The sequence below is a fragment of the Podarcis gaigeae genome, assembly GCF_964106915.1.
Source record: "Podarcis gaigeae genome assembly, chromosome: 18".
NCBI lineage: Eukaryota > Metazoa > Chordata > Lepidosauria > Squamata > Lacertidae > Podarcis > Podarcis gaigeae.
In genome coordinates this window covers 2,233,086-2,516,625 of record NC_139696.1, presented here as the reverse complement: position 1 = coordinate 2,516,625, position 283,540 = coordinate 2,233,086, and the positions used below count along the sequence as shown (strand labels likewise).

General features: G+C 48.7%; 8 protein-coding genes and 1 long non-coding RNA gene across 13 annotated transcripts in view; 3 read left to right on the top strand and 6 right to left on the bottom strand.

Moving 5' to 3' along the window:
* Positions 1–24,286, top strand: part of FZR1 (fizzy and cell division cycle 20 related 1) — a 29,497-nt gene extending 5,211 nt beyond the window's left edge. The window contains exons 2-14 of the mRNA XM_083720534.1: positions 445–618; positions 2,019–2,144; positions 2,637–2,700; positions 3,981–4,108; positions 6,719–6,801; positions 8,457–8,640; positions 11,462–11,527; positions 12,583–12,685; positions 15,879–16,063; positions 18,149–18,382; positions 19,373–19,477; positions 21,735–21,827; positions 22,619–24,286. Coding sequence (XP_083576660.1) covers positions 550–618; positions 2,019–2,144; positions 2,637–2,700; positions 3,981–4,108; positions 6,719–6,801; positions 8,457–8,640; positions 11,462–11,527; positions 12,583–12,685; positions 15,879–16,063; positions 18,149–18,382; positions 19,373–19,477; positions 21,735–21,827; positions 22,619–22,660 — 1,482 coding nt within the window. The 5' untranslated portion in view covers positions 445–549 and the 3' untranslated portion in view covers positions 22,661–24,286. The remainder of the gene's footprint in view (positions 1–444; positions 619–2,018; positions 2,145–2,636; positions 2,701–3,980; positions 4,109–6,718; positions 6,802–8,456; positions 8,641–11,461; positions 11,528–12,582; positions 12,686–15,878; positions 16,064–18,148; positions 18,383–19,372; positions 19,478–21,734; positions 21,828–22,618) is intronic.
* TEKTIP1 (tektin bundle interacting protein 1) overlaps positions 1–33,531 on the top strand; it is a 209,428-nt gene extending 175,897 nt beyond the window's left edge. Inside the window, exons 2-5 of the mRNA XM_083720799.1 lie at positions 28,189–28,314; positions 30,172–30,401; positions 32,267–32,392; positions 33,362–33,531. Coding sequence (XP_083576925.1) covers positions 28,217–28,314; positions 30,172–30,401; positions 32,267–32,392; positions 33,362–33,510 — 603 coding nt within the window. The 5' untranslated portion in view covers positions 28,189–28,216 and the 3' untranslated portion in view covers positions 33,511–33,531. The remainder of the gene's footprint in view (positions 1–28,188; positions 28,315–30,171; positions 30,402–32,266; positions 32,393–33,361) is intronic.
* A 411-nt stretch (positions 33,532–33,942) lies between these two features.
* On the top strand, positions 33,943–36,762 carry LOC310835904. The gene is made up of 2 exons (XR_014559782.1): positions 33,943–34,052; positions 35,804–36,762. It is a non-coding gene; the product is annotated as an uncharacterized lncRNA (long non-coding RNA).
* A 1,465-nt stretch (positions 36,763–38,227) lies between these two features.
* LOC310835742 (GRAM domain-containing protein 2A-like) lies at positions 38,228–60,411 on the bottom strand (the record flags this gene model as incomplete). Of its 2 annotated transcripts, XM_083720694.1 has the most annotated exons (12): positions 58,910–59,055; positions 52,642–52,770; positions 51,271–51,355; positions 50,607–50,676; positions 48,825–48,928; positions 47,461–47,559; positions 45,860–45,931; positions 44,180–44,248; positions 42,043–42,106; positions 40,340–40,408; positions 39,418–39,496; positions 38,228–38,342 (listed from the first exon to the last, which is right to left on the bottom strand). In XM_083720694.1, exons 1-12 carry the CDS (start codon positions 58,963–58,965, stop codon positions 38,228–38,230), a joined length of 1,011 nt encoding a protein of 336 aa, XP_083576820.1. In that variant the 5' UTR covers positions 58,966–59,055. The 2 variants fall into 2 exon arrangements, with proteins under 2 accessions (XP_083576820.1, XP_083576819.1); XM_083720693.1 differs by lacking the exons at positions 38,228–38,342; positions 39,418–39,496; positions 58,910–59,055 and adding an exon at positions 60,108–60,411 and having other exon boundaries at positions 40,101–40,408.
* A 25,677-nt stretch (positions 60,412–86,088) lies between these two features.
* MFSD12 (major facilitator superfamily domain containing 12) lies at positions 86,089–106,729 on the bottom strand. The gene is made up of 10 exons (XM_083720528.1): positions 106,133–106,729; positions 96,107–96,317; positions 94,703–94,835; positions 93,039–93,236; positions 91,175–91,267; positions 89,304–89,396; positions 88,664–88,834; positions 87,793–87,887; positions 87,127–87,257; positions 86,089–86,523 (listed from the first exon to the last, which is right to left on the bottom strand). The coding sequence occupies exons 1-10, from the start codon at positions 106,410–106,412 to the stop codon at positions 86,435–86,437; spliced, it is 1,494 nt and encodes a 497-aa protein (XP_083576654.1). The 5' UTR covers positions 106,413–106,729; the 3' UTR covers positions 86,089–86,434.
* Positions 106,730–108,767: 2,038 nt separating this feature from the next.
* Positions 108,768–117,228, bottom strand: SMIM24 (small integral membrane protein 24). The gene is given in 5 exon segments (XM_083720820.1): positions 108,768–110,600; positions 112,351–112,386; positions 114,211–114,343; positions 116,206–116,287; positions 116,289–117,228. Coding segments are annotated over 5 exon segments (459 nt in total). The 5' UTR covers positions 116,403–117,228; the 3' UTR covers positions 108,768–110,506.
* A 4,384-nt stretch (positions 117,229–121,612) lies between these two features.
* SMIM44 (small integral membrane protein 44) lies at positions 121,613–126,141 on the bottom strand. The gene is made up of 3 exons (XM_083720828.1): positions 125,942–126,141; positions 123,802–124,076; positions 121,613–122,381 (listed from the first exon to the last, which is right to left on the bottom strand). Exons 2-3 carry the CDS (start codon positions 123,983–123,985, stop codon positions 122,179–122,181), a joined length of 387 nt encoding a protein of 128 aa, XP_083576954.1. The 5' UTR covers positions 123,986–124,076; positions 125,942–126,141; the 3' UTR covers positions 121,613–122,178.
* A 2,657-nt stretch (positions 126,142–128,798) lies between these two features.
* Positions 128,799–137,702, bottom strand: DOHH (deoxyhypusine hydroxylase). 3 transcript variants are annotated; one of them, XM_083720703.1, is made up of 5 exons: positions 137,399–137,702; positions 134,093–134,399; positions 131,629–131,705; positions 130,475–130,712; positions 128,799–129,343 (listed from the first exon to the last, which is right to left on the bottom strand). In XM_083720703.1, exons 2-5 carry the CDS (start codon positions 134,364–134,366, stop codon positions 129,027–129,029), a joined length of 906 nt encoding a protein of 301 aa, XP_083576829.1. In that variant the 5' UTR covers positions 134,367–134,399; positions 137,399–137,702; the 3' UTR covers positions 128,799–129,026. The 3 variants fall into 3 exon arrangements, with proteins under 3 accessions (XP_083576829.1, XP_083576831.1, XP_083576830.1); XM_083720705.1 differs by lacking the exon at positions 137,399–137,702 and adding an exon at positions 137,374–137,394; XM_083720704.1 differs by lacking the exon at positions 137,399–137,702 and adding an exon at positions 136,160–136,260.
* A 4,358-nt stretch (positions 137,703–142,060) lies between these two features.
* Positions 142,061–266,489, bottom strand: LOC310835536 (protein unc-13 homolog A). 2 transcript variants are annotated; one of them, XM_083720215.1, is made up of 41 exons: positions 266,250–266,489; positions 249,559–249,588; positions 248,098–248,197; positions 246,916–247,033; positions 245,765–245,888; positions 244,240–244,313; positions 242,283–242,316; positions 238,309–238,344; positions 236,557–236,767; positions 234,565–234,690; positions 229,740–230,693; positions 228,675–228,768; positions 223,955–224,004; positions 222,763–222,841; positions 211,990–212,061; positions 208,986–209,205; positions 207,456–207,683; positions 205,343–205,484; positions 203,691–203,860; positions 202,443–202,558; positions 201,040–201,203; positions 199,699–199,849; positions 190,463–190,531; positions 188,911–189,000; positions 187,588–187,722; positions 184,609–184,742; positions 184,077–184,162; positions 182,777–182,903; positions 182,596–182,692; positions 181,021–181,164; positions 177,740–177,823; positions 176,406–176,483; positions 174,621–174,709; positions 173,492–173,644; positions 171,909–172,032; positions 157,058–157,114; positions 156,460–156,540; positions 155,086–155,233; positions 146,852–146,944; positions 144,505–144,664; positions 142,061–143,005 (listed from the first exon to the last, which is right to left on the bottom strand). In XM_083720215.1, the coding sequence occupies exons 1-41, from the start codon at positions 266,269–266,271 to the stop codon at positions 142,714–142,716; spliced, it is 5,556 nt and encodes a 1,851-aa protein (XP_083576341.1). In that variant the 5' UTR covers positions 266,272–266,489; the 3' UTR covers positions 142,061–142,713. The 2 variants fall into 2 exon arrangements, with proteins under 2 accessions (XP_083576341.1, XP_083576340.1); XM_083720214.1 differs by lacking the exons at positions 222,763–222,841; positions 223,955–224,004; positions 228,675–228,768; ... (9 more) ...; positions 249,559–249,588; positions 266,250–266,489 and adding an exon at positions 212,835–212,853 and having other exon boundaries at positions 142,155–143,005.
* Between the last annotated feature and the right edge of the window lie 17,051 nt (positions 266,490–283,540).

Sequence of the window (283,540 nt, the reverse complement as noted above, 5' to 3'; positions counted from 1 at the left end):
TTTTAAGTCTTTGATGTTTTATCGTGTTTTTAATATTCTGTTGGGAGCTGCCCAGAGTGGCTGGGGAAACCCAGCCAGATGGGTGGGGTAAAAATAATAAATTATGGTGATGAAACAGGAGAGCTGCTGCCAGTTAGTGTACTGAGCTATAGCATATTTAAGAGCATGGTGCTGATGATGTCAAGGTTGCAGGTTCAATTCCCAAGTGCGAAAGCTGCATATTCCTGCATTGCAGAGGGTTGGACTGAATGATCCTCAGGGCTCCCTTGGAGGTTATGGACTCTCCTTCCTTGGAGGTTTTTAGCAGAGGTTGGATGGCTGTCTGTCATGGATGCTTTAGCTGAGATTCCTGCATTGCAAGGGGGTTGGAGTGGATGACCATTGGGGGTCCCAAACTGTTGTCTGAATGTGCTGCTTCCTTTTTCCTCTCCCCCCCCCCCCCAGCACTCCCTGGACCCCCTGCTCTCCATGAACATCAGGGCGTGAGGCTGTTCTAAGGCACTTGGCTTCCCCTCTTTCCTTCACCCGCGCCCCTTGACCGCTTCCACCATGGATCAAGACTACGAAAGACGCCTTCTCCGCCAAATCAACATCCAGAACGAAAACATGATGCCTTGCGTAAGTCTTGCAAAACACTACTAAACCGTGTTGTTGTCGTTTAGTCGTGTCCGCCTCTTGGTGACCCCCTAGACCACAGCACGCCAGGCCCTCCTGTCTTCCACTGCCTCCCGCAGTTTGGTCAAACTCATGCTGGTCGCTTCGAGAACACTGTCCCACCATCTCGTCCTCTGTCCTCCCCTTCTCCTTGCGCCCTCCATCTTTCCCAACATCAGGGTCTTTTCCAGGGAGTCTTCTCTTCTCCTGAGGTGGCCAAAGTCTTGGAGCCTCAGCTTCAGGATCTGTCCTTCCAGTGAGCACTCAGGGCTGATTTCCTTCCGAATGGAGAGGTTTGATCTTCTTGCAGTCCATGGGACTCTCAAGAGTCTCCTCCAGCACCAGAATTCAAAATACTAAACCGTAGGTTACGTAAAATGCAATCCTGGTAACAAGACACACAACCTAACAGGCTGCTTTTGGGCTGTGTAACTTCTGTTTCAAACACAATTCAACATATAATATATCGCAGTGTGTAATTCCATAGACCAAAACATCATATGCAATCAGAACACGTTCTGAGAAACCAAAGTCCAATGGATTGTCAGGAGATAAAGTCCATTCAGTTCCTAAATTGGCATAATGGCAGTAACCACGATATGGTATGTTTGAATTTAAAACGCTAGTAGTCATTAAGACTTCATTTAAATCATTTTTTGCAGAAAGCTTCATTCTTGCTGGTATAAACTTAAGATTTACAGACCAGATGAAGGATTCGTTTTTGGAATGATAAATTTTCAGAATAGTTTTTACAGTTATATCAGAAAATAGTGTTTTGGTTATAATATTAGACATACATAAGACAGATAATTAGGAAATCATTGTGAGGTTTAATAAGTTAAGTGTTTATATTTGGATAGCTTTTCTGCTGTACTTTATTGTCAGCAGAAAAGTAATTTCCTTAACAACAATTTAAACTATTTATTTAACTGAAACAATAACTTTATAGCATATGTATCCATGTTTGTTAACGGATGTGGTTAAACAATAAAAAACAACAACTGAGTTTCAGCACACAAACAAAATCTTATTTCCTGATGAATAGCTTTTGGACTGTAAAGTAACTTAAATAGAAAATCTTTAGAATGATTTTTCCTTCCAAAAAATCTGATTTTTGAAAATAAAATCAATTTTAAAAAACCATTGATTTTTATCCACCCTGGGTTCCACAGAATGGAGGGAAAGAGGAAGGACTCTACTAGTTTCTCAGAGGGCAGGTGGTGGGGTGTATGGGTCAGAAAAGCAGTAAATCTAAAAGTTTAAGAAACTCCGTTCCAAGTTGAAACGACGGTGGTCTCTCTTCTGATGACAGGGGAGTGTTTCTCTGTTGCCTGATTTCTCGCCCCGACATCCACAAATTGCAGGTGGCCGACATGAGGAGGACCCTGACGCCTTCGAATTCCCCCGTGTCATCTCCCAGCAAGCACGGAGACAGGTTCATCCCATCCCGAGCCGGGGCAAATTGGAGCATCAGTTTCCACAGGATAAACGTGAGCGTCACAAGGAAGTCCCCTTGGCTGGTTTTTTGGGGTTTCTTTTTTTTACAGTGATACCTTGGCTCTCAAACTTAAATCCGTTCCGGATACTATTGTATTTATTTTATAGTGTGGTACATTGATCGATTAGGGACGCGGGTAGCACTGTGGGTTAAACCACAGAGCCTAGGGCTTGCCGATCAGAAGGTCGGCGCTTTGAATCCCCGCAATGACGGGGTGAGCTCCCATTGCTCGGTCCCTGCTCCTGCCCACCTAGCAGTTCGAAAGCATGTCAAAGTGCAAGTAGATAAATAGGTACCGCTCCGGCGGGAAGGTAAACGGCGTTTCCGTGCGCTGCTCTGGTTTGCCAGAAGCGGCTTAGTCTTGCTGGCCACATGACCTGGAAGCCGTACGCCGGCTCCCTCGGCTAGTAAAGCGATATGAGCGCCGCAACCCCAGAAAATGATTTGCACCATCAAACAAGCCCTCATTTTCTATGCTTCGCAGGAAAACGAAAAGTCCCCGAGTCAAAACAGAAAAGCAAAGGACGCAACTTCGGACAACGGCAAAGGTAGACCTGAACACCTGCCTCTTAAAAATTATCATTATCATTATTATTATTATTATGCCTCTGTGTTCTGTGTTTGGATAGACTGCAAGGTTTATTTCCGTTCAACGAAAAGAGGAGGGTCCCTCAAAGCAAAATAACTGCCGTGTTGTTTTGGTTTAGCTTTTACACGCTGCAGTCCATGTCATCACAGGAGGTTATGCCATAATAGATTTCTTAGTCTCTATAAAGAGTCCTTGTTGGTTCACCACCAGCCCCCCCCTGCAAAAGACTATCTCTTTATTCTGCCTCTCCTCATCGACTCGGTGCTCCTGTTTGCTACGGTTGTACTGTGGTGCCCCGCAAGACGAACGCCTTGCAAGACGAAAAACCCGCTAGACGAAAGGGTTTTCTGTTTTGGAGGTGCTTCGCAAAACGAATTCCCCTATGGGGTTGCTTTGCAAGACGAAAAAAAATCTTGCATCCTCCCGCGGGTTTTTTTCCGCTTTTTTCGCCCTTTTCTTAAGCCGCTAAGCCGCTTATCAGCTGTTCCGCTGATAAGCCGCTTAACAGCTGATCGCTGGAAGCCGCTTGACAGTTGTAGCGCTAATCCGCTAAGCTGTCAATGGGCTTGCTTCGCAAGACGAAAAAACGGCTAGACGAAGAGAATCGCGGAACGAATTAATTTCGTCTTGCGAGGCACCACTGTAACTGTTTTCCACCTTCCCGTTTCGACTCTCTGGCACCCTATCTGCATAACCTAGCAATTCCAAAATATAGATGCGCTTTTACCCTCGCAAGATTGAATGTCTTGCCCTCGGCTGGACTTGATTCCAACAGATCCCACACGATAAACGCTTCTTTTCCTGTGGAGACGGCCGTCCCAAATCGGTGGCGCATGCCCTTCTGGCTTGCCCTCTTTATAATACTTGAGGAATGAGATTATCACCCCTCTTTGATTGCTGGACTACAATGGAACTTAAATAGAAAATTTACAGAAAGATTTTTCCTCCAAAAGCGTTTTATTTTAAAAATCCGATTCAAATAAAAAAAATCCGATTTAAATAAAGAAAATCCAATTATTATTATTATTATTATTATTAAAAAGTCATTGATTTTTATTCACCCTGATTCTTTGCTTTTGTAAATGCTTTTGTCATGTAAACATATACCCTTGTGTCCAGATTATGGTGCTTTAAAAAGACTCTTTAAGCAAGGAAAAGGCAGGCACCTTGCATTGGTGTTTTTGTTTTATTTTAAACGAGGCTTGAGTTCAAGGTCCCCTGCTTCTCTCAACCCCGCAGATGGCCTTGCGTACTCAGCCTTGCTAAAGAACGAGCTCTTGGGGGCCGGGATCGAGAAGGTGCAAGACCCCCAGACGGAAGACAGGAGGCTGCAGCCCTCCACGCCGGAAAAAAAGAGCCTTTTCACGGTATTTGCTTTTTCCATTTCATCCGCTGACTCTGAAGGGGCTCGCCCTTCGGTCGAAAACGCTCCCAGGCAGTCCAGTGTACATGACCTCTAGCCTTGTTGGAGTTCACGGATTGGGTCTGCGTTGCTCCGGGACAGGAGGAAGGAGGTCAAACGACACCGAGGGTTGGTTCAGAGAAAGAGTTTATTCTGCTCTCCGGATAGCAGAAGGCACTTGCGTGGTCAAGTCCAAAGAAATGACCAGTTTCACGCAGTGTATATATCCTCCAGTCACCCTCTCCCTCATCCCCATATAAATCCATCCACGTCAGCCTATGTATGCAGGTTGACATCACATATGGTGACTGGGGGCGGCCGCTGAGACCACATAACACCGGTCTTGAAAGACCTACATTGGCTCCCAGGACGTTTCTGAGCACAATTCAAAGTGCTGGTGTTGACCTTCAAAGCCCTAAATGGCCTCGGTCCAGTATATCTGAAAGAGTGTCTCCACCCCCATCGTTCTGCCCGGACGCTGAGGTCCAGCTCCGAGGGCCTTCTGTCGGTCCCCTCATTGCGAGAAGCAAAGCTACAGGGAACCAGGCAGAGGGTCTTCTCGGTGGTGACACCCTCCCATCATATGTCAAGGCGATAAGCAACTATCTGACATTCAGAAGACGTCTTAAGGCAGCCCTGTTCAGGGAAGTTTTTAATGTGTGATATTTCAGTGTATTTTTGGTTTCTGTGGAAGCCGCCCAGAGTGGCTGGGGAAACCCAGCCAGATGGGCGGGGTACAAATAATAAATTATTATCATTATTATTACTGCTCTGGTATTCTTAACCATAAAAGGGATTTCCTTCCTGTACTTCTGACCATAAAAGGATCTACCTGTTCCTACTCATATCTTGGAGGAAGAGGCCGTCATCTCCGAGAACACGCTTCTGGCGTTGTTCCGGACTTAGGTCTTGCGCGTCTTTTGTGGTCAGCACATAAGATAAGGCACGGACGTGTCTTCTCTGTTCTGCTGGTGCAGTCAGGGTCATCCCTGCCATCACAAACTGATAAAGGAGAGAGCTCTGAGCACAGCCGGGTTTTCGTTTATACATTGTCTCTGAGCTCAAGTTAATGGATTTTAGCTAAGGAAAAATAGGGATGTTGGTGCAGTTTCAAACAGCCTGCGCAGTCAGTTTTGGGTGTGGGAAACCCATTCCTTCAGACCCAAAAGGAAAGAGGGATGAAGAGGGTGGAGGAAAAAAACGCCCGTTTTGGAGACCAGTGCTTTAGGCAGGAGCGGGGAGCCTGTGTCTCTACTGTATGATGGGAGTTGATGCCCCATAACATCTGGGGGGCGGCACCGGTTAGCCACCCCCCCCCATTGATTTGTTCTTATTTTTTCAAACTTGTGTGCTGCCTTATATTTCAAGAAATCTGCTAAGCGGCTTACGTACCTCAGCACAAAATCACTGCCTCATAGCCTCGCGATTGCCGCAGGGGTTCGAACCGGATTAACCTTTGGTTCCCTTATGCCCTGCCCATCTGGGTGGGTTTCCCCAGCCACTCTGGGCGGCTTCCAACAAAAGATTAAAAATACATCAAAACATCAGTCATTAAAAGCTTCCCTAAACAGGGCTGCCTTCAGATGTCTTCTAAAAGTCAGATAGTTGCTTATTTCCTTGACATCTGCTGGAAGGGTGCCACCACCGAGAAGGCCCTCTGCCTGGTTCCCCGCAACCTCACTTCTCACAAGGAGGGAGATCGGGGTGGACATACTGCTTCAAAGATACAGGGTCGTTTAGGGCTTTCAAGGTCAGCGCCAACCCGCGGCGTAGCGTGGGTTGTCAGCACCCGGGGCAAGGCAAGTAATTTGCGCCCGCTAACCCCTAACCTGCCGCTGCTGCCAGCTTCTTCTTGCTGCTGCCTGGTCTGGTCTGGTGTGGTTCTCTCCCGCGCTCAGCGCTGGGCGGCCGCTGCACTGTCCCTCCCCCGGATAGTCCCTCGCTCTCTCTCCACACCGCACGCCTGGCACCCACCCCCTCCACAGTGGGTGGCGACCCGGCGGCTCGGATCGGATTCGCACAGCCAGCACTGCAGTGAGAGAGAGTGAGTGAGCCAAGTAGGGGCAGAGAGCTGCGAGTGTGAGCGCCCCCCCCAGATGTTGCGCCTGGTGCGGTCGGCCCCCCCTGCACCCCCCACGCTACGCCACTGGCGCAAACACTTTGAATTGTGCTCGGAAACATACTGGTTGCCAATGCAGATCTTTCAAGACCAGTGTTGTTGTTGTTGTTGTTGTTGTCGAACCCTTTGTTCATCACTCAAGGCCCTTCGTGGGCTGTTTGATGGAGGTGCGTAGGGTAACGACAGGGCCTTCTCAGTGGTGGCTCCCTACTTTGCAGAAAGCCATCCCTGGGGAGGCAGGCCATGGCTGCCATCATATCTTCATAGGCGCCAGGCCAAGAAGAAGAAAATAAATTCCTTTTCCGTCAGGGTTTTGCAATTTAATAATCTGTGGTTCCCTTCTGTGGGTGCGGTGCCTTAGCGCTTCCTGTTTAATAATATGGATTTTTTATTTCTTTAGAACAGTTTGAGCTTTATGTTGGGTTTAATGTGTGTGCTGCCTTCTCGCCCGTCCAGTACTCCCTCACCACGAAACGCTCCAGCCCAGACGACGGCAATGAGGTCTCCCCCTATTCGCTCTCGCCCGTCAGCAACAAAAGGTTTGGGCTCCCTTTTTAGCGAAGTGTTTTAGGAAACACAACAATACAGCGTGAAGGTTTTTCTGCGGAGGTGGTGCTATAAGAAAAATACTGCTCCTTTTCCCTTAATGGGGTACCCAAGAGTCCGTATAGAGTCCTTAAGTAGGTTCCCTTTCTAATTGAGGTTTCCCAGGAGCTATCCTGGGCCATATAAGCCCCTTTTTGGCCAGGAATTTGGGAAGACACCCTGCTGTGGCTTAGCGGTATATATAGCCAAACCACTGATTCTGCAGTCGCCCGGTTTAAAAGAGAAAATGACCTTGCTTCGTGGAAAGTTGCAGAAGGTGGAGACGCTCTGTTGTAACTTACGTATGTGTTTTCCTTGTATGTTCATGAACGTTTATTTTATATATATATACAGTGGTGCCTCGCAAGACGAAAAGAATCCGTTCTGCGAGTCTCTTCGTTTTGCGGTTTTTTCATCTTGCGAAGCAAGCCTATTAGTGGCTTAGCGGATTAGCGCTATTAGCGGCTTAGCGGATCAGCTGATAAGCGGCTTAGCGGATCAGCTGATAAGCGGCTTAGCGGATCAGCTGATAAGCAGTTTAGCGGATCAGCTGATAAGCGGCTTAGCGGCTTAGAAAAAGGGGGGGAAAGGGGAAAAAACCCGCAGGAACTTGCAAGACATTTTCGTCTTACGAAGCAAGCCCATAGGAAATTCGTTTTGCGAAGCACCTCCAAAACGGAAAACCCTTTCGTCTAGCGGGTTTTCCGTCTTGCGAGGCGTTCGTCTTGCAGGGCACCACTGTATATAAGACCTTAGAATTCCTATAACAAGGGGCTCCTCAGACAGGTTGCCCCCTCTCAGTTACTCTGCTGGGCAGGTAGAACTAAGGTCCAGGGTCCTTCTGCGACTCGACCACCGAGATCACCTGCAGGAGCGTCGCTGGTCACTCCCTGAATTGTTGGAGCTCCTTCGACAGCAACAAGAAACCGAGCTTTTAGTGTCACCAGCCCAGTCCTGTGGAACCCTCTGCCACCAGAGATTCGGCGTGCGTCTTCTGTGCCAACTTTTTAAAACACTCGCTGGAAACTTTTTTGTGCACACAGTTGGAGCGCATCTTTCCACAATGCTGAACTGAGGCCTCTTTTTTAACATTGTACAGCGGTACCCGCGATTGTTTTTCTCCTTCCCATGAGGTACAGCAGAAAAGCTGTCCGAATATAAACAGTCAACTTATTAAAGCTCACAATAATTTCATAATTGTCTGTCTTATGTATTTCTAACAGTGTAACCAAATCAATTTGCTATAACTGTAAAAAAAAAAAACTCTAATGAAAATTTATCATTCCAAAAACGAAACTTTCCTCTGGTTGTAAATGTTAAGATGATACCAGCAAGAACGAGTCTTTCTGTTTAAAAATAAAAATCAAGTCTTACTGACTAGTGATTTAAATCGCGGTTTGAATCGTGATTTAGATCTATTTGATTTAGATTGTGATGTAGATCGTTTTGATTTAGATCATGATTTAGATTTGATTTAGACTTCGGTCGATTGTGATTTAGATTGATTTTATTTAAATCAAATCCACCCTGTTTGGAGGGAATAATGATGCTTCCTCCCTCTTCACACCTCCTTCTTCCTCTTCCCCAATTTCCCACGCGGCCGAAACAGCCAAAAGCTGCTACGGTCTCCTCGGAAGCCCACGAGGAAAATCTCCAAGATCCCCTTCAAAGTACTGGATGCTCCGGAACTTCAGGACGACTTCTACCTAAACCTGGTCGACTGGTCGTCCCTTAACGTCCTCAGCGTCGGCCTCGGAACTTGTGTTTACCTGTGGAGTGCCTGTACCAGCCAGGTAAAGTCGAGTGTGTGTGTGTGTGTGTGTGTGTCCCCTTCCTTCTTATTTTCTTACGTTACAACCAGGGCCATATTTAGGTTCAGGATCACACTTCAAAACGACCTTGACAGATTAGAGAACTAGGCCAAAACAAACAAGATGAATTTTAACAGGGAGAAATGTAAAGTATTGCACTTGGGCAAAAAAATAATAATGAGAGGCACAAATACAAGATGGGTGACACCTGGCTTGAGAGCAGTACATGTGAAAAGGATCTAGGAGTCTTGGTTGACCACAAACTTGACATGAGCCAACAGTGTGACGCGGCAGCTAAAAAAGCCAATGCAATTCTGGGCTGCATCAATAGGAGTATAGCATCTAGATGAAGGGAAGTAAGAGTGCCACTGTATTCTGCTCTGGTCAGACCTCACCTGGAGTACTGTGTCCAGTTCTGGGCACCACAGTTCAAGAAGGACACTGACAAACTGGAACGTGTCCAGAGGAGGGCAACCAAAATGGTCAAAGGCCTGGAAACGATGCCTTATGAGGAACGGCTAAGGGAGCTGGGCATGTTTAGCCTGGAGAAGAGGAGGTTAAGGGGTGATATGATAGCCATGTTCAAATATATAAAAGGATGTCACATAGAGGAGGGAGAAAGGTTGTTTTCTGCTGCTCCAGAGAAGCGGACACGGAGCAATGGATCCAAACTACAAGAAAGAAGATTCCACCTCAACATTAGGAAGAACTTCCTGACAGTAAGAGCTGTTTGACAGTGGAATTTGCTGCCAAGGAGTGTAGTGGAGTCTCCTTCTTTGGAGGTCTTTAAGCAGAGGCTTGACAACCATATGTCAGGAGTGCTCTGATGGTGTTTCCTGCTTGGCAGGGGGTTGGACTCGATGGCCCTTGTGGTCTCTTCCAACTCTAGGATTCTATGATTCTAGGTTTGATGAGGCCCTAAGCTACTGAAGGTAATGGGGCCCTTTATATGTCCAGCTGTCCTTTGTCAACAACAAATTGTCACCGCTTTTTGGGTTGAATCTATGCTATATGGTCATTTGTGGACCTAATAGGTATCTCAAGCCACTTGTACATCATAAAATAGGTATTTTATCAAAGTAATTGTTGAACTGAAATACAATTATATAAATACAAGGTACCACCGTATATAGTGATACCTCGGGTTACATACGCTTCAGGTTACAGACTCCACTAACCCAGAAATAGTACCTCGGGTTAAGAACTTTGCTTCAGGATGAGAAGAGAAATCGTGCAGTGGCGGCGCAGCGGCAGCAGAAGGCCCCATTAGCTAAAGTGGTGCTTCAGGTTAAGAACAGTTTCAGGTTAAGAACGGACCTCCAGAACAAATTAAGTTCTTAACCTGAGGTACCACTGTACAGAAATGAAAAAAAACAGTGATATTTTAGGGAGTTGGCGGGGCCCGTGACTTATATCATAGGAGCCTACACAACACAAAACACTGTTGCTGTATGTAAGTTTGATTTTATTTCTTATCTTATATTTTGGAAATGTCCATCCAGTTGTTTTGTTCCTTTAATTTTTTGGGGGGGCCCAAAGAGACTGGCGCCCTAAGCTAGAGCTTGTTTAGCCTGTACATTAATCCGGCACTGATTACGAAACAAACAAAAAAACAGCTATTGGAAGAAAAACTCTCCCTTTCCAGAGACATGGTATTGGATAACCTTCACCTTTGCCTTCCTCTCGCCTCTTTTGAATTGGCCTCTTAACGGGAGGCCCGGCAAAATGTTCCATCCCTCGGCTGAGTCTGCCTGTTGCTTCTCTGCCTGAGTCCCTGCTCCAGGGGCTTTGGAGAGGGGGCGTGTCCCCAAATAACAACTCCTGCCTAAAACTTGAGGGTTCTTCCCAATAGCAGATGAACTTTGTGCATGTGTATATATATACACACACACACACACACAGTGGAACCTCGGTCGTCAAACGCAATCCGTTCCAGAAGACCGTTCGACTTCCGAAACGTCCGACAGCCAAGGTGCAGTGGGTGGCCAGAAGATTCCATTGGAGAAATCGAGAAATGCGCCTTGGGAGTTGTTTGACTTCTGAGGCACGTTCGAAAACAAGCAATTTTGGGTTTCCAGCATTTGAAAACCGAAACATTCGGCTTCCGAGACTCTCAAAAACTGAGGTTCCACTGTATATATATTTTAATCAAATCTGCTTAGGCACAAAAGTGTTCTTCCCCTTTTTAATTTTCCAAAATAAAGAAAAAAGGCATTTCTAACAGTTGGTGGAGACGCGGGTGGCGCTGTGGGTTAAACCACAGAGCCTAGGGCTTGCCGATCGGAGGGTCGGCGGTTCAAATCCCCGCAATGACGGGGTGAGCTCCCGTTGCTCGGTCCCTGCTCCTGCCCACCTAGCAGTTCAAAAGCACCTCAAAGTGCAAGTAGATCAATAGGTACCGCTCCGGCAGGAAGGCAAACGGCATTTCTGTGTGCTACTCTGGTTCGCCAGAAGCGGCTTAGTCCTGCTGGCCACATGACCCGGAAGCTGTACGTCGGCTCCCTCGGCCAGGAAAGCGAGATGAGCGCCGCAACCCCAGAGTCGGTTACGACTGGACCTAATGGTCAGGGGTCACTTTACCTTTACCTTTAGCAGTTGGTGGGCCGTTGCACTGATCCAGCAGTCAGGCTCTTATGTAGAATGAAACTCTTACTGTTATTATTATTACGGTCTTATGCTTCCTTGCTGGGGACGAGGCTGCTTATGGGAGGCCTACGATGTCAACAGCCTCTCCTGCTTTCCTTCCCAGTGCCCTCTCCTTTTTTCTCAATCTTTCTTCCCCGTCTCCCCTCTTTCTCCCAAGGTGACCCGGCTGTGCGACCTCTCCGTGGAAGGCGATTCCGTCACCTCCGTCGGGTGGTCTGAGCGGGTGAGTACGCCGTTGGGTTTCCGCCGAAGCTCAGCGGTTGCGAATGGCGGGCAGGGCTGTGATGGCGAGACTGGGTGGGGGGGGAGGGACCCTTTGTCCCGGGGCTGAATGTGGCCCTCCAAGCTTTTCCACCTGGCTCTCGGAGGTTCTCACCCTTTGCATCCCTTCTCTGGCATAATGGGGACCTGCCAAAGCTAGATGGCTTTCAGGCAAAATTTCTACCATCTCTGCTGCAGGTACCCAACTGTGTCCCCAAGTCTGTACTTCTGTTAGAAGCTGGTGAAGGCCCAATTTCAACTAAAGCGTGGTGGGCTGCCCTAAAACATTGGCACAGGATTTCAGTGTTTGATCTCGGGAAGGGTTTGTACCAACACTTGACCAGCAAATGGCAGAAAACCATGGCTAAAAAAGTCACCTCTATTGGTCTGTCTCCCCCCCCCCCCAACTGTACTACCTGGGTTATGAAGGCGCCCTAAAGACGTTAAAGCAAAGATTATGGGATAATGCACACAGTGACTTGCGCTCTCAATCACACGCAGTCTGCAGTCTGCTGGCAGTAGGAGTACAATATGGGCATGTTTTTAAGTTAACACCTTACATTAAAAACCTGACAGTACCAAACTATCGAAGGCTTTTCACCAAAGCCAGACTAAACGTCTTTCCTTCTGCAGTGTTGCGAGGAGTTCCCTACCAGGACAGACTTTGCTCGTGGGCTCAAGACATCGATTCCATAAATCATATTTTGCTGCACTGTGCAAAATACGAGCAAGCCAGGGCTGAACTGATATTCCCCTTGCTGGTACCTTTCCTGGGAAAATCAGAGTCTCACTATGTCAGGTTCCTATTGGAAGACCGGACAAACGCTAGAACGTGAGCAGTGGCCAAGTTTTTATGGGTGGTTGCAAGAACCAGTGATCCCTATACTCTGAACAAAATGCTTGTTTAACCTGGAGGCAGGCTGTCGGAATTGTGTTTTGCTTGGTAATGATTTGTTGGGTCTCTGGGCCTTAATAAAGATTGATGATGAGGATCATGCATCCCTTCTCCCCAATTAGGGCAACTTGGTGGCAGTCGGGACCCACAAGGGTTTTGTACAGATCTGGGATGCCGGAGCCGGGAAAAAGCTCTCCATGCTGGAAGGGCACACAGCCAGAGTAGGTAAGGGAAAACAATCTCTCCAAGGACCTGTTGACGACATTTTACCATTGCACTGTGGAGAGCGTATTAAGCTATGGTCTGTGTGTGTGGTTTGGGAGCTGCACGGCCAGGGGAAAAACAATGCTGTCCAGGGTTGTAAAGACTGCAGAGAGAATAATTGGGTGCGCTCTTGAGAGCAGGACATGTGAAACGGATCTAGGTGTCTTGGTTGACCACAAACTTGACATGAGCCAACAGTGTGACGCGGCAGCTAAAAAAGCCAATGCAATTCTGGGCTGCATCAAGAGGAGTATAGCATCTAGATCAAGGGAAGTAATAGTGCCACTGTATTCTGCTCTGGTCAGACCTCACCTGGAGTACTGTGTCCATTTCTGGGCACCACAGTTCAAGAAGGACACTGACAAACTGGAACGTGTCCAGAGGAGGGCAACCAAAATGGTCAAAGGCCTGGAAACGATGCCTTATGAGGAACGACTAAGGGAGCTGGGCATGTTTAGCCTGGAGAAGAGGAGGAGGTTAAGGGGTGATATGATAGCCATGTTCAAATATATAAAAGGATGTCACATAGAGGAGGGAGAAAGGTTGTTTTCTGCTGCTCCAGAGAAGCGGACACGGAGCAATGGATCCAAACTACAAGCAAGAAGATTCCACCTAAACATTAGGAAGAACTTCCTGACAGTAAGAGCTGTTTGACAGTGGAATTTGCTGCCCAGGAGTGTGGTGGAGTCTCCTTCTTTGGAGGTCTTGAAGCAGAGGTTTGACAACCATATGTCAGGAGTGCTCTGATGGTGTTTCCTGCTTGGCAGGGGGTTGGACTCGATGGCCCTTGGGGTTTCTTCCAACTCTAGGATTCTATGATTCCCACCTTGGGCCAAATCTATGCTTCCAGGTGCCATAAGAAAGCGGCAGAGATGGCGCAGGATAGTGCACACCCCGGAAATGATCTCTTTCAGCTTCTGCCTTCTGGAAGAAGGTATAGGGTTATAAAGACCAGGACTAGCCGCCTGAGAAACAGTTTCTACGCAAAAGCAATTCTGGTTCTAAACGCAGCATAAGGGGTCTCTATAGTATAGTGTATTTAAAAATGCGGTTTCAGAGTTTTTAGGGGGTTTTGAATGCTTTATGTAGTTTTGTAGTAGTTTAGTTTTATGTAGTTTTTCAATTTCATTGTTCTGCATGGGACAATGACAAAGATATCATATATTGTATCGTATATCGAAAGTGGGTCAAGCAGAACGCGGAAACGGAACGCCGATTTCCTAAAAGCCCCGTGCGAAGCCCTGCAGAAATAAGAATATTAATAGTAATTTATTGCAGTGGTACCTTGGTTCTCAAACGCCTTGGAACTCAAACAACCTGGAACCCAAACACTGCAAACCCGGAAGTTAAGTGTTCCAGTTTGCGAACTATTTTCGGAAGCCGAACGTGCCCCGTTTTGAGTGTTCCGCTTCTGATTTGAGTGTTACGCTGAGGTCTGTCTGTCTTTGCTATTTATTTTCCGTTTCTGCGGTTCTTTATGTTTTGTTTTGGTGACTGTGTGGATCCCAGTTCAGCTACTGATGGATTGTGTGACTGCAGTACACTGTTTATTGCTTTCGTTTCATGGATCAATGGTCTCGTTAGGTAGTAAAATCCATGTTCAATGGCTGTTTTAGGGGTTTTCAAAAGTCTGGAACGGATCAATCCGTTTTGCATTGCTTTCTATGGGAAATCGCACCATGGTTTTGGAACGCTTTGGTTTTGGAACAGACTTCCGGGACTGATTAAGTTTGAGAACCAAGGTACCACTGTATTCGTATCCTACCCATCTGACTGGCTAGCCACAGCCACTCTAGGCGGCTTCCAACATCTATAAAAACATAATTAAACATTGGAAAGCTTCCTTATATATGGCTGCCTTCTGGTGTTCTTCTAAAGGTTCTATAGTGACTCATCTTGACATCTGACGGCAGGGCGGGAGCCACCACCGAGAAGGCCCTCTGCCGGGTTCCCTGTAGCTTTGCTTCTCTCGGGGAGGGAACCGCCAGAAGGCCCTCGGTGCCGGATCGTAGCGTCCGGGCTGGACGATGGGGGTGGAGACGCTTCTTCAGTGGGGAGACAGCCACATGTCACTAGGGAGAACATACAACACACACAGAACTACCACCGAGAAGGCCCTGTTCTGGGCAGCCTCAACAACAAGGCCTGTGTGTTGGAGGGTCTAAGAGTGATATCCGTTTCACTGGTGGTTCTGCTGCTGGTGGCTTAACTCTGGGTGGGTCGGAGTGTTTGTGGGCATGCTGTGACCTCACAGCAGCTCAGCCAATAGAAGCAAGGGAGGCTCAGCAAGCGGTGGGCGGTGTTTCTAACAAGCAGGGGCACATGGGCGCTCACTGATGGTGCCAGGGTGTTCAGTTTCCCTGAGTCTGTCTGCATCCCTTCCTCCCCGCGCCTCCCCAAAAACTCAAGCGGGTGCAGAATGCTGCGGCGAGACTCCTTACGGGGTCCTCACTGCGGGATCACATTCACCCGGTGCTATACCAGCTGCACTGGCTCCCAGTGGAGTACAGGATCAGGTTTAAGGTGCTGGTTTTAACCTTTAAAGCCCTATACGGCCTAGGACCCTTGTACCGACAGGACCGTCTCTCCTGGTATGTCCCACGGAGGACCTTACGGTCTTCAAACAAAAACATCCTGAAGGTCCCAGGCCACAGAGAGGTTAGGCTGGCCTCAACCAGAGCCAGGGCTTTTTCAGCTGTGGCTCCGATCTGGTGGAATGCTCTGTCACAGGAGACTAGGGACTTGGCATCTTTCCGCAGGGCCTGCAAGACAGAGTGTTCCACCAAGACAGAGTGTTCCACCAGGCCTTTGGCCAGGGCACAGCCTGACTCCCTCCTTTGGCAATCTTCACAGAACTTTGGCCTAATGGTTGCCATCATTTTGAGTTGAATTAATTTTATAATGAAATGATTTTAGAATGATTTTAGAATGTTGTACTATCTTATTGTTAAAACAAAAAAAAATTCCTTCCAGTAGCACCTTAAAGACCAACTAAGTCAGTTCTTGGTATGAGCTTTCGTGTGCATGCACACTTCTTCTTTCGTGTGCATGCACACTTCTTCTATCTTATTGTTGTTAGCCGCCCTGAGCCCGGCTTCGGCTGGGGAGGGCGGGATATAAATAAAGTTTATTATTATTATTATCAATGCTCCAGGTGCCCTGGCGTGGAACGCGGACCAGCTCTCTTCCGGCAGCCGGGACCGGATGATCCTGCAGAGAGATATCCGGACACCTCCCCTTCAGTCCGAGCGCCGCCTTCAAGGCCACAGGCAAGAGGTCTGCGGGCTCAAGTGGTCGACTGACCACCAGCTCCTCGCGTCCGGCGGGAACGACAACAAGGTAATAATAAGAATTAGATGACGGAATTTTCGGAGCTAGCCGACCTAACCGGAAGAGTCCACGACCAGAAGGGGGAGGAGTATCAGGAAGAGTGGAATAGATTTAATGATTATTTAGTTAAATTTGTTAAGTTAAACTAACTGCAAATAGCTTGCAGATACCTAATGGGCTTAGGATTTTATTTATGTTAAGTGATGAATTAATCTGTTTTAATTCCATAAGGTGAAGATCTAAGGATGTTAATGTTTTAAGTTAAATTTCATAAAAATTGGGATTTGGAAAACCGTTAAAAGGACATGCAATGAAATTCAATCAAGTGGAAGCGAGGAAGTCACTTAACAAAGTTAATTACTGTAATTTTCAATAAGGCTATGATTTATGTTTGTTTGTCTTGTGTGTTTGTTTGTTTGTTTGTTTATAATATTGTGAAAACTAATGATTTTTTTGGAAAATAATAATAATAATAATAATAATAATAATAATAATAATAATAATAATAATAATAATTTATTTATACCCCGCCCTCCCCAGCCAAGACCGGGCTCAGGGCGGCTAACAACCAATAATAAAAACAAGTTGATTAAAATGCAATTTTGAAGATTTAAGATACAACATTAAAACAAATAGGGTGCAATCTCTTCATAGGAGGAGAAAGGAAAAATAAAAAGGGGAAGGGGATCAAGTTGATTCTAAGCCAAAGGCCAGGCGGAACAACTCTGTCTTACAGGCCCTGCGGAAAGAGATCAGATTCTGCAGGTCCCTGGTCTCATGAGGCAGAGCGTTCCACCAGGACGGAGCCAGTGTTGAGAAGGCCCTGGCTCTGTTTGAGGCTAATCTAACTTCCTTAGGGCCCGGGACCTCTAGGGTGTTGTTATTTATGGACCTTGAGGCTCTCCGTGGGGCAGACCGGGAGAAGCGGTCCCGTAGGTACGAGGTACAGTTGCCGTGGAATTCTACTCAGTATTGAATCATAGAATCGTAGACTTGGAAGAGACCACAAGGGCCATCGAGTCCAAACCCCTGCCAAGCAGGAAACACCATCAGAGCACTCCTGACATATGGTTGTCAAGCCTCTGCTTAAATGAGACTCCACCACACTCCTTGATCCAGAGCAGATCCCAGTGTATATTTAGCAGAGTAACAATAATAATCAATCTTTAGTACGGTCGAGAGACACAACAAATTGTTACAAAGCAATGCACAATTCCGACATCCTACCTCCAGGTTAAACAAGCATTTTGTTCAGACTTAAAGATAGGGATCATCGGTTTGCAACCACCGATAAAAACTGCCAATGTTCTAGCGTTTGTCCGGTCTTCCAATAGGAACCTGACGTAGTGAACCTCTGATTTTCCTGGGAAAGGTACCAGCAAGGGTAATTGATAACAACAACAACAATAATTTATTCTTTATACCCCGCCCATCTGGCTGGGTTTCCCCAGCCACTCTGGGCGGCTTCCAACAGAATATTAAAATACAATAGTCTATTAAACATTAAAAGCTTCCCTAAACAGGGCTGCCTTCAGATGTCTTCTAAAAGTCACATAGTTGCTTATTTCCTTGACATCTGGTGGGAGGGCATTCCAGAGGGCGGGTGCCATCACCAAGACGGCCCTCTGCCTGGTTCCCAGTAACCTCACTTCTCGCAGGGAGGGAACTGCTAGAAGGCCCTTGGGAGATGGACCCCGGTGTCTGGGCTGGAAGATGGGGGTGGAAAGGCTCCTTCAGGGATACAGAACCGTTTAGGGCTTTCAAGGGTCAGCACCAACGCTTTGAATTGTGCTTGGAAACGTACTGGGAGCTAATGTAGGTCTTTCAAGACTGGTGTTATATGATCTCGGCGGCCGCTCCCAGTCCCCAGTCTGGCTGCCGCATTCTGAATTAGTTGCAGTTTCCGGGTCACCTTCAAAGGCAGCCCCATGGAGAGGGCATTGCAGTAGTCCAAGCGAGAGATAACTAGAGCATGCACCACTCTGGTGAGACAGTCTGTGGGCAGGGAGGGTCTCAGACAAAACTCTGTAGCTCTGGCGCCCCCTGCCTGAAAAACAAGGCTGCCGATGACGGCTCCCTCTTGCTCCCTCGCAGCTCCTCGTGTGGAACCACTCCAGCCTCAGCCCAGTCCAGCAGTACACAGAGCACCTTGCGGCCGTCAAGGCGATCGCCTGGTCCCCCCACCAGCACGGGCTGCTGGCTTCCGGCGGCGGGACGGCGGACCGCTGTATACGTTTCTGGAACACGCTGACCGGACAGCCTCTGCAGTGCATTGACACCGGGTCGCAAGTCTGCAACCTCGCCTGGTCCAAGCACGCCAATGAGCTGGTAAGAAAGCCCTCGTCCCCTTTGTGTTTCCCTCTATCCTTCGCCTGCCCGTCCCCTGGAGGGCTGGCACTTTATTTTCCTAGTTACTTAAAGGTAAAGGGACCCCTGACCATGAGGTCCAGTTGTGGCCGACTCTGGGGTTGCGGTGCTCATCTCGCTTTACTGGCCGAGGGAGCCGGCGTACAGCTTCTGGGTCATGTGGCCAGCAGGACTAAGCCGCTTCTGGCGAACCAGAGCGGCGCATGGAAACGGCGTTTACCTTCCCGCCGGAGCGGTACCTATTTATCTACTTGCACTTTGACGTGCTTTCGAACTGCTAGGTGGGCAGGAGCAGGGACCGAGCAACGGGAGCTCACCCCGTCATTGCGGGGATTCGAACTGCCGACCTTCTGATCGGCAAGCCCTAGGCTCTGTGGTTTAACCCACAGCACCTCCCGCACCCCAAATTTGCCTTGAAAGAGTCTTTGAACCTCTTTTGTTGTCCATCATCATTACGCTTTCCATTCTTAAGTTCGGAATAGAGTACAGTGGTACCTCAGGTTACATACGCTTCAGGTTACAGACTCCGCTAACCTGGAAACAGTGCTTCAGGATAAGAACAGAAATCGTGCTCCGGCGGCGTGGTGGCAGCAGGAGGCCCCATTAGCTGAAGTGGTGCTTCAGGTTAAGAACAGTTTCAGGTTAAATACAGACCTCCGGAACGAATTAAGTACTTAACCCGAGGTACCATTGTAGTTGCTTTGAAGACGATAATCAGGCATCTGCACAACATGACCCGTCCAACAAAGTTTATGTTGAAGAATTATTGCTTTGACACTGGCAATCTTTGCTTCTTCCAGTACACTGGCATTAGTTTGCCTGATATACCAGGTGATGTGTAAAAATTTCCAGAGACACCGTTGATGGAATCTTTCAAGGAGTTGTTGATCCACCAACATTACACTTCCCATTTTTTCACATACTCATCTCTCTCTCTCTTTTTCTCTCTAGGTGAGCACTCACGGATACTCTCAGAACCAAATCCTCGTCTGGAAATACCCCTCCTTGACTCAAGTCGCAAAGCTAACCGGGCATTCTTACAGAGTCCTCTACCTGGTGAGTAACTGCCCGTCCCAAAAAATAAACCCCCTCTGTATCCTGCCTTTATGCCCTCTTACCTACACACGGATTGTTGTTGTTATTCGTTGGTTTTCTTTTTTCCTTCGTTCTGGGGTACTTTGAATGCAAAAGCAGCTCCAAAATCTGAGGCAGAGTGGGTAGCTTTTTTAGGGGGTGTGTCCATCCTTTGCAGCAACCTCCCTCCATCCCAGAAACATTCCCTGCCAGGGAACTGAGGCGTTCCCAAAGCAAAGGAAGGATTGAACTCTGATTAATAAGAATACACACAGAGGCTTGAACCAAATAGACTCTGGGAAGGATGCTGTCAGGGGTTCAGAAGGAGAGACACAGGAGGGGGAGCAAATGGAGAGTGAGGAGGAGGAGTACGAGGGGGGCGCAGGCAGTGACAGTGGCCAGAGTTATTCCACAAGCCTCTCTAGCGAATCGGAGGACTCACAGAAGGGAGCGCCGGTGGCCAGAGCGAAGGGGGGTCCAGGGGGGAAGCCCCAGGAGGAAGGGGCCAGCGGGGAGTCCCTGAGCAGCAGCTGGAGATCAGGACCAGTGTCTCCACCAGAGCGCAGTGGGGAGGGGGAGTCCCAGGAGTCGGGACCAGTGTCCTCACCACCAGAGGGAGGAGAGGAGTCAGGTTTGGCAACGCCCACATCAGGAAGCGGGGAAACGGTCAGAAGGAAAGTCACCGGCTGGGCGCGCGCGCCAAGTTCAAATGTACAGGAGCGCGGCACAGCGGGGAGCCCGGGAAGGGAGCCAGGTCCTAAAGCCCGCCGGAGGGAGGGGCAAGACTCAGGAGGCTCAGCGTCAGAGGAGTCCAGGAAGGAGGGAACCCCAGAGGGCAGAAGGACCCAGCGCAGGAAAGAGCAGCGCAAGAGGTGGAGCCGGGCTAGAATCTTAAACTGGTGTGGGTGGAGCAGTGAGTCAGAGGGGACTTAGCCGGTCTAGCGCCGAGACGTGGGTCTGCGCGCCCAGAGCTTGGAAATGGAAACTAAACTTTAATAAAGACTTTTGTATATAACATCCACTGGGCGTTGGTCCTCTGTGAGCTGGGACCTAGCGGCAGTCCTGACAGATGCGTATAATAGTCTCTGTCTGTGTGCCTCCAGCACCTGGCCCAGGTCGTTTTATTCACAAAAGAACTTTTTACAGAGTGAACCAATCAGATTTCTTCTGAGCATTTCAACAAACCCCACGTGGGGACAAAGTTAAACTGCCAAAACTAATTAAGCTCTGGGGTTGCGGCGCTCATCTCACTTTACTGGCCGAGGGAGCCGGCGTACAGCTTCCAGGTCATGTGGCCAGCAGGACTAAGCCGCTTCTGGCGAACCAGAGCAGCGCACAGAAATGCTGTTTACCTTCCCGCCGGAGTGGTACCTATTGATCTACTTGCACTTTGAGGTGCTTTTGAACTGCTAGGTTGGCAGGAGCAGGGACCGAGCAACGGGAGCTCACCCCGTCATTGCGGGGATTTGAACCGCCGACCTTCTGATCGGCAAGTCCTAGGCTCTGTGGTTTAACCCACAGCGCCACCCGCGTCCCTTATGCAGGGATTTAGGATATGCAAAATGAACCATGGAAAGAGAAGAAGGGAAGTCGTTGATATTTTAAGGGAGTTTAAATGCGTATTCTGAATTGCAATGCAGAAAATTTAATACATATATAGTGCTTTTTTTCTTGTTTAGGGGTACTCTCATTTTCCTGTTCCTATTGAATTACTGCCCCTCAATGAGGCCAAAGTTAGATTCACAAAGTGGTTAGGTACCTGCAGAAAAGCTTTATACAGAATCAAACCATTGTGCCCTCCTGTCCCCATATTGTCTGCCCTGGCTGGCAATGGCTCTCTGGGGTTTCAGGCGGGGGGGGGGGGCACGTGTTCCGCTAAATCTAAAGTTAAGGAGCTAGTCCTCATGGGCTTGAATGGGGAGAGCCTGATATCCATGACTTGCTCTCCCATTGAACCACGGCCGTCCACCCCCCCTCCAGTGTGGTGCAGTGGTTAAGAGCGGTGGACTCGTAATCTGGGGAACCGGGTTCGATTCTCTGCTCCTCCACGTGCAGCTGCTGGGTGACCTTGGGCCAGTCACACTTCTCTGAAGTCTCTCAGCCCCACTCACCTCACAGAGTGTTTGTTGTGGGGGAGGAAGGGAAAGGAGATTGTTAGCCGCTTTGAGACTCCTTAAAGGGAGTGAAAGGTGGGATATCAAATCCAAACTCTTCTTCTTCTTCTCCTTCCCTTCTGCAGGCAATGTCACCCGACGGAGAGGCCATTGTGACGGGCGCCGGGGACGAGACGCTGAGGTTTTGGAACGTCTTCAGCAAAACCCGCTCCACCAAGGTAAGGGAGAACTGGGCGAGGAGGCGGGTGAGCGGGTTGTGGGTTACGAGTAACCGAAGCCAGACTGTGCAGCCCTGTAAGATTCCATCCCTCGTGATTCTGAAATGTTGTCGCCTGTCTTGTCTCGAGAGACGAGGCTACCTGGCCCAATTTACCGGATCCCCTCCAAAACCTTTGGTATGGCAGATCTTCGCGTCTTCCGCGGTAATCACAAGGCCGTCTGCAAAAGCTTTTTAGTTGTATATCCTACCCTTATTCCTCTTCTTGTCTCATTGGAACTTACATTACTTGCCAGTACAGTGGTACCTCGGGTTACAGACGCTTCAGGTTACAGACTCCGCTAATCCAGAAATAGTACCTCGGGTTAAGAACTTTGCTTCAGGAGGAGAACAGAAATTGCGCGGCGGCACCCAGAGGCCCTGTTAGCTAAAGCGGTGCTTCAGGTTAAGAACAGTTTCAGGTTAAGAACGGACCTCTGGAACAAATTAAGTACTTAACCCGAGGTACCACTGTATTCCCAATCGGCACATTATTCGTCTCGCAGAGGCTCCTCTGGTTATGACGTCTGTGGTCTTGGCTGAGCTCTTGCAAATGCGGAACGTGTCGGAGCTTTTGGCTGGCCAACTTCCACTGGTTGATAGTGTCTCTCAGATGAGCAAACAACCCGTGGGGTCAACTTTTTTTTATTTTCCTCTGTCCCTCAATGAGCATCCTCTTATCCCAAGCCCTTGGCAACGAGTCACAGAGGGAACGCGACAAACCCGCTAACCATCCCTTCTCCTTTCTTTCAGGAGTCCGTGTCGGTCCTTAACCTTTTCACCAGGATACGGTAGAAAAGAAAACAGGACCACGGAACAAGAGACTGTGCTTTGGGGTGGAGAACCACTAAAATGGCCTGCATGGGACCTCGGGCCATCATCTCGGGGTGGGGGGAACAGGGAGGGAGTGGGGTGATGTGTCAAAAAAAAAAAAAAAAGAGAGAGAGATTCAGAGGTTGGGGGGGGAACCCTCAAAAGATCCTTTATTAAATATCTGAGTGTGAATCTTATCGGATGTTATTTGGGTGCAGGGGAACCTCTGGACCAATTCTATTCCTTCCTTGGAGCCCAGAGAGTAAATATAACATGTATATTTTGGGGCTTGTTTTTCCAAAAGACAGGAATGAGGTTGTTTCAATCCTTTGGGGGGGGGGCACTTGCCAGATGCAGCCGAAATGTCTGCTCTTGTTTCTCCCCCCCCCCACCACTTTCCCCCCCTGTCTGTTTTGCTCTGGGGCGAAACCAGCACTTGTGAGCATGCGGGAAGAGACTAGTGCCCGTGATTTTAAAAAGCAACAAACACAGAGGCACGATTACCCGGTGCTCTTAAATTTATCCCCCCCCCCCCCAGTGTGTCTGGGATGCTTTTGCCCAGAAACAACGATGCCTCCCTACCCAAATCGCCGCACAAGGGTGGCAGATGCAGTCTAGCAACGCATCCTTGAAAAGAAAAAAGAAAAAGCATTCATTGCTTGCAAGATCACTTGTCTGGAAGAGGCATTCTGTCCTGAGAGCGGCGGGGGAAAAGCCTCTTAAATCCCAAACCAGGATGGAACTGGCAGCCGCCTCCAGCTGTTGCAAAAGCGGTCAGGAACGGCGGGAGCCGGAAAACCCGGAAACTTAAGAGGGAGGCTCGGCGAATCTCCGTTCCCAGCTGCGTGCAAGAGGTTGGTCGTTCTTAGAAGAGGCAATCCCTTCCTGAGAACGGGGAAGACCTCTTCTCGGGTCAGAGATTCAGGAAATCTGTTGAATTCGCAGCTCCCAGTTGTTACGGACACTGGGAGTGCAGCCACGAGAGGCTGAGCCTTTGGCTCTGCAAGCCTCTGGATCCCAGAGGGGTTTTTAAACCCCGGAATCCCTCCGGGAGTGCCGAGTGCGAGTAGCGCAGAGCCGTCGATGGGCTGACTTCTGAGCCAGCGTCCCAGTGAAAAACCTCCTTTCTCTCGTCTTTTCCTCTTCCCTCCATCTCTCTCGTCTGCCTCCGTTAAGGGAGCGCGCCATGTTGAGTTCGTGTGCCCTGCGGTTAGAAAGCGACGTTTAGCTTCGCATCGTTCTGGGAGGGGGGGGGCAGTCACTGTTGGGCTTTCGTGAAAAACGGGGGCGCCCGACTTCAAACAAATGCCCCGTGTGTGTTTGTGTGTCTGTGCACGTCTGTCGATTCGATTTGGCAAGAGGCGATTTACAACGAGCGAAGGCAGGGGGGAGACCATGCAAGTTCGGATTTTGCGCGTTTGGGGCCAGAAGTTGCTGAAAATTTTGAGAATTAATATTTGGGATAGCGTTTTGTCTCTAACCCCCCCCCCCCAAAACTCCCCTTCCCGCCATCAAGAGATAAAACGCGGCTACCTTTGTAAACAATACCGGGGGGGGGGGGGAATTCAGTGTATCTGGCATTAAAAGGACATGTGGATTTCAAAAGCGGCCTTCGCCCACAGCGTGTGGTGTTTTTCGAAAGCTTTGCTGGGGGAAGCGGGGAATTTTAAGGCGCTTATTCTCTTTCCTTCCCCCTCCCGCCTGTCCCCTCCTCAAATTGCTGCGATCCGGTGCTCCCCTTTGTAAGGCGGAGTGGGGAATGTTGCATATTCACACCCCAGCTCGTGAATTGCGCCTACGCATAGCTGTCAACTTTCAGATTTGAAAATAAGGGACCAGCAGCCTCGAAAAGAAGGGATCAGCAGCCAAAATCAGGGATTTTAGTCACCCAGCAGCCAAACGAAGCCTCTAGCGGTGGTTCCCACAGCGCAGCAACCCGGCAAAGGGGACGCAGCAAGGAAAACCACCGTCACCTCTCCGCTGGGAAGCGCTGAGCAAAGGCGAGTCCCCAGGCAACACGGCCAATTTGATTGGCACAAGGCATGCAAGCTCCACCCCCCAGTCGTTCTCAGACTCCTCATTGGGTGAGCAACGCAGCCAAGCAACACAGTTGGAGCCTCCCTCCTCCCTGGCCAGCAGGGAGGGAGGGAGGGAGGGAGATGAGCTGCTTCCTTTGAAACCCGGGAAATTTAAGGGACATCATCAATAAGGGACAGCAGTGGGATGCGGCGCTGGGATAAGGGACTTTCCTGCCAAATAAGGGATGGTTGACAGCTATGTGCCTACCTGTGGCCTCTCTCCTAGGACAAGGGAGATGTGATGTGGTGGGCAGGGCCAGAGGCAAAAGAGGAAGGAGCCATGAATAGAATTTAAACCCTCTCCTCTCTCGTCCGCCCCCAAAACAAGAGTTCAAAGTCACTTTCTGCCTTGGGAGGGTGGGGGAGCAAGGCGAACAAGGAGTTTGTGGCCCGGGGAAAGAGGGTGTATCAGTGGTACCTTGGTTCTCAAACTTAATCCGTTCTGAAACCAAAGCGTTCCAAAACCAAGGCACACTTTCCCATAGAAAGCAATGCAAAACGGATTAATCCGTTCCGGACTTTTAAAAACAACCCCTAAAATAGCAATTGAACAGGGATTTTACTCTCTTAACGAGACCATTGATCCATAAAATGAAAGCAATAATCAGTGTACTGTACTATAAAATAAATAAGACAGTATTGTAGATGGTAGAAATTGAAATTATTATTTTTTTCTTTCCTGCACTGATGATAGTCATTGTTTGGATGGGGGGCTGTTATCCATTTCTGCTGTCACACAATCAGTAGCTGAACTGGGTTCCAAACAGTCACAAAAGCAAATGAACTGAGAAAGCCTTTTTAAAAAACGCAAAATAAATAGCAAAAACAAAAGCGCCAAACTTAATCCGTTCTGGAAGTCCGTTTGACTCCCGAAATGTTTGGAAACCAAGGCGCAGCTTCTGATTGGTGCAGGCGCCCTGGAAACAATAGCTGACAGCCGCGTCGGACGTTCAGCTTCCGGAAAACGTTCAGAAACGGGAACACTTTCTTCCGGGTTTTCGGCGTTTGGGAACCAAGGAGTTTGAGAACCAAGGCACCACTACCTGTTAGCGATGCCCCTTATGGAGAGACGTGAGCTTAAGTACCAGCAGTCCAGGGCACGAGGGTTGGATACTGGACCAAGCAGGCCATGATTATGCAACTTTTCTCAGGTCCACTGCTGCTATTTCTTCATGCGCTGTGACTCTCCGTCCCTGGAGAGCAAGTGGGATCTAGGGGCTTGCCTAACTGCGCCTACGACGGCTCTTTTGATTCCACCAAAGGAGAAGATGGAGACATCTCAAGTTCTGCCTTTCTTCTTCGTTTCGCTTTGTTACTGTGTCGGCATCTGTCCGTCTCGGGAGACAATGGAGTTCGCCTCTGGGGGTGAAGCCACACCGCTGTGAGAGCGGCCCCAAAGTCATCTCCCCAAGGCACCGTGTGTCGGGGGGTTCCTGGGCTGCCCAGATGACAAGACCCCCCTTGGCCTCAAAGATGGGGTCCAAAGGAAAGCAGAACAAGACGTTTGGCACCAGCTTAGTTGCCAGAAAGAGGCGGACAAGGTGCCATCCAACCGCCTTAGGGACTCTGTTCCAGATCTCTGTACGTTTTGTTCCTCAGCCGCCTCCTTTCCCAGAGACGACCAAGTAATAATAATGATAAAGGTAGTTTTCCTGCAAACCTAGCAGTTTGAAAGCACGTCAGAGTGCAAGTAGATAAATAGGTACCACTCCGGCGGGAAGGTAAACGGCGTTTCCGTGCGCTGCTCTGGTTCGCCAGAAGTGGCTTAGTCCTGCTGGCCACATGACCCGGAAACTGTACGCCGGCTCCCTCGGCCAGTAAAGCGAGATGAGCGCCGCAACCCCAGAGTCGGCCACGACTGGACCTAATGGTCAGGGGTCCCTTTACCTTTACCTATAGTTTATTACAGTCAGAGACCAGCTTATAAAACACACTTGGGGGTACAATCCAGGAAGGAAAGCAAACATTTAAAGCAACGTACAGTGGTGCCCCGCAAGACGAATGCCTCGCAAGACGTAAAACCCGCTAGACGAAAGGGTTTTCTGTTTTTCGAGGCACTTCGCAAGACGAATTTCCCTATGGGCTTGCTTCACAAGACGAAAACGTCTTGCGAGTCTTGCGATTTTTTTCCGCTTCCCCCCTTTTTCTAAACCGCTAAGCCGCTAATAGGGTTGCTTCGCAAGACGAAAAAACCGCAAGATGAAGAGACTCGTGGAACGGATTCTTTTCGTCTTGCGAGGCACCACTGTACAACAATAAGTTTAAAATTTATAAATGTGATAAGCGTTTAGATAAGCTACCACAGAGAGATGACCCGGTCGCCCATGGAACCGTGTTTGGGGATTTTCTTAACGAACTAGTTTGGGTCAGGGGATGGTCTGCGCCTGACGATCTGTACACAGAATCTGGCGATCATCCGAGTAATAATAATGATATATAATAATAATTTATTATTTATACCCCGCCCATCTGGTGGGTTTCCCCAGCCACTCTGGATGGCTCCCAACAGAATATTAAAACAGTAAAACATTAAAAACTTCCCTAAACAGGGCTGCCTTCAGATGTCTTCTAAAAGTCTGGTAGTTGTTTATCTCCTTGATATCTGGTGGGAGGGCGTTCCACAGGGAGGGTGCCACCACCAAGAAGGCCCTCTGCCCGGTTCCCTGTAACCTTACTTCTTGCAATGAGGGGACTGCCAGAAGGCCCTCGGAGCTGGACCCCGGTGTCTGGGCTGAAAGATGGGTGTGGAGACCCTCCTTCAGGTACACTGGGCTGAGACCATTTAGGGCTTTCAGGGTCAGCACCAACCCTTTGAATTGTGCTCGGAAACGTCCTGGGAGCCAATGTAGGTCTTTCAAGACCAGTGTTGTCTCAGTGGCCGCTCCCAGTCCCCAGTCTAGCTGCCGCATTCTGAATTAGTTGTAGTTTCCGGGTCGCCTTCAAAGGCAGCCCCACGTAGAGCGCATGGCAGTAGTCCAAGCGGGAGATAACTAGAGCATGCAACACTCTGGCCAGACAGTCTGCAGGCAGGGGAGGGTCTCATCCTGCATCCCAGATGGAGCTGCCCTGGACACAGAACTGACCTGCGCCTCCATGGACAGCTGTGAGTCCAGAATGACTCCCAGACTGCGCACCTGGTCCTTCGGGGGCACAGTGACCCCATTCAGGACCAGGGAGTCCCCCACACCTGCCCGCCTCCTGTCCCCCCAAAACAGTCCTTCTGTCTTTGTCAGGATTCAGCCTCAATCTATTAGCCGCCATCCATCCTCCAACCGCCTCCAGACACACCTAAGGGCTGTTATCTTTTGCCATCTCCCCCTTTGACCCGGGATGCCTACCTTTCGTTGCTAAGGGAATGGTTGCCATGAAAGGTTTGTGTAGCAAACAATGATCTCTCACCCATGAAGGACTATAGGAAACTGAGCTTGGGACGTCGGAGGGGGCTCCTTGCAGCCCCAAAATGGATCTCCAGTGTCTCAACTATCGGGATCTGGTGCTCAATCGACCCTACGTCCCCCAGGTCTCCTTAGAGACCGATTACCCGACGCCACTATACAGGTGAGTTTTTTTGTCTCCTGCCCTTCTGTTCTTCCCAATTAAGGTGCAAAAAAATTTTGTTTTTTGACAACTCTTAATAAATCTCGGAAGCGCTGCTTTATAAAACAGGACTCGCTTGGCAGGATTTCGTTCGAACTCTTAAAGGATCAGCAGTTTTGGTTCCTGGGTTCAGGGACTCCCGTTTTAAATGCTGCCGGGCATTTGAGACGCAAGTGCCTCTGAGTGCGCGAAGAGCGCGTTTTGTCGTTACAGGGCTGCCGTAACGAAATTTCCCAGACCTGTTCTGGCGGGAATTCTGAACGTTTTAAAACGTCCGGGAAAATCTAGGCCTATGGCAACTCATGTCGGAACTGTTGGGGTTTTTTTTTGGGGGGGGGGTGGGATTTCCTATTTAAAAAATAGCTCAGAAAACTCCCATCCTCCTCACCATTTCATCCTTGCAACAACCCAAAAAATTTTAAAAAATCTGGATTTTCACTTTTTGAATAGAGCAACCCGACATTATTTTCATTTATCGCATTTATATAGCACATTTTTATCTTCTGAAGAGGTTCATTCATAGTTCTTCCCCTCCCCATTTCATCCTTCTAATGACCGTGTGAGGTAGGTTAAGCTAAGAGATGGTGCCTGGGCCGAGTCACCCAATGAGCTTCACGTCTTTGTGGGAATTCGAACCCGCCTCTCCCGGGTCACAGCCTGACACTCTAACCATTAGGACATACTGGCTCTTCTTAAAAGAATTGTAGTCTAGGCCTCCTTCAGAAAGCCAGTTCCGTTCCAAAACCAAAGCGTTCCAAACCCAAGGCGCACTTTCCCATAGAAAGTAATGCAAAACGGATTCATCTGTCCCAGACTTTAAAAAACAACCCCTGAAACAGCCATTGAACATGGATTTTACTATCTAACGAGGCCACTGAGCCATAAAACGAAAGCAATAAAAAGTGTACTGCAGTTGCGCAATCAATCCATCAGTAGCCGAACTGGATTCCGCACAGTCACAAAAGCAAAACGAAAAAGAGCCGCCGAAACAGAAATGCAAAAGAAATAGCAAAAACAGACAGACCTCAGTTTGGGTTCCAAGTTGTTTGAGTACCAAGGCATTTGAGAACCAAGGTACCACTGTATATATAGACAGTGCTTTTTTCCCTTTTAAAAAATGTTGTGGGGTACTCTCATTTTCCTACTCATATTAAAATACTGCCCCTCAATGAGGCCAAACTTAGATTCACAAAATGTTTTGGGGTATGCTTCCCCCTGCGTCCTACAAGAAAAAGCACTATATCTATCATCTATCATCTATCTATCTATCATCTATGTATCTATCTATCTATCTATCTATCTATCTATCTATCTATCTATCTATCTATCTATCATCTATCTATCATCTACCTACCTACCTATCATCTATCTATCTATCTATCATCTATCTATCATCTACCTACCTACCTATCATCTATCTATCTATCTATCTATCATCTCTATCTATCTATCTATCTATCTATCTATCTACCCTGGCCAATAAAGTGAGATGAGCACCGCAACCCCAGATTCGGTCACGACTGGACCTAATGGTCAGGGTTCCCTTTACCTTTAACATGGGGATTAGCAGCTAATAAAAGTTTGGGTTCTCTTTTGTTCGGGGCTTCCATCTTGTTCCACCTGGTGGCAGGTGGGAGTCCTGTCGTGACCATCTTCAATAAAGACCAAGCCGACTGGCTGCTGTTTTGCTCTGGTATTCCTGGCTGGTGCCCTTGTTTTTTGTCCAAGGGAACCCCCAGATTTCTCCGTCAACAGTGTGGAACTGATGGATCCTTTGTGGGTTCCCGGCTAATGTTTCTTTCCTCTCCCCGGACGCAGCGATGAGTACCTGACGTTGAGGGGCCCGCGGAACCCCCCCATCCTCCGCCAGGCCGTTCGCTGGAAGTACACCCCTATGGGGTGGGATGCCATCCCCCAGACCTGGTATACGGGGCTGACCAACAGCCACAACCGCAACGCCTGGTACACCCTCACTGACCCTGTCGGCCGCGAAGCTTACTACCGTTGGCAGAAGTGGCACGACCACAGAGAGAGGAATCTACCAGCTGGTAAGGTGCCAACATTCTGCAGGGACTGGTTGCATGGCCACATGGGCAAATGGCTTGAGATACCTATGAGGTCCATAAATCGCCATCTAGCATATATTCAACACAAAAAACGGGGACAATTTGTTGTTGGACAGCTGGACATATAAAGGGCCCCATGACCTTCAGGAGCTGAGGGCCTCATCAAACCTAAATCTGTCCCTGGCCTTTGGCTTGCTTACTTTCCACAGAGATTTGTCTGTTTTTCCAATGTTCCAGATATCTGTGCTTTCAAACACTTCTGAGATTTCCAAAGGCGGTGTAGGGGGAATAAAGAGGTGCAGGAACTCTCTGTGAACGCCTTTCTCGTTCATCATCAGCTTCATCATCATTATCATCATCATTTTATTTGCATGCACGCTTCTTCAGATATTAGTATGCATGCACACGAAAGGTCATATCAATAACTAACTTGTTGTTGCTTAGTCGTTTAGTGGTGTCCGCCTCTTCGTGACCCCCTGGACCAGAGAACGCCAGGCCCTCCTGTCTTCCACTGCCTCTTGCAGTTTGGTCAAACTCATGCTAGGAACCTCAAGAACACTGTCCCACCATCTTGTCCTCTGTCGTCCCCTTCTCCTTGTGCCCTCCATCTTTCCCATTGCCTCCAAGTCCTGCTGCAAAATCCTTCTCAACTCTGGGTTTTTTTTTGTGGGAGGGAGAACAAGGAATTTGTGAACTCGAAAGAGCAGGGACAATTTGCCCTATTCCGAATCAGACCACTGAGCTCAGTAGTTCCTGCAGCTCACCAGGGATTCAGACAGGGGCCGGATTTAGGTATGATGAGGCCCTCGGCTCCTGAAGGTAATGGGGTCGTTTATATGTCCACCTGGGACGTGGGTGGCGCTGTGGGTTAAAGCACAGAGCCTAGGGCTTGCCGATCAGATGGTTAGGGTTTCACTGGAGAAATGTTGGAGGGGATGGAATAGGACGTCCCTATTTTCAGGGGAGAAACGTTGGAGGGGATGGAATAGGACGTCCCTATTTTCAGGGGAGAAACGTTGGAGGGGATGGAATAGGACGTCCCTATTTTCACGGGGGGACGCGGGTGGTGCTGTGGGTTAAACCACAGAGCCTAGGACTTGCCGATCAGAAGGTCGGCGGTTCAAATCCCTGCAATGAGGGGGTGAGCTCCCGTTGCTTGGTCCCTGCTCCTGCCAACCTAGCAATTCAAAAGCCCACCAGCGCAAGTAGATAAATAGGTCCCACTCCGGCGGGAACGTAAACGCCATTTCCTTCCACTGCTCTGGTTCGCCAGAAGCGGCTTAGTCCTGCTGGCCACACGACCCGGAAGCTGTACGCCGGCTCCCTCGGCCAGTAAAGCGAGATGAGCGCCGCAACCCCAGAGTCGTCCGCGACTGGACCTAATGGGCAGGGGTCCCTTTACCTATATGTCCAGCTGTCCTTTGTCAACAACAAATTTGAGACCAATCTAACCAGCTTGCAACTTGGGACCTCCAAAGTGTGGTCCTTTGTGGACTTTAAGGTCCTCCGCGGGGCAGACCAGGAGAGGCGGTCCTGTAGTCCAAAAAGATCTGGAGGGCTGAATTTGCCTATGGCTGCCCTAGTTCATCAGCTAGCTCCTTCCTGCAAGGTTTGGCACACTTTTTGTGTATACCAATTTGTGTATCCCAAACCGGACCCCATGTGTGGGGTCGGTGGCTGTGATTTCGGGGAAATGGCCGGCGGGCCAAACAGGGACTGTTGCCCTGCCGGATCTGAAGGCTCCCCACCTCTGCCAAAGAGAGAGAGAGAAAGAAATTAAAGTGACGGCCTTTTCTGCTGCAGCGGCACAATGTTGGCTCAAATCTGTGTCCTCTGTTTTCTTCCAGCCTACGCTCAACATCTGCAAGACAGCTGTTGCTTCGACCCCATCGTCCCCGCCCAGTACTTGAGCCCTAAGACGCGATGGGGGGCGTTCATGTGGAGGGACAGACCCATTCTCGGAAAGGAATTTGGTAAGCAGGAGGGGGAACCTGGGAGAGGGGCTGGGACGTTTTCTGGAGCAAGGCAGCGGGTTTAAAAGGTTTCCAGGCATCCCCGTTTCCTGGAGATCATCCTCGAATTTGCTAAAGTTGTGCCTGCTGATCTCTGTTTTTTAAGTGACCCTCCCTGGTGGTGATGGGGTGGGGGTTAGGGGAAAACAACCCCTTCTTTCCCTTCTCAGTCTGTTTCTCAGCTTGCTTTGCCTGCCTGTCTGCATATGTGGGCAAGGTTGTGGGAAACTGTTAGTCCTAAGACTCAGGGGTGTGTTCTGTCTGATAAGGAAAATTCCCGGGGTGCTGATTTACTCCACTGCCCAGCTGGTTGGGGCGCCACTCCCCGCGGGTCTCTCTGGCCAAGCTAAAGAAGCAAAACAGCGGTCAGTAGTTGTTGTTTTGTCATTTAGTTGTGTCCGCCTCTTCGTGACCCCCTGGACCAGAGCACGCCAGGCCCTCCTGTCTTCCACTGCCTCCCACAGTTTGGTCAAACTCATGCTGTTCGCTTCGAGAACACTGTCCCACCATCTCGTCCTCCGTCGTCCCCTTCTCCTTGCGCCCTCCATCTTTCCCAACATCAGGGTCTTTTCCAGGGAGTCTTCTCTTCTCACGAGGTGGCCAAAGTCTTGGAGCCTCAGCTTCAGGATCTGTCCTTCCAGTGAGCACTCAGGGCTGATTTCCTTCAGAATGGAGAGGTTGGATCTTCTTGCAGTCCATGGGACTCTCAAGAGTTTCCTCCAGCACCAGAATTCAAAAGCATCCTAGGTCCTCATGAACCTGATTGCAACGGAAACATCGGATGTTGCCTCCTATAGTCCCACCACTGGGGTCCTCTTTGCAGAGGGTCTCTGAGGTTTCGGGACGGGGACATTCCTGGACCTATTTGGGACCTTCTGCACCCCGGGATCTTCCTGAGATCTACAGTTTTCTCTCTTTCTTCTCTCCCAGTGGTCAACCGCAACCGCGGACCCGAGGAGCTGAAGGGGAAGCCGGGCTACGTGCCACACCTCACCATCCACACTCCAATGTTCACCGCCAAAGACTATCGCACTTGGAGGATGTTTGACCGACAGCCTTCGACCAAACACCAGCACTAGTAAAAAACTTTTCCCCCGCTGCTTCGCGTGACCCAGGTATCTTTCTTCGTGCCAGAGGTTGGTGGTGGGGACCTGAGACCCTTTCGGGGCAAAGCTGTGCCAACGCCCACCTTGGTTTCCAAACTCCCAAAACCCGGAAGTAAGTGTTCCGGTTTTCGAACTTTTTTCGGAAGCCGAACGTCTGACACGGCTCTCGGCTGTTGTTTCCGTCAATCGGAAGCAGCGCCTCAGCTTCCAAACATTTTGCAAGTCCAACGGACTTCCGGAACGGATTAAGTTTTGGTTTTTGCTATTTACTGTATTTTTTGCTCTATAAGACTCACTTTTTCCCTCCTAAAATGGGTGTGCGTCTTATGGAGCGAATGCAGGCTGCGCAGCTTTCCCAGAAGCCAGAACAACAAGAGGGATTGATGCTTTCACTGCGCAGCGATCCCTCTTGCTGTTCTGGCTTCTGAGATTCAGAATATATTTTTTCTTGTTTTCCTCCTCCAAAAACTAGGTGCGTCTTGCGGTCTGGTGCGTCTTATAGAGCAAAAAATACGGTATTTCCCGTTTTTTGTTTTTGAGGCTTTTTCAGTTCATTTGTTTTGGTGACTGTGTGGAACCCAGTTCGTTGTGTGACTGCGGAAATGGATAAAAGCCCCTCATCCAAACAATGACTATCATCAGTGCAGGGAAGGAAAAAAAATATTCTTTTTACTTTGTATCATCTGCAGTACTATCTTATTTATTTTATAGTACAGTGGTACCTTGGTTTAAGTACTTAATTCGTTCCGGAGGTCCGTACTTAACCTGAAACTGTTCTTAACCTGAAGCACCACTTTAGCTAATGGGGTCTCCTGCTGCCGCCGGAGCACAATTTCTGTTCTCATCCTGAAGCAAAGTTCTTAACCTGAAGCACTATTTATGGGTTAGTGGAGTCTGTAACCTGAAGCGTATGTAACCCGAGGTACCACTGTACAGTGGATGTTCGGGTTGCGAACGTGATCCGTGCGGGATGCAGCGTTCGCAACCTGGCTTTCACACTTGCGGGTTGCAATTCAGTGCTTCTGCGCTTTCTGTATCCTCTGGTTTGAGGAGTGTCCCAGGGGCCGGTCAGAGAAGCATTTGGCTCTGAAATATACTCAGAGTCGCAAAGTATTGTGCTATGCACGCGTGGGTTCGTATCCCATCCTCGTCGCCAGTGAAATATACTCAGAGTCGCAAAGTGATTTCATGCTCTTTATTCAGCTCATAGTGGTGAGGAGGAATGAATGGAAGTCCCCTCAAAGTATCTGCTTTATATACATTATTTACACAATGGGCTGCACATGATTGGCTAATTCCGGAATTCTACTGTAAGCCAATCAGGTTGTGGATTCACTTCTATCTGGAGCATGATTGGGTGGTTCCTGCTAACCAATCATACTGCTGCATTGTTCTAGGACCAATCAGACTGCTGCATTCTGAATCCTATTGTTCTAGGACCCATCAGACTGCTGCCTTTTGGATCCTATTGTTCTAGGACCAATCAGATTGTTGCAGTTTGGATCCTATTCAACTCAGTACATAACAGGCTCTCAAACTCTGATCATGTTTCCTAAATGTTTAGGGAAAAGGCAGCCCTGTTCAGGGAAGCTTTTAATGTTTAATAGGTTATTGTATTTTAGTGTTTTGTTGGAAGCCGCCCAGAGTGGCTGGGGAAACCCAACCAGATGGGTGGGGTAGAAATAATAAATTATTATTATAAATCTTAACGCCCTCGGAGTGCAGACGGGTTGAGAAAATCTCCAGCTTTGCCAATAATCCCGGTTTTCCAACGCAATAAGGCACCATCGCTTCCAAAATAATACGCCACTTTCAAAAAACCTCAGGCAAAAACCACACTGGCTGTCTAATAATAATAATTTTTATTATTTATACCCCGCCCATCAAACACCCACTTAGCAAATACGCTCTACTTAAAACATCATTCCATCCACAAACCGTATCGCCATTCACGCAACGCTTCTTATTTTAAAATGTATAAATAAACAGCTGGATTTATTTTTTAAAAAAGGCTATGTAGGTTGAAGTGTTTTTTCTCCCTCAAAGTGCTTTTCGCCATAAGGTTGCTTTTCAATATCTTGCTGGCGAGCATTCAACTGTTGCAGTGCTTTTTTCCCCCTAGAAAAACTCCTATAACTCACCATGAAGTTGTTATATCAAGTGCCACATTTTTAACCAGAAAAAAAGGAAAAAGAAAGATGTGCCGGTACTTTGCACCCCCAGAAAAAAATATATATAACTATATCTGAAATTTCATGCATATCAGTTAATATATTGACCTTCTTCCAGGAAAATAGCTGTTTACTTGGTCGTTTTCCTATGTCGCGAAGGCTGAAATTTCAGTGCAGCGGAGCAGGGTCAAGATATTAACTGATATGCATGAAATTTCAGATAGAGCTAATATAATCCTTAGCGTAGTAAGATAAGACCTTTGGAACAGGCATATATTTTTTGCAAAAAGTTTTTTAGGAACTGCCCTAGTGAGGGAGTTCTTTTGTGGGGGGCAGGATGTAGGAACTTTTCATTGCATGATTAATATTTGATTTTTTTATATATATAAAAAAAGGAGTCAGAGCAAAAAAACGAAAAAGAAGACAGCTTCCTCTCAAAATCTCTCGCTTTTTAGAGTTTTATTTTCTCACCTTTTTTAGAGAGGATTTTTGAAAAATATGGTAAAAAGGACTCCGCTGCATGAGTCAAATAAACAGCGTTTTGAACGCGTTATAAACATGCGACACCAGAGGGCGATGGAGAGCAAAGAAATTTTTTGATGCGATTTTCCAAAGCGGTTTTTCCGCATCTTTTGTCATAACGATTTAATTTCTGACTTGCTTATAGCGTGTTTTCCCGCCTGCGTGTTTAGATCTAGTCAGAGTTGGGTTTCGAAAGGCACCTTGCAGATTTTCTGCACAGAGATCCCCAAGATATAATTAGGGGTGCTAAAAAATAAAATACCTTAAAGACAGTATAACTTATACCATTTAGGATTCAAGGTGCTTGCTAAAATAATTGTTCTTTCTTCACTGCTCAAACAAGAACTGTCCTCTGTTTTTGCAACTCGAGACGTTTTTCGGGTACCCACAGTGCCGAAGCAAAAGTCTCTTTAGGGTATTTCCAGAAGTAAAAATCCGGACACAAAAAGTTGTGTTGCTTTTTTGGGTTGTTGAGCTTCATGGTTCTGTTTGCAAAACCCCAGACATTTTGCTGGTTTTTCAAAAAATAAAATAAACTTATTCCTCCTGGATGCTAAATTTCATCGCTGGAATCCTGGACGTGTCCGGAACAAACCTGGACGTTTGGCAACCCTATTTTTCTATTTCCCGACCAGCAGCAGTTCGCCTGGACATCTTGCGAGATGCTCAAGGTGTCTTGTACCTGTCCAGGAAGAAAATATTTAAAAGTTACAAAGCTGAGAAAACGGAGAAAGCTTTTTCCTGTTTATTCAGCCTACTGGAAGCAGCCGACGGACCACTGCAGAATAATATTTTTAACCGGGCTTTGAATAAATATGCCATTACTTGTTACGGTTTGGAATTGTATTATCATCTTCCTTAGTAGACTGCGCAAGCCACTGTTCTGAATCCTGCTTTTTCAAGAGAGTATGGGGGTTATTCTGAATTATGCTTTTTTTATAGGAGAGTCCAACCCCCTGCGATGCAGGGATATTTTTGTCCTGTGCAGGACTCGAACTCATGACCCTCAGATTAATTGTCTCATGCAGGACCAACTGAGTAAGGGGCTATTCTGAATTCTGCTTCTAATAGGGTAGGGGGCTATTCTGAATTCTGCCTCTAATAGGGTAGGGGGCTATTCTGAAGTCTGCCTCTAATAGGGTAGGGGGCTATTCGGAATTCTGCTTCTAATAGGGTAGAGGGCTATTCTGAATTCTGCCTCTAATAGGGCTGGGGGCTATTCTGAATTCTGCATCTAATAGGGTACGGGGCTATTCGGAATTCTGCCTCTAATAGGGTAGGGGGCTATTCTGAATTCGGCCTCTTAATAGGGTAGGGGGCTATTTTGAATTCTGCCTCTAATAGGGTAGTGGGCTATTCTGAATTCTGCTTCTAATAGGGTAGGGGGCTATTTTGAATTCTGCCTCTAATAGGGTAGGGGGCTATTTTGAATTCTGCCTCTAATAGGGTAGGGGGCTATTTTGAATTCTGCCTCTAATAGGGTAGGGGGCTATTCTGAATTCGGCCTCTAATAGGGTAGGGGGCTATTCTGAAGTCTGCTTCTAATAGGGTAGGGGGCTATTCTGAATTCTCCTTCTAATAGGGTAGGGGGCTTTGGGGAACTGCTAATATAAGTGACATAACCTTTGCCCCTCTCCTTCTGTGGGGTGTGTGTTTGTGTGTTTCTGTTTTAGAGAGTTAACCAGGACTGTCGTTTTACGCCAGGGGTCAGCAAACTTTTCCAGCCGGGGGCCGGTCCACCGTCCCTCAGACCTTGTTGGGGGCCGGACTATATTTTGGAAAAAAATATGAACGAATTCCTATGCCCCACAAATAACCCAGAGATGCATTTTCAATAAAAGGACACATTCTACTCGTGTAAAAACACACAGATTCCCGGACCGACCGCTGGCTGGATTGAGAAGGCGATTGGGCCGGATCTGGCCCCTGGGTCTCAGTTTGCCTACCCATGTTTTACGCCAAAGGTAAAACAGAGGAACGAAAAGCCCCCCAAAAACTCACTGGTGCTGCTGAAGGTCTATTTCGGGCCACGCTCCCATGGAGATCAACTGTTCTTCCAGTTGCACGATGCGGAAGCCAATGTACCCCGAGGAAAGAAGTAGGACCACCACCCTGAAACCGAGATATCAGAATATTAAGATTTTATAAGAGCATCTCCAGTCTCTTCCCTATCTCTCTCGCAGGCTAAACATACCCAGGTCCTTCGACCGTTCCTCATCAGGCTAAGGTTTCCAGACTCTCGATTACCTCAGGCTATGCTCTATCTTTGTCACCACACTCTGAGTATAAATTGCACACTGTATTAATTGATATTTTTAACATTAGTGACCATGTGATGATTTTAGCTTATGAGTTTTATTGTTTAATGTCTTTATTTGTACATTAGGGTATTTTTATAGCTTTGTTTAGAGTACGTAATGTTTTAATAATATAAATGTTTTACGTCTTTTTTTAATCAATTCAGTATATTTTCTTTTAATTGTCAAATAATTCTGTGTACATTGCGGCAGCCTTTGGCTATGTGCAATAAAACTGACTGAGACTCTCGATTACATTGGTTACAGTGGAACGGGAAAATATGAAGCCATTGTGGCTAACAGCGATTGGCAATTTTATCCTCCAGCCAGTGGGACAATCGTCTTAATTTTTCTTCTAGGTATAGGTAAAGGGACCCCTGACCGTTAGTTCCAGTCGTGGCCGACTCTGGGGTTGCGGCGCTCATCTCGCTTTATTGGCCGAGGGAGCCGGCATACAGCTTCCAGGTCATGTGGCCAGCAGGACTAAGCCGCTTCTGGCGAACCAGAGCAGCGCACGGAAACGCAGTTTACCTTCCCGCCAGAGCGGTATCTATTTATCTACTTGCACTGGCGTGCTTTCGAACTGCTAGGTTGGCAGGAGCAGGGACCGAGCAACGGGAGCTCACCCCGTCATCGCGGGGATTCGAACCGCCGACCTTCTGATCGGCAAGTCCTAGGCTTTGTGGTTTAACCCACAGCGCCACCCGCGTCCCACCAATAAGTCTTCTAGTAGCAGCCAAAAGTTTAGTAGGGAAGGGGCCAAGAGGTGGATTTAACAAGCTGCGTGCTTCATGGAATGGTAGAATTGCAGAGCAGGAAGGGAACCCAAAGGTCATCCATCCCAACCCGTTTTCAGTGCAGGAATCACAACAGAAAACTGGCCCACTCACAAGCAGAGATAGATGAGGATGACAGTGTTGAGGGGGCTGAGGTGAGACTTCCAGCTCCGCCAGGACTTTGTGGACCCTCCTGGAAATAAAAAGAGGCGATATTATTATTATTATTATTATTATTATTATTATTATTATTATTATTATTAAAAAGGCCTGGGAAAAGACATATGAATATTTTTATTTTATTTTATTATTATTATCAATGCACGATGAGAAAAGCCATACATCCAAACTGAACCAAGAAAAAGCAGAAATAATAATAAACGCAGTAAAAACAAAACAAAACACAAAGTATTTTAACAAAAAGAAAAGAGGTGTTTTGACTATGGACCTGACCTCCCGTCTACTCCTTAAGTCAATTACATATAACTTATTGCTGCACCACTCTGGCCAGACAGTCTGCGGGCAGGGAGGGTCTCATCCTGCGTCCCAGATGGAGCTGCCCTGGACACAGAACTGACCTGTGCCTCTATGGACAGCTGTGGATCCAAAATGATTCCCAGGCTGCACACCTGGTCCTTCGGGGGCACAGTGACCCCATTCAGGACCAGGGAGTCCCCCACACCTGCCCGTCTCCTGTCCCCCCAAAACAGTACTTCTGTCTTGTCAGGATTCAACCTCAATCTGTTATCCACCATCTATCCTCCAACTGCCTCCAGACACTCACACAGGACCTTCACCGCCTTCACTGGTTCTGATTTAAAGGAGAGGTAGAGCTGGGTGGCATCTGCCTACTGATGAACACCCAGCCCCCAAAACTCTGATATCCCACAATTGAATACAATTCAATTGGTCTCTTGATGGCTGAGAATCTCTCTCTCTGGCCTTTGGAGTGCAATGCCCAGTTTGGCTGGCGAAAAAGAGATTTTGGGGGAATTTGGAGAGGGCGGTTTGCAAAACGGTAAGGAAAGCCACTCACCTCTGTTTGCTGCCGCCCGGTGCGGTTCAATAGCTGCCATCGGGGGGATCCGTGTCCTATCTGCCCCGTCTGCAAAAGAAGACGGTTAAGGCTTTTTATTAAAAATAAAATAAAATTATAGTTGCATTTCACCTTCTCAACAACCCTGGCAGGGAGGTCAGCCTGAAAGTGAGGTATTGGCCCAGTGCCGGATTTATGTATAAGCTAAACAGGCTATGGGATTGCAGGTGGCGCTGTGGGTTAAACCACAGAGCCTAGGATTTGCCGATCAGAAGGTCGGCGGTTCGAATCCCCGCAATGACGGGTGAGCTCCCGTTGCTCGGTCCCTGCTCCTGCCAACCTAGCAGTTCAAAAGCACGTCAAAGGGCAAGTAGATAAATAGGTACCGCTCCGGCGGGAAGGTAAACGGCGTTTCCGTGCGCTGCTCTGGTTTGCCAGAAGCGGCTTAGTCCTGCTGGCCACATGACCCAGAAGCTGTACGCCAGCTCCCTCGGCCAGTAAAGTGAGATGAGCGCCACAACCCCAGAGTCGGCCACGACTGGACCTAATGGTCAGGGGTCCCTTTACCTTTACCTTTAAACAGGCTATAGCTTAGGGCCCCATTCCCTTAGGGCCCCCCCAAAAAATTTAAAGGCATGTATATTTCCAAAATATAAGATAAAAAAACACAAATAAAATAAAACCTACATCCAGCAACAGTGTTTTGTGTTGTGTAGGCTGCTATAATGTACGGTAAGTCATGGGCTTGTATTAGCTACGGTTTTGATCCACTTTTAAAATGAGGCTGCATTTTAAATTGTATTTTAACCTGTATTTTAAATTGTGCCCCCCCCCTTATGTTTTTACTGTAATTTTACTGGTGTTAGCCACCCTGAGCCTGTCTCTGGCCGGGGAGGGCGGGGTATAAATAAAATTTATTATTATTAATTATTATTATTATTATTATTATTACGATTGCATTTGTTTCTAACACTCAATTTCACATTAATCAAGCTATTTCTAATTATTAGTAGTTTGCATCATATAGTTGCACCTCTTATTATTTCATGTTACAGCAAGTTTCCAGAGACTGGATGATGAGCCTTTGTAAACTGTGTTTTTAAAGGAACTTTTGTCATTGCCAAATGCCAAGGTGCTTGCATTATTAGGCTCGTTATGAATAAAAAAAATCATTTTAAGTTAGAGCTTAATAATTATTTCCCTATTAATATACTTCTTAATTTTATTTCACTCTATATGTCTTAATTGTATTTCAGTTCAACAATGACTTTGATAAAATACATATTTTGTGATGTGCAAATGGCATTAGATACCTTTTAGGTCCATAAATTACCACCCTGGATTTAAGATTAAAATGGAACGTGAATTGGAAATACATAATGGAATACGAAGGACAGAAATAGGGGAAAGAAGGGACCTTATTGATGAACAAAGAATGTCAACTTAATGGGATTAAATCTGGTGCAATTTGAGACGGATTTGTTAAAAATTGGGAAAACCAATAAAAATTATTTGGGGGGGAATACTAAAATGGATTAAAATTACTTTCTAAGCAACGGGGCAGGTTTGTCTAAACAGTAATGCTTTTCGCAGGCGGCAAAAAAACTACTGTGAAGGCACCTGCTTAATATCACTAGGCGGGGAGTTCCAAAGGTTAGACGCCGAACTTTGTATCAAATAAACAGAAACAACCCAATTCTCACCAGTCTCTTCCGGGAGGGTTTCTTCCAGGGGGGGCGTCCGGCTGCTGTCCAGCTCCTTTGGGCTCTGCGAGGGGAACGAAAATGGAGAGAGGTTGGAAACGGGGGGAATTTGGTTGCATCCAGACACCTAGCTTAGCGTTGCATGCTCTGAACGGCAGCAGCCACTGACCAGGGTTTTGTCAGGCAGGAGTTTTTCCCTAAACAAGCTATGGGACGCGGGTGGCACTGTGGGTAAAACCTCAGCGCCTAGGACTTGCCGATCGCATGGTTGGCGGTTTGAATCCCCACAATGACGGGGTGAGCTCCCGTTGCTCGGTCCCTGCTCCTGCCAACCTAGCAGTTTGAAAGCACGTCAAAAGTGCAAGTAGATAAATAGGTACCGCTTTATAGCGGGAAGGTAAACGGCGTTTCTGTGTGCTGCGCTGGTGCTGGCTCACAGAGCAGCTTCGTCACGCTGGCCACGTGACCCGGAAGTGTCTCCGGACAGCGCTGGCCCCCGGCCTCTTAAGTGAGATGAGCGCACAACCCTAGAGTCGGACACGACTGGCCCGTATGGGAAGGGGTACCTTTACCTTAAACAAGCTGTAGCTTAAAGGTAAAGGTAAAGGGACCCCTGCCCATTAGGTCCAGTCGTGGCCGACTCTGGGGTTGCAGTGCTCATCTCGCTTTACTGGCCGAGGGAGCCGGCGTACAGCTTCCAGGCCATGTGGCCAGCAGGACTGAGCCACTTCTGGCGAACCAGAGCAGCGCACGGAAACACTGTTTACCTTCCCGCCAGAGCGGTACCTATTTATCTACTTGCACTTTGATGTGCTTTCGAACTGCTACGTTGGCAGGAGCAGGGACTGAGCAACGGGAGCTCACCCCGTCATTGCGGGGATTTGAACCGCCGACCTTCTGATTGGCAAGTCCTAGGCTCTGTGGTTTAACCCACAGCACCACCTGGTCCCCAGCTATAGCTTAGGGCCCCCCCCAAAAAAGGGGGAAAAACTGGATGTACATTTCCAAAATAGACGATAAAAAATAAATGAAATAAAACCTACATCTAGCAACAGTGTTTTGTGTTGTGTCGGCTCCTAAGATGTAAGTTATGGGCCCCTTCTGCCAGTCTGCTCCCCCAAACATCACTGGTTTGCTCCTTTCTTTATATAGGGTGCCTTTCTATATATTTGTTGTTGTTTAGTCGTTTAGTCGTGTCCGCCTCCTCGTGACCCCCTGGACCAGAGCACACCAGGCCCTCCTGTCTTCCACTGCCTCCCGCAGTTTGGTCAAACTCATGCTGGTCCCTTCGAGAACACTGTCCCACCATCTCGTCCTCTGTCGTCCCCTTCTCCTTGCGCCCTCCATCTTTCCCAACATCAGCGTCTTTTCCAGGGAGTCTTCTCTTCTCATGAGGTGGCCAAAGTCTTGGAGCCTCAGCTTCAGGATCTGTCCTTCCAGTGAGCACTCAGGGCTGATTTCCTTCAGAATGGAGAGGTTGGATCTTCTTGCAGTCCATGGGACTCTCAAGAGTCTCCTCCAGCACCAGAATTCAAAAGCATCAATTCTTCGGCGACCAGCGTTCTTGATGGTCCAGCTCTCACTTCCATACATCACTACTGGGAAAACCATAGCTTTAACTATACGGACCTTTGTTGGCAAGGTGATGTCTCTGCTTTTTAAGATGCTGTCTAGGTTTGTCATTGGTTTCCTCCCAAGAAGCAGGCGTCTTTTAATTTCATGGCTGCTGTCACCATCTGCAGTGATCATGGAGCCCAAGAAAGTAAAATCTCTCACTGCCTCCATTTCTTCCCCTTCTATTTGCCAGGAGGTGATGGGACCAGTGGCCATGATCTTCCTTTTTTTGATTTTGAGCTTCAGACCATATTTTGCGCTCTCCTCTTTCACCCTACATATAGGGTGCCTAAAATATCCCTGGTTTGCTCCTTTCTATATATAGGGTGCCTGCATTCTGCATGGACTGGTTGCACGGCCACATGGGCAAATGGCTTGAGATACCTATGAGGTCCACAAATCACCATATAGCATATATTATTATATAAGCAGGTGCCCTACACCTGTAGCCTTTTGATCCTAATTATTCCTAATCCCAAAATGATGGATGAGCACACAAAACACAGAGAACGCAGTTTCCTACCAGAGAAATCTTAAGCAACTGGTCCGAAATGTTGTGCGCTGCGGTTGGGCTGTTGTTCCGACTGCCGTCCTATAATAATAATAATAATAATAATAATAATAATAATAATGATAATAATTTATTATTTGTACCCCGCCCATCTGGCTGGGTTTCCCAGCCACTCTGGGCGGCTTCCATAGAAACCAAAAATACACTAAGATGTCACACATTAAAAACTTCCCTAAACAGGACTGCCTTAAGATGTCTTCTGAATGTCAGGTAGTTGTTTATTTCCTTGACATCTGACGGGAGGGCGTTCTAGAGGGCGGGCACCACCACCGAGAAGGCCCTCTGCCTGGTTCCCTGTAGCTTTGCTTCTTGCAATGAGGTAACCGCCAGAAGGCCCTTGGGAGAAGGACCCCGGTGGATGATGGGGGTGGAGATGCTGGATGATGAGGGTGGAGATGCTCCTTCAGGGATTCTGGGCCATTTAGGGCTTAAAAGGTCAGCACCAACGCTTTGAATTGTGCTCGGAAACGTCCTGGGAGCCAATGTACGTTATGTGGTCTCAGCGGCCGCTCCCAGTCCCCAGTCTGGCTGCCGCATTCTGGATTAGTTGTAGTTTCCGAGTCACCTTCAACGGTAGCCCCATGTAGGGCGCATGGCAGTAGTCCAAGCGGGAGATAACTAGAGCATGCACCACTCTGGCGAGACAGTCCGCGGGCAGGTAGGGTCTCATCCTGCATACCAGATGGAGCTGCCCTGCATACAGAATTAACCTGCGCCTCCATGGACAGCTGTGAGTCCAGAATGGCTCCCAGGCTGCGCACCTGGTCCTTCGGGGGCACAGTTACCCCATTCAGGACCAGGGAGTCCCCCACACCAGCCCGCCCCGTCCTAGAGGAAGCAGAAGAGAAATCAAAGAACTGGAACCATGGAAGTGGAAGGGCCCTCCAAAAGTCATCTATCCCAACCCCCCATGAGATACATAGCTGTACCTAAAACGGACCAGATTTCCTTCTTTCATGACTGTGGAATATCTTTAATAATAATATAAATTATTATTATTATTATTATTATTATTAATAATAATAATAATAATAAAATAATAATAATAATAATAACAATAATAATAATTCAATTCCAATACATCTATAGCAGGGGTCAGTAAACTTTTTCAGCAGGGGGTTGGTCCACTGTCCCTCAGACCTTGCGGGGCGCCGGACTATATTTTGAGGGGGGGAATGAACGAATTCCTGTGCCCCACAAATAACCCAGAGATGCATTTTAAATAAACGGACACATTCTGCTCATGTAAAAACATGCTGATTGGAACAGATTAATCCGTTTTGCATTACTTTCTTTGGGAAAGCGCTGTCTTGGTTTTGGAACGTTTTGGTTTTGGAACGGACTTGCGGAACGGATTAAGTTTGAGACCCAAGGGACCACTGTATTACAATTCCGCCCCATCTTTTCTCCAACGAAAGTTCTTGCTCCCTCCATTTTTTTCCTGGGTAGAGGTAATGTTGGTCACAGGGACTAGAAACTTAGGTTCTTTTAAAAAATGAAAGGAAGATAGTATCTTCCTGAGATTTTGAATCTCGGCACCTCAACAAGGTGTGTGTGTATCCTGGCAGAGAACCAAGGTATCACTCTATTATTATTATTATTATTATTATTATTATTATTATTATTAATTACCTGGAGGTGTTTGCAGATAGAACGCAGGCTCTGGTAAACGGTTTCCCGGGAGCGAAGAGACCCAAACAGGAACTGCGGTGTGGGAAGAAGGGGTAGGATAAAATAAAATAAGATCACAGTCTTCACCTTGTGGAACGAAACAGATCCTTCACGCCCATATTTTGCTTTCTTTTCCTTTCCGACGGGGAGGCAGCCTAGCCTTCCACACGGAAATAACACCCCATAATAGATTGGAAAGCTTGCTAGAGGAAAAACCTGGGCAAACAGGACTAGAACCTTGCTGGGTTTTTTTTAAAAATGGGATTCTTAGGAGGCTGAAATGTTCGGAGTTTCCGTCAGGGCCAACATACAAATTTTGCAAACCGCTTTGTGAGCCTCGAACGGAGGGGGGTATATCAGTTCAATAAAGAACCGTAATTTAAATCACATTCAATGCACACTTAAAAGCATTTCCCCAGGTCCTGTTGCTTCAGCTAACGGCTGCCATGCATCTAGAATTTCCTGGACATAGCCCTCGTAAACGGGTGGAGATCGCTGAGATGTCCGGGGAAATCTGGACATGGCAAAAGTGTAAAGGTAAAGGCGCTCATCTCGCTTTACTGGCCGAGGGAGCCGGCGTACAGCTTCCGGGTCATGTGGCCAGCAGGACTAAGTCGCTTCTGGCGAACCAGAGCAGCGCACGGAAACGCCGTTTACCTTCCCGCTGGAGTGGTACCTATTTATCTACTTGCACTTTAACGTGCTTTCGAACTGCTAGGTTGGCAGGAGCAGGGACCGAGCAACGGGAGCTCACCCTGTCATTGCGGGGATTCGAACCGCCGACCTTCTGATCGGCAAGTCCTAGGCTCTGTGGTTTAACCCACAGCGCCAGTGAAAGTATAGTTTTCCTTTTTTAAAAAATAGCTCGGAAACTCTTTTTTTTCATTATCGATTCTGAGATTTTGCTCAACAGCTTTCGACAAAACTATTTGCGAACCCAGCCCTGCCAATCCATTGACACAGCCAGGACGGGATTTAGTTTTGATGAGGCCCTCAGCTCCTGAAGGTCATGGGGCCCTTTCCATGTCCAGCTGTCCTTTGTCAACAACAAATTGTCACTGTTTTTTTGTGTTGAATATATGCTATATGGCAATTGATGGACCTCATAGGTATCTCAAGCCATTAGCCCATGTTGCCCTGCAACCAGTCCCTGCAGAATGTAGGCACCCTATATATATAGAAAGGAGCAAACCAGGGATATTTCAGGGAGCAGGTGGGGCCCGTTGACTTACATCAGTGATGGCCAAACTTGGCCCTCCAGCTGTTTTGGGACTACAACTCCCATCATCCCTAGCTAACAGGACCAGTGGTCAGGGGTGATGGGAATTGTAGTCCCAAAACAGCCAGTTTTGGCCACCACTGACTTACATCACAGGAGCCTACACAACACAAAACAATGTTGCTGTATGTAGGTTTTATTTTATTTGTTTTGTATCTTCTATTTTGGAAATGTACATCCAATTCTCTTTTCCCTTTAATTTTTTTGGGGTCCCCAAGAGAGCAGGGCCCTAAGCTAGAGCTTGTTTAGCTTTTACGTAAATCCGGCACTGGTCGGCTCTCACCTTTTCTCCATCCGACGTCCGGATGCAGACAGCGTTGGGTACCAGCAAGGCTGTGTTGGCCTTTTTGAGGATGCTGATGGATGGAACTGGGATGACAACCTGTCGGTCCGGGAAAAGGGGAGGCAGGAGAGAGAGAGAGAGAGAGAGAGAGAGAGAGAGAGAGAGAGAGAGAGAGATGAGGGATAAGGAAGTGCAGGATATGACCCAACATGGTTCATGGGGAAAAGGTATCTTTATACTTCAGAGAGAGAAAGACCACAAGTCTATGTTAACGGAGAAATCTGAGGGCTCCCTTGGACAAAATAAACAAGGACACCAGCCAGGCATACCAGAGCAAAACAGCAGCCAGTTGGCTTGGTCTTTATTGAAGACGGTCGCGACGGGACTCCCACCTGCCACCAGGTGGAACAAGATGGAAGCCCCAAACAATAGAGCCCCCAAACTTTTATTAGCTGCTAATTCCCATGTTACACCCCCCAAAAAACTACATCACTCATACATCTTGAAAGGGGAGGTCTGGTGGCCGTAATCTGAGCATCCTGGACCCTGCCCCATGGTTCCTCTTGCCCTCTACCAAACACCCATCAAGTGGAACAAAAGAGATATTTCCATTTCCCTGTTTCCCAGCTAAGTTCATCACACCCTTTTGTCTTCATCTGGGCTTATTTCTGGAATGGCTACCTGTCTGGCACTCAGGTATCAGGATGCCAGGGATTGTCACTCAGGCAGAGGGGCTGCTGAGGAGCTGAGCTCACCTGTCTATAGGAATTTCTGAAGTTTTCCCAGTGAGCCAGTACAGAGATACATTGATCAGTGAATTCTGACATTTGGTATCGTGCAGCAAAGGCCCTTGGAATAGATAGGAAGAAACTGTGACAAAGTGTTTTGTGGGGACAAATCACAAAAGTCACAAAAGCGATTGTGCCTTTTTGGGTAGTGGGCTGCATGTGCATGAGATCTGCTGGAGGGGCAAACCCACTCCCAACCTATACATAAATTCCTGCAACAACTATAAGAAGAGCTTATGGCGTCCCGCAACATTATCCCAGCTAGCTTTTGTCTAGGCAACAAAGGGAAGGAAGAATAAACCTCTTCAGATCCTCAACCCGGGGGGCCGGATCCGGCCCAATCGCCTTCTCAATCCGGCCCGCGGACGGTCCAGGAATCAGCGTGTTTTTACATGAGCAGAATGTGTCCTTTTATTTAAAATGCATCTCTGGGTTATTTGTGGGCTATAGGAATTTGTTCATTTCTTTTTTCCAAAATATAGTCTGGCCCCCCACAAGGTCTGAGGGACAGCGGACCGGCCCCCGGCTGAAAAAGTCTGCTGACCCTAGCTTTAACCTCGGCCCGAGAGCCCTTACCTTAACTTCCCGGTGTACCATGCTACAGTAGAAGCAGACGTGATTTTCGGATATATACAGGCGGCCGTGATAAGGAACCTCCCGTTGCCAGGCGCACGAAAACGCTGCGGGGGGAAAATCCAGGAAGGAAGGGTTGGCAAAGAAGCTGCCACGATTCTAGTGCTCAGCATAGCTGTCAACCATCCCTTATTTGGCGGGACAGTCCCTTATCCCAGTGCCGTGTCCCGCTGCTGTCCCTTATTGATGATGTCCCTTCAATTTCCCGGGTTTCAAAGGAAGCAGCTCCTCTCCCTCCCTCCCAGGGAGGAGGGAGGCTCCAGCTGTGTTGCTTGGCTGCGTTGCTCACCCAATAAGGAGTCTGAGAACGACTGGGGGGTGGAGCTTGCATGTCTTGTGCCGATCAAATCGGCCGCGTTGCCTGGGGACTCGCCTTTGCTCAGCGCTTCCCAGCAGAGAGGTGACGGTGGTTTTCCTTGCTGCATCCCCTTTGCCGGGTTGCTGCGCTGTGGGAACCACCGCTTGAGGCTTCATTTGGTTGCTGGCTGGGCTTTCTGCCTTTGGCTTGGAGGGGCTCGAACATACCTGTGCCCCTAGTAAAATCCCTTATTTTGGCTGCTGATCCCTTATTTCCGAGGCTGCTGGTCCCTTATTTTCAAATCTGTAAGTTGACTCATGGCCACCTCAGTGTGGTGAACCATCACACAGCGACCAGGGTCGGGCCCCGCTGGAGGAGCGGGTGACATGCAAACTCCTCCTAACTTCTTTTCGTTTTGCACGAAGCACTGAGGAGCGGAATAATAGTGGCGGCGGCTGCACACCCTCCAAAATTTTTGTCAGTGCCTAAATGGTATTGAAGGGAAACGGGTGGCGCTGTGGGTTAAACCACAGAGCCTAGGGCTTGCTGATTAGAAGGTCAGCGGTTTGAATCCCCGCAATGACGGGGTGAGCTCCCGTTGCTCGGTCCCTGCTCCTGTCAACCTAGCAGTTCAAAAGCACATCAAAGCGCAAGTAGATCAATAGGTACCGCTCCGGCGGGAAGGGAAACGGCGTTTCCATGCGCTGCTCTGGTTCACCATGAGCGGCTTAGTCCTGCTGGCCACATGACCCGGAAGCTGTATGCCGGCTCCCTCGGCCAGTAAAGCGAGATGATCGCTGCAACCCCAGAGTTGGCCATGACTGGACCTAATGGTCAGGAGTCCCTTTACCTTTAAATGATATCGAGTGTTGGAGCAACTTGGCCACAATAAGGACATTTTGCCCGTGGTATGACTATTTTCCACCTTCACACTTCGACTCTCTGGCACCCCCTCTGAATAACCTAGCAATTCCAAAATATAGACGCGCTTTTACTCTCGCGAGATTGAATGTCTAGCCCTCGGCTGGACTTGAGGGACGATTCCAACAGATGCCACACAAAAAACTTCCCTGTGGAGACGGCCGTCCCAAATCGGTGGTGCATGCCCTTCTGGCTTGCCCTCTTTGTAAAGACTTGAGGAATGAGATTATCACCCCTCTTTTATCGTCCATCCCGGGTCGCCCAGCCCCTGCCCCAGGGTCCTTTCTCTTGGCAGGTCAAGATGAGCAGGTGAACGCAAAGGTGGCAAGGTTTTTCGCTGGGGCAATCAGAATAAGGTCCACTATTTGACCATTGATTCAAAGCCCTCAAATGTATTTTATATAATTGACTTTTTATTTCTATTCTTTGTATATCATAGTGTTGCTTTATTGCTATGGCCGATGGCTGATGCAAATAAAGATTAATTATTTAATTCAAGCACTTACTCTGCAAGAGCTCTTCCTCCTCTGGGAAGTCTTTGAACACCCTTCGGAAGTTGAGAGTGTGTTTCACCAGCTGTGGAAAGGGGAGAGAGAGAGAGAGAGAGAGGTGTGATCTGTTTAGCCCTGATCCGGGTCAGCTGAGATTCCTGCAATTTAGAATTCTACGATTCTACGATACTTATTAAGGACCGGAAGCCTCTGACGGGCTTTTTGTGTGAAAGAGAAAACGAACTCGTAACAGATGGATTTGAAAATTGTGGGGGTGGAATACCGGCTTATAGAAAACAGAACAGATGGGTGTTAAGGTGTGAATACTATATTTAACAGAGAACCAAAAGTCTTTTTGTCATTTATTTTCTCTTTTTTCTTCCCTCCCTTCTTCCCTAACTATGGCAGGGACTTATGGCCTTTTTGGTGGTGGCTCCCCGGTTGTGGAACGCTCCCCACCCGTCTCAATCGCTATAAACTTTCAGGCTTGAAATGGTAGGTGTGTCAGCCGCTCTGCAGAAGCAGGGCAGGATAAAAAGTCTATTATTCATCCCTGCATTGAAAGCGGGTTGGACTGCATGACCACTGGGGGGCCCTTCCAACTATACGATTATACGAACTAGTTAATAATTACAAATCAGAGCAGTCGGAAAAGGCTCTCTCTGCCAGCCAAGCTTACATTGGAGTCCGAATTCCTGTGCTGTGCAGAGGCCAAAATTTCTTTCTCGGCCTCTTTGGAGTAAGACGGATCGTAAGTCTTGGATCTAAAAGGAACGAGAGAAACAGAGTTGCTCTTATATATTGGATGATAACAGGAAAATATTGTTGAAAATCTATAAATTACTGTTGGCACACTAAGGATGAGGAGGTCAAAGAGGTGATGTTACAATGGGCTAAAGATTTTGGAGTTAATATTCAGTTAGAATCTCAGGAAAGGTTGTGGAAGGAAGGTATTGATTTTATTGAAGAAAATGTTATGAAAATGATGTACAGATGGTATGTAACACCATCTAAACTAGCTAAAAGGTTACCAGACACCCCTGTTTCCCAGGGACAGTCCCCAGATTTATAAATCAGTCCCCTGTCAAAATCCATCAGACCCGAAGTTGATTAAAAATTATAGACCGATTTCTCCGTTGAATACAGACTATACAATTTTTACTCAGGTCTTAGCCAATAGGATGAAAATCATTTAAAAAAAGAATTATAAGGAAAGTCCAAAAAATATAATCCGGAAACAATGGAAATGTTTAAATGATTATTTATGTAGACAAAGGGATGAAAGGAGGGTGTTCCACAGGGTGGGCGCCACAACCGAGAAGGCCCTCTGTCTAGTTCCCTGTAACCTCACTTCTCGCAGGGAGAGAACCGTCAGAAGGCCCTCGGGAGAGGGACCCAGGTGTCCGGGCAGAACAATGGGGATGGAGACGCTCCTTCAGGGATACTGGGTCGTTTAGGGCTTTCAAGGTCAGCCCCAAGACTTTGAATTGTGCTTGGAAACGTACTGGGAGCCAATGTAGGTCTATCAAGACCGGTGTTATGTGGTCTCGGCGGCTGCTCCCAGTCACCAGTCTAGCTGCCGCATTCCGGATTAATTGCAGTTTCTGGGTCTTCTTCAAAGGTAGCCCCACGGAGAGCGCATGGCAGTAGTCCAAGAGGGAGATAACCAGAGCATGCACCACTCTGGCCAGACAGTCTGCAGGCAGGGAGGGTCTCATCCTGCGTACCAGATGGAGCTGCCCTGGACACAGAATTGACCTGCGCCTCCATGGACAGCTGTGAGTCCAAAATGACCCCCAGGCTGCGCACCTGGTCCTTCAGGGGCACAGTTACCCCATTCAGGACCAGGGAGTCCCCCACACCCGCCCGCCCCCTGTCCCCCCAAAACAGTCCTTCTGTCTTGTCAGGATTCAACCTCAATCTGTTAGCCGCCATCCCTCCTCCAACCGCCTCCAGACACTCACACAGGACCTTCACTGATTCTGATTTAAAGTACATTTAAGGTCAAACACACAAGCGGTTCAGAGCCTCACTTTTTGCCAAAACTCACCGCGAAAGGGGCGGGTTGTGTCCATTCCTGGCTGCCTCGCCGACCGTCTCCTCCAAACTTTGGGACTTTTTTTGCTCCGACATCCTTCGCTTGCTTTTCCTTTGTTTTCCAGAGATCTCTGACAGGCAGCTGGGAAGGAGCGAGAAATTGCCTGATTAATTATGTTGCTTCACAAGTCCCGAACCCCAGCCTTGGGCCGACACTTCCTCCTCCTGAGACACCGTCACCCTCGCTGCTGATCCACCCATCCTTGCTCCTGCGCCCATTTCACAGATGGGCACAAGAAAGGCAGAGATTTAAGCAAGGGGGAAGGCGGCGAAAGAGGCCCTCAAGCTGGACTTGAATCATTCTGGATATCTTCCAAACGACATGCCTTCAACGTGTCTCCGAAACGGAGACGGGGAATTTTATTTTTGTTGAGATTGCAGGAGGATAAATTTCCCATCCTTGCTCCTGCGCCCATTTCACAGACGGGCATAAGAGAGGCAGAGACTTAAGCAAGGCGGGAGGTAGCGAAAGAAGCCCTCAGTTGGACTTGAACCATTTTGGATGAGTTCAAAACGGCATGCCTTCAACGCGTCTCCAAAAGGGAGGCGAAGAATTTTATTTTTATTGCGATTGCAGGAGGATAAATTTCCCTTTTTCGGCTCACCTCACACCAGTGCTTTGTCATGCAATGCAATCCCTCTCTAGCCTGTCATCAGTCAGAATTTAATGAGATTATTTCCCTCCCCTTCCCTATAATTAGCCGCGTGCCAATGGAATCAGCCGCGCCCCGATACAAAACCCGAGATTGCGATCGCTTTATGTAACGTCTCAGGTGACGAGGGAGTGGGTGGCATCTTGGTTTAACTTTTGGCCTTCCGTAAAGGGCATGGGGACTCCTGAGGAAGACCCGTAGACCCTCCTCATCCAGGAACAGTCTAGCACTAAATACTGCTTGCTGCGGGCAGCGGTTTATACAACAACGCAGGAAGATGGAAGAAATTGCTTTTGGTATTTCACAGAAGTATCCGGCTGGACGCCGGTTCGCTTTTAGTCCGATAAGCCTCCGCGGCTGACGATTAAAGGTAAAGGGACCCCTGACCATTAGGTGAGTTAAACCACAGAGCCTAGGGCTTGATGATCAGAAGGTCAGCGGTTCAAATCCCCGTGATGACAGGGTGAGCTCCCGTTGCTCAGTCCCTGCTCCTGCCAACCTAGCAGTTCGAAAGCACGTCAAAGTGCAAGTAGATAAATAGGTACCGCTCCGGCGGGAAGGTAAACGGCGTTTCCGTGCGCTGCTCTGGTTCGCCAGAAGCGGCTTAGTCCTGCTGGCCACATGACCCGGAAGCTGTACGCCGGCTCCCTCGGCAAGTAAAGCAAGATGAGCGCCGCAACCCCAGAGTCGGCCACAACTGGACCTAATGGTCAGGGGTCCCTTTACCTTTATTGTATATCTATGTTTTCCATTTTGTCTTTCAAGCCTTGAAATAAAATTATTTGTCAGCATAAGTTTTGTGGAAATTATTTATATACTTGCTTATTTAAAAGACTTCAGTTATCCCCAGGGTAAAAAAAGGGGGGCACATTATCTACCTGCCCTGGCTCTGCAAGACCCTGATGATGCCCATGGCGTGGCCCAGATCCGCTGCCCACCCACCCACGCACCAGCCGTGGCCGCGCCGGGTTGAGCTCAGCACAGGGACTGAATGAGAGGGTGGGCGGCAGGGTCCGCAGGCTGGATTGATGAGCTTGGTGGAGCCGCATCTGGCTCCCGGGCCGTAGTTTGCAGACCCCTGTGGTAGAACCTCCATGCGCAGGAGAAGCCTACCTGAAAATGTCAGCCGATCAAGCGGCGAGAGAGGGATGTCCGGGAATTCTGGCTCTGCGGCTCGGAGCCAGACCCAAGACCCATAACCTTTCGCGTCAATATCACAGCTTGTTTTTTTTCTGCATTTCACATTATCATTTTCATTTAGGGGATTTTAGTATTTTATTTTTAGGGGGTGGATAAGGAGGTCCACATCCAGCGAAAGAAGTACATGCGAGGTTATTTCTCTATAATCGAAATTCTATCCATAATATAACAATTTACGCCAGGGAGACTTCTGGGCCGGGAGCTGAAATCCGTGGTGCATGCTTTGGAGTTGCTATGCCAAACAGGATACACAGAACAGGAAAATAACCAGTCTGGCTGGCTGTTGGCATTCCTGGGATTTCCCAGCCGGCCGCCGGGGGAAAAGTCACCGGCGTGGAAAATCAGAGCCACCACAAAACACCAGAATTTACCCCTCGGCCAGATCCCCGTTTTCCTTTTCAAAAACCAATCGTTTGCTTTTTATTGCTTCCCTCCAAAGAGCTCCAGGCTGGGCTCAGGGGTTCTTCCTCCACACAACCTCATTTTATAGAATCAGAATTTCAGAAAGGGACCTCGCTCCCCGGAAGGGTCATCTAGCCCAACCCGCAAACCTCCAAGGCAGCAACAAGCTTTCGAAAAACAAATCACCGGCCGATTGGTACACACCAATCAAGCTTCCAGCAGAACCAATGCTAGCCCCCTCGCCCCCCCCCCGCTTCTAATCGCCTCCGTCCTTAAATAGGACTAGAAACTTGGGAAAGGATTGTAAACTTTTTCAATATGCAGTAACAGCAGCGAGAATACTACTGGCCCAAAAATGGAAACAGGAACAATTGCCGGCGCTCGAAGAATGGAGAATGAAATTGATGGATTATGCAGAAGTGGATAAAAAAACAGGAAAGATCAGATATATACGAGATCAAAAGTTCATCGAAGATGGGGGGAAATTTACAGATTATCTGAAATGTGTATGTGATGAGCAAATAACGCTAGTGGGATTTCAAGAAGCTCTGTGAATGTTAGAGGACTATTGTATTGATGAAAACTATGAGGTGAAGGTTTATAAAATGCAATATAAAATTAGGAAATGCGTTTTAAAAATTTGAATAATGGATGATTGTCAGAGAGGTTGAAGGAAGTCAAAAAGGGAAAATATGTGACAAATTTAGATTGGATATTATAAATGTATGTTGGAAAATTTAATAATTTTACTTTTTTAAAAAAGAAATTTGGGCTGCATTCGCCGCACTCCCTGTCCTTCCGCATTCCTAGCCAGGGGGCTGCAGGGATCAGAGATTGGCAGGGATGATCTCCAAAAGGTAAAGAGGACTGGAAACTTAGGCTGCGGTTTGATACCCGCCCATTGGACCAGATGGCCTCTGGGCAGACACGTGTTGGACTGTGTATCGTATACTTGGAGGGGTTCCAGAGTTGTTCCCTTCCTAGACTGATGCTTCCGTGACGCTAGTCCTAACCTGAGATGCCAATCTTTCGCAAGATCCCAAATCCCACGTGCGCCCATAAATACCATATTTTTCGCTCTATAAGACGCACCAGACCACGAAACGCACCTAGTTTTTAGAGGAGGAAAACAAGGGAAAAAAAATTCTGAATCTCAGAAGCCAGAACAGCAAGAGGGATCGCTGCGCAGCGAAAGCAGAGATCTCTCTTGCTGTTCTGGCTTCTGGGATAGCTGCGCAGCCTGCATTCGCTCCATAAGACAGACACACATTTCCCCTTACTTTTTGGGAGGGGAAAAGGGAGTCTTATAGAGCAAAAAATACGGTAGCCAAGATACATGCACGCCTTCCCACGGGCCACAAAAGATGGGTCTCCCTATTAATAATAATAATAATAATAATAATAATAATAATAATAAATTCATTCTTTATACCCCACCCATCTGGCCGGGTGTCCCCAGCCACTCTGGGTAGCTTCAAGCAAAATATTAAAATACAATACAGTGGTACCTCGGGTTACATACGCTTCAGGTTACATACGCTTCAGGTTACAGACTCCGCTAACCCAGAAATAGTACCTTGGGTTAAGAGCTTTGCTTCAGGATGAGAACAGAAATTGTGCGGCGGCGGCAGTTGGAGGCCCCATTAGCTAAAGTGGTACCTCAGGTTAAGAACAGTTTCAGGTTAAGAACGGACCTCCAGAACGAATTAGGTTCTCAACCCGAGGTGCCACTGTAATTCATCAAATATGAAAAGCTTCCCTAAACAGGGCTGCCTTCAGATGTCCTCCAAAAGTCAGATAGTTGCTTATTTCCTTGACATCTGATGGGGGGGCGTTCCACAGGGAGGGCGCCACCACTGAGAAGGCCCTCTGCCTGGTTCCCTGTAATCTCACTTCTCGCAGGGAGGGAACCACCAGAAGGCCCTCGGAGCTGGACCTCAGTGTCCGGGCAGAACGATGGGGATGGAGATGCTCCTTCAGGTCTACTGGGCCATTTAGGGCTTTCAAGGTCAGCACCAACACTTTGAATTGTGCTCGGAAACGTACTGGGAGCCAATGTAGGTCTTTCAGGACCCGTGTTATGTGGTCTCGGCGGCCGCTCCCAGTCCCCAGTCTAGCTGCCGCGTTCTGGATTAGTTGCAGTTTCCGGGTCACCTTCAAAGGCGGCCCCACGTAGAGCGCATGGCAGTAGTCCAAGCGGGAGATAACCAGAGCATGCACCACTCTGGCCAGACAGTCTGTGGGCAGGGAGGGTCTCATCCTGCGTACCAGATGGAGCTGCCCTGGACACAGAACTGACCTGAGACTCCATGGACAGCTACGAGTCCAAAATGGCCCCCAGGCTGCACAGTTGGTCCTTTGGGGGCACAGTGACCCCATTCAGGACGACGCCTGCCCCCCTTGTCCCCCCAAAACAGTACGTCTGTCTTGTCAGGATTCAACGTTGATCTCCGCAGATAGTGCTTGCTCCAATCTGCCCTGATATCACATGGGACAAGCATCCATCTATGTCCCAGCGTCCTGTCTCCGATAGAGGACAGCCACAGACTTCTGGGAACCCGCATTGCTGGGGGGGGGGGGGTTTGGACTTTGTTGTTGTCATTTAGTCGTGTCCGCCTCTTCGTGACCCCCTGAACCAGAGCACACCAGGCCCTCCTGTCTTCCGCTGCCTCCTGCGGTTTGGTCAAACTCATGCTGGTAGCTTCGAGAACACTGTCCCACCATCTCGTCCCCTTCTCCTTGTGCCCTCCATCTTTCCCAACATCAGGGTCTTTTCCAGGGAGTCTTCTCTTCTCATGAGGTGGCCAAAGTCTTGGAGCCTCAGCTTCAGGATCTGTCCTTCCAGTCAGCACTCAGGGCTGATTTCCTTCCGAATGGAGAGGTTCGATCTTCTTGCAGTCCATGGGACTCTCAAGAGTTTCCTTCAGCACCAGAATTCAAAAGCATCCATTCTTCGGCGATCAGCCTTCTTGATGGTCCAGCTCTCACTTCCATACATCACTGCTGGGCCACAGACTTCTAGGAACCCGCACTGATGGGGGGTTGGACTAGATGACTCCAATTCGACAATCTTATGGTTTTAATCCCAGAGGGGGGGGGTCTCTTCTTTCCCCAAGTGCCTGCCTGTTCAGTGGTAGGCTGCCCCAAACTAGGAAGCTCTGCTTTTAGCAGTAGAGAAAGGTTTTTGTCAGTAAAAGGAGCAGCCGAGAGGGTGTCCCTCCCGGGCTCCGAACTGGTTGCCACCTCTAACCATTGGTCCTGCTGGTTGCTGGGAGACGGGGCCTATTCTTATTATTGATTCAGTTCAAGGTGGCTCACAAACAAGAACATGCGCAGAGCCTGCGCCCCCGGCGCCAGCGTCCCGAAAGAATTGGGAGCGGAGTCACTGGTGGGCTGGGAATCCCCCGTGCTGAGAGCCTGGCCAGGACGCCTGGGTCCCTTCTGGGATGCTGGGTGGGGCTTTGCATCGATTGGAAGCCGGGAGGTCTCTGGCAGAACGCCAGGACACCTGGGTTCTTCTGGAGAGAAGATGCCAGGTTTATTTTTAGAGGGTTTTGAAATAGGAAAGGCGGAGGTGGGTGAGAGAGGAAGGAAGGATGGATGGAAGGAAGGAAGGAAGGAAGGAAGGAAGGAAGGAAGGAAGGAAGGAAGGAAGAGAAAAAGTGCAAAAGAAAGAAAGAGAAAGAAAGAAAGGGAGGGAGGGAGAGAGAGAGCGAGAGAGAAAGAAAGAAAGAAAGAGAGAGAGAGAAAGAGTGAAAGAAAGAAAGGGAGGGAGGGAGGGAGGGAAAGAAAGAAAGAAAGAAAGAACGAAAGAGGGAGAGGGGGAGAGAGAGAGAAAGGAAGGAAGGAAGGAAGGAAGGAAGGAAGGAAGGAAGGAAGGAAGGAAGGAAGGAAGGAAGAAAGAGGGGAGGGCTTGTTCCTAAACCCGGACGCCTGGGTTCTCCTCTCCCTAAAGGAGGTTACTACCTGATGTCGGTCAAGGAGAGGCTATCAGGTCCCGGGGCGACTCCGAGCTTGACCATCGCGGAGCCTCTTCAGATCCGATGCCCGGCTCATGGGCGGGGAGAAGGGAGGCGCGCGGACGCGAGGGAAGACCTTGAACCTTTTCCTCCGCCTCCTCCTCGCCACCTCCCCGAGATGACTCCCGAACGGCGGGCCACCTTTGACTCCTCCTCCTCTCACCTTCCTGCCCAGCACCAGGGGATGAGCCGGCGGCTGTTCTGAGTCACCCGAGAGAAGCGGAGCGACTCCGGATTAAGCGGCGCCGGGTAGAAACCTCGCGCGGCTGCTCCGTCGAAAGGAAGCCGAAGCGACTGAAAGGGGTCTCCCCCATCCCTGATCTAACAAATAGACCGCAGGCATGTCCAACGGGTAGATCGTGATCTGGTAGATCTACCAGATCATCACTGGATATATGCGGTGAAGCTGAACAACTGCGGCTCCCCTAAAAAACCCTCAACATTTTACCTCTTCCCTGAAAAAACTCAACAACTTTGACCTGGACCCCCCAAAAGGGGGTAGATCACTGCCAGTTTTATCTCTGTGAGTAGATCGCAATCTCTTGGGAGTTGGCCACCCCTGAAATAGAGGCAGTCCCAGCTTTTCCCAACTCCCATCTTTCATACCCTCCAAAATTTCTCCAGTGAAAATAGGGACGTCCTATTCCGTCCCCTCCAACGTTTCTCCCCTGAAAATAGAGACGTCCTATTCCATCCCCTCCAACGTTTCTCCCCTGAAAATAGGGACGTCCTTTTCCATCCCTTCCAACATTTCTCCAGTGAAAATAGGGACGTCCTATTCCGTACCCTCCAACGTTTCTCCCGTGAAAATAGGGACGTCCTATTCCATACCCTCCGACGTTTCTCCCGTGAAAATAGGGACATTCTATTCCGTCCCCTCCAACGTTTCTCCCCTGAAAATAGAGACGTCCTATTCCGTACCCTCCAACGTTTCTCCCGTGAAAATAGGGACGTCCTATTCCATCCCGTCCAACGTTTCTCCCGTGAAAATAGGGACGCCCTATTACATCCCCTCTGACATTTCTGCCCTGAAAATAGGGACGTCCTATTCCATCCCCTTCAACGTTTCTCCCCTGATTTCCAACGGGGGTGGAATCATATCGATTGCAAGTGTCCCCCTTCCTCAAAAGAGCCCAGCCACTTACAGCTTGCTCGGCCGCCCCGGGATGACATCTTCAGCAGCTTTGAGGTGGTCCATTTTTCACTCCGAAGGGCCGTCTTCCTCTTCCTCGCCTTCCTCTCCAGCCTTCTGCCCTCTGAACCTCCTCTCAGCTGCTTTTATCGGCAGTCAGGGTGAGAAAAGTCTGAAGTCCAACTCCACCTGGGGTTTCAGCTGCTGCCAGCAAGACCAGGAAGCTGTCGACTCCAAGGCGATTCGGAGCGCAAACATGACTTCTCCTCTGGCAGCTCAAGTTGCCTGGAGACAGACATCCTTCAAACGGTTGCCGCGGCAACAGCATGGGGACTCCCTTTGGCGTCGCCTCCTCCAAATCGCCCACAGAGACTCACGTTGCCGCTGCTCTGTGGTACCCAAAGATGCTCTCCAGCTCCCTGAAACATGTCCTTCTTCCCAGTCCATCTTCTGCTTGCAGCAGAGATAAAGGTAAACCTAGACAGTATCTTAAAAAGCAGAGACATCACCTTGCCAACAAAGGTCCGTATAGTTCAAGCTCTGGTTTTCCCAGTAGTGATGTATGGAAGTGAGAGCTGGACCATAAAGATCGCCGAAGAATGGATGCTTTTGAATTCTGGTGCTGGAGGAGACTCTGGAGAGTCCCATGGACTGCAAGAAGATCCAACCTCTCCATTCTGAAGGAAATCAGCCCTGAGTGCTCACTGGAAGGACAGATCCTGAAGCTGAGGCTCCAAGACTTTGGCCACCTCAGGAGAAGAGAAGACTCCCTGGAAAAGACCCTGATGTTGGGAAAGATGGAGGACACAAGGAGAAGGGGACGACGGAGGAGGAGATGGTGGGACAGTGTTCTCGAAGCGACCAGTATGAGCTTGACCAAACTGCGGGAGGCAGTGGAAGACAGGAGGGCCGAAGACAGGAGGGCCTGGCGTGCTCTGGTCCAGGGGGTCACGAAGAGGCGGACACGGCTAAACAACAACAAAGGGTGAAGACCATTAGGTGAAGACCTGGTCGACTCTGGGGTTGTGGCGCTCATCTCGCTTTACTGGCAGAGGGAGCCAGCATACAGCTTCCGGGTCGTGTGGCCAGCAGGACTGAGCCGCTTCTGGTGAACCAGAGCAGCGCACGGAAACGCTGTTTACCTTCCCGCCAGAGCGGTACCTATTGATCTACTTGCACTTTGACATGCTTTTGAACTGCTAGGTTGGCAGGAGCAGGGACTGAGCAACAGGAACTCACCCCGTCATGGGGATTCGAACCGTCGACCTTCTGATCGGCAAGTCCTAGGCTCTGTGGTTTAACCCACAGCGCCACCCGCGTCCCTTGTTGCTATGAATTAGGTCAGATTCAAAAGAACCGTGGGTGCCACCTGCCAGTTATGCAACGTTTATTTCAGGGGCGTTCTCTTATTTCTTCTTTTTCTTTTATGGCTGAGCTCACCTGTCTGATGAGGCAACAGAGGTGCTTTTGAGGTGAAGGACTCTTGCAATGCTAGAGAATAATTAAACCCCTGCAGGAACCAACAGGGGGGAAAGAAAGTCTTGTGGAAACAGGAGCTGAATGCTCTGATAATGTCTTGAGAGGCACATTATTAGTACCTTGTCCTCTGGGCTGAAGATAATCAAGATGCATTGCATATCGCCCAACATTTCATTATCCGATGGAAATAGGGATGTCCTATTCCATCCCCTCCAACGTTTCCCCTGTGAAAATAGGGACGTCCTATTCCATCATCATCATCATAAATTTACTATTTATACCCCATGCCCCAGCCACGCTGGGCAGCTTCCAACATACCGTATTTTTCGCTCTATAAGACGCACCAGACCACAAGACGCACCTAGTTTTTGGAGGAGGAAAACAAGAAAAAAAATATTCTGAATCTCAGAAGCCAGAACAGCAAGGGGGATCGCTGCGCAGCGAAAGCAGAAATCCCTCTTGCTGTTCTGGCTTCTGGGATAGCTGCGCAGCCTGCATTCGCCCCATAAGACGCACACACATGTCCCCTTACTTTTTAGGAGGGAAAAAGTGAGTCTAACAGAGCAAAAAATACGGTATATAAAAACATAGCATGAAACAAACAAACAAAACCTCTATCCAGGGCTGCCTTCAGATGTCTTCTAAAGGTTGTGTAGTTACTTATCTCCTTGGCTCGGAGGTCAAATAACTCCATCCCCTCCAACGTTTCTCCCCTGAAAATAGGGACGTCCTATTCCATCCCCTCCAACGTTTCTCCCCTGAAAACAGGGACGTCCTATTCCATCCCCTCCAACGTTTCTCCCCTGAAAATAGGGACGTCCTATTCCATCCCCTCCAACGTTTCTCCCCTGAAAATAGGGACGTCTTATTCCATCCCCTCCAACGTTTCTCCCCTGAAAATAGGGACGTCCTATTCCATCCCCTCCAACGTTTCTCCCCTGAAAATAGGGACGTCCTATTCCATCCCCTCCAACGTTTCTCCTGTGAAAATAGGGACGTCCTATTCCATCCCCTCCAACGTTTCTCCCCTGAAAATAGGGACGTCCTATTCCATCCCCTCCAACGTTTCTCCCCTGAAAATAGAGACGTCCTATTCCATCCCCTCCAACGTTTCTCCTGTGAAAATAGGGACGTCCTATTCCATCCCCTCCAACGTTTCTCCCCTGAAAATAGGGACGTCCTATTCCATCCCCTCCAACGTTTCTCCCCTCAAAATAGGGACGTCCTATTCCATCCCCTCCAACGTTTCTCCCCTGAAAATAGGGACGTCCTATTCCATCCCCTCCAACGTTTCTCCCCTGAAAATAGAGACGTCCTATTCCATCCCCTCCAACGTTTCTCCTGTGAAAATAGGGACGTCCTATTCCATCCCCTCCAACGTTTCTCCCCTGAAAATAGGGACGTCCTATTCCATCCCCTCCAACGTTTCTCCCCTCAAAATAGGGACGTCCTATTCCATCCCCTCCAACGTTTCTCCCCTGAAAATAGGGACGTCCTATTCCATCCCCTCCAACGTTTCTCCCCTGAAAATAGAGACGTCCTATTCCATCCCCTCCAACGTTTCTCCTGTGAAAATAGGGACGTCCTATTCCATCCCCTCCAACGTTTCTCCCCTGAAAATAGGGACGTCCTATTCCATCCCCTCCAACGTTTCTCCCCTCAAAATAGGGACGTCCTATTCCATCCCCTCCAACGTTTCTCCCCTGAAAATAGGGACGTCCTATTCCATCCCCTCCAACGTTTCTCCCCTGAAAATAGGGACGTCCTATTCCATCCCCTCCAACGTTTCTCCCCTGAAAACAGGGACGTCCTATTCCATCCCCTCCAACGTTTCTCCTGTGAAAATAGGGACGTCCTATTCCATCCCCTCCAACGTTTCTCCCCTCAAAATAGGGACGTCCTATTCCATCCCCTCCAACGTTTCTCCCCTGAAAATAGGGACGTCCTATTCCATCCCCTCCAACGTTTCTCCCCTGAAAACAGGGACGTCCTATTCCATCCCCTCCAACGTTTCTCCCCTGAAAATAGGGACGTCCTATTCCATCCCCTCCAACGTTTCTCCCCTGAAAATAGGGACGTCTTATTCCATCCCCTCCAACGTTTCTCCCCTGAAAATAGGGACGTCCTATTCCATCCCCTCCAACGTTTCTCCCCTGAAAATAGGGACGTCCTATTCCATCCCCTCCAACGTTTCTCCTGTGAAAATAGGGACGTCCTATTCCATCCCCTCCAACGTTTCTCCCCTGAAAATAGGGACGTCCTATTCCATCCCCTCCAACGTTTCTCCCCTGAAAATAGAGACGTCCTATTCCATCCCCTCCAACGTTTCTCCTGTGAAAATAGGGACGTCCTATTCCATCCCCTCCAACGTTTCTCCCCTGAAAATAGGGACGTCCTATTCCATCCCCTCCAACGTTTCTCCCCTCAAAATAGGGACGTCCTATTCCATCCCCTCCAACGTTTCTCCCCTGAAAATAGGGACGTCCTATTCCATCCCCTCCAACGTTTCTCCCCTGAAAATAGAGACGTCCTATTCCATCCCCTCCAACGTTTCTCCTGTGAAAATAGGGACGTCCTATTCCATCCCCTCCAACGTTTCTCCCCTGAAAATAGGGACGTCCTATTCCATCCCCTCCAACGTTTCTCCCCTCAAAATAGGGACGTCCTATTCCATCCCCTCCAACGTTTCTCCCCTGAAAATAGGGACGTCCTATTCCATCCCCTCCAACGTTTCTCCCCTGAAAATAGAGACGTCCTATTCCATCCCCTCCAACGTTTCTCCTGTGAAAATAGGGACGTCCTATTCCATCCCCTCCAACGTTTCTCCCCTGAAAATAGGGACGTCCTATTCCATCCCCTCCAACGTTTCTCCCCTCAAAATAGGGACGTCCTATTCCATCCCCTCCAACGTTTCTCCCCTGAAAATAGGGACGTCCTATTCCACCCCCTCCAACGTTTCTCCCCTGAAAATAGGGACGTCCTATTCCATCCCCTCCAACGTTTCTCCCCTCAAAATAGGGACGTCCTATTCCATCCCCTCCAACGTTTCTCCCCTCAAAATAGGGACGTCCTATTCCATCCCCTCCAACGTTTCTCCCCTCAAAATAGGGACGTCCTATTCCATCCCCTCCAACGTTTCTCCCCTCAAAATAGGGACGTCCCATTCCATCCCCTCCAACGTTTCTCCCCTGAAAATAGGGACGTCCTATTCCATCCCCTCCAACGTTTCTCCTGTGAAAATAGGGACGTCCTATTCCATCCCCTCCAATGTTTCTCCCCTGAAAATAGGGACGTCCTATTCCATCCCCTCTAACGTTTCTCCCCTGAAAATAGGGACGTCCTATTCCATCCCCTCCAGAGTTTCTCCCCTGAAAATAGGGACGTCCTATTCCATCCCCTCTAACGTTTCTCCCCTGAAAATAGGGACGTCCTATTCCATCCCCTCTAACGTTTCTCCCCTGAAAATAGGGACGTCCTATTCCATCCCCTCTAACGTTTCTCCCCTGAAAATAGGGACGTCCTATTCCATCCCCTCCAGAGTTTCTCCCCTGAAAATAGGGACGTCCTATTCCATCCCCTCTAACGTTTCTCCCCTGAAAATAGGGACGTCCTATTCCATCCCCTCTAACGTTTCTCCCCTGAAAATAGGGACGTCCTATTCCATCCCCTCTAACGTTTCTCCCCTGAAAATAGGGACGTCCTATTCCATCCCCTCCAACGTTTCTCCCCTGAAAATAGGGACGTCCTATTCCATCCCCTCCAACGTTTCTCCCCTGAAAATAGGGACGTCCTATTCCATCCCCTCCAACGTTTCTCCCCTGAAAATAGGGACGTCCTATTCCATCCCCTCCAACGTTTCTCCCCTGAAAATAGGGGAAAAGATTCCCTAAAGACAGGTTAGCAAAAGGCAATGGAGAGGTTCTTCCATTTCCTTCCTCCTTGCAGAGAAACATTTGAGGTCAGTTAGGGAGAGTCAACATTTGCTTCAGGGTTGTTCTCCTGTACTGTTTCAGACACGCGGTTTACCTACTTAAGTATGTGTTTGCCCTGTAAATTTACGAACCTTTAATTTATATATTTGAGACCTTAAATTCTTATAACCCCACATTGCAGGGGGTTGGACTAGACGACCCTCGGGACCCTTTCGAACTCTAATAATCTAACCTAATAATAATCCTGTTTGTTCAAGAGAACAACGGCAGCTCTGCTGGGCTTTGTGGCACAAAAGCCGTTCCGCGTAATCAAAGCTAGAAGTGTTAGAATTTATGGTTCGGTTACGCTGACGTGCTTCTTAACAACGGATTATATGACCTGGAGCACAGGAGGTGAAACAGATCTACTCTTAAGCCTGGGCAAACAGTTTTGTAGAAGAAGCGCCAAAGAGAATGGCTGTTTAAAGAGCTCAAGGGGTACCGTATTTTTCACTCTATAAGACGCACCAGACCGCAAGACGCACCTAGTTTTTGGAGGAGGAAAACAAGAAAAAATATATTCTGAATCTCAGAAGCCAGAACAGCAAGAGGGATCGCTGCGCAGTGAAAGCAGCTATCCCTCTTCTTGTTCTGGCTTCTGGGATAGCTGCGCAGCCTGCATTCGTTCCGTAAGACGCACACGCATTTCCCCTTACTTTTTAGGATTGGAAAAGTGAGTCTTATAGAGCAAAAAATACGGTAGTTAAGGAAATAGAAAAGGCAGGTGAGCGTGTGACTTGGATTCAAGAATTAAAGTATTTACCATCACAAAAGAACAGCCGGGCTGCCCAGGTAATGCAATCAGTGACCATTATCAGGTATCCTGGCAGGCAGGATTTCTGTTGTAGACACGCCTCCTGGCGTGATCTTGCCCAGGGGGTCACGAAGACTCGGACATGACTAAACAACTAAACAACAACAAAATGTCAGCACTTAGAAAAGGACTTTGCTAAGACCCAGCATGGGTTCCTCAAAAATAAGTCATGCTGGGCGAATTTTGGTTCCAAAACCAAAGCGTTCCAAAACCAAGGCGCACTTTCCCATAGAAAGAAATGCAAAACAGATTAATCCATGGGGAGGCTAACTAAGGCCTGGGGGCTGGATCTGGCCCAATCACCTTCTCAATCCGGCCTGCAGACGGTGTGGGAATCAGCGTGTTTTTACACGAACAGAAAGTGTCCTTTTATTTAAAATGCTTCTCTGGGTTATTTGTGGGGCACAGGAATTTGTTCATTCCCCCCCAAAAAATATAGTCCGCCCCCCCACAAGGTCTGAGGGACAGTGGACCAGCCCCCTCCTGAAAACATTTGCTGATGCCTGTTGTAACTGAAGCACACAATTAAACCCGCTAATAAACGATCCCTGGCGTGAGATCAGTCAAGGATCTTAGCAGCTTCACTTTTACTGCCAAGCTGATATTTTTAAAAACAAGAGCACTTCTTCCGCATTCCACTGTCTTGCCAGCCAATAATTTCTTTTGCTTGCTTCCTGTTCAGACAGGTTGGAACTTGCTCTCGTTTCTGAACAGAGAACCCGATTTCTTGAAACGAAACAAATACACATCGTGCAAGATTCGTGGAAGAGGCTTCCCTGTAAGGAGCTGGCAAGGGGGATCAGGAATAAGTAAATTCCAACACTGAGAAATAGAGTAAAGGTAAAGGGACCCCTGACCATTAGGTCCAGTCATGGCCGACTCTGGGGTTGCGGAGCTCATCTCGCTTTACTGGCCGAGGGAGCTGGTGTACAGCTTCCAGGTCATGTGGCCAGCAGGACTAAGCCGCTTCTGGCGAACCAGAGCAGCGCACGGAAACGCCGTTTACCTTCCCACCTATTTATCTACTTGCACTTTGACGTGCTTCCGAACTGCTAGGTTGGCAGGAGCAGGGACCGAGCAACGGGGTTCAGCCCGGATTCGAACCGCCGACCTTCTGATCGGCAAGTCCTAGGCTCTGTGGTTTAACCCACACCGCCACCCATGTCCCCAGAGAAACAGAATAGCAGTTGGGAAAAGGGAAAAGTTCATTTTGCAATTCCTTTCAAAAAGAGGAACAGAGACTTCTGTATTTCCGGGTTGGTTTTTGTGTGCATGTTCTGCAATGAAACTCTGGACTCGGCTATGCAGCCGCAAAGGAAAGGTTTCAAGTCTGCTGCAAACTGCATTGTACAAATACGACACTAGATGGCGATGGTGAGCTATGGAAAATTGAATCCATTTTTCAAAACTTTTTTTTAAAAAAAGCATTTTCACAACTTTTTAAAAATATGTGTCTAGATTCCACCACTGGCCCAATGGATCGGTGCCTTAAATGATGGATTGATACAATCACATGTCCTTTTGCTTTTGGCCACAACTGAGCACAACTGGGGTCATAGCACTTTAAAACAGGCTTGGCTGCCCCAAAGAATCATGGGAGTTGTAGTTTGTTAAGGGTCATTAGGAAACACCTATACAGTGATCACTTGTTTCTCAAACTTAATCCGTTCCGGAAATTCCGTTCCAAAACTAAAGCGTTCCAAAACCAAGGCACACTTCCCGATAGAAAGTCATGCAAAATGGATTAATCTGTTCCAGACTTTTAAATAAAACAACCCCAAAAACAGCAATTTAACATGAATTTTACTATCTAATGAGAGCCATAAAATGAAAGCAATAATCAATGTACTGTACTATAAAATAAACAAGACAGTATGTATATGATAAAATTTAGAATTAATTTTTTCCCTTACCTGTACTGATGATAGTCATTGTTTGCATGGGGGGCTTTTATCCATTTCTGCAGGTGCACAATCCATCGATCAGTAGCTGAACTGGGTTCCGCAGTCACAAAAACAAATGAACCGAAAAATATAATGAACAAGTTTCTATGCCCCACAAATAACCCACAGGGTGGAGACGCTCCTTCAGGTCTACTGGGCCATTTAGGGCTTTCAAGGTCAGCACCAACCCTTTGAATTGTGCTTAGAAACATCCTGGGAGGGAGGTTTTCAGAACCGGTGTTTTGTGGTTTCCCCTCCCAGTCCCCAGTCCAGCTGCCGCATTCTGGATTAGTTGCAATTTCCGGGTCACCTTCAAAGGCAGCCCCACAGAGAGCACATGGCAGTGTTGGCTATTTGCAGTATGGTAGCGCTGCAGAGAGCTTGCTGGGGAGACCATGCATTAAAAAGGGACTCAAAAATAACTTAAACAAGGTTTTAATTAAAAAAACAAAAACTCCTTTTACACTAAATACATTAACAAACAAACCAGACCCAACCACCAACCCATCCCCCAGGGTAATGGCAGAGCTAGGTGCTGCTCCTTATATACTACACCCAAATGCTGACACACCTTAATCAATACAACTCAGCAGCACCTGCTATGTTTCACAGCTGTAAAGCTGGGTCTCATTATTTTGCTCTGGCCCTTGCTCTGGCGCCTTAAAGACATACACAAGTGGAACAATGATGAACCTTTACATTTAAAGAAACCATTCCACATTTCCCCTGCGGTTCATCATTGTGGAACAAAAACATAAAGCATACTTTGTACATGTCTTTCATGTGTAACCTTTGGAAGTGATTTTGTAAAAATGTCCGCAATTTGATTGTCACCTGGAACATATTCAAATACAATCATTTCATCAGCAATTAGTTTCTTTACAAACTGCAAACGTAATCTTAAGACTCTAGTGCGCTGCGTATTGGTTTCTGAACATAGGATGGCGAGTCCGCTCTGGGAATCAAGGTAAACTTTTACTGGTAGTGTTGCTTGCATCAGTAGGTCTGCGAATACTTGCAGATACCATTCTATATCACGAGTGGCCTGAACGCATGCACATAATTCGCTCTCTGTTGTGGAGAGACAAATAATGGTTTGTGTCTGGGACTTCCATTCAAACGGACAACCATTATAACAAAACACCATACCAGACACACCCCTGCAATTATTTTGTTCCACTGCATGAGATGCATCGCAGAAAATTTCAAAACCTTTGTCAATACTTGATGTAAACTGCAACCTATAATGTTTGGTATGTTTAAGGTACATTACCACTCTCTTAAGAGCAGAGAAACATTGAGTAGTGGGCTTTTCCACAAATTTTGCCAGAAAGTGAAAAGCATATCTGGTCTTGAGATTCTTTGAATGAAATTTAGCTTGCCTATAGCAGAACGATACAAAGTTTTGTTAGGAAATGGCTTATCTTCACCTGTAAAGGTGAAACCACACACCATGGGCGTTTCCTTTCCATTTGCATTTTCTAAACGTAGCATTTCAACAAGATCATCAATTTTTGCAGTTTGATGAACCAGAAAAGATGCATTTTTGCCTTTCTCAATTTGCATGGATAAGTAATTTTTAGCTATGCCTAATTCCACCACATCAAATTTCTTCTGTAACTGTGAAACTACCTCTTCATATTCCTGTTTAGTTTTTGTAGAAATTAACACGTCATCTACATACACACATATCTTTGTTACAGAGTTTGCCCTTTCCTTTATAAACACACAGTTGTCTGCCTTTCCTTGTGAAAAACCAATATCCAGCAATTCTTTTGCTAAAGTTTGGTGCCAATTCCTTCCACTTTGGTGCAGACCATAAAGGGATTTATTTAATTTGCATACCAAACCTTCAGCGGCGTCTATGCCTTCAGGGACACGCATAAAAATTTGTTCTTTTAAATCTGCAAACAAATATGCAGTTTTTATATCTAGGTGATAAACAGAATGTCCACGTTGTGATGCATCTTTTAACAAAAGCTTAACTGTTTCATATTTTACACTTGGTGAATAACACAAATCATAATCTTCGCCTGGAATTTGTTGAAAACCCCTAGCAACTAATCTTGCTTTGTACCTTACAACTTCATTTTTGTCATTCATTTTAACTCTATAAACCCATTTTGAATCAATAAGCCTCATATCTGGGGTTTGCGGTACAAGAGACCAAGTGTTATGCTCTTTTAAAGAAGCTATCTCAGAGTTCATAGCTTTATACCAATTTGCAGCTTGGTGCTTAGGTAAATTCTGAACATCATTGTAGCTTTTTGGCTCAAAAACCGCCTTATTGGCATACACAGTATTAAAATGTTCATCTGCAAAACGTTGTGCCTCTTTCTATCAGAACGTCTCAGTCCGGAAGGAGAGTCAGACTCCTCAGACTTAATGGGACTAAGTGAACTACTAGTTTCAGGTTGTAAATCATCATTGTCAGGCTGAAGAGATGCTTGTGGGCTAAGCTCACGGTCAGAAAACTCAAGAGAATCTAACCTCCCCTCGGGTGCCTGTGACTTTAAATCATCAAACAAATTATCAAATTCAACAGGCTTTTTGTCTTTTCCCATTAATTCAGAAGCACCATTTCCTGCTGCTGCTGCTTCCTCAGTATTATCTATACTGTTAGTATCTTGGAAAACAGCAACTCCATTCCAATTTACAGTTTGTATCATGCTTCTGGTAATATGAAATTTGCCAGTTGCTGGTATGCAAATTCCGTACGCCCCCTGCTGGTAGCCCATTAATTTTCCCTGAACACTACACTCACCCAATTTCTGCTTAGTGGGATAATGCATAATTACATCTGAACCCCTAATGCGTAGGTATTTCAGATTAGGGCGTTTTTTAAACAGCTTCTCATAGGGGGTGACATCTAAACCAGAATGATAACTGTGATTTCTAACATAACAAAACACATTAAGTGCTTCAGCCCAAAAGTCTTTGGGCAGATTAGCATCGTGCAGATACGTTTTAACTCCTGCCTGCAAGTCACGCTGCACAACTTCAACAAGCCCATTTTGCCAGGGACTTCAAGGGCAAGATAACTCATGAGTAGTCCCCTGCGCTTCCAGGAATTTCTCAAAAACCTCAGAAACAAATTCTCCGCCCCGGTCAGAAAACAGGTTCTTAATTGGTTTGTTAAAGTGTGTTTTTACCCAGTTGCAAAAACCCTTGTATTTCTCCAATGCTTGTGACTTTTCAGCTATTGAATAAGTCCAACAATATCTACTATACTGGTCTATGAGAGTAAGCCAGTACTTAGAACCTCCTAATGATGGTGGGAGTGGCCCAACTAAATCACAATGTACACGCTCAAATGGCTCAGTTACTTTCCTATCTGAGCACCTACCCTTGCGTGCAACCTTAATCTTATTCTTGCAACAGGATAGACATTGCATAAAGAATTTACATGGTTTTAAGTTGAGGCCATTAACAATTTTCTTTGTCTTAATTACATCAGCAAAATTCAGGTGTCCTAGAATTCTGTGCGCCTCATGGACACACCCAGAATGAGGCCTTACATTCCTCAACCCCTGTGCTACTCTGCAATTTATAGGCGATTGGGAATAGGTGTGAAAATACAGTCTATATAAACCATCAGAGTCCTGGGCATACAATAGGCGTTTGTTCCCCTCAAAAAACTCACACATTGAATTTAAGAAACGCACACTTATGCCTTGACGAGCAAACACCTTACTGATAATAAATTGTCCACTGATGGGCAGTAAATGCAGTTCGCTATTGTCAGGGGCTCAGGAGCAGAGGCACAGGAGAGGGAGGAAATGGAGAGTGAGGGGGAGGAATCCGAGGGGAGCGTAGGCGGTGACAGTGGTCAGAGGGATTCCACGAGCCTCTCCAGCGAATCGGAAGATTCACAGAAGGGAGCGCCGATGGCCAGGGCAAGGGGGGTGCCAGGGGGGAAGCCCCAGGAGGAAGGGGCCAGCGGGGACTCCCTGAGCAGCAGTTGGAAATCAGGACCAACTTCCCCACCAGAGCGCAGTGGGGGGGAGGAGTCCCAGGAATCGGGACCAGTGTTCTCACCACCAGCGAGAGGAGATGAGTCAGGATTGACCACGCCTCCATCGGAGAGCGGGGAAACGGTCAGGAGGAAGGTTACCGGCTGGGCGCGCGCGCCAAGTTCAAATGTACAGGCGAGCGGCACAGCAGGTAGCCCGGATAGGGAGCCAGGTCCTAAAGCCCGCCGGAAGGAGGGGCAAGACTCAGGGGGGTCAGCGTCAGAAGAGTCCAGAAAGGAGGAAACCCCAGGGGGCAGAAGGACCCAGAGGAGGAAAGAACAACGGAAGAGGTGGAGTAAGGCTAGAGTCTTAAACTGGTGTCTAGGAGGCGGAGACTCAGATGGAGTTTCGCCGGTCTAAGTTCTAAGACGTAGAGTTGCACGCTGCGGTTTGGAAATGGAAACTAATCTTCAATAAAGACTTTTATACGTTATTACTGACTAGCGTTGGTCCTCTGTGAGCTGGGACCTGGAGGCAACTCTGACAGCTATTGTAATGTTTAAAGAGTCAGGTTTAACAGTACCCCTGCCAAGTGACTGCAAGACTTGTGAATTGGCTAAATGTACATTACCAATTTCCTCTTCGAAAGAAAGAAAAAAATAAACAAGCTTCGATCGAAGCTTTTACACTAAATACATCAATAACAAACCAGACCCAACCACCAACCCATCCCCCAGGGTAATGGCAGAGCTAGGTGCTGCTCCTTATATACTACACCCAAATGCTGACACACCTTAGTCAATACAACTCAGCAGCACCTGCTATGTTTCACAGCTGTAAAGCTGGGTCTCATTATTTTGCTCTGGCCCTTTCTCTGGCCCCTTAAAGACATACACATCGGGTGGAACAATGATGAACCTTTACATTTAAAGAAACCATTCAACAGGCAGTAGTCCACACGGGAGATAACCAGAGCATGCACCACTCTGGCGACACAGTCTGTGGGCAGGTAGGGTCTCATCCTGCCTACCAGATGGAGCTGGCAGACACAGAACTGACCTGCGCCTCCACGGACAGCAGAGTCGAGACTGCAGAAGCCAAGCCGATCTGATTGCAAGTCCCCTTCTTGACTCCTCGCAGGTTCAACAGCTGGCCGGGCGCTCGGAAGCCATGCGGGGCACGATATCACGGATGGTGGGCACAATTGTCGTCCTCTTCGCCATCTGCTGGGGCCCAATGCAGCTTCTGATTCTGGCCCAGGCCTTTGGCACCAGTTTCCGCCGCAACTATCACACCTACAAGCTGCAAATCTGGGCTCACTGCATGTCGTACGCCAGCTCCTCCCTCAACCCCATTGTCTACGCCTTCATGGGCGCCAGTTTCCAGAGGGCTTTCCGCAAAGTCTTCCCCTTCGCCGCCAAGCGCCGGGTGGGCAGATGCGAGCCCGGTGCCAACGTAGAGATGCGGTTTGTCTCTTCGGGGATGTAGGGCCTTCTCTGTGGTGTCCCCGACCCGAAAGGTTGCAAAAGCAAGCCTGGTGTCGTTCGCCTGGGGCGACTTCCCTGAAGAAACCCTATGAGACACCCGGGATCGGGGTGAGGAAGGGGTGGGAAAGGATTTTGCTGGAGAGGGACACGAGGGAGCTGTTTGGCAGCCGAGGGCCGCTTTCTCCACCTGTGCAAGCTTCCGGGGGCAACATACTAGCAATGGGCGGAGCCAGAGGGGTAAGTGGGCGGGGCAATGGATTTGAAAATTCGCTTCTGTACTAGGTCATCATTGGGGTTCAAGGACAACGCAGCAAGAATGGCCATAGCTGTCAACGTTTCCCTTTTCTTGTGAGGAATCCTATTCGGAATAACAGAATTTCCCTTTAAAAAAGGAAACGTTGACAGCTATGAGAATGAAGGGTGTCACCTGGGGACAGACAGCAAAGCCCATGGGGTGAATTGGGGTCCCAGACGTCTCCCCACAAGTTCCAATAAGCTACGGAGCATCCAGGTCTTTGCAATGTTGTTCTTTGTGAGCGCTGAAGAGAGGATATTCAGGCAGCAATCAGTGCCGGATTTAAGTATAAGCTAAACAAGCTCTAGCTTAGCGCCCCACTCGCTTGGGGGCCCCCCCCAAAAAATAAAGGAAAAAAAACCCTGGATGTACATTTCCAAAATATAAGATAAAAAACAAATGAAATAAAACCTACATGCAGCAACCATGTTTTGTGTTGTGTAGGCTCCTGTGATGTAAGTCATGGTCCCACCTGCTAGCCTGCTCCCTAAAATATCACTGGTTTGCTCCTTTCTATATATAGGGTGCCTGCATTCTGCTGTTTATCATTATTAATAGTTTGCATCATATGTTTGCACCTATTTCATGTCATAGCAAGTTTCCAGAAACCAGATGATGAGTCTTTGTAATTTGTCTTTCTAAAGGAACTTTTGTCATCGCCAAATGACAAGGTGTTTGCATTATTCAGTCTGTTGTGAATAAAAAAAATCCTTTTCAGTCAGAGCTGAATTATTATTTCACTATTAATATACTTCTTCTTAATTGTATTTCAGTTCAACAATTACTTTGATATACGTATGATGCTTTGGGGGGTGGTCTTGAGCTACAGGGGAGGCAATTTCAGAGGTAAATAGTGATGGGTTCTGGGTAGGGAAAGGGCTGTAAGGGAGGATGGAGGTAGGAAAAGGGTAGAGGAGTATCAGAGGTAGGAAAGGGGTAGAGCTCTGTGGCCCTCTGCCCGTTTGCTACCTCTGAGGCCCCTCTACACTTTTCTTAGCTCTGTGGCCCCCACTATCCCTTTACTACCTCTGAGATCCCTCTACCCCTTTCCTGCCTTTGAGACGCCTCTACCCTTTTCATAGCTCTGTGCCTCCTCTACCTCTAAGACCCCTCTATGCTTTTCATAGCTCTGTGGCCCCTCTACCTCTTTCCTACCTCTGAGACGCCTCTACCCTTTTCATAGCTCTGTGGTCCCTCTACCTCTGAGACCCCTCTATGCTTTTCATAGCTCTGTGGCCCCTCTACCTCTTTCCTACCTCTGAGACCCCTCTACGCTTTTCATAGCTCTGTGGCTCCTCTACCCCTTTCCTGCCTCTGAGACACCTCTACGCTTTTCATAGCTCGGTGGTTCCTCAACCTCTGAGACCCCTCTATCCTTTTCATAGCTCTGTGGTGCCTCAACTTCTGAGACCCCTCTACGCTTTTCATAGCTCTGTGGCCCCTTTCCTACCTCTGAGACCCCTCTATGCTTTTCATAGCTCTGTGGTCCCCTCAACCTCTGAGACCCCTCTATACTTTTCATAGCTCTGTGGTCCCCTCAACCTCTGAGACCCGTCTATCCTTTTTATAGCTCTGTGGTCCCTCTACCTCATTCCTACCTCTGAGACCCCTCTATACCTTTCATAGCTCTGTGGTGCCTCAACCTCTGAGACCCCTCTATGCTTTTCATAGCTCTGTGGCCCCTTCAACCTCTGAGACCCCTCTATGCTTTTCATAGCTCTGTGGTCACTCAACCTCTGAGACCCCTCTATACCTTTCATAGCTCTGTGGTGCCTCAACCTCTGAGACCCCTCTATGCTTTTCATAGCTCTGTGGCCCCTCTACCTCTTTCCTACCTCTGAGACCCCTCTACGCTTTTCATAGCTCTGTGGCTCCTCTACCTCTAAGACCCCTCTATGCTTTTCATAGCTCTGTGGCCCCTCTACCCCTTTCCTGCCTCAGAGACACCTCTACGCTTTTCATAGCTCGGTGGTTCCTCAACCTCTGAGACCCCTCTATGCTTTTCATAGCTCTGTGGTCCCCTCAACCTCTGAGACCCCTCTATACTTTTCATAGCTCTGTGGCTACCTCAACCTCTGAGACCCCTCTTTACTTTTCATAGTTCTGTGGCCCCCTCAACCTCTGAGACCCCTCTTTACTTTTCATAGCTCTGTGGCTACCTCAACCTCTGAGACCCCTCTATTCTTTTCATAGCTCTGTGGTGCCTCAACCTCTGAGACCCCTCTTTACTTTTCATAGCTCTGTAGTCCACTCAACCTCTGAGACCCCTCTTTACTTTTCATAGCTCTGTAGTCCACTCAACCTCTGAGACCCCTCTTTACTTTTCATAGCTCTGTGGTCACTCAACCTCTGAGACCCCTCTTTACTTTTCATAGCTCTGTGGTCACTCAACCTCTGAGACCCCTCTTTACTTTTCATAGCTCTGTGGTGCCTCAACCTCTGAGACCCCTCTTTACTTTTCATAGTTCTGTGGCCCCCTCAACCTCTGAGACCCCTCTTTACTTTTCATAGCTCTGTGGCTACCTCAACCTCTGAGACCCCTCTTTACTTTTCATAGCTCTGTGGTCACTCAACCTCTGAGACCCCTCTTTACTTTTCATAGCTCTGTAGCCCCTACACCTCAGAGCTATGAAAAGGAAAGAGGGGTCTCAGAGGTTGAGGCGACCACAGAGCTATGAAAAGTAAAGAGGGGTCTCAGAGGTTGAGTGGACTACAGAGCTATGAAAAGTAAAGAGGGGTCTCAGAGGTTGAGTGGACTACAGAGCTATGAAAAGTAAAGAGGGGTCTCAGAGGTTGAGTGGACTACAGAGCTATGAAAAGTAAAGAGGGGTCTCAGAGGTTGAGTGGACTACAGAGCTATGAAAAGTAAAGAGGGGTCTCAGAGGTTGAGTGGACTACAGAGCTATGAAAAATAAAGAGGGGTCTCAGAGGTTTAGGCACCACAGAGCTATGAAAAGTAAAGAGGGGTCTCAGAGGTAGGAAAGTGGCCACAGAGCTATGAAAAGTAAAGAGGGGTCTCAGAGGTTGAGTGGACTACAGAGCTATGAAAAGTAAAGAGGGGTCTCAGAGGTAGGAAAGGGGCCACAGAGCTATGAAAAGGGTAGAGGGGTCTCAGAGGTTGAAGCACCACAGAGCTATGAAAGGTATAGAGGGGCCTCAGAGGTAGGAAAGGGACCCCAGAGCTATGAAAAGCATAGAGGGGTCTCAGAGGTTGAGGGGACCACAGAGCTATGAAAACAATAGAGCGGTCTCAGAGGTTGAGGGGACCCCAGAGCTATGAAAAGTATAGAGGGGTCTCAGAGGTTGAGGCACCCCAGAGCTATGAAAAGGATAGAGGGGTCTCAGAGGTTGAGGAACCACAGAGCTATGAAAAGCGTAGAGGGGTCTCAGAGGTTGAGGAACCACAGAGCTATGAAAAGGGTAGAAGGGTCTCAGAGGTAGGAAAGAGGTAGAGGGACCACAGAGCTATGAAAAGTATAGAGGGGTCTCAGAGGTAGGAAAGGGGCCACAGAGCTATTAAAACGGTAGAGGCGTATCAGAGGTGGGAAAGAGGTAGAGGGGGCAAACAGAGCTATGAAAAGGGTAGAGGGGTCTCAGAGATAGAGGGACCACAGAGCTATGAAAAGGGTAGAGGGGTCTCAGAGGTTGAGGAACTACAGAGCTATGAAAAGGGTAGAAGGGTCTCAGAGGTAGGAAAGAGGTAGAGGGACCACAGAGCTATGAAAAGTATAGAGGGGTCTCAGAGGTAGGAAAGGGACCACAGAGCTATGAAAAGGCTAGAGGCAGGAAAGGGACCACAGAGCTATGAAAAGGCTAGAGGTGTCTCAGAGGTAGGAAAGGGGCCACAGAGCTATTAAAACGGTAGAGGCGTATCAGAGGTGGGAAAGAGGTAGAGGGGGCAAACAGAGCTATGAAAAGGGTAGAGGGGTCTCAGAGATAGAGGGACCACAGAGCTATGAAAAGGGTAGAGGGGTCTCAGAGGTTGAGGAACCACAGAGCTATGAAAAGGGTAGAAGGGTCTCAGAGGTAGGAAAGAGGTAGAGGGGCCACAGAGCTATGAAAAGTATAGAGGGGTCTCAGAGGTAGGAAAGGGACCACAGAGCTATGAAAAGGCTAGAGGCAGGAAAGGGACCACAGAGCTATGAAAAGGCTAGAGGCGTCTCAGAGGTAGGAAAGGGGCCACAGAGCTATTAAAACGGTAGAGGCGTATCAGAGGTGGGAAAGAGGTAGAGGGGGCAAACAGAGCTATGAAAAGGGTAGAGGGGTCTCAGAGATAGAGGGACCACAGAGCTATGAAAAGGGTAGAGGGGTCTCAGAGGTAGGAAAGGGACCACAGAGCTATGAAAAGGGTAGAGGTGTCTCAGAGGTAGGAAAGAGATAGAGGGGCCACAGAGCTATGAAAAGGGTAGGGGGGTCTCAGAGGTAGGAAAGGAGCCACAGAGCTATGAAAAGGGTAGAGGGGTCACAGGGGTAGAATAGGGGTAGAGGGGCCACAGAGCTATGAAAAGGGTAGAGGGGTCTCAGAGGTAGGAAAGGGGCCACAGAGCTATGAAAAGGGTAGAGGCCTATCAGAGGTAGGAAAGAGGTAGAGGGGCCACAGAGCTATGAAAAGGGTAGAGGGGTCTCAGAGGTAGAGGGGCCACAGAGCTATGAAAAGGGTAGAGGGGTCTCAGAGGTAGGAAAGGGGCCACAGAGCTATGAAAAGGGTAGAGGCGTCTCAGAGGTAGGAAAGGGGTAGAGGGGCCACAGAGCTATGAAAAGGGTAGAGGGGTCTCAGAAGTAGGAAAGGGGTTGTGGGAGCCATAGAGCTATGAAAAGCAATTTAAATTTTAAAAATGCAATTTAAATGGGAAAAACCCATTTTTGAATTTATTTATTTTTTTAAAAAAACCTGTTGATTTTCATCCACCCTGCTTCGTAGGACGTCTGCCCACCTGATGGATCCCATGCGCGTTCGTCTGCATCGTCTCTGTCTTAGGACTTTTCAAAAGTCCATCCCTCTTTGTTTATGTGGGTTTTTTCCCCCCACCTTGGGAAAGTTTGTCTCCTTTTCACAAGTCTACTTGCACACTCCGTCCCCACGAGATCGCCTCCAAGACCTCATTTGTTCCTAACGAGGCAGCCACAATTTCCCAAATTCTTTCCCCCAAATTCTCCACCCTCCTTCCCGTGCCAGCGGAGAAGCTGTATTGTTTTTAAAATTCGATTTAAAAACTCGATTGGGAGCCGCCCAGAGTGGCTGGGGAAACTCATCCAGATGGGCAGGGTATAAATAATAAATTATTATTATTATTATTATTATTAACCGCATATAGACAAACTGCACTTCCTCGTCTCCTTGGATTTGAAGAGGCTGGTTGCTTTATTCCGAGGTCAATAATAATAATAAAGATCAAGCGAGAATCGAGCTATGATTTCATCTATAGGAAGCCGCAGGGGGAGAGGGTCTCAGCCAAGGTACCAGATGGAGCTGGGAAGCAGAACTGACCTGGTTTTTATTTTTGTGGAACGGGCAAATGCGCCTTGTATCCAATCCCCAAGCAGCTGGCAAGATGTGGTGTCTGGGAGCTTCCTACCTAAACATGGCGTGTAGGGAACCCGCTTAAGGACTCTTGGAAAAGAAGGGAAAAGAAGCAGGTTTTTTCTTCTTATGACAGTTGGGAGGGACCTCCAAAGGTCATCCAGTCCACCCCCCTTCGATGCAGGAACCCCAGCGGAAGAATCCATGATGAATGACCATCCAAACTCTGCTTTCAAAAGCTCCAAGGAAGGAAGAGGTGCCAGAGCTTTATTATTATTATTATTATTATTATTCCCCAGCCACCCTGGGCGGCTTGCAGCACATATAAAAACACAATAAAACACCAAAATTTTAAAATTTCCCAATAAAAGGCTGCTTTCTGTGTGTTTGTGTGTGGGTGGTGCTTGCCGTTGTTAACACGACTTGTGTAGGGTTTGTATATTAAGACACATACGGCAAAGTGGTACCCAAAGAGATATTTGTGGGGTTTAAGGTAAGGTGGGCGGGACCTGTGGGGTGTGCCGCCTGCCGATCGGCTGAGGATGGAGCGTGATAGACAGGTGACAGGGCAGTTAAAGGAGTTGGGCTTGGGGGGGGGGACTACGGCTGGTTTGGGCAGTAAGGAGCAGTGGTTAGAGCAGGCGGGATAAGATTAGGGAGTTAACCCATGCCACAAAACACACCAAAGCGTTTTAAACCCTGCTTTATTGGGAGCAAACCTCGCAAAAACTCCTCCTACCCTGGTTTTACTATAATAATAAAATTTTTAAAAATTCAACTTCTTTCTCCAAACCACGTCTCATCTTTGGCCAGGCTATCGAAGACATGGCAGAGTCCGTCAAGAGCGTCCTCAGAAGTCCGTAAGTTAGGCGACTGCTTAAGTCTAGAAGGGGACCCTGGGGTCATCTAGTCCAACCTGCTTTTGTGCAGAAATCTCCGTCCTCGCGGTTGCTAACGAAATGCCGTTATACAAAAGACAGAGCCCCTCGGTTCATCGGGCTCAATGTATTGGACGCCCAGAGATGGCAGGCAGGAACCCAGCGGGTGTCGAGAAAACCAAACCAAACGGAGACCTGGAAGTTTGAACCCAAGCCCTGTCTCGCTCTGATTTGGGCAGGTCTCAAAGTCCGGTTCCTAAATTTGCTGAGCAGACTCCAGAAAGTTCATTTTGGGGGCTCCGCCGAGCTGATTTTCCTCCAGAGGGGCAGTTTGGTCTCCGCAGACAAAAGACTTTTTTGACAAGTCTCAGCTTCGGGAAAAAGAGAGGAATCTGCCCTGCTGAGGTCATCCAAAATTTGGCAGTTTTAAAGTCCTGGCCGGATGCAAAACTGGTTCCTTGTTATTTAGGTGTCAATAACAAACATACACCCCTTCATGGATCACTGCCTTGCCGTGGCGAAGGGGCTTGAAGAACTCAGAGAAGCTATGAACTATGCCGAGCAGGGCACCCAAGATGAACAGGTCATAGTGGAGAGTTTTGCCCAAACGTGATCCACCTGGAGGAGGAACCGGCAAGCCACTCCAGTATCCTTGCCAAGAAAACTCCATGGACAAAGACAACAGGCATATAAAAGATATGACGCTGGAAGATGATCCCCTCAGGTCGGAAGGCGTCCAACATGCTACTGAGGAAGAGCGGAGGACAAGTACAAGTAGATCCAGAGCTGATGAAGCGGCTGGGCCAAAGCCGAAAGGACGCTCAGTTGCGGATATGCCTGGAAGCGAAAGGAAAGTCCAATGCTGTAAAGAAAAATATTGCATAGGAACCTGGAATGTAAGAACCATGAACCTGGGTAAGTTGGAGGTGGTCAAAAATGAGATGGCAAGAATAAATATTGACATCCTGGGCATCAGTGAACTAAAATGGACGGGAATGGGTGAATTCAGTTCGGATGACCATCATATCTACTACTGTGGGCAAGAAACCCGTAAAAGAAATGGAGTGGCCCTCATAGTCAACAAAAGAGTGGCGAAAGCTGTACTGGGATGCAATCTCAAAAATGATAGAATGATCTCGATACGAATCCAAGGCAGACCTTTTAACATCACAGTAATCCAAGTTTATGCACCAACTACTTGTGCTGAAGAAACTGAAATTGACCAATTCTATGAAGACTTACAAGACCTTATAGAAGTGACACCAAAGAAGGATGTTCTTCTCATTATAGGGGATTGGAATGCTAAAGTAGGGAGTCAAGAGATAAAAGGAACAACTGGCAAGTTTGGCCTTGGAGATCAAAACGAAGCAGGGCAAAGGCTAATAGAGTTCTGTCAAGAGAACAAGCTGGTCATCACAAACACGCTTTTCCAACAACACAAGAGACGACTCTACACATGGACATCACCAGATGGGCAGCATCGAAATCAGATTGATTATATTCTCTGCAGCCAAAGATGGAGAAGCTCTATACAGTCAGCAAAAACAAGACCTGGAGCTGACTGTGGCTCAGATCATCAGCTTCTTATAGCAAAATTCAAGCTTAAACTGAAGAAAGTAGGAAAAACCACTGGGCCGGTAAGATACAATCTAAGTCAAATCCCTTATGAATACACAGTGGAAGTGAGGAACAGGTTTAAGGATTTAGATTTGGTGGACAAAATGCCTGAAGAACTATGGATGGAGGCTCGTAACATTATAAAGGAGGCAGCAACGAAAACCATCCCAACGAAAAGGAAATGCAAGAAAGCAAAGTGGCTGTCCAATGAGGCCTTACAAATAGCGGGGGAGAGAAGGCAAGCAAAATGCAAGGGAGATGGTGAAAGATACAGGAAATTGAATGCAGATTTCCAAAGAATAGCAAGGAGAGACAAGAAGACCTTCTTAAACGAGCAATGCAAAGAAATAGAGGAAAGCAATAGAATGGGAAGAACCAGAGATCTGTTCAAGAAAATTGGAGATATGAAAGGAACATTTCATACAAAGATTTCCACAATAAAGGACAAAAGTGGAAAGGACCTAACAGAAGCAGAAGACATCAAGAAGAGGTGGCAAGAATACACAGAGGAATTATACCAGAAAGAAATGGATGTCTCGTATACCCCAGGTAGTGTGGTTGCTGACCTTGAGCCAGACATCCTGGAAAGTGAAGTCAAATGGGCCTTAGAAAGCACTGCAAATAACAAGGCCAGTGGAAGTGATGGTATTCCAGCTGAACTATTTAAAATTTTAAAAGATGATGCTGTTAAGGTGCTACACTCAATATGCCAGCAAGTTTGGAAAACTCAGCAGTGGCCAGAAGATTGGAGAAGATCAGTCTACATCCCAATCCCAAAGAAGGGCAGTGCCAAAGAATGCTCCAACTACCGCACAATTGCACTCATTTCACACGCTAGCAAGGTTATGCTTAAAATTCTACAAGGAAGGCTCAAGCAGTATGTGGACCGAGAACTCCCAGAAGTGCAAGCTGGATTTAGAAGAGGCAGAGGAACCAGAGACCAAATTGCAAACATGCGCTGGATTATGGAGAAAGCTAGAGAGTTCCAGAAAGACATCTACTTCTGCTTCATTGACTATGCAAAAGCCTTTGACTGTGTCGACCACAGCAAACTATGGCAAGTTCTTAAAGAAATGGGAGTGCCAGATCACCTCATCTGTCTCCTGAGAAATCTCTATGTGGGACAAGAAGCTACAGTTAGAACTGGATATGGAACAACTGATTGGTTCAAAATTGGGAAAGGAGTACGACAAGGCTGTATTTTGTCTCCCTGCTTATTTAACTTATATGCAGAATTCATCATGCGAAAGGCTGGGCTGGATGAATCCCTAGCCGGAATTAAGATTGCCGGAAGAAATATCAACAACCTCAGATATGCAGATGACACAACCTTGATGGCAGAAAGTGAGGAGGAATTAAAGAACCTTTTAATGAGGGTGAAAGAGGAGAGCGCAAAATATGGTCTGAAGCTCAACATCAAAAAAACGAAGATCATGGCCACTGGGCCCATCACCTCCTGGCAAATAGAAGGGGAAGAAATGGAGGTAGTGAGAGATTTTACTTTCTTGGGCTCAATGATCACTGCAGATGGTGAAAGCAGCCACGAAATTAAAAGACGCCTGCTTCTTGGGAGAAGGGCAATGACAGGCCTAGACAGCATCTTGAGAAGTAGAGACATCACCTTGCCAACAAAGGTTCGTATAGTTCAAGCTCTGGTTTTCCCAGTAGTGATGTATGGAAGTGAGAGCTGGACCATCAAGAAGGCTGATCGCCGAAGAATGGATGCTTTTGAATTCTGGTGCTGGAGGAGACTCTTGAGAGTCCCATGGACTGCAAGAAGATCCAACCTCTCCATTCTGAAGGAAATCAGCCCTGAGTGCTCACTGGAAGGACAGATCGTGAAGCTGAGGCTCCAGTACTTTGGCCACCTCATGAGAAGAGAAGACTCCCTGGAGAAGACCCTGATGTTGGGAAAGATGGAGGGCACAAGGAGAAGGGGACGGCAGAGGACGAGATGGTTGGATAGTGTTTTCGAGGTTACCAGCATGAGTTTGACCAAACTGCGGGAGGCAGTGGAAGACAGGAGTGCCTGGCGTTCTCTGGTCCATGGGGTCACGAAGAGTCGGACACGACTAAACGACTAAACAACAACAACAACAACAACAAACATACAAATTTGAAAGATGCAGACGAAAAGGAAAGGCGGGTGATTTTTGCCCAGTTATCCGAGAGATCTAAAAATATATATACTTTTGCCCAGAAAACATTCACTTTGGGGCAGTCCTGCAAATGGACCCAGGTGAGTCTCAGTATCCTGGCATAGCGGCAAGGCCCCCCGAGGTATACAAAATAAATTAATTGCAATGTCCCTGGTCAGTGCCAGAAAACAACCTCTGTGGGGACCTTGGAGCAGAGCTCTCCCTCGTCTTCTTCTCGTACCCAAACTTTCCAGGAAAGTCTGTTCTTTGTGGCTGCATATCTCTTGGGACATCACCTTTCCGACAGAGCAGAGACATCATCACCTTGCCAACAAAGGTCCGAATAGTTCAAGCTCTGGTTTTCCCAGTAGTGATGTATGGAAGTGAGAGCTGGACCATCAAGAAGGCTGATGGCCGAAGAATGGATGCTTTTGAATTGTGCTGCTGGAGGAGACTCTTGAGAGTCCCATGGACTGCAAGAAGATCCAACCTCTCCATTCGGAAGGAAATCAGCCCTGAGTGCTCACTGGAAGGACAGATCCTGAAGCTGAGGCTCCAAGACTTTGGCCACCTCATGAGAAGAGAAGACTCCCTGGAAAAGACCCTGATGTTGGGAAAGATGGAGGGCGCAAGGAGAAGGGGACGACGGAGGACGAGATGGTGGGACAGTGTTCTTGAAGCTACCAGCATGAGTTTGACCAAACTGCGGGAGGCAGTGGAGGACAGGAGTGCCTGGTGTGCTCTGGTCCAGGGGGTCACCAAGAGTTGGACACGACTAAACGACTAAACAACAAAGAAGCAGGATAGCAGTTGGGAAAAGGGAAATGTTCATTTTGCAATTCCTTTCGAAAAGAGGAACAGAGACTTCTGTATTTCCCGCCTGGTGTCCTTGTGCATGTTCTGCAATGAAACTCTGGACTCAGCTATGCAGCTGCAAAGGAAAGGTTTCAAGTCTGCTGCAAAGTGCATTCTACAAATACGACACTAGATGGCGATGGTGAGCTATGGGAAATTGAACCCATTTTTCAAAACGTTTTTTTTAAAAAAGCATTTTCACAACTTTTAAAAAAATGTGTTTAGATTCCACCACTGGCCCAATGGATCGGTGCCTTAAATGATGGATTGATACAATCACATGTCCTTTTGCTTTTGGCCACAACTGAGCTATGCATACAAACTGGGGTCATAGCACTTTAAAACAGGCTTGGCTGCCCCAAAGAATCATGGGAGTTGTAGTTTGTTAAGGGTGCTGAACGTCATTAGGAAACACCTATACAGTGGTCCCTTGTTTCTCAAACTTAATCCGTTCCAGAAATTCCGTTCCAAAACCAAAGCGTTCCAAAACCAAGGCACGCTTCCCGATAGAAAGTCATGCAAAATGGATTAATCCCTTACCTATACTGATGATAGTCATTGTTTGCATGGGGGGCTTTTATCCATTTCCGAAGTTGCACAATCCATCGATAAGTAGCTGAACTGGGTTCCGCAGTCACAAAAACAAATGAACCAAAAAATATAATGAACGATTTCCTATGCCCCACAAATAACCCACAGATGCATTTTAAAGAAAAGGACACATTCTACTCCTGTAAAAACACGCTGATTCCCGGACCGTCCACGGGCCGGATTGGGAAGGCGATTGGGCCGGATCCAGCCCCCTGGCCTTAGGGTTGCCTCCCCATGCCATAGAAGATATGTATTACGAAACCATTCTATCTTTTTGTAATGTTTTACAAGTCTTTTTGTTGACTGTTTTCTGTTTGGAACCAATAAAGCAATATATATATATATATATATATATATATAAAACTAAACTAAAACAACACTGTCTTCAACTTCCAGGCTTTACGACTTAGCGAAGAGACAGACATAAAAGAAACAGCTTTACTTAAACTTCATTTTTTCTTTTTTAATAAAAACACACACCTTTATTTATAATTCTTATATACAAGTAAATTTATATATTCATATATATGTATATAAAAGTGGTCTGATGTGGCGAGGGTAGGGAAGATAGGGACTTCATGAGGTCTAGTGACTTTTATGTTTGATGTGTAAAAGGAAGGGCAGGGCGGGTGATGAGAAGGAACTGTGCAAAATGTGCAAGGAGGGGAAAGAAAGAGTTGCAAATGGTCCCGATTCTCAAGAATAACCCAGTTGGCTCGAGGGGAGGGCAGCCGAGTCTTTGGGTCTTCGTTGCCGTAGTGTCTTCAGGCTCGCTCCCCTTCGAAAGGAAACAGAGCCTCAGTTGACGACACCGGGGTTTTCGCCGCCTTCGGAGTCTCCGAGTTCCCGGGATCGCGTGCCGGCCAGTCCCGAAACGGAGACATCATCTGCAGGAAGAAGCGAGAAACAAAGATCACTGAAACTGTTCATTTAAGTTTTTTTATAGGAACTCTAAGCTCATGTATAGGGACGCGGGTGGCGCTGTGGGTTAAACCACGGAGCCTAGGGCTTGCCGATAGGAAGGTCGGCGGTTCGATTCCCCGCGATGGGGTGAGCTCCCGTTGCTCGGTCCCGGCTCCTGCCAACCTAGCAGTTCAAAAGCACAAAGTGCAAGTAGATAAGTAGGCACCGCTCCGGCGGGAAGGTAAACGGCGTTTCCGTGCACTGCTCTGGTTCGCCAGAAGCGGCTTAGTCATGCTGGCCACATGACCCAGAAGCTGCACGCCGGCTCCCTCGGCCAGTAAAGCGAGATGAGCGCCGCAACCCCAGAGTCATCCGCGACTGGACCTAATGGTCAGGGGTCCCTGGAAGGGCTACTGGAAGGAATTTTTTGTTTTTATTTTGTTTCGACTATGGCAGACCAACACCGCTACCTACCTGTAGCAAATAAAATTATCATTCCTTCATTCTGGGGGGCCACCTCTTCCACCAGCCGGGTCCCCCTCTCCCCCCCCCCCCACACACTTAAGGCAAAACCAAACTCGACTTACGGAACCGGACACGGATGGGCCAAATCATTATGCAGGCGAGGCCCAGGGTGGCAACGACGGCCATTCCTCCGGTGACGGCCACCATCACCCAACGGTAAAATGGCACACAGTTGCCGCAACAGTGTTCTGTCCTGGGGGGCGAGAAGGAAAAGGGGGAGGCAACAGGGGCTTGTTAATAATAATAATAATAATAATAATATTTATACCCCGCCCATCTGACTGGGCTTCCCCAGCCACTCTGGGCGGCTTCCAAAAAAATATTAAAATACTGTAATACATCAAACATTTAAAGCTTCCCTAAACAGAGTCATCGTTCAGCCCGGACACTGAGGTCCAGAGCCGAGGGGCTTCTGGCGGCTCCCTCATTGCGAGAAGTGAGGTTACAGGGAACCAGGTAGAGGGCCTTCTCGGTGGTGGCACCTGCCCTGTGGAACGCCCTCCCTTCAGATGTGAAGGAAAGAAGCAGCTATCCTATCTTTAAAAGACATCTGAAGGCAGCCCTGTTTAGGGAAGTTTTTAATATTTAATGCTGTACTGTTTTTAACACTTGATTGGGAGCCGCCCAGAGTGGCTGGGGAAACTCAGCCAGATGGGCGGGGTAAAAATAATAAATTATTATTATTGTTATTATTAGCAGCAGCTTCGGCGGGCAACGTTCCTACTTACGGGCACGGGTGCAAGTTCTGAATGATCATCACGCCCACTCCGTTGGCAACTTTATCCGTGAAGCTCATGGCTCCGTAAACGAAGGCACCACTGTGCTGTCGGAGAAAACAAGGTTGCCAATTTGGCTTCAGAAAAGCACGACATAGAATACACACAGAATTGAAAATAGCTATAATTCAAAACGTACTGTAAAGTGTGTTATGAAGATGTAATGGAATGAAATAATTTATGATATAAATTATATTATAATAAGGGACACGGGTGGCGCTGTGGGTTAAACCACAGAGCCTAGGACTTGCCGATTGGAAGGTCGGCGGTTCGAATCCCCGCAATGGGGTGAGCTCCCATTGCTCGGTCCCTGCTCCTGCCAACCTAGCAGTTCGAAAGCACACCAGTGCAAGTAGATAAATAGGTACCGCTCTGGCGGGAAGGTAAACGGCGTTTCCGTGCGCTGCTCGGGTTCACCAGAAGCGGCTTAGTCCTGCTGGCCACATGACCCGGAAGCTGTATGCCGGCTCCCTCGGCCAGTAAAGCAAGATGAGCGCCACAACCCCAGAGTCGGCCACGACTGGACCTAACGGTCAGGGGTCCATTTACCTTTACTAAGAGATTAGATTGGAAAATGTTCAGACAGGACTGATGGAAGTCAAAAAAAGATGTAAAAGTATGTTTAATTACTGTTGAAAATGATATGTTGAAAAACTAATAAAAATTTACGTAAAAAAAAGAAACAGGTTTTATTTTAAAAAATAATGAAATAAAGATGATTATGTTGCTGACGTTTTGAATCTCGGCAACACATCAAGGTTTGTGTGTGTGTGTTTCCCTGGCAAGATCACCCGTGCGCTCTGCGCATGCCCACATTACGTACTGTGTTGCTGCCGATGAGGTCGGCCGTCATGGAGAGAGAAGTTACCAGGATTGTGGCCGAACCGGTGCCCAAGAGGACGGCTGCCCCATAGATCTCCACGCCGATTCTTTCAGCCAAAGCCACCCAGGAAGCAAACGCCAGGATGATTAGCAAGCCCACAAAGTAGGTGAGCTAAACAGAAAAAGGGGAGAAAAGAAGAGATTTTGAAAAATTATAGAGGGGAAGAGAAACACTAGACTGGGGTGAGCAAACTTTTTCAGCAGGGGGCTGGTCCACTGTCCTCAGACCTTGTAGGGGGCCGGACTCTATTTTGAAATACCGTATTTTTTGCTCTATAAGACTCACTTTTTCCCTCCTAAAAAGTAAGGGGAAATGTGTGTGCGTCTTATGGAGCGAATGCAGGCTGCGCAGCTATCCCAGAAGCCAGAACAGCAAGAGGGATTCCTGCTTTCACTGCGCAGCGATCCCTCTTGCTCTTCTGGCTTCTGAGATTCAGAATATTTTTCTTCTTGTTTTCCTCCTCCAAAAACTAGGTGCATCTTGCGGTCTGGTGCGTCTTACAGAGTGAAAAATACGGTGAATATAATGAACGGATTCCTATGCCCCACAAATAACCCAGAGGTGCATGTGAGCTACTCACGTTTCTACCAATCTTCTTGTTCACAGTCTTCATCAGAAACGAGGAAAGGAAACCGCTAATGTACATCACGAGGGGAATCGTGGCGATGAACCTCTGCAGGAAGGCAAGAGTCAGAGGAAAAAACGGGATGGGCTCTGTTATCTTTGGAGGAGGAAGAGCTGAAAACCAGCACCAGCCGTCTCCCAGGTCTATTTGGTACGCAGGATGAGACCCTCCCTGCCCACAGACTGTCTCTCCAGAGTGGTGCATGCTCTGGTTATCTGCTGCTTGGACTACTGCCATGCGCTCTATGTGGGGCCACCTTTGAAGGTGACCCGGAAACTCGCTAGAGCAGGCATCCCCAAACTCGGTCCTTCAGAGGTTTTGGGACTACAACTCCCATCACTCCTAGCTAACAGGACCAATGGTCAGAGATGATGGGAGCTGTAATCCCAAAACATCTGGAGGGCCGAGTTTGGGGGTGCCTGTGCTAGAGTGGTGCATGCTCTGGTTATCTCCCACTTGGACTACTGCCATGCGCTCTACGTGGGGCTGCCTTGGGAGGTGACCTGGAAACTGCAACTAATCCAGAATGCGGCAGCCAGACTGGGGACTGGGAGCGGCCGCCGAGACCACATAACATCGGTCTTGAAAGACCTACATTGGCTCCCAGTACGTTTCCAAGCACAATTCAGAGTGTCGGTCCTGACCTTGAAAGCCCTAAAAGGCCCAGTAGACCTGAAGGAGCGTCTCCACCCCCATCGTCCAGCCCGGACCTGGGTCCATCTCCCGAAGGCCTTCTGGCGGTTCCCTCATTGTGAGAAGTGAAGCTACAGGGAACCAGGTAGAGGGCCTTCTCGGTGGTGGCGCCTGCCCTGTGGAACGCCCTCCCGTCAGATGTCAAAGAGATAAACACCACCTGACTTTTAGAAGACATCTGAAGGCAGCCCAGTTTAGGGAAATTTTTAATGTTTGATGTTTTATTCTGTTTTTAGTGTTCTGTTGGGAACCGCCCAGAGTGGCTGGGGAAACCCAGCCATAAAGGCGGGGTAGAAATAATAAATTATATTATAATTATATCTATCGGACCAAACTGTCCGGACTGAGGCAGAACTCAAGCGCCACCTCATGAGGAAAGACAGTGGATTCCGGCGAGAACTCACAAGAGCCTCGTTTACCGGGGTCTCGGAAGCCTCTGGGAGATTTCGGGGGTCTCTCACGAGATGTCGCCGGAAACGGGAAACCGTTGGCGCCATGGAAATGTGGCAACCCTCTGCAAATCTCCTCTGACTGGCAAATTCTGCTCCAGAAAAAGCTAGATTCTGTAACTCCACAAGAGAACCCGGGAGGGTGTGTGTGTGTTTTGAACTTCTGAAAATGTTGATTATATTCCTACCATTGTCTTTCATATGTTTAGGCAGAACTTGTGAATATAGTCTGACAGAACCTTCTTCAACCTATCGGCCAAAATATTAGCAACAATTTCGTAATCCACATTAAGCAACGATTGGTTTAGGAGTGGAATATGTTAAATGGCATAACCCTATGGATAGAAGTTAATATGAAAAGATGTTAATTGAAGTTAATTTTATTTGAAAATAGTATTGGAAAACTGCTAAAATAAGTTAGATGGAAAGTCGGCTAGGGGCATTCAAGGAAGTCAACTAACAAAAGGGGGATTGTAAAAGTTAGGATAAATGTTTGTCTGTCTTTCTGTCTGTTTTTATATTGTAATGTTTTTCTTTTATGTTTGTTATAAATTTGGAAAACCAATGAAAAAATTTTTTTTGGGGGGGGGAATGAAATCGGTCCCTCGCACCTCAGGAGCCGGTTGCCTTAGCAACCAGGTGAACGATGCTTCAATCCTCAAGCCTGCCTCCAGTCGGACTCACCTTAGGGAGCATGAGTGAATTGGTGAGGTACATTGCAATGTAGGTTTGGGAGAGGTTGACGATGAGCCGTGTGGCCATATACAACATTGCCACCTGGAAAGAAAGAAGAGGAGAGACAGTCAAAGGAGGAATATTATATACTGTATTTTCCTGTGTATAAAATGCTCCCTGGGACGCGGGTGGCGCTGTGGTCTAAACCACAGAGCCTAGGGCTTGATGATCAGAAGGTTGGCGGTTCGAATCCCCTTGACGGGGTGAGCTCCCGTTGCTCGCTCCCTGCTCCTGCCAACCTAGCAGTTCAAAAGCACACCAGCGCAAGTAGATAAATAGGTACCGCTCCAGCAGGAAGGTAAACGGCGTTTCCGTGCACTGCTCTGGTTCGCCAGAAGTGGCTTAGTCCTGCTGGCCACATGACCCGGAAGCTGTACGCCGGCTCCCTCGGCCAGTAAAGTGAGATGAGCGCCGCAACCCCAGTCAGCCACGACTGGACCTAATGGTCAGGGGTCCCTTTACCTTTACCTTTAAGATGCTCCCAATTTTTAGGGACTCCAATTTAAGAAAATAGAGGGGGAGATTGCCCCGTGTATAATGATGCCCCACAATTTTTCACATAATTTTTAAGTAAAAAAACCCTACTCTTATACACGGAAAAGTGTCTAAGTGTGGCACTCAAATGGGAAGCGCAACACTCAAAACACATCACATTCGGCTTCCGGAAAAAGTTCACAAACTGGAACGCTTACTTCCGGGTTTGCAGCGTTAGGGTTCCAAGTTGTTTGAGTACCAAGGCGTTTGAGAACCAAGGGACCACTGTAGCGAGGTTAAAGCTTACTGAGAAATGATATATAATGAACTGTAAAGGATGTTTAAAATAACCTTTGTAAAAAAACAACAACACCAGAATTATAGGGACAGAACAACCCAAACTGTACAGTGCCCCGTTCGCTACATGAGCAGAATGCGACCCGTGATTCGCCGCTTCAGCGCATGATGTCATTTTGAGCAACTGCGCATGCGTGAGTGGCGAAACCTGGAAGTAACCCGTTCCGTTACTTCTGGGTGGCCGCGGGACGTATCCTGAAAAAACATAACTTGAAGCGGACGTAACAAGAGGTATGACTGTATCCTCCAGACAGCCCATCCGTGAAAGAGGTGGATCTCAATAGTTAACCACACAAAGTTCAGCTTTATTGGGCTAATAATAATAATAACAATAATAATAATAACTTATTATTTATACCCCGCCCATCTGGCTGGGCTTCCCCAGCCACTCTGGGCAACTTCCAACAAAATATCAAAATACATTAAAAGCTTCCCCATTAAAACATTAAACATTAAAAGCTTCCCCAAACAGGGCTGCCTTCAGGTGTCTTCCAAAAGTCAAGATACTTGTTTATTTCCTTGACATCTGACGGGAGGGCGTTCCACAGGGTGGGCGCCACCACCGAGAAGGCCCTCTGCCTGGTTCCCTGTAACCTCACTTCTCACAGGAAGGGAACCGCCAGAAGGCCCTTGGGAGATGGACCTCAGTGTCCAGGCTGGATGATGGGGGTGGAGCCGCTCCTTCAGGGATACACGGCCTTTTAGGGCTCTCAAGATCAGCACCAGGGCTGCCTTCAGATGTCTTCTAAAAGTCAGATAGCTGTTTATTTCCTTGACATCTGAAGGGCGGGTGCCACCACCGAGAAGGCCCTCTGCCTGGTTCCCTGCAACCTCACTTCTCGCAGGGAGGGAATTGCCAGAAGGCCCTCTGTATCCTGGAATTGGGGCTAGGCCCCCTATATCCCATGGGGATAAGGCAATAGGGACCCAGTCACCTGCCTGGGAACAACCTTCTTCTTGCTCCCTCATTGTTTGAACTCACCTGGTAGAAAGAAGGTTCCAAAAGCCAGTGTTTCCAGAGGAGCAGGGGCCGTGCAGGGCTTTTTCGATCCGGGGGCAACAGGGGGGTCCGTTCCTCAGGATCCGGCAGCCTGGAAACCGGGGGGCTCTTTTCTTTCGTGCCCAGATGGAAGAGAAGTGAAGTGACAGCGCCGATGCCCACCACGATCAGAGACAGGTTCTGATTCGAGGGGGAAGAGAAAGGCTTTCACTTTCTTCACCCCCCAAAGAATTATTGATTTTCAACATTTATCACAAAGAGGACGTAACAAAACACACAACAAACACACCACAATAAACTAAACACAAAGAGAAATGGTTTCTTCAAATACCTAATTCTCATTACATTGAGAACTTGACTTCCTCAAATCCCCTCTAACTGAATTTCATTATGTGAGTTCTCCAAATTCATACTTCTAATTATATTGATTGCTTTCATTTACTAATCTCTTCTCCTTTCTTAATATTCTAATCCTTAATATTGACTACCACGTATTCTTATTCTACTCTGGCTAGACAGTCTGCGGGCAGGGAGGGTCTCATCCTGCATACCAGGCGGAGCTGATAGACAGCCGCCCTGGACACAGAATTGACCTGCGCCTCCATGGACAGCTATGCGTCCAAAATGACCCCCAGGCTGCGCACCTGGTCTTTCGGGGGCACAGTGACCCCCATTCAGGACCAGGGAGTCCCCCACACCTGCCCGCCCCCTGTCCCCCCAAAACAGTCCTTCTGTCTTGTCAGGATCCAACCTCAATCCATTAGCCGCCATCCATCCTCCAACCGCCTCCAGACACTCACACAGGACCTTCACCTCCTTCACTGGTTCTGATTTAAAAGAGAAGGTTGCAGGGAACCAGGCAGAGGGCCTTCTCGGTGGTGGCGCCCTCCCATCAGATGTCAAGGAAATAAACAACTATCTGGCTTTTAGAAGACATCTGAAGGCAGCCCTGTTTAGTTTTTTATGTTTTTATGTTTTATCATGTTTTTAATACAGTGGTACCTCGGGTTAGGAACTTAATTCGTTCCGGAGGTCCATTCTTACCCTGAAACTGTTCTTAACCTGAGGTACCACTTTAGCTAATGGGGCCTCCAACTGCCGCCGCTGTGCGATTTCTGTTCTCATCCTGAAGCAAAGTTCTTAACCCGAGGTACTATTTCTGGGTTAGCGGAGTCTGTAACCTGAAGCGTATGTAACCTGAAGCGTATGTAACCTGAGGTACCACTGTATTATTATAAATTATTATTATTTGTTGTTGTTGTTGTTGGTTGTTGTTATTATTACAGTGGTGCCTCGCAAGACGAAATTAATCCATTCTGCGAGTCTCTTCGTCTTGCGGGTTTTTTCGTCTTGCGAAGCACGGCTATTAGCGGCTTAGCGGCTATTAACGGCTTAGCGGCTTTAAGAAAAAGGAAACAAACTCGCAAGACGTTTCGTCTTGCGAAGCAAGCCCATAGGGAAATTCGTCTTGTGGAACGACTCAAAAAACGGAAAACTCTTTTGTCTAGCGAGTTTTTCGCCTTGCGAGGCATTCGTCTTGCGAGGTACCACTGTATTATCATCACCATCATCATCATCAGAGGCCCAGAAGCAATTAAGGAGCCTGGTGGAAGGGACACACAGTTCCGCTTCCTCCTTGCACTCACCCGAAAGACGGGGATGTCGTGGTGGCCGAGGTGGTGACTCTGTTCTGGCTGCCCGCGGTGACCCACCTGGAAGTGTAGGAGCAGCCAGGCTGCTGCATAAACGGTGATGTTTGCCATGACGGTGAAGGCATACCTGTAAAAGCCACGGGAGAGGATGTGGTCAGGAATCGCGCGGTTCAAGGATGAATTTAATAATAATAATAAATTTTATTTATACCCAGGCTCAGGGCAGCTAACACCTGTAAAATTACAGTAAAAACATAATGGGGGGGGGGGGACCAATTAAAATACAGGTTAAAATGCAGCCTCATTTTAATAGTAGCCCATAGATCAAAACCATAAGGGGAGGGAAACATAAGGGTCAGACTGAGTCCAAACCAAAGGCCAGGCGGAATAGCTTTGTCTTGCAGGGCCCTGGTCTCTTGGGACAGAGCGTTCCACCAAGTCGGGGCCAGTACTGAAAAGGCCTTGGCCGTAGTTGAGACCAATCTAACCACCTTGCGACTTGGGACCTCCAAAATGTTGTCATTTGTGGACCTTAAGGTCCTCCGTGGGGCATACCAGGAGAGGTGGTCCCGTAGGTACGAGGGTCCTAGGTCGCATAGGGCTTTAAAGGTCAAAACCAGCACCTTAAACCTGACCCTGTACTCCACCGGGAGCCAGTGCAGTTGGTAAAGTGCTGGGCAGCGGCGTAGCATGGGTTGTCAGCACCCGGGGCAAGGCAAGTAATTTGCGCCCCTAACCTGCCGCCGCTGCCAGCTTCTTCTTGCTGCTGCCTGGGCTGGGGTATTTACGGTAAGGCAGCCATGGCGGCGGCGGCAGGTCCGTGTCAGGTGATCTGAGGCGAGTTGCCGCTGGCGCTGCTGCCCAAACGACGCCGCTTGCCGGGAGGAGGAGGGCAGAGAGGCGAGGAAAATGCAACATGGCCCGGCGGCGGCAGCGGCGGGGCTGTGAGGAGGGGCTGCCTGGCGCACCCTCCGCGGCCCTGATGCGCGGGGACTGTGGCGAGCGCTGAGAGCCGCTGCCTGCCGGACGCCTTCAGCCCGGACGCACGCACAGCTTGTCGGTTCCGCGAGACATGGGGCTCTGCTACAGCCTGCGCCCGAGGCTCTTCGGCGACTCCAGAGGCGGCGAGCGCCCCCCCCCCGATGTTGCGCCCAGTGCGGCCGGCCCCCCCTGCACCCCCACGCTACACCACTGGTGCTGGGTGAATGTGATCCTGTGGAAAGGATCCAGTAAGGAGCCTTGCTGCGGCGTTCTGCACCCGCTGGAGTTTCTGGGTCAGCTTCAAGGGCAGCCCTGCGTAGAGCGAGTTACAATAATCAAGCCTGGAGGTGACCGTTGCGTGGATCACTGTGGTCAGATCAGGGCGAGAAAGTTCTTTGGTTGAGCACCAGGCCTCACCGGAAAGCTGTGAGCTCCACTTTTCCATGATCGCTGTCCACCAACTCCGGGATGAGAGAGAGGTGGGAGATTTGGGTGGCGGCCCAGCCGAACTGGAAGATGACGATGAAGGGGATGAAATAGATGAGGGCTGCAAACTGGGGGGTGTTCTCTGAGCAGCCCAGGCAAGGGTTGAAGATGAAGGGGAAGGACAGGAGGACGCAGATGGTACCTAAAGGAGAAGGAAATAAGAGAGAGATAGAAGGAAGGGGCATTTTAAAAGGGACACACTGGGAGCAGGCTCTGCAAAGATGCTCTCCGTTTATTTCAGAAGCACTTACGGACTGCTCAATATATATACAGTGGTACCTCGGGTTAAATACTTAATTCGTTCTGGAGGTCTGTACTTAACCTGAAACTGTTCTTAACCTGAAGCACCACTTTAGCTAATGGGGCCTCCTGCTGCTGCCACGCCACTGGAGCACAATTTCTGTTCTTATCCTGAAGCAAAGTTCTTAACCTGAAGCACTATTTCTGGGTTAGCGGAGTGTGTAACCTGAAGTAATCCGAGGTACTACTGTACAGTGGTATCCAGGGCTGGATTTAGGTTTGATGAGGCCCTAAGCCAGGGGCTCAGCAAACTTTTTCAGTCTTGGGTCAGTCCACTGTCCCTCAGACCTTGTGGTGGGCCAGACTATATTTTGGAAAAACATATGAAAACTATGCCCCACAAATAACCCAGAGATGCATTTGAAATAAAAGGACACATTCTACTCATGTAAAAACACACTGATTCCTGGACCGTCCGTGGGCTGGATTGAGAAGGCAATTGGGCATCCGCACATGACCAGTCCAACGAAGTTGATGTTGAAGAATCATCGCTCTGACACTGGCAATCTTTGCTCCTTCCAGTACACTGGCATTCGTTCGCAGGGGATGTGTAAAATATTTTGGAGACACCTTTAATGGAATCTTTCGAGGAGTTGGAAATGGCATTTATAAGTGGTCCACGTTTCACAAGCGTACAGCAAAATGTTGGTAGTGCAATAGCTTTGTAAACAAGTGAAAAGGAAAAGGAAATTTGTTTATATCACAAGCATTTTGGTTTCCCTGCGAACGTCCCGGTCCTCAAACACTCTGCGCTTCAATTGGGAGAAAGCCGCATTCGCAGAGCTCAGGCGGTGCTGGATTTCGGCATCGGCCCTTGTGAAAAGATTCCTGCCCAGATAGGAGAAGCGATCGACATTTCCCAACGTTCACACCACTGAGTTGGATTTGTGGCGCTGCAGAGGGGTTGTTTTGTGCTTGTTGGTGCAGCACTTTGGTTTTAAACAATAGCAAGCCAAGATCAAGACAAAAGGGTGCGATTAACTTGGCTGGGGGACGCGGATGGCGCTGTGGGTAAATGCCTCAGCGCCTAGGGCTTGCCGATCGAAAGGTCGGCGGTTCGAATCCCCGCGGCAGGGTGCGCTCCCGTTGCTCAGTCCCAGCGCCTGCCAACCTAGCAGTTCGAAAGCACCTCCGGGTGCAAGTAGATAAATAGGGACCGCTTACTAGCGGGAAGGTAAACGGCGTTTCCGTGTGCGGCTCTGGCTCGCCAGATGCAGCTTTGTCACGCTGGCCACGTGACCCGGAAGTGTCTCCGGACAGCGCTGGCCCCTGGCCTCTTGAGTGAGATGGGCGCACAACCCCAGAGTCTGGCAAGACTGGCCCGTACGGGCAGGGGTACCTTTACCTTTACCTTAACTTGGCTGGGAGGCATGTAAATATCTCTTTTGCAACACTTGATTGGTGTATGGTGGAAGTCGAGGGAGTGGCAGCGGCAAGCCCTGATGGTCAGGTTTGCCTCCCAACATGTGATGTATTCATGATGTAATTTTAGGTGTGTTGTGGGTAATAATAATAATAATAATAATTTATTTATACCCTGCCCATCTGGCTGGGCCTCCCCAGCCACTCTGGGCGGCTGCCATAGAAACCAAAAATACAGTAAAATATCACACGTTAAAAACTTCCCTGAACAGGGCTGCCTTAAGATGTCTTCTGAATGTCAGGTAGTTGTTTATCGCTTTGACATCTGCTGGGAGGGCGTTCCACAGGGCGGGCGCCACTACCGAGAAGGCCCTCTGCCTGGTTCCCTGTAGTTTTGCTTCTCGCAATGGTTCCCTGTAACTTGGCCTCTCGCAATGAGGGAACCGCCAGAAGGCCCTCGGTGCTGGACCTCAGTGTCCGGGCAGAATGATGGGGGTGGAGACGCTCCTTCAGGTCTTGAAAGACCTACATTGGCTCCCAGTGCGTTTCCGAGCACAATTCAAAGTGTTGGTCTGATCTTTAAAGCCCTAAACGGCCTCGGTCCAGTATATCTGAAGGAGCGTCTCCTCCCCCCATCCTTCTGCCCGGATACTGAGGTCCAGCTCCGAGGGCCTTCTGGCGGTTCCCTCATTGCGAGAGGCCAAGTTACAGGGAACCAGGCAGAGGGCCTTCTCGGTGGTGGCGCCCGCCCTGTGGAACTCCCTCCCATCAGATGTCAAAATGATAAACAACTACCTGACATTCAGAAGACATCTGAAGGCAGCCCTGTTCAGGGAAGTTTTTAATATGTGACATTTTAGTGTACTTTTCATCTTTGTTGGAAGCCGCCCAGAGTGGCTGGGGAAACCCAGCCAGATGGGCGGGGTACAAATAATAAATTATTATTATTATTATTATTATTATTATTATTATTATTATTATTATTATTATTATTACTGGACTGGGTATCTCTGTAAAACTGATAAAAGGGGGAGCCATCCTTTGCTCTGGGCTCCATCCTGCTTCTCTCATGTGGTGGGTGAAAGTATTGTGGCAACAGTTGTCGAATAAAGATCAAGCCTACTGGCTGCTGTTTTGCGCCTCTTTTGGTAATCGTTTGGTAATCCAAGCGAGTCCAAGGATTTTCCTACAACAGCTTTTATGACTGTACAGTGGTACCTTGGTTCTCAAACTTTATCTGTTCCGGAAGTCCGTTCCAAAACCAAAGCGTTCCAAAACCCAGGCGCGCTTTCCCATAGAAAGCAATGCAAAACGGATTGATCCGTTCCAGACTTTTAGAAACAGCCCCTAAAACTGCAATTTAAGATGAATTTTACTATCTGACGAGACCGTTGATCCATTACATGAAAGCAATAATGTACTGCAGTCACAATCAGTAGCTGAACTGAGTTCTACACAGTCACAAAAACAAAACGAAAAGAGTCGCACAAACGCAAAATAAATAGTGAAAACAGACCTCAGCGTAACACTCAAATGAGAAGTGTGACACTCAAAATGGAGCACGTTCGGCTTCCGAAAAACATTCGCAAACCGGAACGCTTGCTTCCAGGTTTGCAGTGTTTGGGTTCCAAGTTGTTTGAGGACCAAAGTAGCACTGTATGTATGTATGATGATGATTATAGCTGCTATGGGCAGGTAGTAAATTTGAAACAATAAATGGATTTCTGTTTTTCTTCCTTTGTACAGATGTCCTCAGAGACATCACCTTGCCAACAAAGGTCCGTATAGTAAAAGCTCTGGTTTTCCCAGTAGTGATGTATGGAAGTGAGAGCTGGACCATCAAGAAGGCTGGTCGCCGAAGAATGGATGCTTTTGAATTCTGGTGCTGGAGGAGACTCTTGAGAGTCCCATGGACTGCAAGAAGATCCAACCTCTCCATTCTGAAGGAAATCAGCCCTGAGTGCTCACTGGAAGGACAGATCCTGAAGCTGAGGCTCCAAGACTTTGGCCACCTCAGGAGAAGAGAAGACTCCCTGGAAAAGACCCTGATGTTGGGAAAGATGGAGGGCGCAAGGAGAAGGGGACGATGGAGGACGAGATGGTGGGACAGTGTTCTCGAAGCTGCCAGCATGAGTTTGACCAAACTGCGGGAGGCAGTGGAAGACAGGAGGGCCTGGCGTGCTCTGGTCCAGGGGGTCACAAAGAGCCGGACACGACTAAATGACTAAACAACAGATGTCATCACACAATGAAGCTAAAATCCAGACACATGTGCCCACACACATCTCCCAGTGGATTAAAAAAACGCTTTGCTGATTGCTTGTAGCTCGGTCGTGTGTCCTCATTCCCCAACACCCCCAGTGCTGGGCAAAGTTCACCTTTTTGAAGAAGAAAAACCTCATCTGCTTTATGAGATCATTGCTTATCTAAAGCCTTAGAAGTCTGCCCCCCTCCAGTCACAAGACCCTCTGTCCCAAGCTACAACTGCCCCCAGATTCACTTTGAACCAGACAAATTCGGACGCGGATCTGTTTGCTTGTTGATGATTAAGCCTCCTGTGATTTGGGAAAGCAACAAAACCAGGAAGGAGACAGTCCGCCAATGATACCCGCTTTGCCAGTTTCGTCAGAAAAGGGAACTTCTCAGACCGACTAAGAAAAGTCAGATGTTTGAGGCATACAACATCTGCCCTTTCCAATTCCTCTTTTTAAAAGAGAAAAAAAGTTTCGCTGAGTTATCTGCCCCTCGCAAACACACACACGGCGTTATCAAGAGCTAACATTCGCCTCCAAGGTTTGTGTGTCTCTGCCAACCGTTCTGCTACAGGATATTATTTTCTGGGGTTTCCACCGCCACAAATTAAAACCAAAAAACTGTAAAATTCGAGCTGGCCAGGACGGCATTCTGCACAAAGCAGTTAACTTTAGTTTGCGGATCCGACGTTAGTTCATTTCAGCGGGTCTGCTCTCTAGGGTCTTTTCCCGAAATTAAACTAAGTTCCTAGTTCTCAGCTAATTACTGTATTGTTTGCTCTATAAGACTCACTTTTTCCCTCCTGAAAAGTAAGGGGAAATGTGTGTGCATCTTATGGAGCGAATGCAGGCCACGCAGCTATCCCAGAAGCCAGAACAGCAAGAGGGATTGCTGCTTTCGCTGCGCAGCGATCCCTCTTGCTGTTCTGGCTTTTGAGATTCAGAATATTTTTTTTCTTGTTTTCCTCCTCCAAAAACTAGGTGCGTCTTGTGGTCTGGTGCGTCTTATAGAGCAAAAAATATGGTAATTGGCAACAATGGACCCAAGTCAGTTGCAGCCATTCGTTTCAATGGGTTTACTCTGAGCAGGGCAAACACTGGGCAAAATCTCATATAGTTTTGCGGAGGGTGGGGTGTTTCTGCACGTACACAAATCTACCCAAGGCTAGGGCAGACCTGGTGAAATGAAAGGGCACAATTTCCTTGCGTCCGTTCATTTCAAAGGGGTTTACTCTCCAGTAAAATATAAGGATCTAGCCTGAACATCTGAAGGCAGCCCTGTTTAGGGAAGCTTTTAACGTTTAACACACCGCTGTATTTTAATTCTTTGTTGGAAGCCGCCCAGAGTGGCTGGGGAAGCCCAGCCAGATGGGTGGGATATAAATAATAAATTATTAATAATAATAATATGAGTCTGACCAAACTGCGGGAGGCAGTGGAAGACAGGAGTGCCTGGCGTGCTCTGGTCCATGGGGTCACGAAGAGTCGGACACGACTAAACAACATTATTATTATTATTATTATTATTATTATTATTATTATTATTATAGTGGTGCCCCGCAAGACGAAAAACCCGCTAGACAAAAGGGTTTTCCGTTTTGGAGGTGCTTTGCAAAACGAATTTCCTATGGGCTTGCTTCGCAAGACGAAAATGTCTTGCGAGTTTTTCCGACTTTTTTTTCCTCCCCCCCTTTTTCTAAGCTGCTAAGCCGCTTATCTGCTTATCCGCTAAGCCGCTAAAAGCCGCTAATAGCGCTAAGCCGCTAAGCCGTCAATGGGCTTGCTTCGCAAGATGAAAAAACCGCTAGACGAAGAGAATCGCGGAACGGATTCTTTTCGTCTTGCGAGGCACCACTGTATTATTAACTTCCGCTGGCCGACTGACGCTCGAATAGGAAGGGTAGGTATCTCATCTACAGTCTGCCCCACAGACTCACTTTTTTGTGGTCATGTGAGCAGAGACTTGACTGTTGACCAGCTGGACTCATCGCCTTGAGTAGATGGGACTTTGGCCACAGCTTTCGCCATCAGCCACCCACCGGAAAAACCAACCCAACTCCAATCTCAGCTGCTGAAGCTGTGGAGAGATTGAAAATCGCAGCCAGCCACCAAACAACCCCTTTCAAAAATGGGATATATATATAAGATTTATTTACAGAAATATAACAGTGCTGCAATTTCTATGGCAGCGTTTGAGTGACACTTGTTGAAAGTCACTGTTAACAAACAAGGGTACAAATTGTTGTAAGAAGGTATCAGAAAACACAGAAAGAGTAAGGTAATAACAACCAGTATATTCAACACCAGGAAAAAAGTTTGCACGGGGAAATCCTAGGACGTCTACTTTATGTTAGTAAAAATATGGGGGGGAAAGAGACTGTATAGATTTAACTTAAGTTTAATTTCTGTAAATTCATAGATTATTTGCATACGGTTGTTTTTTTAAAAATTTTTGTCGTTTCAAGAGTGTGTATATTATTTATGCCAGGGGTCAGCAAATTTTTTCAGCAGGGGGCCAGTCCACTGTCCCTCATACCTTGTGGGGGGCCGGACTACATTTTGGAAAAAAAATATGAATGAATTCCTATGCCCCACACATTCTACTCATGTAAAAATACCAGGCAGGCCCCGCAAATAACCCAGAGATGCATTTTAAAGAAAAGGACACATTCTACTCATGTAAAAACACGCTGATTCCTGAACTGTCCACGGGCCGGATTGAGAAGGCGATTGGGTCGGATCTGGAAGTGTGAAGTAGTGTTCAGGACGCACAACCTTCGCAGAAGGCCATATAAAGTCTCACACCCGCGTTTTGAAAATGGGCGAGTCGCGGCTGTTCCTTTCAGTGGGTCTACTCGGAGCAGAATCAACGCAGGAGTCAACCCAAAGCCTCGTGATTCGCTTTGAAAACGGCGCACCGTGCAATTAACAGCGACAAAGGAGTATTGTTTGGAGAGAAGTGGTGCGTACAAACGAACAAGCGTTTCAAGAAGGTATGACCGGGGTCATAAGCAAATCCCCCAGCTGCCTTACAAGGTGGACTCTCCTTCCATGAAGCAGAGGTCAGATGGCTATCTGTCATGGCTGCTTTATATAATAATAATAATTTATTATTTATCCCCCGCCCATCTGGCTGGACTTCCCCAGCCACTCTGGGCGGCTTCCAAAAAAATATTAAAATACTATAATACATCAAACATTAAAATCTTCCCTAAACAGGGCTACCTTCAGACGTCTTCTAAAAGTCAGATAGTTGCTTATTTCCTTGACATCTGGTGGGAGGGTGTTCCACAGGGCAGGCGCCACCACCGAGAAGGCCCTCTGCCTGGTTCCCTGTAGCTTTGCTTCTCGCAGGGAGGGATCCGCCAGAAGGCCCTCGGTGCTGGACCTCAGTGTCCGGGCAGAATGATGGGCGTGGAGACGCTCCTTCAGCTATACTGGACTGAGGCCGTTTAGGGCTTTCAAGGTCAGCACCAACGCTTTGAATTGTGCTCAGAAACGTACGGGGAGCCAATGTAGGTCTTTCAAGACCGGTGTTATGTGGTCTCGGCGGCCGCTCCCAGTCATCAGTTTGGCAGCCGCGTTCTGGATTAGTTGTAGTTTCCAGCTTTAGCTTTAGCTGAGATTCCTGCATTGCAAAGCGGGGTTGGACTGGATGACCTTTGGGGGACCCTAAATTCTGTGATTTTTATGCCCACGAGTTGTAGCGTTAGGAGAGAGGGAAGAAGATCTTCCTTCCTGTGGGAACACAATCAGGGCTGAGCAATCTTTTGTTGCGGGTGCTCAGAACGCCCTGACTCATCGCGATAAGCTATGCACAGCTCTTGCTCTTGTTGGAACACAGCGTCCCAACAAACATGTCGAAAAAGCCCCGAAGTAGCAATTTATGACCCCACCAGCCAGGTTTTCCTAAGAGTTCAGCGCAAGGGGAAACGGAAGAAGTCAGAGAATCAGAAGGGGGAGTAAACAGGAACGACATCCTTCCAGCCGGGAACATACAAAGTCGGCATGCTTAAACTAAACCATACAAAGTTAATGCTTAAACTAAACCAAGGCTCAGCGTAAAAGACAGAAGGGATCTGGCTGACGAGATCGCCTCTCCTGCTGATAACCTATGGCAGGGAGGTCCAACTCTCTAGAACAGAGGTAGGCAAGAAGAAGAAGAAGAGTTTGGATTTGATATCCCGCTTTATCACTACCCGAAGGAGTCTCAAAGCGGCTAACATTCTTTCCCTTCCTCCCCCACAACAAACACTCTGTGGGGCTGAGAGACTTCATAGAAGTGTGACTAGCCCAAGGTCACACAGCAGCTGCATGTGGAGGAGCGGGGAAGCGAACCCGGTTCAGCAGATTACGAATCTACCGCTCTTAACAACTACACCACGCTGGCAAACTAAGGCCCGGGGGCCAGATGCGGCCCAATCGCCTTCTCAATCTGGCCCGTGGATGATCTGGGAATCAGTGTGTTTTTACATGAGATGGCGCTGTGGGTTAAACCACAGAGCCTAGGAATTGCCGATCAGAAGGTTGCCGGTTCGAATCCCCGCAATGACGGGGTGAGCTCCCGTTGCTCGGTCCCTGCTCCTGCCAACCTAGCAGTTTGAAAGCACCTCAAAGTGCAAGTAGAAAAATAGATACCACTCTGGCGGGAAGGTAAACGGCATTTCCGTGCGCTGCTCTGGTTTGCCAGAGGTGGCTTAGTCCTGCTGGCCACATGACCCGGAAGCTGTACGCCGGCTCCCTGGCCAGTAAAGCGAGAGATGAGCGCCGCAAACCCAGAATCGTCCACGACTGGGCCTAACGGTCAGGGGTCCCTTTACCTTTAACTGGGGCAACAGTGGCTGCTGGACTCCCAACTCCAAGGACCCCTTTCTCACCATTTGCCCCACCTGAGAGAGATAAACCTCCACCAGCCATGGCAGTCTACCACTGGGCAACAAACAAACCAGCCAACACAGCTGTATTCCTCAAGTCCTGCTTGCAAATATCAAGGAAGCATGGAGTGGAAAATGGACCGCTGAACTTGATGACCTTTCTGACCTGACCTCATATGACTTTTTTTGAAGCCACAGGTGCACTTAGTGGCTATTTATCAAGATACAGTGGTACCTCGGGTTACATACGCTTCAGGTTACAGACTCCGCTAACCCAGAAATAGTGCTTCAGGTTAAGAACTTTGCTTCAGGATGAGAACAGAAATCGCGCTCCGGCGGCAGCAGGAGGCCCCATTAGCTAAAGTGGTGCTTCAGGTTAAGAACAGTTTCAGGTTAAGAACGTACCTCCGGAACGAATTAAGTACTTAACCCAAGGTACCACTGTAATCTAAAATCAACCCTCCATGTTCAGGCACAGTGTACCACATGAAGGGAGCTAAAAGCCTTTTAAGAGGAGATTTTTATTTTTATTTATTTAAAAAACACCCTTATCCCAGATACTAAGTGCCTTGGGTTGAAAATTGTTAAGACTGCCAGTCCACACTGGATTTTTAAATATGTGCTTCTTATCATACTGTGATGTTGCCACAAGTTGCTTCGTAGGAATTTGTGTGTAAAATAAACAATACAATTTTTATTTATTGAATTTATATCCCGCCCCACACCCGGGGCTCTGAGGGCGGTTCACAGAATAAAATCAAGATATAAAACCACAAAATAATAAAAACAACCCCCCCAAAAAAAACACATTTTAAAAGGGCAATTTATTTTTATATAAAATGCGAAGCTGTTTTTGTCACTGATGCCAGTGCTGTTAAGCGGCTTTGAGAGGTTTCAATGTAACCAACTCGAATTTGGAATATAAATAAATGAAATAATCAAGCGCCGGGAAGAGATGTGCTCAGCTGTCCTCTGTCAGAAGCAGGGTGCTGGGGCAAAGGAGGATTCGGACCTGGCAAGCCCCAGGCAAGGCCGGTTCTGTCCAGCCTGGGCCTGTCTCTCTTTTTCTAGATATATGCAACGCCACAGCTCGTCCTGCAAACAACCCCCCCCCCTCTGGATCTCTCTTCCCCACCCCCTCCACCATTCCCACGCCGCTGCAAGCTCACCGGCCAAGTGCCACGACTTCCTCCTCCCGTAGCGCCCGCAGCCGCCGGCCTGATCCGCCTCGTAGCCCACCAGCGGCGTGCAGATGCCGTCGGCCACTTGCCCCACCAGCAAGAGCGCCCCCGCGTGGCTGGTGCTATAGCCCAGGATGGAGTGGAAGTAAACCAGCAGGTATGTGAACCACATCGAGGCGCACAGGTCGTTGAGGAAATGCCCCACCGAGTAGCTGAGCCGGGAGCGCGCCGACAAAGGCTCCGGCGGCGGCCGCTGGGAGTCTCCCATGGCGCACCAGCCGCGCGTAAAAGCGCACCAGCCGCGCGTAAAAGCGCACGGGCAGGGCGCATCAGCTTCCGAGCAGGCGGGCGTCCAGGGCGGGCCCGGACGGAGCCCAGCGGAGGCAGAGGAGAGCCGGGACGCGCGTGAGGCTCTGTCCAGCCATGCGTCCTCCGGCCGGCTTTTTATGGGCTCCGGGAAACCCCCCGTGCGCGTCGGAGGCGCTTCCAGCTGGCCGGTTCCGCGGCGCCCCCAAGCGGGCTGGCACCACCACCGCGCGCAGAGCTCCGCGCCTCCTCCTCCTTCTCCATCGCGGATCCGAGGCTAAGCCGCTGCTGGAGCCAATAGGCAGGCTCCGGGGGCGGAGGAAAACTCGCCCGAGCGCAGGAGGAGCCGAGCGCCGCGCTCCCCGCCCCGTTGCCGCCCCGGGCGCTTCTGCTTCCTAGTAGCGTTAAGAGAAGCGAAACGGCCACGGTGGCAGATTCCTGGCGCTTGTGTCAGCAAGCATCGGCCCCGCTCCCTTGGCTTCAGCGGAAACCTACTCCAGAGTAGACCCATTGGAATGAATGCCCTTGTAATTTCGAGGGGTCTGGCCCACGCTCTGCTTTCTGAAGCAGGGTATTCCAAACGTGGGTCTCCAGCGTGGTTTTTCTTGGACTACAATTCCCATCCTTCCTGACCCCTGGTCCTGCAAGCTAGGGATGATGGGAGTTGTAGTCCAAAAACAAGCGGAGACCAAAGTTTGGGAAGCCTTGTTCTCTAAAGGATATTGAACACACCTTTGAAGCACGTGACTTCCCCCAGAGAACCCTGGGAACTGAAATTTGGTAAAGGTAAAGGGACCCCTGACCATTAGGTCCAGTCGTGGCCGACTCTGGGGTTGTGGCGCTCATCTCGCTTTATTGGCCGAGGGATTGATTTGAATTAATTTTATAATGAAATGATTTTAGAATGTTGTACTATTTTATTGTTGCTAGCCGCCCTGAGCCCGGCTTCGGCTGGGGAGGGTGGGATATATATAAAAATTTTTTATTATTATTATTATTTTTCAATTGAGGCTTTTAAGCAGAGTTTGGACGGCAAATTGTCTCGGATGCTTTAGCTGAGATTCCTGCATTGCAGCGGGTTGGACTAGATGAGTCCTGGGGTTCCCTTTGAACTCTACAGTTCTATGAACCTGCTGTTCCAAATCTGGGACACTTCCTGCATTGTTTCAGCGTGATCTGCCCCTCCCACTCCCACACCACTTCAGACACGAGGGAAACAGGGAACCCTTTGTGTTTGTTTTTAGGGCACCCGCTTCTAAAGCAGGTTGCTGTAGACAGCTGATCATATATCTTAAGAGGCCGGAGGGCTAAGTCTAGCCATGCCTGGGCCCTAATTGATGGTCTCGCAGCCCTTTACCACATGCAACAAGTCACCTGATGAAATCGTGCCGGACTGTACTATTTAAGGTCACAACTGGGAGACAGGAATGCCCATTATCAGCTCCATCTGGTGCTCAGGATGAGACCCTCCCTGCCTGCGGACTGTCTCTCCAGAGTGGCGCATGCTCTGGTTATCTCCCGCTTGGACTACTGCCATGCGCTCTCCGTGGGGCTGCCTTTGAAGGTGACCCGGAAACTACAACTAATCCAGTTAGACTGGTGACTGGGAGTGGCCACCGAGACCACATAACACAGGTTCTGAAAGACCTACATTGGCTCCCAGTATGTTTCCGAGCACAATTCAAAGGGTTGGTGCTGACCTTGAAAGCCCTAAACGGCCTCGGTCCAGTATACCTGAAGGAGCATCTCCATTGTTCTGCCCAGACACTGAGGTCCAGCGCCGAGGGCCTTCTGGCGGTTCCCTCATGGCGAGAAGCCAAGTTACAGGGAACCAGGCAGAGGGCCTTCTCGGTGGTGGCACCCACCCTGTGGAACGCCCTCCCACCAGGTGTCAAAGAGAAAAATAACTACCAAACTTTTAGAAGACATCTGAAGGCAGCCCTGTTTAGGGAAGCTTTTAATGTTTAATAGGTTATTGTATTTTAGTGTTTTGTTGGAAGCCGCCCAGAGTGGCTGGGGAAACCCGGGGTATAAATAATAATAATAATTATTATTACTACTACTACTACTATTATTATTATTATTTGACAATCTCCTCCATTTCAAATGCACCAACAACACTAGGATAGAGAACTCCTTTGCCCCCTCCCCACAGCTCCACAATATGAAAGCATGCATAGATTCTACGTTTCTGGTCCTCATGACGTCCACATCTCTTGAAGTAGAAATCACATGCGCCGCTTCCGCCTAAAATCCTTGCTTTATATTTTTCTTCCTTCCCCTCTTCTGTGCCCCAAGGCAGGAAACAAACAACATCTAATTAGCCGGGGTTTTTAATTGAAAAGCACAGCGTTCATCCTTGCAACAGAGGCCGCTCCGTTTCACAGATTAACAGATTTTTAAAAGCCACCCTGCACCCCAAACCACGACTCCTCTTGAATTGGCCGAGGCAGGAAAGGCGAATTGGATCACCCCAAAAAACAGCTTTTGCTTGTGAGAGCAGTGTTTTCTGTCGGAAAATGCTAGCGGGAAGGGAATAGGGTTGCGATGAGAGATGCCCTCAAAGTAGGGATGTGGTCTTCCCATTCCGGACTGCGGCGGCTGTAATCGCTGAACGCAGGCCAGAGGAGTGGAAGCGGAACAACGTTCTGCCTGGATACAGATTCTGCCCCCAATTCCTGCTCTAAGAAGAGGCAATCTCCCGTTATCAGGAGGGAATGTCTCTTCTAAAAAGAGGCATGCCTCTAATAATATCTAGAGGGATGTCTCTGGGTATAAGAAGAATCATTTCCTGCTCGTGTGAAGCAATGTCTCTCCTAAATAGAGGCTTCCCCAAGGATAACCAGAGGAATCCCTCTTCTGAGTACCGCGGTCCCTTGGTTCTCAAACGCCTTGGTCCTCGAACAACTTGGAACCCGAACGCCGCAAACCCGGAAGCAAGTGTTCCGGTTTGCGAACTTTTTATGGAAGCCGATTGTGCTCCGTTTTGAGTGTTACGCTTCCGTTTTGAGCGTTACGCTGAGGCCTGTCTGTTTTTGCTATTTACCATATTTTTCGCTCTATAAGACGCACCAGACCACAAGACGCACCTAGTTTTTGGAGGAGGAAAACAAGAAAAAAAAATTTCTGAATCTCAGAACCCAGAACAGCAAGAGGGATCGCTGCGCAGTGAAAGCAGCGATCCCTCTTGGTGTTCTGGCTTCTGGGATAGCTGCGCAGCCTGCATTCGCTCCATAAGACGCACACACATTCCCCCTTACTTTTTAGGAGGTGAAAAGTGAGTCTTATAGAGCAAAAAAATACAGTATTTTGTGTTTTTGTTTTCGCGGCTCTTTTTTCGTTTTGTTTTCGCGACTGTGCGGAACCCGGTTCAGCTCCGGATGGATTGATGGCATGGCCGCAGCACATTGTTTATCGCTTTCATTTTATGGATCGGCCGTCTCGTCAGATAGCAAAATCCATGTCAAATTGCTGTTTTTAAAAGCCTGGGACGGATTAATCCATTTTGCATTCCCTTCTATGGGAAAGCAGTGTGCCTTGAGTTTGGTTTTGGAACGGACTTCCGGGACGGATGAAGTTTGAGAACCAAGGGACCGCTGTAGAGGTATTCCCACATCTCTCACACAAAACAGAGAAATGCTACATTTAAAGATCAGGGTTCGGGAGACAGCGCAGAAGAACTGCTTCTAGGGACGCTTCTGAAGGTTTTCCTTGGAGTCATTTCAAAGGGCTGCTCTGGGTTCGAATCGGCACTCATCCCAGCAGTTTCCGCTTCCTTTTGCACCTTCTTGGCTGGTATTGTCAGTGCATCTCTCTGGGACACCCCCCACCCTCGCCAGAACAGACCCTTGGCACAATCTTGGATATAATCACGTCCAGATTTCTGTGGCTGCATTTGAGGGGATGAATGAACTGAAATCTCCTTATCCCCAGAGGCAGAGGTGGTCAAGACTCAGAGAGGTTGTCGGAGCTGGGCTGAACGGGGGAATTCGGCTCCATGCGGCCAGTTACATTGGCTCCCGGCTGCTGTCCTCATCCTTCACCCCAAGCCGGACTTTACATGCTGGTCACCTTGTTGCTATCTAGCTCCTTTTCGTGAGAGCTCCCCTCTTCTGGATCCATGGCGATGTTGTCGTAAATGTTGCCTGGACTGGAAGAAGAAGAGGAGGAGGAGGAAGAGGAGGAGTTTGGATTTGATATCCCGCTTTATCACTACCCTAAGGAGTCTCAGCGGGTGGCTCTGTGGGTTAAACCACAGAGCCTAGGGCTTGCCGATCAGAAGGTCGGCGGTTCGAATCCCCGCAATGACAGGGTGAGCTCCCGTTGCTTGGTCCCAGCTCCTGCCAACCTAGCAGTTCGAAAGCATACCAGTGCAAGTAGATAAATAGGTACCGCTCTGGTGGGAAGGTCAACGGCGTTTCCGTGCGCTGCTCTGGTTTGCCAGAAGCGGCTTAGTCCTGCTGGCCACATGACCCGGAAGCTGTGCGCCGGCTCCCTCGGCCAGTAAAACGAGATGAGCGCCGCAACCCCAAAGTCGGTCACGACTGGACCTAATGGTCAGGGGTCCCTTTACCTTTACCTTTAAGGAGTCTCAAAGCGGCTAACATTCTCCTTTCCCTTCCTCCCCCACAACAAACACTCTGTGAGGTGAGTGGGGCTGAGAGACTTCAGAGAAGTGTGACTGGCCCAAGGTCACCCAGCAGCTGCATGTGGAGGAGCGGAGACACGAACCCGGTTCCCCAGATTACGAGACTACCGCTCTTAACCACTACACCACACTGGAGAGGGAAGCATGAGAAGAGCCCTGACGGATCAGGCCCCGAGTCCACTTGAGTTGACATCCTTTTCCCAGAGGGGCCAGTAGACCTGAAGGAATGTCTCCACCCCCATCGTCCAGCCCGGACACCCGGGTCCCTCTCCCGAGGGCTTTCTGGCGGTTCCCTCCCTGCGAAAAGCGAGGTTACAGGGAACCAGGCAGAGGGCCTTCTCGGTGGTGGCGCCCTCCCATCAGATGTCAAGGAAATAAACAGCTTTCTGACTTTTAGAAGACACCTCAAAGCAACCCTGTTTAGGGAAGTTTTTGATGTTTGATGTTTTATCGTGTTTTTAATGTTCTGTTGGGAGCTGTCCAAAGTGGCTTGAGAGGCCTGGCCAGATGGGCAGGGTATAATTAATTAATTGATTGATTAATAATAAAGGAAAGGGCCAGAGACCTTTATGAGGGCTCCTGATTCCTTCTAAGTTCATTCAGCAGGAGATGGAGTTATGCAGCTCCAGAGCTGAGGAGATAAGTAACTATACAACCCTTAGAAGGCATCCCTGTATAGGGATTTTAAATTTTTAAAAATGTTTTATTATGCTTTTATACAGAGCTTTTTTCTGGGGGTACGCATATCCCTAAACATTTTCTGAATCTTTGTACTTTTGTCCATTTACTGTATTTATTTCCCCCGATTTGAACTATAAAATGGTGATTTTCTTAGTCAAAATGAGAGTACCCCTAAACATTTTTTAAAGGAAAAAACCACTGTTTTTATATATGTTGGGAGCCTCCCAGAGTGCTAGGGAAACCGAGTCGGATGGATGAGGTATAAATAGAAAAAAACGCCTTTCTTTATTGTACCTCATTTTTTAGAATCTATGATTTTGCTGTTTTAATGCTTTAAATGTTTAGGGAAGACAATCTTACTCGGCTACGAGTGATCGCCAAAGAAGAATGCTTTAAATAAAAGTGTTTTTTGTTTTGTTTTAAAGAAGCGAACTTGCACCAGGAGCTCAGAAAATTGCTGTGTCAGGCGAATCAGAATGCCCATCGCGTCTGCGGCCAAAAGAATTAAAACGGAACGAAATAGACACACAGAGACACAAACACACACCATCACAAAAGCAACAATATTTACCGAAGTTCGGTGCTCATCGACTTCCCTTCGCCATCCCTGCAAAGAGAGCGAGGTCATCAGTGGAGAAAGGGGAGCAGAGGGGGTTGGACTAGATGGCTTCTTGGGGTCCCATTCCAATTCTACAATTCTGTGATTCTAACCACCACCCAGACTTGACGGGCCTGATCCAGCAGGGCTCTTGCTATCTCCTCAACACCCTCGCAAGACCTCCAGGCGAAATTGAGTCCGCCGCTTGTGTGTTGAAGTGATGATTCTTCAACATCAGCTTTGTTGGACTGGTTGTGTTGTGTGGACTACAGTGGTGCCTCGCAAGACGAAATTAATTCGTTCCGCAAGTTTTTTCATCTTGCGAGTTTTTCGTCTTGTGAAGCACGGTTTCCCATAGGAATGCATTAAAAATCAATTAATGCGTTTCTATGGAAACCGCCTTCAGACCAGGTCCGGGACAGTCTGTCCTCCGACCTCTTCTGAAGGCTGGGGGGGGGGGACAAGGGCTTTTCTTCCCACCCCCAGCATTTTAAAAAACCCTGGGACAGCATTTTAAAATGCTGGCGGGCGGCAGCGAAGGCTTCTCCACTGTCCCAGGGCGATTTAAAAGCCCCCGGGAAGGCAGGCAGTGGGGAGCAAAGACTTTTGCCCCCCACCAGCCTTCAGAAGAGGTCCTGGACCTCTTCTGAAGGCGGGCGGGGGGCGAAAGTCTTTGCTCCCCTCCGCCTGCCTTCAAAAGCCGTCCGGGACAGCGGAGAAACACGCTGCGTTTCTCCGCTCTCCCGGGAAGGCAGGCAGGGGGGAGCAAAGACTTTCGCCCCCCGCCCGCCTTCAGAAGAGGTCCTGGACCTCTTTTGAAGGCCGGCGGGGGGGCAAAAGTCTTTGCTCCCCCCGCCGGCCTTCAAAAGCCGTCCGGGATAGCGGGAAGCGCTTCCCTGCTATCCTGGACTGCTTTTAAAATGCTGGCGGTGGGGAGCAAAGCCTTTTGGCCCCCGCCGGCCTTCCTGGACCTCTTCTGAAGGCCGGAGGGGGGGGAAAGGCTTTGCTCCCCACCGCCAGCATTTAAAAGAGGTCCCCGGAGATTTCCCTATGGGCTTTCTTCTTGCGAAGCAAGCCCATAGGGAAATTCGTCTAGCGAAGCGATGCAAAAACCGAAAAACCCTTTCGTCTTGTGGGTTTTTCGTCTTGCGAGGCATTCGTCTTGCGGGGCACCACTGTACTCTATTCCCAACTTAAAAATGGAAAGTGTAATGCTGGTGGTCAACAAAAGAGGTTTAAAGACTCAAGGCAAATCTAAAAAATGTAGTATAAACACTGACAACTGGGAAACACTGGCCTGCGAGCGCTCCAGTTGGAGAACAGCCTTTGCCAAAGGTGTCGTGGGCTTTGAAGACACTGGAACTCAGGACGCAAGGGAGAAACGTGCCAAGAGGAAGAGACGCTTGGCAAACCCTCACCGGGATCAACTCCCGCCCGGAAACCAATGTCCCCACTGTGGAAGGACGTGTGGGTCCAGAATTGGCCTCCACAGTCACTTACGGACTCACTGTTAAAACCTTGTTTATGGAAGACAATCTAGAAGAAGAAGAAGAAGAAGAAGAAGAAGAAGAAGAAGAAAGAGGAGGAGGAGGAAGAGGGAGGAGGAAGAGGAAGAAGAAGAGGAGGAGGAGGAGGAGGGGGAAGAAGAAGAAGAAGAAGAAGAAGAAGAAGAAGAAGAAGAAAGAGGAAGAAGAAGAAGAAGAAGAAGAAGAAGAAGAAGAAGAAGAAGAAGAAGAAGAAGAAGAAGAAATAATAGTTGTGGCTTGGGGGAGAGAGAGAAACAGCTCTTGGTTAAAGAAGGAAACTTTCAAAAAGTGTGTGAGAGAGACCTACTTTTCCTTGGAGAAGAAGAAGCGATTGATGAGGGAGGCCACGAATATCACGCCTAGGAAACCGAGGACGGCGGCAAGGCCCACCAGCCAAGGCTGCAGACCGCTGGAGCCGTTTGTGGTCCCCGTCACGGCGCCTAAACGGATTAAGGTTAGGTCCTTTTGGGTCAAGCGGAAAAACTGTGGGCATTGCTACACACCACCCCCATCGCTACCGGTTTGTGTTTCAAAGAGGAGTCCAAAAATAAGGAGGCCCCTATCTATTGACGCCTCAAGTCTCATGTGCCAGGGCGCAAAATTATTATTATCAGTGCTTTTTTCTGGGGGTACGCAGGGGTACCCCTTAACATGTTGTGAATCTTTGTACTTTTGCCCATTTACTATATTTATTTTCCCCGACCTGAACTATGAAATGGTGGTTTTCTTGGGTCAAAATGAGAATACCTCCTAATCATTTTCTTTAAGGAAAAAAAGCCACTGGTTATTATTATTATTTATTATTTATTGGTTTATATAGTGCCCTATACCTGGTGTGTGTGTGTGTGTGTGTGTGTGTGTGTGTGTGGGCGGCTCACAGAAACAAACTCAAGATATAAAACCACAAAATACCATATTTTTTGCTCTATAAGACTCACTTTCCCCCTCCCAAAAAGTAAGGGGACATGTGTGTGCGTCTTATGGGGCGAATGCAGGCTGCGCAGCTATCCCAGAAGCCAGAACAGCAAGAGGGATTGCTGCTTTCGCTGCGCACCGATCCCTCTTGCTGTTCTGGCTTCTGAGATTCAGAATATTTTTTTTCTTGTTTTCCTCCTCCAAAAACTAGGTGCGTCTTGTGGTCTGGTGCGTCTTATAGAGCGAAAAATATGGTACCTAATAAAAATTAAATCAAGAAATCAGTAGCTCCCCCGGACACACACAAAAAGTACTTTTTAAAAGGGGATAGGATGTCCATCGGATCAAATAAAGGCCTGGTTAAAAAGGAACGTTTTTGCCTGGTGCCTAAAGGTGTATAATGAAGGCGAACTTAGAATCATAGAATCATAGAGTTGGAAGAGACCACAAGGGCCACCGAGTCCAACCCCCTGCCAAGCAGGAAACACCATCAGAGCACTCCTGACATATGGTTGTCAAGCCTCTGCTTAAAGACCTCCAAAGAAGGAGACTCCACCACACTCCTTGGCAGCAAATTCCACTGTCAAACAGCTCTTACTGTCAGGAAGTTCTTCCTAATGTTTAGGTGGAATCTTCTTTCTTGTAGTTTGGATCCATTGCTCCGTGTCCGCTTCTCTGGAGCAGCAGAAAACAACCTTTCTCCCTCCTCTATGTGACATCCTTTGATATATTTGAACATGGCTATCATATCACCCCTTAACCTCCTCTTCTCCAGGCTAAACATGCCCAGCTCCCTTAGCCGTTCCTCATAAGGCATCGTTTCCAGGCCTTTGACCATTTTGGTTGCCCTCCTCTGGACACGTTCCAGTTTGTCAGTGTCCTTCTTGAACTGTGGTGCCCAGAACTGGTGCCCAACTGTGGTGCCCAGAACATCCCTGGTATTCCCACAAACAGGGAGCCACTGCAGAGAAGGCCCCGTTCTCGTGTTGCCACCCTCTGCACCTCTCCAGGAGGAGTCGCACGAATGTGGGCCTCAAGATGATCTCAGGGTCCATGTAGGTTCATATGGCGCGTCCAACATTCACCAGAAGCTGTAAAATGAAGGTGCTTAGGGGCCACCACAGAGAAGGCCTTCACCCCGACACCCGCCCCCTGACAACGCCCCAAGCCTCTACTACTGGAGGACTCGCCTATATACCTGCTCCTCTCATTTCATCCTCCCGACTGGCCCGCACGGTCACACCCGGGGAACCCAATGCTCTAACCGCTAGGCCATGCTGCCTCCTCAAATCAGGAGGTGCAGGTCTGCTTGGCAAGATTCTAAACAAGTTTCGCCACCTGTATCCGAACAAAATACCTTCCCAGGGAGCCCGTGGCACGCTCCTACCTTGGCCGTGGGCACAGGGGGCTAAGAAAATTCCCAGGAGCAGAGGCAGACATGAGAACGACTCCATCGCGTTGCTTCGATAATGTGCTGTTCGGCGAGGCAGGTCTGTCCTTCCTGGTTTCTGTATTCATGTGTGTGTGAGAGGAGATATCTACTTTCCTTGCAGGCTTAACTCTGGACTCTGAATCAAAGTGCATTTGATAATGGCAGTTCCGTTGGGCAGCTCTGCATTCACGTGAGATGCCCGTGGAACAAGGGTTCGGCCAGGGCAAGGAACAAGCTGCTCTGTTTTCGCATGCAGGTGGACACGAAACAAATCACGGCTGCTTCGGTGGCTGTCTCATCCCCTCCAACGTTTCTCCCCTGAAAATAGGGATGTCCTATTCCTTCCCCTCCGACGTTTCTCCCCTGAAAATAGGGACGTCCTATTCCATCCCCTCCAACGTTTCTCCCCTGAAAATAGGGACGTCCTATTCCATCCCCTCCAACGTTTCTCCCCTGAAAATAGGGACGTCCTATTCCATCCCCTCCAACGTTTCTCCCCTGAAAATAGGGACGTCCTATTCCATCCCCTCCAACGTTTCTTCCCTGAAAATAGGGACGTCCTATTCCATCCCCTCCAACGTTTCTCCCCTGAAAATAGGGACGTCCTATTCCATCCCCTCCAATGTTTCTCCCGTGAAAATAGGGACGTCCTATTCCATCCCCTCCAACGTTTCTCCCCTGAAAATAGGGACGTCCTATTCCATCCCCTCCAATGTTTATCCCCTGAAAATAGGGACATCCTATTCCATCCCTTCCAACGTTTCTCCCCTGTAAAGAGGGACGTCCTATTCCATCCCCTCCAACGTTTCTTCCCTGAAAATAGGGACATCCTATTCCATCCCCTCCAACGTTTCTCCCCTGAAAATAGGGACGTCCTATTCCATCCCCTCCAGTGTTTCTCCCCTGAAAATAGGGACGTCCTATTCCATCCCCTCCAACGTTTCTCCCCTGAAAATAGAGACGTCCTATTCCATCCCCTCCAGTGTTTCTCCCCTGAAAATAGGGACGTCCTATTCCATCCCCTCCAACATTTCTCCCTTGAAAATAGGGACGTCCTAAGGAAATGATAGCTCTGGGGTCGGGGGTTCGGGAGGGTGCTGGGACCTTAGTGCCAGGAAGCCCCCAGGAAGTGGAGATGTGTATATTTTTCGGGAGGGTGGCTCTTGCAGAAAACGCCGTCGGCAAGTCCCCCCCCTCTCCCCTCCGTCTTTGCTTCACTCAGCTCACGCTCTCTTTTCACTCTGCACATGCTCAGAGATGCCAGGGCAACGGAGGAAGGGCAGGAAGAGGATTCGGGGTGGGTGGGTCGGTATGCGCCCTAAAAAGTAAAGGAACCCCTGACCATTAGGTCCAGTCGTGGCCGACTCTGGGGTTGCGGCGCTCATCTTGCTTTACTGGCCGAGGGAGCCGGCGTACAGCTTCCGGGTCATGTGGCCAGCAGGACTAAGCCGCTTCTGGCGAACCAGAGCAGCGCACGGAAACGCCGTTTACCTTCCCGCCGGAGTGGTACCTATTGATCTACTTGCACTTTGATGTGCTTTCGAACTGCTAGGTTGGCAGGAGCAGGGACCGAGCAACGGGAGCTCACCCCGTCATCGCAGGGATTCGAACCGCCGACCTTCCGATCGGCAAGCCCTAGGCTCCGTGGTTTAACCCACAGCGCTACCCGCGTCCCTTGAGGAGCATAAATGGCCTGGCACATGCCCAACTGTTCTTACCTTGAAACGGCAATCTGTTCCTGGCATTTGGACTCTGACCATCACATGATCTGTGGGCGCCATGCCACCCGCAGGAAAATCGGTGCCAGTCTGGCAGGATGGGAGTGGCTGGGCGAGGAGCAATGAGATTCAAATCTCTCCTCTCAGTTTCTCCTTTTTCCAGTTGTTAAGTCCAGCTCTCTATATTTCAACACTGGTTTGTAATTACAGTGGTACCTCGGGTTAAGTACTTAATTCGTTCCGGAGGTCCGTTCTTAACCTGAAACTGTTCTTAACCTGAAGCACCACTTTAGCTAATGGGGCCTCCCACTGCCGCTGGAGCCCGATTTCTGTTCTCATCCTGAAGCAAATTTCTTAACCTGAAGCACTATTTCTGGGTTAGCGGAGTCTGTAACCTGAAGCGTCTGTAACCTGAAGCGTATGTAACCTGAGGTACCACTGTATTATTTTTTAATCCTCAAGCAAATTCATCAACAGGCATCTACGACAGTTGGAGGGCTCTTAAATCTTCTGAATATACACATTTCCCCTCCGCAGAGCCATTCCCCCTAACACAACGTGTTTCGTATGCTATTTTCTTTCTCCTTTTAAAAACACAGCTTTTATTAAATTTCCTGTTTTACAATTTGAAGCACTCGTTTACACATTCTTAAGATTTCCATGACTTCTCTTTCTTCTCTCTCCATGGTTCGTTTTGCATATCATAAATCCCTGCACATTTTAATAATAATAATAATAATAATAATAATAATAATAATAATAACAACAATAACAATAATTATACCCCGCCCATCTGGCTGGGCTTCCCCAGCCACTCTGGGTGGCTTCCAACCAAATATTAAAATACAGTAATACAGAAACTATACCGTTCAGGATTCCATTATTGCATCCGTCAAAGCTTCTATACCCTGTCGAATTTATCTGAATGCTGCCGGTGTTTTCAGCTGTACACAGTTATTTCCTATATATCCAATAAACGTTTTCCAATCTTCTCTAAACGTATGTTCTTCTTGTTCTCTTATTCTATACGTTAAGTCCGCAAGCTGAGCATATTCCGTCAGCTTAAGTTGCCATTCTTCTTCTGTTGGGACCTCGCTTGTTTCCCATTTTTTGGGCTAATGAAACACGGGCCGCACGTAAATAACCTTTTTTTTTTTTGACACCTGGGAATTTCTGTCTCAATTATGCCGAACAGAAAGCACTCTAGTTACAGGTAGGTAGCCGTGTTGGTCTGCCGTAGTCGAAACAAAATAAAATATAAAATAAAATAGAATAAAATAAAATAAAAAACAAAACAAAACAAAACAAAACATTCCTTCCAGTAGCACCTTAGAGACCAACTAAGTTATTGGTATGAGCTTTCGTGTGCATGCACACTTCTTCAGAGACGCTGAATATATAAGGGTCTGGTGACTTCTGTTTCAGTGTATCTGAATGTTAAGTTGTGGGTGAACATATCAGACGACACAGCGATTCTTCAAACAGCTCTTGTTTATTCGCAGGCCAGAACTGAACTGAACTGAACTGAAGAGTTCAGCCAGCCTGCTTATATAGAGCTCCAGTACAACGCAACTTTAACAACCTTCTGTAACTATCCAGTCACTGAACGTCACTTTCAAGCCCTCATTTGCATATGTGGACCGGAGTGAAAACTATCTACAGTATCCCCCTGCTGGCCCAGGGTGAGAACTTCAGTACATATCACTGAAGAAGTGTGCATGCACACAAAAGCTCATACCAATAACTAACGTAAAGGTAAAGGGACCCCTGACCATTAGGTCCAGTCGTGGCCGACTCTGGGGTTGCGGCGCTCATCTCGCTTTACTGGCCAAGGGAGCCGGCGTACAGCTTCCGGGTCATGTGGCCAGCATGACTAAGCTGCTTCTGGCAAACCAGAGCAGTGCACGGAAACGCCGTTTACCTTCCCGCCGTAGTGGTACCTATTTATCTACATGCACCTTGATGTGCTTTTGAACTGCTAGCTTGGCAGGAGCAGGGACTGAGCAACGGGAGCTCACCCCGTTGCAGGGATTCAAACCGCCAACCTTCTGATCGGCAAGTCCTAGGCTCTGTGGTTTAACCCACAGCACCACCCGCGTTCCTCCCAATAACTAACTTAGTTGGTCTCTAAGGTGCTACTGGAGTAATTATTTTGTTTTGTTTTGTTTTGAGAAAGGACTCTGGGGTTTTTTTTGGGGGGGGGGAGTGCTTTTAAACATTTTTTTCAATTTGTTATGGATCATTTCCCAATACTATTTTACCCCTTTGCAAGTCCACCACATACGAAAAAACATCCCCTCGCAAATTTTGCATGCTGTTTCCACCAACACAGGCCTTTCCGAACTTTACCCCCAGCCGATAGATTTTTGTACCCATTGCTCAGCCAGAGAACTGCATCACAAAACCTGGGAGCGGGTCAGATTTTGAAGGGTGGTTGCCTTTCTGCCCATGTACCATTTGGGAAAGCACCAATTAGGTCGGGTTTGCTGTTCAGGAATCCTAGTCCATCTCCTTACTTAGTGGGAAGGATTGCTCCAGATTTGCGGCGGCGGCACGAAGGCAGCTGGTACTTTGTGGGTCCAGATTAAACATTAAAGGCCCTGTCATGTGTGGTGTTGTGGGAAACCTCGTTCCGAGGGAAGCTGACTGCCCCAGATTTTGACAGTAGCAAAACAACAACAAACAAACCTATGGTCACGCAAAGCATACTCAATAAAAACCGCCTGTGTTCTTAGATAAATAAGGTATACTATTCATGTATCGAGCAATAACAAACCTAGACAGGCAGGTGTGGAGGACTCCCTGGTCCTGAATGGGGTGACTGTGCCCCTGAAGGACCAGGTGCGCAGCCTGGGGGTCATTTTAGACTCACAGCTATCCATGGAGGCACAGGTCAAATCTGTGTCCAGGGCAGCTCCATCTGGTACGTAGGCTGAGACCCTATCTGCCTGCGGACTGTCTCGCCAGAGTGGTGCATGCTCTGGTTATCTCCCGCTTGGACTGCTGCAATGCACTCTACGTGGGGCCACCTTTGAAGGTGACTCGGAAACTACAACTAATCCAGAATGCGGCAGCTAGACTGGGGACTGGGGGTGGACGCCAAGACCACATAACACCGGTCTTGAAAGACCTACATTGGCTCTCAGTACGTTTCCGAGCACAATTCAAAGTGTTGGTGCTGACCTTGAAAGCCCTAAACGGCCTCAGTCCAGTATACCGGAAGGAGCGTCTCCATCCCCATCATTCTGCCCGGACGCTGAGGTTCAGCGCCGAGGGCCTTCTGGCGGTTCCCTCATTGCGAGAAGCAAAGCTACAGGGAACCAGGCAGAGGGCCTTCTCGGTAGTGGCGCCCGCCCTTTGGAACGCTCTCCCATCAGATGTCAAAGAGAAGAACAACTACCTGACATTCAGAAGACATCTTAAGGCAGCCCTGTTCAGGGAAGTTTTTAACGTGTGATATTTTACTGTATTTTGGGTTTCTATGGAAGCCGCCCAGAGTGGCTGGCGAAAACCAGCCAGATAGGCGGGGTACAAATAAATTATTATTATTATTATTATTATTATTATTATTATTATTATTATTAGACAGCATCTGAAAAAGCAGGGACATCACCTTCCCAACAAAGGTCCGTATAGTTCAAGCTCTGGTTTTCCCAGTAGTGATGTATGGAAGTGAGAGCTGGACCATCAAGAAGGCTGATCGCCAAAGAATGGATGCTTTTGAATTCTGGTGCTGGAGGAGACTCTTGAGAGTCCCATGGACTGCAAGAAGATCCAACCTCTCCATTCGGAAGGAAATCAGCCCTGAGTGCTCACTGGAAGGACAGATCCTGAAGCTGAGGCTCCAAGACTTCGGCCACCTCATGAGAAGAGAAAACTCCCTGGAAAAGACCCTGATGTTGGGAAAGATGGAGGGCACAAGGAGAAGGGGATGACGGAGGACGAGATGGTGGGACAGTGTTCTCGAAGCGACCAGCATGAGTTTGACCAAACTGCGGAAGGCAGTGGAAGACAGGAGGGCCTGGCGTGCTCTGGTCCAGGGGGTCACAAAGAGGCGGACATGACTAAACAACATCAACAAAACAGGGAAAAAAGGAAAGGAAAGAAATAGACATCACAGGGAGCCTGGACATTCATATCCACGGGTGATATATATATATATATATATCCAGTACGTCTGGGGGAATCTCCAGCTGATCCAAGCAACGACTCAGCCAGTTGCTGGAGGCGATGCACAGCCCATCTGCATCCCAGGTAAGGGGTGCAGGATGCGGCCTTCAGCACACTCCACCCCTAGGAAAGGGGCATCCTTTTGCCAACCCAGGCGATGGTCGGGAAAAGCTGCAATCTCACATCCGTCTGAGGCCTCTTCCAGCCTCTTCCTCTCTTCCAGTTTGGGACCAAAGGCCCAATCTAGCGATGGGGGAAAAAAAGAGAAAATTAAAACCAGCAGGTTTGGACAGCAGAAAGCTGGGTATGTCGCAGTGCCGGATTTTGTTGTTGTTGTTTAGTCGTGTCTGACTCTTTGTGACCCCATGGACCAGAGCATGCCAGGATTTACGGATAAGCTAAACAAGCTCTAGCTTAGGACCCCACTCTCTTGGGGCCCCCAAAAAATTTAAAGGAAAAAACAACCTGGATGTACATTTCCAAAATACAAGATAAAAAGCAAATAAAATAAAACCTACATCCAGCAAGAGTGTTTTGTGTTGTGTAGGCTCCTAGGATATAAGTCATGGGCCCCACCTGCTAGCCTGCTCCCTAAAATATCACTGGTTTGCTCCTTTTAAAAAGCAGAGACATCACCTTGCTGACAAAGGTCCGTCTAGTTCAAGCCATGGTTTTCCCAGTAGTGATGAATGGAAGTGAGAGCTGGACCATCAAGAAGGCTGATGGCCGAAGAATGGATGCTTTTGAATTCTGGTGCTGGAGGAGACTCTTGAGAGTCCCATGGACTGCAAGAAGATCCAACCTCTCCATTCTGAAGGAAATCAGCCCCGAGTGCTCACTGGAAGGACAGATCCTGAAGCTGAGGCTCCAGTATGGACACTCTCTGCGTGGCTCTTGCTGGCTTCGCTCCGTAAGACAAACAGACATTTCCCCTTACTTTTTGTTGTTGTTTAGTCGTTTAGTCGTGTCCGCCTCTTTGTGACCCCCTGGACCAGAGCACGCCAGGCACTCCTGTCTTCCACTGCCTCCCACAGTTTTGTCAAACTCATGCTGGTCGCTTCGAGAACACTGTCCCACCATCTCGTCCTCTGCCGTCCCCTTCTCCTTGTGCCCTCCATCTTTCCCAACATCAGGGTCTTTTCCAGGGAGTCTTCTCTTCTCATGAGGGGGCCAAAGTCTTGGAGCCTCAGCTTCAGGATCTGTCCTTCCAGTGAGCACTCAGGGCTGATTTCCTTCAGAATGGAGAGGTTGGATCTTCTTGCAGTCCATGGGGCTCTCAAAAGTCTCCTCCAGCACCAGAATTCAAAAGCATCAATTCTTCGGTGACCCGCCTTCTTGATGGTCCAGCTCTCACTTCCATACATCACTACTGGGAAAACCATAGCTTTTACTATACAGACCTTTGTTGGCAAGGTGATGTCTCTTCTTTTTAAGATGCTGTCTAGGTTTGCCATCACCTTTCTCCCAAGAAGCAGGCGTCTTTTAATTCCGTGACTGCTGTCACCATCTGCAGTGATCATGGAGCCCTAAAAAGCCTTACTTTTTAGGAGGAAAAAAGGGTGTCTTATGGAGCGAAAAATACGGTACTCAAACCCTAAATGGTCCTGAGGACTAGAAACTTGGGGGGGTAAAGGGGGAGCTTCTAGGAGGTCTGCCCACTCACCTGCAAAGTCATGAGCGAGGTCATTGATGAGGTGGCCCACAATCGCGTACGCAACCACGACCACAATGATGACAGCCATCAGAAGATACAAGGCGTAGCGGGGCAGGCGGATCGAATCCAGCGAGGGAGGTTTGTAATCTCTGAAGAGGTCGCCCGCCTCCTCCTCCTCCTCTCCGGACTGCATCGAGCGAGGATTCGCACCAGGGTCCCTGGCGCCTCGTTCCCCTTCCTTCTCCAATCAGTGATCGTCACTTAGGTTTCGCTTGATGGATATTCTGGGGGAGAAATAGACAGGGGCAGCTCAGGCCCCACTCACGGAGAAAAGCCGTATGTTAAGAAAAAGAGGGCACAATATTGATTTGGACAAATAACTCGATATTTACGGCATGCTATACTTTATAGGGACACGGGTGGCGCTGTGGGTTAAACCACTGAGCCTAGGACTTGCCGATCAGAATGTCGGTGGTTCGAATCCCCGCAATGACGGGGCGAGCTCCTGTTGCTCGGTCCCTGCTCCTGCCAACCTAGCAGTTTGAAAGCACGTCAAAGTGCAAGTAGATAAATAGGTACCGCTCCGGCGGGAAGGTAAACGGCGTTTCCGCGCGTTGCTCTGGTTCGCCAGAAGTGGCTTAGTCCTGCTGGCCACATGACCCAGAAGCTGTACGCCGGCTCCCTCGGCCAGTAAAGCGAGATGAGCGCTGCAACCCCAGAGTCGGCCACAACTGGATTTAATGGTCAGGGGTCCCTTTACCTTTACTTTATACTTTAAAAGAAAACCATCTAAAGATCCGCAGGCAAGTATTTAACACTAAATAGGCCGGCAAATATGTTTAAATCACAGAGTGATAAAGGCTGGAAGTATAAAAAAAACCCAATAGTAGGAACATTTCAACACATGTGGTGGTCTTGCAGTGTGATTAAAGAATTCAGTGGTACCTATTAATGAACATTTCGGTTTTCGAACGCCGTAAACCCGGAATTAAATTCTTTGGTTTTTCGAATGCACCTCAGAAGTCGAACCGGAAACGCAGATTGAGTATTACGGTAAGTTTTCCGTACTGAGTTTTCCATTTTAAGGCCTCTGTACTGAGTTTTTGGATGTTTCAGAACTTGAACGGTCTTCCGGAACGGATGACGTTGAAATACCGAGGTACCACTGTACACTGGTACCTTGGTTCTCAAACTTAATCCGTTCCGGAAGTCCGTCCCAAAACCAAAGCGTTCCAAAACCAAGGCACGCTTTCCCATAGAAAGGAATGCAAAACGGATTAATCCGTTCCAGACTTTTAAAAACAACCCCTAAAAAAGCAATTTAACATGAATTCTACTACCTAACGAGACCATGGATCCAAAAAAATAAAAGCAATAATCAATGTACTGTACTATAAAATAAATAAGATAGCATTGTAGATGATAAAAAGTAAAATTAAATTGTTTTATTTACATACACTGATGACGGTCATTGTTTAGATGGGGAGCTTTTATCCATTTCCACAGCCCCACAATCCATTTATATCCCACCCTCCCCAGCCAAACCAGGCTCAGGGGCTAACCTCAAAATATATAATACATTAAAACATAAAATCCAGCAATTGACTGAAATAACAGCTTAAAATCAGAATAAATCAGAATAGGACCTCCAGACACACTGGCCAAGAATTAATATTTCTTGATGGTTTGCTGCCCTCTCTGGTTAAACAGGCACAGCAGGTTTTAAAAGCCTGCAACACCTCTCTTTGACCTGTGTAGCTTGGCAAAAAAATTACCGTATTTTTTGCTCTATAAGGCTCACTTTTTCCCTCCTAAAAAGGGGAAATGCGTGTGCGTCTTATGGAGCGAATGCAGGCTGCGCAGCTATCCCAGAAGCCAGAACAGCAAGAGGGATCACTGCTTTCACTGCGCAGCGATCCCTCTTGCTGTTCTGGCTTCTGAGATTCAGAATATATTTTTTCTTGTTTTCCTCCTCCAAAAACGAGGTGCGTCTTGTGGTCTGGTGCGTCTTATAGAGCAGAAAATACGGTAAATAGCAAACCCAATTTCCTCTTTGCGAGGGCTGCAAATCAAGCTACCCTGGTTTGCTGCTAAGGCTAAATTTCTAAAGCTGGCTTTTGTTTTGTGGGATTTGCAGGAAGCGACGTACCTGGCGACAGGGAACAGCTGGCGCAAGAGGCAGTATCATCGATCGGCGCAACTCCAAAGCGTCCGCAAGGCGTTCCTGCTGATGTGTCGACTGATGGGGCAATAGATGCTGTTTCCCAACAGCTGGAGAGCAAAGAGTTCCACGCAGCCACCCACCCAGCTTTTTAAATTTTATTTTAAATACAGATACTCTTGCTCAAAGCCTCCCCTCTTCCAGACATCTCCCCCTTTCCTCCCCCCCCCAAAAAAACCTGCAGAAGACAAATCTACTGTTCTGGGCTCCTTCCCCTCCCCAAGAGCTGATCTCTTAAAATCAGCTAAGCAGATCGTAGCTGGGGATTTTGCGAGGGGAGGGTTGGGATGAAGGCAGGCAGAGAATCCACTATTTTGAGTCTTGGCTGCCCGTTAATTTGCGTTGCTGTACACAAAAGCAAGGGACGCGGGTGGCGCTGTGGGTTAAACCACAGAGCCTAGGACTTGCCGATCAGAAGGTCAGCGGTTCGAATACCGGCAATGACAGGGTGAGCTCCCGTTGCTCGGTCCCTGCTCCTGCCAACCTAGCAGTTCGAAAACATACTAGTGCAAGTAGATAAATAGATACTGCTCTGGCAGGAAGGTAAACGGCGTTTCCGTGCGCTGCTCTGGTTCGCCAGAAGCGGCTTAGTCCTGCTGGCCACATGACCCGGAAGCTGTACGCCGGCTCCCTCGGCCAGTAAAGCGAGATGAGCACCACAACCCCAGAGTCGGCCACAACTGGACCTAATGGTCAGGGGTCCCTTTACCTTTACCTAGAAGCAAAGGATTCGCTTTCTTGCTCAGACCACAGGGGATGAATGAAATAAACACGGCAAACAAGATTGCAGTCCTCATTGTTTGTGGAGTAAAAGGCTGGTCTAACAGGGGAACTTTTTCAGCAGGGGGCGAGTCCACTGTCCCTCAGATCTTGTGGGGGGCCGGACTATATTTTGAAGGGGGGGAAAATGAACGAATTCCTATGCCCCACAAATAACCCAGAGATGCATTTTAAATAAAAGCACACATTCTACTCATGTCCAAACACCAGGCAGGCCCCACAAATAACTCAGAGATGCAGTTTAAATAAAAGGTCACATTCTACTCATGTCAAAACACGCTGAATCCCGGACCGTCCACGGGCCGGATTTAGAAGACGACTGGGCTGGATCCTGCCCCCGGGGCCTTAAGTTGCCTACCCCTGGCATAGCTCATACATTCTCTGAGTTATTCAGGCCCCTTCGCCACGACACGGCAGTGATCCATGAATGGGTTTTTTTTTGGGGGGGTCAAATGGCCAGAATTTGGGGAGACTTTTTAACACCACGCTTTGCAATCGACCTCTGGGGAGCGGCTCCGGAAAGCCTTGACATTGAAAACGGGTTCTGCCAAGCCTGATCTGCTTTTAAACGTTTAAGCCCCAGTAAACCTAATCCACGATGGTTTTTGGCTAAAGGAGGTTGCTTTCGCGCAGAAGCAAGCCCGCAATATTCCCTTTCCCCCGAAATCCCTTTCCGAATCAGCCTTCCACAATCCTCTTATTACTTTGTGTGTACGAAACTGATTCATAATCCCCTTTCCAGCTTGGCATCTGTTGGCGGGGGGGGGGGGGGGTCTTGGGTGTCCCCCTACTCTTTGGTTGTGGACTGATAGATATATATATATATATATGGGACGCGGGTGGCACTGTGGGTTAAACCACAGAGCCTAGGACTTGCCAATCAGAAGGTCGGCGGTTCAAATCCCTGTGGCGGGGTGAGCTCCTGTTGCTCAGTCCCTGCTCCTGCCAACCTAGCAGTTCGAAAGCACGTCAAAGTGCAAGTAGATAAATAGGTACCGCTCCGGCGGGAAGGTAAACGGCATTTCCGTGCGCTGCTCTGGTTCGCCAGAAGCGGCTCAGTCCTGCTGGCCACATGACCCAGAAGCTGTATGCCGGCTCCCTCAGCCAATAAAGCGAGATGAGCGCCGCAACCCCAGAGTCGGCCGCGACTGGACCTAATGGTCAAGGGTCCTTTTACGTTTAACTAAATGATATCGAGCGTCAGAACAACTTGGCCACAATAAGGAAATTTTGCCCATGGCGTGGCTATTTTCCACCTTCCCCTTTCGACTCTCTGGCACCCTATCTGCATAACTCAGCAATTGTAAAATAAGCGCGTTTTTACTCTCGCAAGATTGAATGTCTTGCCCTCGGCTGGACTTGAGGGACGATTCCAACAGATCCCACCTGGAAAACGTCCCTGTGGAGATGGCAGTCCCGAATCGGTGGTGCACGCCCTTCTGGCTTGCCCTCTTGATAAAGACTTGAAGAATGAGATTATCACCCCTCCTATATTGTCCATTCCGGGTCGCCCAGCCACTGCCCCAGTGTCCTCTCTCCGGGCAGGTCAAGATGAGCAGGTGACAGCAAAGGTGGCAAGGTTTTTCGTTGGGGCAATCGGAATAAAGTCCACTACCTGATCATTGATTCAAAACCCTAAAACGTATTTTATATAATTGACTTTTTATTTCTATTCTTTGTATATCGTAGTGTTGTTTTACAGTGGTACCTTGGGTTAAGAACTTAATTTGTTCTGGAGGTCCATTCTTAACCTGAAACTGTTCTTAACCTGAAGCACCATTTTAGCTAATGGGGCCTCCTGCTGCTGCCGTGCCGCCAGAGCACAATTTCTGTTCTCATCCTGAAGCAAAGTTCTTAACCTGAACCACTATTTCTGGGTTAGCAGAGTCTGTAACCTGAAGCTTATGTAACCCGAGGTACCACTGTATTGCTACGGCCGATGGCTGACGCAAATAAAGATTCATTCGTTCATTTGACGCTACCACAAGGAAGACTCAGCAGTCAGTTTTCAAAGCGATATAAATAAGCGTGAACATATATTTGCAAATATGAGAGAGGGGAAACAGAAACGTCACCAGATCCGGAACAGAACCCGCTATTGTGCTGTAGATACCCGTCTCCCCACCAACCACCGAGCAGAGAAACAGGCCGCAAATTAGAAACGGAGGTGAGAAGTCTCCAAACCGGGATGAAATTGCGGCGGCTGAGACGTGGAAGGCTCCCTGCGCCCTTTTCAGTCCAATTTCTTCAGCTTGCTCAGTCCATCGGGGTACTGGAAATCGCCGCCGTTCTCGTAGTCGTAGATGTCCAGCGCCACTTCACAGCTCTCCCGCACAACCCTCTCCTTGTCCTGGGCGTGGGCTTGCAAGGCGGAGAGGCAGGAGGCCCTGGCGATGGAGCCCAGGGCCTCGGCGCATTCGTGGCGCACCATGGGGCTCTCGGTGCCATCCTCCAGCGAGGCCGTCAGCTGCGGGACGCTCGCCTCGTGTTGCATCTGTCCGAGGACGTAGGCGACCTCGTGGCGGAAGAGGGCGCTGCCGCAGCGGAGGCCTTGAGGGTGGAAGGGAGAGGAGAATCGCAGTTCATGAAAGGGGCTTGAGGACTGGCACCTCGCGTTATCTTTAAGAGCCAGAGCTTGTAGTGTTCCCAATAATAATAATAATTTATTATTTCTACCCCGCCCATCTGGCTGAGTTTCCCCAGCCACTCTGGGCGGCTTCCAATCAAGTGTTAAAAACAATACAGCACTAAATAGTAAAAACTTCCCTAAACAGGGCTGCCTTCAGATGTCTTTTAAAGAGAAGATAGCTGCTTATTTCCTTCACATCTGAAGGGAGGGTGTTCCACAAGGCGGGGGCCACTACAGAGAAGGCCCTCTGTCTGGTTCCCTGTAACCTCACTTTTCGCAATGAGGGAACCAGCAGAAGGCCCTCGGCGCTGGACCTCAGTGTCCGAGCAAAAGGATGAGGGTGGAGATACTGGGCCGAGGCCGTTTAGGGCTTTCAAGGTCAGCATCAACACTTTGAATTGTGCTTGGAAATGTACTGGGAGCCAATGCAGATCTCTCAGGACTGGTGTTATGTGGTCCCAGCGGCCACTCCCAGTCCCCAGTCTGGCTGCCGCATTCTGGATTAATTGCAGTTTCCGGGTCTCCTTCAAAGGTAGCCCCACGTAGAGTGCGTTGCAGTAGTCCAAGTGGGAGATAACCAGAGCATGCACCACTCTGGCCAGACAGTCTGTGGGCAGGGAGGGTCTCATCCTGCATACCAGATGGAGCTGGTAGACAGCTGCCCTGGACACAGAATTAACCTACGCCTCCATGGACAGCTGTGAGTCCAAAATGACCCAAGCTAAAGGCCAGGCGGAACAACTCTGTCTTACAGGCCCTGCGGAAAGAAATTAGATCCTGCAGGGCCCTGGTCTCATGAGGCAGAGCGTTCCACCAGGCCGGGGCCAGTGTTGAAAAGGCCCTGCCTCTGGTTGAGGCTAATCTGACTTCCTTAGGACCCGGGACCACTAGGGTGTTGCTGTTTATGGACCTTGAGGCTCTCCGTGGGGCATACGGGAGGGGTGGTCCCGTAGGTACGAGGGTCCTAGGCAAGAAGCCGAGTGGGTCCAAATTCCGGCCAGAGCCGCTTGACCAGGCGGAATCTCTGGCCAAAGAGAAGCGAGGAGACTCACCGTCTGCCAAGGCCAGGACGGCCGCTTCCCCGCCGACGTTGCGCAGGGCAAACATGGCCCGGTATCGCTCGAACAGCAGTCGCGAGTCGTCCAGCAAAGCCTGCCGCAATCTTTCCACGTCCGCCTCCTCGGATGGAGGCGCTGGGTCTACGGAGGAGTAGGGGCCGGAGGACGCTTCTGCCGGGTGTTCCTGAAGCCATTCCAGTCTCTTCACGGCCAGCTGACATGTCTCTGCCACCTGAATAGGACAGAGGGGTGTTTTTCAAGAACGTATATTTCGTGAAAAAACATTAAATACATTCTTAAAAAAAACCAGAAGCATTTTTACTTGGTCTTATAGGCCAGGATATTAATAGGCAAGATGTTAAACTGTTTTTATACGCAACAGCAGCGGCAAGAGTATTGTTAGCCCAGAAATGGAAGAAATTCTGACGAAAGAAGAATGGCAGACGAAATTAATGGACTACGCAGAATTGGACAAAATGACAGGAAGGAGTTGAAACCTGCGGGGCCAGAGATTTACAGAAGATTGGAAGAAGTATATGAGTTATTTGAAGAGCAACTGTAATCAAAAAATTACGCTAGTTTTGTAAGGAGAAATATACAAAGTGTTTACAAAGTAGATAATGATAGAGATATTGGTTATGAGTTTTAAATGTAATAGGGAAGGCAAGACATGCATACTAGGAGATTAGATTGGAAAATTTTCAGACAGGATTGATGGAAGTCAAAAATATTGAATAAGGTGTAAAAGTATGTTTAATTACTGTTGAAAATGGTATGTTAAAAAAACTAATAAAAATAATATACCGTATTTTTTGCTCTATAAGACGCACCAAACCAAAAGACGCAGCTAGTTTTTGGAGGAGGAAAACAAGAAAAAATATATCCTTAATCTCAGAAGCCAGAACAGCAAGAGGGATCGCTGCGCAGCGAAAGCAGCAATCCCTCTTGCTGTTCTGGCTTCTGGGATAGCTGCGCAAGCCTGCATTCGCTCCATAAGACGCACACACATTTCCCCATACTTTTTAGGAGGGGAAAAGTGAGTCCTATAGCACAAAAAATACGGTACATAAAAAAACGGATGGAGGGGGGTTTACTTTTTGGATCGGGTCAGGTTCGGGGAAGAATTGCAAAGGAGCCCTTGGATTTACCTCGATGACAGGGTCTTCGGAGTATTTTTTCAGGACGTCTAGAACTTTGGGGTTCCCAATGGCACCGAGGGCCTCGCCTGTCGAAAGCAGGGAGAGAATGAGATATGAAGGTGGAAGCAGGGTGTTTGGGTGTTATTAATTTTATTTGTTTATATCTCTCTCTCTGTTGACCCCATGGAGACACACAGCATAATAATAATAATAAAAAGGTAAAGGTAAAGGGACCCCTGACCATTAGGTCCAGTCGTGGCCGACTCTGGGGTTACGGCGCTCGTCTCGCTTTACTGGCCGAGGGAGCCGGCGTACAGATTCCGGGTCATGTGGCCAGCAGGACTAAGCCGCTTCTGGCGAACCAGAGCAGCGCACGGAAATGCCGTTTACCTTCCCGCCGGAGTGGTACTTATTTATCTACTCGCACTTTGACGTGCTTTCGAACAGCTAGGTTGGCAGGAGCAGGGACCGAGCAACGGGAGCTCACCCCGTCATTGCGGGGATTCGAACCGCCGACCTTCTGATCTGCAAGCCCTAGGCTCTGTGGTTTAACCCACAGCACCACCCGCGTCCCTTAATAAAAAGGTGTAAGAGCCTAAATTTGCTGAAGGGGGCAGAACTCATGCAGAAGGTCCCAGATTCAAACTGTGGAGAGCGGCTTTTGTGCAGACAGTATTGAGGTTGATGGATCGATGGCTTTATTCAGTTTAGGCAGCTCCCTAATAAACCAACCGCAAGGATTAGAATCCTTTTATGGATTGATTGGCTTAATTTGCATGTTGCCCCACACCCACGGGACTCAGGGCGGTCCACAGTATTAAATCACCATATAAAAAACCAAAATGCATAGTCAAAATAACCCGATACCCACACCCCAAACACATTTTAAAAGGGAATCGGATGTCAATCAGCCCAAGTACTGGTTGAAGAGGAACATTTCTGCCTGGCGCCTAAAGGTGTATAACGAAGGCTTCAGGATAAGTTCCCTGGGCAGAGCATCTCACAAATGGGGAGCCAACTCCATCTGTTACGCAGGATGAGACCCTCCCTGCCCGCAGACTGTCTGGCCAGAGTGGTGCATGCTCTGGTTGTTTCCCGCTTGGACTACTGCCATGCGCTCTATGTGGGGCTGCCTTTGAAGGTGAATGCGGCAGCCAGACTGGGGACTGGGAGCGGCCGCCGAGACCACATAACACCCAGGACGTTTCCGAGCACAATTCACAATGTTGGTGCTGACCTTGAAAGCCCTAAACGGCCTTAAAGGCCCAGTAGACCTGAAGGAGCGTCTCCACCCCCATCGTTCAGCCCAGACACTGAGGTCCAGCTCCAAGGGCCTTCTGGCAATTCCCTCCCTGCGAGAAGTGAGGTTGCAGGGAAGCAAGCAGAGGGCCTTCTTGGTGGTAGTGCCCACCCTGTGGAATGCCCTCCCACCAGATGTCAAGGACCTCGGGAGGTGTCTGGGGTGGAGACGCTCCTTCAGGTCTACTGAGCCGTTTAGGGCTTTCAAGGTCAGCACCAACCCTTTGAATTGTGCTCGGAAACGTCCTGGGAGCCAATGAAGGAAATAAACAATTACCTGACTTTTAGAAGACGTCTGAAGGCAGCCCTGTTTAGGGAAGCTTTGGATGTTTAACAGACCACTGCATTTTAATATTTTGTTGGAAGCCGGGCAGAGTTCATTTTCACAGTTATGGTCCATGATATCAAAAGCCGCTGAGAGATCCAGCAGAACTAGGAAACAGCTCTTGCCTTTGTCCCTAGCCCACCGGAGATCATCAACCAGTGTGACCAAGTCCCATGATGAGGCCTGAATCCCAACTGGAAGGGATCCAAATGGTCCGCTTCTTCCAGGTTTTATTTTACTTGTTTTTTTATCTTATATTTTGGAAATGTACATGCAGTTGTTTTTTCCCTTTCAATTTTTTTGGGGCCCCCCCCAAGAGAGTGGGGCCCTGAGCTACAGCATGTTTAGCTTATACGTCAATCTGAATCCCAGAATGTCCTGCTTTCCTTTAGGACGTCCCTATTTTCATGGGAGAAACGTTGGAGGGGATGGAATAAAGGTAAGGTAAAGGGACTCTTGACCGTTAGGTCCAGTCATGTCCGACTCTGGGGTTGCGGCGCTCATCTTGCTTTACTGGCCAAGGGAGCCGGCGTACAGCTTCTGGGTCATGTAGCCAGCAGGACTGAGCCGCTTCTGGCAAACCAGAGCAGTGCACGGAAACGCCGTTTACCTTCCCGCTGGAGTAGGGTTTGACCTGCTTTCGAACTGCTAGGTTGGCAGGAGCAGGGACCGAGCAACGGGAGCTCACCCCGTCATTGCGGGGATTCAAACCACCGACCTTCCGATCGGCAAGCCCTAGGCTCTGTGGTTTAACCCACAGTGCCACCCGCGTCCCATAATAATTCACCAAACGTTAAAAGCGTTCCCCAAACCAGCCCCCTTGCAATCTGTCAACACAGCCTGTCTTACCAGCTTCGTGACGGACCATGGGTTCCTGGCTAGCGTCTCGGAGAACCTCAATGAGGACCGGAATCGCTCTCTCATCCTGCATCTGCCCTAAGCAGTAAGCCAGTTCGTGTTTGAGGAGCGTAGAGTCGTCCCCAAAACCTCGGCTGATCCACTCAATGGCTGCAGCCCCCCCTAGGTTTCGGAGGGTGAATAGCGCCCGGAAACGGGCTTTTAGGGGCTGGCCGGCATCCACCAGCGTCCGGCCAATCTGTTCGATTTCCTTCTCCGTCACCATGGTTACCTAGGCAGGAGCTACTTCAAAAAATACCTAAAGGAAGAGAAAAGGGGGGGGGGGGTTGGTGAAAGTCCGCATTTTGGAGAAGCCCAAACTCCCCCCCTTTTAAAAATACTTCATTGCGTTTTAAAATTTACATGGCAAGAAAATAAATTGATCGTTGCATTCACATAAACAGAAAATAAAGCGATACATGAACGAAATGTGAAAAAAGTAAAAATTAAACAACATAAAGCTTTGGGGAGGGAAACAAAAATTTATCATCAAAAACACAGAATTATTTAAGGATTACAAACCATCATTTGAATGTTTTATACCCGAAATTCCTAGAACGACATTACCTTCATAGTCACTTTTCTTTTTCGTCACATTCTGATTATTCTCCTAAACTGGTTTGAATCCCTTCTATATTATTTGACTTCCGTCTATCTCTTTGCGGTTTGCAAATTTCTTTTACATTCAATTTATATGTATTCCATAACTGAAAAACATTCCCCAATATATGTGAAGTTAGTCTAGGGCACAGCCAAATGTTGTTGGAACCGTATTTTATTAGATAGTTACTAAAGCAATCCCATTCTTTTTTCAACCTTGTCACCTGAGTGGTTTCTTATTAATTCCGTCGTTATAGCGAGTTCAAACATTTTAACGAAGTCCAAACTTTGCAAAGCTTTGGAAAGATGGGTTGGGGAAAACAGGAACCAAGCAATGTCTACTCAGAAGTAAATTGCAATCAGGGTAGATTTGATTTAAATCAAATCGATATTAAATCACAATTTAAATCACTAGTCAGTAAGACTTTAAATCTTCTTTTTTTTTACAGAAAGACTCATTCTTGCTGGTATCATCTTAATATTTACAAACCAGATGAAGGTTTCATTTTTGGATTGATAAATTTTCAGAGTAGTTTTTACAATTATATCAAAAATTACCGATTTGGTTCTACTATTAGAAATACATAAGACAGGAAATTATGAACCTATTGTGAGGTTTAATAAGTTAACTGTTTATATCTGGACAACTTTTCTGCTGTACTTTATTGGAAGGAGAAAACTAATCATTTCCTTAGTAACAATTTAAACAATTTATTTAACTAAAACAATAACATTATAGCATATGTATCCATGTTTGTTAACTGATGTGGCTAAACAATTTTTTAAAAAAACCACAACTTAGACTGAGTTTAAGTACACAGAAAAACTTAAAACAAATCCTTATTTCCTGATGAATAACCTTCGGACTATAATGTAACTTAAATAGAAAATCTTTAGAAAGATTTTTCCTCCAGAAGGATTTTATTTTAAAAATCAAATTTAAATTTTAAAATCTGATTATTATTTTTTAAACCATTGATTTTTATCCACCCTGAATTTGCACTGAATTCAAGCAAACGTCCAACTCCTTTGGGCCACATATTTTTGGAAGGTGCCAAATTAACATGAATTGCAGTTGGTTTAATTTTTGCTTGTTTGGCTTCTGTGGGGTAAACAAAACGATTGGATCTCTCCCATTGCAGAGGGGAAAAAAGTTCCAGATCCAAAATTTTCTGGGGAAGCCAAGCCGAGTCGCTGGTAAAATTCCATTTCACGGTCACCTGCCGGCAACTCTGAATATGATACACACATAATTGTTGACTCAGGAGATGGTTTGGCTTTTAACTCTTGGAAGACGCCCATAAATGGGAAATTTTTGGTGTTATTGCTCAAGCACGCAAATCGACACCTGGCCAAAGCATTTTGGCAAAAACACTTCCAGGTATATACTGATGCAAAAAAATAAATAAATTACTGTACTGGTAAGGTGCAGCACAGTCCAACTCATCCAAAATCTGTTGTGATTCGGACATTTTGTGGGTCAGAGGTCTGGGTTAATCCTTTAAAGGCCAAAGAAGTGGGGAGCAAAATGTAATTCGCCTTCAAACAAGCAGCTTTTTGCTCTTGCCCAGTGAGAAATAGAAAATAGAATATAGAAAATGCATGCTCAGAACCACTCTCTGTGCCAGAAATAAACTGTATATTATGCTATTACTGTAGCATCAAGCAGTAACGGGGGGGAAACTGGGACACAAATAGTTGGAAAAAACATTTTTTTAAAAAAACAACCTGTGAAATTTGATGTAATTTGGCCTCGATTCGTTAAAAGTTTGGGAAGCTTAATAAACAGGTGCAAATCAGAAGCGGCAAAGGCTGTTAACGAGCAAACCTATGCAAATCAATGCCAGAGAATGCACAAATCTATGCAAATCATTGGCGGGCAACTTCACTGTATGCTTTTCAGCACCTGCTTAATTAATAATAATTTTATATATATATATACCCCACCCTCCCCAGCCAAGGCCGGGCTCAGGGCGGCTAACAAGCAACAATAAAAATAAGTTGAATGAATACAACTTAAAAACAAAATTAAAATACAACATTAAAATATTAAAAGCATTCTTCTTTCAACAAGCTTCCAGGGATGTTTAAAAAGTCAATGGCAAGTTTTCATGGGATCTTAGCCAATAGCTGTTTTAACTTTTTGAAAGTTTTAAATTATTGCCGTTGGTTTTCCTTACGGATAATTTTATCGCTTTATCTGTCTTTTTTGGTAAACCCTTTGGTAAAGTGGTTATTTTTTGCAATCGAGTGATGTAGAAGTTTCATGAAGCCAACAAATAAACGGTATTATTATTATTATTATTTAAAAATCATTAGCAGGCACCATAATAAATTATATGCAAATAGGCAGCGCCCCTGTAAACCTATGCAAATTAGCAAACGCATGTAAATCTATGCAAATCAGCAAGGGGTGTGTGCAAATAACACGTCAGCTCAAACAGAATATGCAAATGTATGCAAATATATGCAAATCAGCAGCACCCAAAATAAAATGATCAGCTCTGGCCCAACCCACCAAGCCCAAATCCACTCCAAAATTACCCCCCTTTGTCCCCCCCCCCATCCCTGGGTAGCTCCCCTGCCCCTCCCATCCCGTCTCCATGGCAACAGGGATGCAGGCGGCTGCCCACCCGCTTTGATGTCTATCCCACTCACCTAAGTCGCACGCGTTCCAAGGCAGCCTTCTGCGCCTGCGCGGTAACCTGGGAAGGAACGCCCGCTCGGCAATGAGGCGGCGGGCGAAACCAAGTACCGCGAGTATGTGGCGGGGGGGGAGAATGGTGGAAGCGGCCCTTTTTCCTCCGTATTTCTCTTCTTCTTCTTCTTCTTCTTCTTCAATTCAGAATGGCGAAGCGACAAAGTTTTTTCAGTATAGGCTGCCTCAAATGGTACTTTTTCCCTTTTTCTTCCCCCCCTTTCTCCGCTTCAAATGGGCGAGTCCGGACGGGCGAAAGCCGCGAGAGGAAATGGCGGCCTCGGGCGCATGCGCGTTGGTAGGGAGACGCCGGCGTTGCTCCGCCTTCATTCCGTAAGGCTGGGCGTGGCGATAGACATATGGCGATAGACTCACGTGCAGCTCTGAGTTTCCGGGTTCAGTTTGGAACATTGCATCATTCGCTGTTGCAATTGTGGATTTTGAAAGTTCTCTCTCTCTCTCTGCTTGCTTGCTTCTTTAATTTATTATGCCTCTCCATATTTGCACATTATATGAATTTTGGGGTGGTCTTCAGCTACAAGGGAGGCAATTTAAAAGGCCTATATAAGGGCTTTTGCACCATTGTTCTGTTTCCTCCCACCCTGCGTGGGGTGAGCAGGGACCCTGTTGCAACAGTTTAATAAAAATCAGGCTAATAATAATAATAATAATAATAATAATAATAATTTATTACTTATACCCCGCCCACCTGGCTGGGTTTCCCCAGCCACTCTGGGCGGCTTCCAACAAAACACTAAAATACAATAACCTGTTAAACGCTTCCCTAAACAGGGCTGCCTTCAGATGTCTTCTAAAAGTAGTTATTTTTCTCTTTGACATCTGGTGGGAGGGTGTTCCACAGGGCAGGCGCCACCACTGAGAAGGCCCTCTGCCTGGTTCCCTGTAACATCGCTTCTTGCAGGGAGGGAACCGCCAGAAGGCTCTCGGAGGTGGACTTCAGTGTCTGGGCAGAACGATGGAGGTGGAGACGCTCCTTCATGTATACGGGACCGAGACCATTTAGGGCTTTCAAGGTCAGCACCAACACTTTGGAAAACCACCGTCACCTTTCCGCTGGGAAGCGCTGAGCAAAGGCGAGTCCCCAGGCAACGCAGCCGATTTGATGGGCACAAGGCATGCAAGCTCCACCCCCCAGTCGTTCTAGACTCCTTATTGGGTGAGAACACAGTTGGAGCCTCCCTCCTCCCTGGCCAGCTGGGAGGGAGGGAGAGGAGCTGCTTCCTTTGAAATTTAAGGGACATCATTTAAGGGACATTTAAGGGACATCCATCAATAAGGGACAGCAGCAGGACGTGGCGCTGGAATAAGGGACTGTTCCTTCAAATAAGGGACACTTGACAGCTATGGAAGAGGCGGACACGACTAAACAACTAAACAACAACAATATCTATATATACACACACACCAAATGTCTATATAAGAGCTTGCACACCATTGTTTGGATTTCCTCCCTCCTGCGTGGGGTGAGCGGGGGACCCTGTTGCAACAGTTCAATAAAGATCAGGCTTACTAGCCGCTTTGCTTCTCAATATTCTCTGCTTGGCCTCTGTTATTTTCTCTTACTGATAGAGAACCTACTTATCTATACAGGCTCTTGGGTACCCCATAAGGAAAAAGGAGCATTTTTTCCTTATAACACTTTGATTCTATGATATTGGCTGTTTTGTTCTCCAGGGCATGTGACCTGGGACTCGGGGAAACTAAAGTATTAACCACCACCAAAGAACAGCCAGACTGCCCAGGTAATGCAATCAGTGACCATTATCAGGTATCCTGGCAGACAGGATTTCTGCTGTAGACCGCCTCCTTCTGTGATGTATGTATGATGTTTTTTGGGGTGGTCTTGGACTACATTGTTCTGGGTTCGTTCCTCCTCCCTCCTGCGTGGGGTGAACTGTTGCAACAGTTTAATAAAGATCAGGCTTACTAGCTGCTTTGCTTCTCAATATTCTCTGGTTGGCCTCTGTTATTTTCTCCTACCAATAGGGAACCTACGTAAGGACTCTATAGGGGCTCTTGGGTACCCCATAAGGGAAAGAGCAGTTTTTTCATCTTCTTACAACACCCACAACTTGAGCTGCTTTGGAAAGAAAAATCACACTTGCTAGGCAGTCCTCGGACGCAGAGAGGACAGGTTAGAAACACAAGCAGGAAAAGAGGCGTTCGTTTTTCTTTTCTTTTTAATGTCAGTTAATAAAATATTTGTATACAGCCCCAAAAGTTCAAAATAGTGCAAAACATCTCACTATCATGCATCGTTGGTTTTGTTTTTTTCGTTTTAACTCAATCCACTTCAGGTAAGTAGGAACAGAACAGATAATGACATATTTCAAGACATGTGCATGTGGTCCACAACAGGATAATTATTAACTCGATTCCGAGCATCCGGGATTGGCATTTATTTATTTCCCTCTATTTTCCCCGTCCTTTTTTAAAATTATTGTTTGTTTAGTTTCAAGTAGATGCCGGACAGAAATTATCGAGAAGGGAATCGGTTCGGTTCGGAGAGGGGGACAGGTTGGGGGGAAAGAAACACGGATGAGGTCCGTGGGGAGGAATCCGTAATCTAAACCGCTTAGATGTCCCCGTTGATGTCTTCCTAAATTACTATTTTTTAAAAAGTTCGGCGGAATGCACACCTGCGCAGGTATACGACTTGGGGTGTTTTGTGTGTGTGTAAACATTCAACTCAAATTCCGACACTTTGGTCCCGGGCAAATTGGTACGGAAAGGGTATCTTCAGAAAAGAGGGGAAGGTGGCTGGAATGAAACCGCTTTGCGATGATGTTCTCTCCTAAAGGGTCCTGGGGGAGAAGGAGAGGGTCTTGGAGGTGGCAGGCCCAAGACATTTTGCCTCCTGCAGCGGGGGCGGGGGGGCGGGGGGGGACAAAGGACAAGACGACACCCGTTTCCCGCCCCCCAACTCTGGACCGGAAGATGAGTCTCAGGTTCAGCGCTGAAGGCAGAGGACATCTTGGGGGAGATTGACCCACTGCAATGGACCTCAGTTAGACAGGTCCGTTCTCTGAAATGGGTGCAGTGATGATGCTAGACAGAAGCAGGTAAGCGTAGGCTGCTTTGCTTGGGAGGGCTGGCTGCGAGCTCAGAAGCTGCTGCAGCCCTCCAACGTTTCTCCCGTGAAAATAGGGACGTCCTATTCCATCCCCTCCAATGTTTCTCCCCTGAAAACAGGGACGTCCTATTCCATCCCCTCCAATGTTTCTCCCCTGAAAACAGGGACGTCCTATTCCATCCCCTCCAACGTTTCTCCCATGAAAATAGGGACGTCCTATTCCATTCCCTCCAACGTTTCTCCCGTGAAAATAGGGACGTCCTATTCCATCAGCGTTTCTCCCGTGAAAATAGGGACGTCCTATTCCATCAACGTTTCTCCCCTGAAAATAGGGACGTCCTATTCCATCCCCTCCAACATTTCTCCCATGAAAATAGGGACGTCCTATTCCATCCCCTCCAACATTTCTCTTGTAAAAATAGGGACGTCCTATGCCATCCCCTCCAACGTTTCTGCCCTGAAAATAGGGATGTCCTATTCCATCTCCTCCAACCTCCCTTTCCTTTCCTTCCTTCCTCTCCTACCTCCTTCGTCTCAGTGCTGTCCCTGTGAGGGTTAGGGTTATTTCAAGAAGTAAAAAAACTTGGACACAAAAAGTTGTGGGGTTTTTTTTGGGATAATTGTTGAGCTGCTTTTTTAAGGAAAAGTGGGCCGATTTCCCAAGTCTGTCGTTGAAATCCCAGACATATGGCAACCTTATGGAACTGGAATTAGCTGGTTCCGCCTGTCTTGGGTGTCTCTGGCGCCACCTGCTGTTGACCTCCCATCCTACCACCAACGGGCACCAGCCGCCTCGGAGCGTCACCGGGCCGCAATTTTATTTCATTTTTAAAAAACGGTTCTACTTTAAAACCCCTTCTCTTCGCCAACGGTTTGCTCTGCTTCTCGGCAGCGCTGCAAACCGCAAAGAGCTCGGCCCATGTTGTGAAACCTTGCTTCCTTTCAAATGCTGCCGGTTAGGGTGTGTGTCCAGCCCTAGGCTGCCGGTACGTGCAGGCAGCACTGAACTAGATGGACCAACACTCAGCCTCGAGCAATTCCAACACGACCACCTCTGACCCAACCTGGAGGTGCCAGGGGGACCGAAAAGACTCCTTGCCAAAACCTTGGGAGAGTGCAGCTGCCGGCCAGAGCTGGCAGCCCGGTGCTCGGCGGACAAACGGTGCAAGAACGGCTCCTTGGGGAAAGAGCTGTGATCGGGACAGAGGTGGCCATGAGTCATAGCTGTCAACTTACAGATTTGAAAATAAGGGACCAGCTGCCTCGGAAATAAGGGATCAGCAGCCAAAATAAGGGATTTTCCAAGCACAGGTATGTTCAACTTCTGAGCCCCTCCAAAGGCAGAAAGCCCAGCCAGCAGCCAAGCGAAGCCTCAAGCGATGGTTCCCACAGCGCAGCAACCCGGCAAAGGGGACGCAGCAAGGAAAACCACCGTCACCTCTCCGCTGGGAAGCGCTGAGCAAAGGCGAGTCCCCAGGCAACGCGGCCGATTTGATCGGCACAAGGCATGCAAGCTCCACCCCCCAGTCATTCTTAGACTCCTTATTGGGTGAGCAACGCAGCCAAGCAACACAGCTGGAGCCTCCCTCCTCCCTGGCCGGCAGGGAGGGAGGGAGAGGAGCTGCTTCCTTTGAAACCCTGGAAATTTAAGGGACATCATCAATAAGGGACAGCAGTGGGACACGGTGCTGGGATAAGGGACTTTCCCGCCAAATACAGGACAGTTGACAGCTATGCCATGAGTTCGAAGGATGTGGGTCTGTTTTGGGAAACATGCAGCAGGACCTTTGGCCCCCGTATCTAGAAATGTAGCGTTTCAGCGCCAGAGCCCTGTTTGCCCGCAGGAGATTCAACCGCAGGCATCTTCAGGTAGGGCAGAGAACGCCCCTTTTTCCAATGCTGGACTGGAGGGGCCAAGGGCCCTGACTTGGGGGGGAGGCTACCCTCTTTTCCCTCTGCCCCATAGCGGCTAATACTGAACGGATTTGGCAATGTGTGTGTGTTCGGAGGGTGTTTGATCCTTGGCAGAGGGAGCGAAGCTCCCAAATTCAGGGAGGAAGGAGAAGGCGGGGACCTCTTATGGCTTCGACATGGCTGCATAAACGAGGGTCGGAAGGTGATGCTAGGAGGCCATGGGGCTGACGGACCACAGGACTGGGAGAGGGCAGGGCACAGTGGGGCTTAGCTGGCACTGCCCTCCTCGGCTGAGCGCGTGTCTGACTTCAGCTTGACGAACTCCTTCGCCACCTCGTCGTTGTTGCGCTGCGAGAGGATGCGCAGGACCGTCAGCCCCGTGTCGTCCATGTGGATGCGGCGGCCGAGGGGCAGCCAACAGGCGCAGCTGCCCCTCTGCAAGAGGTCCTTCAGCTGCAGAATGGCGATGCCCACCGTACGGTCTTCGCGGGCAAAGCAGTAGTCCTTCACGCAGACCTGGAGCTCGTAGCATTCGGGGCCCGTCTCGGTGCCCAGGGCACTGCGGGAGGGAAAAGGTGGATTCAGCTAAAAAGGTAAAGGGACCCCTGAACATTAGGTCCAGTCGTGGCCGACTCTGGGGTTGCGGCGCTCATCTCTCTTTACTGGCCGAGGGAGCCGGAGTACAGCTTCCGGGTCATGTGGCCAGCAGGACTAAGCCGCTTCTGGCGAACCAGAGCAGCGCACGGAAATGCCGTTTACCTTCCCGCCGGAGTGGTGCCTATTTATCTACTTGCACTTTGACATGCTTTTGAACTGCTAGGTTGGCAGGAGCAGGGACCGAGCAACGGGAGCTCAACCATCGCGGGGATTCGAACCGCTGATCTTCTGATCGGCAAGCCCTAGGCTTTGTGGTTTACCCCACAGCGATATTCAGCTACAGAGCCACAAATAGAAAGCTCTGAGTGCGTTTCGAGCACATTGCTCAAACACATTGTTTCCTTGACATCTGGTGGGAAGGCGTTCCACAGGGCAGGCACCACCACCGAGAAGGCCCTCTGCCCTGTTCCCTGTAACCTCACTTCTCTCAGGGAGGGAACTGCCAGAAGACCCTCGGAGCTGGTCCTTAGTGTCCGGGCAGAACGATGGGGGTGGAGATGCTCCTTCAGGGATACTGGGCCATTTAGGGCTTTCAAGGTCAGTACCAACACTTTTCAACGTGTGTAAAAAAATATTTTCTCAATATTTTAAAATGGTTCTTAAAAGGTAAAGGTAAAGGTACCCCTGACCGTTAGGTCCAGTCGTGGATGACTCTGGGGTTGCGGCGCTCATCTCGCTTTCCTGGCTGAGGGAGCCGGCTTCCGGGTCATGTGGACTCAGGAAAGAATGCCTCTTCGATATAGAGGTATTCTCTCCCATGTCTTGCATGCGGTAAGAAAATGCTACTCCTAAGACCAAGGCTATAATATATAATAAATATAAATTTACATAAAGGCAAAGGGACCCCTGACCATTAGGTCCAGTCGTGGCCGACTCTGGGGTTGCAGCGCTCATCTCGCTTTATTGGCTGAGGGAGCCGGCGTGCAGCTTCTGGGTCATGTGGCCAGCAGGACTAAGCCGCTTCTGGCGAGCCAGAGCAGCGCATGGAAACGCCGTTTACCTTCCCGCCGGAGCGGTACCTATTTGTCTACTTGCACTTTGTGCTTTCGAACTGCTAGGTTGGCAGGAGCAGGGACCGAGCAACGGGAGCTCACCCCGTCATTGCGGGGATTCGAACCAGCAACCTTCTGATCAGCAAGCCCTAGGCTCTGTGGTTTAACCCACAGCGCCCCCCGCGTCCCTATAAAATGGTTCTTAAATGTAAAGGTAAAGGGACCCCTGACCATAAGGTCCAGTCGCGGATGACTCTGGAGTTTCAGCGCTCATCTCGCTTTACTGGCGGAGGTGTATTGCAAATCGAGACGGCTGGCCTGGCGACGAGGCAGGACCGAGGTTTGCAATAATTGTCTTTCTTGAGTTGCTCCTGAGATGAAGGAAGGGGGAGAAAGGAGAATCACTTACAACTGGATGCTCTCGTTGTATTTCGGAGACCAGCTGTTGTTCTTGGACTTGGTGGCGAATTTCCTCTTCTTGTCGCTGAGGTGCGGGCCGATGATGTTGACCTCAATAAAGGGGCGGAAAATCCCCGACGTTTGCCACTTCAGGTCATTGGCGGCTACCACTGGGCGAGAGAAAGGCGCAGTGTCGGATTTACGTATAAGCTCAACAAGCTCTAGCTTAGGGCTCCGCTCTCTTGGGGGCCCCCAAAAAATTAAAAGGAAAAAACCTGGATGTACATTTCCAAAATAGAAGATGAAAAACAAATAAAATAAAACCTACATCCAGCAACAGTGTTTTGTGTTGTGTAGGCTCCTAGGGTGTAAGTCAGTGGTGGCCAAACTCCGCCCTCCAGCTGTTTTGGGACTACAATTCCCATCACCCCTGGATATTGGTCTTGTTAGCTAGGGATGATGGGAGTTGTAGTCCCAAAACAGCTGGAAGGCCAAGTTTGGCCATCACGGATGTCAGTCATGGGCTCCGCCTGCTCCCTAAAATATCCCTGGTTTGCTCCTTACTATATATAGGGTGCCTACATTCTGCAGGGACTGGTTGCAGGGCAACATGGGCTAATGGCTTGAGATACCTATGAGGTCCATAAATCATCATATAGCATATATTCAACACCAAAAACAGCGACAACTTGTTGTTGACAAAGGACAGCTGGACATATAAAGGGCCCCATTATCTTCAGGAGCTGAGGGCCTCATCAAACCGAAATCTGGCCCTAAACTTCAGATCAAAGGGCAGAACATCTCCATGGTCCCGAGTAGTGCCGGATTTAAAGGTAAAGGTACCCCTGCCCGTACGGGCCAGTCTTGACAGACTCTAGGGTTGTGCGCTCATCTCACTCTAGAGGCAGTGAGCCAGCGCTGTCCGCAGACACTTCCGGGTCACGTGGCCAGCGTGATGAAGCTGCTCTGGCGAACTGGCACCAGAGCAGCACACGGAAACGCCGTTTACCTTCCCGCTGGAGTGGTACCTATTTATCTACTTGCACTTTGAGGTGCTTTCGAACTGCTAGGTGGGCAGGAGCTGGGACCGAACGACAGGAGCTCACCCCACCGCGGGGATTCGAACCGCCGACCATGCAATTGGCTAGTCCTAGGCACTGAGGTTTAACCCACAGCGCCACCCGCGTCCCCAGTGCCGGATTTACGTATAAGCTAAACAAGCTCTAGCTTAGGGCCCCGCTCTCCTAGGGGCCCCAAAAAAATTAAAAGGAAAAGAAAAACTGCGTGTACATTTCCAAAATATAAGATAAAATAAAAGGGGAAAAAAAGGAGGAAGGAGAATATTAAGTCAATAGATCCCCTCCTACTATCCACAACATTCCCACAATATAACAGCAAGGTCGCAGGTTTGATCCCCATATGGAACCGCTGCATTTCTGCGTTGCTGGAGTGGTGGTGGTCAGGAGCTCGTCCTACACTCGAGTAGGACCCTGGCAGAGACACATGCCCGACTGGCATGTTCTCTCCCTCCTGGTTGATCGTTCAGGAGCTTCAAAAGCTTTCTTCTGCCCAAACATCACAGTGACCGATGCCAACAGACATCGGCACACTTAGGGATCCGCAGAGTCTGTGCAGTTCGTGTAACAGACCTCAGCATTTTGGCTAATCTACTTTATTTGCATATAAACAGACGCGGAGCACTGCAACATGGCTCCCTCTTTCTCTAGCATCAGACAGCAAAGAGAAAAAAGGACAATAGCCGACCTAACCGGAAGAGTCCGCAACCAGAAGGAGGAGGAGTATCAGGAAGAGTGGAATAAATTTAACGATTATCTAGTTAAATTTGTTAAGTTAAATTAATTGAAAATTAATTAATTGAAAATAGCTTGCAGATACTTAATTGGCTTAGGATTTTATTTATGTTAAGTGATGAATTAATATGTTTAATTCCATAAGGTGAAGATTTAAGGATGTTAATGTTTAAGTTAAATTTCATAAGAATTGGGATTTGGAAAACCGTTAAAAGGACATGCAATGAAATTCAACCAAGGGAAAGCGAGGAAGTCACTTAACAAAGTTAATAAGTATAATTTTCAGTAATTTATGTTTGTCTTGTGTGTTTGTTTGTTTGTCTGTTTATAATATTGTGAAAACCAATAAAATTTTTGAAAAAAGAAAAAAAAGGACAATAGTCCCACTTCACGGGACACAAACATCCTGTCTCCGTCACTTCCCACTCGGTGGAGTCAAAACACACACCGTCATGCGATAGACAACAATCCCGTGACTGCAATCGCGGAGCAGGAATTCTAACACAGACTAGATGAGCCACGTCTACGGCCGCCATTTCTGCTCACCTTTGACGGTGACCTTATGCTCCCCAGTCCCAGGGTGGGTGATCAGTTCCACGTGGATGGAGACCTCTCCCACGGGGTCGTCCACTCCGGATCCTGCCCGGCAGAGGGAGGGAAGCGTGGAGATGCAGAACGGGAAATTAGTGCACAAACTTTCAGCCCATCCCCTGTCTGGTGATTTCTCCCGCTCCTCCCCTCGCCAAGAAACCCCCCCCAAAACCTGTTGGTGGACTGAGGCCTGACGCTTGCTTCAAAGGCTCCCCACTTTTGAGAGGTCCTTCCTATGTTATCATATTTTTGGGGGATAAATCTTTCCCTGGAAGTACTAGCAGGGGAGAGACTTCATCAGGCAAGGCTTTCTTCCACCTGCTTTGCTCCACCCACTAGTCTCTGCTTCTCAATTTGCATTGCATTATTTTATTTGCTGTGGCTTCCCATTGTTTTATGGATTATAGTTTTAAAATGGTTTACTGTATCTGTTAAGAGTGAATTTCTGTTTAACTTTCATATGCTGATATTGTTATTTTACACTATTCTAACGTTTGTCTTCCATCTGTCTGTCTGGTCGTTTTAACCGTATCTAGTTTTGAAAGTGTTTTGTGGGTCTTTGGACCGCAATAAAGTATTGTTGTTATAATTGATTGTTGAATGTTACTTTTTTGATGTGTTATAAGACGTACGTTTTTTGTTTCTTCAGCTTGTAAACCACCTTGAGTATTGTAAGATAGAAAGACGGTATACAAATTAAACATGATGGCGGTGATGGCATCTGACTCACCAAAGCATGGAATAGTACTCATATCATTGTTCACCTTTGAAACTCCCTGCCTATTGATATTCACTGCACTGGTTGTTTTTTCCAGCGCCTTGCAAATTTTTTGAGGGCAATTTTTTATTTTATAACGTATATGGGTTGTCTCCAGTGTCAGTCATACTCAAGAGCAGACCCATTGAATGAACGAAGCGCTGTTCATTTCAACGAGTGTAACTGCTTTTAAAAATGTGTTCTTTTGTAAAAGGCGAAAGATTTATACGATCTGAAGAGAAACCAGAGCATCATTTTGACATTTTGAAACTTGACTTCCTTCCGCCTCTTTCTGCGGTTCCTTAAATTTATTTTTTAATATCTTCTGCATATCCTAATTTGGTCATTTAGTCATCTTTAAATATATACTCTTATGAAACTGCAGGTTATTAAAATAAGCCTGCCAATGTTTTTACCTGTTTACAATTTATCTGTAAATATTCAATAAACCATCTCCATTCTTTTATAAAAAGTTTGTTATCTTGATTTCTTAATTCTCCCGGCATGTTTCACCATTTCTGCATATTCCATAAATTTCTGTATCCGTTCCTCCTTTGCTGGGTCTTCTACTTCTTTCCATTTTGGGGCAAGTAACATTCTTTTTTTAAAAAAATAATTTTTATTAACTGGCCAATCACATCAAATTAAATCACATTACATAAATTCCGAATTACAAAGCCAAATTTTGAATTTTGTTGGGGGGACCCATACTTCAAGATCCGCAGGGGGGAGTTTGGGGCAAGTAACATTCTTGCCACTGTAGTAGCATACATGAACAAATTTCTATATAGTTTAGGTAGTTCTGTCCCTATAATTCCCAAAAGAAAATCTTCTGGTTTTTTTTTTTTTACAAACTTTATTTTAAACATCCTTTTCATTTCATCACACATAATTTCCGAAATGATATTTGGTTCCCCCAAATTCAGCTGGAAACGCAACTTTGATTTGCTCGTTGCAAACAGCGGAATGTCTGCAAATTTTTGATATACCTGAAGGAGCGTCTCCACCCCCATCGTTCTGCCCGGAGGCTGAGGTCCAGCGCCGAGGGCCTTCTGGCGGTTCCCTCATTGCAAGAAGCAAAGCTACAGGGAACCAGGCAGAGGGCCTTCTCGGTGGTGGCGCCCGCCCTGTGGAACGCCCTTCCAGCAGATGTCAAAGCGATAAACAACTACCTGACATTCAGAAGACACCTTAAGGCAGCCCTGTTCAGGGAAGTTTTTAACGTGTGATATTTTACTGTATTTTTGCTTTCTATGGAAGCCGCCCAGAGTGGCTGGGGAGGCCCAGCCAGATGGGCGGGGTATAAATAATAAATTATTATTATTATTATAACAATGGGGTGTTGAACAATTTTGATCTCAGCCGCAGATATAGATATATAGGTTATTGATACGTCCATCTTAAAATTTTGATGCAAGCCACTTAAATGCTTTGCTGACGAAGCGTTAGTGACCGATAACCAGAATAACAGAGTCGTCAGAATAGGCAGATAGCCTTAGCAAGCTTTGGTGACCTCAGCCAAACAACAAGGTGAAAATCATTCCTTTCCAGCTCCCAGTTTGGTAACAATACCCAAAATCCCCTGTTTCGTGGTCCAAGAAGCAGCATTAAAAACCAGTCCATCATTCAAACAGGCTTCCTCCGACGAGGAACTTATTCATGCAGCAAAGGCAGAGAAGGAAAAGGAATGGGTGAGGAGGAGGAAAGAGAGGCAGCTATTTGTCAGATGGCAACCAGGGAAAGCAGACCTCCGCCAAAGGTGGCCGAGCAAATGGGGAGAGGAATTTGGGGGGAGAAAAAGAAGAGTTTGGAAACCAAAAGTGCGTCCGCAACCCACCCACATTCGGTGGCTCAGGTCTTGAGGATGTGGAGGGGGGGAAGGAGGCCAAGGCTGTGGATCTCAGAAGAACGGGGGCCCTGAGCCAAGCGGGAATGTCCAGGGCAGCAGGAGAGGATATATAGTTTATTAATATCCTTCCTAACGTGCCCCAGCAAGTTCGTTCCTTTACTTAGCAGAGTTACATTCCCCGTTTGACATGCACAGCAGAGAGCTGGTTGCAGGCTCGTGTGAGCCTCTCGCTATTATACAATTCAGTCTGATTTTATTGTGCATTCCTGGTAAGTTCCCTTTAAGACATGCGAGGGAATGTTTGGTCCAGCCAGTCAAAAACTTCCTGTTCCTCCTGGCTGGAGCATCCTTCCTTTTGCATGTGATAGAAGGTGGGCGTGACCTCCCCTGTCCAGGTAACAAAAGGACGAGTCACGCAGCACACCTCTCTCTTTTTATCTCTCTTTCTTCTTTGGTTTGACCAGCTTTTAGCTAGGACTGCTCTGCTATCTCCCAGCTGGCAGAAGAACTGGGATTATTCCCCCATATGGAGTAGATCCACATGTACATATTTGTAACTAAGTCTGCCTTCAGGAACCCAACTGTGAACAGATGTTTTGCCAAGTTTTGAAAATCCACCTGGGCAGAAAATTTAATGCTGGAAAAGAGGACATGTCCGGGGAAAAGAGGACAGATGGCAACCCTAGTACGAGGAAAAATACCGTATTTTTTGCTCTATAAGACTCACTTTTTCCCTCCTAAAAAGTAAGGGGAAATGTGTGTGCGTCTTATGGAGCGAATGCAGGCTGCGCAGCTATCCCAGAAGCCAGAACAGGAAGAGGGATTGCTGCTTTCACTGCACAGCGATCCCTCTCGCTGTTCTGGCTTCTGAGATTCAGAATAGTTGTTTCTTGTTTTCCTCCTCCAAAAACTAGGTGAGTCGCGTGGTCTGGTGCGTCTTATAGAGCGAAAAATACGGTAAGCCTGCCTTCAGGAATCCAACTGTGAACAGATGTTTTGCCAAGTTTTAAAAATCCGCCTGGGCGGAAAATTTAATGCTGGAAAAGAGGACATGTCCGGGGAATAGAGGACAGGCGGCAACCACCGTACGAGGGAAAATGCACAGCCTAGGAGGGAATGCAGCGATCCGGCCGAAAAACCTTTCTCTGCCCCTGCCTGGGAGATAGTCCTGGATCTTCAGCCATTGCCCATTTCATGCAGAAGGAAGGTTTGGGAAGGCTGGGGCAACACACGCACGCACAATCGCCCACTCCCACGGGCATCGTGCCAACTCCAGAGTCGCATGCGGAGACTCGACCTCTCGATCCAGGAACCGAAGCTGGAAACAAACAGGTCATTTCCAAAAGGCAAGCGCGGGAGGATGGTGCAAACCCCAAAAGCTGCCCCTTTTCCCCTGCCTGGTTTCCTCCGTCTAAGTGCTTGCTTGTGCAAGGAAGGCAGGGTCTCATTCTGATGCATTCAGTGCATAACGTTGTGGAGAGGTGATGCAGGACCCCCCCTGAGCAGAGCTAGTCAAAAGCGAGGCAGAGAGGAAAACAGGGAGCAATTTTCGGCTTGCATGTCCCTTTCCCTTCCGGGTCTGCAGAGGGTGAAAGTTTGGGGGCTTTTGCTAGCCCTGGTCAGGGTGGCGGGAAAAGGGGGGGTGAGTGGAGGGGGTCCAGGATGGGTGCAATCCAAGAAGGAGAGGAGGCGTTGGGAGGAGAGTTCGAGACGTACCCTTCTCAGGATATATTTCTTCACTAAGAGTAAACCTAACACCTTTTCCACCATGGACTAAGGATGAGAAAAGGTAAAGTTGGGAGATAAAGAAATGTCAAGGAGGGAAGTAAAGGAAGAGGAGGTTAAAAGGAAGGGTGAGAGAAAGGAAGAGGGAGGAAGGGAAGGAAAGAAGGTAGAGATGACCGGGGGGGGGGGGAGGTCAGTGCAGAAGAAAATGCAGAAAGGATAAGGACAAGGAGGGAGAGAAAAGTAAGGCAGGAAGAAGGGAGGAGGGGGAAAGGTAATTGGAGAAGAGAAGGTGGAAAGAAAATATAAGAAGGAAAGGAAGGAATAGAAAAGCAGATAGAAAGAAGGAAAATATAAGAAGGAAGGAAAAGAATAGAAAAGCAGAAAGGAGGGAAGGAAGGAAAATAAATATAAGAAGGAAAGAAAGGAATAGAAAAGCAGTAAGAAGGAAGGAAGGAAAATATAAGAAGGAAGGAAAGGAATAGAAAAGCAGAAGGAAGGAAGGAAGGAAGGAAGGAAGGAAGGAAGGAAGGAAGGAAGGAAGGAAGGAAAATAAATATATGGAAGGAATAGAAAAGCAGAAAGAAGGAAGGAAGGAAAATAAATATAAGAAGGAAAGAAAGGAATAGAAAAGCAGTAAGAAGGAAGGAAGGAAAATATAAGAAGGGAGGAAAGGAATAGAAAAGCAGAAGGAAGGAAGGAAGGAAGGAAGGAAAATATATGGAAGGAATAGAAAAGCAGAAAGAAGGAAGGAAGAAAAATAAATATAAGAAGGAAAGAAAGGAATAGAAAAGCAGTAAGAAGGAAGGAAGGAAAATATAAGAAGGAAGGAAAGGAATAGAAAAGCAGAAGGAAGGAAGGAAGGAAGGAAGGAAGGAAGGAAGGAAGGAAGGAAGGAAAGAAAATATAAGGAAGGAATAGAAAAGCAGTAAGAAGCAAGGAAGAAAAGAAGGAAGGAAAATATAAGAAGGATAGAAAATCAGATAGAAAGAAGGGAAGAAAAATTCAAAAGAAGAGAAAGGAAGGTGGAGAGAAAGAATGAAAGAAAGAAGGGTAAAAAGGGACAGTGGTAGAAAGAATGGGTAAGAAGAAAGTAGGAAGAGAAGGAAAAGAAAAAAGGTAGAAATGAAGTTTGAGAAAAAGAAGGTGACGGGACAACAGGAGAAAAGGTTAGAAGAGAACAAAAAGTAGGCAGAAAGGACAAGAAAGAGAAGGAACAGAAAAGAAAACCGAGAGAAGGAAAGACAAACGGTTGGAAGAGGAGATAAGGAAGGAAAAGGGAAGAGAAGAAGTTGGAGAGAGGAGGAGGCAAAGAGAAAGAAAAACATACACAAGATGGTTTACAGTAGAAGCAAGAGAGGGAAAATGTGCGAAGGGAGGAATGGAAAAAGGCAAGAGAAAAAAGAGAGAAGAGATAGATCAGCTCCTGTAGATACACACACTGACTCGAGTCGTAGCTGGAGAATTCAGAATATAACGTTACAGCAATCACCAAGTTCAATAACTCTAGCGGGGAGAGGGAAATGGTCAGGAGGGCTAGATAGCTGTATGGATATTTTGAACGTATCATTTGATGTATCCTGTTTTTATTTTAAAGAGCTCTGCCGGTAGAAACCTGAACAATACTCCCTTCGGGGGTGTCTTTTAGCCTGTTTGCTCTCTTTGTCAAACCAGCTGGTAGATCCCATTCGGCTTTTTGAGCCACTGTTTTTAATCTCAATTCTTAAGCGGTCTCGCAGCCTATCAGTCTTAAATGATTTCATGGCCTCAGCAGCGGAAGTATCTGAAAGAATAACAGCTTGGATAGCCTAGTTTAAAACATCTGTACAAAGAAAGTGAGTTAATGCTAAATTAAGTAATGGGGTCCATTTAATTCTGTTGGCTGCGGTTATGCCTAAGTTTGGGACGCGGGTGGCGCTGTGGGTTAAACCACAGAGCCTAGGACTTGCTGATCAGAAGGTTGGCGGTTCGAATCCCTGCGACAGGGTGAGCTCCCGTTGCTCGGTCCCTGCTCCTGCCAACCTAGCAGTTCGAAAGCATGTCAAAGTGCAAGTAGATAAATAGGTACCGCTCCGGCAGGAAGGTAAAGGGCGTTTCCGTGCGCTGCTCTGGTTCGCCAGAAGCGGCTTAGTCCTGCTGGCCACATGACCACCGGCTCCCTCAGCCAATAAAGCGAGATGAGCGCCGCAACCCCAGAGTCGGCCACGACTGGAGCTAATGGTCAGGGGTCCCTTTACCTTCATGTAAATTTATATTTATTATATATTATAGCCTTGGTCTTAGGAGTAGCATTTTCTTACCACATGCAAGACATGGGAGAGAATACCTCTATATCGAAGAGGCATTCTCTCCTGAGAGAGGAAGAATGCCGCCTCTTAGATATAGATCAGGAAAACCTGTGCGTCTGCAAATGTTGTAGGATCCCAATTCTCAGCCGAATATTCAGGGAAGGTGGGGAGTTGAAACCTAATAACCTCCTTGAGCTAATCTTTGGTCCCCCAATAGGATTCCAGCTGGACCTAATGGTCAGGGGTCCCTTTACCTTTACCTTAATGCCTAAGTTTGCGTCTGAAGATAAATTTAGTTTCTAAGGAAGGGTTGTTAAGTCATGGACCCAAGAGCACCATTCTTAAGGGCAGGTGATCGCTTGCAATATTATGGCCCGCTTCAAACTCCCTAACAAACTTATGTGCGGATCGTGAAATTGCAATATAATTTAGGACGCTTCTTCCGAACTCTGTAAAACGGGTATATTCTGCGGGCCACGCTTGAACAATATTTGCATGGGTCCGGGCAACGATTTATCTCACAAGGAGTCGGCTCGTACGCTTCAAAATGCAGAATATTAAACATCTTTAGCCTTCGGCACAGCCGGCGGCCCCGGTTGATGGGAAAGGGGCCCCTGCCCCTCTGGACAACTTCAAGAACCCGCAAGAAACTGGCCTCTCTTTTTGGTTTAAAGGTAAAGGGACCCCTGACCTTTACCTTTAAACCAAAGGGATCGAGCAACAGGAGCTCACCCCGTCATGGGGATTCGAACCACCAACCTTCTGATTGGCAAGTCCTAGGCTCTGTGGTTTGGACCTAAAGGTAAAGGTAAAGGGACCCCTGACCATTAGGTCCAGTCATGGCCGACTCTGGGGTTGCGGCGCTCATCTCACTTTATTGGCCAATGGAGCCGGCATACAGCTTCCGGATCATGTGGCCAGCAGGACTAAGCTGCTTCTGGCGAACCAGAGCAGCGCACGGAAATGCCGTTTACCTTCCCGCCAGAGCGGGACCTATTTATCTACTTGCGCTGGTGTGCTTTCGAACTGCTAGGTTGGCAGGAGCAGGAACCGAGCGACGGGAGCTCACCCTGTCATTGCGGGGATTCAAACCGCCAACCTTCCGATCGGCAAATCCTAGGCTCTGTGGTTTAACCCACAGCGTTTATACCAAAGCAAAAACCTGGCGCCGTTTTCTAAAAACAGCAGCTTGTCGGATGCCTCCCTTCAAAGCAGTATGTGATGGGAAATGGCACCAACAGCCTGTTCCTGGGCAAGGCTGGTGCCCTAAAGATAGACGGCACCTGGCTATGGAGTTTCCACACAGCCTGCTAAACCAGAGAGCTCCACGAGAGCAGCGACTCCGGAGACTCAGCTGCAAACATTAATGCTTTAAGCGCACTATACAAACGGGGCACTAGGTGGCAGTGGAGAGCTGACGGGAAAATCGATATATTTTCCAAAACGTGTTTTTTTTTAAAGAGTTTTCACAGCTGTTTTTTTAAAAAAACGTGTCTAGATTCCACCTTGGTCTCCTCGGGGAAGCCAGGATCCAAGGAACCGCAGAAACTGCTTCGCCAGCCGCGCTTACCTTGAGAGGACTGCGTCTGCACGAAGGTTTTGATGAGCAGGTCCGTGGCTTGCGTGTAGAGAGAGAGGGCGTAACGCAGAGACTGAAGGTCCGGGCTTTTCTCCAAGAAGGTTTTCTTCAGGCCAACGCCTCCTGCGTGGAAGTATTGCTAAATTGGGGCGGAGACAGGGGAGAGGGTTGGGATAGGAGAGGATATCAGCGGTGGTCCGGTCAACGCCACAAACCCACAGAGCTGCGGACACACCATCACATTTGCAATGTGCCGGCTGAGACAATAATAGCAGCAACGACAACCGCAAGCTGCCATGAGAACTAATCACATACCGTATTTTTTGCTCTATAAGACTCACTTTTTCCCTCCTAAAAAGTAAGGGGAAATGTGTGTGCGTCTTATGGAGCGAATGCAGGCTGCGCAGCTATCCCAGAAGCCAGAACAGCAAGAGGGATGGCTGCTTTCACTGCACAGCGATCCCTCTTCTGTTCTGGCTTCTGAGATTCAGAATATATTTTTTCTTGTTTTCCTCCTCCAAAAACTAGGTGCGTCTTGTGGTCTGGTGCGTCTTATAGAGCGAAAAATATGGTGGTCAGTTTTATTGCACATAGCCAAAGGCTGCCGCAATGTACACAGAATCATTCAACAAATAATAATAATAATAATAATAATAATAATAATAATAATAATAATTTATTTATACCCCACGCTCCCCAGCCAAGACCGGGCTCAGGGTGACTAACACCAGATATAAAACAATTGATTGAAATACAACTTAAAAACCAAGATTAAAATACAACGTTAAAATGCAGTCTCATTTCAGCCCAATTCAACTCAACGAGGCTTTCCCTGCAGGCAAGTGTGTCTAGCCTGGCGAACTAAGTTCCTAGTCCTCTTTAGCATACGCACAACATGGTTTTTTTTCTTTTTAAAGGATAGCACCCGTAAAGTTTAAAGCCATCGAAAATAAATAAAACGACGCAGCCAAACCGGACCCCTCCCACATAAATCGCAATAGGATCTAAAAGTTAAAGATACAATTATCAAATCATCCGTTCTAGCATGCACAACAAAATAATATAATCTGAGCAATTAATTGTATTAAAATTTGGTATTGACCATGAGGCTTTTATTGGGCCGCTGTAACTGAAAACTAATAATAATCATTATACAAAAATAAAATAAAATAAAATAAAATAAAAATACAAAACAAGAACAGCAACCCAATAACAGCAGGATTTCGCCCATGCTGAACCGGACAACCTGCTCTCAAGACATAGCGGGGTGAGGCAGTCTGGAACACCCCCCGCTTTGCAGAGGGTTAGGCTAGATGACTGCTGGAGGCCCCCCAGTTCGACAATTCTAGGATTCTATACTCCCACCTTGATAGTGTCCAGGGCCAGCTCCACCACGGCGCACTGCTTGGGCGTCAAACTCTTGGCTTCCTCACGCACCATGTGGTCCTGGGTGGGACGAAGAACAAGTCATGTCCGCCCTCTTCCAAGAACGAACAGGCTTCCTTTTTCAGGTGGGGACAATGCACCCCCCCCCAGGGAACCCCCATTTTGAAGCCCCTTTTGCCATTTCATAAGCTGTTTTACGTTTGCCCTACGCCCAGATTTCCCCATTTGGGATTCCGACGACGGAATTGGCACCCAGGGAGAATTTTGGGCGTGAATCGGCGAATCGCCCAGATTTTTTACTTCTTGAAATATGGGAGCCCTTGTGTTGGCACCCAGGGAGATTTGGGGGTCAATCCGCTGTCTCCCTCCTCCCTGTTTTCCGTTGTCGGACTCAGAAGGGAAGAAGATGGAGGCCAGTCTAGAACTAGCTAATTCTCTGCCTGCCGTTGGCTCTGGCGCCACCTAATGTCCGGCTCCCCACTTTGCGCCCAACCAAGCCCAAGAAGCACAAACGACCGCCGTCCTCTGCAACACAGCTCCTTGAATTCTGCGGACCCCAAAATCCTGCATTTCTCACCTTGAGTTTTGAAAGCTGCCCCAGTTCCTTGGCTGCGTTGAAGATCATCTGCGTGCCCTGGGAGGGGGGAGGGCAAAAGGAGGGATGGAAAGAAGAAAGGGAAGGGAAAAAAATAACAGAAAGATAAAAGGTAGCTATGTTTCTGCTGAAACTTATCCCGAACCTCAGCTATCCTTTCCCATTTGGTGCTAAGAAATTCAGGCAAGGTTTCACCCACAAAGTTTGCTCAACAAGAGCGCCGCGCCCGAAATTTTCCCACCTACCCATTTCAAAGGGAAGGCGCAACAAAGCAATTCTGACCCTACACACCTAAACAAGATCCGTCCTTTAATTTGCAAAGCCCTAACCCTGGCGTTTGGGGGCCGGTCACTCCCAAGCGTGACAAAATACCGGGAAGCAGAATACCAGGGTATTGAATGGCGTCCGATACCCCGAATAGAGGGTCAGGATCCAGACAGGTTGGTTTATAGATTGCATACGCCAGAGGTTTTCAACCTTTTTGGGTTGTGATAGGAATTTTGAGGTCTTAGATATATGGTAATGTTCATAAGTGTACCAACCAAGCACGTACATAGATCAGCACAAGAAGACTGACCTGGAACCATTTTTGATTCCCAAACTGACCAAATGTTTTCTCTGCAAGGTCAAAGGAAAAGGGAAAAGCCTCCCCATTGTCTTTTCCTTCACAAATCCTGGCTTAAGGGTATGTCTCTGTTTGAATAGGGTGTGAGCCTGTGACCTGGCCCAGGAACTAAGTATTTATCACTACAAAAGACTGGCCAGGCTCCCCAGGCAATCCAATCAAGTAAGCTGCCAGACAGGACATAAACAAGGACAGGAGAAAAACAACATTCAAATTTCTGTTTTAGATCGCCTTTTCTGTGATGTATGTATGATGTTTCTGGGGGTGGTCTTGATCTAGAGGTAAAGGGACCCTTGACCATTAGGTCCAGTCGTGGCCGACTCTGGTGTTGCAGTGCTCATCTCGCTTTACTGACCGAGGGAGCCGGTGTACAGCTTCCGGGTCATGTGGCCCCATGACTAAGCCGCTTCTGGCGAACCAGAGCAGCGCACAGAAACGCCGTTTACCTTCCCGCCGGAGTGGTACCTATTTATCTACTTGCACTTTGACGTGCTTTCGAACTGCTAGGTTGGCAGGAGCAGGGACCGAGCAACGGGAGCTCACCCCGTCGCAGGGATTCGAACCACCGACCTTCTGATCGGCAAGCCCTAGGCTCTGTGGTTTAACCCACAGCGCCACCCGTGTCCCTGGTCTTGATCTACAGGGTGGCAATTTCAAAAGTCTTTATAAGGCCTTGCATGCCATTTTTCCGGGTTCCTCCTCCTTTCCTGCATGTGAGGGAAGCACCCTGTTGCAACAGATCAATAAAGATCAGGCTTACTAGCTGCTTTGCTTCTCAATATTCTCTGGTTGGCCTCTGTTATTTTCTCCTACCAATAGGGAACCTATGTAAGGACTCTATATGGGCTCTTGGATACCCCATAAGGGAAAAGGGCATTTTTTGTTTACAACAGAGTCCACAGAACTACATTTGTCTGCCGCACCCCTGTGGGGCTCAGGAGCCCAGTTATATCCCCCCTTCCCTGAAGAGCTGGCAGCCCCTCACCCTTTTTCGAACCCCCTCCCTTGTGGAGCGTTCCCTCGGCCTCCTCTCCCCTCTCCTTGGGGGTCTTCCGGGCACCTGCTGGTCTCTGAGCTGCCCCCAAGAGAGGTGCCCCCTCACACTGCCCCACAGGGGCCTGGGACTTGTCCGTCCGTTCCCAACATCAACGATGTCTAGGCAACACAATGACCATGTACATACACAACGGACAATCTTTTATAGAATTCCTTCAAACCGTAACAAGTCCAAAACGAAATCTTTCGTCTCAAAGCCTCTGAAAACCTTTAAATGAAGCGAGGTACCAGACTGTACAGTGGAAGACAAGCTGTGAAGCTTTGTGTATTCAGCAAATATGATGTCCAACATTGAACAGCGATTCCGGATACTGACTACGGTTTCATAGAATTCTTTGGGTGGATGTAGAATTGCTTCATAAACCCATCTTATTTCGAATGAATGTATGTAAAGGAAAATATCAAATGCTGTGGGACTGTGCTCATGTAATGATGTAGTCACCACCTCACTTCATTTAAGGTACCTGGATAAATGACATCCCACCGCAGCCTCAAACTAAGGCCAGGACAACGACCATTGACATGGGCACCATATATAACCAACGGCAAAGAGGCTCAGAAAAGCAGCCTATAAAATTGCAGCGATAAGCAGATACAATGCATTGTACTCTATCCAATACACAATCAAATAATTGACGAAATTCAACGGTTTGACGGATTTCCTTGGTTCCGACGGCTAACAGCTCCTCTGGAAGAGGGGGGGGGGTCCAGGTTTCCCCTGCCTCCATAATCCCTTAAGCATAAGGTCACGTATTCCTTACACCTCCAGAGGGTGTGTGACGGCCTGGGATTCGGACTCGGAGGCTGAACCTGAGGAATCCCAGCCTGCACAGGAGTCCCCGCCTCCAGAACCAGCTGAGCCGGGGCAGCGGCTTGAGCCTGAAGGGTCCTCACCTGTGCTGGATCCTCAGGTGCAGACACCAGATGAATCCACTCTGGCTCCGGAGCTGATGGAGGACCCATTGCCTGCAGGTGCTCCACTCTCAGCCCCGTCGGGGGAAGAGGAGTCTCCCCCTGGGTCCAGTAACCCTCCAGCCTCTCCTGAGCTGCAGAGGCTCAGGGCAGAGAGGTGGAGGGAACTGGTTTCTCCCAGGAGGAGTGCTCGCCTTAAGGCCAGGAGAGGCGGGTCTCCTGGGGGCCGGGGCCGCCCCTGGCCTCAGAGAAGATAAAGGCCAGTCAGCCCGGTCCCAGGTTGTGGGAGCAACGTCGTTGAAGAGCTGTTTCTGCCAGCACCCAGACCTGTTCCCCCAGAGTTCCTGTCCTTGCCCAGCTCCTCGCTTTGGACCCTGCTTCGCCTGTGGAGGACTGTCTGCCGACCCTTGACTCAGGTCCTGGACCTCGCCCCACGGTAACCTCCCCCTGGGACCAGCACACTGAGGTTGCCTCTGGGTCCGGGAACCCTCCAGCCTCTCCTGAGCTGCAGAGGCTCGGGGCAGAGAGGCGGAGGGAACTAAGTTCCCGCAGGAGGAGGGCTTGCCTCCAGGAGAGGCGAGTCGCCAGAGGATCGAGCCACCCTATGACTCAGGGCAGATAAAAGCCAGCCAGCCCCAGTCCCAGGTTGTGGGAGCAATGTTGTTGGTAGCCTGTTCCTGCCTGAACCCTGTCCTCCTCTCCTGCCAGAGCTCCTGACCTCACCTGACTCCCTGCCTTGGACCCAGCTTCAGCTTTGACGGACAGCCTCCATACCGCACCCTCGTCCTCGGACTGGAGTCAGACCTCACCGCACGGTTAACCCTCAGGACCAGCACAAGGTGTGAACTTCCACACAATAGGAAGTAGGAGGCAATCAAGGACAGCGTATATCCAGGGCCTTCTTAACCATAGGCGTTAGGGGCGTGGGGCGCCCGGTCGCCGGGCTCTCAGGGACGCCAGGCCGAGAGTCCAGGGCCCAAGAGTTGGAGTCTGGGGAACAGCCCGCCCGTCGGAGCGCTGCGGGTGGCTCTCTACCACGAGTTTGGGGGCAAGCGAGCCAGCGAAGCGCTGAGGCGGCCGGCTGGCTCCTGTGTGCCTGGGATTGGCGTAGGGCCACGGAGAGGCCGGCCCAGAGTGCGCTGCCCCCCCCAAAGGTTGACAACTTTGGGCAACCTGGGGGTGGTGGTGACGCAGGGTGGGTTTTTGCACCTCTCATCGATATTTCCATATCTCGATTTTTATCTCTCCCGGCTTATTTGTCTCTGGCTCTGCGGTCCTCAATCATGTCAGAAAACAGATAACCTTTCATTCGTCAAGTGCAGATTTGTTTGTATAATGTACCCTTTCAACTGTTTTTTTTTTTTAACTTGCTGTTTTGCTTCTTTAGCTTGGCCACAGAGACCCGAGGGGATTGGCACCCCAACTAGCTGGGCAGCGGAGTAAATCTGCACCCTAGGATTTTTCCTTATCAGGCAGAACACACCCCTGAGTTTTAGGACTGTGTTGCAGGGATTTATGTATAGGTTGGGGGGGGGGGTGTTTGCCCCTCCAGCAGATGTCATGCACATGCAGCCCACTGCCAAAACCAGCACAATCGCCTTTGTGACTTTTGTTATTTGTCCCCACAAAACACCCCATCACAGTTTCTTCCTATCTATTCAAAGGGCCTTTGCTGCACGATACCAAATGTAAGAATTCGCTGATCAATGTATCTCTGTACTGGCTCACTGGGAAAACTTCAGAAATTCCTATAGACCTGTGAGCTCAGTTACTCAGCAGCCCCTCTGCCTGAGTGATAATCCCTGGCATCCTGATACCTGAGTGCCAGACAGGTAGCCATTCCAGAAATAACAAACCCAGATGAAGACAAAAGGGTGGGATGAACTTGGCTGGGAAACAGGGAAATGTAAATATCTCTTTTGTTCCACTTGATGGGTGTTTGGTGGAGGGCAAGGGGAACCATGGGGCAGGGTCCAGGATGCTCAGATTATGGCCATCAGACCTCCCCTTTCATGATGTAACCGTGATGTATGAGTGATGTATTTTGGGGGCTGTAACGTGGGGATTAAAGGTAAAGGTAAAGGTACCCCTGCCCGTACGGGCCAGTCGTGTCCGACTCTGGGGTTGTGTGCCCATCTCACTTAAGAGGCCGGGGGCCAGCGCTGTCCGGAGACACTTCCGGGTCACGTGGCCAGCGTGACGAAGCTGCTCTGGCGAGCCGGCACCAGCGCAGCACACGGAAACACCATTTACCTTCCTGCTATAAAGCGGTACCTATTTATCTACTTGCACTTAAGGGTGCTTTTGAACTGCTAGGTGGGCAGGAGCTGGGACCGAAAGACGGGAGCTCATGCTGCTGCGGGGATTCGAACCGCCGACCATGCGATTGCCAAGTCCTAGGCGCTGAGGTTTTACCCACAGCGCCACCCATGTCCCTAACATGGGGATTAGCAGCTAATAAAAGTTTGGGGGCTCTTTTGTTTGGGGCTTCCATCCTGTTCCACCTGGTGGCAGGTGGGAGTCCTGTCGCGACCATCTTCAATAAAGACCAAGCCGACTGGCTGCTGTTTTGCTCTGGTATTCCTGGCTGGCGTCCTTGTTTATTTTGTCCAAGGGAGCCCTCAGATTTCTCCGTTAACAACTGCCAACCTTGATTTCCCACAACACTCTGCCCATACATACATGCAGACAGGCAAAGCAAGATGAGAAACAGACCGAGAAAGAAAATAAGGGGTTATTTCCCCCTAACCCCCACCCCATCACCACCAGGGAGGGTCACTTTAAAAACAGAGATCAGCAGACACAACTTTAGCACAGGATATATTTTTCAAAAAAAAACACAGCAGCCAGGTAAATCCAGTTAGCGACACCCGGGGAAAGAGAGGAGGACAGATGGATACGACAACCACGGAGTCAAAAGACCACAGGCGGGGGGCAGGGGGGCAGACATGGGGCAGGAGGAAGACGGAAGCAGGGTTAAGAATTAAACGGAGTATCCTTACTTCGGTGTGACTGGGAGCCTTTGCCCTGCTCTGCAGAAAAGAACAGCAGGGTTTTTATATACTTTCAGCAAACACATTTCCATAACATTTATATGCTTTCAGCAAAGTGGCACGCTGCCCCACAGAGACATTGCCTTCCCTCCCTCCCGGCCATGACTCAGATTCCATTTCGACAGGCCTTCAATTGTGTTGATTGATCGGTGATTGATTGATCGGCCAGGTTCTGTCCCCGGCACAAGGTGAGTTTTGCCGGGCAAGGACACAAACGCACAGACTCCCTTCTCTACCCCAGAAGTCTGTCTTCGGACCCCAGGCTAGCCACCCCTTGCTAGTGTTATGAAAATTATAAGGTCTAAGATGTGAAATAAATGTACAAGGGAAACACATACATAAATAGATAAACCTGTTGAATGGTTTCTTCAAATTTTAGGTTCATTATTGTTTCACAAGATGTGTATGTCTCTAAGGGCCGGAGCAAATAACATGATCTAGTTTTACAGCTGTGAAGCCATATAGCAGGTGCTGTTAGTAAAGGTAAAGGGACCCCTGACCATTAGGTCCAGTCGTGGCCGACTCTGGGGTTGCGGCGCTCATCTCGCTTTCCTGACCGAGGGAGCCGGCGTACAGCTTCCGGGTCATGTGGCCAGCAGGACTAAGCCGCTTCTGGCGAACCAGAGCAGCGCACAGAAACGCCGTTTACCTTCCCGCTGGAGTGGTACCTATTTATCTACTTGCACTTTGACGTGCTTTCGACCTGCTAGGTGGGCAGGAGCAGGGACCGAGCAACAGGAGCGCACCCTGTCGCAGGGATTCAAACCGCCGACCTTCTGATCAGCAAGTCTTAGGCTCTGTGGTTTAACCCACAGCGCCACCTGCGTCTCTGCAGGTGCTTTTAAGTTGTGGTAATTAAGCTGTTGGGCATGGTATATAAAGAGCAGCGTGTATCTCTCTCAGTACCCTGGTCATGCTCATTGATATATTGTAATTTAATTTAATGTCTAGATGGCGCCTAAGCAATTCCTGTTAATTCTTTCAGAGCATATTGCTGCATTTATGCCCTGCGGACCGTTAGAATAAGGCCCCTGGAAGGCTTGAATCTGGCCCCCGGTTCATGGTTCAACTGTATCAACTCCTTGGATATTTCCAGTGCCCTCAGTCTCTGCCCTCTCTCCTCTGTCAAAAGTAGAGATTGTAGATGTCTTGGGGCAGGGGTCTAGCTGTTATGCTGGGCCCTGCAAGTCAATGCTGGTCTTGGGCAGCCCTGTCATGGAGCGGGGAGCTAGCTGCGCCGAGAGACGCACCTCTCGCTCGCCGGACCTGCATGCCACGCACACACAACCGAAATCCATGCCACACAAATCTTTAGACACCTCCGGCCACCAGACGGGGACGACACACGATGACAGACACACACCTCCACGACACAAGCACCACAACCCAGCCTCTCCCGATCTTCTGCCATTTCCTCTGTCCCTCTCGGACCGGGATGGGGAAATATGTGGTGCTGAATGCCCACCAGCCCTGGTAAAGGTAAAGGGACCCCTGACCATTAGGTCCAGTCGTGGCCAACTCTGGGGTTGCGGCGCTCATCTCGCTTTACTGGCCGAGGGAGCCGGCGTACAGCTTCTGGGTCATGTGGCCAGCATGACTAAGCCGCTTCTGGCGAACCAGAGCAGCGCATGGAAACGCCGTTTCCCTTCCCGCCGGAGCGGTACCTATTTATCTACTTGCACTCTGACGTGCTTTCGAACTGCTAGGTTGGCAGGAGCAGGGACCGAGCAACGGGAGCTCGCCCCGTCGTCGCAGGGATTCGAACCGCCGACCTTCTGATCGGCAAGTCCTGAGCTCTGTGGTTTAACCCACAGCGCCACCTGTGTCCCTTGTACCAACCCTGGTAGCCTGGGTTTAATGCTGGGGAAAGCTAGAATCTGACAACCCAATTTGAACCATTCCCCCCCGCTTGACTGAAGGAAGAGGACCCCTTTCCCAAAAGAGGAATCGTCTCCATCTCTCCAGGAGAGCAGGAAATGCCTCTTCTCAAGAGCAGGGATAAGGGAACGTGCTTAGATGTTTCTGGACTCCATCTCCAAAGGTCAAGGAGTCCGGCAAGATCTGGAGGGACGCAGTGGGTTGCGCACCCCAGCTCTTTGGCCAGGAAAGGATTTCTCGCTCGGACCTCCTGCCACGGACAAGACACTCAAGGAGCAGGAAAGGTCGATAATTACCTTCTCGGTCCCTTTGCCATGCTTTCTCAAGAGAGTACCCTGCAGAGACAATCAATATCACAAATCGATCAATGCGTAAGGGGAAAGGGCGAGCGAGGAAGTCGAGCGAAGGGAGGGCAGGAGGGTGGAAGGAAGGACAGACGGACGGACGAACTGTCATCTCAAGGCTCACTCCAGGGAGCAGCAAGGCCAGACATGACATTATTCTCCCTCCCCAAAGACTCCCAGTACCTTTCTGAGCACAATTCAAAGGGTTGGGGCTGACCTTGGAAGCCCTAAATGGCCCACTAGACCTGAAGGAGCGTCTCCACCCCGGACACCGGGGTCCATCTCCGAGGGCCTTCTGGTGGTTCCCTCCCTGCGAGAAGCGAGGTCACAGGGAACCAGGCAGAGGGCCTTCTCGGTGGTGGCGCCCGCCCTGTGGAACGCCCTCCCATCAGACGTCAAGGAGATAAACAACGATCTGACTTTTAGAAGACATCTGAAGGCAGCCCTGTTTAGGGGAGTTTTTAATGTTTGAAGTTTTATAGGGAGGGAAAGTACCATTCAAAGTGTTGCTGCTCCCCTTAAAAGCCCTAAATGGCCTTGTATACCTGAAGGAGCGTCTCCACCCCGGACACCGGGGTCCAGCTCCGAGGGCCTTCTGGTGGTTCCCTCCCTGCGAGAAGCGAGGTTACAGGGAACCAGGCAGAGGGCCTTCTCAGTGGTGGCGCCTGCCCTGTGAAATGCCCTCCCATCAGATGTCAAGGAGATAAACAACTATCTGACTTTTAGAAGACATCTGAAGGCAACCCTGTATCAGGAAAAATTTAATGTCTAATGTTTAATCTTTTCCCTTCCATATAGACAGTTACATTTGTTACTCAACAATTCTATTCCAGTTCAACAGAACTAGGGGCTCGTTTCCCACACCTAGCATCAATGTCTTTAACCCAAATTACATAAGGTTTTGTTTTATCTGATTTCATCCTCTCTAATACATTCTGCTGTTTAGTCAACCTCTTGCTTACATTAGGAGAACGCTACCTCTTAAGACATGGGAAGGCAAACTAAAGCCCGGGGGCCGGATCCGGCCCAATCGCCTTCTAAATCTGGCCTGCAGACAGTCTGGGAATCAGTGTGTTTTTACATGAGTAGAATGAGTGCTTTTGTTTAAAATGCATCTCTGGGTTATTTGTGGGGCATAGGAATTCGTTCATTTATTTTCCCCCTTCAAAATATAGTCCAGCCCCCCACAAGGTCTGAGGGACAGTGGACCGGCCCCCTGCTGAAAAAGTTTGCTGACCCCTGTTCTAAACGAATCCATCAGCTAGCTTCCTGCTATATACAAGGGAATATGCTTTGCTAGCGCGAGTGAGGAAGGATAATATTTAATCAATATATCCTCTTCTACTATCCTCAACATTCCCACAGTTAAGGGAATAAGACTTACCAACCCCACCTCTGAAACGGATCACAGGTTATGCAAATGGATACCTGAAGGAGCATCTCCACCCCCATCGTTCTGCCTGGACACTGAGGTCCAGCTCTGAGGGCCTTCTGGCAGTTCCCTCACTGCGAGAAGCCAAGTTACAGGGAACCAGGCAGAGGGCCTTCTCGGTAGTGGCACCTGCTCTGTGGAACGCCCTCCCACCAGATGTCAAAGAGAAAAATAACTACCAAACTTTTAGAAGACACCTGAAGGCAGCCCTGTTTAGGGAAGCTTTTAATGTTTAATAGGTTATTGTATTTTAGTGTTCTGTTGGAAGCCGCCCAGAGTGGCTGGGGAAACCCAGCCAGATGGGCAGGGTATAAATTATTATTATTATTATTATTATTATTATTATTATTATTATTATTTCCTCTTTCTCAGGAGGAAAACCAGGTACAGTGGTACCTCTGGTTAAGTACTTAATTCGTTCTGGAGATCCGTTCTTAACCTGAAACTGTTCTTAACCTGAAGCTCCACTTTAGCTAATGGGACCTCCGGCTGCCGCCGCGCAATTTCTGCTCTCATCCTGAAGCAAAGTTCTTAACCCGAGGTACTATTCCTGGGATAGCGGAGTCTGTAACCTGAAGTGTCTGTAACCTGAAGCGTCTGTAACCCGAGGTACCACTGTATCTGCTGGAACAGGGAAGAAGTTTCCACCGAGACGCGACAGCTGGCGCAAAGCAGCTCAGCGACAAGAGGGAAGGATTTTGGGGGTTCACAGAACAAAGGCGTTTTGGGGAAGGGTCGGGAGCAGGGAGAAGATAGAGGCACATTGGAGAAAGTAGCCAGCCACCACAGAACGACAGAAAAACCAGCTCAAATTACTCGGGAGGGGTTGGGGTTTGGGGTTGGGAAACTAGACGCAAGGCACAAGGACAGATAGAGACAAACGAAAGACAGACAGGGCTTTCACCTGCCGTACTTACAATCATCTGCCCAGGTGAGGGGAGCAATCGGAAAGAACAGCCGTCACGTGAGAATGAGCCTCAGGTCCGCCGCAAACCCAACCCGCAACCCCAAACCAACACACAACGCCGCGGCAACCCCACACAAAAGAGATAGCGCAGCGCAACGTCTCCAGGACGCACGGCCACAGGGCGCCCTCGGGACGCGGGGTTTGTGTGGGTGCAGAATTGAGCCCGCGTCCCCTAATATTTTTAGGCGTATCCCCAAGCCCCGAACCCCTGCCCCTTTGAGAACCCCCCCCCCCAGACCGTAAAGGCTGCAGTTTTTCCACCCGCAATTCAGTGTTAGACAAAAGGAAGGCGAGTCAGTGTGAACAACGCCCCAAAATCATTGCAGGTTTTATTTCCAAATGCATCAAAACTTGAAAAGAGAGTCAAACGCCATCAGAACTGTCAGCTATGCCCGTTTCACTCTGCCTTTTTAATTAATTTATTTTCTTGCTGTTGTGAAAAACTATAAGAAAAAAGATTCCACCTAAACATTAGGAAGAACTTCCTGACAGTAAGAGCTGTTTGACAGTGGAATTTGCTGCCAAGGAGTGTGGTGGAGTCTCCTTCTTTGGAGGTCTTTAAGCAGAGGCTTGACAACCATATGTCAGGAGTGCTCTGATGGTGTTTCCTGCTTGGCAGGGGGTTGGACTCGATGGCCCTTGTGGTCTCTTCCAACTCTAGGATTCTATGACTCTATGACTCTAAAATGAAGAGATATGGTGGATCCTATTGAAGGGTTTTTTTTGGGGGGGGGGTTAGTCTGATTCTGTACCCCAATAAGGGTGAGACTCTTTTTTAAAATTTTATTTTTTACCAACAACCAAAACACAAACAGTGAAAGCCCCCCCCAGGCGGCTGATACGTTGGGTATACATATTCAAGACTATACTTATTCAATAATATACATATTCAATAATATCATGTTCAAATCAACCCTATGTACACCTTAACACTCCTCCCTCCACAAAGTTTATTTAACTTTTAACACTTTAATTGCCCCAAATTGTTCAAACCTGCCCAAATAATTCAATATCTTCTCAAACCAACCCTCCTCCTTCTCACTGACCTTAAACCCTTTCATTCTATGTCTCTTCACAGTTAAAGGTAAAGGGACCCCTGACAATTAGGTCCAGTTGTGGACGACTCTGGGGTTGTGGCGCTCATCTCGCTTTACAGGCCAAGGGAGGCGGCGTCCAGCTTCCGGGTCATGTGGCCAGCAGGACTAAGCCGCTTCTGGCGAACCAGAGCAGCGCACGGAAACGCCGTTTACCTTCCCACCAGAGTGGTACCTATTTATCTACTTGCACTTTGACGTGCTTTCGAACTGCTAGGTTGGCAGGAGCAGGGACCGAGCAACGGGAGCTCACCCCGTCATTGCGGGGATTTGAACCGCCGACCTTCTGATCAGCAAGCCCAAGAGGCCCACAGCGCCGCCTGCTTCACAGTTAGATATTCTAAAATTATAATATTATTCAGGTTTTCCCTCCATTGTTTCCGTCTTGGAATCGCCGCATCCCCCTTTAACCCAGACTGGTCTCCTTCTCCCGGAAAACCATTGCTCATAAAAACCATAAGAGGGCTGCTGGATGAGGCCAGTGGCCCATTGAGTCCGGATCCTGCCCTCACAGTGGCCGACCAGATTCCTGTGGGATCTGGGTGCGAGAACAACTCTCGCCTCCTGCGGTTTCCAGCAACTGGGATCCACAGCCTTCGTGGTTAAAAGGTAAAGGGACCCCTGACCATTAGGTCCAGTCGTGACCGACTCTGGGGTTGCAGCGCTCATCTCGCTTTACTGGCTGAGGGAGCTGGCGTACAGCTTCCAGGTCATGTGGCCAGCAGGACTAAGCCGCTTTTGGTGAGCCAGAGCAGCGCACGGAAACGCCGTTTACCTTCCCGCTGGAGTGGTACCTATTTATCTACTTGCACTTTGACGTGCTTTCGACCTGCTAGGTGGGCAGGAGCAGGGACCGAGCAACAGGAGCTCACCCTGTCGCAGGGATTCAAACCGCCGACCTTCTGATCAGCAAGTCCTAGGCTCTGTGGTTTAACCCACAGTGCCACCCTTTGTGGTTAAGTAGCCACTAATAGCAGTTTCCTCAATTATTTTCCCCACCCCATAACCTTTTTTAAAGCCATCTGGGTTGGTGGTTGCCACTGCTTCCTGTGGCAGAGAGTTCCGCAGGCTTTCTTTATCAGTCCTGAATCTCCCAGTGTCCAGCCTTGTTGGATTCATGGCTTCCAACGCTCACAGAAACTCAGAATGGCAGAGGTGGAAGAGGCCCCGAGGGTCATCTAGTCCAACCCTCTGCAATGTAGGAATCATTTGCCCGATGTGGAACTCAAACCCACAACCCTGAAATCAGGAGCCTCATTCACTATTGACTGAGCTATCTCCCATTTCTGCACCGGTTTGCCACTTAAAAACAACAACGCATGAATGTCCATGCTGTAAATTTATCCTAGCGTACATTTCTGTATGCAATTCCCTGCCCCCAATAAAAAATCACTTTTTGTTTTTGCAAATCAGTTCCCCCTAATACAGTACTCCGTCCCATAAATATATGCATTTCCCCCCCCCCACACACTTCTCCCCACAATTTGCATTCTTGTCCAGATTTCCTGACTGGGGAACAGCCTTGCAAAATTAATGTATGTACGGATTTTGAGTTGCAGTTCCGTTTCTGCCAGAGTACCATTTTGGAAAACTGCAGAACTGGTCAGTTTGCATTTAAAATGTGAACCAAACCAAATTTCTCCTTCCCCTCTGCTCCTCAAGAGATGGCCACCCTCCTCATAAAAGCGTCAGCTAAACAAATAGTTGCATTATGTTAACTAACCCACGTTTCTTAAACCATGAAACTCTAGGCGGTCTTAGGTCTGCCTCTCAGTTCCTGATATCTCCAAGCATAAATACTATCCCTGCACCAACTTGCAATTTAATTTTTTTTTTAATCCAGAGCAAAATCTCATATTGTTCACACCCTGTCTCCTGTACACATTTTTTTCTGCAAGCGATTTCCCCTAATATAGCCCCACAAAAATTGTTAGCTAATTTCCCCAAATATGTATATTTCCCCTTTAAAGGGTAAAGGGACCCCTGACCATTAGGTCCAGTCGTGACCGACTCTGGGGTTGCGGCGCTCATCTCGCTTTACTGGCCGAGGGAGCCGGCGTACAGCTTCCGGGTCATCTGGCCAGCAGGACCGAGCCGCTTCAGAGCACGGAAACGCCGTTTACCTTCCCGCTGGAGCGGTACCTATTTATCTACTTGCACTGGTGTGCTTTCGAACTGCTAGGTTGGCAGGAGCAGGGACCGAGCAACGGGAGCTCACTCTCATTGCAGGGATTCGAACCGCCGACCTTCTGATCGGCAACTTCTAGGCTCTGTGATTTAACCCACAGCACCACCCCTTTACATAAAGCTTTTTTGTTTTGTTTTACTGCATCACAACATTTGGGTAAGAGTGAGTTTTGTAGGAGTTGGACATGGCTGCAAGTCCCCCAGTGACACTCGAATCCACCCCCCAAATAACACTGAAAAACAGGATTCCTCCCCAGCCAGCAAATTATTGGCGAGTCGGACAGGCAAAACCCCTCATCTGAACACCTTCACTTATAATTGAAGCGTACCCTACAAATACGGGGGCTAAAGAGACTGTCCCCAAAGATACGGGGGTTAGTCCACATCCCACCTGCAATTTACCGTATTTTTTGCTCTCTAAGACTCACTTTTCCCCTCCTGAAAAGTAAGGGGAAATGTGTGTGCGTCTTAGGGAGCGAATGCAGGCTGCGCAGCTATCCCAGAAGCCAGAACAGCAAGAGGGATTGCTGCTTTCGCTGCGCAGCTATCCCTCTTGCTGTTCTGGCTTCTGAGATTCAGAATATTTTTTTTCTTGTTTTCCTCCTCCAAAAACTAGGTGCGTCTTATAGAGGGAAAAATACGGTAATTGTGGGATCCGATGGGAAAGTTCTCTGACCAATGGGAAAATGGAGTTTCGTTCACCCATTCCTGGTCGATCCACAGAGCTGGTGGATTTCTGGAGAGTTTGCAAGCTACCCCCCTGACGTCTAACCAGGGCAGTTCTCCAAATTTGTTGAACTCCAGCTCCCGGGAAACCCCCAGGAAGGATGATGGGAGTTGGAGTCTATCCAGAGGACTGCAGTTTCCACAACTACTGTATTTTTCGCTCTATAGGACACACCAGATGATAGGACGCACCTAGTTTAGGGGGGGGGGGGGAGGAAAAAAGTGCGTCCTATGGAGCAGAAAATACGGTAAGTTCTAAGGAGGTAGAGTTCCAAACTGCATGGGAGACGGGGAAGAATGCTTCTTAGACTGAGACGTGAACACCTCTCCTTAGATGGAGAAAGGACTGCCTCTCCCACGGGGGCCAGATTAAATGGACCGGGGGGCCGGATTAGGCCCCCGAAACGGACTTTGGACATGCCCACCTTAGACTGAGAGAGGAATGCCTCTCCTTAGACCAGCGGTTCTCAACCTGTGGGTCCCCAGATGTTGTTGGACTACAACTCCCATCATCCCCGAGCTCTGGCCTTGCTGGTCGCGCACGTGGTTTGGCGCTCACCGTCTGGTCCGTGAGGGGCGGAAGCACGATCGTCTTCTCCATGGTGTTCATGACGAGTTTCCACAGCTCCTTCAGCACTCGCTTGAGGACGGTCTTCTCGCAGATCTTCGCAAAGAGGGTCAGGCTGCGAGAGAAGAAGAAGACCGACAGGGGGTAAGCAGGTGAGCATCACTCAGGGCCAGATCGGGGAAGGAGGGGGGGAATCTGAGTGAGTGAGCGTGTATGTGTGTGTGTTTGTGTTTGAGTGTGGTGGTTGAGTGTGTGTTTGTATGTGTATGTGTATTTGAGTGTGCGTGTTTGTGTGTGTGTGTTTGTGTGTGTGTGTGTGTGTGTGTGTATTTGAGTGTGAGTTTGAGTGTGTGTTGTGTTTGTATGTGTATGCGTGTGTGTATTTGAGTGTGTGTATTTGAGTGTGTGTGTTTGAGTGTGGTGGTTGAGTGTGTGTTTGTATGTGTATGTGTATTTGAGTGTGCGTGTTTGTGTGTGTGTATTTGAGTGTGAGTTTGAGTGTGTGTTGTGTTTGTATGTGTATGCGTGTGTGTATTTGGGTGTGTGTATTTGAGTGTGTGTGTTTGAGTGTGTGTTGTGTGTGTTTGTGTGTGTATTTGAGTGTCTGTGTTTGAGTGTGTGTTGTGTATGTGTGTGTGTGTATTTGAGTGTGTGCGTTTGAGTGTGTGTGTATTTGAGTGTGTGTGTTTGAGTGTGTGTTGTGTGTGTATGTGTGTGTGTATTTGAGTGTGTGTATTTGAGTGTGTGTTTGTGTGCGTTTGTGTGTGTGTTTGAGTGTGTTTTTGTGCATGTGTTTGAGTGTGTGTGCTTTGTGTGTATGTGTATTTGTGTGTGTGTGTGTGTGTGTGTGTGTGTGTGTGAAAGAGAGAGAGAGAGAGAGAGAGAGAGAGAGAGAGAACCAGCAGGACCAGGCGTTCCAGAAAAACTGGAATAAATTCATGTTCCATTCGGAAGACAACGGTAAACAGTTAACATCCCTAGTAAGGTTGTAAGAAGTTTCGAAAGGATGAAATCATCATTTATTACTAAACACAGTTCATCAAGTAATTTTATGAGGATATAATTTAACAGGGATAAGAAATATCGGAAAATGCAGGATATTGAGATTAAATTTGAAAACCATTTGTCGGGGAGTCACAGCCTTATTTAAGCCAAATGTTTTATCTGTGCAAAGTACCGTATTTTTTGCTCTATAAGACTCACCTTTTCCCTCCCAAAAAGTAAGGGGAAATGTGTGTGCGTCTTATGGAGCGAATGCAGGCTGCGCAGCTATCACAGAAGCCAGAACAGCAAGAGGGATTGCTGCTTTCACTGAGCAGCGATCCCTCTTGCTGTTCTGGCTTCTGAGACTCAGAATATTTTTTTTTCTTGTTTTCCTCCTCCAAAAACTAGGTGCATCTTGTGGTCTGGTGCGTCTTATAGAGCGAAGAATACGGTATGTTGTCGTGCAAGAAAACATCTGTAAAAACCAATAAAAATTATTATTATTAAAAAACAAAACAAAAGCCACACGCATGCCGCCATAGACTGAACCTGTGGTCCTAGACCTCAGCATCTATGGCATTGCCACTCACTTGCTATCAAGGAGGTCCATGATGGGCTGCAAGACGTTGTCGGCGTCTTGGGCGACGCTGCTGCAAGCGCTGGCCGGCACGTTGCCTGTGCCCTTCACCTGACTCAGAATGTCCCCCATCTGCTTCACGCAGTCCTCGATGTGCGGCTGGAAACTTGGGGGTGAGGAGATAATAATAAGAAGAATTTAGAGAAGCGAGGTTGCAGGGAACCAGGAAGAGGGCCTTCTCGGTGGTGGCGCCCTCCCGCTGGATGTCAAGGAAATAAACAACTATCTGACTTTTAGAAGACATCTGAAGGCGGCCCTGTTTAGGGAAGTTTTTAATGTCTGGTGTTTTATTGTGTTTTAATATCCATATGGTACCCTCCCTTCCCACAGACTGTCTCTCCAGAATGGTGCATACCCTGGTTATCTCCCGCTTGGACTACTGCAATGCGCTCTCCGTGGGGCTGCCTTTGAAGGTGACCCGGAAACTGCAACTAATCCAGAATGCGGCAGCCAGACTGGGGACTGGGAGCAGCCGCCGAGACCATATAACACTGGTCCTGAAAGACCTACATTGGCTCCCAGGACGTTTCCGAGCACAATTCAAAGTGTTGGTGCTGACCTTGAAAGCCCCAAACGGCCCAGCAGACCTGAATGAGTGTCTCCACCCCGGACACCTGGGTCCATCTCCCAAGGGCCTTCTGGTGGTTCCCTCCCTGCGAGAAGCGAGGTTGCAGGGAACCAGGTGGAGGGCCTTCTCGGTGGTGGCACCCGCCCTGTGGAACACCCTCCCGTCAGAAGTCAAGGAAATAAACAACTATCTGACTTTTAGAAGACATCTGAAGGCAGCCCTGTTTAGAGAAGCTTTTTAATACTTGATGTGATGTGATGTTTTTAAATCAGCCCAAGGTAAATGTAAAGGGACCCCTGACCATTAGGTGCAGTTGTGGACGACTCTGGGGTTGCAGCGCTCATCTCGCTTTATTGGCCGAGGGAGCTGGCGCACAGCTTCCGGGTCATGTGGCCAGCAGGACTAAGCCGCTTCTGGCGAACCAGAGCAGCGCACGGAAACGCCGTTGACCTTCCCGCTGGAGTGGTACCTATTTATCTGCTTGCACTTTGACGTGCTTTCGAATCAGCCCTACCTGGTTGCAAACACTCGACTCAGCTCGTCCAAGACGTTGTTGAGTTTCACCTGTAGCTCCTTGAGGATGTCGCTTGCTTCTGTGTCCAGCTGGAACGGCAGAAGGCAAGAGAGCAATGTTCATCCTTGGAAGATTAACAGGAAGCCCCCCCCCCCCCAAGGGCAAATTCTCCAGCTAGGGACTTCTTATAAATTTGCATCTCTATCCTACTGAAGCCAAGCCAAGTGTAGATGAATGCTGAGTTGCTTGGGGGACTAAGTAGTTTGTAGTCAACCTTCTGTGAGGGAAAGGGATGTTGTGAGTTTGGCAGGAGCCGAAGACTCACGCAAGACAGTCTGGTCCATTGGGCCGCCCGCCAGCTTCAGTCTCCCCATAGCCAACCCCCCACCCACCTGCCTTCTTGCTAACAACCAGTTCAGTGTGTGGGGGGTGCTTGTCGGTTTCCACATCCTCCTCAGTGTTGCCTTTAATAATAATAATAATAAATTTTATTTATACCCCGCCCTCCCCACCCAGAGGCAGGCTCAGGGTGGCTAACACCAATAAAATCACAGTAAAAGCATAATAGGGGAAAAAGAGAGGGGGGAGGAAAGGAAAGGGGAACAAAACCCAATTTAAAATACAGATTAAAATACAATCTCATTTTAAAATAGCTGATAAATCAAGACCATAAGGGGAGGGAAACATAAGGGTCAGACCGAGTCCAAACCAAAGGCCAGGCAGAACAGCTCTGTCTTGCAGGCCCTGCGGAAAGATGTCAAGTCCCGCAGGGCCCTGGTCTGTTGGGACAGAGCGTTCCACCAAGTTGGGGCCAGTACTGAAAAGGCCCTGGCCCTAGTTGAGACCAGTCTATCCTCCTTGAGACTCGGGACCTCCAAAGTGTAGAACTCTAGTCCCAATGTGGCTGATGTTTGAGGGTGAGAAGGAACATTCAGTGTGATGGCCTGGGAATCCGATTCAGAGGCTGAACCGGAGGAATCCCAGCCTGCACAGGAGTCCCCACCTCCAGGGCTGGCTGAACTGGGGCAGGGCCTTGGATCTGAAGCGCCTGCACCTGTGCCGGATCCTCAGGAGCAGACACCAGGTGATTCCACTCCAGCTCCAGAGGTGATTAAGGACACAATGCCTACAGGTGCGCCTCTCCCGGCCCTGCCAGAGGAAGGTGAGTCTCCCCCTGGGTCCAGTAACTCCCCAGCCTCTCCTGAACTGCAGAGGCTCAGGGCAGAGAGGCGGAGGGAACTGGTTTCTCCCAGGAGGAGTGCTCGCCTTAAGGCCAGGAGAGGCGGGTCTCCTGGGGGCCGGGGCCGCCCCTGGCCTCAGAGAAGATAAAGGCCAGTCAGCCCGGTCCCAGGTTGTGGGAGCAACGTCGTTGAGTACCTGCTCCTGCCCGGACCCAGACCTGACCCTCCAGTGTTCCTGTCCCCGCCCGGCTTCCTGCTTCGGACCTCGCCCCGCTCCTTGTGAACGGTTTCCAGGCTAGTGACCCAGGACCGGACTTTGACTACGCCAACGGCAACCTTCCCCCTGGGACCAGCACATTCAGGCTCCAGGGAAGCTAGTGTTTCGCAGTGCCCCTTCCCCACTCCATCAAGAATGGCAGAACAGCCAAGCTATTGGGACTTAAGTCTTCACCACCCCTGACAGCAGGTGGTGAGTTGAGGAGGCAAAGCTGCACAGGACGCAGAAAGACCTCTGCCTTTCCACATTTTCTCAGCTGCTCTGCGGCCCCAGCCGCTCTGTCCTATGACCGGTCCGGCCCCCGAAGACCTTTTAAGAAATGCAAACCTCTTTTCCCCCCATGGCTTCAAACATTTTCTCCAGTTGGACCCGCAGCTGCTGGATGTTGTTCATCAAGATACAGGGCTGCAAAGGGAGAAATAAAAGAAAACGGACACATCGTTACAAAGGTACTGGGATGAAGATTCCTAGGAAAAGTGGAAACTTCCTTCTTTCCTTTCTCTAATTATTCCGGGAAGTCGCTCTCTACATTGTGGAGGGAACACAGAATGGAATTGCCCCCTTTATACAGGAGGCTAGTTTGTACACACACACACACACACACACACACACACACACCACTCTCTATTGTGCGTCCAGGCCAGCAAACACCATGATTAGAGTTCATGGTTTCTTTGCTGAGACAACATCTCCCACTGCTCAGCCTTCAGCACCAGGAGCTGTCCAAAGTGCTGATTTGGCTGGCCCAGGTTTCATATATCGCCGCCACCAATATCTCCATTCACCAGCAGGTCCCAGGGCAGGTTATGGCCATTTAAAATGCATTAATTAAAAATAATTTAAACAAATTGCTGTCCTGGGAATAGGGAGGGCCCTGAAAACACATACCCTAGCTCATTCGAGGCCCGCAAAATAAGGCAGGTATGAACGCTGACCTGTCAAATACACCCAGATGGCAATGAAATTAAACTTCACATCTTTGGGGCTGCCACAGAGAAGGCCCAGTCCCAGACCACAACCACCCCAAACATCAGAGGGCCAATTGAGGCCCACAAAATAAGGCGGGTATGAACGCTGAACCGTCAAATTCACCCAGATGGCAATGAAATTAAACTTCACATTTTTGGGGCTGCCGCAGAGAAGGCCCTGTCCCAGACCACAACCACCCCAAACATCAGAGGACAGTGGAACTAGCGAGAAGCCCCCCTCTGCTCATCTTAACTACTGGGAGGATCTGTAGAGAAGGAGCCGGTCTCTCAAATTTTGCGGCCCTGAGTCATTTAGGGTCAACATCATGTGTCTCCAGCCCCTTTGGTGCCTCGCCGCTGTTCTTTGGGAAACCCAAATCCACGGGTAGGCAAACTAAGGCCAGGGGGCCAGATCCGGCCCAATCACCTTCTCAATCCGGCCCGTGGACGGTCCAGGAATCAGCGTGTTTTTACATGAGTTGAATGTGTCCTTTTATTTAAAATGCATCTCTGGGTTATTTGTGGGGCACAGGAATTCATCCATTTCCCCCCCTTCAAAATATAGTCCAGCCCCCCACAAGGTCTGAGGGACAGTGGACCGGCCCCCTGCTGAAAATGTTTGCTGACCCCTGAAATCTGTCCTTTGGACACTTGGAAATGGAAGGGGGAAGAGCTACAAAACAGATACATCACCACTTTTTCCTTCTCCTTGGAGCAATGGGAAGCAAAGTCCTTGGAGATGATTTCGGCGTATTGCAGCAAGACGTTGCTAATGGTCTGGAAGGGAAAAGAGGAAGGGAGGCTGACAAGATGAGGAAAGCAGGGTGCTATTGCCTCCCACACATATATATTTAATTATTATTAATAATAATAATAATAATTTTTATTTATACCCCGCCCTCCCCAGCCAAGGCCGGGCTCAGAGCAGCTTACGAGCAATAATAAAAACAAGTTGAATGATTACAACTTAAAAACAAAATTAAAATACAACATTAAAATATTGAAACATTGAAACATTGAAATGTAGCCTCATCGCAGGAGGAAAAGGAAAAGAAAAAAGAAAGAGAGGGAGGGAATCAAATTGGCTCCAAGCCAAAGGCCAGGCGGAACAACTCTGACATACAGGCCCTGCGGAAAGAAATCAGATCCTGCAGGGCCCTGGTCTCATGAGGCAGAGCGTTCCACCAGGCCGGGGCCAGTGCTGAAAAGACCCTGGCTCTGGTTGAAGCCAATCTAACTTCCTTAGGGCCCGGGACCACTAGGGGTGTTGCTGTTTATGGACCTTGAGGCTCTCCGTGGGGCATACCGGGAGAGGCGGTCCCGTAGATACAAGGTCCTAGGCCGTGAAGGGCTTTAAAGGTCAAAAGCAGCACCTTAAATCTGACCCTGTGCTCTACTGGGAGCCAGTGCAGCTGGAAAAGCACTGGGTGAATATGCTCCCATGGCAGAGACCCCGTGAGGAGCCTCGCTGCAGCATTCTGTACCCGCTGGAGTTTCTGGGACAGCTTCAAGGGCAGCCACGCGTAGAGCGAATTACAGTAGTCAAGCCTGGAGGTGACCGTTACATAGATCACTGTGGCCAGGTCGGGGCGGGAATTAAGCAACGCTCCGAAGTTGCTGCCGTTGCACTGTAGCCTTTCAGACTTTCCCATGGGTAGGGTGAGAGTTACTCCCGGGAGGGAGGAAGGAGTCAATGAACACTGAGAGTTGGTTCAGAGAAAGAGTTTATTTCTGCTTCCTAGCCAGCAGAATGGTGCTGCTTGATTGGTCGCAGCAAGCACACTTAAAGAGTAGAAACATACAGCTTATATTCCCTTTAGGTCCCCTGTAATGGTTCTAGGGGTTGCTCGTGCATAAGTTGCCGCCACTCCTGGCTAGGTTACCTGGGTGAACCCTTTCTGTCTGGACAGCCTCTCACCCATTGCTGTCTCAGTCGTTAGCAGAATCCGTCAGTGGGCGTTTCTTGAACTTCTTCCAGCAAAGAAGTTCTTTGATGCCAAGTCTCCGCCTACTCTCCCTGCGTGGAAGTCTTCTGCGCAGGGTGGGTGTGGGCAGCGGAGGACCTGTGCTCTCCCCGCTGGTCTCCGGTGAGGAGTCCTGGAGCCCCTCTCCGATTCCCCCATCTGCCCCCCTTTATCCCTGGTGTTATGCTGATTTCCTTCCCCAGCCGATGAGCTGCCTCTCTCCCTGCTGGGCCCTTCTCCAGCATCGCTTGGGAGCCTTGCCTCCGCCTCTCGCTCCGATGGCAGTTCCCTGACAGAAATATTCATGCATCCATCAAAAATTTTGTTCATCTGTTTGTGTTCGCGAAATGTTCAGTTTGTCACATTCCGACATCAACAGGTTGATGGTGATGATTTGCCAAAAGACATCGGTGTTTTACGGAGTATCTCTTCTAATAGATTATAGGGATGTGGGTGGCGCTGTGGTCTAAACCAGTGTTTTTCGACCTTTTTTTGGGCAAAGGCACACTTGTTTCATGAAAAAAATCACGAGGCACACCACCATTAGAAAATGTTAAAAAAATTAACTCTGTGCCTATATTGACTATATATAAAGTAATTCTCTTGAATAGGAATCAAACAAACACAAAGAAAGTATTTTATAATTACTTTATTATGAAATAGTAAGTAAACAGAAATATGAAAAATTATAAAATACTTTATTTTCAAATCTTTCGAATTTTTCAAATTTTCCCACGGAACAGCAGGCAACATCTCGCGGCACACTAGTGTGCCACGGAACAGTGGTTGAAAAACACTGGTCTAAACCACTGAGTCTCTTGGGCTTGCTGATCAGAGTTCCGACCTCCTGTGATGCAAGGATCTTAGTAGAAGCTGATGGGCTGCATCTCTCCCTGCTGGGACCTTCTCCGGCATCGCTCTGGAGCCTTCCCTCTGCCTCTGGCTCCGATGGCAGTTCCCTGACATCCCCTTTCCCCCTCCCCAGGAATCCAGCCTCGTGAGTTTGTACACGTACGTTTGCATCCTTGAGCATGAATAGACATTCTTGTTTCCGTACTCTTATCTTGGGGTAGAAAGGTCACCCCACTATAGGATTACTCCTGGTGCCATCTCCGGACGCGTGGGTTGACAGCCTGTCTTGCAAGGTCTTTGCATCAGCGGGGTCAGGATATTTACAATCTATGAGATAAGACCCAGATCTGCCATCCTGCCTCCACTTGGAACGGACAAGGCCATCCATTAAGTCTTCTCTTTGGACTGGGAGAGGAGAAAGCTTTGTTTATGCAGCTGGGTTAGCTCAAGTGAATGTATTTTACCTAATGGATCCTTGAAGAAAGAATTTGGGAAGTTTGGCGCCCTGTTCGGGTGGCTGCACTTTAGGTTTGGGTAACCTTTAGGTTTTGGGTAACCTGGTGACAGCAGTCACGAAATTAAAAGACGCCTGCTTCTTGGGAGAAAGGCGATGGCAAACCTAGACAGCATCTTAAAAAGCAGAGACATCACCTTGCCCACAAAGATCCGTATAGTTCAAGCTCTGGTTTTCAAAGTAGTGATGTGTGGAAGTGAGAGCTGGACCATCAAGAAGGCTGATCGCCAAAGAATGGATGCTTTTGAATTCTGGTGCTGGAGGAGACTCTTGAGAGTCCCATGGACTGCAAGAAGGTCAAACCTCTCCATTCGGAAGGAAATCAGCCCTGAGTGCTCACTGGAAGGACAGATCCTGAAGCTGAGGCTCCAAGACTTTGGCCACCTCAGGAGAAGAGAAGACTCCCTGGAAAAGACCCTGATGTTGGGAAAGATGGAGGGTGCAAGGAGAAGGGGACGACAGAGGACGAGATGGTGGGACAGTGTTCTCGAAGCGGCCAACATGAGTTTGACCAAACTGCAGGAGGCAGTGGAAGACAGGAGGGCCTGGTGTGCTCTGGTCCAGGGGGTCACGAAGAGGCAGACACGACTAAACGACTAAACAACAACAACAACCTGTCCCTTCAGCATGGAACATGTTCTTACCTTGGCAAACCTGCGCATGTAATGGCCCACAATCTGAGGGTCGGGACATTCCAGCTTCTTGATGATTTCAAAGCTCTGGTTCAGCTGGGAAAAGACGTCGACCACCGAGCAGGAGAAAAGGGCATGCTCCGACGTTTGCTGGAACTAAAGGGGAGGCAGACGAGAGGGTCAGGTGAATGGATGGGTCCTGTTTGGAGGAACCTGGCTCCCTTACAAAACATTTCACTGAAATGGGATTCCAGTGGCGTTTCTCCCTCTCAGTAATAATAATGTAGGAGGGGATGGAATAGATGCTCAGATTGGCTGGGACAACCCAGCCAGATGGGTGGGGTATAACAACAACAACAACATTTATACATCGCCCATCTGGTTGGGTTGCCCCAGCCACTCTGGGCGGCTTCCAAAATATATACAAACACAATAAAACATTAAACCTCCCAATATAGGGCTGCCTACAGATATCTTCTGAACGTTGTACAGCTCTTTGTCCCCATTGATATCTGGCTGGAGGGTGTTCCGCAGGAAGGGTGCCACTGCCAAGAAGGCCTCGGTCCAGTATACCTGAAGGAGTGTCTCCACCCCCATCATCCATCCCGGACACTGAGGTCCAGCGCCGAGGGCCTTCTGGCGGTTCCCTCCCTGCAAGAAGTGAGGTTACAGGGAACCAGGCAGAGGGCCTTCTCGGTAGTGGCGCCCTCCTTGAAGAACGCCCTCCCATCAGACGTCAAAGAGAAGAACAACTACCAGACTTATAGAAGACATCTGAAGGCAGCCCTGTTTAGGGAAGCATTTAATGTTTAATAGGTTTTTGTATTTTAATATTCTGTTGGAAGCCGCCCAGAGTGGCTGGGGAAACCCAGCCAGAGTGGCGGGGTATGAGTAATAAATTATTATTGTAATGGATTGCTTTGAACCTAATTCAGCACCAGGTATTGGGGGGAGGTCACTCACAGGGTGGGTGCCACCACCGAGAAGGCCCTCTGCCTGGTTAACTGTAAAGTCCCTTCTCGCAGGAAAGGAACCGCCAGAAGGCCCTCAGAGCTGGACCTCAGTGTCCGGGCAGAACGATGAGGTGGAGACACTCCTTCAGGGATACTGGGCCATTTAGGGCTTTTAAGGGAAGCACCAACACTTTGAATGGTACTTTCCCTCCCTATAAAACTTCAAACATTAAAAACTTCCCTAAACAGGGCTGCCTTCAGATGTCTTCTAAAAGTCAGATCGTTGTTTATCTCCTTGATGTCTGATGGGAGGGCGTTCCACAGGGCGGGTGCCACCACCGAGAAGGCCCTCTGCCTGGTTCCCTGTAACCTCGCTGCTCGCAGGGAGGGAACTGCCAGAAGGCCCTCGGGAGATGGACCCCGGTGTCCAGGGTGGAGATGCTCCTTCAGGTCTACTGGGCCTTTTAGGGCTTCCAAGGTCAGCACCAACACTTTGAATGGTGCTCGGAATTGTACTGTCACCACCCAACCCTTATCTGACACTATAATCCAGGCTTCGTGGATTTCCAAGTAGCAAACCTGCGAAGAAGATCTAGGGGGTCTTAGTAGACCACAAGTGCGGTTGATACCCTACCCCATCCTTCTTGTCTCGTTCTAGGGCTCCGTGCAGGAAATCCCGCGAGACTTCCTCATTCTCGTCCAGCCACTGGATGACAAAAGGTTCAAACCACCTGAGAGAGAGAGAGAGAGAGAGAGGGGTAAGAAAATTATCTCAGTTTGGGGGATAGAGAAAAAAGAGAGAAATGGGGACTTACGCCGGATACTCTGGAACGCGACTCTTGAAAGAAGGGAGGTCTGTGACGTATTCGTTGTAGAGCCATTTCACCTTAAAGTGCAGGTTCATGTAATCGGCACTTTTGCACAACCGGTGTTTGTCATGCTCTGCAGAAGAGGAGAAAAGGAGAGAGGAGCCTGTTTACACCTCGAAGCAGCTCCCCTGCTTCTCTTAAAGGCAAAGGGACCCCTGACAGTTAAGTCCAGTCGCGGACGACTCTGGGGTTGCGGCGCTCATCTCGCTTTACTGGCCGAGGGAGCCGGCGTACAGCTTCCGGGTCATGTGGCCAGCATGATGAAGCTGCTTCTGGCGAACCAGAGCAGCACACAGAAACGCTGTTTACCTTCCCGCTGGAGTGGTACCTATTTATCTACTTGTACTGGCGTGTTCTCAAAGCCACTAATATGAGTTTGACCAAACTGTGGAAGGCAATGGAAGACAGGAGGGCCTGGCGTGTTCTGGTCCAGGGGGTCACGAAGAGGCGGACATGACTAAACAACCAAACAACAACAACAACTGTAATTTTATTGGTGTTAGCCACCCTGAGCCCAGCTCTGGCCGGGGAGGGTGGGGTATAAATTATTATTATTATTATTATTATTATTATTATTATTATTATTATTTAATCACTCCTACGTCAGGTAGTCTGAGCTTGTCGCTGCTGCGCTCTCTGTTCTTTAGCTCTCTAAAACTGTCTAGTCTTAGGTGAAGTGGGGGGGGGGGAGTAAGGAATACTGTCCCAAGACACTGAATCTGCCAGCTGTCTCTCTCTCCTGGTGCTTCCTAGCTGTTCCTCACCCAGTGTCTCCCAGCTTTCCCCCTCTGGACTATGCCCCTCCACAAACCGCTGTTCTAAATCAATACTGTCCTCCTTCCCTTAGGAAGCTTCAGGAGAGGACAGCTCCCACCATTCCTCCTCAGTCCAGCCCCTGGATGGATGGAGGGCTGGACTGGATGGAGAAGGGATCCTTCATTGAGCGAAGGATCTCCAAAAGGAAAACAGCCCACCCCCTCCCTAACTCTCAGAGGAAGAAAAAGAAGAGTTTGGATTTGATATCCCGCTTTATCACTACCCGAAGCAGTCTCAAAGCGGCCCACATTCTCCTTTCCCTTCCTCCCCCACAACAAACACTCTGTGAGGTGAGTGGGGCTGAGAGACTGCTGAGAAGTGTGACTGGCCCAAGGTCACCCAGCAGCTGCATGTGGAGGAGCGGGGAAGCGAACCCGGTTCCCCAGATTACGAGTCCACTGCTCTTAACCGCTCCACCACACTGACTCACCTTCCATTGCATATTTCATATCCTGAGCAAAAAGGTTCCACATCACTTCGGCGCTGATCTTCCCGACGTTCAGCTCTTGGGGGAACCTGGCAAGGGGGTCAGAGGAACCCGGAATGAGACTTCCTCGGGATAAACCTGCCACAAACATCAGCGGGGCGGCCAAACCCTCTGAGACTAGTCTGGACCAGATATTTGTGTACCTGGCTTCAGGGGATGACCCCTGCTGGACCAGACAAAAGGTCCACCTTGTCCAGCAGATGTCCACAAGCAGGAAGTGAGCCCAATAATGCTGTTAAGACCCTGAGAAATTGGGTTCCAATATCCAGCTGAGGTCCACAGCCATTAAGACTAGTAGCTGTCAATGGACTCGTCCCCCCGCAAGCATTTCTTTGATCTGTTTTCCCCAACATTGTAAACATTCATCGTAAGGGAATTACGGCTATTTTCCACCCCACAACTTTTCCCTGCTATAGAACGTTATTTTTAACGTGCGTCAGGTGGGACTGCACTGCAAAGGATCTTAAGGTCTTACTGGTTGAGGCAGGGTGTGTATGAGTTCTTATCTTCCTCGATGATGGAGACGATCAAGGTGATAAGCTTGGACCAAAAATCCAGGTTCTTGATGCTAGGGCCTTGTTCTTCTGGTGGGAGTTCTCCTTTCTTAGTCTGGAAGGACCCGAAACAAAAGACGTATCAGATTAAGCAAAGCTATCATCACAATAGCTCCTTTCCTCAGTCAAGAGGAGACTCTTGAGAGTCCCATGGACTACAAGAAGATCCAAGCTCTCCATTCGGAAGGAAATCAGCCCTGAGTGCTCACTGGAAGGACAGATCCTGAAGCTGAGGCTCCAAGACTTTGGCCACCTCAGGAGAAGAGAAGACTCCCGGGAAAAGACCCTGATGTTGGGAAAGATGGAGGGCGCAAGGAGAAGGGGACGACGGAGGATGAGATGGTGGGACAGTGTTCTCGAAGCTACCAGCATGAGTTTGACCAAACTGTGGGAGGCAGTGTGTGTGTGTGTGTGTGTGTGTGTCGAGTTTGTACAAACTAAATGATTGTGTGTGTGGTGTGTGTGTGTGTGTGTTTCCTGCAACAGTTGCCTTGCATTGAAAACAGGACCAGATTTCGGTTTGACGAGGCCCTAAGCTACTGAAGGTAATGGGGCCCTTTATATGTCCAGCTGTCCTTTGTCAACCACAAATGGCCGCTGTTTTGTGTGTGTTGAAAATATGCTATATGGTCGTTTATGGACCTAATCGGTATCTCAAGCCATTTGCACATCAAAAAATATGTATTTTATCAAAGTAATAGTTGAATTGAGATACAATTAAGAAGAGGCGTGTTCTGGTGCATGGGGTCATGAAGAGTCGGACACGACTAAACGACAACAACAATAATTGTTGAACTGAAATACAATTAAGAAGTATATTAATAGTGAATTAGGAATTCTGGTGCTGGAGGAGACTCTGGAGAGTCCCATGGACTGCAAGAAGATCCAACCTCTCCATTCTGAAAGAAATCAGCCCTGAGTGCTCACGGGAAGGACAGATCCTGAAGCTGAGGCTCCAAGACTTTGGCCACCTCAGGAGAAGAGAAGACTCCCTGGAAAAGACCCTGATGTTGGGAAAGATGGAGGACACAAGGAGAAGGGGATGACGGAGGACGAGATGGTGGGACAGTGTTCTCGAAGCGACCAGCATGAGTTTGACAAAACTGTGGGAGGCAGTGGAAGACAGGAGGGCCTGACGTGCTCTGGTCCATGGGGTCACGAAGAGGCGGACACGACTAAATGACTAAACAACAACAACAAATCATCACAATTTCCATTTTCAAGGCCCACCCCCCAGTTATTTTCTTATTTTTTTGGGGGGGGGACAAGAGGAACTGGAAATGCAGCTGGAATCCTATTGGGGGACCAAAGATTAGCTCAAGGAGGTTATTAGGCTTCAACTCCCCATCTTCCCTGAATATTTGGCATACTGGCTGCTGAGAATTGGGATCCTACAACATTTGCAGACGCACAGGTTTTCCTGTTCTATATCTAAGAGGCGGCATTCTTCCTCTCTCAGGAGAGAATGCCTCTCCGATATAAAGATATTCTCTCCCATGTCTTGCATGCGGTAAGAAAATGCTACTCCTAAGACCAAGGCTATAATATATAATAAATATAAATTTACATAGTTAAAGGGACCCCTGACCATTAGGTCCAGTCGTGGCCGACTCTGGGGTTGCGGTGCTCATCTCGCTTTATTGGCCGAGGGAGCCGGCGTACAGCTTCTGGGTCATGTGGCCAGCAGGACTAAGCCGCTTCTGGCGAACCAGAGCAGTGCATGGAAACGCTGTTTACCTTCCCGCTGGAGCGGTACCTATTGATCTACTTGCACTTTGAGGTGCTTTCGAACTGCTAGGTGGGCAGGAGCTGGGACCGAGCAATGGGAGCTCACCCCGTCATTGTGGGGATTCGAACCGCCAACCTTCTGATCGGCAAGTCCTAGGCTCTGTGGTTTAACCCACAGTGCCACCCGCGTCCCATAAGTTTACAGAAATGCAATAAATAAATGGCTCAAGTCTGGAGAGCAGATCCAGTTTTTGGGGACAAAGGGGAATCCCATCAACTGCTTGGCATCACTTGACAAACTTGACACCCTTTCTGCTAGGATGGGGTAGTAGTGCAGTAAGCAGTGGGGGGGAAACCCCACTATAAATAAGTCAGAAATTAAATCGTTATAACAAAAGAGTGGAAAAAACCGCTATAGAAAACAGCTTAGAAATTTTTTTTTGCTCTCTGGCGCCATCTGCTGTTGCGTGTTTATAACGCATTCAAAACACTGTTTCTTAACTAATGTAGCTAAGTCCAGGGTCAAAATGCCAGCAGCTCTGTCTTGGGACAGACAAAGCCTAGGATATACTGAGCTGTGGCTGCCGGGGCCGTGTCCCCCTGTAGCCTTATTAAATTTCATGCAGTATATATATCCTCCAGGCACCCTCTCCCCCCTTCCCCAGAAATCCAGCCACGTCAGCTTATGCACGTAAGTTGACATCCATGACCATAAACAGATATTCCTGTTCTGGTCCTCTTGACCATAAAAGGTTGTTCCTGTTCCTATACTCTTATCTTGGGGCAGGAGGTCACCAACTCTGAGAACACTCCTGCCGCCATTTCCGGGTCTCTTGTCAGACCTGACAAGGTCTGTGCGTCTTTTGTGGTCAGGATGTAAGCTAAGACCCAGACGTGCCATCCCTGCTCCACTCGGAACTGGCAAGGCCATCCATTGCCGTCACGGACTGATAAAGGAGAGGGCTTTGAGCACTTATTTATACAGCTGGCTTTCTGACTCAAGTGCTCAAGTTAATGCATTTTAAAAATGCTCCCTTGGAGAAGGGAAAATGAGGATTTGGGGTCCCGTTTCAGACTGACTGCACAGAAACCCATTCCTTCACCCCCTGCTCAGATACCCCCTCCCATCTCTCGGTGCCCTGCATGATAGAACCCCCCCCCCCAAAGCTCACCGGATCGGTCTGGTACTCCCGACTGTAAAGCTCGTGGCAGTTGTTGAAGATGTACTCGTACGTGGAGTTGAGGCAGGCCTTCACACAGTCTTTCACCACCTGGCTGGCTCGCGGGGGACTCTGGAGCTCCTGGACCTGCACGAAATTCACACTCGTTACTCCAGCCCCGCGGTGGTCGCAAAAACCCAAAACACAGGGGAAGCTCAGGTCTCTGGGCATAGCTCAGGCCTCTTTCCCTGCCCTATTACAGTAGACGCTCAGGTTGTAGCCTTATTGGGTCTGCGTTGCTCCGGGACAAGAGGAAGGAAGTCAAATGACACCGAGGTTGATTCCAAGAAAGAGTTTATTCTGCTCTCCGGATAGCAGAAGGCACTTGCGTGATCAAGTCCACAGCAAGTCCAAAGAAATGACAAGTTTCACGCAGTGTATATATCCTCCAGGCACCCTCTCCCTCCTTCCCATATAAATCCAACCATGTCAGCCTATGTATGCAGGTTGACATCACATATGTTCTTGCTCTGGTATTCTTAACCATAAAAGGGATTTCCTTCCTGTACTTCTGACCATAAAAGGATCTTCCTACTCTTATCTTGGAGGAAGAGGCCGTCATCTCCGAGAACACGCTTCTGGCGTTGTTCCGGACTTAGGTCTGCGCGTCTTTTGTGGTCAGGACATAAGATAAGGCACGGACGTGTCTTCTCTGTTCTACTGGAACTGTCAAGACCATCCTTGCCGTCACAAACTGATAAAGGAGAGGGCTTTGAGCACAGCCGGGTTTTTGTTTATACATTGACTCAGAGCTCAAGTTAATGGATTTTAGCTAAGGAAAAATAAGGTTTTGGTGCAGTTTCAAACTGCCTGCACGGTCAGTTTTTGGGTTTGGGAAACCCATTCCTTCAGGGTTGCGAACGTGATCCATGCGGGATGCACATTGGCAACCCACAGCGGCGCATCTGCGCACGCGTGGGTTGCGATTCGGCGCTTCTGCACATGTGCAAAGTGCAAATTAGCGCTTCTGTGCATGCGCGACCCTGGAAGTAACCTGTTCTGGTACTTCCGGGTTTCGCTGGGCCCATAACCCGAAAAAACACAACCTGAGGCATCTGTAACCCGAGGTATGACTGTACTTGGAAATGCCGTTGGGGACCGAAACTGGGTCCTCCTGCATCCGAGGCAGACCATGGGATTGTAGAGTCAGAAGGGACCCCAGCGTTCATCTAGTCCAACCCGCTGCCATGCCACTGAGCCGCACAGCTCTTCCGCCCGAACTCAGCAGCGGCGCTGGGAAACGAAGACAAGCGCTCAGCTCCTTGCGATCATTACCTTCATCCGGAAAAAAGTGATGCTGGTCAGGAGATCCACCGTCGATTTGAGGTCCTGCAGCCGCTCCGGGCTGCTGGCAGGGAAGTTATTCTGCCGGGGAGGAAAGCAGAAATAGGGCATAGGTTATTCCCCCCCTTTTTGCACTTCTAAACATAAGTGAGCAACCCCCCACCCGGAGCCCCTTTTGCCAGTCTGCATTTCTTAGTTCAGAAAGTATTGTTCTGACGTGGAGAGATCTCTCCTATTCTACTCAATTCAAGAGGATTCCTCAAAATTCTCTGCGTGAAACAAGCAGAAGGTTCGTGGTGTTTGGGTTATTCCTTCCGAGAAGCTGAGTACTTGAACTGGTCCCGGTATCTCTTTCTGTCAAGGTCACGCTGGCTATAAAAAATAAAATCAAACCTCGGATCCCGAACACCTCTGTTTTGGAACGTTTTGGCTCCTGAACGTCCTGAAAACCAGAAGTAAATGCTCTGGTTTTCGAACGTCTTTCGGAAGCCAAAAGCTCTTCCGGAATGGATTACATTCGACAACCAAAGTTTAACCGTAGGGCTAGAAGGAGCCTTGGTTTCATTTTCTCTATCGATCTCTTTCCCATTTGTTGTGGTGTCCTGTTCATTGTATCCTTAGTGTTAAGGTTTAAATTTATTTTATATATATATGACTTTACATATAATCACATTATGTAACCTCACATCCTTTTCTTTTATCTCTTTTGGCTCTTTTATCTCTTCCCTCCTTCCCGTCTAATGGTTCACAAAATTAAACTTTGTATCATTACATTTCCTTTCTTATCCTTTCCCTTTCCTAAAATATTAAATTACTCAGCCTGAATAGGAAGCAATTTCATCTTACAAATCTTCAGATAACCTTGCTAGTGATGTTTCACATTCTCTTTCGCTCTCTCTTCCTTCTGGTGTCCTCTATTTCCTAAATAACTCGTAGGAAAGATCTCCCTGGTCTAGCCTCACGTTTCTCACATTGCATAAACAGATATTACATCTGGAGATTGCAGAAACTACAAGCGAAAGAGTTTTGGAGCCTGAGCTCGCTCGGTTTCCTCTTCCCTCCTCATTCCTCTTTCCTTTTGTGTCGTCTGCTTGGCCTCTGTTATTTTCTCCTACTGATAGGGAACCCACTTAAGGACTCTAGACAGGCTCTTGGGTACCCCGTAAAGAAGTGTTTTAAGTTTTTCTGAAACAGTTAATTGAAGTGGAATACAAAAAGGGAGGTTTGAGGAGGTCGTGGAAACAAGTGAATGAAAGATAAGATACTGAAATTATTGGATGTGTTTTAAATTGTGTTTGTTTTGTGTTGTTAATTCAATGTTTTAGTGTTAGTGTAATGTAGTGTTTCTATTTTTGTATTGTATTGTTTTGTTGAATTCTTTTTCTTTCTTTTATAGTCTTTAAACTGTTAATAAATATTATTATTTTTTTAAAAAAAATAAGTGTTTTAAGTTTACTCTGTCGGAGTTCTGCTCCGGATCAACACCGAGCAGAATTCCACGGCACCTTTTTCAGCCGCAAGCAGTTCACACCCGCAGACGTACCCGGTACATAGAGAGATCGATCCGTAGGGAGTTGTGCAGCTGATCCAAAAGTTTGACAAACCGTTCTTTCTGCAAAAAGAGACAGGCCCCAAAAGCAGGTAAATGAAGTCACAGAAGGCGCAACGCTACCACCCCCCTGGCCCTGCAAAAACAAACCTCCCACCCTATCCTTTCGTACTTGTTTCAACCCCTCCTCCCTACCCACCCACCCCCAACCCTCTCCATTAGGGAAATCCTGGCTTTTATTATTTATTTATTTTGAGAGAGAGAGAAAAAATATGCAAGCGCCTCGGGGCAGGGACCTGTCACTGGGATGGAGAGCTAAGCACCTTCCTTATTGGAGCAATCTATGTTGAGCCAAAACCTTGCTCCCTGGAGGGTAGAATTCAGAGCACCCGTTTATTCTGCTCTGGGCGCCAGTCTGCAAACGGTTTAAACCCCCTCCTGATCTATTTCACCTCTGTCTGCTTGCTTTCCTCAAAGGGGGGCAGGGGGTACCCTAGACCTGGGGAGGGGGGAGATAACTCTTGTGGCTGAGGAAGAGCTTTCAGAAATTCTGTGCATGAAAACAGCACCCCCAGCCCTCTTCTTCTGTTTTCAAAGGGGTCTTTTTCTCCCCCTGCTGAGAGTTCACGCTTGGAGCTAGCAGTTGTTGAACTCCTGGGCTTAACACCTTCGGGGCAAGTGCCTGATTTGGAGAAACTGCCTTTCCTTCACCCAAGGGAACCCAAACACTGTCCCTGCTTGCTTTGGGCCATACCTTCCCACTTATCTCAGCCTTTCCTCAACCTGCGGGTCCCCAGATGTTGTTGAACTACAATGCCCATCACCCCTAGCTATCAAGGCCAGAGCTCAGGGATGATGGGAGTTGTAGTCCAACAACATCTGGGGACCCACAGGTGGAGAACCACTGAGCTAAGAGGACAGAGGGGAAGCTCTTCCATAGAGTCTGCATAAGCCAGGCTTCCTCAACCTCGGCCCTCCAGATGTTTCAAGACTACAATTCCCATTATCCCTGACCTGCTAGCAAGGGATCATGGGAGTTGTAGGACAAAAACATCTGATTGAGGAAGCCTGGTGTAAGCTGAGCTGAAGGCAGCCTTTCTCAACCTGCGGGTCCCCAGATGTTGTTGAACTACAACGCCCATCACCCCTAGCTAGCAAGGCCAGAGCTCAGGGATGATGGGAATTGTAGTCCAAGAACATCTGGAGACCCACAGGCTGAGAACCGCTGACTTATCTGGTCCCAGAGATGCAATCGTGACAGGGCTCTAGGGCCACTTCGTGTCACCACCTTTACCACAGAAGAAGCTATTTTTTGGGGGGTGGGGGAACCCATGTTTTTGACCCACGCAGGAAACAGAGATTGACCTGAGCTACGTGCCCATGACATTTCCACCAAAATATCCCCCCCTCCCCACCACCAAAGACTCTTGAGCAAAGCGGGAGGGGACGAAGGACTCAGCGTTTTTGCGACATGGCATGCAGACAGCGAGAACAGTCCTTTAGGAGGAGGTCGCCCTCCCCCACCCCCACCGAGCGACCTCCCCCAAATCTCCCCCTACCCAATCAAGCTAAGTCCCCATACCCCACTATCTGCCTGACACCTGTTCTCCATGCTGCCCCCAACCCCAGATCTATGACTCCCCACTCGGTTGCTTCCCTGTTTCTTAATAACGCCGTGCATGTGCTCTTATGCGCAGCGCGAAAGGCAGAGGCGCCGCAGGCAAAAAAGGAAGCGTTGTGGGGCCCAGTGGAGAGGGCATCTCTTTCAACCCGCCCAAACGCTGCACGGCGATATTAAGAAACGGATGTCAGGCCTGTGGTCACGACAAGCAGTTGTGCACTGTGGCAGGGAATGTGTATTAGGTGCCTACAAGTGTATGGGCAATATAAATGGTATTTTTGATCTGACAGAGTTGACCTTCTTGTCTCTTGTTAAATTCTTTGACAAAGAAATCAGTTGGGGGGGGAGTGCTAGTGCTGGGGACCTTCTTTGATGTTGGACATTGCTTTTTAAAATAATAATGGGACGCGGGTGGCGCTGTGGTCTAAACCACAGAGCCTAGGACTTGCCAATCGGAAGGTCAGCGGTTCGAATCCCCGCAATGACGGGGTGAGCTCCCATTGCTCTGTCCCTGCTCCTGCCAACCTAGCAGTTCTAATTTCACCACAGTGGACAGGGAGCTGTGGAATGGAAATAGTTCTGCAATGTGATGAATGGACTTCTCCTAACATCCGTAGTCCAGAACGGGAGACAGACCTTTGCAAGTCATCGTAAGCCTTGATTATTCATTACAATCAAGCCTTGATTCATTCATTCAGACCCTACTATAAGTCATTAGGCCCATTGAGATCAATGGGCTTAAAGGAATCGTGCCCTTGATTTGGTGGGTTGTAATCCTAACCTGGGACGTGGGTGGCGCTGTGGGTTAAACCACAGAGCCTAGGACTTGCCAATCAGAAGGTTGGCGGTTCCAATCCCCGCGATGACGGGGTGAGCTCCCGTTGCTCGGTCCCTGCTCCTGCCAACCTAGCAGTTCGAAAGCACGTCCAAGTGCAAGTAGATAAATAGGTACCACTCCAGCGGGAAGGTGAACGGCGTTTCCGTGCGCTGCTCTGGTTCGCCAGAAGCGGCTTAGTCCTGCTGGCCACATGACCCGGAAGCTGAACGCCAGCTCCCTCGGCCAGTAAGGCGAGATGAGCGCCACAACCCCAGAGTCGGCCACGACTGGACCAAACGGTCAGGGGTCCCTTTACCTTTAGACCACATTCTGGTCCACTGAGTGGGGTTAATCTCATAGCCTATGTCGTCCTCCCATTGTTTTTTGAATATGTCTGGGGGGGACAGACACACATGGTCAACAAGGCCACGCCTTCCTTGGATGATGTGGAAGGAACTGTCCACTCCTCTGGTGCTGAAGTGAGAAGCAATTGCCTGCCATGTTGGTATTGTGCGCTGTCCGGCCGGCCGGTGCTGAAGCAAAGTTCAGCCTGTGCACCGTGCATCTCCCCAGGGCTAAAGAGACACCCAGTTGCGTATGTGTAAGAAGGGAAGCAACACACTAACCTTGCCTATCGCCCCAGTTAGCAAAATGTCTTTGACTGGCCTCCAAGATCTGCCATCCACCCCCAAACACAAACCAACAAACACCCCTCCGGTACCCACTGTTTCTGCTCCCCCCCTCCATCTCTAGCTGAGCCCTCCTTTTCCCTCGACCCGCCCACCCCCTACCCCACCCCACCCCACCCCACCCCCACCCCCGGTTCCTACATCTCCCTTGACCACTAAGGTTGCGAGAGACAACAAAAAAGCAATCCTTGCAACAAAAAGAACACGGTTGCGCATCCGCCACAACACAGCCTCCGTAGCACCCCTTAGCACCGGCACACAGAGGGTTAAAGCGACACAGTCTGGTTTTTTGGGGGGAGAGGGAAAACGCCCAAATTTTAGGCTCTCTCTGAGAGGGAAAAAGAAGAAAGAAAGAAACACGGTTTGTACAAAGCCTAACATTTGATTTCTATCAAAATGATCTTTTTTTTTTTCTTTTCTTTTCGAAGCCGTGATGGAGAGAAAACGAGAGACCAAGAAAACAAAGACAGTCCTGTCGAGGGCTAAACACATCCCTAACCGCAAAACAGAATTGGTTTTATACAGAAGCAGAGCCGAAGGCTTGTTAACACACACACTTTGTGGTAGTAGTCGGTAAATCAGACATTCCCCAGACATAAATTTCTCCAGTATTTTTGCAATGTTTTGCAGTTTCGTTTTTGCAATCGGTCACCTTTGACAAACTAGGCAGGGCTGTTATTCTTGGCCTTCAGAATTTTGGGGGTTGCAAACCTCCCTCTTTTCCACAGCCCTGATCTCTGTTAATGTGTTGAGGCCACATGGCCTCAACCACAGACCCCCAATTTTGCGGCGTGAACAAGCCTCCGGCCGTCGACTTTTGGAAAATGCACAGAGAAGAGAAAAAAACCTGTTTTCAAAAACTCCTGTTAAGTTAAAACGGTGTGGCAGAGTCATGGGAAAAGGGGCTCAATGTACAAGGTCACTTCCCTCAGGGCAACTGATATGCACCTCGCTGAGATTCCCACACACTCCCTGCGCATCAGAACTGAAATCCACGTTGCCGCTGGTCTATGTGTCCCTGTTGCCATGTGGGCCATAGCTGTCAACCTTTCCCTTTTTTTTAAGGGAAATTCCCTTATTCCGAATAGGATTCCTCGCAAGAAAAGTTGACAGCTATGATGTGGGCTTCCTTGCCTCTGAAACTGCACCATGGGGTTTTGTAGTCTTCCAGCTGCACCAGCGCATGCTGGGCAAAGACTACAAAGACCGCATGCAGTGAGAGTGTGAGAAAAGTGGACACCAACCTGCCTCATATCTGCAATTCAATCCACTTGGCTGCCTGGTTCTTTGTGTTCTAAGAATGTAAGAATATCAGAAGAGCCTGGGGCCCGCCTAGTCTCACAGTGACCAACTAGATACCCACTGGAAACCAGAAACCAGGATTTGAACCCAAGACCAACTCTCCCCTCCTGTGATTTCCAGATGCTGGTTTTCAGAAGCACCCCAACTGTTGAGGCAGAGCTATGATCATGGCTAGCCGCCATTGATAGCCCTCTCCTCCACGAATTTGGCCAATCCTCTTTTAAAGAGCAGGTGGCACTGTGGGTTAAACCACAGAGCCTACGACTTGCCTCAGAAGGTCGGCAGTTCGAATCCTGCGACAGGGTGAGCTCCCGTTGCTCGGTCCCTGCTCCTGCCAACCTCGCAGTTCGAAAGTGCATCAAAGTGTAAGTAGATAAGTAGGTACCGCTCTGGCAGGAAGGTAAACATGTTTCCGTGCGCTGCTCTGGTTCGCCAGAAGCGGCTTAGTCCTGCTGGCCACATGACCTGGAAGCTGTACGCCGGCTCCCTGTACGGCGAGGGCCAATAAAGCGAGATGAGCGCCGCAAACCCCAGAGTCGTCCGTGACTGGACCTAATGGTCAGGGGTCCCTTTACCTTAAGAATAGAGGGCATCACAGCCCCCTGTTGTATGGGAAACATAAATAGCAGTCAAGTACAACATTCCTAGAGTGGACATGAAAGGGGATGTTTGCTCCAGCCTGTCGGAACTTCCTGTTTCCTCCTGGGCTGGGGCAAACTTCCTCTGCTTGTGAAACAACAGAACTGAGACATTAGTCATCCTTCAAAAAATTCACATTCATCTGAATTTTCCAATACAGTTCTCCAAATAAATGGTGTTTACCAAAATGCATTTATTGAGTGGAGGTGTGCCTAAATTAATAATAATAATAATAATAATAATAATAATAATAATAATAATTATTATTATTTATACCCTGCCCATCTGGCTGGGCTTCCCCAGCCACTCTGGGCGGCTTCCAAAAAAATATTAAAATACTGTAATACATCAAACATTAAAAGCTTCCCTAAACAGGGCTGCCTTCAGATGTCTTCTAAAAGTCTGGTAGTTGTTGTTCTCTTTGACATCTGGTGGGAGAGCGTTCCACAGGGCAGGTGCCACCACCAAGAAGGCCCTCTGCCTGGTTCCCTGTAACTTGGCTTCTTGCAGCAAGGGAACCGCCAGAAGGCCCTCGGAGCTGGACCTCAGTGTCCGGGCAGAACGATGGGGCTGGAGAAGCTCCTTCAGATATACTGGACCAAGGCCGTTTAGGGCTTTCAAGGTCAGCCCCAACACTCTGAATTGTGCTCGAAAATGGTGTACAAATATGCATTATGCTAGGGAAAATTACTTGCACGTTTGTGTTGGTTGACTAACGTGTACACTAGCAAAAGGTTGTTCAGTGAGGGGGGTGGGAAATATATTTAAGTGAGAGTGGGCGCATCAGCGTGAGCGGTAACTGAGGCGCCAAGCTCGTCACAACTTTCCAGTAGATTCCCCCTCCCCTTCGACTTCAACTTTCTGCCCTCCAAACATTTCCCCTGCTCCCAAACCAGTTGCACCAGGTTCACCAACCTGACCCCCGGACAGGATTTCCTTCTGACTGCTGGACAGCTCCCCACCTACCATATTTTTCGCTCTATAGGACACACTTTTCCCCCTCCAAAAATTAAGGGGGAATGTGTGTCCGTCCTATGGAGCGAATGCAGGCTCCTTGGCTTCAGCGAGAGCAACACGAAGCCTCCGAAGCGCTTTCGCTGAAGCCTGCGCACCGACCCCTCTCGCTCTCCAGGCTTCAGGCATAGCAGCCTGAAGCCTTTGGAGCGCAGCAGGAACTCATGCTGCGCTCTGAAGGCTTTGGGTTCCTTTTGCTGAAGCCAGGAGAGCAAGACTCTCCTGGCTTCAGCAGAGAGGGAGAGCTGCGCAGCGCCCCTTCAGCGAAGCGGGAGGAGAAATGGAAGGGGCTCTGTTTCTCCTGCCACTTCACTGAAGGGGCGCTGAGCAGAGGGGGAGAATTTTCTTTCTTGTTCTCCCCCTCTAAAACAAGGTGCGTCCTATGGTCGGGTGCGTTCTATGGAGCGAAAAATACGGTATCTGGTGTGAAAGCTCAATTTCTCCATCATGCTTTCCAAGATAAGGCTCAAAATGTCTCCCTTCATGAAGTATCCCTTCTCAGCCTTTGCAGGCGACAGTAGTTGCACTGAGGGAAATTTTCTCCGGATCGGCACCTTTCCAGACTTTGCCACGCCTTTCCCACAAGGCACAAACCATCACCTTCCTGAAGCATTCCTGACTTAGTCGTCGTCTTTGTGCATCTATATATCAACATATTGAGGCCAGGGGATGAACTTCCTCACTCATAACAAAAGCCAGGAATTCTCCCGGAGGGAAGCAAGGAGATATTTCAGACGTTGCTCCTTCATCAGTGGAAATTATTATTTCACATTTGTCTTATGAGCTTTCTTCCATCGTGGAACGCAAGACGGTGTACATTAAGTCCTCAATCTCTCATCTGGGTTGCCATGTTTTGAAGAGTGAAAAAGAGGACACATTTTCCGACCTCTACTTTAAGCTACGGATCGCTGTTGTGACAACTCTCCTTTTAAATACCCCTCCTACATGTAGGGGGATGCGAGTGGAGCTGTGGATTAAACCACAGAGCCTAGGGCTTGCCGATCAGAAGGTCAGCGGTTTGAATCCCCGCAATGACGGGGTGAGCTCCCGTTGCTCGGTCCCTGCTCCTGCCAACCTAGCAGTTCAAAAGCACGTCAAAGTGCAAGTAGATAAATAGGTACCGCTCCAGCGGGAAGGTAAACGGCGTTTCCGTGCGCTGCTCTGGTTCGCCAGAAGCGGCTTAGTCCTGCTGACCACATGACTACATGGTCTAAACCACTGAGCCTCTTGGGCTTGCCGATCGGAAGGTCGGCGGTTTGATTGTCACTTGTCCTCCGCAGGGCATACCAGGAGAGGCGGTCTCGTAGGTACGTGGGTCCTAGGCCACATATGTCAGCAAGACCTGAAGAGGGCATGTCCTGGAAAAGGAGGACATATGGCAACCCTAGATTGTGGCCACCTCCACCTCTGTCCATGCCCACCATTGGTGTGCGGCCTCTGAACGGTGTCATCTTGTAGCCTTATTAGACTTTACCGATTGGTGGGCTCTGCGTTGCTCCCAGATGGGAGGAAGGAAGTCAAATGACACCGAGGGTTGGTTCAGAGAAAGAGTTCTTTATTTCTGCTCTCCGGAGCAACAGAAGGCACTTGCGTGGTCAGTCCACAGCAAGTCCAAAGAAGTGAGAAATTTCATGCAGTATATATATCCTCCAGGCACCCTCTTACCCCCCCTCCCCAGGAATCCAGTCACGTCACCTTCTACACACAGGCTGACATCACAGATGTTCCTGCTCCGGCACTCTTAACCATAAAAGTGTTTTCCTTCCTGTACTCCTGACCATAAAAGGGTATTCCTGTCCCTACTCTTATCTTGGAGCAAGAGGTCACCATCTCCAAGAACACACTCTGGCGCTGTTCCCAGACTAGGTCTGTGCGTCAGAGTGTGTCCAGGACGTAAGAGAAGACCTAGACGTGTCATCACTGTTCTACTGGAACAGTCAAGGCCATCCTTGCCGTCATGAACTAATAAAGGAGAGGGCTCTGAGCACTTGTTTATACATCTGGGTTTTTGTTTATACATTGACTCAGAGCTCAAGTTAATGGATTTTAGCTAAGGAAAAATAGGGATTTTGGTGCCTGTTTCAAACTGCCTACACAGTCAGCTTTGGGTTTGGGAAACCCATTCCTTCAATCTCTCGGTTGAGGCTACCTCGTTGGGTTAATCATGCAGTTCACGAGGGGAGAAGAAACATGTACACAATCCTGAGCTCCTTCGAGGAAGGCACGGCGATATATTTAGATATGAACGGCACTCCTAATAACTCGAGTGCCTTAGGTCGACTAAGCCAGGAGGCCTCAGTCTGGTTGCAGGCTGTGACCATTTCTACAGAGGACCCCAACAAAAAAAGTCGCCGCAGAACAGACCAGGTCGCTTTCCCCACAATTTGCCTCTTATTAAATTATATTAATTTAGCAGAGTTGAAATTAGACCATGTTTCCCAATCATACTGGCCGGCTCCCAGTTGCACTGCATCATGGTTTTGGTAGCACCTCGCCTTGTGTGCCCTTTCTCCTCCAGGTCTTCCCCATTGGGTTTCCGGCCGCTTTTGGACTACAGTCCCCATCATCCCTGACCACTGGTCCCGCTAGCTAGGGATGATGGGAGTTGTAGTTCTGACAACGACTGCTGGAGAAACCCTGCGATTACCGTATTTTCTGCTCTATAAGACTCAATTTTCCCCTCCTAAAAAGTAAGGGGAAATGTGTGTGCGTCTTATGGAGCGAATGCAGGCTGCGCAGCTATCCCAGAAGCCAGAACAGCAAGAGGGATTGCTGCTTTCGCTGCGCAGCGATCCCTCTTGCTGTTCTGGCTTCTGGGATTCAGAATATTTTTTTTCTTGTTTTCCTCCTCCAAAAACTGGGTGCGTCTCGTGGCCTGGTGCGTCTTATAGAGCGAAAAATACGGTATAAGTTCGCAAAGCAAAGCCAGTGCTAAAACGCCATCGCCGATTCCTGCTCTGCAAAAACTGTTGCGCCGTTTCATGGGGAAGAGGAACAGCCGGTGCTTCTTCTTTTGCCGAATTTCGGACTCTGTGGTGATGGTTTTTTTTGGTAGGGTCCTCTCTACCGCCATGCACCCCCCTCCCCCCGGGGGAAAAAGGAGAGAGTAAAAGTAAGAAATGAGTGTTCTACGCACCATCGGACTTACCCCGAAATTGGACGCGGCAAAACGGTCAGAGGCAGAGACGTTGGTAGAGGCAGTTGTATGAGCGTAATAAGCGTTGATGTTGGCCAACAGAGTGCTCATGACTGCTGGCACCCCAGGGCACATATATTTCGAAGACAGGCAGGCAAAATGCCTGGAAGAAAAAGAAAACAAGGAAAGGAGGAGGGGGAAACCACCATTGAAAGACAGCTGCGACAGAGAAAATGGGACATATCCTGAGATTTCGTCAGGGACTATTATTATTATAGAAGGAGCGTCTCCACCCTCATCGTTCTGCCCGGACACCTGGGTCCATCTCCCGAGGGCCTTTTGGCCGTTCCCTCCCTGCGAGAAGCCAAGTTACAGGGAACCAGGGAGAGGGCCTTCTCGGTGGTGGCGCCCACCCTGTGGAACGTCCTCCCACCAGATGTCAAGGAGATAAACTATCTGACTTTTAGAAGACATCTGAAGGCAGTCCTGTTTAGGAAAGCTTTTAATGTTTAACAGACCACTGTATTTTAATACGTTGTTGGAAGCCACCCAGGGTGGCTGGGGAGACTCAGCCAGATTGGCGGGGTATGAATAATAAATTATTTATTTATTTATTTATTTATTTATTTATTTATTTATTTATTTATTTATTATTACATTTGTGTACCGCCCTATACCTGCAGGTCTCAGGGCAGTCACCAACATAAAATCACAATATTAAAACACAAAATACAGGAGGAGGAGGAGGAGGAGGAGGAAGAGGAGGAGGAGGAGGAGGAGGAAGCCCTCTGCTTGGTTCATTGTAACTTCACTTGTTGTTTATTTCCTTGACTTCTGATGGGAGGGCATTCTACAGGGAGGGTGCCACCACCAAGAAGGCCCTCTGCTTGGTTCCCTGTAACCTCACTTCTCGCAGGGAGAGAACCTCCAGAAGACCCTCAGAGACCTAGAAGACCTACACAGGTATCCCTGAAGGAGCGTCTCCACCCCCATCGTTCTGCCCGGACACTGAGGTCCAGCTCCGAGGGCCTTCTGATGGTTCCCTCCCTGTGAGAAGTGAGGTTACAGGGAATCAGGCAGAGGGCCTTCTCGGTGGTGGCGCCCGCCCTGTGGAACACCCTCCCATCAGATGTCAGGGAGATAAACAACTTAATGACTTTTAGAAGACATCTGAAGGCAGCCCTGTTTAGGGACGTTTTTAATGTTTGGTGTTTTGTCATATTTTTACTACTCTGTTGGGAGCTGCCCCGAGTGGCTGGGGAAACCCAGCCAGATGGGCGGGGCATTAATAAATTTATTATTATTATTATTATTATTATTATTATTATTATTATTATTCCCACAGAGACTCACGTCATGGCCTGATAGATAGACTCCACTCCATATCTCATAGCAAACTCGTCCACAATCTCCTGGGCCGTTTCGTCGAAGTACACTTTCCACGCGTCGTCGCCCTTCGCCTCAGGTATCTTCACCACGCCATTGTTTTGGATGTCCGTCACGAAATGGAAGAGGTTCTAACAAGACATTGAGAAAGGCGTGTGTGTGTGTGTAGGGGGTGTTAAAATTAAAACAGAAAAGCCATGTACCTATGGTGGAGGCTATACTACAAACAGTCCCACTTATAAACGCCATCTCCAACTCCTCAGAAAATTCCATCAACGGTGCCTATGAAAATTTTTACACATCACTTGGGAAGACAGGCGAACTAATGCCAGTGTCCTGGAAGAAGCAAAGATCACCAGTGTCGAAGCAACATCAACTTCGTTGTACTGGTCATGTTGTGTGGGTGCCCGATGATCGTCTTCCAAAGCAACTGCTCTATTCAGAACTTAAAAATGGAAAGCGTAATGCTGGTGGTCAACAAAAGAGGTTCAAAGACTCTCTCAAGGCAAATCTTTAAAAATGTAGTATAAACGCCGACAACTGGGAAACACTGGCCTGCGAGCGCTCCAGTTGGAGAACAGCCTTTCCCAAAGGTGTCGTGGGCTTTGAAGGCACTCAAACTCAGGACGCAAGGGAGAAACGTGCTAAGAGGAAGGCACGCTTGGCAAACCCTCACCGGGATCAACTCCCGCCCGGAAACCTATGTCCCCACTGTGGAAGGATGTGTGGATCCAGAATTGGCCTCCACAGTCACTTACGGACTCCCTGCTAAAACCATGTTTATGGAAGACAATCTTACTGGGCTAGAAGGGATCGAAGAAGAAGACGACGACCAGAAACAGTATACAGTGGTACCTCGGGTTAAGTACTTAATTCGTTCCGGAGGTCTGTTCTTAACCTGAAGCACCACTTTAGCTAATGGGGCCTCCTGGTGCTGCCGTACGATTTCTGTTCTCATCCTGAAGCTAAGTTCTTAACCCAAGGTACTATTTCTGGGTTAGCGGAGTCTGTAACCTGAAGCGTCTGTAACCTGAAGCGTATGTAAGCCGAGGTACCACCGTATAGCGATGGCAGCTGAAGCTTGCAATATTACCCAGTTTAATGGGTTGTCATATGTCCAGATTTTCCCAGGCGTTTCAGCGATTTTCCGGCTGGACACTGTTTCTGAGGGCCAAAGAGAAACACCAGCCTTTTCTTCTGAACTAATTCAGGACCCACTTCCAGGGAGGGGAAGGTTTTTCTGCACTTTGGGCCCAGGGAAGGACAACACACACACACACCTGGCAGATCAGAGAGGGCCTGAGCAAAGCCCTGGTTCCTAGCAGCATGGGTGTGGATCTGTCCCAGAACAGCAAGGGCATCATACTTACCTCATGTAGGCAGGTGTATTGCACATGATACGGCGCCACTTTCTCCTCGCCTTTGATCTCCACGCTGATGTGCAGGCGGATAGCCCCAGAGACGGCCGATTTGTCCGTCCGCTTATCTGAAACAGTCCAGGAGAGAATTTGGTAGCAGGCATGTTTGGAGAAAGGTCAGTTATATTGCGCAGGTGTGCAGAGAACAAGTTGCCTGATAATGATGGCTTTCAGGCAAAATTTCTACGATCTCTGCTGCAGGTACTCAACTGTGTCCCCAACGCCATACTTCTGTTAGAAGCTGGTGAATGCCCAATTTCAACTAAAGCGTGGTGGGCTGCCCTAAAACATTGGCTCAGGATTTCAGTGTTTGATCTAGGGAAGGGTTTGTACCAACACTTGACCAGCAAATGGCAGAAAACCATGGCTAAAAAAGTCACCTCTATTGGTCTGTCTCCCCCCAACTGTATTACCTGGGTTGTTACCCGGGTTACAGACTCATTGTTAAAACCGTGTTTATGGAAGACAATCTTACTCGGGTATGAGTGATTGCCAAAGAAGAAAGAAGAAAGAAGAAAGAAGAAAGAAAAGAAAGAAGGAAGAAGGAGAAGAAGAAGACGAAGAGGAAGAAGAAGAGGAAGAGGAAGAGGAGGGAGAAGGAGAAGGAGAAGAGGAAGAAGAAGAAGAAAAAGAAAAAGAGGAGGAGGAGGAAGAAGAAGAAGAGGAAGAAGAGGAAGAAGAGGAAGAAGAAGAGGAAGAAGAAGGAGAAGGAGAAGAGGAAGAAGGAGAAGGAGAAGAAGAAGAGGAGGAAGAAGGAGAAGGAGGAGGAGAAGAGGAAGAAGAAGAAGAAGAAGAAGAAGAAGAAGAAGAAGAAGAAGAAGAAGAAGAAGAAGAGGTGGAGGAGGAGGAGGAGGAAGAAGAAGAGGAAGAAGAGGAAGAAGAGAAAGAAGAAGGAGGAGAAGAGGAAGAAGAAGAAGAAGAAGAAGAAGAGGAAGAGGAAGAAGAAGAAGGAGAAGAAGGAGAAGAGGAAGACAAAGAAGAGGAAGAAAAAGAGGAGGAGGAGGAAGAAGAAGAGGAAGAGGAAGAGAGTTCAACAACCTCTGCAGGACCACAGGTTTTCCCATCGCAGCTCTAGAGCTTAACTTGTGCCCAGCTTGGACTCTGCAACTGCCTAAGGCCCACTCAGATGGTTGGACAACCCCAGGGTGTTGGGACTCAACAGTTGAGGGGACTGCCCCTGCCGCCTTTACAGTCACTTACCCAAATTGTACCAGACGTCCATCTCCCCGCTCAACGTCCGCACCTCGATGATCGTCTGGCCCAGAAAGTCATCGGATTCCCTCTTAAAGCGCTGCTTCACCCTAGACTTGATGTCGTCATCTTCGTCCCAGACACGCACCTTGATTCGATCGGAGGAGTTATGGCATTCACTGTTGTTGCGGGAGAAGAAGGCAATGTCACGAACGAGAGCTGTTCGAGATCCTCAGCTCGCAGGGCTACGGTTCCCAGAGTTCCCCCCGCAAAACTTATTCTCTGAGGAGATCACGACGGGGTGTGTGGTTCTTCCCCACACCTCCATGGCTTTACCCCCCACAAGAACCCTGCGAGGTAAAGGTAAAGGGACCCCTGACCATTAGGTCCAGTCGTGGCCGACTCTGGGGTTGCAGCGCTCATCTCGCTTTATTGGCCGAGGGAGCCAGTGTACAGCTTCCGGGTCATGTGGCCAGCAGGACTAAGCCGCTTCTGGCGAACCAGAGCAGCGCATGGAAACGCCGTTTACCTTCCCGCCAGAGCGGTACCTATTTATCTACTTGCACTTTGACGTGCTTTCGAATGGCCAGGTTGGCAGGAGCTGGGACCGAGCAACGGGAGCTCACCCCACCGCGGGGATTCGAACCGCCGACCTTCTGATCGGCAAGTCCTAGGCTCTGTGGTTTAACCCACAGTACCACCCGCATCCCTAACCCTGTGAGGTAGGTCAGGCTAAAGGACAGTGTCTGCCGCAAGACTGCCCAGTGAGCTTTGTGGCCAAGTGAAGATTTGAACCCTGGTCTCTAGGACCTAGGCTGATACTCTAACCACTTTGCCACACTGGGTGACAGGTTCATCTCTTGCTGCATCTAACTGAGTGGTCCTCAAACTTCCCCTGACCGCTAGAGCTCTTGAAAATTGCTGACAGTCTCTGAGTCTGGGAGGAGAAAGAGAGAAACAAAGCTGTTTATATATTGTGGATTAAACTCCTCAGTGGGACTTAAGAGCGACAGCTTCGTAATATTATGATGGAAAGAGCGATGTTATCTATGAAGGAGATGATATATGGAAACCATCTGGAATTGGATTGGAAGAACGGGAAATTCACACAGGATTATTATATTGGTGTTAATCGGCTTAAGGAGACTATCAGAAGAGATCATAAAGAAAAAAGAGAAAATATATGAACAAGATGCGATGTGGAAACAGCAAGATAAGACTGGATAGAATTATGAACTCTGCTTGGACTGATTGGGACTGATTTGGACATTAATGCAGTAGCAAGAAGATGATCAGAATCCCCCTTCGGATCTGATCATCCCCCAACGAAATTCAAAATTTGGCTTTGTAATTCGGAATTTATGTGATGTGATTTAATTTGATGTGATTGGCCAGTTAATAAAAATTATTAAAAAAAATAATTGCTGACAGTCTCAGTGGACCACCTAGATGCTGTCCGGATCGTCACCGAATTTTCTGTTGCTTCTTTTATTTCTTATATTGCATCACATCCTGCATGCCATAGAAGCCCAACCAATTTGAATTGTAAGCGTGGGCTCCTTGAATGAAGCCCATGGACCCGCCGGCAGTCTACGGACCACAGTTTGGGAACCCCAGATTTGATACATGCTAGAGACGAAGACCCCGAGATATCAACTCACAAGTGGAAGTTCTCCTCCCAGATCGGGTTCAGGTTGCCGTAGATGGTTTTGGTCCTCTTTTTCGTCTTCCCGACCTGGACGGTGACATACGGGTCGCTGGACCCGGTCTTGTCCTTCGCCTGAAGCCCTTGCGCGCAAACCACTGGTCGAGCGATCCCATGCGCAGCCGAGTGCCGTTTCAATGGGTTTCATGCGCACCCACGGCCAGGGGCGACCCCCCAAAAAACAGCCACAAAATACAAAGAGAGAAAAATGAGGGTGGAAATAAGAATAATAATTTATTATTTATACCCCACCCATCTGGTTGAGTTTCCCCAGCCACTCTGGGCGACTCCCAATCAAGTGTTAGAAACAGTACAGCATTAAATATTAAAAACATCCCTGAACAGGGCTGCCTTCAGATGTCTTTTAAAGATAGGATAGCTGCTTATTTCCGTCACATCTGAAGGGAGGGTGTTCCACAGGGTGGGTGCCATGACCAAGAAGGCCCTCTGCCTGGTTCCCTGTAACTCACTTCTCACAATGAGGGAACCGCCAGAAGGCCCTCAGCATTGGATCTCAGTGTCCGGGCTGGACGATGGAGGTGGAGAAGGTCCTTCAGGTATACAGGACCGAGGCTGTTTAGGGCTTTGAAGTTCAGCACCAACACTTTGAATTGTGCTCGGAAATGTACTGGGAGCCAATGCAGATCTCTCAGGGCAGGTGTTATGTGGTCTCCACTCCGAGTCACCAGTCTAGCTGCGCATTCTGGATTAATTGCAGTTTCCGGGTCACCTTCAAAGGTAGCCCCACGTAGAGCGCATGGCAGTAGTCCAAGCGGGAGATAACCAGAGCATGCACCACTCTGGCGAGACAGTCCATGGGTAGGGAGGGTCTCATCCTGCGTACCAGATGGAGCTGCCCTGGACAAAGAATTAACCTGCGCCTCCATGGACAGCTGTGAGTCCAAAATGAATCCCAGGCTGCGCAGCTAGTGAGGGGCAGGCCAAAGACCCAACATCACCAGCTCGCTCAGTTAGAGGGCAGAGACAAAAGAGCCAGCCCACAGCTTGCATCTCTATTTGTAGGTGATTGGACTGGGAAGGACATTGCTGGATTTACGTATAAGCTAAACAAGCTATAGCTTAGGGCCCCACTTTCTTGTCCCCACTGTGGAAGGACGTGTGGATCCAGAATTGGCCTCCACAATCGCTTACGGACCGTGTTAAGACCGTGTTCATGGAAGACAATCTTACTTGTATCTACAGAACCGTCTCTCCTGGTCTGCCCCGCAGAGGACCTTAAGGTCCATGAATAACCATAGTTTAGAGGTCCCGGGTCCTAAGGAAGTCAGACTATCCTCCACCAGGGCCAGGGCCTTCTCAGTGATGGCTCCGACCTGGTGGAGCTCTGTCTCTTTAATTTGAATTCAGCCTGATCTTTTATTTCCCTCTCCTTTTATGAAGATCACCCACTCTGAGACCCCACAGCTAATTCTCCCCTGGTCTCCTCGCTGGCCCAAGTAGGACCAATTCAGCCAGGTAGCACTGGGGATTATCTAATTGGTTTTTGAATTTTATTGTTATTTATGTTTTTATACTGTATTTTATTGCTGCTTTTATAATTACCGTATTTTTTGCTCTATAAGACTCACCTTTTCCCTCCCAAAAAGTAAGGGGGAATGTGTGTGCGTCTTATGGAGCGAATGCAGGCTGCACAGCTATCCCAGAAGCCAGAACAGCAGGAGGGATTGCTGCTTTCGCTGCGCAGCGATCCCTCTTGCTGTTCTGGCTTCTGAGATTCAGAATATTTTTTTTCTTGTTTTCCTCCTCCAAAAACTAGGTGCGCCTTATGGTCTGGTGCATCTTATGGAGCGAAAAATACGGTAAGTGTTTTGAAGTGTTTAAAATTTGTTGTTAGCTGCCCTGAGCCCGGTTTTTGCACCAGGAAGGGCGGGGTATAATTAAAAATTTATTATTATTATTGTATTACTGGGCTACGAGGGAGCCTAGAAGAAGATTTCTCTACGCTCATCTGGCTACCAAAGAAGAAGATTTCTCTTTGCTCATCTGGCTCTCTGTGTTTATGCATATCTACATGCCTGTCTGTATAAACGGCCACTGGCTTGACGTACCTGTGATGCTAATCTTGGCTGACCACTTTGAGGTCCCATCCAGTACGCTCTGCTTCACAGCTTTCATCTGCTGGGTGTGAGTGGTCTTGGAGACGGCAAAGATCTCCTGGATCAGCTCAAAGATCTCAGGCTTATTGCGCTCCCGGATCTTCATACGATCTTTCAGCACCATGATAATATTCTGCGTGCGGTCCTCAGCCCCGTGCTTGGAACTTTTTTCAGCCGCCCCTGGACAGAGAGAGATTTGGCGTAGGTGGGTTACCACCGCCGTCACTGCAATGCATTCTGATTATTCCACCCATTAGGGAACCTGTTCTACATTTCGTAGAAGCGGGTTAAACCACAGAGCCTAGGGCTTGCCGATTAGAAGTTCGGCAGTTCAAAACCCTGCAATGACGGGCTGAGCTCCCGTTGCTCAGTCCCTGCTCCTGCCAACCTAGCAGTTCGAAAGCACCTCAAAGTGCAAATAGATAAATAGGTACCGCTCCAGCGGGAAGGTAAACGGCGTTTCCGTGCGCTGCTCTGGTTCGCCAGAAGCGGCTTAGTCCTGCTGGCCACATGACCCGGAAGCTCCCTCCGCCAGTAAAGCGAGATGAGCGCCGCAACCCCAGAGTCGGCCACGACTGGACCTAATGGTCAGGGGTCCCTTTACCTTTATTTATCTACTTGTGCCGGCGTGCTTTCGAACTGCTCGGTTGGCAGGAGCTGGGACTGAGCAACGGAAGCTCACCCTGTTGCGAGGATTTGAACCGCCGACCTTCTGATCGACACCCATCTAGATACGCCATTAGCCTAATCTAGGACAGTGTTTCCCAACCTTGGGTCTCCAGCTGTTTTCAGATTACAGTTCCCATCATCCCTGACCACTAGTCTTGCTGGCTAGGAATGATGGGAGTTGTAGTCCCAAAACAGCTGGAGACCCAAGGTTGGGAAACACTGATCTAGGAGACTCTTGTTATGATCTTTTAATAATACAGTGGTGCCCCGCAAGACGAACGCCTCGCAAGACGAAAAACCCGCTAGACGAAAGGGTTTTCCGTTTTTGGAGGCGCTTCGCTAAACAAATTTCTCTATGGGGTTGCTTCGCAAGACGAAAAAATCTTGCGAGTTCCCGCTTTTTCTCTCACTTTTTTCCGCCCTTTCCTTAAGCGCTAAGCCGCTTATCAGCTGTTCCGCTGATAAGCCGCTTCTCAGCTGATCGCTAAAAGCCGCTAGACCGCTAATAGTGCTAATCCGCTAAGCTGTCAATGGGCTTGCTTCGCAAGACGAAGAAACCGCTAGACGAAGAGAATCACGGAACGGATTAATTTCGTCTTGCGAGGCACCACTGTAATAATAATAATACAACGATGGTAATAAAAAAACAAGACATCATATTATTTTTATTGGCAGATTGCCTTTGCTAACTTTGGTGAGAAGCTGCAGATTTTGGAAACGCAGGTTGTGTATTTTGTTGCTCTCAGTTCAGACAGAACTCTACAGCCTCTGACCCCAAGACAAACCCAAGCGAACAAGGCACCCCCTCCTCACTTTGCAAGCAGTCGGCGTTGAGCAGGTCTTGACACTTCTCGTGGCACTTGACTCCACATTCTGTACACCGCATGCCTTGGCGCGCAATGCCCCAGAGCAGACCCTCGCACTCGTAACAGTAGGTGGGTGTTGTGGCGGTCCACACCTCGAAGTTGTGGGGGGTTGTGCAAGAGATGGGGTAGATTAAGGCTTGGAGGGTCTTCTTGTAAACATGGTTTTTCTGGAGGGAGACAATGAAAAACACACGATCGGGATCTATGACACTCTCTCGACTCTTTATAAAACAACGGTAATGGTTTAGTGAATACAGTCGTACCTCGGATCTCAAACTCCTTGGCTCCCGAACAAATTGGATCCTGGACGATTGAAACTCGGAAATGAGTGTTCCGGTTTTTGAATGATTTTTGGAAGCCAAACGTCCAGCGTAGCTTCCAATTGGCTGCTCCTGCAGCCAATTGGAAGCCGCGCCTTGGTTTTCAAACTGTTCCGGGAGTTGAACGGACTCCAGGAACGCATTCTGTTCGAGAACCAAGGTACGACTGTATTTACAAACAAACTGTAAACAGATAAGAACATTGGCTGGTTCGTTGTAATAACCTTCAGTTTCATAAGAATATATATTTAAAGCAGACGAATAAATGAATAAATTAAGTTAATTTGGAATATGCAGAAAATATTGAAAATAAATCTAAGGAACTGCAGAAAGAGGGGGAAGGAAGTCAAGTTTTGGAATGTTAAAATGACTGTAAAATTATTGAAATGTATAAACCTGAATTAGGGACGCAGGTGGCGCTGTGGGTTAAAGCCTCAGCGCCTAGGACTTGCCGATCCAAAGGTCGGCGGTTCGAATCCCTGCGGCGGGGTGCGCTCCCGCTGCTCGGTCCCAGCGCCTGCCAACCTAGCAGTTCGAAAGCACCTCCGGGTGCAAGTAGATAAATAGGGACCGCTTACCAGCGGGAAGGTAAACGGCGTTTCCGTGTGTGGCTCTGGCTCGCCAGAGCAGCGATGTCACGCTGGCCACGTGACCCGGAAGTGTCTCCGGACAGCGCTGGCCCCTGGCCTCTTGAGTGAGATGGGCGCACAACCCCAGAGTCTGTCAAGACTGGCCCGTACGGGCAGGGGTACCTTTACCTTTACCTTTATAAACCTGAAAATATCTCTCTCTCTCTCTCTCTCTCTCTCTCTATATATATATATATATATAATATATAGTGTACCCCATCACAAGTTACCTGATCAGACAAGGTATGACAAAGGCAATACTAGAGAAATATTTGCTAGCCCCTTTTAAGCCTTCTGGGGACTCCAGTCCTTTGCTTAGACAACATCTGTTGTAGCTCAGCCAGCAAAATTCACTGGGAGCTGTCCAGAGTGCTGACCTGGCTTGCCAAGCCTTCAGGAGACTCTGCTAAACGGATCAGCCAGCAGTGTCCTGTTAGAGTTCAGTCCTAAGCAAACTGAGGAGATCAAGGTCTCCCCAGAGGGGGAGAAAGACACCCCTCCCAAGCAGATCTCCAAACTGCCAGTGACCCTGAAGAGCTGTTGGATCTGGGCATCTCTGCTCCAGGACTGGAGGTCTCTGCATTGGCCACCTGAGATCCCAGCTGGCTCTCAGACACCCCTTTCCCTACTGAGATCAGAGCTGATGGTGCAACAGGAAAGACCTTCAGGGCCGATGCTGTAGCGTCTGGCTAGCAATGCATGAGGCTACATGCAGGAAGCATATTTGACCACATCAGGACAGCCAGGAAAGCGGTAGAGCCTGTCATGACTAAAGTCTTTGAGGGCAGAAACTGGAAAGTGCTGGAAGATTCTAGAAGGTTCGCTTCGGCTGTAAATATTGATTTGGCTATCTCAAGGTCACGCTGAACCAGGAGAGATAAATCCCTGTGCTCAGCAAGCTGCTCTCTCTCTCTCTCTCTCTCTCTCTCTCTCTCTCACTCACTCACTCACTTTTGTTTGTACCTCGTGTGTCTGAAGTTTTTGTAACAAGCCTTTGCTTTTTAGTAAAAAATAATAATATCATTTTGGAACTTCTGACTCTGCGTGGTCTTTTTTCATTTACTGCAAGACGCTGTCCGCCAGAGTCTCCTTCTCCCATACAAGCTCCCTGTCTGAACTGTTTCACTGCTGAAGCAACATCTCCCTTATAACTCCCAGCACTAGGGATATGGAGCTGTCCATGGCCCTGAACTTTCATGCTTGCTCGGACTGGAAGACGCACTGCTTATTGCTTCCACATCCCCGGTGGGGTCCCAGTGTAGCTTTATTAGACTATACTGATTGGTGGGGTCTGTGTTGCTCCTGAGAGGGAGAAAGGAAGTCAAATGACGCTGAGGTTGATTCAGAGAAAGAGTTTATTCTGCTCTCCGGATAGCAGAAGGCACTTGTGTGGTCAGTTCACAGCAAGTCCAAAGAAATGAGAAATTTCATGCAGTATATATATCCCCCAGGCACCCTCTCCCCCCTTCCCCAGGAATCCAGCCACGTCAGCTTATGCACATAAGTTGACATCCATGACCATAAACAGATATTCCTGTTCTGGTACTCTTGACCATAACAGGTTGTTCCTGTTCCTATACTCTTATCTTGGGGCAGGAGGTCATCAACTCTGAGAACACTCCTGGCGCCATTCCCGGGTCTCTTTTCAGACCTGACAAGGTCTCTGCGTCTTTTGTGGTCAGGATGTAAGCTAAGACCCAGACGTGCCATCCCTGCTCCACTGGAACAGCCAAGGCCATCTATTGCCGTCACGGACTGATAAAGGAGAGGGCTTTGAGCACTTATTTATACAGCCATCTTTCTGTTTATACATTGACTCAAGAGTTCAAGTTAATGCATTTTAGAAATGCTCCCTTGGAGAAGGAAAAATGTGGATTTGGGGTTCCGTTTCAGACTGACTGCACAGAAACCCATTCCTTCACCAGGATAAGTTCTCCTAAGACAAAAGAACCACCCAAGAGCATATATGTATATATAAAAAAGGAGGAACTGGGACACTTACTAGCTCTTCGTTGTTTAAAGTGCTTGATGCGAGTGCTGATGTGATGCCAGCTTTCCTGGACTGGACCAAGGACTGTTGGAAGGAAGCATAAAAGGAGAAACATGTCAAGAACGCCGTGCGGAAAAACAACAACAACAGAAGTTAAGGTAGACGGTTTCCTGCATTCAAGGGGTCTTCACCTAGGCATGGGATGGGGGGGGCAATTAGGATGTGTGTGTGGCCCTCCAGCATGGCTGAAACCACATTCCCCACGTGGCCGTGAAATCATGTCTGCTGGCACCAATGTAACAAGCTGGGAAGGAACTCTTGGAGTTTTCCCCTGCCTCCAGACTGTGAGGTTTTGACCAGCTTCGGTCCATCTGAAGCTGAAGCTGATACAGGCTCGTCTTATCTGGAGCCCAAGCAGAGCGTCGTCACACACACAGCGGAAGGATAAGCAGTATGTGCCACATTCTTAACTTTATTTACACTTCTATGCTGAGAGAATACAAACATGCATCTTGCCTCTGCGAGAGCAGAGAAGCTACTTCTCTCAGAAACAAAGAACACCGAGAGAACAGTGAAAAACAGGAAACCAGTGAACGTCACCTCCAGTCACCCATTCCCGTGGGAACCCAACAGTAACTCTGACTGTGGAATGCAAAACAAAGCCTTGTGACTGACTGCATTTGCTGCTCAGTGAGGGAAATAGAAACCAACACAGAAGTGATTCATAAACTCATCAACATCAAAGCTATTTATAATCAAGTGGTGTTGGGGAGTTTGGCCATCACTGTTCTTATTTGGGAGACAGATTTGCGAGCCCTGAGCAAGAAAGGGAAATAAATAAGGAGACAAAGACTCACCATAGCCTGCAAAGGCGTGTTGGTCAATGGTTGAGCAACAAAGGAAGAAATGAGATGTTGTTAGGAGGACTCAGACAACCAGGTATATATGTATATTTATACATAAAAGACCAAGCTTCCAAGCTTGTCCCCGTGACAATTTCATTCTGCATTCGTAAGCAGCAGAATTCCCTGTCACCCACTGTGATGGCCTGGGATTCGGACTCGGATGCTGAACCTGAGGGATTCCAGCCTGCACAGGAGTCCCTGCCTCCAGAACCAGCTGAGCTGGGGCTGGGGCTTGAGCCTGAAGGGTCCTCATCTGTGCTGAATCCTCAGGTGAGTCTGCTCTGGCTCCTGAGGTGATGGAGGACCCATTGCCTGCAGGTGCTCCACTCTCAGCCCCATCAGAGGAAGCTGAGGTTGTCTCTGGGTCCGGTGACCCTCCAGCCTCTCCTGAGCTGCAGAGGCTCAGGGCAGAGAGGCGGAGGGAACTAAGTTCCCACAGGAGGAGGGCTCGCCTCCAGGCCAGGAGAGGCGAGTCACCTGTGGATTGGGGCCGCCCTATGCCTCAGGGCAGGTAAAAGCCGGCCAGCCCCAGTCCCAGGTTACGGGAGCAACATTGTTGGTTGCTAGTTCCTGCCTGAACCCTGTCCTGCTCTTCTGCCTGAGCTCCTGACCCGCCCTGGCTCCCTGCTTGCTTGCCTGTTCCTGACGACACCTGACTCCCTTCCCTGCACCCAGCTTCAGCTACTACAGACTGCCTCCACGTTGCACCTTCGACCACGGACCGGGCTTGGACCTCACCTCTTGGGTAACCCGCGGGACCAGCAGACCCACTACCTTAACATGTTGCGGCCTTTGTTATTCTAAATCAGGGCTGGATCACCTTCAGCCTGCAGGGGTCACATTCCCTCATGGGTTAACTTCTGGGGGCTGCATGCCAGCAGTGGGCGGGGCCATGGGGAAAGGGGTGTGGCCAAAGTGAGCCGTCCCAAAGGCGTGACTCTTACCTTCGCCCAGTAGGCTAGAAAGCAGCCATGCCAAAGTCAGTGACTTGGGGTGGTCTGGCAAGACGGGCTGCTGCCTGGGGGCCAGAACTATAGGTCTGAGTGTCTGGGTTCAGTCTATAACCCGCAAGGTTCTCCACCCCTCTTGTAAAACAGGGTGGAAGTCAACTACACAGGTGGAATTGGACCCTATTCCTTTTCAACGAGGCTAGAAAAACTAAATAGGTAAAGGTAAAGGGACCCCTGACCATTAGGTCCAGTCACGATGACTCTGGGATTGCGGCGCTCATCTCGCTTTATTGGCCGAGGGAGCCGGCATACAGCTTCCGGGTCATGTGGCCCGCAGGACTAAGCCGCTTCTGGCGAACTAGAGCAGCACACGGAAACGCCGTTTACCTTCCCGCCGAAGCGGTACCTATTTATCTACTTGCACTTTGAGGTGCTTTCGAACTGCTAGGTTGGCAGGAGCAGGGACCGAGCAACGGGAGCTCACCCCGTCATTGCGGGGATTCGAACCGCCGACCTCCTGATCGGCAAGTCCTAGGCTCTGTGGTTTAACCCACAGTGCCACCCGCGTCCCTAGAAAAACTAAATACAAATGTGGTATTTTGCGTCTCTTTTGTTAACCACCCACAAGTCACCTCTCGCTCAATCTCTTCCCCCCTCAACCGCACAGGCAATGTCTTCACACGTACCAGATTTTTCAGGCGATGGTTTGGAAAAACAGGCACAAACTGCAGCCCCTACCCGCCTCGAAAAACATGCAAGACAGAGGCATCAGCAATCCCAGCTTCAGCAGTCGGGGTTTATACAGGAGGAAATACACAAAGTAAACAGTGGCAACCAGTAGGAAAACTCGCGGAGGGGAAAGGTAGACAGAGATAGGGAGGATAGTCAAAGCTAGAGGTTGCGAGAACGGAGCGAGAAAGCGAAGACAGGGTAAAAACAGGAGCTGGGCAAGAGAGCACGAAATGTTGGCATTTTTGGCCATGGCAAAGCGGCGTCCAGCAAGGATTCATTTTGCGATGACCAAGGGGATTGCGGTTTATTTAAAATAAAATGAATGAAGGCACCGAGATATAATAAAAATTAATAATAATTTATTATCTATACCCCGCCCATCTGTCTGGGCTTCCCCAGCCACTCTGGGCGGCTTCCCAAAAATATCAAAATACTGCAATACACCAAACACTAAAAGCTTCCCTAAAGAGGGCTGCCTTCAGATGTCTTCTAAAAGTCTGGTAGTTGTTGTTGTCTTTGACATCTGACGGGAGGGCGTTCCACAGGGAGGGCGCCACCACCGAGAAGGCCCTCTGCCTGGTTCCCTGTAACTTGGCTTCTCGCAATGAGGGAACCACCAGAAGGCCCTCGGTGCTGGACCTCAGTGTCCAGGTAGAACGATGGGAGTGCAGACGCTCCTTCAGATATATTGGACCGAGGCTGTTTAGGGCTTTAAAGGTCAGCACCAACACTTTGAATTGTGCTCAGAAACGTACTGGGAGCCAATGCAGATATCTCAGGACCGGTGTTATGTGGTCCCAGTCCCCAGTCTAGCTGCCGCATTCTGGATTAGTTGCAGTTTCTGGGTCACCTTCAAAGGTAGCCCCACGTAGAGCGGGGGGGATAACCAAGCGGGAGATAACCAAAGCATGCACCACTCTGGTGAGACAGTCTGTGGGCAGGTAGGGTCTCAGCCTGCATACCAGATGAAGCTGGCAGACAGCTGCCCTGGACACAGAATTGACCTGTGCCTTCATGGACAGCTGTGAGTCCAAAATGACTCCCAGGCTGCGCACCTGGTCCTTCAGGGAACAGTTACCCCATTCCTCTTGTCCTCTTATTTGGTCACCTTAAGTCATAGCCAAGTGGCTGTGGAAACTGTAGCTCCCTGAAAGATTTGGGAATCTCTCCAAATTTTGGTACTCACAAAATGCTACAATTCCTCAAGCTTTCTTGGCTAAGCTGAGTACAGGTTCCGATGCAGCGGTCTTGGGAACTGTAGTTCCAGGCCTCTCTAATGCAGGGTTCATATTACTGGGGCAAAACTACAGTTCCTACGTTCCCTCGATCCAACACCAATGTAGGAGCCCAGGAGACCTGTTCTATGGTGCTCAGGAGATTATAGTTTCCCAGGGTTCCTTGACTGCAGTTTGTTAACGCTGCTCAGAGCTTCAAGTTAAGGAGCCGTGGGAACTGCGGTTCATTGGAGGTCTGTTGATCTCTGTCTAACACTGAGAGGTCAAACGCAGACACAGTTCCAAAGTTTCCTTGGCTGCAAAGGAGTATAAGAGGCGGGAAACACCCTTATACGTTCAGCAACTGTATACAGTGGTACCTTGGTTCTCAAATACCTTGGTCCTCAAACAACTTGGAACTCAAACTCTGCAAACCCGGAAGCAAGTGTTCCAGTTTGCGAACTCTTTTCGGAAGCCGAACGCGCTCTGTTTTGAGTGCCACACTTCCGATTTGATTGTTATGCTGAGTTCTGTCTGTTTTCCTTTTTGCCGCTCTTTTTCATTTTCTTGTTGTGATGGTGTAGAACCCAGTTCAGCTACTGATCGATTGATTGTGTGACTGCATCACATTGTTTATCGCTTTTCATTTATGGATCAGTGGTCTAGTTAGATAGTAAAATTCATGTTAAATTGCTGTTTTAAAGGTAAAGGTAAAGGGACCCCTGACCATTAGGTCCAGTCGTGGTCGACTCTGGGGTTGCGGCGCTCATCTCGCTTTATTTGGCCAGCAGGACTTTGGTCATGTGGCCAGCAGGACTAAGCCACTTCTGGCGAACCAGAGCAGCACACGGAAACGCCGTTTACCTTCCCGCTGGAGCGGTACCTATTTATCTACTTGCACTTTGATGTGCTTTCAAACTGCTAGGTGGGCAGGAGCAGGGACCGAGCAACGGGAGCTCCCCCTTTGTGGGGATTCGAACCGCCAACCTTCTGATCGGCAAGCCCTAGGCTCTGTGGTTTAACCCACAGTGCCACCCGCGTCCCTAAATTGCTGTTTTAGGGGTTGTTTTTAAAAGTCTGGAACGGATTAATCCATTTGGCACTCCTTTCTATGGAAAAGCGTGCCTTGGTTTTGGAACACTTTGGTTTGGGAACGGACTTCCGGAACGGATTAAGTTTGAAAACCAAGGTACCACTGTACAAGAGTGAACTTTTGCCATGAAAAAAATTATGCCTAGCCGCACATCTCATAGCTTAACGCAGCCCTTCCCAAACTTGCTCCCTCAATATGTTGTTGGGCTACAGCTGAAATTGACGAGAATGAAAGGAGGTGGTCTCCTGATGGTTGGACCGCTCTCCACAGCCTTTGGAATGCAACACAGAGATGTTGCTGGGCTGTCAGCTCCCACCATAAGAGTTGGGGGGTTCAGAAACACACAGAGGGCATGATTTTGGCCACCTCCGGTCCATGCGGACTGCCGCCAGGTCTTTAACGGAAGAAGCCGGGCATTGAACATGGGACCTTAACATGCAGAAAACCGGTGCTCTGCCCACTGAGCTATGGCTCCTGGTAGCCCACCTGGAGTTGTCAACAAAGGCAAGCATGCACAGGTAAGGTTTGAGGTAGACAATGCCAACTGCAGCATTGGAAAGGGGGCACCTTTATTTACACAACAACGGAGGGCTATCCCTTGGGAAGGGTTGGGAGCGCCAGGGCATGTGTTGGAAGGGGAGAAAAAGGAGGATATTCAGACGCGGGAAGACAGGCTGATGTTCCTCATTGGACAAGGGTTCTGTTAAAGCGACGGCGCCGTATGAAAATACAAGACAACCGATCCCGAAGCCTCTTGTAAGCTCACTGTTTTGGCAAGCCTGGCACTTTGGAGGGGAGTTCTCCAGAGTCTCTGTCCCCCCGCCCCCAGGCTGTCCGTTAGGTGTGGTCAATGCTGTGTGGGATGTAATCCACTGGGAGCAGTCAAGTACAACATTCCTTGTTTTCCTAGAGTGGACATGCAAGGGGATGTTTGGTCCAGCCAGTCGAAACTTCCTGTTCCTCCTAGCTGGAGCATCCTTCCTTTTGCATGTGACAGAAGGTGGGCACGACCTCACCTGTCCAGGTAACAAAAGGACGAGTCACGCAGCACTCTCTCTCTTTTTTACTTCCTTCTTCGTTTGACCAGCTTTCAGCTAGGACTGCTCTGCTAGCTCTCAGCTAGCAGAGGCACTGGGATTATTCCCCCATATGGGGTAGACCCCCATGTATATATTTGTAACTAAGTCTGCCTTTGGGAATCCAACTGTGAACTGATGTGAGTAAAGTTCTACTGACTTTGAATAAGATTGTGGTGTCTTTATTCTTTTAAGAGGCATCCAAGGGTACTTGCCAGGAATGTACAATTCAATCCGAGACAGACTGAATTGTATAATAGTGAGAGGCTCACACGAGCCTGCAACCAGCCATCTGCTATGCATGTAAAAGGGGAATGTAAACTCTGCTAAGTAAATGAACTTGCTGGGGCAAGTTAGGAAGGATATGAATAAACAATATATCCTCTCCTGCCACCCTGAACATTCCCACAAATGCTTAGTGTTAATGTTTAGACTTATTACAAGTTATTTTAAGTTAAAGTCTGCTGCAACTGGATTTCTTATGGACAGCACCAACCCTGAAATTATTGGATTTGTGACCATTATGCTCATTTGCCTTCAGTAGCGGTAAAGCGCTGCTGGATGAAATGCAATTGCATCTGGTCTACTCTGGAAGAAATCCTGCAATGTGTTTAAGTTTTTACTCTGCTTAACGATACAGTGGAACCTTGATTCTCAAATGGCTTAGTTGTCGAACAAATCGGCTCCCAAACGCTGCAAAACCAGAAGTAAGTGTTCTGGTTTGTGAACGTTTTTTCGGAAGCCAAACGTCGGCTTCCGGCTGAGTGCAGGAAGCTCCCACAGCCAATCGGAAGCCGCGCTTGGTTTTCGAACGGTTTCGGGAGTCGAATGGACTTCTGGAACGGATTAGGTTCGAGAACCAAGGCACATTGCTCTGGATCAATACTGAGTAGGATTCCATGACCAAATTTGCCAGTGTACAGTGGTACCTCAGATTACATACGCTTCAGGTTACGGACTCCGCTAACCCAGAAAGAGTGCTTCAGGTTAAGAACTTTGCTTCAGGATGAGAACAGAAATTGGGCTCCAGCGGCATGGCAGCAGCAGGAGGCCCCATTAGCTAAAGTGGTGCTTCAGGTTAAGAACAGTTTCAGGTTAAGAATGGACCTCCGGAACGAATTAAGTACTTAACCTGAGGTACCACTGTATAGGCATTCTGCAAGCAATCTCCCCTATTAATACTTCTCTTTATGCTTCTCTTGGTGTGCACATGTGTGTACAGGCATACACAAAAACACAAGTGCATGTGTGTGTCCCCCAGCCAACACGGGAACCCTAAATCTCCCCAGACCAGGCTTGCGCCAAATTGGTGGCGCTTCCAAGAGAGCTTGCCGGATGCGGGTGACGGGGGACCCATACGATGCTCTCGCTTTAACCACCTCGTTCCTCACCAGGTCGCTGATGACTAGTGGGAGAGATTTGCATCCAGGCCTAATGTCAGGCATGCTGTCTATGCAGCGCAGAAACTTGACCGCCGCTCCCCTGGGGGACGGAAGCAGCCCAAAAAAACGTCCCAGAGAAGAAAGGGGGAAGAGAGGGGGTGGAAACAGAAACAAGAATGAGCTGTATTAGCGAAGCGAAGGCGAACTCAGCGAGGTGTGTGCCGCCGATGAGCCGGGATAATGGAGGGCAAGGCCTTCAACCCTGTGAGACAGTTCCCATTTTTTCTTCTTCTTGTTGTTTTTGTTTATTAAAGATTTTGTTGATTTACAAAAGTGTGCAATGTCTCTCTCTCGTGTCCCCCCCATGCAACCTTTTTGCAAATCATTTTCATTTGTTGAGACATTAGGAAGAAAAGGGGGGAAGAGGTGGAGGGGGGAGAGACGGGGGACAGTGGGTTTGGGTGGCGATGTTTCTATTTCACTTATTATATGTGGGGTTTGGTGTCAGCGTTGCTTGTGCAGGACCTTTGCTGTTCACTTGTGTTCCCTTTGGTGATGAGAGGGGTTGGGGTTGGCCTAGAGTGTGGTTGTTCATTTGTGGTTGGCTGTGGTGGTCTTTGTTTTCGTGTGTGAGTGGGGTGGGTGGGTGTTTTGGATCAGGTTAGCCATATTGATTTGTTTGCTGTTGGTGGATTTTTGTCGTTGTCTTGTTGGGCTGTGTATGTGATAAAGGGGAGCCATACAGGGGTAAAGTCATCTTCTTCTGTTTGTCCCCGTGTCAGTTTCAGTTTATTGGTTAATTTTTCTAGTAGGGCTGTTCCCATATTATTTGGTACCATTGGTCCATGCTTACTCCTGACAGGTCTCTCCAGTGTCTGGCTATGTTGTTTCTGGCTGCTGAAAGTAGGTGGGTTATGAGTTCTTTGTGGTGTAAATGGGCATTGTTGTCTTGGAAGATGTTTAGTAAAGCCAATTCTGGGGTGATTTCTAATACTTGATTGGTTATTTTACTTATTTCTCGTACGGTTGTTGTCCAAAATGGTTGGATTTGGGGGCACTCCCACCACACGTGGAGGTATATGCCTTCTTCGTCTTTTTGTTGTGGCAAGGGGGTGGTTTAGCAGTGGCAGAGGGGCAAGGAAACCCTGAAAATCATTCGCCTGCTGAAGTTACTATATTTGCAATCAGCCATAGATGTTGCATTTGATAACTGCTATTATTGGGGGAATAATGATGATGATGATGATTCTTCAACATCAACTTCGTTGGACTGGTCATGTTGTGCGGATGCCTGATTATCGCCTTCCAAAGCAACTGCTCTATTCCAAACTTAAAAATGGAAAGCGTAATGCTGGTGGTCAACAAAAGAGGTTTAAAGACTCTCTCAAGGCAAATCTTAAAAAAAATGTAGTATAAACACCCACAACTGGGGAACACTGGCCGGCAAGCGCTCCAGTTGGAGAACTGCCTTTACCAAAGGTGTCATGGGCTTAGAAGACACTCAAACTCAGGACGCAAGGGAGAAACGTGCCAAGAGGAAGGCATGCTTGGACAACCCTCACCGGGATCTACTCCCGCCTGGAAACCAATGTCCCCACTGTGGAAGGACGTGTGGATCCAAAATTGGCCTCCACAGTCACTTACAGAGTCACTGCTAAAACCCTGTTTTGGAAGACAATCTTACTCGGCTATAAGGGATCAGAGAAGAAGAAAAATAAGAAGAGGAAGGAGGAGGAGGAAGAAGAAGAAGGAGGAGGAGGAGGAGGAGGAGGAGAGGAGGAGGAAGAAGGAGGAGGAGGAAGAAGAAGAAGAAGAAGAAGAGGAGGAGGAGGAGGAAGAAGAAGAAGGGGAAGAAGAGGAAGAAGAGGAGGAGGAAGAAGAGGAGGAGGAAGAAGAAGAAGAAGAAGAGGAGGAGGAAGAAGGGGAAGAAGGAGAAGAAGAGGAGGAGGAAGAAGAAGTAGTAGAGGAAGTAAGGGAAGAAGGGGAAGAAGAGGAAGAGGAAGAGGAAGAAGAAGAAGAAGAAGAAGAAGAAGAAGGGAAACGAATAAACACTTATCTGTGAGATCTACTTTGAATTTAATCAGAAAATTAGCGACTTACTGCTGAGACTTTTTTAGTATGCTGCTAGAAACAACTGAAGGGCAGATCAACTCCTAATCTGATAACTTGATGTTAATATAATGGTGGAGATGGCTTTTGTTTTGAGGGGGGGGGGGATGACACAACTGTTTCTGGACCTCTCCAAACCTTCTGAGTTGGAGCCTCTTGGTCAACTGTTTGCCAAGTCTGTGGTTGAGAGAAGATTTGAACCCAGGCGTTTCCTGGCTACTAGGTTAGTCCAGGTCTTGGGCTACAGAAAGGTCAGCACTTCCCCAGTGTTAACCCTGGTTCAGGACAGAGTTGATGGTTCTGGCCTGGAATGCGGCTCAGTTAAAAGAACTGTCTGCAAGGTACAGTGGTGCCCCGCAAGACGGAAAACTTGCTAGACAAAAGGGTTTTCCGTTTTATGAGTTGCTTCGCAAGACGAATTTCCCTATGGGCTTGCTTCGCAAGACGAAAACGTCTTGCAAGTTTGTTTCCTTTTTCTTAACACCGTTAATACAGTTGCGACTTGACTTCGAGGAGCAACTCATAGAACGCAGTGTACATAGTAGCCTTTTTTGAGGTTTTTAAAGACTTTGGTGATTTTTGAAGCTTTTCCAAAACTTCTTTTGCAGCCATTTGGTAAGTTAAGCTTTTAAAACATTTTTGGGGGGTTTTGGATTTTGGGTTGGGGTGTTTGGAATTCAAGGACTTGGTGTTGGGGAGGGGTTTGCAAGAATCTGGAAGCTTGAGTGGTTTTTTCCTGCATTTTTATGATTTTCTGTGACCATTGGGGCACTCTGGTGTTTTTTTAAAAAAATTCTGGATTTGAATTTCTGTGTGCTGGGTGGCTGGGGGAACAGTTGGGGAGGGGTTTGCAAGAATCTGGAAGCTTGTGGGGTTTTTTCTGCATTTTTCTGATTTTCTGTGACCATTGGGCCACTCTGCTGTTTTTTTAAAAAAATTCTGGGTTTGAATTTTGAAATGCTCTTTACAGTATGTGTGACTTTAAAGAGCACTTAATAAACTCTTGTTGTACCAAATTTGGCTTTGTTTGGATTTTTTTTGACCATAGGAACGCATTAATTGATTTTCAATGCATTCCTATGGGATTTCGTGCTTCGCAAGACGAAAAATTCGCTAGACGAAAAAATTCATGGAATGAATTAATTTCGTCTTGCGAGGCACCACTGTATAGCTTTGCCACTCCTTTATCCCGGCTCCAGAGTGGGACACGGCAGAGCTCCAGCGGCGTTTCCGGAGAAGGTGAAGCTAGCAGCTGCCAGAGAGAGAGAAGGAAAGAGAGAGAGAGAAATGGAAATGGGAGGAAAAACGTTAAGAGAAACCTCACCAAATCGCTAACTAGGGGGATGGGTTTCCTTTTGCGAATATCAGGCATGCTATCAATTATGATGAGCCCGCCGCCTGGTCTGGAAAAAAGACAGAAACAGTCAGCACAGGGCGAGAGGAGAAAGGGAATATTGGGTTGGGGAGAGAGAGAGAGAGAGAGAGAGAGAGGATAGTGAGGAAAGGAGAGGGAAGTGGGGAGAGGAGGAGAAGAGGGGAGGGGAGAGGAGGGGAAAGAGGAGGGGAGAGGGGGAGGGGAGAGGAGGAAGGGGGGAGGAGAAGAGAAGAGAGGGGAGGGAAGGAGGAGGTGAGAGGGGGAGGGGAGAGCGGAGGGGAGGGGAGGAGGAAAGGGGAGGGGAGGACGAAAGGGGAGGGGAGGGAAGAGAGAAGGAAGGGGGAGGGGAAGGAGAGGGTAGAGGGGGGAAGGGGAGAGGAGAGGAGAGGGGAGGGGAGGAGGAAAGGGAGAGGAGGGGGAAGGGGAGGAGAGGGGAGAGGAGAGGGGGAGGGGAGGAGGAAAGGGAGAGGAGGGGGAAGGGGAGGAGAGGGGAGAGGAGAGGGGGAGGGGAGGGGAGGAGGAAAGCGGAGGGGAAAGGAGATGGGGAGGGGAGGGGAGGGGAGGAAAGGGGAGGGGGAAGAGTGGAGGAGGAAAGAGGAGGGGAGGGGAAGGGGAGGGGAGAATTGCTGCGTGCTTAACGGATTCAGAACACCAATTCACATCAAATGTCCACACTCCAACTTTGCTCATTAACAAATATCAAGAGTTATCGGCATTGATCATGATTAAGCATCTTAATTATATATCAAACCATTAACAGTTATTACCTTTATTTGTTATAACCGTCCATTGCAACCATCATTCATCGTTTTTCTCTTGCCTGCCCTTTTCCGGGAAGGGCAGGTTCCCAAAGCATTAAAATGCAATATTAAAATCAGATTTCTAAACAACAACAGCAACAACAAACAGATTTGCAAATCTGTACATGCAATTTGGAGGTGGTTATGGGAAATTAAGGTAGTGGGTGAGAAGGTGAGCCAATTTAAGGGTTAAGAAAGGAAGGGAATCTGGGGTCAGAGATGGAGATAAGAGAATTCGGAATCAATCAATCAATCAATCAATCAATCAATCAATCACTCACAGCTACCTGAGACCCATAGAAAGGCATTTTGAATTTGGGCATTCAGAGACAGCAACTCACCCGCCTTTAAACCACAGGGATTTCGATTCTCCAGATCCTTCACCCCGAGCCTGTGAAATAGAAAGGATCAGTTAATAATAATAATAATAATAATAATAATAATAATAATAATAATAATTTATTATTTGTACCCCACCCATCTGGCTGGGTCTCCCCAGCCACTCTGGGCGGCTTCCAACAAAGATGAAAGATACACTAAAATGTCACAAATTAAAAACTTCCCTGAACAGGGCTGCCTTCAGATGTCTTCTGAATGTCAGGTAGATGTTTATCGCTTTGACATCTGATGGGAGGGCGTTCCACAGGGCGGGCGCCACCACCGAGAAGGCCCTCTGCCTGGTTCCCTGTAACTTGGCCTCTCGCAGTGAGGGAACCGCCAGAAGGCCCTCAGAGCTGGACCTCAGTGTCCGGGCAGAACGATGGGGGAGGAGACGCTCCTTCAGATATACTGGACCGATGCCGTTTAGGGCTTTAAGGTCAGCACCAACACTTTGAATTGTGCTCGGAAACGTACAGTTATTCTCTCTGGTAGGGTCTTGATCCTAGGAGACATTTCACCGCGCGCGCTCCCCCCACCAGAGTTCATTCCTAAACAGGGCTGCCTTCAGATGTCTTCTAAAAGTTAGATAGTTGTTTATTTCCTTGACATCTGAAGGGAGGGTGTTCCACAGGGCGGGCGCCACCACCGAGAAGGTGTTCTGCCTGGTTCCCTGTAACTTGACTTCTCGCAGGGAGGGAACCGCCAGAAGACCCTCGGCGCTGGACCTCAGTGTCCGGGCTGAACAATGGGGGTGGAGATGCTCCTTCAGGTCTACTGGGCCATTTAGGGCTTGCAAGGTCAGCACCAACCCTTTCAATTGTGTTTGGAAGAGTCCTGGGAGCCAATGTAGGTCTTTCAGGACGATATGGTCTCGGTGGCCACTCCCAGTCCCCAGTCTGGCTGCCACATTCTGGATTAATTGCAGTTTCCGGCTCCACTTCAAAGGCAGCCCCACGTAGAGTGCATGGCATTAGTCCAAGAGGGAGATAACCAGAACATGCACCCCTCTGGTCAAATAAGTTTGGGAACCTCCGATCTAGAGGGTCGCTACTTCCCCACCCCTGGCCTACAACATTGGCTCCATTCATGAAGAACATCTAGCTTGGTTTTGTCCACACAGATGGGGGCCTCATTCTGGAGCATTTTATAAGGTGCCAGGGACCGAACGTGGGACTTGGCACACTGGGAAAAGATGCTCTAACAAGGAGTGATGGCCTCTACCCTACACGCTGTGATAGGAACTTTGAGGTCTTAGATATATGGTAATGTTCATAACTGCACGTACATAGATCACCACAGGAAGACCAACCTGAAGCCATTTTGATTCCTAAACTGAGCAAATGTTTTCTCTGCAAGGTCAAAGTGGGAAGCCTCCCCGTTGTCTTTTCCTTCACAAATCCTGTCTTAAGGGTATGTCTGTGTTTGAAGAGGGTGTGAGCCTGTGACCTGGTCCAGGAACTAAGTATTTATCACTACAAAAGACTGGCCAGGCTCCCCAGGCAATCCAATCAAGTAACCAGCCAGACAGGAGATAAACAACGACAGGAGAAAAACAACCTTCAAATTTCTGTTGTAGACCGCCTTTTCTGTGATGTAGGTGTGATGTATCTAAGGGTTGGTCTTAGGTTACACCCCTTCTGTGATGTATGTATGATGTTTCTGGGGGTGGTCTTGATCTACAGGGTGGCAATTTCAAAAGGCCTTGCATGCCATTTTTCTGGGACCCCCCTCTCTCCTGCGGGTGAGGGGAGCACCCTGTTGCAACAGATCAATAAAGATCAGGCTTACTAGCTGCTTTGCTTCTCAATATTCTCTGGTTGGCCTCTGTTATCTTCTCCTACCAATAGGGAACCTATGTAAGGACTCTATATGGGCTCTTGGATACCCCATAAGGGAAGAGGGCAATTTTTTTTATTTACAACAACGCAACCTAGGTTTCTAGTCCTCATGGCGCTGGATACATGTCGGAAGCTGTTTTGGGGAGATTTTCAGAGGACTTCTGGCGGCACTTGAGGAAACTCTTACCTGCAATCCCAGTGGGAGACCGAGAGCGACGGAGACACAAAGATGGCGGTGGCTCTGAGCAAACTGAAAAGTGAGGGTGCCCCCAAGTGGGGGCAGCTTTGGGGCCAAAAGAAAATGAAGAAGAAAAAGATGGCGGGTGGAGTCTACAAGCAAAACAAAACAAAACAAAAATTATAGGTACGGTCAGAACTCAACAAACTGGTGAAGAGGACCAAAGAGGGATGGGAGGAAGGTACAAACTTAAATATAGACACTCTGGTGAGACATGGAATGGAGATGTGAGTGCAGCGCAGGGTGGTCCCTTAAGATAAATTGGGGGCATGCTACCCCAACCTCCCCAGGGACATGGGTGGCGCTGTGGTCTAAACCGCAGAGCCTAGAGCTTGCCGATCGGAAGGTCGGCGGTTCGAATCCCCGCGACAGGGTGAGCTCCCGTTGCTCGGTCCCTGCTCCTGCCAACCTAGCAGTTTGAAAGCACGTCAAAGTGCAAGTAGATAAATAGGTACCGCTCCGGCAGGAAGGTAAACGGCGTTTTTGTGCACTGCTCTGGTTCGCCAGAAGCGGCTTAGTCCTGCTGGCCACATGACCCGGAAGCTGTACGCCGGCAGTAAAGCGAGATGAGCGCCACAACCCCAGAGTCGGCCACGACTGGATCTACTGGTCTGGGATACCTTTACCCCACAACCTCAGTCTGCCCTCCGCTAGCCCCCACCTGTGTGGGATGTAATCCACTGGGAGCAGTCAAGTACAACATTCCTTGTATTGCTAGAGAAGACACGCCAGGGAATGTCTGGTCCAGCCAGTCGAAACTTCCTGTTCCTCCTGGCTGGAGCATCCTTCCTTTTGCATGTGCCAGAAGGTGGGCGTGACCTCACCTGTCCAGGTAACAAAAGGACGAGTCACACAGCACTCTCTCTCTTTTTGACTTCCTTCTTCGTTTGACCAGCTTTCAGCTAGGACTGCTCTGCTAGCTCTCAGCTAGCAGAAGCACTGAAATTATTCCCCCATATGGAGTAGATCCACATGTACATATTTGTAACTAAGTCTGCCTTCGGGAATCCAACTGTGAACTGATGTGAGTAAAGTTCTTGCATTGACTTTGAAGAAGATTGTGGCGCCTTTATTCTTTTAAGAGGGATTCAAGGGAACTTACTAGGAACGAACAATTCAATCTGAGACAGACTGAATTGTACAATAGTGAGAGGCTCACACGAGCCTGCGACCAGCCATCTGCTGTGCATGTAAAAGAGGAACGTATCCCCCCATATGGGGTAGATCCACATGTATATACTTTGTAACTAAGTCTGCCTTCAGGGATCCATCTGTGAACTGAACGTGTGAGTAAACCTGTGACTGAATTGTATAATAGTGAGAGGCTCACACGAGCCTGCGACCAGCTCTCTGCTGTGCGTGTAAAAAGGGGGATGTAACTCTGCTCAGTAAAGGAACTTGCAAGGGCAAGTTAGGAAGGATATGAATAAACAATATATCCTCTCCTGCCACTCTGAACATTCCCACTGTGGCGATCAGGTGGGACTGCTATGAGGAATCATGTCAGATGGGTCAAGTCCAGTCAACGCAATGCTTTCGTTGCGGACACAATGGTTTGCTCCACAACCTGCTTGCCTCCTTACATACGAGCAAGGCCAGAGGGCGAGCCTGGCTCTAGGAGTTTCCTTCTCTTCCTTAGTCTCACCGTTGCCTTTCCAGAACCCAACAGGAAGGATGGGTGGTTGGCTGTGCCTCTCATTGGCTCTGGCGCCCCCTACTGTTGACCTCCCTGCCTTGGAAGGTCACTCAGAAGGCAACGCAGCCCTCGGGGTGAACAAAAGGAATCTAAAGCTGTCCCGGACTGCACCACACGCAAGACTAAGAACATCGTAAGAGCCTGCCTGATGAGACCAATGGCTCTTCTATCCCAGCATCCCGTTCTCAGGTTTTAATTCACTGTATTTTTCGCTCTATAAGACGCACCAGACCACAAGGCGCACCTAGTTTTTGGAGGAGGAAAACAAGAAAAACAAATATTCTGAATCCCAGAAGCCAGAACAGCAAGAGGGATCGCTGCGCAGTGAAAGCAGCGATCTCTCTTGCTGTTCTGGCTTCTGGGATAGCTGCGCAGCCTGCACTCGCTCCATAAGACGCACACACATTTCCCCTTGCTTTTTAGGAGGGGAAAAGTGAGTCTAATAGAGGGGAAAATACGGTATTTAATTCAGAAAATTAAGCAGGCGGGCGCAGATTTGCAGAATATCAGAGAATTAAATTCCCAGCGCACTGCCTCCCATTTCTGTAAGCGAAAACAGCTCAAGTAGGAACTCTCAAATCTGGAGGTGTAAAAGATTTGGATCGTCTGGAGGAAATGGTTTATAATAGGACCCACAAAGGGGAGGAGTCAAGGAGATTCCTTGAAGTTGTGTTTTTATGTCCCGCATTCGATATATGGCTGTAAAATTGCAATCCGAAAAAAGCAAACGAATAAATCTTTTTTTAAAAAAAGAACTCTCGAATCTGCAGAGAATTTTGGACGCGCCTATGACGCGAGGGAGTTTGGTGCAGTTGGGAAAGGAGGCGGGGCTTCACGGCCAGGGGGAGGAGCCTAAATCGACTGCATTTGAATACGGGCGACGAGGGAGAGTGACCGGACACACTTACCTCCTGAAGTTGCATGCATACTTTGTTGAAGGCCCTCAGCCAATTCGCCTTTGCTCGGGCTTTCGGGTCCACTGGTTCTGCCTCGACCTTCTCCCTGCAGCCGAAAGGAACAGAGGCAACTCGCTGAATGATATATAACCGTGTCAAAACCAAGCCCCGCCCACTTTTGCTTCTGGCCCCGCCCACCACTCGCATGTGCCCCCCCCGAAAGTTCCCCAGAAGTTCATGTGGCCCCTGATCCCCTTTCCCCTGATGTGCAGTTTATGAGTTCCACGCATTCGATTTTATTTGCAGGTATCGGTATTAACCAGTAGGGATAAGGTTGCAGTATTTCAAAAAGTAAAAACCAGGACACCCCGAAAGTTGTCGGGCTTTCTTACGGCAAACCCCAAAGTTGTTGAGCAGCAAAATACCCCAAGAATTTTCCACTGACTTGTCTAAGATCCAGGACAAAGTGGAAATTCTCCGCCGGACATCAATTCCAGCTATTAAATCTCAGTAATGTCCGTGTTATAAGAATTCTAAGGTCTCAAATATAAATTCTGATGTTCCTAAATGTACAAGGCAAACACATACGTAGCTATATAAACCACGTGTCTGAAATAGTACAGGGGACCAATCCGGAAGCCATTTGGACTCTCCCAGGTAAAGGTAAAGGGACCCCTGACCATTAGGTCCAGTCGTGGCCGACTCTGGGGTTGCACGCTCATCTCGTTTTATTGGCTGAGGGAGCCGGCGTACAGCTTCCGGGTCATGTGGCCAGCAGGACTAAGCCGCTTCTGGCGAACCAGAGCAGCGCACGGAAACGCCGTTTACCTTCCCGCCGGAGCGGTACCTATTTATCTACTTGCACTTTGACGTGCTTTCAAACTGCTAGGTTGGCAGGAGCTAGGACCAAAGAACAGGAGCTCACCCTGTCGCAGGGATTTGAACCACCGACCTTCTGATCCGGCCCCTGGATTGGGCCGTATCCGGCCCCCGGGCCTCAGTTTGCCTACCCATGCTCTAGCGAGCCGTTTCCAGCCACCACAAAACTCCCCGCCCTTTTCCACCCGCGTCTCTTACCTCTCCTCTTCCTTGGGGGGTTCTTCCTCCTGGGGGGCTTCCTCCGGGGTGGGGGCCTCTTCCGTCGGCGCCTCTTTCTGCTGGCCTGCCAGAAGCTCTTCTGCCGTCTCTTCCGGCACCTTCCGCTGCTGTTGCGGCGGCTGCGGCGGCTGCACCGATTGTGCCGGCGGCTGCTGCTCTGCTTTTTGCTGCTGCTGTGCTTGTTGTGGCTTCTGCTGTTGTTGCTGCTGCTGTGCCTGTAGTGGCTTCTGCTGTTGCTGTTGCTGCTGTGCCTGTAGTGGCTTCTGCTGTTGCTGCTGCTGTGCCTGTAGTGGCTTCTGCTGCTGCTGCACCTGTAGTGGCTTCTGCGCTTGCTGCTGCTGCGCCTGTAGTGGCTTCTGCTGTTGTTGCTGCTGCTGTGCCTGTAGTGGCTTCTGCTGTTGCTGCTGCTGTGCCTGTGGTGGCTTCTGCTGCTGTTGCTGCTGCTGCGCCTGTAGTGGCTTCTGCTGTTGTTGCTGCTGCGCCTGTAGTGGCTTCTGTTGTTGCTGCTGCTGCTGTGCTTGTAGTGGCTGTTGCTGCTGCTGCTGTGCCTGTAGTGGCTTCTGCTGGGATGGCGCGCCTTGCGGCGGCTGAGGCAGCGGCAGCTGGCCCTTCTGCTGCTGCTGCTGCTCTTGCTGCGGGTAGGCCTCCCCGGGGTAGGTCTCGGGTTCAAGTTCCCCCACCTTGTCCTCGGGGTAGTACTCTTCGTTGTCGCTGTATTCCTCGTTGAACTCATCCTCGTCCAGGTAGAGGTCGTCTTCGTCCTCGTCCCAGCGCGGCGAGTCCTTGTGGTAGCTGACCGAGCTGTGGCAGGAGTGGTACGAGTCCCCGTCCCGCTCGTCCAGGCTGATGTCGTCGGGGTCGAAGTCGTCGCTCAGCTGAGAGCTGCCCTGGCTCAGCTCCGCCGACGAGGCGTAGCGGCTGCTCCCCGTGGGGCTGCAATGGTGCGTCGGGGTTAGAGAAAGCAAGCGGGGAGAGACAGACAGAGAGGCTTAGCAAGGGAACGGCCTCGCAAGCAGAAAACCCCACATTCAGACCCCTTTCCTCCCCGGATAGCATTGGGAGAGAGAGAGATGCTGCCAGTCAGTGCAGGCTACATTAGCTAGACGGACCCAGCTGTCTGATTTGCTCTAGGGCAGCCTCCTACGTTCCGGAGGGGCATATGGACATTAGGGTTATTCTTTTATTTTCAAATTTACTGTATTTTTTGCTCTATTAGACTCACTTTTTCCCTCCTAAAAAGTAAGGGGAAATGTGTCTTATGGAGCGAATGCAGGCTGTGCAGCTATCCCAGAAGCCAGAACAGCAAGAGGGATCACTGCTTTCACTGCGCAGCGATCCCTCTTGCTCTTCTGGTTTCTGAGATTCAGAATATTTTTTTTTCTTGTTTTCCTCCTCCAAAAACTAGGTGCGTCTTGTGGTCTGGTGCGTCTTATAGAGCGAAAAACACGGTGTTTGATTGTTCAACTTAAAATTTGACAGAGATACAGCGGGAACCTTGGAAGTCGAACAGGAACCATTCTGGAAGTCCGTCCGACTTCCAAAATGTTTTAAACCAAAGGGTGGCTTCCGATTGGCTGCAGGAAGCTCCCGCAGCCAATCGGAAGCCGCGGACGACGTTCGGGTTCCAAAGCAAATTCACAAACCTGAACAATCACTTCTGGGTTTGCAGCGTTCAGGAGCCAAAACGTTCGACTTGCAAGGCGTTTGGGATCTAAGGTATGGCTGTATATCAGACATAAATGGTAAAAACAAGATTCGAAGGAATCTTCTGGACTTGCGTCCTCCACTATGTGGGTCCTATTATTAATCCTTTCCTCCCGCATCTTTTACGATAATGCTATCATTTAATAAGAACCGTTTAATAATCTTATCGTTTAATAATAATTGTTTAATAATAAACCTATTACTTCTTCCATTATGTTCAGAATCAGCTTTAAACTACAAGTGCTATTCCAATCCTACTAAAAACTTTAACTGTTTACATAGATCTTTAAGTTATAATTTCCCCCGATTCCTTGTTAACATTTTGGTCTTCCTGACTTCTGACTTTTTCGCTCATTTTAGCCATCGATCCATGAAATGAAAGCAATAAACAATGTACTGCAGTCACACAATCAAATCGTCAATAGCTGAACTGGGTTCCACACAGTCACAAAAACCAAAAAAGCCACAAAAACGCAAAATAGAAAGCAAAAACAGACGGACCTCAGTGCCACACTAATTCGGAAGCGTGACACTCAAAACGGAACACGTTCGGCTTCCGAGAAGAGTTCGCAAACTGGAACACTTAACTTCTGGGTTTTCAGTGTTTGGGTTCCAAGTTGTTTGAGTACCAAAGGCGTTTGAGAACCAAGGCACCACTGTGCTTTAAAACACACGGAAGTTAAAATACTAACGCAGATTAAAATTGCCTCAGGTTTCTAAGCCTCTTGTCTAAACAAGGCTACCCCAAACGACCAGGGTTATAAAAATCAACACATGCTCCCAGAATAAATTTGGGTGTCTGTGGAGATTTCAGAGGCCCAGTTAACACGCTTGTGAGCATCTGTGAGGAATGGGTCCGCTGTTATAAGAGGGGAGCACCCCAACGTAAGGTCGGGATGTGGGGATGGAGCTGCCAGATTCCCATCATCTGAGGTCCAGCTCTGAGGGCCTTCTGGCGGTTCCCTCCCTGCGAGAAGTGAGGTTACAGGGAACCAGGCAGAGGGCCTTCTCGGTGGTGGCGCCCACCCTGTGGAATGCCCTCCGTGGGCTGTTTTGCTGCCGTTGGACGTCTCAAATGGCCAGACCTGCTTCCCGCCTCTCCCCATTGCCTCCCAAACCCCATTCCCTGTAGCCACCTCCTCCAACTCCTTCTGGCCCCACAGATCTCTCCCCCCCACCCAAGCCATTACCAGCGATGAATCACACACACACACACACACACACACACACACACATTAAGAGACAGCAGCCAGGGAACACAGAGCCACGGGACCACAAACACCGCCCTGTCCTATTATTATTATTATTATTATTATTATTATATCATAGCTGTCAACTTTCCCCTTTTCTTGCGAGGGATCCTATTCGGAATAAGGGGATTTCCCTTTAGAAAATGGGAAATGTTGACAGCTACGATTATACGTGTCAAGGAAAAAAGGTGCTCGCTCCATTTTTAACACACACCCTCGTTCTCACGGGGGGCCAACTTGAATAAAAATATTGGGGGGCAAGTAAGTCTTGCTCTGAAATCGATCACACTACACCATTTGAATGGCAATGCCCATCAACTTTAAGAGGGGCTAGCCCTCTCAAATATTTAATTTTGTGGGGGTGAAGACCCCTCAGGCCTTAGGAGTTGGTTCCTATACCTGTTCTGAAGTGGCGTAATTCATCCGACCGCCTCAGGACATAGCGGGAGGGACTGAGCCGAACTACCGTATTTTTTGCTCTATAAGACTCACTTTCCCCCTCCTGAAAAGTAAGGGGAAATGTGTGTGCGTCTTATGGAGCGAATGCAGGCTGCGCAGCTATCCCAGAAGCCAGAACAGCAAGAGGGATTGCTGCTTTCGCTGCGCAGCGATCCCTCTTGCTGTTCTGGCATCTGAGATTCAGAATATATTTTTTCTTGTTTTCCTCTTCCAAAAACTAGGTGCGTCTTGTGGTCTGGTGCGTCTTATAGAGCGAAAAATATGGCATTTCATTTCTGATTCACAAATTCCTTTTCGAAATCGCTTCTGGACACATCTTATTGCAGAAGAAACATAGAGATCAGGGCTGGGAAGCACACAGAAGGCGGGGGGGGGGGAGGGGCCACAACGATTCACGGTGGGTGGAAGACGAAAGGCCTTCGGCAACCCCCACGACAGCTACCAGTCACCACCAGAACACCTCTGAGCAAGCGCAGAGTTCTACGGAAAAGCACATGCAGACAGGATACGGTGGGGAACACTCCTGGATTAGACCGAAACCACGCCTCCAGCTCTGGCATGGGTGGGGGCTTAGGGTGCCCACCCCAAAGATACCTCCAGGGACTTTGGGGTTTTTGGAAACGGACAAGCTCCCTTGGGGACGGCGAGGCAGAGAGAGAAAGTTGGGGAAGATGTTGAAATTCTCTCCGGCCCAATTTCTCCCCGGGGTTTTGGAGTTCCGGACAGGCATAGCTGTCAACTACATCTTGCGAGGAATCCTATTCGGAATAAGGCAATTTCCCTTTTAAAAAGGGGAAAGTTCTGTTTCCAAAGCGGAAACAAGTCCCTAGGCTTCGTAGCACAGGAAAAACTCATCTCCTACAACCCCCTCAAAATACAAGAATTTCAGCTAAAGCATCCCTGACCATCCACCCTCTGTTTAAAAAAACTCCAAGGAAGGAAATTCCCCTTCCATCTCTCACTGCTGTATGTCTCTTGCTGTTGGAAAGTTCCTCCTGATGTTTTCATCTCCATCTCCTTCCTCATTGCTCGAAGCCACGGGTTCGAGTCCTACCGTCCCGGAGCAGGAGGAAACCAGCTTGCTCCATCTTTCATGGGGCAGAGAATTTTGAAGATGGCTCTTTCCCATCTCCTCTTTCCCAAGCTAAACACCCCCGGGCTCCTTCAACTGTTCCTCACCAGGCACTTTTGACCATCTCCACCCAACCCCCCAACTCACAACTCCCTTCCCCAGAGGTGGGTCGAGTCGGCCACAGCTGGAAGGATGCTACCAGCCTAACCCAGGGTGCAGAATGCCAAAGAACCACGTTACTCTGCGAAAATAATAATAATAATAATAATAAAGGCACACTTCAAGAGACACAGAGATAGAGAGAGACAGAGAGACCCACCTATCCGATAGGTCTAAGGTGTGCCTGCTCTCGAGCGAGGGCTGGCGACTCGTGTGTCTGCTCGAGCCGGAAGCAGACTCAGCGTCGCTGTGTCCGTTTGCGGCAGAGTCTACGCTACCGTAGCGTCTGCCGGAGGATTGGGGAAGGGGGAGAGGAAGAGGGTCAGCATTTGACAAGTCAGAGAGAGAGACAAGACCAGCTTCCCCGTCACGTTCAAAGACCATTTCTGCTACCAGAGGGTGAGGGGAGAGGGAAGAGGCAAAGGGAAAGGCACACACATTCATCGACTTGGAGAGGGACCCTGGGGTCATCTAGTCCAACCCGCCACACGGCAGGAATCTCAGGCGGTCAATAGAATCGCAGAATGGTAGAGTTGGCAGTTGCGCGCTTGCGAGGTTGGTTTGGTGACGTTTTGAGGGATGGAGGGTGCTGAGCTTATACGTGAACCACAGTTCCCCCCCCCAAAACCCCAACACCCCCCCAATAGTCTTAGCGTCATAGGAAGCGACCCAAAGGATCTTCAGATCTAACCCACCCCTAAAATCATGACGAAATGTGCCTGGACATAAGGCTGTTGGAAGAGACCCCACTGCGATTGGACCATAGATTTATCCAGCCCAGGGTTCTGGTGGCCAATGGAATTTTGAACCTGTATGATCCGATCTAAACTTGTGGTTCCCAGAAACTCGTAACCGTGGGTCAACTACTGGGAACCCTACGCAGCCATCAGAACTCGTAGCCATGGGTCGCCTTATAAGAAGCTCAGAAAAGAACCTGCAAAGGCCAATCTAGTCTCATGGTGCCCAACCAGGGGCCACAAGCAGGTGCTGAGAATGGCAGCCCACCGTCTCCACTTGCGATATTCGGGGGGCATTTACTCCCTTCCAACAGCGGAGGGATCAGCACCATGGCAAAAAGCCAACGATGGCCTTTTCCTGTGGCGGTGAGTTCCGCAGGTGAACTCTGTTCCGCGTAGAGAAGGATTTCCTTTTATCTCTCATGACGGTCTGGGGTACCTTTACCTTTTTATTATGGGCTTAAGGTGTCATGGGTTAAACCACAGAGCCTAGGACTTGCCGATCAGAAGGTCGGCAGTTCAAATCCCCGCAATGACGGGGTGAGCTCCCGTTGCTCGGGCCCTGCTCCTGCCCACCTAGCAGTTCGAAAGCACGTCAAAGTGCAAGTAGATAAATAGGTGCCGCTCTGGTGGGAAGGTAAACGGTGTTTCCGTGTGCTGCTCTGGTTCGCCAGAAGCGGCTCAGTCCAGCTTCTGGAAGCTGTACGCCGGCTCCCTCGGCCAGTAAAGCGAGATGAGCGCCGCAACCCCAGAGTTGGTCACAACTGGACCTAATGGTCAGGGGTCCCTTTACGTTTTTAAGGTGTCATGGGCTTTGAAGTTACAGGTAGGTACCTGTGCTGGTCTGCCGTAGTTGAAACAAAATAAAATAAAATCCTTCCAGTAGGCTTTGAAGACACTCGAACTCAGGATGCAAGGGAGAAATGTGCTAAGAGGAAGACGTGCTTGGCAAACCCTCACCGGGATCTACTCCTGCCCGCAAACTTATGTCCCCACTGTCACTTATGGACTCCACAGTCACTTATGGACTCACTGTTAAAACCTTGTTTATGGAAGACAATCTTACTCGGCTACGAGGGATCGCCGAAGAAGAAGAAGAAGAGGAGGAGGAGGAGGAGGAGGAAAAAGAGGAAGAGGAAGAGGAAGAATCGCCATAGAAGAAGAAATAGCAGCATTCTTCGTAGGCTTGGTTCCGTTCTGGTGGCGGGGCCCATCTACCTGCATCCTAAAACAGAGCCCTGGGCTTGATCAACCTTTGGTCCGATCTAGTCCAACCTTTCCCTTCCAACAACCTGGTGCCCGCTTCTGGCCAAAGCTCCCCACAGCTGGGATCAGGCCCGCCCCACCCCACCACTGCCCCATGGAGGCTTCTCGCGCCTTTCCCCAGCAAGGTCCCCAGCTTCTGTCCAGTCTACCTCATGGGGCGATGGTCAGAGTAGTCCATGTCGTAGCTCTGCATGGAATCGGCGTAAGAGTCCCGGGCTGCTCTCTGCGGGTGCCTCATGGGGTATTGGTGGACCGAAGCGTTGGGTTGGGAGGTGGTGTAAAAAGGAGGCGGGATGCTGTTGCTGGTCTCGCTGCGGTAGTCGCTGTCGCGGTCATCCATGGTGCTGTCTGGGTCATCATCTGGAGAAGAAGGTAAAGGTAAAGGGACAACTGACCATTAGGTCCACTCGTGGCCCACTCTGGGATTGCGGCGCTCATCTCACTTTACAGGCTGAGGGAGCCGGCGTACAGCTTCCGGGTCATGTGGCCAGCAGGACTAAGCCACTTCTGGCGAACCAGAGCAGCACATGGAAATGCCGTTTACCTTCCCGCCGGAGTGGTGCCTATTTATCTACTTGCACTTTGACGTGCTTTCGAACTGCTAGGTGGGCAGGAGCAGGGACCGAGCAACGGGAGCTCACCCCGTCATTGCGGGGATTCGAACCGCCGACCTTCTGATCGGCAAGTCCTAGGCTCCGTGGTTTAACCCTCAGCACTACCTGCATCCCTCTGGAAAGGAGGAGGAGCACCCAATTTCGCAAGTTAGGAAAAGGCCCGTTCTCATATCAAGGGGTGGCCATCATTATGTTCAGGCCTGGACATCTAAGGTGCGTGCAAACGCACACCTTTGCATATTTGTCTTTCCTTGTTTGTTTGTTTTCTTGGGGACATTAGAGAGGGGAAGGTCAGGATTCAGGAAGGGGGGGAAACGTCTCGACTGGGGGGCGGGATGTGATTCGGGGAGAACAACGGTACTGGTCGATGGCAGAAGAGAACGAGGGAGGACACTGAGAGAGGTGGACGGAGCGATGGGGAAACCCAGAGAACTGGAGGCCTTTTCGCCCGAAAGCAAAAGTTGGAAGGGACCCGAAGGGCGTCTAGTCCAACCCCCCTGCAATGCTGGTCCACAAATTTGTTTGTGCCACCCATGGCAGGGGACGAGCGCCCTGCGTTTTAGCTACTAGGAGGATGGAGAAGTGAGAGGAAGATGGGTCACAGGGAGATAAGACATGAGAAGGAACTGGAGTTTCCTGATTATGGGGGAAGGCGAACCCACACTGCTCTGGGGAGGTAAAACTCGATCTGCAATCTGCTTAATAATAATAATATAATAATATTTATACCCTGCCCATCTGGCCGGGTTTCCCCAGCCACTCTGGGTGGCTCCCCACAGAATATTAAAAACATCAAACATTAAAAACTTCCCTAAACAGGACTTCCTTCAGACGTCTTCTAAAAGTCAGGTAGTTCTTTATCTCCTTGACATCTGATGGGAGGGCATTCCACAGGGCGGGCGCCGCCACCGTGAAGGCCCTCTGCCTGGTTCTCTGTAGCCTCAGTTCTCACAGGGAGGGAACCCCCAGAAGGCCCTCGGGAGGTGGACCCCGGTGTCCGGGGTGGAGACGCTCCTTCAGGTCTACTGAGCCGTTTAGGGCTTTCAAGGTCAGCACCAACCCTTTGAATTGTGCTCGGAAACGTCCTGGGAGCCAATGAAGGAAATAAACAACTATCTGACTTTTAGAAGACGTCTGAAGGCAGCCCTGTTTAGGGAAGTTTTTTAATGTTTGATGTTTTGAATATTCTGTTGGGAGCCGCCCAGAGTGGCTGTGTTTGAAAAGGCCTACATAGCGAAATGAGTAGAAATTGGGGGTACAGAGGTCTAGAAGTGGTCATATACTTACTTTGTTGATCTCCCCAGCCAAAATAATTCCAGTTGCCTATGAAAAAAAAAAAAGAAGACCAAGAAGACGTGTCCCTTTAAGAGACAGGCCAAGTCTAAATAAAGCCAGTAACTTTTCAGCCCCAAAAGGAAGGAACTGGACCATTCCAGAAGAATTTAAATCCTTCCTTGAGGGCATTATACAAGCAACATATCTAGGAAACAGAAAGGCGGTCTACAACAGAAATCTGATTGCGTTGTTTATCTCCTGTCTGGCAGGTTATCTGATAAGGCCTTATCTGATTGTCTTTCCTGGTAGTCTGCCCATTCCTTTGAGATGGTGATTACCCAATTCCTGAGACAATGGGAAGGTTCCCTCACCTCCCTCCCTCCTCGCAGAGAAAACATTTGGGAGTCAAATGGTTTCAGGTCGGTCTTCCTGTGTTGATCTATGTACGTGCTTGGTTGGTACATTTATGAACGTTTATAATATATCTAAGTACCTTAAAAGAAGAAGAAGAGTTTGGATTTGATATCCCGCTTTATCACTACCCAAAGGAGTCTCAAAGCGGCTCACATTCTCCTTTCCCTTCCTCCCCCACAACAAAACTCTGTGAGGTGAGTGGGGCTGAGAGACTTCAGAGAAGTGTTACTGGCCCAAGGTCACCCAGCAGCTGCAGGTGGAGGAGCGGAGACGCGAACCCGGTTCACCAGATTACGACTCCACTGCTCTTAACCACTACACCACACTGGCTTAAAATTCTTATCACAGGTATCTCTGTAAAACTGATAAAAAATGGGAGCAATCTTTTGTTCTGGGCTGCTTCCTGCTTCTTCCATGTGGCGGGTGGTGTGGGATGTGAAACACAACAGCAGTCAAGTACAACATCCCTAGAGTGAGCATGTTTTGACATGGGGAGGGATGTTTGTCCAGCCAGCAGGTAAACTTCCTGTTTCCTTTTAGGCTGGGACAGACTTCCTCTACATGTGGCCAGAGGTGGGTGTGGCCTCACCTGTGCAGGTAATGATAAAAGCACAGGGCAGAGCAGCCCTCTCTCTCTTCCTCCTCTTCATCTTCTTCCAAGCAACATCTACTGAGTGAAAGATGCCCTCTTGGCTTCCAGCCCAGAGAGGACAAAGGGACTGTCTTCTTATATGATAGATTCCAAATGTACGTTACTTCATTAAGCTTAAGTCTGCCTTCTGGGATCTGATTGTGAACAGAATTTGAGTAAACCCCTTTTTGTACTTTTGTAAAAGACTGTGTCGTCTCTTCTGTTTTATGAGGGAATAAGGGGAAAGTTATAGAGGCTTAAGCGAGTCTGAGCAAACACTGCCGTTGCAAACTTAAAATAAAGGGGAATGTTTTACTCTGCTGAAATTGGGGAACCTGTTAACACAAGTTGGATAAGGATATAATCAGACAATATATCCTCTCCTGCATCCCTGAACATTCCCACAGGTGGAAGTCCTGCTGCAACAGTCCTTAAAAATAAAGACCAGGCCTGGTGGCTGCTGTTTTGATCCTCTATTCCGGCTGGTGTCTTTGTTTGGTAATTCAAGTGTTACAGAAATATACAGTGGTGCCCCGCAAGACGAAAGGGTTTTCCGTTTTGGAGGCGCTTCGCAAAACGAATTTCCCTATGGGGTTGCTTCGCAAGACGAAAAAATCTTGCGAGTCCCCGCGGTTTTTTTTCACTTCCCCCCCTTTTCCTAAGCCGCTAAGCCGCTTAACAGCTGATCCGCTGATAAGCCGCTTAACAGCTGATCGCTAAAAGGCACTAGACCGCTAATAGCGCTAATCCGCTAAACTGTCAATGGGCTTGCTTCGCAAGACGAAAAAACCTGAATGTATCCCTTTCAACTTCACAGCTCAAGGAAGTTACCTAGCTTTAAAAATAATACAAAATCAACTCCATTGCAAGTTTCCTCCATTCCAAAGCTATTTTCCCCTTGAAAAAGGACTCTGGGAAGTTGCCAGAGGTGATAATTGCTGAGCTGATTATTGGCCAAGAAAAGCGTAATCCCATCACCAGACTTGCCAAGGGGTCCAGACATGCAAAGGAAGTTCTATTGTACTTTGGGTGTTGGGACTTCAGAGGTGTTTGCCTATGGTCATCTTATACCTGGGTCTTGCCCTGACATGTCTGCTTATGCTAATCTTAATAATAATAATTTATTATTTGCACCCCGCCCATCGGGCTGGGTTTCCCCAGCCACTCTGGGCGGCTTCCACAAAGACCAAAAATACACTAAGATGTCATACATTAAAAACTTCCCTGAACAGGGACCAAGGACTTGTCTGGACATGTTTGCCAAGACTAGTGTAACCCCTGTCTAAAGGTAAAGGTAAAGGGACCCCTGACCATTAGGTCCAGTCGTGGCCGACTCTGGGGTTGCGGCACTCATCTTGCTTTACCGGCCGAGGGAGCCGGCATACAGCTTCCGGGTCATGTGGCCAGCAGGACTAAGCCACTTCTGGTGAACCAGAGCAGCACACGGAAACGCTGTTTACCTTCCCGCCAGAGCGGTACCTATTGATCTACTTGCACTTTGACATGCTTTCGAACTGCTAGGTTGGCAGGAGCAGGGACCGAGCAATGGGAGCTCACCCTGTCATTGCGGGGATTCGAACCGCCGACCTTCCAATCGGCAAGTCCTAGGCTCTGTGGTTTAACCCACAGTGCCATCCGCGTCCCATGTTTACCCCTCCCCTTTTGTGACATGTCAGTGATGTAGCAGTGATGCTGTATGAACCATATTCTGGGATATGGTGGGAAAGTTTTAAAAGTCCTCGTCACCTCATCCTCGGGGTTCAGAATTCCTCTTTGAACCTGTTGTGCAATAAACTCTGGTCTACAGCTATTTGCCCCGGTTGGTGGCTGGACTCCTTCCTTTATTCCTCAGGGCGCTGCCCGACCAGCTGGGTGACTGAGCAGCCTCGCACCTAGATTTTTCCGTAACACAAGCGAGCCCAAGGATTTTCCTAGAACAGATCTCCGAACAGCAGTTCCTAGCCCAGGTACTGTATTTTTCGCTCTATAGGACGCACCAAACCATAGGAGGGGGAGAACAGGGGAAAAAATTCTCTCCCTCTCTGCTCAGTGCCCCTTCAGCGAAGCGGGAGGAGAAACGGAGCCCCTTCCATTTCTCCTCCCGCTTCGCTGAAGGGGCGCTGCGCAGAGAGGGAAAACTGTGCAGCGCCTCTCCAGCGAAGCGAAGCCTGGAGAGCAAGAGGGATCGGTGTGCACTGACCCCTCTCGATCTTCAGGCCTCAGGTGGCTATCCGCAAGCCTTCAGAGCGCAGCGGGAACTCCTACTGCGCTCCAAAGGCTTGCGGATAGCTGCCTGAAGCCCCCAGAGCTCAGCGGGAGTTCCCTGCACTCTGGGGGCTTCAGGCGGCTTCAGCAAAAGCAACGCGAAGCCTCCGGAGCGCGGGGGGGAGCTCTCTCTCTGTGCTTCGGAGGTTTTGCGTTGCTATCACTGAAGCCAAGGAGCCTGCATTCACTCTATAGGACACACACACGTTTCCCCTTCATTTTTTGGAGGGGAAAAAGTGCGTCCTATAGTGCAAAAAATACGTACTTTGCTCCCAGACTCGAAACTTTCCTGAGACTTAAAAGTGGGGCAGGGTGGGAGAGAGACATAGCAGGGAGGGGGGACAAATGGGGATAAGGGAGACACAGAGGGGAGGGTCGAGAAGCAAGGGGGGGGACTTCTGCCAACCAGGTGACCCCCTTTTTGGTGGCCAAGCCCTCCAAGCGAGGTACCTTCCAAACCAGAGATGGAGAGTCATGGAAAGACCTTCATAGATATAGCCTGAGTCAGGGGTGCAGAACGTGTCTTGTTGGACTCCAACTCCCAGAATCCATTGCATCCACCAGCGAGGATGCTGGGACCTGGAGCCCAGCAGGTCACAGAGGGACAGGAGCTGGTTAGGGCATGGGGGAAGCGAGACCGAATTCCCTAAAATTCACAAGCGAGTCAAACACTTACAGCACTGAGATCCGGGTACGGGAAGCGGCTTCTCCTGTGTCCCCCGAGAACGAGAATGGGAACCCCAAAATTTAGAGAGGGGGGAGCAGACCGAGAAAAGAGGGAAGGGGAAGAGTCAGCGTCGATCTGAGAACAACTTAAAAGACCTTTAAAAAAATACTTTACAGTTACAGTGGTCCCTTGGTTCTCAAACGCCTTGGTCCTTAAACAACTGGGAACCCAAACGCTGCAAACCCAGAAGGAAGTGTTCCGGTTTGCGAACTTTTTTCAGAAGCCGAACGTGCAAAATTTTGAGTGTTAATGCTGACAATTTGAGTGCCACACTTCCATTTTGAGAATTACGCTGAGGTCTGTCTGTTTTTGCTATTTATTTTGCGCTTTCGTTTTGGTGGCTCTTTTTGTTTTGTTTTTGTGACTGTGTGGAACCCAGTCACGCTACTGATGGATCGATTGTGCGACTGCAGCACATTGTCTATTGCTTTCATTTTATGGATCAACGGTCTCGTTAGACAGTAAAATTCATGTAAAATTGCTGTTTTAGGGGTTGTTTTTGAAAGTCTGGAACAGATTAATCCATTTTGCATTCCTTTCTATGGGAAAGCGAGCCTTGGTTTTGGAACACTTTGGTTTTGGAACAGACTTCCAGAACGGATTAAGTTTGAAAATCAAAGTACCACTGTATTAAAGAAAACACAATAATAAAACATCTAATAAAAATAACAACAATATGTCATTAAAATGCAACAAAAGTTCATGCAGTTGCTCATATTTAGATTTCCAATATTTAGCCTGCATTAGAAATTGTCCAGGTTTTTGTGTCTCTTAATATTAACTGGGGACTCAACTACATTAGGGACGTGGGTGGCACTGTGGGTTAAACCACAGAGCCTAAGACTTGCCGATCAGAAGGTCGGCGGTTCAAATCCCCGCAATGACAGGGTGAGCTCCCGTTGCTCGGTCCCTGCTCCTGCCAACCTAGCAGTTCGAAAGCACATCAAAGTGCAAGTAGATAAATAGGTACCACTCCGGTGGGAGGGTAAACGGCGTTTCCATTTGCTGCTCTGGTTCACCAGAAGAGGCTTAGTCCTGCTGGCCACATGATCCGGAAGCTGTATGCCGGCTCCCTTGGCCACTTCTGGCGAACCAGAGCAGCGCACAGAAACGCCATTTACCTTCCCGCCGGAGTGGTACCTATTTATCTACTTGCACTTTGATGTGCTTTCGAACTGCTAGGTGGGCAGGAGCAGGGACCGAGCAACGGGAGCTCACCCCATCATTGCGGGGATTCGAACCGCCGACCTTCTGATCGGCAAGTCCTAGGCTCTGTGGTTTAACCCACAGCACCACCCGCGTCCCATATGGCTAACTTAGATCTCTTAATTTCAATAGGTCTAGTCTGCGTAGGGAAACACACACACACACAAACACACAACTATGCTAGTAAGAAGACCAGGAAAGAAGAAGCCAGGAAAGAATCTGGATGAACAAGTCTCCACCCGGAAGCATCCATGCTTCAGATAAGGCTAATAGTAATAATAATAATAATAATTTATTTATACCCCGCCCATCTCGCTGGGCTTCCCCAGCCACTCTGGGTGGTTTCCCAAAAAAAATTAAAATACTGTAATAGATCAAACATTAAAAGCTTCCCTAAACAGGGGTGCCTTCAGATGTCTTCTAAAAGTCTGGTAGTTGTTGTTCTCTTTGACATCTGGTGGGAGGGCGTTCCACAGGGAGGGTGCCACCACCGAGAAGGCCCTTTGCCTGGTTCCCTGTAACGTGGCTTCTCACAGGGAGGGAACTGCCAGAAGCCCTCGGAGCTGGACCTCAGTGTCCGGGTAGAATGATGGGGGTGGAGACGCTCCTTCAGATATACTGGACCGAGGCCAGTTAGGGCTTTAAAGGTCAGCACCAAGGTTACACACACACACACACACACACCCTCTTAGAAACTTACATCATCCTGATCTCGCATCGCATTGAGCCTCTCAAGTTCTTTGACCCAGTAGCGTGCTTCCTCCTCAGGTATATCTGCACAGGAAAGAGGGGTGGAATAGGAGGCGGTTCAGTTGACGGAATTAAAAAGAAGAAGAAAACCACGTCTTTCCTGGACTGGACCATATATAGAACATAAGAAGAGGGGTGCTGGATCAGCCAAACAGCCCCATCATAGAATCATAGAGTTGGAAGAGACCCCAAGGGCCATCGAGTCCAACCCCCTGCCAAGCAGGAAACACCATCAGAGCACTCCTGACATATGGTTGTCCAGCCTCTGCTTAAAGACCTCCAAAGAAGGAGACTCCACCACACTCCTTGGCAGCAAATTCCACTGTCAAACAGCTCTTACTGTCAGGAAGTTCTTCCTAATGTTTAGGTGGAATCTTCTTTCTTGTAGTTTGGAGCCATTGCTCCGTGTCCACTTCTCTGGAGCAGCAGAAAACAACCTTTCTCCCTCCTCTATGTGACATCTTTTTATATATTTGAACATGGCTATCATATCACCCCTTAACCTCCTCTTCTCCAGGCTAAACATGCCCAGCTCCCTTAGCCGTTCCTCATAAGGCATCGTTTCCAGGCCTTTGACCATTTTGGTTGCCCTCCTCTGGACACGTTCCAGTTTGTCAGTGTCCTTCTTGAACTGTGGTGCCCAGAACTGGACACAGTCCTCCAGGTGAGGTCTCACCAGAGCAGAATACAGTATCGATCCCATCAATCCCAGTATCTTCTTAGAATCATAGAGTTGAATGGGACCATTAGGTTCATCCAGCCCAATCCACTGCTATTGCAGGAAACCTTTGCCCAAGGTGGGACTTGAACTCGCTACCGTGAGGTTTAGATCCACATGTTCAACCGACTGAGCTATCCCACAGTGGCCAACCCAAACTTTGCATCACCTCTAGGCCGTGCAAACCCCTAGTACAGTGGTCCCTTGGTTCTCAAACGCCTTGGGACTCAAATAACTTGGAACCCAAACACTACAAACCCGGAAGTAAGTGTTCCGGTTTGCGAACTTTTTTCAGAAGCCAAACATGCTCCGTTTTGAGTGTTACGCTTCTGTTTTGAGTATTACACCAAAGTCTGTCTGTTTTTGCTATTTATTTTGCATTTTTGCTTTTGTGGCTCTTTTTGTTTTGTTTTTGTGACTGTGTGGAACTAAGTTCAGCTACCGATTGATTATGTGACTGCAGTACACTGTTTATTGCTTTTGTTTTAGGGATCAATGGTCTCGCTAGACAGTAAAATCCATGTTAAATTGCTGTTTTATGGTTTGTTTTTAAAAGTCTGGAACGGATTAATCCGTTTTGCATGACTTTCTATGGGAAAGCGCGCCTCAGTTTTGGAACACTTTGGTTTTGGAATGGACTTCCGGAACGGATTAAGTCTGAGAACCAAGGGACCACTGTATTGGGGTAAACACACACACACACACACACACACACACACACACCACTTTACAACCCAACCCATCCCTCCTTCCCTACCCAGTGGGAGTTCAAAGCGAGTGTCCAAAAGGATGCGGTGGAAAGTTGGGTCCTTGGTCCCAGAGATCTCATTGTCCGTCATGATGACATGGGAGTCGAGAGTCAGCCATTCCCCCGGACCCTCCTGGGATGGAAGGAAGAGGTCTGGATTTAGCCCAGCCATTGCAAAATGCGGGATGTGATACATAAGTAGCAGTCAAGTACAACATTCCTTGTTTTCCTAGAGTGGCCATGCTGGGGAATGTTTGGTCCAGCCAGTTGAAAACTTCCTGTTTCCTCCTGGCTGGAGCATCCTTCCTTTGCATGTGACTAGAGGTGGGCGTGGCCTTACCTGTGCAGGTGACAAAAGGACAAGGCACACAGCCATCTCTCTCTCTCTTTGACTTCCTCTGTCGTTGGAGCAGCTTTTTAGCTAGAATTGCTCTGCTTTTGGCTTTTAGCTAACAGAGGACACTGGCTAGATCCACATGTATATACTTTGTAACCAATTCTGCCTTCAGGGATCCAACTGTGAACTGATGATGTGAGTAAACGTCTTTTATAATACTTTACACAAGAGTGTGGCGTGTTTATTCTTTTAAGAGGGATATAAGGGAACTTAAAGGTAAAGGGTAAAGGGACCCCTGACCATTAGATCCAGTCGTCACCGACTCTGGGGTTGCGGCATTCATCTCGCTTTACTGGCCGAGGGAGCCGGCGTGCAGCTTCCGGGTCATGTGGCCAGCAGGACTAAGCCGCTTCTGGCGAACCAGAGCAGCGCACGGAAACACCGTTTACCTTCCTGCCAGAGTGGTACCTATTTATCTACTTGCACTTTGACGTGCTTTCGAACTGCTAGGTTGGCAGAAGCAGGGACTGAGCAACGGGAGCTCACCCCGTCATTGCAGGGATTCGAACCGCTGAACTTCTGATCGGCAAGTCCTAGGCTCTGTGGCTTAACCCACAGCGCCACCCACGTCCCATAAGGGAACTTACCAGGAACCTAATAGCGAGAGGCTCACACGAGCCTGCAACCAGTTATCCGCTGTGTGTTTAAAAGGGGAATGTAAACTCTGCTAAGTAAAGGAACTTGCTAGCGCAAGCTAGGAGGGATATTAATAAACAGTATATCCTCTCCTGACTCCCTGGACATTCCCACACTTTCCACGCACCTCGTTGGACTGCCGGATCGTGCTTAGCGGAATCCACACGGTCCCCACCATCGTGTCCCAGATTAGACCCTTGTTCCACACTTCCACTGTCAGCCCGAGGTCCAGGCGGTTGATTTCGCTGCAAGAGAAATGTAGTTTTAATCGCATGGTGCCCATTCTCAGGAACGGCCAATGCCTTAAGAATATACGGACAAGCCCCTGGTTTCCCGACCTCCTCTCCAGGGCCGGATTTAGGTTTGCCGAGGGCCTCAGCTCCTGAAGGTAATGGGGCCCGTTCTATGTCCAGCTGTCCTTTGTCAACAACAAATGTTCGCTGTTTTTTGTGTTGAACCTATGCTATATGGTAATTGATGGACCTCATAGGTATCTCAAGCCATTTGCGCATGTTGCCCTGCAACCAGCCCATGCAGAATATAGGCACCCTATATATAGAAAGGAGCAAACCAGGGATATTTTAGGGAGCAGGCGGAGCCCATGACTTACATTCTAGGAGCCTACACAACACAAAACACAGTTGCTGGATGTAGCTTTTATTTATTTTTATCTTATATTTTGGAAATGTTCATCTAGTAGGTTTTTTCCCCTTTAATTTTTTGGGGGGGCCCCAAGAGAGTGGGGCCCTAAGCTATAGCTTGTTTAGCTTATACATAAATTTGGCACTGCTGCTTGAAATGAACTGGTACAGTTTTAGCAAAGTTCACCAAATTTGTTGAAAAACCTCTAAAGGGCTCACAACAGAATATTAAAATCACAATAAAACATCAATTGAAAACTTCCCTAAACATGCCTACCTTCAGATGTCTTCTAAAAGTCATATTTTATGGGAAAGTTTTCAATGATAAAGAAATAAAGTGATATAAATATAAATAAAAAGGCACCAAAATGTGTAGAGAAAGAAAGAAAACACACACGGAAAATACCTTAACCCATACATTGATATTATTAGCCTAATACAGATGTAAATATGAATAGCCTAAGGGGTTTTCTATAAACTCATCCCAAATATTGAATTTATCCAAGCAAACTCAATAGGCAGAATGAGGGCTCCCTGTCCACACTCTCCTCTCTCCTTTCTCAAGGAGACCCACTATTGAGCTCCAAACCAGAACCAACAGCCAGAAACAGCCAGAAACCCAGATTGCTGTTTGTTCCGAATGAGCGCAAGAGAGCAGCTCCACTTACAACATGAAGTCTTGCTCCCAGCACGGAAGGTTTCCTCGCACTGCTATCGTCGTGCTCTTCACATTCTGGACTTTGAGGGTGACGTACGTGTTGAATTTTTCTGTACGGGGGGGGGGGGGACATAGAATAGGATAGGTGGAGAGAGAGAAGAGAACCGGTGTCTGTCAGAGAATAGCCCTTCGTCTGAATGAAAAACAGCCCCAACAGTGGGAAAGTGGGGAGGGCCTGAGGGATCTTTGCACCACAGCGCCGGATATGCTTAAGATGGCCCTGATCTGGGTAGGTTGTTCTGACAAGGTAGAGCTTATTGCTCAAAGAAATCACATGGGAAGACAGAAATCCCCTCTGATATTGCGTCGTGGCTTGGACGAGTCAACGGTTCGTTGCTGCTAAGCCGCAGCAACAAGGCTCTCAACGTGGGGCAATGGTTAAAGGTAAAGAGACCCCTGACCATTAGGTCCAGTCGTGGCCGACTCTGGGGTTGCGGCGCTCATCTCGCTTTACTGGCCGAGGGAGCCGGCGTACAGCTTCATGTGGCCAGCAGGACTGAGCCGCTTCTGGCGAACCAGAGCAGTGCACGGAAATGCCGTTTACCTTCCCGCTGGAGCGGTACCTATTTATCTACTTGTGCTGGTGTGCTTTTGAACTGTTAGGTTGGCAGGAGCAGGGACCGAGCAACGGGAGCTCACCCCGTCATTGCAGGGATTCGAACCGCTAACCTTCTGATCGTCAAGTCCTAGGCTCTGTGGTTTAACCCACAGCACCACCTACGTGGAAAATAGACAGGACGCAGCAGAATATCCAAATGCACATGACTGTACTGTGGCCTTAGAACCCTTGACAGCTTCACCCTTGTCCTTTTAATGATTCCAGTTACATGAAACATTTTCTACTGTGATGCCAATAAATGTATTTCATTGATTTATGTTATTATTATTACTGTTATTATTATTATTATTATCGCTGAAATGAACAGGCACGGATTATTTTCTTCTGGCATGTCTTCCCTAAATAAAAACCTAACTAGCTACATAAAGGTAAAGGGACCCCTGACCATTAGGTCCCGTCGTGACCGACTCTGGGGTTGCGGCGCTCATCTCGCTTTATTGGCCGAGGGAGCCAGCGTACAGCTTCCGGGTCATGTGGCCAGCAGGACTAAGCCGCTTGTGGCGAACCAGAGCAGAGCACAGAAACGCCGTTTACCTTCCCGCCAGAGCGGTACCTATTTATCTACTTGCACTTTGACCTGCTTTCGAACTGCTAGGTTGGCAGGAGCAGGGACCGAGCAACGGGACCTCACCCCGTCATTGCGGGGATTTGAACCACCGACCTTCCGATCGGCAAGTCCTAGGCTCTGTGGTTTAACCCACAGCACCACCCGCGTCCCTAGGGGCAATGGTTAATCATTCTAAACTGTCGCATGACTCCCCGGGTACAAAAAGAAGAAGAGGAAGGACTCACCTTGAGGGCCGTCAAATTTGGCTTTCTTGACTGGAAGGGAAAAGGAGAAAGCAGAAGGGTTAGTTGTACCATCCAATATGTGCTCTCTTTTTCTTTCACTTGATTTTAAAATTGATTTATCATAAAGATATGTCCAAACTAGCACATGACCATGTAAACAGAACCATACACAAAGTATATTCAGTATACCTATGGGACTGCCTCTCCTGATATGTCCCACAGAGGAACTTACGGTCTTCAAACAAAAACATCTTGGAGGTCAAAGGCCACAGAGAGGTTAGGCTGGCCTCAACCAGAGGCAGGGCTTTTTCGGCTGTGGCCCCGATCTGGTGGAACGCTCTGCCACAAGAGACCAGGGCCCTGAGGGACTTGACATCTTTCCGCAGGGCCTGCAAGACAGAGCTGTTCCACCAGGCCTTTGGCCAGGGCACAGCCTGACTCCCTCCTTTGGCAATCCTCACAGAACTCTAGCCCAATTTTTTGCCATCAATTTGATTTGAATTAATTTTATAATGAAATGATTTTAGAATGTTTTATCATTTTACTGTTGTTAGCTGCTCTGAGCCCGGCTTCAGCTGGGGAGGCGGGATATAAATAAATTATTATTATTATTATTATTATTATTATTATTATTATTATTATTATTATTATTATCATCACAGTGGTACCTTGGTTCTCAAATGCCTTGGTTCCCAAACGCCGAAAACCCGAAAGTGAGTGTTCCGGTTTTCGAACGATTTTGGGAAGCCGAACGTCAGGCTCTTCTGATTGGCTGAAGGAACTTTGGTCTAAAGTAGCAAATTCTAAGGTAGAATCTTTTTTTTGATAGAGCGAAGTGTCTCACTCAGAGGTCTCCATGGTGCTGAAACGCTCCTCCTGCCTTGCTACCTTGGGAGCTGTCCATTGTGCTACCTTAGACCAAGCGCTTTGATTTCCGAACGTTTTGGAAGTCGAATAGACTTCCGGAATGGATTCCGTTTGACTTCTGAGGTACAACCGTATAAGCAAGGGCAAGAGCAGCACCCAGCACAACCTGAAGTCCTGAGAATTTCACCAACATTTTCTCTGATGTGTTTGAAGGCGACGCCTTCTCCCATTCATAAAAGATTAAAAGAAGAAGAAAGTGGAACAATTGATTGGCCCAGCACTCTTTCCATCGCTCTCTTAAAGGAACCCGGCAATTCTTCCTTCCTCTGTTTATTTGCCCTAATTCTCGGCTGGCTAAGGGACTGGGTTAAATCCATTTCCCTCGCTCCCAGAAATCTGGTGACCTACTTCTGAGCCGTCAGAGTGACATTGCATTTTGCATTTTGCATTGCCGCGGAGCCTCTGGGCAATGAGGGGAACATGTGGGAAGATGGATTCTCTCTCGCACTTGAACTCCTCCGCTCCTGAATGGCTCAGAACTGGTTTGAACCAGCTTTTTCTTTCCTCTCGCATCTTCTGGAACGCTGTCAACTCCGTCTCGCTTTTGAATGAATTAACCACTACAGTCTCGGACCGACGAAATAAAATGCACAATATAATGCAACTAGTTGCTTTTTTTTGGACACATATATAAAAAGACTCCCTTTTTTCAAAAAGAAGAAGCAGCAGCTGGTGGTGATCTTTACACTGAAGTAAGAATTATTATTTTTTTGCAACCCAGCTAATGTAATGAGGCAGTTGTAGAGTGGAAGACCAGGTTTCAAATTCCAGCTGGGTGTTGTTTTTGTGATAGAGAGAAGTGTCTCACACAGAGCTCTCCATGGTTCTGAAATGCTTTGCTGCCTTGGGAGCTGTCCATTGTGCTACCTTAGACCAAGTGACTCACTCAGAAGCCAAAGGTTTTAATTTTTTTAGTAGCCAGGCATTTGTATAAAAGTGGGGGAGGGGAGAACAATTTTTAGCTGTGGTTTTCCTGACATTATTCGCTGCCGAATTGTTTCTGTTAGGAGCTTGTGGTTTCAATGATGTGCTGTTGCGTATGATTGTTGAACCTGTCAGCTGTTAGCCACTCTGAGCTTCGGATGGGAGGAAGGGTGAAATATTGGAATCATGAATGAATGAATAAACTAGAGTTCACAGTACCAAGGCCCATGGAACAACAGCCAGCAGCCTCATAGGTGCCTTTCACTGGTGCCTCCCCAATTTATCCAGAATGCGGCAGCTAGACTGGTGACTGGGAGTGGCCACAAAGACCATATAACACCGGTCCTGAAAGACCTACATGAGCTCCCAAGACGTTTCCAAGCACAATTCAAAGGGTTGGTGCTGACATTTAAAGCCCCCAAAGCCCTTGGCCCAGTATACCTGAAGGAGCATCTCAACCCCCATCGCTCAGCCTGAGGTCCAGCTCCAAGGGCCTTCTGGCAGTTCCCTCCCTGCAAGAGGGACTGTGATGGCCTGGGATTTGGACTCGGAGGCTGAACCTGAGGAATCCCAGCCTGCACAGGATTCCCCGCCTCCAGAACCAGCTGAACCGGGGCTGGGGCTTGAGCCTGAAAGGTCCTCACCTGTGCTGGATCCTCAGGTGAGTCTGCTCTGGCTCCTGAGGGGATGGAGGACCCATTGCCTGCAGGTGCTCCACTCTCAGCCCCGTCAGGTGAAGCTGAGGTTGCCTCTGGGTCCGGTGACCCTCCAGCCTCTCCTGAGCTGCAGAGGCTCAGGGCAGAGAGGCGGAGGGAACAAAGTTCCCGCAGGAGGAGGGCTCACCTCCAGGCCAGGAGAGGTGAGTCACCTGTGGACCGGGGCCGCCCTATGCCTCAGGGCAGATAAAAGCCAGCCAGCCCCAGTCCCAAGTTGCAGGAGCAACGTTGTTGGTTGCCAGTTCCTGCCTGCACCCTGTCCTGCTGGATCTCCTGACCTCGCCCAACTCCCTGCCTTGGACTCAGCTTCAAGCTTTGACAGGCTGCCTCCATACTGCACCCTCAACCTCGGACTGGACTTGGACCTCGCCTCACGGTTATCCCACAGGACCAGCACAAGGACTCCTGTCCCTGAGCTCTGCGCTTGTGGCTCAGCAATGAGACTACAACAGGTGGGGGGGGGGCCGGCTGTAGGCAGACTGAGCTTAGTGGGGCAACTCCTTAGCCACCCGAACAGACCAGCTTGCAAAGCTTTCCACTCCCAGCCTTAAGACTCCATCAGCCTTGAACTGACACAAGTGTGATGGTGGGCAGGTGTAGGACAGGACCCCTGAGATAGAAACAGGAGGCCCCCAAGAGGTCTTGGGTGTGTTACACCACTGCCACGATGCACCCAGTATGATAGCAGGGACCACTAAAATGGCCCTTGCCTTGGTGCCTTTGTGCAAGTGGCTCAGCTGGAGCTCTCCGTGGTGCTGATTCGCCTCAACCTGCCTTCCTCTATGAGCCTCCAGATTGGACTAGGAGGCTGGTACATACAGAATAGTTTTGATTCCAGAAGGCCAGAAAATATTGTTGTTGCTTATCCAGGCTCGTCTCCTTCCAGAGAAGAGGAAGAAAGCTGCAGCAAAAAAAATATAGAAACCGGGTGCTGAGCGAAATATGGAGCTACCCACGGAACAGGTGTCCTGTCTCTGCCGCCGTCTCTGTTGACTCGACGAGATATCATTCTGCCCGCATCAAGAAATATCACTAACTCCTGGCACAGCTCCCAACCACTGTGATTTAGGGAGAGCACCAATGTTTGCCCCATAGGGGTGTCGCGAGGTCCTTTTCAATGTCTGAACTTAATGGTCTTAGAGCACGCACACTCCCTTTTAGATGTTGTTGTTGTTTAGTCATTTAGTCGTGTCCGACTCTTCGTGACCCCCTGGACCAGAGCACGCCAGGCACTCCTGTCTTCCACTGCCTCCCGCAGTTTGGTCAAACTCATGTTGGCCTCTTCGAGAACCCTGTCCCACCATCTCGTCCTCCGTCGTCCCCTTCTCCTTGTGCCCTCCATCTTTCCCAGCATCAGGGTCTTTTCCAGGGAGTCTTCTCTTCTCCTGAGGTGGCCAAAGTCTTGGAGCCTCAGCTTCAGGATCTGTCCTTCCAGTGAGCACTCAGGGCTGATTTCCTTCAGAATGGAAAGGTTTGATCCTCTTGCAGTCCATGGGACTCTCAAGAGTCTCCTCCAGCACCAGAATTCAAAAGCATCCATTCTTCGGCGATCAGCCTTCTTGATGTTCCAGCTCTCACTTCCATACATCACGACTGGGATGATAATGATATATATTAAATTTAGATAATGATATATATTAAATTAAATAATTCAAATGGGTTTATTCGGGGCCGGCTGGGGGTTAAAGAGAATTGCTTTGGGAATTCTCTGAGCTCACCAGAATTTGGGAGGAACAGAACCTGGCATAGAGTCCAACTCTGGAATGGTAAAGAGACGGAACGGGCGGAACTGGTCATTCCTACAGGTTGTGTAATGTGGGTTGTGTGAAGGGGAGAGTCAAACAATTGCGGGAGGAGGGTGGGTGTGATATAGGTGTGTTGTTTTTCTTGGAGACAGGAGAGGGAGAGGGATTTGCAAAAAAAAAAACAGGTGCAGAGAGATATGCTATAAGGTAAAGAGTAAAGGGACCCCTGACCATTAGGTCCAGTCGTGGCCGACTCTGGGGTTGCGGCGCTCATCTCGCTTTACTGGCCGAGGGAGCCGGCGTACAGCTTCCGGGTCATGTGGCCAGCAGGACTAAGCCGCTTCTGGCTAACCAGAGCAGCGCACGGAAACGCCGTTTACCTTCCCGCCAGAGCTGTACCTATTTATCTACTTGCACTTTGATGTGCTTTCGAAATCCTAGGTTGGCAGGAGCAGGGACCGAGCAACGGGAGCCCACCCCGTCATTGCAGGGATTCGAACCGCCGACCTTCTGATCGGCAAGTCCTAGGATCTATGGTTTAACCCACAGCGCCACCCACGTCCTATAGAGATATGCTAGATCTGATTAAATACAGGTAGGCAGATTTGATTAGGTGGTGGCAGATCGGATTAGATAGATGCAGTCGAATTTAGATAGGTTCAGAGAGATCGAGTTCGATGCAAAGATTAGGTCCAGTCGTGACCGACTCTGGGGTTGCGGCGCTCATCTCGCTTTATTGGCCAAGGGAGCCGGCGTCCAGCTTCTGGGTCATGTGGCCAGCAGGACTAAGCCGCTTCTGGCGAACCAGAGCAGCGCACGGAAACGCCGTTGACCTTCCCACCAGAGTGGTACCTATTTATCTACTTGCACTTTGACATGCCTTTGAACTGCTAGGTTGGCAGGAGCAGGGATTGGTTGAGATAGGTGCAAATTAGGTTAGATCATCTACACAACCGTTTATTCCATTTCCCCGACTTTCTCTGCCTTTCACACAATGCAAGAAGCCCTTCCAGAAATCTAGCAGGATCTACCGGAAGAGATGGAATTTGGGGTGAGGTTACCAGATTTTTTTCCCGATGAATCCACTGACACTTTTAAACTGAGCATCCTTCAAGGCATCCCAGGACGCCACAGAAAATGGGTTTAATTCCATTTCGAAGAGGTCTGCTCACTGCACCATTGCTTGGAAGAACAGTGGGATAGAAGTGTTTTAAAATAAAAAACACACACCAAAATGTTCTTATTCCTCTACCTCCCTCTCTTGCTGCTACTGTGAAAGCTCCTTTATTCCCTTCTCTGCTAGATTCTGCCTCTTAAAGCCTTCACATTTAACGGAACTATTTTTAATCTCCTCCTCGTTTTCACTTCCAGATGGCATGTGGCTGCCGACATGCCGACACACACACATGCCGACACACACACCCTTTCTCTCTGTACTTAGAAGTGAGAGGACACGAGGCCATTTCATGAAGCCCCACAAAAATGTGGTTGGCATCTCTCTCTCCAGAAGCTCAGATTGCAAAAATCTGCCATACCTGGGTCTCAAGATCCTTGTTTCCCCAAAACAGTCGACTGGAGAAGCCCAGCTGTCAACACAGGCTGGTCCGTTCAGACCAGTTAAAGGACCATTCCACCAACCTGAGTTGGCAAATCTGGATAGCTCAGTTGGTTAGAGCCTGGTACTGATAACGCCAAGGTTGCAGGTTCGGTCCCCCGTATGGGACGACTGCAAATTCTTGCATTGTAGAGGGTCAGACTAGAGGACCCTCACTGTTCCTTTCAACTTTATGATGCTAAGCGGACTGTCTGGCCAGAGTGGTGCTTGCTCTGGTTATCTCCCGCTTGGACTACTGCCATGCGCTCTCCGTGGGGCTCCCTTGGAAGGTGACCTGGAAACTACAACTAATCCAGAATGCGACTGGGGACTGGGAGCGGCCACCAAGACTATATAACACCGGTCCTGAAAGACCTACATTGGCTCCCAGGACATTTCCGAGCACAATTCAAAGTGTTGGTGCTGACCTTGAAAGCCCTAAACGGCCTCAGCCCAGTATAAGTGAAGGAGCTTCTCCAACCCCATTGTTCAGCCCAGACACAGGGGTCCAGCTCTGAGGGCCTTCGGGTGATCCACTCCCTGCGAGAAGAGAGGTTGTGCAGGGAGCCAGGCAGAGGTCGCACAGCCTAGGAGTCATTTTGAACTCCCAGCTGTCCATGGAGGCGCAGGTCAATTCTGTGTCCAGGGCAGCTGTCTCCCAGCTCCATCTGGTACGCAGGATGAGACCCTCCCTGCCCGCAGACTGGCCAGAGTGGTGCATGCTCTGGTTATCTCCCTCTTGGACTACTGCCATGCGCTCTCCGTGGGGCTGCCTTTGAAGGTGACCCGGAAACTACAACTAATCCAGAATGCGGCAGCCAGACTGGGGACTGGGAGCGGCTGCTGAGACCACATAACACTGGTCCTGAAAGACCTACATTGGCTCCCAGGATGTTTCCGAGCACAATTCAAAGTGTTGGTGCTGACCTTGAAAGCCCTAAATGGTCCAGTAGACCTGAAGGAGCGTCTCCACCCCCATCATTCAGCCCGCACACTGATGTCCAGCACTGAGGGCCTTCTGGCGGTTCCCAATCGAATATAAAATAATATAAAGCTTGAACAGGCTGTATGTGTTTAATGCCCCGAAACCTTTCCTGGTCTTTTCATGCCGGGCCACCTATTTTTTTCAGCAACTCGCCCACTCTGCTTAACCATGGCTGGGTAGATTTCAAAGCCAAAATTGCCTGGCAGAGAAATGTTAGATCCATTTTAAGCTCGGAGCAAATTGTCATGTGAAACATCCACCTATTGAAGCGAGGAACAGAAGGAATGGGGCGGCTTGGGGTTTCTTATCTAAGCTTAATGGTTGTGGCACCAATATATCTGAAAGGGAGCGGTGCCTTCAGGGATCAATGGGCACCCCAGTTTCTCCCCCCAAATTCTGAACTCTTGCCCGCTGCCAGAGGGAACGATGCATGGGAAATAAGTCTCCGTCGTTTCATTTGAAAGATTTCTAAAATTGTACGTCAGGGGTACATTTAATCCAGCAAAAGGCTGTGTTGGAGTGTCTGCCTTTGCACTCAGAATGCCCTGGGTTCGAGTCTCGGCACCCCCGGATAAGGCTAGGAAATGCTTTGCTCTGAGAACACTGGCAATAGGCAACACTGAACAAAATGGACGAGAAGTCTGAATTGATCATATTATCATTCTGCCCGGACACTGAGGTCCAGCTCCGAGGGCCTTCTGGCAGTTCTCTCCCTGCGATAAGTGAGGTTACAGGGAACCAGGCAGAGGGCCTTCTCGGTGGTGGCGCCTGCCCTGTGGAATGCCCTCCCACCAGATGTCAAGGAAATAAACAACTACCTGACATTTAGAAGACATCTGAAAGCAGCCCTATTTAGGGAAGCTTTTAACGTTTGATGTTTTAATGTATTTTTAATATTTTGTTGCAACTTGAAGCCATGGGTTCGAGTCCTGCCCTTCGGAGCAGGAGAAAACAAGCTTACTCCCTCTTCCATGTGATATTTGAAAATGCCTATCTCCTCTTTTCCAGGCTAAACATGCACAGATCCTTCAACTGCTCCTCATCAGGCTTGGTTTCCAGACCCTTGACCATGGGTAGGCAACCTAAGGCCTGGGGGCCGCATCTGGCCCAATCGCCTTCACAATCCGGCCCACGTATGGTCCGGGAATCAACGTGTTTTTACATGAGTAGAATGGGTCCTTTTATTTAAAATGCATCTCTGGGTTATTTGTGGGGCATTGGAATTCATTTATTTTCAAAATATAGTCCGGCCCCCCACAAGGTCAGGGGACAGTGGACCGGCCCCCTGCTGAAAAAGTTTGCTGAATCCTGCCCTTGACCATCTTGGTCACCCTTCTGGACCATCCTTCCAGCTTGTCAACGTTCAACAGTGGAACAGACTTGTTTGGGAGATGGCTGGCTTTCCGTCCTTGGTGGTTTTGAAGTGGAGATTTCCTGGCCATCTGTCAGAGATTTGCCAGCTGCGATTCCTGCCTTGCAAAAGGGGGGTTGGGCTAGATGACCCTTGTGGGTCCCTTTGGGGGTGTGATGAACCTACAACTTCTTCCCCTGCCAATTCTAGAGGCTGGAACCACGTTCGCTCCTCCTTCAGACCTTCCCTTCCCCCCAAAAAACGAACCACACCTTTGCCGTGTGTGTCGTTCGAGGTGGTAGACAATGCTGAGATGCTGGATTTCAGCTGCATGCCTCTGCATCTTGAGGAGTGGGGGGCGATGTCCTAATTTTAAAAAATTGCAGGAGGCAGCAGCAAAGGAGAGTTCTATTTATTTCTCCCCACTTTCACCACGCATCACAAATCCTTGCAAGCTTGTGTACCGTCAGCCGAGCCTTACAATTAACAGCTCTCGGCAACGTCTGATTTTCCAGCAGTGTCAGTTTTAGGCTCCGTGCCAGAAATAGCAGATTCGTTTTAGAGGCAGGGGAAGGAAAAGAGCTTACATCCCAATCCAACACCCCCCCCCCTTAGGAGACCAACACCCAGCGTTGGGGCACTGATAATCCAGATGTTACGGGAAAATTCTGGGTACGGGTTTACTCGTCGGGTTTGCCACTCTCCTGGCCAGCTAAAGGAGGAATCTCCAGCCAAGTGAAGAAGCAAATCAGCAGTCAGTAGACCTTTGTTGTTGCAACAAGGTTCAAACACACATGGACAGGGCTGGATTTAGGTTTGATGAGGTCCTAAGCTCCTGAAGGTAATGGGGCCTTTCTATGTCCAGCTGTCCTTTATCAACAACAAACTGTCGCTGTTTTTTTGTGTTGAATATATGCTATATGGTAATTGATGGACCTCATAGGTATCTCAAGCCATTTGCACACATTGCCATGCAACCAGTCCATGCAGAATGTTAAGTCGTTTAGTCGTGTCTGACTCTTGGTGACCCCATAGACCAGAGCACGCCAGGCCCTCCTGTCTTCCACTGCCTCCCGCAGTTTGGTCAAACTCATATTAGGCAATGATCAAGGGCCTGGCAGCCAAGCCTGATGAGGAAAGGTTGAAGGAGCTGGGTATGTTTAGGCTGGAAAAACGACTGAGAGGAGATAGGAGAGCCATCTTCCAATATCTTAAGAGCTATCGCATGGAAGTAAAAAGCAGAGACATCACCTTGCCAACAAAGGTCCGGACAGTCAAAGCTATGGTTTTCCCAGTAGTGATGCATGGAAGTGAGAGCTGGACCATCAAGAAGGCTGATGGCCGGAGAATGGATGCTTTTGAATTCTGGTGCTGGAGGAGACTCTTGAGAGTCCCATGGATGGCAAGAAGATCCAATCTCTCCATTCTGAAGGAAATCAGCCCTGAGTGCTCACTGGAAGGACAGTTCCTGAAGCTGAGGCTCCAAGACTTTGGCCACCTCAGGAGAAGAGACGACTCCCTGGAAAAGACCCTGATGTTGGGAAAGATGGAGGGCACAAGGAGAAGGGGACGACAGAGGATGAGATGGTGGGACAGTGTTCTGGAAGCTACCAGCATGAGTTTGACCAAACTGTGGGAGGCAGTGGAAGACAGGAGGGCCTGGCGTGCTCTGGTCTAGGGGGTTACAAAGGGTTGGACACAACTAAACAACGAATCCTATGGAAGATGGAGCAAGCTTGTTTTCTCCTGGAGGGTAGGACTCAAACCCATGAGAGCAGATTGTTGAGATTTTTGGAGTGGGGATTCTGTCCCAAAAAGGCAAAGAGGGATACTCAAACACACAGTTCCTGGTTCTATTGGAAACAACTCAGATATTTTGAGGGAACTGGGTATGCCTAGCCTGCAAAAGCGGAGACACGATGGTCATTCTCCAACATCTGAATGGCCGTCTCATGGAAGACGGAGGAAGATTGTTTTCTGCTGCTCCACCAATTGGGGACCGTTGAAACAGCCGCAACTGACTACATCACCGCTGCCAAATCTCTAGAAGGAGCCTTCCGTAAGGACATTCATTCATAGACGGTTCCCAGAAAGCACATGTCTCCAGAATGGCTGACAAGCCTGGCCCCATCGGACACCTCTGATTTATAGATTTGTGCCAATGACTATCATTAACCTTTTTTCCCCTTTCTTTTTTTGCAGACTCGGTCCTCACCAGCTTCTACAAACCCTCAAGCGATGAGATTTCTGGGAGGACGTCCCCTTAGGAATCCTGCCTGGGTGTTTAGACAACCTGCTTTTAAGCCGATTTTGTTTTTGTTTGAACCTTTTAAAGCATTGCTGTTCCTTTCCCCATAATCTTATCGATTTATCCTTTCCATGGAACAGCACTGAGGATTTTCTTTACACCCAAGCCGTGTACAAATCTGACGAAATAATAATAATAGCAATAAATTTTTATTTATACCCCGCCCTCCCCAGCCAAGACTGGGCTCAGGGCGGCTAACAACCAATAATAGAAACAAGTTGATTAAAATACAATTTTAAAAGATTAAAATCCAACATTAAAACATTAGGATGCAGTCTCTGTAAGCAGTAAAAGCGTCAAATCCCCACGGTTTACCTTTCCACCAAACCACACACACACACACACACACACACACACACACACACACCCTGCCCCGTATTCATTTAACCCGGAATGCCAACTGCTTGAAACCACAGAAGGGGACAGGTCTCCTGTGCTCAAATAGCATCTCTCCCCACCAGAAGACCCCTTTATTAAGCCAATCCATGAGGGCTAGAATCCTGATCTACCTTTTGGAAGGAGGACAGCAGCTGAGCAGCAGAGTACCTCCTTGCCCCAGCTTTGGTCCCTGAACCGTCTCCTGTTTAAGGCTCTGGTGACAAGCTCCAGCCTGAAACCCAAGCATGTTGACATGGCTGGATGGCCTAGTGGTCTGACATGGTTTAAAGGAGCTGCCTAGGACTGGTCAGCGGTTCGAATCCCCATGACGGGGTGAGCTCCCGTTGCTGGGTCCCTGCTCCTGCCAACCTAGCAGTTCGAAAGCACGTCAAAGTGCAAGTAGATAAATAGGTACCGCTCCGGCAGGAAGGTAAACGGCATTTCCGTGCGCTGCTCTGGTTCACCAGAAGCGGCTTAGTCATGCTGGCCACATGACCCAGAAGCTGTACACTGGCTCCCTCGGCCAGTAAAGCGAGATGAGCGCCGCAACCCCAGAGTCGGTCACGACTGGACCTAATGGTCAGGGGTTCCTTTACCTTTACCTTACTAGGACTGCTATGTTGTGGGGAGAGGGGCCGAAGCCTCTGTTCTCCCACTCCAGAAGGCATTTTGCAGCCAGGGGCGTAGCTAGCTGTTCCGGCAAGCGGAGAGCGGGGTGATGTGCGCACGGGGGCGCTGCAAGGGGCCGCCACGGCGATCCGCCTAGGGAGGTGGTGTGGCGAGCTGGCCACAGTTTTCCTGGCGGGCACAAGCCCTCCGCTGCTATTTTGGGCAGCGCAGGGCCTTGAACCACCGCATCACTGCCAGGAGAGGCATGTGGCTCAGGTGTGCTGCAGGCCAGGCCCCATGATGACAATAATAATTAAAAATTATTTAAACCCCACCCTATCCATGCAAAGCCGGGCTCAGAGCGGCTAACAATAAAAGTAACACAGCATTCTAAAATCAATTCATTCTAAAATCAATTTAAAATCAAATTAATGGCAACCATTGGGCTAGAGTTCTATGAGGATTAGAGAATGAGAGGGAGTCAGACTGTGCTTGGCCAAAGGCCTGGCGGAACAGCTCTGACTTGCAGGCCCTGCGGAAAGATGTCAAGTCCCGCAGGGCCCTGGTCTTTTGGGACAAAGCGTTCCACCAAGTTGGGGCCAGTGCTGAAAAGGCCCTGGCTCTGGTTGAGGCCAGCCTAACTTCCCTGTGGCCTGGGACCTCCAAGGTGTTTTTGTTTGAAGGCCGTAAGGTCCTCCGTGGGATGTACCAGGAGAGGCAGTCCCGTAGGTACGAGGGTCCTAGGCCGCATAGGGCTTTAAAGGTTTAAACCAGCACCTTAAACCTGATCCTGTACCCCACCGGGAGCTAGTGCAGCTGGTATTTGTTGTCGTTTAGTCGTGTCCGCCTTTTCGTGACCCCCTGGACCAGAGCACGCCAGGCCCTCCTGTCTTCCACTGTCTCCCGCAGTTTGGTCAAACTCATGCTGGTTGCTTCGAGAACACTGTCCCACCATCTCGTCCTCCGTCGTCCCCTTCTCCTTGCGCCCTCCATCTTTCCCAACATCAGGGTCTTTTCTAGGGAGTCTTCTCTTCTCCTGAGGTGGCCAAAGTCTTGGAGCCTCAGCTTCAGGATCTGTCCTTCCAGTGAACACTCAGGGCTGATTTCCTTCCGAATGGAGAGGTTTGATCTTCTTGCAGTCCATGGGACTCTCAAGAGTCTCCTCCAGCACCACAATTCAAAAGCATCCATTCTTCGGCGATCAGCCTTCTTGATGGTCCAGCTCTCCCTTCCATACATCACTACTGGGAAAACCAGAGCTTGAACTATACGAGCCTTTGTTGGCAAGGTGATGTCTCTGCTTTTTAAGATGCTTTTTAAAGCTGGTATAGCACCGGGTGAATATGATCCCATGGCGAGGACTCCGTAAGTGATAAGTGCTGACCCCCTCAGGGATGACACCTGGGGCTGACTGCACCCCCCTCCTTCCCACACCCCAGTTTGCAGCCTGCAACCCAATCGGACGTCTCTGCCCCCTACTGGTTCCTTTCCTTGCCAGTTTCCCCAAGCAGACTGGCACTGGTAGCTGCGCTCGTGGTTTCGGCAGCCAAACCCCAAAGAGAGGCCCGTTGCATTTTTTGTGAATGTAGGCATTGTAGCCAAGCACTTTGGGCAGGGCAAGTGAGCGTTTTACAGGGCCCGGGTGATCTAATAGCATATCAACAGACGAGCGGGGAATTCTTTTTATTTTTTAATTACAGATAGGTAGCCGTGTTGGTCTGCCATAGTCGAAACAAAAAAAAATCCTTCCAGTAGCACCTTAAAGACCAACTAAGTCAGTTCTTGGTATGAGCTTTCGTGTGCATGCACACTTCTTCAGATACCTGCGGCTCAATGTGGTGCCTTCCATAGTTCCAGTTACAGATAGGTAGCCGTGTTGGTCTGCCATAGTCAAAACAAAAAAAAATTCCTTCCAGTGAATTTTTTTTGTTTTTTAATTGATACAGTAAGAAAAGAAAAAAGAAAACACAAATACCAAATTACACACAGGAATAACAATGGGCACAAAATTTTCTTAACAGTAAGACATAAATTGGTCTTAACACTAAAGACCCAACCTCATGTCTATTCCATTTTTTGATTTCATATAACACACTTATCATAATTAAACTTTTTCTTAATATATCTTCTTATACAGTATCTGCCTTGCAACTATTACTGAAGTTCCCCGAATGCTGCAGCCGAGTTTAAACTACTATATTTATATTCTAAATATTCTTTGAAAACCTCCGATTTTGAAACAAATCGCTGTTTTTGATTTTCCCCCCTTTATTTTTTTCTGATAAACCATCTAATTCTGCATATTCTGTCAGCTTTTGAATCCAATCTTGTATAGAGGGAATTTCATTACTCTTCCAGAATTCTTCCTTCTTTTAAATGGGCTGCAACTTAAAATACACTCACACACCACATCCCGTGATAGTATTTCCTATAGAGCTACAAAGCTTTCAGCCGAATGGGAGATACACAGCTTTGCAGGCCCTCCAAGTGCCCCCGTTTCCCAGGATTTACAGAAACCATCCCGGTTCCTGATTTGAACCCGCTTTTCCTTAAGGACGTCCCTATTTTCATTAGGGAAATGTTGGAGGGTATGGAGTTATCCAACCCTGCCCACCAGAGCCGTCCGAAGACAGCCCTGTATAGGCAACTTTTAAAATGTTTAATATTAATAATAATTTTTTTATTCCCTGCCCATCTGGCTGGGCTTCGCCAGCCACTCTGGGCGGCTTTCAACAAATTAAAATACAGTAATGCATCAAACGGGACGCAGGTGGCGCTGTGGGTTAAAGCCTCAGCGCCTAGGACTTGCCGATTGAAAGGTCGGCGGTTCGAATCCCTGCGGCGGGGTGCGCTCCCGCTGCTCGGTCCCAGCGCCTGCCAACCTAGCAGTTTGAAAGCACCTCCGGGTGCAAGTAGATAAATAGGGACCGCTTACCAGCGGGAAGGTAAACGGCGTTTCCGTGTGCGGCTCTGGCTCACCAGATGCAGCTTTGTCACGCTGGCCACGTGACCCGGAAGTGTCTCCGGACAGCGCTGGCCCCTGGTCTCTTAAGTGAGATGGGCGCACAACCCCAGAGTCTGTCAAGACTGGCCCGTATGGGCAGGGGTACCTTTACCTTTACCTTTAATGCATCAAACATTAAAAGCTTCCCTAAACAGGGTTGCCTTCAGATGTCTTCTAATGTTTTGTTATTACATATATGAATCTATTGGAGTGGCTAGGACGACCCAGGCAGATGAGTTGGGGGTGTAAATAGTAAAATTATTGTGGAATAGAATAATAATGCGAGAAGCGAGGTTACAGGGAACTAGGCAGAGGGCCTTCTTGGTGGTGGTGCCCGCCCTGTGCAACGCCCTCCCATCAGATGTCAAGGAAATAAACATCTACCTGACTTTTAGAAAACATCTGAAGGCAGTCCTGTTTAGGGAAGTTTTTAATATTTATTATTTTTAACACTTGATGGGAAGCCGCCCAGAGTGGCTGGGGAAACTCAGCCAGATGGGCGGGGTATAAATAATAAATTATTATTATTATTATTAAGGGAAGTTTTTAATGTTTGATGTTTTATTGTGCTTTTAATATTCTGTTGGGAGCCGCCCAGAGTGGCTGGGGAAACCCAGCCAGAAAGGCGGGGGGTATAAATGATATATTATTATTATTATTATTATTATTATTATTATTATTAATGTGGGAACCAATGGGAGAATGGAAAGGGGTCGGGGAGACCTCCACACACACCCCTAAGGGTCATCTATTCCAATTCTCTGCAATGCAGGAATATGCAGCTGTCTCGTTCAGGGAATCGAACCTGCAACTTTGGCTTTTATCAGCACCACGCTCTAACCAACAGAGCTGCTCCGTTGCTGGGAGATATAGTTTAACAACCACTGGGGAGGGGGTGGCAGATGTGCCCCATCCGTGTTTCACAGAACTTTAAAAAAAAACAAACCCAAAAAACCAGATTAAGAACAAGAACTTCTCAATATAGATACAGGATCGCAGGACGCTTGCCTTACGCTGAGTCCATCTAGCTCCGTATTTCCAACACTGACTCACAGCAGCTGACTAGCACTGACTGGCGGCAGATCCACAGCCTTTCCCCGGATAGGTAGAGATCCAGCTAAATCCGACTCAGCAAAGACCCGCCAACGCCAGCCAGTTTCAGAGTAGACCCATTCATGGGCATGGATCTTCCTTACTCCTATCTATTTCAGCGGGCCTACTCTGAACACAACCTAGTTAGGAGCTCCCCAATGGATCTGATCCACAACAGCCAGGATCGGACGCAGCCCCTTTGGCTATACAGAAATATATTTTAAAAACCTTGCTAGGTGTAGGCATGCACAGATATAATAAGGTAGTTTTTAAAATCATTTTTAACCGCACTGCCTTTTACGCGCGCAAGGGAGAAAAGGGGAAACGTTGAAAATTAGCGAGGGGGGGGGGTGCAAGCGACCGACCCCGGATCCCCGATATTTCCATTTAAATGGTAATAACGGGAACGTGTGGGATAGGTGCGAAATTCACACCTTCCCCCGTGCCAGCAATGGGGAGGATTAATTCGGCGCCTCGATTATCAGAGGGGAGGGGGAACCATCTGGAGGGATGAAATGGAAGGAAAATGAGAGAATTAGCCCTCATCCTTCTTCAGCTAAGCTTTTCTCGTAAAACCGAAGCGAGGAGATTGTCCGAGTCGGAGGAGCGCATCTCTCAGCCACACACAGAGAAATGTACCACACCCTCGGCTCCGCCACACACACCTCCCATTCATGAAAAATGCCTGCCTTTTAAATATGCCCCAGAGACGAGGTTCCCCTCTTCCACCGACACACCGAGGAGCGTCCGTAACCGCAAAACGCTTCGCTATATATCCCTCCATACAAGAGACAAATATCCCTGGATACAACAGCAGAATACGCGCCGCACCACACCAGAAAAATACATCCCCCCACCACCCAACCCGCCCCCCCACCAACCGCCCCATCTTATTGCTGTCAAATCGCATCCCCCGCCTTCGTTTTCGCAGAGGCACGAGAATCGTAATTTCTAATCCGGATCACAGCGACATTGAAACCCATATATGAAATAATTATCTGGAGAGATAAAATGGGAATAGACTCTCGATTTGGGGTTTTCTTTTAAAGAAATCTTACCTCCAACACAAAGCAAAGACATGGTCCTTTCTTAATTTCTCTCTCTCGAAAATTTTTTATCCCTTCCCTTCGGCGAGGCTGGCTTTTCAGATTTGGCTCTCAGCTCGGACCTGGGTTAGGAGAGGCTGCGCGTTGTCGTCGCCTTCTGGGAAATTGCATACTTCTGGAATTGTTCCACCTTCCTTGGGTTCCTCTAGCAGCCAGCCATTTTATTTCAGCACCAAGGCCTTTGGACAGCTCCTGACGTCAGGGTGATGAAAGAGAGAAAGAGGAGGGGGGGGGGAGAGGAAGACCAAAAAAAAGAAAGGAGGCGGATTTATAAAGGACCACCTGATCTGGGCTGAGATTTCACATCTTAAAGGCACCCGTTATAAGAGGCCGCAGTTATGCTGCTGAAATGCCTCTACGTTAACCAGGCAGATCTCCACACGCTTTTGAAATTTTGTCACTCAGTTACGTAAGGAGGAAACCTTGTGTTTGGGCAAGGCCGAAGGAGACTCACTTTTGCCCGCTACAGTGGTCAAGCAGGTGTCCCAAAGGGAAGCTGAGTGAAACCGGTTTCTGATTCTTGATCCCGGACAAAGGGCTTTCAGGAACCAAAGACCCATCTGGCCATAGAGTCCTAGAGTCTGAAGGTTCATGTGAGGTTCATCTGGTGCAACTTCTTGCAATGCTCGGACCTGCAACCTTGGCGTTATCAGTGCTCTAACCAGATGAGCTCCAGCACCCTCTTATCCTGGACAAGAGATATGGGGAAACCTGGTGGCTTCGAACCTAGCAGTTTGAAAGCACACCAGCGCAAGTAGATAAATAGGTACCACTGCAGCGGGAAGGTAAATGGTGTTTCCGTGCACTCTGGTTTCCTTCACGCACCAGAAGCAGTTCAGTCCTGCTGGCCACATGACCTGGGAAGCTGTCTGTGGACAAACGCCGGCTCCCTCGGCCTGAAAGCGAGATGAGCGCCGCAACCCCATAGTTGCCTTTGCCTGTACTTAACTGTCCAGGGGTCCTTTACCTTTTACCTGTTTACAACCCTAATTTGGGGAACTTACGTCAGCTCACATGCCCTCAAGTGACCCACCTCCCTCCGCTGCCCAGAATCCAACCATCTCAGCAGGCTGGGTTACGGGTATTAAAAACTCTCTTCGACCTACGGCAGGGCAGTAAAGGCACGCACAATTTCCAAGCACAATTCAAAATGTTGGTGCTGATCCTTAAAGCCCTAAACGGCCTCAGCCCAGTAGATCTGAAGGAGCGTTTCCACCCCCATCGTTCAGCCCGGACACCAAAGTCCGGCTCCGAGGGCCTTCTGGCGGTTCCCTCCCTGCGAGAAATGAGGTTACAGGGAACCAGGCAGAGGGCCTTCTCGGTGGTGGCGCCCGCCCTGTGGAACGCCCTCCCATCAGATGTCAAGGAAATAAATTATCTGACTTTCTCCACTATACTAAGCAGTTGGTCCCTTACCTCTCTTGTCCTGATCTCGCCACTGTGGTCCATGCGGCGGTCACCTCCAGGCTTGATTATTGTAACTCGCTCTACGTGGGGCTGCCCTTGGAACTGTTCCGCCAAGGGCAGAGTTCTTTCCAGATCTGGAGACAATATGAACACCAGTGGACAAATAATAATAATAATTCATTATTTATACCCCGCCCATCTGGCTGGGCTTCCCCAGCCACTCTGGGCGGCTTCCAACAAAATATCAAAATACAGTAATGCATCAAACATTAAAAGCTTCACTAAACAGGGCTGCCTTCAGATGTCTTCTAAAAGTCTGGTAGTTGTTCTTCTCTTTGACATTTGGTGGGAGGGCGTTCCACAGGGCAGGTGCCACCACCAAGAAGGCCCTCTGCCGGCTTCCCCGTAACTTGGCTTCTCGCGTAAGGTTAACAGATAGCAGCAGGCATACAAAATGCAAATTATAGCATACCAGACAGAAGTCACACACAACCTCCCCTTCAGCTGTCTGGAGCTCTAGGTAGAGCAGTGAGAGACCCCAGCCAACAGTCTCACAGCAACTGGTTCCTTAACCTGTGAATAAGCTCTCTGAGCCTCTTCAACCTACAGCTGTTATAGCCAGCTTTGATTGACTTGATGAGGCCCTAAGCTCCTGAAGGTAATGGGGGCCCTTTCTATGTCCAGCTGTCCTTTGTCAACAACAAATTGTTGCTGTTTTTTGTGTTGAATATATGCTATATGGTAATTGATGGACCTCATAGGTATCTCAAGGGACGCAGGTGGCGCTGTGGGTTAAAGCCTCAGCGCCTAGGACTTGCCGATCGAAAGGTCGGCGGTTCGAATCCCTGCGGCGGGGTGCGCTCCCGCTGCTCGGTCCCAGCGCCTGCCAACCTAGCAGTTCGAAAGCACCTCCAGGTGCAAGTAGATAAATAGGGACCGCTTACCAGCGGGAAGGTAAACGGCGTTTCCGTGTGCGGCTCTGGCTCGCCAGAGCAGCGATGTCACGCTGGCCACGTGACCCGGAAGTGTCTCCGGACAGCGCTGGCCCGTGGCCTCTTGAGTGAGATGGGCGCACAACCCCAGAGTCTGGCAAGACTGGCCCATACGGGCAGGGGTACCTTTACCTTTACCTTTATAGGTATCTCAAGCCATCTGCACATGTGGCCATGCAACCAGTCCCTGCAGAATGCCATTTAGTCATGTCCGACTCTTCAGGACCCCCTGGACCAGAGCACGCCAGGCACTCCTGTCTTCCACTGCCTCCCGCAGTTTGGTCAAACTCATATTAGGCAATGATCAAGGGCCTGGAAGCCAAGCCTGATGAGGAATGGTTGAAGGAGCTGGGTATGTTTACGCTGGAAAAGAGACTGAGAGGAGATAGGAGAGCCGTCTTCCAATATCTCTAGGGCTATCCCATGGAAGTAAAAAGCAGAGACATCTCCTTGCCGACAAAGGTCTGTATAGTTAAAGCTCTGGTTTTTCCAGTAGTGATGTATGGAAGTGAGAGCTGGACCATCAAGAAGGCTGATCACTGAAGAATGGATGCTTTTGAATTCTGGTGCTGGAGGAGACTCTTGAGAGTCCCATGGACTGCAAGAAGATCAAACCTCTCCATTTGGAAGGAAATCAGCCCCTGAGTGCTCAGTGGAAGGACGGATCCTCTTTGAGCCCCTTCAACCTACAGCTTTTATAGCCAACTTTGATTGACTTGATAGACTGCACCTGATTAGCAGGCGTCACTCATCATCAGCCCGGGACACCAGGTGTGACCCAACAGGAATGTGGAGCAGCTGAGAGTCTCCAACCCAATTCACTGCACCTGGGCATTCTCCCCACTAGCCAATCAGCGCTTAGAACACAGGAAACTCCTGACACAGGTGTGTGGGAAACAAGTTATGCCAGCATAAATCTGCAAACTTTAAACCGGGGATGTAAAGGGAAAGAGATATGTCATAGGATCCAGCCCAATCGCCTTCTCAATCCGGCCCGTGGATGGTTCGGGAACCAGCGTGTTTTTATGTGAGTAGAATGTGTGCTTTTATTTAAAATGCATCTCTGGGTTATTTGTGGGGCATAGGAATTCGTTCATTCCCCCCCTTTCCGAAATATAGTCTGGCCCCCACAAGGTCTGAGGGACAGTGGACCGGCCCCCTGCTGAAAAAGTTTGCTGACCCTGATCTAAGTCCTCTAAATTACAATGGTCTTCTGCCTAATGGTGCCTAATGATTGTCTTCCAAAGCACCTCCTCTATTCCGAACTTAAAAATGGAAAGCGTAATGCTGGTGGTCAACAAAAGAGGTTTGAAGACTCTCTCAAGGCAAATCTAAAAAAATGCAATATAAACACTGGCGACTGGGAAACACTGGCCTGCGATCGCTCCAGTTGGAGAACAGCCTTGACCAAAGGTGTCGTGGGCTTTGAAGACACTCGAACTCAGGACGCAAGGGAGAAACGTGCTAAGAGGAAGGCACGCTTGGCAAACCCTCACCAGGATCAAATCCCGCCCGCAAACTTATGTCCCCACTGTGGAAGGACGTGTGGATCCAGAATTGGCCTCCACAGTCACTTATGGACTCACTGTTAAAACCGTGTTTATGGAAGACAATCTTACTCGGCTACGAGGGATCGCCGAAGAAAAAGAAGAAGAGGAAAAAGAGGAGGAGGAAGAAGAGGAAGAGGAAGAAGGGGAAGAAGAAGAAGAAGAGGAGAAAGAAGAAGAAGAGGAAGAAGGGGAAGAAGAAGAAGAGGAGGAGGAGGAGGAGGAAGAGGAGGAAGAAGAGGAAGAGGAAGAAGAAGAGGAAGAGGAAGAAGAAGAGGAGGAGGAAGAAGAAGAGGAATAAGACGACGTTCTCCCACCCCCCCACCCACCCCCCGCCTTGAAAGAGGTGCGGATGTGCTTCTTCTACTCCAGATTTCCCAAGGCGTCCCTGAACACCCGGGACAATTGTTGCCAGGTTGGCTGAAGATTGAAGGGTCCGTGTGGTTATCTGCAATTACAACGGGCAGGAAAATAACACAGTGTGGCTGGGAGAAGGGGCGGGGAGTCGCTGCCTCCCACCTCGTGCGAAGGGTACAGGGGGCGGGTTCGGAACCAGAGGGCACCCAAAGAGCTCTGACGCGGCCAGTGTCAGATTCATGTCTAAGCTAAAGAAGCTATAGCTTTGAGTATCCCTCTCTGCCCTCTCCCCACTCCAAAAAGCTCAACAATCTCCTCTCATGGTTCAAGTCCTACCCTCCAGGAGAAAACAAGCTTGCTCCATCTTCCATGGGATTTGTTTAGTCATGTCAGCCTCTTCGTGACCCCCTGGACCAGAGCACGTCAGGCCCTCCTGTCTTCCACTGCCTCCCACAGTTTGGTCAAACTCATGCTGGCACCTTCGAGAACACTGTCCCGCCATCTTGTCCTCCATCGTCCCCTTCTTCTTGTGCCCTCCATCTTTCCCAACATCAGGGTCTTTTCCAGGGAGTCTTCTCTTCTCCTGAGGTGCCCAAAGTCTTGGAGCCTCAGCTTCAGGATCTGTCCTTCCAGTGAGAATTCAGGGCTCATTTCCTTCAGAATGGAGAGGTTTGATCTTCTTGCAGTCCATGGGACTGGTAGCTTCGAGAACACTGTCCCACCAGGAAGGAAAGGGGGATGGAGGCCAGGGCTGCCTGCTGGACCCCTGACCATCATTCAACGCACCCCAGGGTGCCACAAGACACCGGTTGAAAACCACTACTTTAACAGATCAAGATCCCCACCCCTCTGCCAGCGAAGGCCAACCGAAAGCTTGCAGATCCTTCTGTCTGCCCGCTGCAGCCCTTTTTCCAGAACACACCTACCTTCCCCCTCTACAACCAGACACGATCTCCTTACCCTCTTATTCATTCAAATATAAACAGGGAGGGAGGGAGAGGGTGGGGGGAGTGAAGGAAAAGGCTCCCAGGAACCAACCATTTACAGTTTGCTATTACACCCCCGCAGAGATGCAAACTCTTGCTTGAAGACTTTTGGCCACCCACATGCCAAGGCACGGCTACAAGTTTGGTCTAGGTCCATTCCAATGCAATGTGCTTTTCGCTTTGATTTTTTCAATATATATATAATCTGCCCTGCTTCTCCTTTTTAAAAAAAGAATAGAAAGAAACCCGTTCTACAAAAGACACAAATTAGCTAGAATCGCCAAATCGGTGCTGCTTTCGAGAAAATTGCACCAGGTTCTGTTCCTGCAAGGTTTCGTTTTTTTATTTCCAGCTCTGCTTTTCTCGGGGTTCAACAGAACCGAAGCTGCCGTCAGCAGGGTTGTCTGGGACTTTTCAAGGATGCCAACGTGAGCTGACCGGCGATTGAGGCTGACCGCAAGATCCTGGAGCTTCTGGTCGGGATAAGGTCACCCAGGACAGGGATTTTGCCGTGGTTCCGTCCAGTGGCATGGAGTTCCCAAGATCCGCTGGGGCGGCCGGGCAGAGCGGGGAGAGCGCTGTGAAATGGCAGCTGTGTTACGACATGGCAGCTAAGACCTGGTGGATGGTAAGTAAAGGCAGCGTGGTGTGGTCAAATTACCTGCAAGGCTTAAAAGAATCTGGTTTCTGCTTTAGTCTGAAATATTCATGGGCAGGCTTAAAACCTGTTGGAGTTTTGGGATTTCTTTCCAAGTCCACCTACAATTAACAATATCTATATTTCCACTTTCTGTCTTGGAAGATTTGAAGATGAAGGAGCAATTAATAGGGGGAGGTTAATTCTTACGGCAGGTCCTTAGTTTGGAAAGCCGTAACACCGTGAATCAGCTCGCAAAATTTGGCAGATTGTCTCCAGCGAAATTTCTTTTTTAAAATTTTTAATTAAATTTCAAAAAAATCCAATATATTGTCAACTTCCCATCTCATTTTCCATGATGTTTTTCCTAATATCCCCATTTTCTGCACCCCAACTTTCTTCTTTTTAACATAGTCGTAACACAATGATCCTTTAATTATTTCCGTAGTTCGAAACCCGCTCGCGTATTTTTCATGCTGTAGTGTTCCTTCAAATAATCCGAAAAGGGCTTTCATTATCCCAAAAGAAGAGAAAAAAAATAATAATCATCAGATTCTCTTATTCTGGCTGTTAACTTTCCTGAATTTCCAGGTAATTCCCACTCAGAGTAAACCCACTGAAATGAATGGACCCAAATTAGTTCAGCGACACCCCCACAATGGCTCTACTCTAATCCTTTGGCCCTGATCCGAAATGAGTTCAATCGCATGGCAATGCCAGGGCAAGGAAATCGCATTCCGTTCGTTTGAAGGGGACTTTTGTATACAATACTTGTGTGTGTGTTTTGATAAGAAAACCTGTTTTCAGATTCGCGGCCCCCATAGCACGTTTAGATGGAGAATTCCCCTCCCCAACCCCTGGGTTTGAATCCAATTTGCAACTTTAAGAAAAAACGCAAAAGCAATTTATAATGCAGGTTTCGTTGGAAAGATGGAGAAGAGGTGTGTTTATTTTTGTCATTTGGAAAAACAAAATAAATGGGTGGTGTGATGGTTGTAATCTGGAGTGGATCTGTAGTAATTGTTGTTGTTGTTGTTGTTTAGTCATTTAGTCGTGTCCGACTCTTCGTAACCCCCTGGACCAGAGCATGCCAGGCACTTCTGTCTTCCACTGCCTCCCACAGTTTGGTCAGACTCATGTTTGTAGCTTCGAAGACACTGTCCCACCATCTCATCCTCTGTCGTCCCCTTCTCCTTCTGCCCTCCATCTTTCCCAGCATCAGGATCTTTTCCAGGGAGTCTTCTCTTCTCCTGAGGTGGCCAAAGTCTTGGAACCTCAGCTTCAGGATCTGTCCTTCCAGTGAGCACTCAGGGCTGATTTCCTTAAGAATGGATCGGTTTGTTCTTCTTGCAGTCCATGGGACTCTCAAGAGTCTCCTCCAGCACCATAATTCAAAAGCATCAATTCTTCGGCGATCTGCCTTCTTTATGGTCCAGCTCTCACTTCCATGTAGTAATACTCAGGTTTAAACAGACAGGGGTGTAAACAGAGGATGGAGAGATGCAATCGTTTTAGAGAGTCGAAAGTGGTTGTAGATGGTATTTTTACAGCTTTTTCCGCCTCTCTTGTTTGACAATGCTTACACCTCTGGCTACTTTGCCAAAAAAGGTTCGTATAGTTAAAGCTCTGGTTTTCCCAGGAGTGATGTATGGAAGTGAAAGCTGGACCATAAATTATTTTGGCTGATTGCCAAAGAATGGATGCTTTTGAATTCTGGTGCTGGAGGAGACTCTAGAGAGTCCCATTGACTGCAAGAAGATCAAACCTCTCCATTCTGAAGGAAATCAGCCCTGAGTGCTCACTGGAAGGACAGATCCTGAAGCTGAGGCTCCAAGACTTTGGCCACCTCAGGAGAAGAGAAGACTCCCTGGAAAAGACCCTGATGTTGGGAAAGATGGAGGGCACAAGGAGAAGGGGACGACGGAGGACGAGATGGTGGGACAGTGTTCTCGAAGCTACCAGCATGAGTTTGACCAAACTGTGGGAGGCAGTGGAAGACAGGAGTGCCTGGCGTGCTCTGGTCCAGGGCGTCACGAAGAGGCGGACACGACTAAACGACTAAACAACAACACCACCTCTGGTTCAACAGGTTCAGGTGGTTTTGGGGAAGGCTGTGAAAACTTAACGAACCTGTTTTGCCCGAGCCGAGAACTGTATATAAGCACCAAATGCAACCAGCCCTCTCGCAAAAAGCGAAGTAACCACCTCACAGTTGTCTGACCCGAGAGCCAAAACCTCACGAGGTAGACTTGATCGGAGATGGAGGCTAGACAATGCCACTTTTAAGAGGGAAGGCTGGGCTCGCTTGGTAAAGCAAGTTAACTGCTGCGAATCTTCCTTGGGCTCCTTCGGGTTGGGGGGTGAAGAAACAAAGGCAACCTCCTTCTGCCACAAAAGCAAACAATTTGCTAGGAGCGGGGAGGTTGGTGCGTTCTAATTGCCAGTTTAGATCACGGATACGCAGGAGAAGTCTCCATGGGTGGCCCTGTTCACTTTGGCTGCCTGGCGTGGCTGAGGCCGCGGCGAAAACAAAGCGCTGCATGGGATAAAAGGACCGATTCATAGAATCGGGAGGGAACACAAGGTTCATCTGTAGTCCAACTTCCTGCAGTGCAGGAATCTGAACCCGCAACCATGAGATTAACGAGTTTACTGCTCTAACAACTGAGATACCCCAGCTGGGTTGATCAAATACAGTGGTACCTTGTTTCTCAAACGCCTTGGTTCCCAAACACAAAAAACCTGGAAGTAAGTGTTTCGGTTTTCAAACCTTTTTCTGGAAACTGAACGTCCGACATGGCTTTCGGCTATTGTTTCCAGGGTGCCTGCGCCAATCAGAAACTGCACCTTGGTTTCCAAACGTTTCGGAAGTCAAACGGACTTCCTGAACGGATTAGGTTTGGCGCTTTTGTTTTTGCTATTTATTTCGTGTTTTTGTTTTGGGGGCTTTTTCAGTTCATTTGTTTTTGTGACTGTGTGGAACCCAGTTCAGCTGTTGATTGATTGATTGATTGATTGATTGACTGATTGATTGATTGACTGTGGAAATGTATAAAAGCCCCCCATCTGGATGGTCAAGTCCAGTCAAAGTCAACTATGGGGTTGCGGCGCTCATCTTGCTTTCAGGCCGAGGGAGCCGCGTTTGTCTGCAGACAGCTTTCTGGGTCGTGTGGCCAGCAGGACTAAACTGCTTCTGGCGCATGACGGAAACCAGAGCGCACGGAAACGCCATTTACCTTCCCGCCTCAGCGGTACCTATTTATCTACTTGCGCTGGTGTGCTTTCGAACTGCTAGGTTGGCAGGAGCTGGGACAGAGCAACGGGAGCTCACCCCGTCATTGCGGGGATTCGAACCGCCGACCTTCTGATTGGCAAGCCCAAGAGGCTCAATGGTTTAGACCACAGTGCCACCCGTGTCTCTGAGTTGAACATGTCAGCCTAGATAGGTTGGTTTGTTAGAGCATGGTGCTGAGAACGCCATGGTTGCAGCTTTGATCCCCGTATGGGACAACTGAATATTCCTAGATGAATCTCAGTGTCCTTTCCGATTCCATGATCTCTATGAGCATTCTATGATCTCCAGAGCATTTGATTTGGTGACCTTAAATGGCCCTGATGGCGCTGAGCATTTCGGTTGTTTATTAAGAGCATTGAAATGGACCTTCTTCTCTGCAGAGGATTGAAGATGGAAGTCCAGAGGCTGGGGAATTTGAGTTCCGGAAAAGGATAAATGGATCCGACCGAAACGAAAGAACACCACTTAGACTCTTGATAAATAAAACAGCGCAATGGCGAGACCAAAGGTCTACCGGCCTGCCTCTGGGAGTGAACAGCTAAAGACTTCTGGGAAACTCCCGGGCTCTGAGCTGTGTGGGAATGTTCAGGGAGGCAGGAGAGGATATATTGTTTATTAATATCCTTCCTAGCTTGGGCTAGCAAGTTCCTTTACTTAGCAAAGATTTACATTCCCCTTTGACATGCACAGCAGATAGCTTGATGCAGGCTCGCTTAAGCCGCTTAATATTGGATTCCTGGTACGTCCCCTTATCTCCCCATTAAAAAGAATAGACACGACACATTCTTGTGTAAAGTATATATAAGAAGTTTACTCACACATTCAGTTCACAGATGGATCCCTGAAGGCAGACTTAGTTACAAATATGTACATGTGGATCTACCCCATATGGGGGAATACATTCCCCTTTTACATGCACGGCAGATGGCTGGTTGCAGGCTCGTGTGAGCCTCGCACTATTGTACAATTCAGTCTGTCTCAGATTGAATTGTACTTTTCTGGTAAATTCCCTTGATCCCTCTTAAAAGAATAAAGATGCCACAATCTTCTTCAAAGTCAATACAGTATTTTAATGTTTTTTTGGAAGCCGAGCCAGATGGGCGGGGTATAAATAATAAATTATTATTATTATTATTATTATTAAAAGAACTTTACTTACATCAGTTCACAGTTGGATTCCTGAAGGCAGACTTAGTTACAGATATGTACATGTGGATCTACTCCATATGGGAGATTTGAACCCAGTGCTTCTGCTAGCTAAGAGCTAGCATAGCGGTCCTAGCTAAAAGCTGGTCAAACGAAGAAGGAAGTCAAAAAGAGGGAGGTGTGCTGCGTGACTCGTCCTTTTGTTACCTGGGCAGGTAAGGCCACGCCCACCTCTAGTCACATGCAAAGGAAGGATGCTCCAGCCAGGAGGAAACAGGAAGTTTCGACTGGCTGGACCAAACATTCCCCAGCCTGGCCACTCTAGGAAAACAAGGAATGTTGTACTTGACTGCTCTCAGTGGATTACATCCCAGAAGCTGTTCTCACCACGCTCCTAGAAGCTGGCATTTCAGAGACAACCGATTGCTTCACGGTACTCAGAATATACCCATCGATAGCAAGTACAGCGGTTAGGATTTTTGTTATAGCCCTAAAATTTCAGGCGGGAGAGGTCCCTAAGGAGCGGAAATGGCAACTTAAACAGATAGAATATGCAGAGTTAGCAGGCCTAACTAGCAGAATAAGAGACCAAGGAAATCGTCTCTGGCCAGGAATGGGGAAACCCAGCCAGAGGGGCGGGGTATAAATCATACCATATTTTTCGCTCTATAAGACACACCAGACCATAAGACACACCTAGTTTTTGGAGGAGGAAAACAAGAAAAAAAATATTCTGAGTCTCAGAAGCCAGAACAGCAAGAGGGATCGCTGCTCAGTGAAAGCAGCAATCCCTCTTGCTGTTCTGGCTTCTGTGATAGCTGCGCAGCCTGCATTCGCTCCATAAGACGCACACACATTTCCCCTTACTTTTTAGGAGGGGAAAAGTGATCCTTATAGAGCAAAAAATACGGTAAATTATCATTATATTATTATTTATTGCCCTCCACCCACCCACTCATCCAGGGAGTACTGATTGCCTGTATTTAATGCTGTACAGTGGTACCTCGGGTTACATACGCTTCAGGTTACAGACTCCGCTAACCCAGAAATAGTACCTCGGGTTAAGAACTTTGCTTCAGGATGAGAAAAGAAATCGCGCAGCGGCGGCAGTTGGAGGCCCCATTAGCTAAAGTGGTGCTTCAGGTTAAGAACAGTTTCAGGTTAAGAACGGACCTCCGGAATGAATTAAGTACTTAACCCGAGGTACCGCTGTATTGTTTTTAACACTCGATTGGGAGCCGCCCAGAGTGACTGGGGAAACTCAGCCAGATGGGCGAGGTATAAATAATAATAATAACAATAATTTATTGGAACTGATGGATCGTTGTTCTGAGCCCCTAATGGCTGCCTCCTCCAATCTGCTTCCTAGGAGCTCTTTCGCCCCACAGTTTGCATTCAAGCCTCCCTTCCCTTTTGCAGAACCCAGCTGTTAGCAATTCAGGTTTGCCCCCCGGGGCCAGCAGAGCAATTGAGGTCAGCAAGTCACTCATTAAATTTTCCGAGGACTCCATCTCGGTGCGGAAGTGGGAAAGGGGCTTCTGGGGTTGTTTGAAACGGGACGGCTCGGCTGCCTGTTCCCAGACTCTCTGCTCTCTTTGGGGGGGGGGGTGTTCCCTGAATTGACAGCTGTTGAAGCAGCCGTCACCTGCTAGCTGTGATAACGGAGAAATCTGAGGGCTCCCTTGGACAAAAAACAAGGACACCAGCCAGGAATACCAGAGCAAAACAGCAGCCAGTTGGTTTGCTCTTTATTGAAGACGGTCACGACAGGACTCCCACCTGCCACCAGGTGGAACAAGATGGAAGCCCCGAACAAAAAAAGACCCCAACTTTTATTAGTTACTAATCCCCCAAGCAGGGACGTGGGTGGCGCTCAGAAGGTCGGCGGTTCGAATCCCCACAATGATGCGGTGAGCTCCCGTTGCTCGGTCCTTGCTCCTGCCCACCTAGCAGTTCAAAAGTACGTCAAAGTGCAAGTAGATAAATAGGTACCGCTCTGGCGGGAAGGTAAACGGCGTTTCCGTGCGCTGCTCTGGTTCGCCAGAAGCGGCTTAGTCCTGCTGGCCACATGACCTGGAAGCTGTACTCCGGCTCCCTCGGCCAGTAAAGTGAGATAAGCGCCGCAACCCCAGAGTCGGTCACGACTGGACCTGATGGTCAGGGGTCCCTTTACCTTTACCTTAATCCCCCAAGCTACACCCATAGAACTACATCACAACGACAACATGACTACATCATTGATACATCACAAAAAGGAGGGGTTGAGGGAGGGGTTTGTGGAGGTAACGTGAGTATCTTCTCACCTGGCTGGTTCCCCCTTTCCCCCTCCCCATGAGTACTTTCCAGGTGACAGAGGGGAGTTTGCAGTTTCCTGCCCCCAGAGGGAAGAGCTGATCATTGTCCTTTGTTCCAGTCCATGTTGAATCCACTCCCATATGCAAGTTCTTTGTGACCTTGATGGTCTTCTGTCTGGGACCATCAGGGTTGGCATCCCAACTGGGTAGGGCTCCCACATATGTGTTGGTTCGCTCAAGAGATTATGGCCGTCCTGTATCAAACCATCCCCCTTTTATAGTCCTTCCTTCATGGAGCAAAATAAAAGTGGACCGGTGTAGATCCTATGTACGGTTGATTTTCTATGAATTTATAACAGAAACATTGTGTATGTCGTGTGTGAGTGTGTATGTGTATGTGTGTGGAGTTTGTACAAACTAAATGATTGGGGGGCGGTTCCCTGCAACAATTGCCTTGCATTGAAAACAGGACCAGATTTCGGTTTGACGAGGCCCTAAGCTCCTGAAGGTAATAGGGCCCTTTATATGTCCAGCTGTCCTTTGTCAACCACAAATGGCCGCTGTTTTGTGTGTGTTGAATATATGCTATATGGTCGTTTATGGACCTAATCGGTATCTCAAGCCATTTGCACATCAAAAAAAAAAATGTATTTTATCAAAGTAATAGTTGAATTGAGATACAATTAAGAAGAGATGTGTTCTGGTCCATGGGGTCATGAAGAGTCGGACACGACTAAACGACAACAACAACAATTGTTGAACTGAAATACAATTAAGAAGTATATTAATAGTGAATTAGGAATTCTGGTGCTGGAGGAGACTCTTCAGAGTCCCATGGACTGCAAGAAGATCCAACCTCTCCATTCGGAAGGAAATCAGCCCTGAGTGCTCACGGGAAGGACAGATCCTGAAGCTGAGGCTCCAAGACTTTGGCCACCTCAGGAGAAGAGAAGACTCCCTGGAAAAGACCCTGATGTTGGGAAAGATGGAGGACACAAGGAGAAGGGGATGACGGAGGATGAGATGGTGGGACAGTGTTCTCGAAGCTGCCAGCATGAGTTTGACCAAGCTGCGGGAGGCAGTGGAAGACAGGAGGGCCTGGCGTGCTCTGGTCCAGGGGGTCAAGAAAAGGCGGACACAACTAAACGACTAAACAACAACAACATTAATAGTGAAATGCTTATAAAGCTTTAGCTTAAAATGATTTTGTTTAATTCATTACAAACTTAATAATGCAAACTCATTGGGATTTGGCAATGACAAAAGTTCCTATAGAAGCACAATTTACAAAGACTAGTCTCTTGCTATAACATGAAATAATAATAGGTGTAAATATATGATGCAAACTACTAATAATTATAAAATGGGGGGGCTCTTTCCCTGAAAGTTTGATATTGGGGAGGGGGAGTGCACTGGATCACTTTAGCCACTAGGTGGCGGTACAGCAGCATATAAGTCTGAGCTTGGAAACGAAGCTGTTGTTTGTTGGAACTCTAATTCCCAGCAGCCCTAGCAGTCAGCAAGGGCTGATGGGAGTTGTAGTCGAGAACTCCCTGTCCCTCTGTTAGGCGGTGTTGCAAATTAGGGGTGTGCAAGGACACATAGAGAGACTCAGGTAGCGCTGTGGGTTAAACCACAGAGCCTAGGACTTGCCAATCCGAAGGCCCAGTCGTGGCCGACTCTGGGGTTGCGGCGCTCATCTTGCCTTACTGGCCGAGGGAGCAGGCGTCTAGCTTCCGGGTCATGTGGCCAGCAGGACTAAGCCGCTTCTGGCGAACCAGAGCAGCGCACGGAAACGCCGTTTACCTTCCCGCCGGAGCGGTATCTATTTATCTACTTGCACCTTGATGTGCTTTCGAACTGCTAGGTTGGCAGGAGCTGGGACCGAGCAACAGGAGCTCACCCCGTCATTGCGGGGATTCGAACCACCAACCTTCTGATCGGCAAGCCCTAGGCTCTGTGGTTTAACCCACAGCGCCCCCTGCGCCCCCTTGAGATACCTATGAGGTCCATAAATTACCATATAGCATAGATTCAACACAAAAGCCAGCAATCATTTGTTGTTGACAAAGAAAAGCTGGACATGTTGTTGTTGTTTAGTCATTTAGTCGTGTCCGACTCTTCGTGACCCCCTGGACCAGAGCACGCCAGGCCCTCCTGTCTTCTACTGCCTCCCGCAGTTTGGTCAAACTCATGCTGGGAGCTTTGAGAACACTGTCCCACCATCTCGTCCTCTGTCGTCCCCTTCTCCTTGCGCCCTCCATCTTTCCCAACATCAGGGTCTTTTCCAGGGAGTCTTCTCTTCTCCTGAGGTGGCCAAAGTCTTGGAGCCTCAGCTTCAGGATCTGTCCTTCCAGTGAGCACTCAGGGCTGATTTCCTTCTGAATGGAGAGGTTGGATCTTCTTGCAGTCCATGGGACTCTCAAGCACCATATAAAGGACATATAAAGAGCCCTATTACCTTCAGTAGCTTAGGGCCTCATCAAACCTAAATCCGGCCCTGGGTACAACAACAACAACAGGACATTCATATTTCCATCAGACAAAAGTTGGGAGTTTTGTTCTTTCTCTTTGCTCCCAGCGATGGCCACATGGGATATGATCTCATCCTGGCCCTGAGAGACACCTTCTCCAACCACAGAGGAGGAGGAGGAGGAGGAGGAGGAGTTTGGATTTGATATCCCGCCTTTCACTCCTTTTCAGGAGTCTCAAAGCGGCTAACATTCTCCTTTCCCTTCCTCCCCCACAAGAAACACTCTGTGAGGTGAGTGGGGCTGAGAGACTTCAGAGAAGTGTGACTGGCCCAAGGTCACCCAGCAGCTGCATGTGGAGGAGCGGAGACGCGAACCCGATCCCCCAGATTACGAGGCTACCGCTCTTAACCACTACCCCACACTGGGGGCATTTGCCAGCATGTTCCCGGGTCATTTGGTCTGGGCCCAGCAAGATTTCCTGGTGGAGCACATTAGCTGTGAGCCCAATAGCTCTGGGTGTGGAACAGAAATGGAAGGAAGGAATACCAGCCAGCAGAGGGCAGGCAGCGAAGGAGTCGAGACAGGAGACCAAAAGGCGTTGGCTGGGTCTTAGAGGAATCAAAATAACGTCAAGTTTTGATCTTGCTTTTAAATAGTTGGCACAGACCGTAAACTATGTTCAAGGGAACTGACCTGCCCCCTTTGCAAAGGAAACAGAGGCGCCGAAGGAAGACAAGGGAGGTGTCTTAGCACAGAGTTGGGGGACATTGGTTGCCCCCCAAATACTGCTGGACTTCGAATCATAGAGTTGGAAGGGACCCAGGGGGGGGGGGTCATCTAGCTGAACCCCATGCAATGCTGGATTATCCAGCTGTCCCATATGGGCGTCGAACTTGCAACTGAGACATGCTCTGGTTATCTCCTGCTTGGACTACTGCCATGCACTCTCTGTGGCGCTACCTTTGAAGGTGACTCGGAAGGAAGGAAGGAAGGAAGGAAGAAAAGAGAGAGGGAGAGAGAAAGAAAGAGAAAGAAAGAAAGAAAGAAAGAAAGAAAGAAAGAAAGAAAGAAGAAGAGGGAGGGAGGGAGGGAGGGAGAGAGAAAAGAAAGAAAGAGAAAAAGAAAGAAAGAAGAGGGAGGAAGGGAGAAAAGGAAGGAAGAGGGAGAGAGAAAAGAAAGAAAGAGGGAGAGAGAAAAGAAAGAAAGAAAGAAAGAAAGAAAGAAAGAAAGAAAGAAAGAAAGAAGAGAGAGGGAGGGAGGGAGGGAAGGGAGGAAGGGAGGAAGAAAAGAGAGAGAGAGAGAAAGAGAGAGAGAGAGAGAGAGAGAGAGAAAGAAAGAAAGAAAGAAAGAAAGAAAGAAAGAAAGAAAGAAAGCGAGCATGCCTATCGCCCACCCCCATTCCACATCCTCCTTTCAAAGGACCCAGGGAGATTAGTTGTCCAAAATTGATTGGCGGCCCCTTTGCGTCTCTCTCTCTCTCTCTCTCTCTCTCTCTCTCTCTCTCTCTCCACCCCCCACGCCACGCACTTCTCTCCCTCCCACAAGTGAAAAGAGGGCTTTGGAAAAGGGACAGCGCCAATTGGGAGAACGGGGGGTGGGATGGCCGAGGCGGAGTTGCAAGGGGGGGGGAGAGAGCGAGAGCAGGCAAGTCCGCCTCCTTAATGACCAACAGCTGTTGCAAACCTTTAATCCGTGCAGAGTTTGGGAACAAGCTGTCCCTGCGATTATATAAACCGCCTCGGCTGTGTTTGTTTAATTCGGTTTGTGTGTGTGTGTGCGCGCGCGCGTGTTTTTGGCTGTTTTTTTTTTTTTTTTTTTGCAAGCGCACGGCCAATGGCGACGGGGGGAGTGGGTCTGAAAGGGGCAGGAGCAGTGACCACCCCCTTCCCCCCCTCTCTCTCTTCTCCTCCTCCTCCGCTAGTTGGCTTCTAACCTCCAAACGCTACGCACCAAAGGGTTTTTCTGCAGAAAACCTTGGCGCTTCGGTGGAAAAACCAACCCTCCCCAGACGGGGGGGCGGCTTGCTTCTTCCCCCAGATTGCAACATTACACACACACACACACACACACACATACACACACACACACACACGACACAAGCCACTTCA

Coding starts and splice junctions, on each gene's coding strand:
- MFSD12 (XM_083720528.1), bottom strand. CDS start 106,412: ATGGGAGACTCCCAGCGGCCGCCGCCGGAGCCTTTGTCGGCGCGCTCC. Junction 87,258..87,792: donor CAGAACTTGCACCCGTGCCC/GTAAGTAGGAAC, acceptor CTCGCCCCCCAG/GACAGAACACTGTTGCGGCA. Junction 86,524..87,126: donor GCCCATCCGTGTCCGGTTCC/GTAAGTCGAGTT, acceptor TTCTTCCTGCAG/ATGATGTCTCCGTTTCGGGA.
- SMIM44 (XM_083720828.1), bottom strand. CDS start 123,985: ATGCAGTCCGGAGAGGAGGAGGAGGAGGCGGGCGACCTCTTCAGAGAT. Junction 122,382..123,801: donor CCTCGCTCATGACTTTGCAG/GTGAGTGGGCAG, acceptor CCCCATCGCTAG/ATTGGGCCTTTGGTCCCAAA.
- DOHH (XM_083720703.1), bottom strand. CDS start 134,366: ATGGTGACGGAGAAGGAAATCGAACAGATTGGCCGGACGCTGGTGGAT. Junction 130,713..131,628: donor CCGAAGACCCTGTCATCGAG/GTAAATCCAAGG, acceptor TGTCCTATTCAG/GTGGCAGAGACATGTCAGCT. Junction 129,344..130,474: donor CGTCCTGGCCTTGGCAGACG/GTGAGTCTCCTC, acceptor TCCACCCTCAAG/GCCTCCGCTGCGGCAGCGCC.
- LOC310835536 (XM_083720215.1), bottom strand. CDS start 266,271: ATGTCTTTGCTTTGTGTTGGAG. Junction 234,691..236,556: donor TCTGACCATCGCCCCATGAG/GTAGACTGGACA, acceptor ATCCTCCGGCAG/ACGCTACGGTAGCGTAGACT. Junction 187,723..188,910: donor TCACTTTTTTCCGGATGAAG/GTAATGATCGCA, acceptor AATTTCGTGCAG/GTCCAGGAGCTCCAGAGTCC.